Source organism: Durio zibethinus, chromosome 20 (genome assembly GCF_047325235.1).
Source record: "Durio zibethinus cultivar Kanyao isolate XHJ-2024 chromosome 20, ASM4732523v1, whole genome shotgun sequence".
Lineage (NCBI taxonomy): Eukaryota > Viridiplantae > Streptophyta > Magnoliopsida > Malvales > Malvaceae > Durio > Durio zibethinus.
The window spans coordinates 3,579,764-3,861,943 of record NC_143181.1 but is presented as its reverse complement, the minus strand read 5'-3'; the positions used below and the strand labels follow the sequence as shown (position 1 = coordinate 3,861,943).

Below are 282,180 nucleotides of genomic sequence, written 5' to 3'. Positions count from 1 at the left end.
TTTTGTTGAGTTGTGATATGTCAATTTTTTTTTTTATCATTAAACTTTTTTATATCATAAATGAAGCATCTTCTTAGCAGTAACACGTAGGTGAAGTTGTGAATTCATGTAATATTCTACATCAAGAGAATCAAACCGAAATACAAAAAAGTGTAGGAAATATTGAAGTGAAAAATGATTGTTACCAAAAGGAACATAATAGAAAATTGAGTACCTTCAAACACATTTTCTCTCACAAAGTTCCTTCCTTTTCCTCAAAATATCGAATCGATAAGTCTTACAAGTGTTATCTCTTGATTGATTAGTTTTAACTTCCAACACCAGTCAAATCTTGTAATGAACTTGCCAACTGTCAAACCCAAATCCCTGCAATAATGGTGGGTTTGGGTGTGTGTTAGATGGGTCCCACAGTTTCCCATTACATTTCCAAAGTCATACATTTCCTTTTTTTAATTGTTTTCATAATAAAAAATTGCATTTATATAACCAACTAATAATCAATCATTATATTATATTCAAATTATAATTATTTAATAAATTTTAATATAATTAAATAATTAAATTCATACATAATAAAATTTAATTTTAAATCTTTAAAATTAAAAAATCTCTTTTATATTGCTAAATCAAACCTCACGGGCCCAAAATCATACATTTCTCAATTTTATTACCTAATGCCAACATTTATTTGCACTGCAAATATACCAAAGTTGCATGGTTTTTGTCCTGTAAGAGATCTTCCATGTGCAACATTGGTTGGTTGATGTGGGATATGTCGTCGTCACTGTCATAAATAATGAAACAATAAAGCTAATAGAAAACATATTTGATGGTTTTTTTTTTTTTGAAAAAAAAAAAACTTTTGTGGACCAATTCCTGTATTGGTGGAAGAATGAAAGCCCACAAAACATGTTTTATGAAATTGTCCTTTATCTTGGGGTTTATGTGGGCGCAGTGAAAAGGACATTAGGATCATCAGCCGCAAACTTAAAAAAAAAAAAAAAAAGGCTGGTTAATTTGTCACTAACTGTATGCTTGTTTCTTGAAGTGTGAGTTTGATCAAATGATATTGCATGGAAAGTGGGACCCTTTTTTAGAAATAAATGAAAGAATCTAAGACTCAATTTGGTTTTTTATCCTATTCTTTTTTTTTTTTAATTGTTTGTGGAAGAGAATTATACAACAAAATTAAATAATTTTTTTATTGGCTAATCATTGTGTTCAAATAATTATATTATCTCAATTTATTTATTTATTTTTTATAAAGAGGATAACTATGACAATGTCCAATGACTCCCTTTTTTAGCTAGGAAACTGATTAATACCAAATGCATAGTAAAATAATACATTCCTTGTTTGTCAAAAGAAATTGGTAATCCTAAAATAATTATGGAAGCATCCATTAAATAGATGAAAATATAAAGAAAAATATTTTTTTCATTACATTATTGGTTTTTAATATATTTTGCAGTATAAAAAATTAAAATTTATGGTTAATATTTGTTTAAATTATTTTTAATTTTCAATTAATTTTTATTTTATTTTTATATTCAATTTAAAATCATTAAATTTTACTTATGAATTTAGATGAAAGTGCATTATTGATCATTAAATAAATTAGTGAAAATTTTTATTACTTTTTAAGTAGTGAAAATGATTTTTTTCAATAAAAAATATAGAAAATATACTCTTTACTACTTAAAAATTAGTAAGAATTTTCATTATTTTATCTAAAAGTGATAAATACACTTTCAATTAAATTAATGGTTAAATTCTAATAATTTTAAATTAAATATAAAAATAAATAAAAATGATTTGAACTAATATTCACCATAAATTTATTTTAAAAGTATATTTATAACCCTTAAATAAAATAATAAAAATTTATATTAATTTTTGAGTTGTCGGGAGAATTCTCTTCCTAAAAATATATAGATTTATTTAAATAAAATGATAAAATTCAGGATTTTTTTTTTATTTTAACCGAAATAAAATGCTACCTTAGTTAGAAAAGAAAATATCATAGCCGCCTAGAGGAACAATTAACCACGTGTCAAAAATAAAGATCAAGGGAAGATGCATGCATGTCTTGTTTAGCCTGCCAAAAACTTACTGTAATGGATGATTTACCAATTTAATTTGGCGATAAATTAGTTAATGTATTTAAAATTTAAAAAACGTGGTAGGAAAAAAAATAAATAGTAGACTTTGTTTAACAATTCAAGTTTATTCTGTTAATACTTGTTAAGATTATATTTATAGAAAATTTCTGTAATTAATCAAAATAAGGTATTAAAAGAAAAATATTTTAATTAATCTTAACAAATATACCTTAATCAACCCTTTATGAATAAAATTTTGCTAATAAGTGATCTTAATAAAAAAAATATTTACTTTAATTCAAACTTTAATTAAATTAATTTAATTATTTTTAAAAAATATATCTATTAAATTTAAATTCTAATCTTAATCAATGTGGATTAATTTTTTTTAGAATTTAGATCATTAAGACTTCCTTTCTTTTATTTTTGTATGGTAATTTTAAAAAAATTACTTAATGGGACAATTTAGCAATTAAAAACTATATATCTTTTAATTAATAAGTGGTTAATTTATTTGATTAAAATTCGTATTTTTTTATGAAAAAATTTTAAGTTTTATCAAAATTATTTTGATGTATAATTTATAATACGAGACATCTTACTTTAATTTTTTTTATTAAAAAATATATATATTTAAAAAAAAGGAAAATTGGAGCCGAAAGAGAAGAAAATAGCCCATGGAATCATGGATCAAGCTGGTTAGAATTTACCAGGAAGTGGGCGTGGGTTACTTGAACCACCCTCACACGTTTTATATTTAGTCAAATCCACCGCCACGCCATGTCGCCATCCTTTCCATTCTCATATCTGACCAGGGATTCAAATTCCGCCACAAATATCGTTAATCAGCTACACCCAATCTCACATCAAACAACCAATCCCACCTCTCCTATTCGTCCATAACCATACATCTAGCGTACATTACTAACCTCTCAAAAACTTCCGCTCTGCCGACTGCAAAGAATAAAACTCCCTACCAAATAATTGTAATTATTTTATTATTATTTTGATCCGCTGTAAAAAAATTATTGGCTGAATCCAACATAAACCAAAAAGCGAGCTCTTTTTCTGTGTGGGGGATCTCTTTCTTTTAAACCACAAATGATTCTTGGAAGTGAAGGGAGAGCCAAAAACAAAAAGAAAAAAATTGTGAGGAGTTTGATTACATGGTCCTTTTTTTTCTGATTCGTTTGCTGACTATCTGAAAATCTGGGTGGTTTTTCTTTTTCCTTGGGGGTTTTTTAAGGTACTTTGTTTGTTGATTTTTGTTCTTTTAAGTTTCCATTGAATCATCTTCTTTATATTCGAATGTTGAAACACAAGGAACGACGTTTGGGTTTTTTCTCTACTTTGTTTTGCATCCATCAAAAGGGAAGCTTTAACTTCAAAGTCTTCTTTTTTTTTTTTTTTTGGTGTTTTAAATGGCTTAGTTTGAGATTCCTTTGAATTCAGTTTGTAATTGATTGAGAAAATGTAAAAGAAATTTGAAAAAAAAAAGGAAAATAGTTTTCAGTTTTATGGTTTTTTTTAATATCAAATTTGATAAATCTATTTTTAGTTGTAAAGGTCTGTCCTTTACTCCTTTCCCCTTTTTCTCTATTTTTGGTTATTTTGTTTGATTAGATGGGACCAGTTTATCACTTAGGATCTTTTTGTTCTTCTGGTTTATGTCTAAATTCATTTATTTTCAGTAAATATTGTCAAAGACTGTATTCTTTGTTGCCCCCAAGAAAAGATAAAAGAAACTTTTATATATTTTTAGCACAAAAATTGATATTGTGAGATGAAGACAAGGAAAATATAAGGTTCAAAAAGTTTAATTCAGTGGGTTGCTTTTGCTTCGTCTGATTGCTTGTGTGAATTCTGTGTTGAATGCAGTTTGTTAAGCATGTGATATGTTTTAAATGCAGAAAGTGCTGATCAAATTGCCTATCAGCTGATTTGGATTTTTCTGGGGGCTGGATATTAGCTATATTTGTGTTTCATATTAGAAATTTTTTTGGAGCCAAACGATTGGAACAGCAGCTTCCTTTGGTTGATTATATATATGGCTGTGGCATTTACTCAACTTTCATGGTGGTTATGGAGTGGGAAACATCAAGATCCTAGAATTGCTAATGGATCTTCTTTAAATTCTTTGCCAGATTCCAGTTTATGGGAATCGGATAATCTGAATTTTCCACTGGTTAAGACGGCTAATATGGCTTCTTCCTCCAGAAGAGTTAAGAGGAAATGGCATAGCCGGGAAGAAAGAAAGATTGATAGGGAATATGATGTAGTTCTTGTGTCATCTGATGGAGGGTGTGTTTCAGGGTCTGAGTCCGATGGTTCTGATTACTCTATTGGATGGTTGGAGCCTCATGGACCTGGATTCCAGAGTGAGGATGATTCAGACAACAGTTTTGCCGTGCTGGTTCCATGTTATGGGCACAGTCAGGATAATATGATGGAGGATTCAAAGAACAACATTCTTGCTGCTATTGTGAACATATCGGACAATTTTTCTGCTGGTAAGAACAATTTCTTACCCATATTCAATATCAAGAATATTTTTAACTTCCAATTTTTGTATTATTTGCTTAGCAAGTCAATGATATTTTTAATCTGAGGTTTAGATTTCAAGTCTTCGATACCATATTCAGAGGAAACAACCTGGAGATGAATTATGGAAATTCTATTTCTCATTCCCGAGCCTTTGACTTGTTGTTTAAGTATATTATTTATGAAACGGTAGTGGCTAAGACGCAGCAGGGCACTTGGCAGGTCATTGACCTGTTAGTAACTATTTATAGCTCCTGGATTTGTGAATTCAAAGCATATGCATCACTATAAACCCAGATGAAACTTCTTTAGGTTTTTGAACTTGTCCACTGATACTGTTGAATTGCTTGAATTGTTCAAGGGGTTTACAAATGTTCTGTTCAAGATTGCTTTTAGGTTTTGGACATTGAACTTCTCATATAGCGTTTTTTGATGACTTTAATGGTGTAATGACGGTTTGAAAACAAGGAGTTAAGTGATTTTGTGTAGTTGTGAGATCAATACTGCAATGAACTTTGAAAAGTTTCATTCAAAGTCTTGTGTGAGGTTGACCTCTTTCCTCTGTATAAACTTTTACGAAAAATGTAAATTTAAAATTTAAAGTAACCCTTAATTTGTTACTTTTACTGACTACTGCTATTTGTTCAACCCATTTAAACTGAATCTCAGATTGGTTGCATCACTTTTGTAAATTTAGGTTATATGTAGGTCACATTGAAGTCTATTGAATTTGTATCAAGGCATGCATTTTTATCATTACTTGTTTTCTGTAAGGCAATCATTGGGAAGCAATGTGCTTTCTTGTAGGTTTCCAATCATTCTCATTTATGCCTTGCTACCAAACCACAATCATGCAGTTCCAACCATTCTCCATTTTAATACTTGAAAGTTTTTTTTGTCTGCTTTGTGTTTAATGGTTGTCTTGTGGTGGTATCTGAACCGCTGCTTACCTTAGATTAAATGCCAGAAAATAAAGCTAGGCTCTCTTTATTTTTGAATGCATTCTTTTAAAGCTTTCTGGAATTTGCTGAAGTATATGCATAATGCTAAATCTGTCTTTGTTTCTGTGTTTAACTTTATCAATGTGCAGAAAGCAAAAAATATGTGGAACAGTGGCTCTCGTCTCTGCAGACAAGCTGATATCCTGGACCATTGAAGATTGCATATGAATCCATATTCTGTTGCTCCATCTGCTGGAAGAACATGGTCTGGGCTTTTAACACTGATATAAATATTGTATAAAGAGATTGTAGATAGTGTAAAATTTTAAAAAGATGAGCAAATGGTGGCGGATGGCCTGCTTTATTGAATCATTGTTGCTGATAGAAGAGAATCTGAGCTACTATCACCTGATGAGCAGCAGCAATAGCAGTTAAAAGGACGAAAATTGTGTGAATATTGGATTAGACCTGTCCTTTTCTGCTGTTTCCTTTGAGACCTGAAGAGGAAGCAGATTAATGTTCATGTGTGTGTGTGAGATTTCTTGGGAGATTTGGCTAATAAGATAAAATGAAGAAAGTTATATGCGTGTGGGTGTGTTCAATTCATTCGTGTAAATGTTGATGTACATACTAAAAACTGAAGCAGATTTATGCTTTTGTCTTATTACTGTAAATAATATGTGAATAATTGCAAGTGTTGTGTAAATGACACAAGTCTTACTTTCTCCCAACATATGGCTGTCAATACATAACTCTTTGGCGTATAGAAACACAGTACAACGACTTGTCATTGTACTTGTTGTCGTAGTTTCTCCTTGTCGATAGGATGACCAAGTGATTTTGTTACCGGTCCATGTTTATGATTAAGACATTATATTGGCTTGCGCTTTGATTAAGACAATACGAGCTGTGAGTGCCAATATCAAAATGGTGAACAATGGCAGTCATATATCAAGGATCTTTAATCTTCGATAGTTAATCAATCATGTCAATTATGGAGATACAAATTAATACAAAAATATAAATAAAAGTAATAAAATTTAAAATTTTTAAAAAATTTTATATGAATTTGATAAAAATAAAAAAAATATTTCGTGTTTAACGTGTAAATATGAATTATAATATGATAATTTTTATATTTTACATGTATTTGACATGAAATAAATATATATTTGGTACACAAATACTCTTTTTGTTTGCCAGGCAGCAAATGACTTCAGAACATGTACTGATAAGGTATGAAAGGAGCATGTATTAGAAGAAGACCTCGCACTCTCATTAATCTTTTTGACAGAAAAGATCAAAACAGCTGTATGATTCTGGTAAGAAGAAAAACCAAGAATCATAAATTACAACCTTAACCGAATCTGTTTGTCATATCAAACAATTTGGAAGGGCTAAAAACCGATTTTTATCCATTAAATATTCATCTAATTTTCTTGTTTGGGAAAAGGAAAAAAACACCAAGTATTAATCCATGAATATATGCTTAACAAGGAAAAAAGAAACAATGACAAGGATTAGCATTGTCTTTTAGACACGCTGTCTAAATGGTTGAGATCAGAATTAAATGGAAAACAAGATTTTGACAGAATTTTGAGCACTTATGTTTTTTGTTCAACTTCTCAAACATTTTTCTTCCCTTCATTTCTGTAACTAATCAAGTTAGTAACTTATCTTATTGTTTCTAAAAAAGTGAAAATATAAAAGGATTAGTTATTTTCATCCTTCATTGTAGGCTGAGATTTCTCATTGTTATTCCTTTTTATCCAAAAGCTCTAGGAAATTGGCATGTCTACAGACTAAAGTGACAATAATTTGTAATCTGTTCTTGTAGATGCCAATAATGAAAGAATAATTTGCAAATAAAATGAGAAAAAATTTTGTTTTTCTGGCATAAGAAATTATTATAAAAGCAAATTGTATGTGTTTTCAAACTTGAAAGAGGAACAGCATTACAAAAAAATGATAACTGAATGATGATTAGAGAAAATATGGTTTGCTTATTATAGGAAGCTGGGAAATCAAGGGCACTGGCATGGTGCCATTTGGACATCCTATTCCTATATTTGAGCCTGTCAAAGGATTCAACACATAACCCGGGCGAGCTATCCTCCCTTCCATCTCTAACCCATTTGGTGCGATTTTCACAAGCATTGATTCTTCATGATCATCACCTTTGTGGATGGAATCTCTTCTTCTTTTCCTTCCAGATAGACGGATTAACAGACAAATAAAGGATGTTGCGGAAAGCTGCAAGCAATGCATATTCATGGTGGTGGGCAAGCCACATCAGGACAAAGCAGTCGAAATGGCTGGAACAGAACCTTGAAGGTTAGCATTCTACCAATCTGGGCTTAATTTATGGGATTAACATAGAAATCTAGTTAGTTGAGTGTTCCGTAACTGGTTCATGATTTTCAATTCTTTGCCATTTGCACGGTTGCATGGTTTGCATGGATTCTCTTTATTTTGTTAGAATATGGCAATATCAAAACAAGCCTGACTCTTTTTTTGGGGTAAAAGTTGCTTCTAAAATATGTAATTCTAGGAAAGAGAAATGAATTATACGGTTAAAAGGGGAAAATGTGACGACATAGGACAACCAGAGGCCACTTCCTTTAAGTATTGGCAATAGAGAAAAATTGTACTGCTGAAAGCATACTTTGCTAAATTGCTACTATTTCAGCAAAGTAATGGTTAACATTGACAATTGAAAATCACAGATATGGAGGAGAAAGTCACAAGCATGCTGAATATCATTGATGATGATGGAGACTCCTTTGCACAGAGGGCAGAAATGTATTACAGGAAGAGACCAGAACTTGTAAGCATTGTGGAAGAATCTTATCGAGCATACCGAGCATTAGCTGAAAGATATGATCACTTATCAAAAGAGCTGCAAAGTGCCAATCGCACCATTGCCTGTGTCTTCCCTGAACAATTACCATTTTCCATGGATGAAGAAGATGAAGAAACTGCTAGCCTAACATCAACTTCTTCCCCTAGTCCTGACAAACCAGGTGTCCAAAAACCAAGCGTCCCAAAAGCTCCATTCCCAAAGAAAGATTTCAGAAGCCAGTCTATGTTGTTGTTGAGAAAGGGACAACTAAAGAAAGCTTATAGTTTATCTAAAGCTGCTAGATTTCCAATATCAGGGCTGAGCAAAAATGAGGCGCTAGAAGAAATAGATAAGCTTCAGAAGGAAATTTTAGCATTTCAAACTGAAAGGGAGTTTGTGAAGACCTCATATGAGCAGGGATATCAAAAATTCTGTGAAATAGAAGACCAGATAACAGAAAAGCAAAAGAGAGTAAGCAATTTACAGGAAGAGTTTGGCGTTTCCTCTTTTATTGATGATAATGAAGCTCGGACTCTGATGGCAACTAGAGCTCTAAAATCATGCCAAGAGTCCTTGGTTAAATTGAAAGAAAAACATGAACAGTCAACTGAAGAGGCAAGAGTGGAATCCAGAACGATTAAGCATGTAAATCAGAAGTTTGAAGCTCTCAGGAATAAATTTAATTCCCAACAAACAAATCAGCTAGAGAAGCATAAGTACGTGAGTCCAACTACGGAGGTTGATAACATGATCTACGAAATTGACAGTGTGGAAAAGGAGAGACAAGATTTGGAAGTGTTGCAGAAGGAGATCGAAGAACAGCTTGAAGTAAGCTCAAATGCCTCTCTTACAATGTCACAGCTTGTAGAGAAAATTGATGACCTTGTACAAAGAGTTGTTAATTTGGAAACTGCAGTCTTTTCTGAAAATTCTTTGGTAAAGAGATTAAAATCGGACACGGATGAGCTTCAGGAACACATTAAGAGCCTGGAAGAAGACAAGGAAGCTCTGATTGAAGGCTCAGACATCATGAACAAAAGGATGAATGAGTTGGAGGGGGAACTAAGTAGAGTTAAAGATCTTGTAAAAACCGTTGTAGACCAAAATAACAGCCTCAAAACTCATTTGACTGAAGCAAGCTGTAATTTTAATCATTTGTCTCTGAAGTTACAAGCTGTGAAGATGGATGAGGACGCTGAGAATACAGGACACTCCCAAGAAGTAAAAACTGTATTGGATGAGAAACCTGGCAAGGGAATGGAAGAACATGAAATTGAGTTGGCTCTTGATGATAGTTCAGTCTTAAAAGACACAGGAATTAAAATGGAAGGGAAGGAAAAAGATGTTTCAGCTGAAGGAGGAAACTATTTTGATCATGAATCAAGCTATAAGTTTGATGTTGATTCAGAAAAGAGTCTGGAACCGAGGGAAGAAGACAAAGCTGAGAAGAAATATTTGTCCGAGACAGCAAGCAGCATCCCTGATACTGAGATTGAGGAACTAGGGAGTGACGAAGGAGAAGAGCAACCAAACTGGAGGCAGCTATACTTGAATGGACTGGACGACAGAGAAAAGATTTTACTAGATGAGTACTCTTCTGTTCTTCGGAATTATAAGGAGGTAAGAAAGAAGCTTAATGACGTAGAGAAGAAAAACCGCGACGGTTTCTTTGAATTGGCGTTGCAGATAAGGGAACTGAAGAATGCTCTCGCCGCCAGAGATGGAGAGATTCAATCTTTACGTCAAAAAACGAGCTTTGCCGATGAAAATAAGGATGGGAGCTTTGTAGAACTTGAAGGACCACGTCTAAGCGCAAGCCAAGAATCTACCTTGACCTATTCTATTCAGACATCGCCACTATCTGTAGGACAGGGGAAAGCTGAATCCAATGAAAAAGTGGAGGAACCAACTGCACATGGAAGGTTCAAAGAATCTCCCAAGAAAATGGGAGAAAATGTTATGCAGGTAAAACCCGTAAATCAAACCCGTTCTGTTTTAACCATAGAAGACAAAATACGATCAGGTATTGATGACTTGCTGGAGGAAAATCTAGAGTTCTGGTTGAGGTTCAGCACATCTTTTCATCAGATACAAAAATATCAAACTTCAGTCCAGGACTTGAACGTAGAGTTATCAACACTGAGAGAAAAAAGGAATCAAGAAGGAAGTGGAAAGCGTCAACCTCTCAAATCAGAAGCACGCCCCATTTATTCACACTTCAGAGAAATAAGAACTGAATTAACATTATGGTTGGAAAACAATGCAGTGCTGAAAGACGAAGTGCAAGGTAGATATTCCTCATTGTGCAACATCCAAGAAGAGATAGCAAGAGCGACCAAAGCAAGTGGCCGTGCGGGAGAGACTGACCTCAGTGGATATCAGGCAGCAAAGTTTCAAGGTGAGGTTCTCAACATGAAACAGGAAAACAAAAAGGTTGCTCATGAATTGCAATTAGGCTTCAGTCGTGTGAGACAACTCAAGGATGAAGTTGAGAAAGTAATGGCTAATTTGGAAAAGGAACTTGGGACATCAGTATCAACAACTGAACAATCAGGGTCGAGAACAGGGCGGTCTAGAATTCCTCTGCGATCTTTCTTATTTGGAATCAGGTTAAAGAACAAGTGGCAGTCAAAGGGACCATCAATGTTTGCATGCGTGCATCCAACATTGCAGAAACAGCACAGTTACATAGAAGAACCTACTGAGCCCTCAGGATAGACTCCTGCCTCTTTCCTTCCCTTTTTTAACTTTCATAGACACCCTCATGGAAGATTTCTCCTTTCTTTTCTCACTTTAATTCTAATAGGTTCAATACTTTCTGCACATAGAATTTGATTATTAATTCTGGTTTGGATACCTGTACGTTATGTTATACTAGTACTAATGTAGAGGTAACAGATGTTTCTGTATATGATTTACCTCCTCTTCATCCACATTTCCTTGTCCTGATCTTGTCTGTTCATTCTTTCTTTCTCTATTCATGGATTCCGGTCTATGAAATTAAAATTTGGGCCGGAATAAGAATCAAATTCCTGTGGATTTGATTTTTTTTTTTTTTAATTTCTAAACTATCGTCAACTCCTAACTTATATTTACATGATCAAAAAAGATATCACATGCAAAAATTCTTTCAAATCCGTAATATCTAAGCACCAGTTTCAATATCATCCTAACTTATCCAAAGGTCAATTCAGCAGGACCTTTTATTTCTTGTTTGAAAGTAATCAGGCAAAAGATGGTTAAATCTTGAATCATTAATGCAGAAGTTGGCAAAGACTTTTAAATATATACGTATGCATATTTTCTTGCACGTACTATCCGTCCAGTAGATAATGATTGACGTTTCTACAGTGATGATAGTAAAATAAAAAGATTAGTATGTGACTCGAAAAAGGGTATATAAATTATAGAAAAGATTATATGAAATAATAATGTTACATTATATTTTTATTTAAATCATGATATGTAATTATATTATTAAAAAAATAATTATTTATTATATATTATATGTGATTATTAAATAATTAATATTTATTTTAATAAATTAATTATTATTTTATATTATAGGTGAAACTTTTACATTTTCTTAAAAAAAAGGTTTCGTCAAATAATAATGGTATATTATAGTATTTTATTTTTTAAGATGAAATGATAATAATTATACAATACTTTTACTTTAATAATAATATAATTTATCGTTAGATTATTAAATAATAATTAAAATATAACTCTAACCATCTTAAATATAAAATAAAAACTTTTCTTCTATTCCAAACGAAAGAATCTCAATTATAAAACTTACACAAAATAAATGTAATTTAATATTTTTCACTCAATTAATTCATACGTGATGTGATATATTGTTAGATTGATAAATAAAATTCGAATTCATTTTTTTTTAAATAAAAAAAATACACGAATTAAATAAAAGAAAAGGTTGCATGAATTGTACATCTTGAACGTTTGTATTACTCTTCAATCACTGTGAAATCTTAAAAAGAAGATCAAATTTCTTAAAAAGTTCTCTTAACTTTTTTTTTGGGTGATTGTTTTCACTTCCGATTTCAGAGGGTAGATCTCATAAAAAAAATAATAATAAAGCGATAATACAAAGTAACAAAGAACGATTAAGACAAAAATATGTATGGAGAGGAGTAATGTCCAAAAGAAAGGAATGTGGGAATCCAAGGAATGCCAAGCAACGACAACTACTTCTTCATCACTTCAAAATGGAAGTCATTTGATTTTCGGTAGGCCCTGAATCCGACAAGCCATCGCTGGCTGAACGTGATTAGGGCAGTTCTTGCAAAGATACCTATCTTTCCTCTTGGACAGCCCGCAGACAACTGCTGGTGTTTGGATTTCCCTTTAGACAAAAACATTTTGGGCAAAAAACATAGTTTGAAGGTGGACATCATGATCTGACACACTAGCTATTCAGAAGCTATGGAACATGACATTGTTTTTTTTCCATTTTATTTGCACTGCCAACCAAAGCCTCATTTTTCTAGTTTAAGGCACGTTTGGATGTACGGTTAAAAAGAAACGTATGTGTTGAAAACAATTGAATCTTCAGAGATTCATCAATAAAACGACATTTATGACGAGATAAAAATCCTTTTCAACGCACCTTCAAATGGGTATTAAGAGACGATAGAAGTAAACCACGAAGACAAGAGCAAAACATTCAACTTTATTTTATAAATTTACTTATCTTTTTTCTTTTTCACTACAGGTAACAACGAATATAAGAGCAAAACATTCAGCTTTATTTTATAAATTTACTTATCTTTTTCTTTTTCAATACAAGCACTTGAATTATATCATAAATTTGGCTATGTTTTGACATCCTTATAACTAGCTATCATACTGTTCCCTATTTGAATTTTGAATGAAGAAAAGGGGAGGTCTCAAAACAAATGATCCTTCTATTCAGAATATTATTTTGAGATTAGAAAAGAAAGAAAAAGGAAAAGAAAATAAAAAGGTGGATTAACATCTAGCAGATGGCTCTTATTACGAGCAAACCAGGTTACGTTCCCACTATCACTATGCAACCGGCTGCTTTTACTCCGGGAGGGCAGAGACGAACCAGTGAAAGAAGCTAGAGCTAGAAAATAAATCCACCACCACATTTGGCATGGATGTTTTAATGAACTGTTGAGAAACTGAAAATGACCACCATCACCGGACATCTCTAAGATATTGTCCTTCCATCTGGAGTTTCTTCACTATAGTCTCTGCCTTTGACGAATCCACACTTTCCTGAAATTTACAAGTTTTTAAATTGATGTTACTCTAAATCAATAAGTGCCAGGATGTGGTGATGGTGAAACAGTTATAAATTCACAATCATTCCTGAAAAACTTAAACAGAGGAGAAAATAAAAAAGACATAATCAATACCTGCTCCTGAACAATGCTGTGCAAAGTGCGATGAACATATCTTGCCATACCCTTGGCATCACCACAGACATAAAGATATCCTCCTTTAGAAATTAGGCTCCATACATATGCTGCCTGAATACCGAAAGCAACAGATACTATAGTGCAGCACTTTTATATCCTCAACTGTGATCTCTGTTGGTTTCTACTACTACTTACTTTATCGATCATCTTATGTTGAACATATTCCTTTTGTGGCCCCTCTCGTGAGAATGCAACGATGAGCTCAGACAGAGCACCATGTTCCACAAAGCTATTGAGCTCATCCTCATAAATAAAATCCTACTAAAGTGGCCAAAAAAGTAAATAAATAAAATCCTACAAAATGAATATCAACATCAGCAACCAATTACAAGACATGCTAATAATGTTGCTAAAAGATTATTAGTATCAAAATTGGATCCTAACCATTCGCCGATTCCTACATCCAAGAAAGAGTAGAGTCGGACAAAGCTGTGCACCATCTTCTTTAAGGACCGTTCTTTCCTACAAACAGTGATTAGTTAAGTTATTTTCTTCTTTTTAGCAAAATAAAAGAAACATGTAAAACAGAGACTAATAAACCTGCAGAAAACCTCTGAAAGGTGCCAATCCAGTCCCAGGTCCAACCATGATAACTGGAATTGAAGGATCAGCTGGTAGCTTAAAATTAGACTGCCTGATAAAAATAGGAGCCCAGCTACAACCATTGCTTTTCTCCAGCGGAACAGCATTCTGAATTTTTCCATACAGTTAGATGTCAGGTGTTACTAAAAGCCAAACTAATGTATACCAGTAGCAGATATCAGCAACCTTTGCAGAAAAACCAATAAGAAAATGAAACATAAAAAGGAAAGAGCAACAGAAGAGATTATGATCACTACCTTCATCCAGGTTGAACACCCCCCCCCCCCCCCCCCCCCGGGGTTGAATTCTTCCAGTTGGAGTTGGACCATAAACTAAAGCACAGGTTACATGAATTCTATGGGGTACAAATCTGCTAAAAGTAACCAACCTTCTTATAAATCTTAGGTATAAGATAATACTGCATATTATTAATATAGATAAGACAAATTCAATCACCTAGGGGATGATGAGATAGAATTATAATGAGGCTGTATACGAGGGGCTACTGCAGCAAAAAATACACCAAGGTTTTGCTGATGGGAACTCAGCCATAACCTCAAGAAGACTTCTCTGACTTCCAACAACCTGTGAGTACTCATCCTGGGAAAAAGGAAGACATATAGCACATAACAATAAGAAACAGGAATAAACAAACATGAACAGACAAAAGGGAGGAAAACAAAGGCAGTGCTAAATATCTTATCAACCTTCCATTGAGGTGAAGATAAAAATTTAAGTCTTTCTGCTTCACTGGGTTCAGTGGCAAGAGCAGCCAAGGCCATTAATGCTGACAACAAAAATAGTTTGGAAACAAACAAACCAGTTCTTTAAGCAACAAAAGAGACTAGAAGATAAGGCAGAAATGAGCTGGAAAATTTTCCTTCTTTTCAAGAAAAAGGTTTTTTTTTTTTTGGGGGGGGGGGTGAGTGGGGGTGGGGTGGGTGGATTGACCTTTCGCAGAGGGTTTAAGACATCTGCGTATCGTGCCAATGCTGAACGAAGTGTACAGGGACTAGGGAAAGAAGGTGGCAATGAGCTTCCAATGGATGTTCCATCGTCATTGTCAGTGTGTATAGAAAACAGAAAATCCAGAGGTTGACCCAATAATATTGCAGCTTCGCGGACAGTCTCAATGCAATTATCAGCATAAACACCAACATGATCTCCAGTTTCATATCTGGGACAGTTGAACTTATTAATTGCACTAAGTATAAGGTCATAAATCATAAGGCAATGTTATCTACTCTTGTAAAACCAAATCCATGGGAGTCAAAAGCACTTAAACACAGAAAAATGTAAATACTACTTGTACAGAGATTGATCCACAGAATCAATTTTTAATTTATAGTAACAAGCATTACAAAGCTGTTAACATACATGATACAAGTCCCTGATATGTCAAACTCCAGATGTATGCAAAGCGATCAGATTCAGGCTTGTGAAGCTCCCTCTGAAGGGCAACATTAACTCTGTGTGCAAATCATGCAACAGTAATATCAGAAAGGAAAAATAAAAGCAGCAGGGACGGGGGAGTGAGAAAACCAACACAAGGCGCATCTCTTATCACCTGCTTGGATGGTGGATGTCATGTGAAGCATTCCCATTTGCCCTATTTGAGTAATTATCCTCAGAGTTCATTGCAGCAGTATCATGAATCACTACTCTATATTCAGGAATTGCAGCTGTATAGGGAGTAGAGGCAGTATTTTCATCATCTTCATCCCTAAGCAGTTGATCTAACCCTGGCCATAGCAATTCTCTCCTAAGGGAGGAACCAAAAACGAAAAAAAAAAAAAAGGAATTACAGTAAAGCTAACAGGGCACAAGATTGAAGTCACTGTCCCAAGAAAAGCTCCATCTTCACCAATTTAAGATGATACTTCAGCTTCAATAAAAAAAATGCAACCAAATCACCAAGAGAGACAACAAGACAGCTACAGAGAACAACTGAAAGATGATTACATACCGAGCAGTAAAATCATCTTCAATACATTGATCATCATCACCAAGACCAACTTGGATAAGACGTTTAGCACGTGTTCACACAAGAAAAAACAATACAGTTAGTAATAAATGCATATCAATCATTCTATCCAATTTCTCAACAGTAAAGTTTAGGTGCAAAGAATCACATGGGCCACACCATAAGCTATTTTTTTCCTGTCAATGGAAGGATGATGGCCCAATGGTGAAATCTATTTTTCTGACTCTTATTTTTGAGGCAATTCCGGAAAGATGCTCAAGAGAATGCACATGGAATATGCTTATATGTATAGTACCCAAGAAACCTTGAGTAATAATTGTCATCTGAACTTCATAATTCCCACCCGACGTTGAAATTTTGTCTCTGCACTCAATAATAAGAAGAGTGCCATCAATTAAGTCAGAAGAGTAGAATCCTAGAATAAGTAAAATTGAAAAGTACCTTGTTCAGAAAGTTGCTCATCAAGCAACTTTGCTATCTATTTCAGGAAAAAAATCATAAAACTAGATTACACAATTGCAATGGAGAAAAACAAGCAAGCAATCAAAGTGTGCAATCTCAAGTGCCTCACTCAGTGGGAAGGTCTTGAGTCTCTGTGTCAATGTTACCTTATTAAAATGTTCATATTGACGGTTACCCAAGCCAAAAACACCATATGCAAGTTCTTGAAGCCAGGGCTCCCTTTCATTTCCCTAAAAGTTGAATAAAACAACGTAATAATGTGCATTAATTAACAAAAATAGTGAATGCTGGCATAAAACAAATTCTAAATTTGAATGTTCATTTGAGGTAGCCACCAACCTCCATAAAGCATTTGTAAAATCTAGCAGCATTACCAGTTGGCTCCCCATCTCCATAACTACAATGTCACACTCATCTATATTAAATGCCCCATAGTTTATGGAACACCAAAACAAATAAACAACCAAGAATAGTGCCAGTAGATGGGAGAATGAATCTTACGTGGCCACCATGAAAAAAGCCAAAGTCTCCTTTTTGAGCTTCTCTTCATATTGCTCATCATCCGCAGCATAATCATCCTAAAATAAAACATACACAATTTGATGAACATTACTGCAAATACTAAAACGAATTCTCAAGCAAGAAAAATAAAGTAACAGAATAGTTCCCTTTATATACCAGATCAACAACTTTAACAGCTGCTTTCTCATATCTTGCCTTGATCTCTTCAGCTAAAGTCTACAATAAGAAATTCTCGTATCAAAACATGAACATTTAAATAAAAACAGACATCTTTTCCAATCATGCAGCACCACATGCCAAGCACACAGTTACTCCCCATGTAGCTAAATTAGCCGCTATTGGTGACAAAACAATTAATAACAAAAATTTACTACCAAGAACTACTGACGCCACACCTCAATCTATAGTCATGTCCTGGTTTCTAAGAGTTCAGTGTGGCAAAAGCTGTGGACATCAAAACTTGGCAAAACGATAGTGCCACTAAATCGCCACTGAAAAAAAAAATTAAATAGAACTAAAGCTACAGCTAAATTCCCACAACCTTGGAGAGTGTATTAAAGGTACAGTAAACTTCAAATACTACCTTTAACCCTAAATTTCTTCATAAAATTAACTTTAAAAAAAAAATTCCCGTCATCTCTTTGCCACTTCTTAATCCTGATCTATATCATGTAATTAGTTATACCAGTAAACGAATTTTCCACAACAAATCAGTGATTAGAAGAATAAGCTTATTAGCAAATTGACATCAATTTTCGTCCTATTTTCCATCAGCAAAGACTTACATTTTCAACATAACATTCAAATCATCACACTCAAAAATCAAAATTAAAACTTTGCAGTTTCTTTTTTTTTTTTTTTAACTTAGCAAATCCCTCAGCCGATCCTGTCTGGGTGCCGTAAAAAATGGTAACTTTAGTATTACCTGAAGCGGTAACAGCGTCATCATCTTCATCACCCTTGAGAGAAATAGGCTTAGGTGTTACCAACGGCTTGACATTACGGCTCAGTTCAGAAGCCGATTTTTTCCAGAGAAAGACAAAGAGCTCCAGAATCACCGCCAACGACGTCTTTGCGATCACTGTCATAGAATCCGTTACCAAACCCCCAATGATACTCCCAATACTGATTCAACAACCTTCACCAAATCCAAGCTCGAACTCATCTTTAATCCCACAACAAAAAAAAAAACCAAATCCAAAAAATTAAAGTAACTAAAAATGAAAAATCTAGTGAAAAAAATATATAAAAAAAAAAGACCAGAAGAATTGGGGTGAGGGATTGATCAGAGCTGAAGAGGATGGAGTTGAAAGAGTGTTTTGGGAGAGGGACCCAAAGAGAGAAAGGCTTGAACAGAAAATTTAGGGGGGGCGACAAAATTGTGGGGCTCCGTACATTAATTTTTTGTTTATTTTTCGTACTTTTATAAATGCGCTTTTAATGGGAACAGCTTTCAGGTTTGTTTTCTGCTTTCCGTTTCTCGTGTTCGAATTCATTACAGCAATCGTTGACGAAGCCCCCAAAAAAAAAAATGTTTTTAATATATATATTTTTTATTAAATAATTTTTTTAATACTTTAATATATTCGTCTTTAAAGTGATTAATTTGCTTGCTTTTTCGAGGAGCGTTAACCAGTTATCAGGGTCAGGGAAAATGGAAAGAAAGTTTCATCATTGAATCATTTATCACTTTTCCTGGAAAAGTACTAATCTCACAACTGTGGTTACCGAAACACAATGGCGAGTAGTGACTGTTATTTTTTTTTTATCGTAATTTCTCGCCATGTTGACACCAATGGCACTATTTATTCAGTTACAAACATACAAGAAAATTCATATTTCTACCTGGCAAACCATGCATCTTCCAACACTTTCTTGGAACCAAATCTGAAATTTTAAGTTGCCTTAAGCAATATTCCAGTCATTTTCGAGTATATTCTTCAGCTTTTCAATTTGATATTCAGGCAGGGTCATGGTCACAATCTTCCCTTTGCCACCTTCTTTTTCTGGACCGGGAAGAATCAGAACAGTTCCCTCATCGCCAACTCCATTAATGGTATAATTTACAAACACTGGTTTCTTTCCCTTGAGTTTTAGTCCATAAAGATTTGCTTCTTCCAAGTCTACAAATGTCAAATTAGCACCATATACTATAAAATCTGATCCTTCCTCATTTCCTTGTAGCAATTCCTCAATCAGACCATTCTCGGGCATTCTTTTCTCAGCAATCAGCTTAGCAAGTTCGACTATTTCGCCCTTTGAGACAGAAAAATCTGCCTCGACTGTGCTCAATGTCATGCCATTAGTTGGCATTTCATTTTCTCTCATCTTCAGATAATCATTTGTACAAATTGTAACAATCCTTGGACCCGAATCCTCTCTGATTTTCGACAATGATTGCCATATTATGGCAGAAAGGATTTCGAAACAAGAGATATTATCGATTTGGCTTGGCTGATAAGTTGTTGATTCGATGTGGTGAAGTTGTTTTGCTGTGACATGGAAAGAGTGAGTTTCCATTTTGCGGTTATTGGCAGTTATCCAACAGTCACCAACAGGATCAACCTTTTTCAAGGAAAATGGTTTCCCGGGAATCGAAGGATTTGGGGATTCAGATTTCTTAGGATTGTGCACCTGGAAAGACTTTGATGGAATTTGCCCAGCCATGATCTGTCCCAACATATTGATGAAAGCTGAGGCTGAAAATGCATCTCCTAATATATGTGCCCAGCTGAGTCCTACTGACATGCCTCCACATTTGAACCAAGTGAGCTGATGGCAAATTAAAAGGAGGAAATCAGTTGATGTTCTCTTATATAAAGGAAACAGAAGTAAATCAACAAATTTCCTAAGGATAAAATTGTTAAAAGGAAAATTTTGAGGTTTTGGGTTTATAAATTTTATAAACCGTTCATACTTTTACCTATTTTTACCTCATTAAAAATTAAATTTAAAAATTTAACAGTCTTTAAAATAAAGATTCGATGTCAAAAAATATTAATTAAAAATAATTAAATTATTATTTAAAATTTTTTTTTGTAAACTTATAAATTTTTACTCTTAAAATTTTTAATTTATTTATATTAATTCATTAACGAGGTGAGACAAATAATTTGCAGACACTATGTATGTTAACATAGGAAATTTTTTAAGAAAACTTATCGTTTATGAAACATAGGAAAGGCAACAAATTCCAATGAAGGGTCAAAATTGGTGGATGAAGACTTATTTACCATCAGTCATGACTAAAACAGTAATGGTAGCATTTATTGTACGTATATCCCAAATACATTAACATCGAACCGCCTATCACATATTCCTCTAGCCTTTTTCTCCCTTCCATTATCATCGTCCTTAAATTATAATAAATATATATTATTATTTAAAATTAATCGTGATACTTTAATTTATAAATTTATAATTCAAATATTATATTAAAATTTTTTAAAAATTTAAATATTATATTAATTGTTTTATTATAATTTAAAAATCATTAATCACATTAACTTTATTATTAATTATGATATATATCTTGACTCCGGCTATAATGGACAAAATTACCGAATTTGGTGTTTAAAATCAGGCCAGGAAAATTTTGAAACTAGCTAGACTTACCCTGTATATATATGGCAGTGATTATAATAAAGAAAATTGTAAGAAATAATACCTGTACAAAAACCAAAGGGGAGAATCCCAAATCAGGACCAAGTACTTGGTTATATGCAAGTAAATGATCAGGACTTTGATGATTATCATTGGTTGCAAGCCATTCATCGATGGCCTTATCACAGTTAGCTTCAACAATTCGGACGCCACCATCGTTGCATTTAATAAACGGCCTGCCTGTTTCGGATCTCCGAATCCTCCCTGAGGTAGTGAAGGAGAATTCCAGCCATTGAAACATTGGTTCTTTCAAGTCACGGACGGACAGGTCCTGGACTGCTTCACTTTGGAAGAAATAAACACCCTTTATGTAATGGAGCTTCATTGCCAAGTCCATGTTAGTGAGCTCAAAGTCCTTGTTGTCGCCTGTTACTTTGGCTGGCACCACGGATGAAAGTTTTTGGCCCCAAACAGGGCTTTCCATGGCAGCTGCGACCATCGTAGGCATAAAGAAAAACTGTAACCCCGAAAAGAAAATTTGGGAAATAATAGGTTTACTCTTCCAAATAGAAACATATATTTATAATTATCCAAAACAGGATAGCAACAGCCGCTCAAGCCAGAAGCCAAAGGATTTGCTTTGAAGGAGCTCTGGATAGGTAGGCGGTAGTTAAAGAACTAATTAATGACAACATGTGATGTGTACACCAGGGCACTTCATATTTTTTTTAACCTCAATGTGCTTACAAGTTTTATAGTACTAAAGCTTCTTTTAATTACCTCGTGGATCAATCCTAAAACTTTTTTGTACAAGGCGAAGCCTGACATAAGATATAAACAAATTAAACAGTAAAATTAATGGAAATGAAAAGATTAAGATTAATATTAAATGACCGGAATTTTTGGGACCTTTTCATTTTGGATTCACTTCTACTTTTGTGTGATGCAATAAAAATCATATAGCACAATTATAATATGGTAAATAAAATTTAAAATGCTGGTAGCGTTGGATGTCATGTCTTGACATTTCCATTTTTATTAAATAAAAAAATCCACACAAAATCTTTTAAAATGACATTGAAATAAACGTTTCAATTTTGTATCTTGTCAGTATATATTTATCTAATATTCTAAGAAAATTATAATATAATTATATATATATCGGATAAATGCATTATTGTCAACAAAAATAAATATAATAATGAATGATCATGCAGGGTATATCAAATTTATATATTGAGAGAAACGAATTCTTCTTTCTGGCTCAAGTATAAGGTTGAGATTATGGCCACCTATGCTAATGCCCGTCAATGTTGCTCACAAAGCTTAAAGTCGCTGTCAGGGTGTAATTTTTTGCAGCTAGCGACACAGTAACATATGGGTTATGGCTGAGTATATCATTTATAATTTTTATAATATAATTAATAAATTATAATTTAAAATTATATAAAATTTGTCAAAATTTTATATAAAGTTTATGATAATTAGATAAGTATAATATTATAATAAAAAAATTTAAGTAAAATATTACCAAGCTATGAATGATTAAAGTGCCACGTTACTTTTCTAAACTATATCCAAAATTATTAATCTCTTGAAAACAAGGTGTTACGTAAATTCAAACTTTAAATTAGAATATATAAGATTTTATTACTGAATATTATTATAATTCATTAACACGATTAACAGGAAAACACATATATTCTTAAAATATATTAAAAAATAATTAAAAGATATAACATATGTTCAGTATTTTGCTATTGAAATTAAAAAACTTTATTGACAATTTATAAAAAATGAATGCCGATATATATAATTTTATTAACGATGCCTTATATTAAAATTAGTTAAAATAGTCCCTAAACTTTTAATTTAGTGGTCAAAAACGTTTAAAAAAATATTAAAAGCTTCGTTTAAAATCAGGCTTCCTTTCCCTCCTCTTACTTATACTAAAGTTTTGTCATCTTAATGTAATACAAAAAAAGTTAATTAAAATAGTATTTACAATAATATTATAATATATTATTATTAAATGTGGCGACTGATAAATAAAATGATTCAATGAATAAATTATTTAATATATAATATTTAATATAACATATATTGTTATTATTATTATTATTATTATTATTATTATTATTATTATAAATTAGATAAAAATGTAAAATCATATATCTAAATAACAATTTAATTAACTTTAACAAATACTTATACAAGTTTCTTTAATTATATCATATGTATATGTATATATATATATATATATATGTATGTATGTATGTGAATGTAAATATGTTTTGTCTTGTAGTATTTGCTTTTATTAAGATTGAACTAACAAAGGCACGTCCCTTTTGATTCAGCAACCATCAATGCTTGGCATGAATGAAGTGTAGGGCATAGATTAAAATAATAATTCAAGAGTATTAAATATGGTTGTTGAATGTTGAGAGTTATCAAGCGTGATTAATATTATTAAGATTGAAAATTCTATTTTTTTTTATTTTTTACATATTTTAGTTTATCTAATTAATTAAATATTTTTAAAATTTATTATAATGAAATTAAATGTAAAATAAAATATAAAATTTATTTAAAGTTTATTTAAATTTTATTTATTTATTATTCGTTTATTGTTTATTTATTGTTCGTTTATAATAATACTAATAAGATTATATTTTTATCATTTATTTTAATTTTATTTTAAGATTCGTTTATATTTATTTGGATTCATTTAGATTCGTTTAAGGTTTGTTTATTTATATTTATTTAGTTATAATTTATTTATTATTTATGAATATATTTATTTTTATATGATCATGAATATATTCATTTAATATTTATGAATGAATTCATTTAACTTAATTGAATCAATACTAATCAAATACAAATAATTTATTATTTAAACGAATAAACATAAATAAATATAATAATTTTTTTAATAAATATGAATCAAATATAATATTATTAAAAATAAATAAATAAACATATATATTTTATTCATTTATATTCAATTTATTTCCGATAGTAATATTTAATATGTGTGAGCCAATTTCACGTGCATCTTTTCCATTGGCTAGCCATAATCGACTCGACAACGAGGAAGAGAGACAGACCTTTCGGTCCGCAGGCCTGAGGCACCACTCTCTGTTGGAGCTAGGGGCCAAAATTTTTGCTGGATTTTGCTAATATTAACAAAATTTTCTAGCTCGTGGTTTTCATCCAATAATGGATTTTAATGCGATAACACCAACTGTGAAGGGAAGAGTTTGGTCTACCAAAGAAATCAATGACCACAAAAAACTTTTGGCTTTTCTTTCACGAAAAGGAATTCCCCAACTGTTCAAAAGGGTTGCATTTAATTTTCTAGCTTGTTACGTGATAACCACATAACCCCAAAATTCATAATTTTCTAACACATCATAAATAACTTTAATTTGATCATTTATTTATTCAAATCATGTTTGTTTTACATAATATATATATAAACTATAAAAATTATCGATTTACAGATTATATCAATATGCTTAATCAAATATATATTTTTTACTTTTTTATCTCATATATTATTTTATTAAAATTTTTAACCCCATCGTTTTTAATTTTTATGATTTTTTTATCATCATAAATTCATTTAATAATAATTATAGGAATAAATTATGTATGAAAAAAAAATTCACAAGTCAATTTTAAAAATTATTATTTATCAACCAAATATTAGCTTATATGACGCATGTAATAATCAAAATTTTGAAAGTTGTGGATTTAAAAGAATTCAAGCGCATAATATCTTCTTCAAATAAATTAAGTAGGGATTAAATCTATATTACAAATAAATATATGTTATTATGTATTTTTTATTATATACTTTTTAAATTTTTTAAATATACTTAAAAATTATATGCCAATTCTATAACACTGCAAATAAATAAATAAAATTTTAGTAAAGATGTATTAAATAATTTTTTTATTAATTTAGCAAGTCTATAGTTTTTTTTTTTAATTATATATATATATATGTTTCCTCTCAACTTATATAAGGTAAAAGAGCACATCGTTATAAATATTAAATTTAAAGCAAAAGGTAGTAATTAGATTAATTAAAAAAAAAAAAACCATGAAAGTTTGAATGTTGGACTCCAAATTATAGGAAACAAAATTATATATCAAATGCGCAGAAAAGAAAAAGGGATTTTTAACATACCTATCAGTTCAGAACGACGATTATGCGATCAAAAATTACATAATTTCGCTACATTTTTGGAGTTCAAATTTTCAGAATTTTCTCCTTTGTTTTCCACGTACAAAAATATATGGATCGGGTTTGCAGAGTGCCAACCCACTTTAGGTGGCCCAGACCATCTCTTTTGGTCCATGTGATATGGGAATTCTGGATGGGCTTCGACCCACGTCGACTGTCCAAAAGCTTGCCGCTAAAATATGATTGAATTCAATTTCAATTAGATTCGATAATGGTCATTATGTCGTTTAAAAATATTATATTCGTATTATATTTTATATAAAAATATATGATATAATTTGCATAGATATATAATATAAAATATTATTTTAAATAATATTATTTTTAATATAATTTTTATATCGTATTAAAATTATCGACTCTAAGCATTTTATATGATTTTCAATATTTGCAATATGTTTTCTATGCCGAGGTGCAAACTAGAAAAACTTGTCTCGACGCTTCTCCTCTACAACGAAGAAAAGCGCAGAAGCAACCCAAAAACAGAGGAAACAAAAGCAAAAAAAATGCACGGTCGGTCCTGGAAAGCAGCCAAACCAGAAGACGAAGCAGCTTCTGCTGCCAAAGCCCAGAAGCTACGCGCTCTTCAAACTCAATTCTTCTCATATGACCACAATAAAATGTACTTTTTTTGCTTTTTTAGTTTTTAATAATCTTTTTTTTTTTTTGCACTTTCTCTGGTCTAAATAGTATGATTTTTATTGTTTTTTTTTTTCAAATTTTGATAAAAAAATTGGTCAGTTACACTAAGGAGGCTGTTGAAGTCAGTGCCAAGCTTCTTGAGATCAATCCTGAATCCTACACCGCCTGGAACTATAGAAAACTCGCTGTTGAGTACTATCTGAGTCAACCCGACTCTAATCCTGACTCAGTCAAGTCCATTCTCGATGACGAGCTCAGAACGGTGCGCCACTTATTTACTGGAAATTTTTTATTTTTGCTGCACTATTTCAGTTTATTTAATATGATTTTTCCTTTTTTTTTTTTAAATTACGAGTTTTTGACTTTAGATTAGTGAGTATCCGAATGATACTTGAGTTTTATAAAAGCTATTTTGCTTTGTTTTTTTGTAATTCTGTTTCTTTCTTTATATGTAAGAATAGAAAGAGAGCTTTTTTCTTTGTTGGAATGTATTGGTTGAATGAATTTGTGTAGGTAGAGAGTGCATTGAGGCAAAATTTTAGGTCTTATGGAGCGTGGCATCATCGTAAATGGGTTTTAAGCAAGGGTCATTCATCGATTGATCACGAGCTGAGTTGTTGGACAAGTTCCGGAAGGCTGATTCTCGTAATTTTCAGGCATGGAATTAAATTACTTTGGCTTTTTGGTTGTTATTGTTGGTGTATAGAGGTGTGGATGATTCTTATTTTTGTTCCATTCATGTTTCTTGGTATTGTTTTCTTTTTTGTTTTTCTTCCCAGATTTGTTGCAGAGTTGATGAACAGACCAGAACAGGATGAATTGAAGTATACAGAGGATATGATTTATACGAATTTTAGCAACTACTCGGCATGGCATGATCGCAGGTAAAACTGTTTCTTTAACTATGAGGTCCAGGTTTTCTTTGGTGCTCTAATTATGTATATAGGAAATGAATACCAATTCTTTGTTCGATAAAATAAATTAATTATTTTGCTAGTTGATTGTCAATGTTTGCCATGGTGAAGTTGCTTTATATTGAGGTATAGTAGTAGTGACAAAGTCTATTAAGTTCTAGCAATTCTGTATAATTTCCTTTGTTGACATGGTATTTGTTGTCAGACTTAGGCTCTAATTGGTTTATCCTTTTTTTTTCTTGTATTTATGAATCTTCATTCAAAATAGCATGTTAATTATTGGTATATAATGTTTCTCCATGCTGAATATGTCTGCTGATTACATATACTGTATGAATAATTTTTGCAGTGTATTATTGTCCACTTTACTTGAGAAAAAGGCTAAAGGATTTCTCTCCAAAGAGAACGTCTTCCCAGAGGAGTATGAATTTATACACCAAGCTATATTTACAGAGCCCGATGATCAAAGTGGATGGTTTTATCATCTCTGGCTTCTAGAACAAACAGTTAAATCTGACTCTCCTCTCCTTATTTCTTCTTGGCCTGGTCATGGTTCTGATGTCCTGCTGGTAGATAGGTGCCATAATGTTTCTGCTCTTTCTGCATTCACAACTTTACAGTCTGATTCTGGGTCATTTCCAATTGTTCTTTATTTCAATCAATCTGTTGAGGGTGTAAGCTCATCTACAATTACTGTTGAATCTGGATTTTATAAAAGTGAAGATCTTGTTTGGAAACCACTTTCAGCAAGAAACTCACAAACTGCACAAGTTTGGGTTGCACATTTAAAATTTCCACCGTCAGAGCTTCATTTTTCAGTGGAAGTTAGTGTTGGACATTCTAAGGGAATCACTTCAACAAGAGGACTTCAATGTAGCTATCCTTCAATGTTTTCATTTAAAGTATATGTACAGCCTATCGAAAGAGATTCCTCTCGAGGTTCAGTTGCAGAAAGTATTTTATGGAGAGAAGAAAATTTTAAGCTCTAGGATGCACAATCTGAGGAATCAATTCCTATTGTCTCTTTTGATCAACAAATTATCAAGAATGATCCTGAACCAACTACATCTAACCGGCATGCGGAGGCTTTAGCTAAAGAGATTGAATGCTTCTGTGAATTGTTATCATTGATGGACTGGTATAACTGGCTAACTTAACCGGTACCTTATTAAACTTTTAGGAATCCACATCGTTAATATGACGCCTCTTCTTTTTCTTTTTCTTCCTTTTTTTGTAGTAAAATGGAAAGCTTACACTCGCAAGATTGTTGATGGCTTATGATGCAATGTCATTTTCATGTGCTAACAAACTGGTTCATTCAAAAGTTCTTGAACTGTATAGTGATTTGATGAAGTTGGATCTGTCACATAACCAGTACTACAAGGATGAACATAGCTTAGTCTTACTACAGCGGGTGAGTACATTCTTTTCTCGGTGTCACCAAAGGCATCACCATTTAAGCTTTAGTTTTGGATTGTTATTGTTTCTGAGGTTTTGTATAAGTAGCCAGATGCTTTATATAACTTTTATAGTATTTGTTTTACTTGTTAGGTTAATTTATCTAGGTGTTCTTGATGTTAGATTAGTCCAATGAACTGTCACTTGTCCATGAGGGGAAACAAGTGGAACAGAAAATAAGCCTGAGGAACTGTTCAATGTATGTTTGTTTGAATTAGTAGTTTCTGGAGAAAAAACTTTCCCTTGATAGCTGAAGTTAGGTATTAGAAAGTTTCTCTGCATGTTTAGTCCTCTAGTTGTTACAATTTTTTGACCCCCAGTAATGATTAGATGTAAGTTTTCACTCTTGTTCAAACTTTTGGTATAGATTGTTAGATTTACATGGAGGCTAACAGAAAACCTTTATTTATGTATTCTGTAGGTGACTTCTAGTAGGGAGTCTTTGCTGAAACACTGCTTTCAGAATACAGAATCAGTTTCATCGACTATTTGCAATCCTATCTACCGACTGAATAATTTATCGCTATCACGAATGGGAGCTTTTGAGAAATTACTATGGGTCCAAATATCAGATCTCAGCCACGATAAACTACAATCAATTGAAGGTATAGTATGCACACTATTGTTCGAAGTATGTCAAATTGGAGGCTGTTCAATAAGTTCCTTATACTTGAGCTGCCCTTAGTGTTTCTTATAAATTCTTTCACTTCGTACCATTTTATTCTTAAAATTACAAAAACCATGAATTCTTGTGAATGTAAACTATGCATGATGCTCCTTGTTTGGGCCTTTTTTTTCCCTTCATATTTGTAGTTTGCAATGTGACTAATTTTGACCTTACTAGAGTTGTATGTACTGATTTGGAGTAGAACTTTTCAATTTTGTTTACATATAATCCTTTTAACAATTTATACTTAACTGAATGTGTTATTTTCATTAATTTAACGGTAGGACTGGAAGCTATGCAGCTTCTCTCTTGCTTGAGTTTGAAAAACAATATACTGAGAAGTACTGCTCTGGATCCTTTGAGAAAGCTGAAGTCATTAAGAGTATTGGATATTTCATACAACCAGATTGGTGAACATTCTATTGACACAACAAGGTACTTGTGCTCTTCTCCTTTGTCTCATTTAGTTGGAAGCAAATGGAACAAGAATGAAACTGTGATCGGTGATGTTGCTCTTATTAACTATTGGGAGGCTTTTTTTATTTTTAAGAGTTGAACTTGAAGCAATTAGATATTGTGGGGAATGCAATTGCTGATGAAAAATTTAAGTCAATTCTGTTCAAGGTTATGCCTACACTCAAGCGACTGGATGGTGAATTATTGGGTTAATCTTCAATTTTTTTTTCTTGGTAACCACTCTACATCTGATATAAACTTTAGTCCCCATACATCCCATATTTTTGGAGTGATATGAGAATTTTTTTATAGTAACATGAGAATTTCTTGAAGAAGATGTTATAGTGTTAAAAGGTGTTGACCAATTGTACCTGTATATGGTTTAGGTTATTGGCTGTCTGGTGCAACCAAAAACAAAGAAAGAAAAATCCTTACTTTTTAGTTTTTACAGTTTTTAAGCTGTTGTTATGCTTAAATGGGTTTCTCACGTCTAAGCATTCCCCTCAATTCATCTTACCATTTTTGCAGCGTGCAAAGTTAATTTGTTACTTAATGCAGGATCCGGCTAGGCCTGAATCGGGGATGGTATTGCAGAGGGTTATCTGGCATGGATGAGATTGATCGAGTAAATGCTATCAAAAATGAAACAGACATGGTCGAAGGCGTAGGAAAACATTTCAAATACACTTTCAAAATGAAACATAGCTTAATGTGGGAAGGCAGCCCCATTGAAAACCTATATAAACACAGCAAGTCAGCTACCGCTGTGCTATAATTTATTTTTTTTGGCCTCGATTTTTAATGGGATTAACTGCCTTCCGAATTGGTCAGATAACATCTACAGCTGCCTAGAGCCATTTTCTGTTGGTGGAATAAGGTTACGCAGCCAAGCTGCTATAGTTAATTCAATCTTCAAAATCAGCTCAGGTTATTCAAACTATTTCACAATTACGAATGGCTTCAGCTGATGGACATCATTACTGCTTTCCCATCTGCATCAACTGCAATGGAGACTTGACCAAGTTCTTTAGCGCTTCTACTATGTTAGCAAAAGATGGCCGTTCAGCGGGATTGCTGAAAACAATAAAAAGCAACCATTATCAGGAAAAGAAAACATGCAACTAATGTAAAGGAAAAGAGTGCAATAAGCAATTGCTAGTATTCTCAGTACGACTTTAGCAATCCGAGAAATGCTTAGCACAGGCGTCAACAATGGCACTTCTAAGATACCATGAAAATAATTGTTTAGTGAAACTCAATCTTCATTTTCCAATTTTGTTTTATTTTATATCAACCTGCATCCAATTACAGTAACCTGTCCCTTTGTTTTGCCAGAACTACAGTAACCTGTTAAGGAAACATCTAAAGCAAGCTGGTTGCATGACCTACCCAAACCCGGCTGCGATATGCCCTCCATGGCAATCTTTTCTTTTCTAAGGCTAATGCATACACATAAGAGGTATATCGAAGGGCAGTGAATAAATGATAGGACTAAGCATACTCACTCAGCCCAACATGATTCCATAAGGGAAGCCAACTTTGGGGAGGTATTAGGAGGAATGGCGAGCCTTCTGTTCTGGTAAGCTACAGCACCAACCACCTAAAATGTTTATGCACCACCATTAGACACAAAGAAGAGGGGTTAAGGGGAAAAGTAAAAATAGACATGCAAAATTGGAAAATGTACTTGATGACCTTTAGCTGCAATTAACTCACAACAACAATAATATTGACATTTATGATTACACAGGTAAGAAGACATACAAGAAAAGAAGAACCAGAACCGAAAATCGGGGAAACTAAATATATCCACCTGGGCAGGACTGAGTCCACTCCAAGGTTGTTGCATGGTCACAAGCTCCCACAGGATTACTCCAAAACTGTAAACATCAGATTTCTCATTTGAAGGTTCTCCACGGAGGAATTCCGGAGCCATCCACTCAGGCTGAAAGTAAAAACAAGATATTTACTTGCTCATTGATGCAGTAGAAAGAAAATTTTCGACCCACAAGAGATTGACAGCAATATCTGACTTTACATGGAAACATAGGATCCAAGTCCGCAATCATGGTACCTATCCATCATTGGAAAGAACTGGACAGGGACAAGTTTTTATGATAATGAATATGATTGTTGTCTTTTAAAATAGAATATTAAGTCATGATTTGAAATCAACTCACAACTCATATAGCAAACCAACAACAGCTGCAGCACTGTATATTTGGTATTGCATTTGGCAACAATTGGTGACTGCTACTCATATTAAATAAAATATTTAAAGTTTTCGAAATAATTAAATTTAAAAGCGAGCTCAATGACCACCTATTGTGTGTGCACGTGTTTGTTTGTCTCTTTGCAAGAGAAGCTTATGCGGTACTTACTGTTCCCGCAACAGATTTTGATGATATAAAAGTGTCTGCTTTGAATCTGGACAATCCAAAATCACACACCTATGCACGACATTAGAAGATGAAGTCATTGATTTGAAATGAGCAATAGAGAATTTCTCAAAATGAAAAGCTTTTTTATTATACCTTAATTGTCCAATTCTTATCAACCAACAGATTGGGTGATTTAAGGTCCCAGTGAACTATGGAAGGATTAAGGCAATGAAGATAGTTGATCCCTTTGGCCTGCTTCCAATATAGAACATGAATTTTGTGCTAACAGCAAGAAACATTAATAGATAAAATGTGTGAGTAAACAATAGTACAAACCACATCCAATGCCATGCGTAATCGCCTCCTTTGATCAAGTGTTTCCTCAGCAGCTGGCCTATGGATGAGGCGGTATAAACTACCCCTATTTGACAAGAACCAGGTCTTAGCTATACAAATTGTTTGCACAAACAAACATCAGTTCATTATCATAGTATGAAATAAGCTTATTTACCTTGGTAGATACTCTGTCACAATTGACAGATTAGGTTGCTTTGTAACAGCACCCATGAAGAGGACCACGTTTGGATGTCGAACACGTTTCATTATAGCAACCTAAAAAATGCATAAGAACTTAAGCTATGGTTGTATCAAATGACTATAATCATCTCACTAAAGAACTTTTGCAAAAAATAGGAGTAATTAACATGAGAACTTGGCCATGTATAAGAATACACAACTTGCCACATGCTCCTTTAGAAATGTATCACAAGGAACGAGCTTTTCAAACACAAATATTTATAACTTGAGATGTAATTTTAACCATAAAGCTCCACATGCAGGGAAAAGAACCACCAAAATGAAAAATAAAATGCAAAAGGAATATTAAGATTTTTTTTTTTGGGGGGTGGGGGGGGTGGGGGAGGGAGAAGCGTGCATTAGAACACAGAAATGGAGGTCCCAGAAGAGGAAAAGGGATGGGTATATCAAACCAAATATAGAACGTGGATGCATTGAGAAAGTGGAACCTGCCAAAAATAAAAATGTAATGCTAACACAATCTGGATAATAACATTTTTTAGGTAATATCAAACACAAACCTCTCTTAAAAACTCCTTCAACTGATCATCATGAAAATCTTGAATAGTCAATACTTTGACTGCAACATCCTGCATTGGAACAGCAATTGTTGATTTGCTTAAGGCAACAAAACATTGCTAAAAAAAAAAGAAAGAAAAATACCCCCAAAATAAGCTGATAATGTAGCCAAACAAAGAAATAAACAAATGAAGACCAATTCCTCTCCATTCCTGAGACTGATGTCCATACCAATTATTTCAAGATAGTATGGTCTATTATGTAAAAAAAAAACTTCATGTACATCATTTACACGTCTGCAGCAGCACTAGTGTGTCATATATCAACTAGCTATTGGGTGCCTTAGGCACAATCTCCATAAGTTCATTTATCATTTTATTCCAGTATCAGTTGAAGACCTTTAGCCTCTTTTATTTAACAGAATTTAAGTTCATGAGGTTAACTGGATTCCTTCAGGCATGGTTCGAATCTGCAGTTATAGAAAATGATTGACGAAGTGTATTGGACCCTCGTCAATTAGGACAAATAAAAGACATCAAGATATTCACCAAGCTTAATTGGCAAGACGTAGCAAAAAATGCATAAGAGTACTGCATTCTACATCAGATTAGGACAACTAAAAGATATCAAGATATTCACCAAGCTTAGTTGGCAAACGATAGCAAAATATGCATAAGAGTACTGCATTCTACATCAGAATATTTAAGTAAGTGAAAAAATAGATATCAGAATCACTCACCATCCATGAAAAGGAACACCAATGATTTTCATTTGCAATAAAAAAATACTAACCGATCCATGCCACTCAGCACGATGAACTGTTCCAAATGAGCCTGGAAAATAAATTTGATACAAAAATGTTAGTACTCACTTCAAAAGTATCTACAGAATAGGCCCAACTTTTAAAATTCTCAAAAAGAAAGAGGGGGGGGGGGGGGGGGGGAGAGGAAGAATAAGTTATATCCAATTAAGAAGAATTAAGAGAAGTACCAGCACCAACGCGCTCCTTAACATGCAATTCATCCCATGAGATCTCAAGCCAATCCATTGCAAGAGAAGGTTCAAGATTTAGATATCTTGGGATGGTTATAGCAAAGAATCTGCTGTGAGTATCAAGTTCAGCCCCTATCTCCTCCAGATCTGACTGACTAGGCAAGTTAACTTTCAATTGCTTCACACTTTTTACCACTGAGCATCCAGATACAACAATCTCTTTTCTAAGAGTTTGCTCTATAGCGACTTTGTCTCCCCGGAGCCTGGAATTTTTATGCATTGTTTCTCCAGTTGCAGTTTCAAAAGGCATCAAAGATGATTCCTCTCCAAATGAATCTTGATTGATTGGTGCATAAGCTAATGTCTTTTGATTTTCAAGCAAGCCATTGTCCTTCATCTGTTGAGATTTCTCGGTGCCACCTGCAGGAGATTGATATACATTGTTTGATTTGGTTTTAAAAAGTTCGATCTATTTTGCAGAATTTGTGTCCAAAACATCACATACCAGAATGTAGAGAATTCTCAAAAAAAGAACATGAATTCTGTGAGTCTACAATCTGACAATATGATGCATTATCCATATAAGGTTGTTGAAATTCTTTTAGATGAGAAATTTGGAATGCTGAAGGCATTGAAGAAAGGAATCCTCCATTGATAGAGGAATCAGGACCATGGATATTTCCTGGCTCCCCGACTAGATCAACTACATATTCCCTGTTATAGAATGTAATTATCTGAGCAACAAAACATCAAAATAGAAAGAGAAAACTTTTAAGAAAGAACATTTGGAGAGTAAAGGAAACAATTCCTATCCAGGCATAAGAATATCATACAAGAGTATCAAGTCAAAAAGATTTAGACACTCAAACAATATAAAATGGACAAGTTTAAAGAAGAATTGATTTTCTCGATGCAAGTATTCTAAAATGATGACATAAATTGTTCCTATTTGTTAACTTCCAACCTTTTATTAGCAAAAAAGAAAAGCTAAAACTTAAGTACCTTACCTTGATGACTGCCGGTCATCTTCAATTTTGACGAGGCAAGAAGAACGATGATCTGCTGCACAATACTTGCATCCTCGAGCAATCCTACATGGCAAGCCTATATAGTCCGCCAATTTCTGCATATGTAAACAATAGACCATGTTAATGAAGGATCCCAAGACACATGTTCTGCAGTAAACAATGATGATCTCATGATTTATTACATTTGAAGGGTGAACGGGCCTACGTACACAAATACATTCACACATCAATAAATACACAGAAACCAATAAAGTCAAAACACTCATTCTTCATCCGATATCTTGGTCTAGCAGCATAAAGCCATAACGTTAAAAGGATCATGCAGTACATCACTAAATAAATAATAACCAATGTTTTGCAAGTAGATTATTCATAACATCTCCTTTAAATTGAGAAAAAAGGAAAAGATATAAAAATTTGAACAGTTAAGTTGACTAGATAACATCTGGTTTCAGAAAACAGAATTCGCTTTCAATCAAAAAAAAAAAAGTGAAAAAATGTGATTAAGATAAAAGAACTTGGCCTGATCCTCCCCTGAAGACCCATAAGAATCAAATATTTCACAAAAACATTGTCAATTCGCCATGGCAGGCTACAAATACCTCACGGACTGCTATAGTTCTCGAATAAAGAGTATTCATAATGGATGCGAAAGTTCTGGGTGTCACTGATGCTTTTAATTCGGTTGCATACCCATGCCCCCTGTTAAGACATTCATATATGCTTTTCAAAAATTATTGTACTTTAGGACATCACAATCCTTGTTATCAAAACTTATATATAACTAGAGGCATTTTCAATGCTATAATAACTTTTGAAACAATTATACTTCGGATCAAAATGGAAAAAAAAAAAATAAAACCAAGAATCCGCCAATTCAAATCTTCATGTACAAACAAAATATAAATATAAAGAAAAAGCTTTTAATTCCAGAGAGTAATTCTTGCCAAAGAAGAGTCGAAGTAAAAGAAACAAACATATCAAAAGAAAGAAAGGAAAAAAAAAATTAACTTCCTTTCTTAATGTGTTTGACCAAGAGTATACTTAACAAATAGGTACTAAATCATTCTTACGTGGAATGAATCGTTGTAACATTTAAGTAAGTTTCTATCTTGACACAGAATTGGGTTTGTTTCATGGGGTAATTGAGACCACAGATACACAACCCTTTATGATAACTAGGGTTTCTCAAAGAAAATGAATGCCAACCCTCTTCTCCAAACTTCACAAGATCAACCAAGTCACAGTTTGCCCTCCTGCTTTACATCCCAGCACAGATTTAATAGCAGTTTCTTATCTCCGGCTTCAGCTCAAACTACTAGCCTAATTAAACTTTTTTATGAATATTTTCAAACAATGGATCCACATTGAAGTCATTGCCACAACGCCACACCAAAACAATGAATATCTTTTCATCTAAAAAGAATAAAATACTAGAGGTTCTATCCAAGATTTAGACTTCCAACCACTTCCTAAAGGAAAATAACATCCAGTGGTTCACAACTATCTGTAAGGACCAGTAAGGGCTGGTCAAATCTAGACTTTAATTTTTCCCATCAAACTTTCTTCTTATAGTTTGTACCAATAAAAGATCAGATCGCTAAACAACCTCTTAACCTTTTTCATGCTTTTTTTGGGGTGTGTGTGTGGGTTGGTCATAGGTGTAGTGAGAATTTGTGCTGAGGAGATAAAGCACTAATAAAAAAAGCCATTCTTTTGGCACCTTAAACAGAATTGCACGATGCCTGCAAAGTCCCATGGTTAGACTGCCAATGGGAAGCACAATGCACTTCTGAAAATCCCTCAACCTCCTAACGACCAATTTCCAGCGTTTGTGAAGATCCCCTTGCTCCACTGGAAAAGTTCCCCTAAATATAAAAACAATTCAAACAAAGTGAAAACTAGACACAACCAGTGAAAAAGAAATGAATCATCAGGGAAAAAATAAATACAAACCTACCCCATGTAAATAGCAACAAGCTTTCCAAGCTTCTCGACCAAAACTAAGGTATTTTCTGAAGCACAATATAACTCCTGTGCTTTATCTTCAAGCTCTTTGAGGCGCATATCGCCGCGTCTATCAACAAGAACAACCTCCATAGATGTCTCGCTGGGTTCAATTTCTTTAAGAGACATCAAAGTTGGTAAGCGTCTTCCTTCTTCAAACTCATTACACATTACCCATAGATATGGATTCATCCCAAGAATATTATAGAAACCATCTGAGATCTTATCACTATATGATAAACACCCACTAACCTGCAAATTAAATATACAGTTATATACACCCATCAGACTAACATAAATATATTAAAAGAGTAAAAAAAACTTTTAAAGAAAATTGATTTTGTATTGCACATGAAGAGTTATTGTGTGTTATCGATTGCGCTTTTGGAGATAATCTTCTATAGTTTCGTAAACTTTGAATAAGAACACATATTTGCAAAAGAAGTGAAAATAATTTCACGAGAGAATTATGAGAAAATACCCATAGACGATAAGAAACAGTTTCTGCATCGGCGACATCTGGTCCACAATACGCTTGTAAAAGCAAGTGTTCACTGAGGAGACTTGCTTGAGAAGTAAGTCTTCTAGCCAGCATAACCTGTAAATTATAACTCTCCCTTGACTCGATGAACGAGAACCTATCTTTACTCTCTTCTGCCTTCAGTTCCTCGACTTCCCCTGTCCCCGGCACAGGCGTCGACGACGACTCCTTGTTCCATGTATCTTTAACATCACTCGACAAGTTGCCATCCAATGTCGTTCCGTGAAGCAAACTCACTGCATAAATATTACCACTTGAGAACCTCGGCAGTGACACGTCGAGCTCAAAGCTGCGGTCAACGATACGGTCATTAATGACGGTGGTGGTTTCCGGAGGAGGAAGGGGCGTCGGTGTCTGCGGCGGAGCAGGTTCCGGAGGTAATAACAACTCGCGATCTTCATCATGATCAGTACTGGAAGAAAGATGTCGAGAGGGCAGTTTCACGTGACTTGATCTGTTAGTAGTAGATTTTTTCTCGATAAACCAATCGCGGAAAGCGGCGAGCTGTTGCCTTTTGGTGTGAAGCTTTTCGTCAGTAAAAAGATTCGATAGGGGAGAGTTGTTGCTGTTGTTAGTCTTAGCAGCTGGGTTCGTAAAGTCTTTTGGAGCTGTCCTTGTTATTGACTTCCTGCGGTCATTTCCAGCAGTAACGTTGGAGGCGCTTGTTGTTGCTGTGGTTCCCTCCGCTGTTGCTGTAGCTGATATTTCCTTGGCGATTTTTTTCTCGTGATCCAATAGTTGCTTGGAAGATGCATCGAACCCACGATTGGGAAATTGCCTAGGGAAGAAGTAAGTTGTTCGGTGAGGCATTTTCACACGGGCCTCACGAGATCACTCTCTCTTTCACTCTTCTTCCCGTCCCGAACTTGTCAAGCTCTCTCCCCCAAAACTACTCGCTCATACCGTACAAGTACTCCTGCAAATCAAAGAAACCCCAAGAACCCAGAAGCAAGCTCTTAAAAAAACGAAGATATATTAGTGAATGAACGAAACAAAAACGCTAGATCGAAAAGCTCACGTGCGGTTGGTTTGGCTTTTAATATTGGTATAACCGAAGGAAAACTAAGGTTACGAATGGTTATGGAAGCGAACGAAGGAAGAGAGAAAGAGCAAAATGAGAGAAAGATTGAGACTAACGAGCGCGGGATGCGTGAATGCGTACCTTATGTAACGAAAGCAAGCACACGTAAAAATGAGAAGGAAAGCGGTAACGACACGTAGAGGAGAAGAGGAGCGGTGCGCATTGCGGTGTAGGATAGCGGAATGCTAGGGGAAAGCCCACTGGTTTTCGTGATTATAAAAGCTGGAGTTGTTTGGGGTAAGGGAGGGGCATCGGCGGATCATATCGTCTGCGGGAAAAAAAATCGAAACTAAATGACGAAAATATCCTTGATTTTGTTTCCAAATGACGAGATTGGACAGGTTTTCGGTAGCTTTGATCAACGGCATGTGACGGTTTTGTTTGATGAAGAAACTTTGGAACGTGTTGATATTTTAGACGGTTTCATTTGTTCTTGTCTTTGCTTTAAAATGCTGACGAACCCTTATTTTGTTTTTCTTTTTGTTATTTTGGGTAATTTTTTTTTATTTACTTGGAAAACTGTTGTTGACACTAATTTATGGTTTTGGTTTCCTAATTTATCTTTTTATATTAAAATAATTCAGGTTTAGGGCGCTGTTTAGATTTTAATCTGAATTTTGGTGTTTGACTATTGGAATACTTGAAGGGTTCATATAAACTAATACAAATTGTTTCACTTAAACAGGGAAAATAATTGTCGCATGCTTTGCGGCATTTCTTGGATAACGATTAGAAAATTGTTGAATTATGTTCACCTAACATCTATTTTGATGAATTTAGCATCCAATGTTGTCCTTTTTTAATATTTGAAGATAATACAGAAATAGCAACATTTTTTTTGCAATCTTTACGAGATTAGGCGTAAAATACATTTTAAAAGGTAATACTAAGAGTTTGTTTTTATAAGTGACAACGAAATATTTTAATTTTATAAGTTAAAAAATTATTTTTTTAATCTCAATTTTCTTTTATTAGTTAAAAAAAAAACAGTAGTTATGATCTCGTAACGTGATCCCTCTCCCTATACGGTCACAAAGGCATAACTCTTGTATATTTTCTATATTTGTTTAAAAGTAATTAACTCTTATCGGCCGGTTTTACTAAATCGATTCAATGTATCATTCCAAGTAAATTATGTGGTCCAGTTAGATTGTGGGGGTGCTTCAAGGGTTAGGTGGCTAACTGCTGTGAGTAAATCATATTAATTATTTAAGGGTTGTGTGAATAGGTAAGTTAACAGTACTTTTTGACGTTAATTATTTATAAATTTCGGTGTTAAGCTTCTTTTGATGACAAACTTTGATTGGATCAATTTGGGTTTTTCTCTCTTAATCTAATTATCATGAAGTAAAGTGACGTCCCAACTTTATCTATAATTTTGCGTGTTAATACTTTTTATTGGGGGATTCGAATTGATTTGATTTGATTTGATGTTTCCTAAATGAAAAGGGTGCTTCAAGTTGCACATGAAGGGAATGGCTTGTGGATACAACAGAAAGTGTGATGGAAAACATATAATAATTTTTTATTTAAAGCAAATGGATTAAAATAAGGGTGTTTTCCATTTATAAAAAGGATAGAATAGATCCAGCAACATTTTCCTTCTTAAAAAATAGAAAGCAAAAGCATAAGAATTTTTTTTTATTAAAATATAACTAACATTGAATTTCACCGATTCACTTCAAATGCAAGCTACTTAAAAAAAAAAAAAAATACTTTTCTCTTTCCGGAGTTTCTCTTGCATGTAAAACTCATGCTCAGATCATATATCCTTTCATAACTTGACAAATGGCATGTTTGCTGATGCAACATCGTTTCGAACGGAAAGCATATCCGGCCCTCAGTTGTATTTGCGCTGAAGGCAATCATGTATTTGATATTTGCCTTCTGCAATTTATGATCAATTTAAATTAAAGTGATATTTTTTATTTTAATTATTTTTATCTATATATAAAATTTATACGACTGTAAGTGGATTTTCATATATATATTTATTTTCTTTTAAAATTAAAGGAGTAAATCTGTCAATAGCACACTCAAAAAATAATAATAATAATTTGTCAATAACGTTTCGCTAATTAAAGTTGATAATTGGATCAATATTAATGGAATTGAAAAACAGTTGAGTCGTTATGTTTGGATAGTTTTGAATTTTAATTATTTTAAATTTAAATATTTCAAATTTGATAAATTAAATTATTAAATTTTAAAATTAATTTTGAATTAAAATTTTAAATTATACAAGTTCAATTAATATCAAAATCGAGTTCATTAGAGTTTGAGATTGTTTCAAGTTTGGATTGAAACAATTCACTTTGATAAAAATTATCAAATTAAATTGAATCAAATTCATAATTAAAAGAATATGATGTTAATTAATATATTATCAAATTTTAAAATATATATATATTTTTAAAGTATACCATAAAACATAAACACATATGCCTTTATAACTTAAATTAAGTATTAAAATGGCTATATTTATTCTTCTTTAGCGTGAGCGTTAAAATAGATCTATAATCTTCTAGGTGAGTGAATCTTACTATTTGAAACCTCAAAACTACAATAAGTAACTCCTTGTAAGTGAAAGTAAGAGGCTAAGAGCCAACTCCACTATTCTTTTTCCTTTTCTTTGAAATATCTTTTGTCAATTGTCATTGTCAATAACGTAATAGCACGAGAAAAATGAAAGCAATTGGGAAATGTTCAAGTTAGAGTTAATTAGTCCATTATTAAAATAAAATAAAATAATTATAGATTTATTTACATGCAATGAAACGTAAAAATATTTAAATATATTTTGTACTGTATTTCGATGGCATACTTCAGTATTAAGTTATAAATTAGTACAAAGTTTTGTTTTAATTGTTAACAAAGAATCGTGGCGGTGGGTCCAAATTTGATGATGAAAAATGGAACTTATGGATGCTTGTTAGGGATATATTACTATAAGAGCTTATTGTTCCCAAAGTGAGCCATATGTTCCATATATATATATTAATTGATGGTTGAGACCTGAATCATTTATTACATAAAATAAATTTCTTCACACTTCAATTCTAAGTATTATTTTCTTAAAAATAACCTGTGCATTTTGATTCGAATATCACTGACACAGTAATATTGTTTCTTTTTTCTTTTAAATAATTAAAATCATAATTGTTAATTTCGTTTCAATATGTTTCAATTATATAAAAATATAGTACACCTAGATATGATTTTTTATATCGAATTTGATACTAAATAATACCAATTATTTTTATTGGTTTCAATTGATTTTGGTGACTTTCGATAGATTGTCTTGTTTTGATCGGTACGTAAATGTAAAATATATTTTATATTTTTTAATTATTTTTTCTTGATTATTTTTAACTTAATAAAAATATAATTAATTGACAAAATAATTTTTAAAAATTGAGGTTATCAATTTTTTATTATAATTTACTTTTTTATTTTATATTTTCAAATCAAAATTTATAAGTATTTCATTTTCTTTCAATAAAGTAATTGTACTTTCTTTCTAAAGTTTAACAATCATAAAATCAAAATTAATTTTTTCATATCTTTATTTTTATCTTAATATTTGCATTAAAAATACTTATTTAAATAACATATGATCAAATTAAACGTTTAAAAATATCATAAAAAATGTATGATATTATTTCTTATATTTTTAAATTTATTTATTTAATTTTTGAAGATATTACATATTTATTTTATAAATTATTAATAGAATTATAATGTACAAATTCATGTAATCATGTATATTTATAAATATATTTATACTAAATCAAAAAATTCAAAATAATATACCAAAACAATTAGTACTTATATATACCACAATTTTAAAAAAAATCAAAATATTATTCGGCACGATATTAACAATCTTAATTAAAATACAATTATAATGTTTGAAAATGGGTTTTTTTTATCTAATTAATTATCTTTGCTCTTTGCAGTTAATTAAGTTAATTTTTTTAAGCTCTATTTGAGATTCCAATTGATAAGCTCCTAGAACAATAAATGATACGTTTTGTGACTGGACTCTTAAATGTAAGTCAAAAAATCTAATAATTATCACAAAACTTCAAAATTTTTATTCGCGGGGCGCATACATGCATGTTAGCATACGTGAATAAAACGATTCTACCAAAAAAAAAAGAACCAATATATAAAAGGAAAAAGATGGAAAACAAGTGGAAGTGAGGGTTGATAGAGAAATTTTCATTACCTTTGGGATCAAACTTCTTTTATAGAAATATTCCTTGCAAAGATCAAACTTGTATTGGATGTTCTGTGTCATCATTGGAAAATTCGAGTCTTAAAATTCAAGATAAGGCTTAAACTTTTTAACTGGGGCTATATGTAATATTGTCTAAGATATGAGGATTTAATTGATTTTTTGCAACTTTTTGGAGCTTAGAAGAAAAGGAAAGACAATAGGTTAACAAAAAATAAAAAGAAAAGAAATTGTAGCCTAATTTGTGATTAAAAAAAAAAAGCTTAAATCATAAGATGAAATATATTAAATTCTCAAATAGATAGCTCAATTGATTTATACTGATTGCAATCATTCTTAAAATGTAACATTTATTAGGTTTAAAATTTAAGATTTAATTCATGTTTTTGAAAGTAATTTTTGCATTTAAAAGCTATTTTAATTCAATTCCAACGTTAAATAAAAAAAAGATTTTTCAGTTTAAAATTTTAGTTTTATAATTTAAACTAAAAAGTTACTAAAAATCTTATTATTTATATATTTTTATTCTTAAATTACGATCTCATTTATATATATATATATAAAACGGTTCATGAAACCAAACTAAATCTATTTGATTTCCCTTTTTGGTTCCTATATTTAACCGAGAGAATGCTATTCCTCTTTCCTTTCTCTCCGTTTTAAATGCAAATCCCACCCAATTTTCTATATCAATCATTATAATATTCCTTTGTTATATCCTTTTTTAATCCTAATTTGGTAAGAAAAACTGAAATTAATGTTGACTTAATTAATCTAAAAAAAAGAAAAGCTCAGCCCATAAAGAATCAATGTTAGGCCTCCAACCGAGCAGGGTGAGTCGAAGAGAAACGAGGGCCATCGTGGCGTCGCTGAATTTGGTCTGACTTAGAAAAGAGTTAGCTGATCAATTAATGTGGGACTCCCCTAACCAAATTTGGTTTACGCACTCCCACACTACACGTGAATAAGACTGTCTCACTTGTGACAAAGCCTCTGCAAACTTCATTTCTATTTTTTATTTTTCTAAAACTTGTAATAGATTTTGTGTTCCAATATTTTAAACGACCCATAAATTAATAGTCACGTCAAGTTTTCGTCGCTAAATTATAAAAAAAAAAAGAGAAATTTATGAACGATATGAAAAGCTCACGTTGTTATCTGCATGTGTCTGTTTTGTTTCCCCTTTATGATCAAACATTAATTGAATATATAATATCAAATGTTCAAACAAAAATAAAACCACTAAAATTTTGAATTTATATATCAAGTCAGAAACACCTAAACAGAAAATAAGAATGTGAAAATTTCGAGTTAATCAAATAATGACGGATTCATGATTTTTTTTTTTGTATTCATTTATAATATATATAAAAATTTGCTAATAAATTTATTAATTTATTGACATAAGCACATGAAAAATTTTAGGGTGTTCAATGAATTTTTTTTAATTTTATAATTTGAAGGGTATCTTTATTTATTGTTTTGAAATCTATTTGTGAACACCTTAATTATAAGAGCACGTTTGGTTCAAAAGAATTTACAAATTTTTTTTCAAAATCTTATTAGTAGGTATTTGATTTCAACGTTTAATTTAGAATAGTTTGATTTTGAAAGAAAGTGATAGATTCCTAATATATTCAAAGTCCTGAAATTAAAAACTCGCAACTTTTTATGATATTTTAGGATTCGAGAAAAGTTATGTTATTTTTAAATTTAACTTTATTAAAAAATATATGAAATAGACATTATTAATTTGAAAAGTATGTTTGAAAATGACTGTAAGTTAGTGGTAAGTTTTTGTTACTTAAATTTTTGTTTATATTGCAATTAATGATATTTGACATGAAAATAATCTTAAATAAATATTATTCAAATAAATATTTGGTTAAAAGACTACCTTAAATGATGATAATTTAAGGTGTTTTTGGAAAATAAATGTCTTAAATTATCAATTAAGGTGTTTTTGTTGAATAAATACCTTAAATGATCATTTTTAAAAAATGAATAGTATTATTTAAGAAATTTTTGATTAAAAATACCTTAAATAATTGACTATGATTAAATAATTCATTTTGAAAAATATATAACATGATTATTTAAAAAAATTTTTAACTAAAAACACTTTAAATAATCATCTTAAAAAATACTCCCTTTCAAGTTCCAAATGAATAAAAAAATGGCTTTTTAAGACATTTTTATTGGAAAAAGTCTTGAAAAAGTTTGCTAACAAAAACCAAATGAATGAAAGGAAAAAAAATGTTTTTTTTTTTTTTTTTTTTTTTACATTCATTTGATTTTTGGTTGAAAAACTTTTTTGTGGTATTTTTATTAGAAAATGCTTTTAAAAAGTATTTCCATCTAAGTTCCAAATGTTTCAAAAAAAAAAATGGAAGAACGAGGGTGGCTATGATTGAGATAAAATCAGGTTTTTAAATTGATATATGCATAAAAGAGATTATGATAATTATTAAAAAATTAACATATATAAATTTTTTTCAATCAAACGAGTAACTTTAAATATGAGATACCATTAAAATAAAAAAATAAAAAAAATTACATTTTTTTAAAAATTATATTTTTCTCAAAATTTAAAATTTCGCAAACTAAATATACCTTAACGGGTATCCACCATTGTGGACAATGATCCCTTAATCAATAGAGTGGCCTAAATAAGATTGATAAATATAATATACTATCGTCCTCTCTTTTTTATTTATTTTCACATATAATAAAAAAAAGTTTTAATTATTATATAAATAATATTATAAATTTAATTTTCTATATAATATTGATGTAATGTATTTATTATTATTAAAAACTAAAAAAATTGAAAATAAATTTTAAATAGAAAAAGATAAGAATGTAAGATATTTAAATAAATTCATTTTAAGACATCCAAAAAAAATGAAGAAAAAATGGATGGAGTGAGTAATTAATTTCACCAATCAAAATCAGCTTTCTCATGGCTCTCCCTATCGATTTGGCCTTGCCATATTTTTATTTTTATTTTTTCCTTTTTGATAGACAGATTGCGGTATTCCAACCTGACAAGAATGACTGAGAGGCAAACAGCCTGCTTGTGATTACTCCAAAATGTAGGTGAGGCCCAATCATTCATTAGTAATTGAAATAATACGAGATTTGAATAGTGAAATAAGCGTGGCATAAATTGTAATTTGCACATATTGTATTTTCGAAGTCAAGTTGCATGATTTGAGAAAAGAATAATAGCAAGTTGCGGGTAAAAAAAGGAAAAGAAAAAATTGAGCAAACAAAGAAAAATACCCCAGCACCCAATTTGTCCGTAGTTAATACCGATCAATCTTGTACGAAATAATTAGGAATATAAATAATGCATTAATATTTATAAATTATTTTGATTTGATTTGAATAAAATTTAAATTTAAATTAATTATTATTAAATGATTTAAATTTAAATATTTTAATATTTTATTTGAATAATTCGTAAATTTAATTGAATTTTTATATTTTAATAAAAAAATTATTTTACTTTATATATATATATCAAATCGAGCTCAAATTTTAATATGAAATAATTAAAATTAAAGTTGATCATAAAAATTGAATTTATTTTTATTTTTTAGTAAAAAACATAGATAATGAAGTTCGAGTAATTTAATTTTTATTTTAAATTAAATTTAAATTTAAAAATTAAAATTTGATCAAGTTTAAGTTAAATTATAAATAATAAATTTCGAATCAAATTAAATTTCTCAATATATCAACTAATTTGATTCAATTATATCCCTACATCCAATCCAATATATCCCAAACAAAACTACAAGCGGAGACACTCACTATATATGTATACATATATATATTTTGATTTATAATGTATACATGCAGTATCCATTGTCACGTTCCCATGATATATAATATTAAAAGACAAATGCATGGGAAACTGGACCCCCCAAGTCCCAACCATTTTTTGGTTTTTTTAAAACACTAGGAAGGACGAAGAGAGAAAGGATTTTGTGAGTTGAAACTAAGATACAGTGCATTTGAGATTTAGGTCAACAAAACTTAAAACTATTTAATTAGTTAAAACGAACAGATTTATCAATTAAGCCAACCTCCCATAGTAAGAGGATCTCGAATTTAAGTCTTAACAAATAATTATTTAATTGAAAAATAACTTTAAATGTTTTGATCATTAGAGTCTTTATATAATTATTTGATTGATTTTTGCTGTTGAACTTATGTGAAAAAGCAAAAGGTTGGAACAATACCTTTTCCGTGGAGCAAATCTGTCCGAAATCTTAAGCTTTGTAAAAAGGTTTTCTTTGTTTAACAAGAAAAGCAAGAGATCTCCAAAAACTCACGTGACATAATTAAATGAATCTGAGGGATTGCTCCTACGGTCCCTAGTCATCCACGAAGCAAAAAAATTAGGTTGACCAAAAATCTAAACCTCGATCCGTGCCACTAATGGAGGAGTTTCAGTGGAAGAGTTTTATACGAAAAGTTGAAATTCTAAAAGGATATGACGATGTTAGTCCATTTAACAACAAGCCCTTGGGTCATTAAAGCAGCCCATTGTTCAACACAAGGTTCACCTGCGTGGTTTAAGATACAAGCGCTGTTCGTCTTCATAAAGCCCACGACAGTTGTGTTATTAATAGTTTTATTACAAGTAACTACACCCATTACCTGAATGAAAAAATAAAAAAGAAGTTATATTTGGGAAACAAATGAAACCTTAAAAAAGTTAATAATTTTTTAGTGATTATTTTTTAAATAAGAAAAACATATGCATCTTTGATTTTATATTTTTTATAATAAAATTTTTATTAAGTTAATATTATTTGTTTCATGACATTAAACTCGATAAAAAATTTTATAATTATATAGATATATATTATTATTCTATCAATGCAAAGTATATTAATTATACTTATAACTAAAAGTTTTCATTAGTTCTCATGATAATTTGCATTAATTACTATTATTAATAAATCTGTAAATAATTATATCTAATTTTATTAAGGGTTTTTTTTTTTAAGTTCCAATTCAAACAGCATATAAGATCTGATGCACCATTAAGAAAGTACATTTTAGATTATTGTTGAAAATGATAAGAAAATGTAGAAAGAGAAAGTAGGACATTTTTGATTTCGTCCCCCAAATCACAATCTGTAACGGATCTATCAGAAAGTAACGGCTCATTTTCTTTGGCCAATCAGGGCCAAGGAAAAATTACAAAAATATAAAACCCAAACTAATATACGATGTCGGATTGCTTAGATGCTTAAAACTTCAGCGTCATACGTCAGAGGGTCGGTTAAGTCTTTTACTTATTATATTGGTCAAACAAACTATTCGATATTATTCTACTTCCCTTCCTTTCACCTTCGTCTTTCTTTCTTTCTTTCTTTCTTCTCTCTCTTCTTTTATTCGCTCATTATTATTTTTCTATCCGTCTCTCCTCCCCACCCCCCCCCATTAATCACTAACTCCATCCAAACGAGCTCGAAAAAACCATCAGAACTCAGATCTTGCATCATAAACCCTAGAATTCAAGACACGACTCCAGCCGTTTGATCTGATCAGGTATCTTCATCTTGTGTAACTAACGATTGCTTTAGTTTATTTCTCTCGTCTTTAATATCATCTTGCTTCAATGATCTACAAATATCGATGAGATTTCTCTTCATTTTTTCTTTCAAGATTCTTAATCTTTAATTGCGTGTTCTTTAATGTTCGCAATGGATTCCATTTGATCATCTTTTGTAATTTAAACTAGGGTTGGTATTAGTTGATTAAAATGACATTAGCTGTTTTTTTTTTTTTTTGTCGGTGCACAATTTTTTCGGTAAAAGAAGAGGAATTTAGATTTAGAACTGAGGTGATAAAAAGTATTTAAAAATAGTAAATAAAAAACGAAATTTCTGGTGCGAATTATTTGATAAACTGAATTTATAACTGCCTAGTTTACTACATTGAATCTCTTGAGTGTGGTTTAATGAACAGCTGGGTTGAACTTGGCGACAAGTGATGGTCTGGAATGGCCATCTGTTTCTTGATTGTTAGATTATGAAGCTGTAGTTATTGCATAAATCTTGGCGGGAATTATGAATATTGTGAAAGGTGTTGCCGACCTTATTCGTCGGACATCTAGTGGCCAAACTGGAGATTCGCCAGGGGCACAAGGGGAGAGGTTGTCTCCTCCTACTCCAAGGATTCACTTCAGGTACTGATGATGCTTGATGATTGTTATTTATTTATTTATTTATTTTTTACAAATTTTCGGTTAATGTGGGCTCTATAATGGAGTTTTTGAGTGAGTAAAACTTGGAAATGCTTTGTCACTGTAGTTTAAACTTATTGTTGAACAAGTTGATTAGTTCCTTATTTGGTGATAGTCTAGCTGTACCTAATATGTGGTTTGGAGGTGTAGATTAATCTGTTGGGTGCTGTTGTAGGCACTTGATATACCTTAAGTTGTTGATCCTGAGCCTCCATTTTTTCAAACTGAACTAGTATTAGTTCATTTAGTTCTTAATTCTTTTTGGTATTTTCTTCCAGTGAAGTAGATGATGAGGCAGTTTTGAGTTCATTGTGGCAGAGATATGAGAACACTGTTGATAAGGTATGCCACCATACCTGAAAAGTTTTTGAACTTCTTTTTAATTTTTTTGAGTTTCAGGATACCATTAATAAAATTTTTTACCCATTCACATCAATCATGTATGTAATGTGTTCTTTGTCCTAGATTTGATCCAAGAAAAAGAATATAATGTTGACAACTTAAAAGGATGTGATTATTACATATAATCTAGACTGTAATTCTGCTACCTTTAAAGGAAGTGTGCTCATTCTACTAAAGAAGTTAAAAGGTTTAGAGAAGAAACTTGTCTTGATAATGACATATAATCTAGACTGTAATTTGACTACCTTTAAAGGAATTGTGGGTTATTCTGCTAAATAAGTTAAAAGGTTTAGAGAAGAAACTTGTCTTGAATCTTTGAGCATTGGAAGTTTGTTCACAATTGTGTAGTATTCTTGTAGTATGCTTAACTGTTCTCAAGGTATTCAATTCAAAATTTTAGAGGCTTTTGGATGTCACTGAACAATTAATTTCACTAGTTTTCTCACTTTAGCCAATCTTTTTAGTAGTTTTGGGCAATTGTTTTGTCAATTTATTCTTTTGCCCTCCTGAAGTTCAGGTCTTTCTGAGTAAACTTTTATTTATCAAATATTGTCTTATTATTGAAGTTTTCATGCCAAAAGATTAATGGATCCCCCCCCTCTTTGATTTGCTTGATTTTAGGTGGAAAAGAAAAGGTTGTTTCATGTTTTCCTCAAGCAGTTTTTGACAGTATTCAACAACTGGGAGCCTGTTAATGGTGGCCAGTTGCCAGAGGCTGCTTCAACAATTGTTCAAACTGCTGAGTATTCTACAGGTGTTAATGATATAGTTGTTGGCTGCTCTGCCGGGCATCCTGCTGAAATCATTTTGACTTTGACTGAAGAGATCGTGCAGTTAACCACTTTGGTCTCTGACTGTAAGTTGATTTATATCTTCTAAGGAAGTTGCTTTCATTTGTGCAGACTATTTTATTAACAGGAAGGACTTACTTTTGATTACATTTAGGAAAAAAAGAGAAAAATTGGAAAATAAAAAATAAAGGGAAAAATAAACTCCCATGATTCTAAAACATTTTGTGGAAAAACTAAGAAATAAAACTGTGTGAAAAATTAAGAGTAAAACTAAATGTATATTGAAAAACTGGTCATAAAGAATTATACAAGCACTTTAGGTTTATATGCGACTAACTAGTGGGTAAACTAGGAAACTAAATTTTCCTAAAACTGATCTTATAATTGAGGGATTGTCTATTCTAATTTTCTGTCCTTAATTCTAGGGATACAAATACTTAATTCTAGAGATATAAATATAAATATATAGATTATAAGATTACAACTATCTGTAAATAAGTGTTTTCCCACATATTTTTCCTTATGCAAAACGATAAAAATTTAATTAACTAATTACATTTAAAAAAATTAATATTTAATGTGCAACTTAACTTTGTTAAGAACTAGTTCAAGTTGAAGTCTTATATTTTTATGTGATAATTGATTACAATTTTTTTATCATTCTTGGTAATTTTAGGATATACCTTGTAATTGCTAAAATTCCTCTTTATGGTACTCCCATTATTGTCATTTTGTCCTTTATTTGGATTCTGGAAAGCATTTAATGAATTGTTTTCTGAAGTAAAATTAATCACGGGACATTATTTCTGGACTTTATTATTGGTAGATATGGTAATATGCTGTCACTTAATTCTTTCTATTTTTTATGAGTCTCTTTGTATATATAGATTGATTGAATATTTAATATAAATATTTCTAATATGTTGTTTTATGTCCTTTATTTCCTTTATTATGAATCCAGTAAATACTGGTGTGGGACGCACAGCAACAGACCTTCCAGCAGTTTCCATAAGCTTCACTTCTGAAGGATTACCTGTTTTGGATGCTTTAAAAATTATTACTCGTTCGTTGCATAATTGCAGAGTTTTTGGCTACTATGGTGGGATTCAGAAACTTACAGCATTAATGAAAGGTATGGTTAATATTATTGATTTTCTATATTGTTATTTGAGATGCTGGCAGTTTTTGTTTGTGGTCTACTGACACTGAAATTCACTGTTTTTTGTGATTGGAGGTGGGATGCTTTCCATAGTATCCAAATTTCTCCTGATGTAGCTATTTTATAAAACTTACTTATTCATCAGGTCTTGGATTGTTTTGAGGCTTAAATGCAATTAGTTAAGATTTCCTTTTCAATTAGGTATTATACTAATTGTGGATTCTTCAATTTGATTCTACTTGTATGTTGATTTTTCACCATTAATTCTGATATGAACTTGTTATTTTTGTTTGTAGTTCTGATTAGATTTTACATGGAAGTCTGAATTTTAATGCTGAATTCCAAGTTTATTTATTTTCTATTCCAGGGGTGGTTGTCCAACTCAAAACAATGGCTGGTGTACTTTCAGCTGATGAAAGTTTTTCTAATTTGATAGCAGAGAAAATGGGGTTCTTGCAGCGAGTACTTGTATATGTGGTGTCAATCATATGTAGCTTTATTGATTTAAATTCAAATGTATATGAGAAAGCTCAGATGTACAGTAGTACCAAAGATTTTTCTGTAATTGGTGCTTCATCTTCAATTGACTTCTCTAATAGTTTTAAAGGTTCTCTTTCTGAAGCAAGGCTACATTGGCATCAGAAGGCAGTTGTCTCAGTAATGGAAGCTGGTGGCCTTAATTGGTTAGTAGGTAAGGTAGGCACTTGTGTTTATCATAGTACATAACTTGGCAATATGTGAACCATTTGCTATGGCTGCAATATACTTTTTTTTTTTTGTTTCTTTGATAAGTGAAGAGCAACTGAAAAGCGAAGATACCAAGAGGCTGCAATATGGTTATTCATGGTTATGCTGAAAAGTGAAAAATTATATCCTTATGAATGGTTTCTGAATTAGTACACTTCTTTATCATGTCTCATTATTCATTGGATGGTGCCTGCTTAATGCTTATATCTTCTAGATTGGTTTCTTTTGGGTGCCTTTTGATATCATTGATCTTCTCTCTCTCTCTCTCTCATTAGCTGTTATCTTGCTAGCATTGATTATTTCTGTTTGGTTTTAATCATTTTGTGTGCCTGTAGTAACTTGCTTATGATTAATTAGACACTCATTATTTTGATTTATTTGGTTGTATTCTTAATGTTTTAGTTAATCACTGGACCATCCCAAATTACCTTTTACAACATTTGGGGAGTATAAGACTAAATTTGGTTGGCATGTTTGATTATATTGTTGTCATCTCTCATTTTCTTTTCATTTTTTTTTTTTTTTTCGTGAATGAACATTTTCTGAGGGATATTGACTTGTGTACTTATATTTTACTGCTTCCTGACACCCACTCCATCCCTAAACATCAAGGAGTCCTCTAGTGTCTTAAAAGGATGTCGGCATACATCTAAGATTTGGTTACCACCCTACATCATGAATGTAAACTTAAGGCTGTTTTCAGTTGCAATGTTTCTTAAATTGAACCTAACACTATATTTGTGAATATTTTTTTGTTTGCATTTGATTTTGTTCACTGAAGCTGCTTGTTTTTCAGAGTTGTTGCGTGTCATCAGAAGGTTGAGTATGAAAGAACAGTGGACGGATATGTCACTTCAGTGCTTGACTTTGAGAACTCTTTGTTTTGCATTATGTGATAATCCACGTGGTCAAAATCATTTCAGAAGCATTGGGGGGCTTGAAGTTCTATTGGATGGGCTTGCACTTCCATCAATTAGTATGCTACTCTTAAAGAGTGCCTCACATGTTGATGGGCAAAGGTACTTTTTCTAACTTGTTTTGTAAATTCTCGTGTCTTGATACTATTTTGAGCATGCTAGTCGAAAAACATTAGATACCATTTAGTTTGGTTGTCGTAGAGAAAGAACTAGAACATTCTTTGATATACATTTGGTCACCTCTTTTAAGTTTCCGTTTGCTTCATTCTACCTCACTTTGTTTTTCGGGACTTGACTGCATAACTAAGTTAAGCATATCATGTGATAATTTTTCCTGTTCAATTTCCTTTCTTTCCTTCCCTCTCCCCTCCAATGTTTAAAATTTGAACCTTTTAGTTAAATTATATGGATACATGCCATGTGAAGTTGTGTTCATATTTTATGGTTAGGTTACTTTCCAAAAGATTTTTATTGTCTGTTTAAGTATCCAGAAAATGAATCTTTATACTTGCTAAATCCTTTAGATGGAGCCAAAGTATTGGCTAAGATATCCCTTCCATAGGCAGTTTTCCTTGAGTATTTGTTTTGAGTATATGATGGCTTTTTCTTCAAGTTGTTCAAGAACTTCTGTTAAGAGCAAGTAATAACTGGGATTAGCTTAGTTGGCTTGTTTAGTTAGTTCGTTCCTTTGAGCAGCTTTCTCTGTCTAATATCTGATCTCATATTATCTAAATGGGTTTAGGGTTGCTAAACATGACTTTGTATCTGGTTCTAGTTGGGTAGGCTATCTGAATTTTCTGCTAGTCTTATCTTGGAATCTAATGGCTTCTATGGGAAGCCAATGCACATACTCTTACAACTTTTCTGATTGGTTCTTTCCCGTTCTGAATCCTTAAAGTTCAATGTTTTTTGTTGCCTTGAATGTATGAATAAAATTAATTGTCTATGAATATGTAGAGGAACTTTTATTCCTTTCTTATTCTACTCTTTCTTGATCTTGTAATCTGGTGGTTAACTTTTATGCAGAGAGCAAAATACTTTGCTGAAAATTTTTGAGCTCCATGTTCTTTCTTTGGAAGTTCTTAGGGAGGCTATGTATCCTATATATCACTTCTCTTGTATTCAGAATCTTGCATGTAGTTTCATTTTTTGCAATTTAATGCTTTAATTGTTTCTTTGTGAAAATGAAATTTGTGAACCATGTATGCTAATTGGAATTATATCAATCTCCTGTTGATATTATTGTATCTGACATAAGTGCAATTCTGCTAGATGCTGTACCTGTTAATATTAGAGCTTAAATTACCAATTCACATCATCTGCTTTTAACTGAGGACACTTTTAGCTTGAAAATATTGTCTTAAATTTCAAGCTGGTTTTTAGTACAGCAATATAGAATGCACCATTTTTCTCTTTACTGTTCCTCCAATGTTCAATAAAGTGGATTTTTTTATCAAATGAAATCAGTGACAACAAGGGTTCCTGTTCTAAATTCATTGCCCCGAATTTAACAATTTATGTTATCAGTTATGCGTGACCACATATTAGCGACCTTAACAAGTAATCAGCTTTGGGAATGTGAATAACCTACAGTTTCTATGTGAGAATGGTAGAGTTCATAAATTTGCAAATAGCTTTTGTTCACCTGCTTTCATGCTTCAAGAGTTCAAGCAGCAGATGAAGGATTCAGTTCTGCAGGATGGCAGTCAAACATCCATTTTTGACTTAAAAAATGATAATAGTACTGAAAGCTATTTGGCAGAGCCTTCTGCTCCTTTACTTGAGAACATTTCTTATCATCAACTTTGGAATGATTGTGTTGTAAAGTTGAGCAGAGTACTTTGTTCATTCCTTCTGGCTCCAGAAGATGTTAAATTTCGTTATGGCCAAGCAACCTCTGGTCGGATTCCCACATCAATTTCTTCAGTTTATGCTGAACTTTCAATTAAATGGGTCATGCGGGTTCTTCTTACAGTTTTCCCTTGCATTAAGGCTTGTTCCAATCAAAATGAATTTCCAAACCATTTATGGTAAGGTTACTCTATGCCTCTCGGTTTCAATTGAAGTTGTGGTGCCTTTAAACGGGCTGCAGACTCCTGCAAGCTATGATTCTGTTTCCCTTTAGCACTTTGTTGTCTTCTCCTTGTTTATAACCTCTTTCTCCCCTTTTCCTGTTATTTCGTTTCCTGTAGGTTCTTCATCAGTACCTTGCAGCATTATGTTCTTAATGCTTTCAGGAAGGTTCTCATTTCATCACCTGCATTGCTTGAAGTGTTTCGCAGAGAGGGAGTATGGGACCTTATCTTCTCTGAGAACTTTTTCTATTTTGGATCAGCTTCAGAGGAATTTTCTGAAGAGTTTACTCCATTCCATGAGGGCACTCCAGAAAATCTTGAAAAATATTCTGCTTCTGGGAGCGATGCTGATAAACTAAATTTTGGTGGGATTGAAATTATTCAGATAGAGGCGATTTCATTTGTGGAGCTAGCTGCAACTTCTAATGGGAGTGTCCATAACTTGGTATTTCTTTCTCACATCTGAGATGTTCTTCGTGAAACAGTTTATCTTCGTTGTGCTCGATGCATGAATAAATAATTTCTTAGCTAGTTAGTCCTTGTTATAGTAAATTGCTGTCAATGTGGCGATTATCTAGATTTAAGGTTGACATTGACATAGGTGACTATCAAGGGTGAGAAAGGGCAAATCAGAGGTGTTATGGGCTTTATCAAAAGTCTGGCACTGTTTTGAAAATATCTTTCTCTGAAAAATTTCCAGTACTACCCTTGAACTATTCATCCATTGGTTGTGTAATCTTATTTCTTGTGGAATTCACGTGGGTCCAATGTGGATACAAAAATGCTGAAATCACAGTTGTGGACATAGCCAGTACAGTACAATGATAGTGCTGGCAATTTGCCTTAATGCTCTCTGTTGAATTAAGAATTTTCTATATCTGATGTTATTCTTTAATTCAGTGTCTTTAGCCTTTTGGCATGTCTATGCTGTTAATTTCTTTTACCTCTAATTCAAAGCACCATGCTGATGGAAAATTATGGGTTTCTTGTATGTCACATATTGCTAATTGCTTATTATAGAAACAAATTCTGCATGGTTTGGTGATATGGAAAACAGAATACTTAAGTTGCTGGAGAATGTATAGTATAGGCATTTAACATTCTTAAATTAGAGGTATTGACAAATTTATAAATATTTAAGTTGATACCTTTCATATGGTTTTGTATTTTAGTGGAAGCATGTGATAGTTTGTGATGTGTTTGTCTGGGTGCATGTTTAATATTTTTGATATATGTGCTTGTATGTGTTATTCCCATGAATGTTCTAGTTTGTTTGATGATTCTAGCAGTGATCTAACTGGATTTATTCTAGATTTGTTTTTAAAGGCTTGTATTTTTTATGCTTTGGACTTTTCTTACTTTTTACTTTCTCTCCATGTTGTCACAGCCTGAATTGTCTGCTTTATTAGAGGCCCTTGAACAATCTGCTTGTAATCCCGAGGTTGCTAGTGTTCTTGCAAAAAGCCTGCTTCGAATATTGCAGCTTTCATCCGAGAAAACCGTTGCTTCCTTTAAGACACTCAATGCAGCTTCCAGGGTTCTTAAAGTTGCTTGCATTCTAGCCCAAGAATCTAAACGGTCGGGAAATATGAGCCCTGTGATTGAGAATAATCATTTAAAAGGGGTTACACCTCATGGTCACCAGAGACTTGATTCAACTGAGACAGTTCATAGTTGGACTAAATGCATGGAAACATGCATGGAACTCTTTATGGAATTTTTCTCAGTAGCAGATGATGCTAGAAATTTGGTTTTGCGTGATTCTACCTGCATTGATTGTTTGTTTGAATTGTTTTGGGAAGAAGGCTTGAGAGATCATGTTCTTAGATACATTCTTGACCTCATGAAGGTATTTTTTTTGTTACTGGTATAAAGCTTTTTCTGGTCTTCTTTTATTATTAACTTGTTAAGAAGTAGACCTGTTCTTTTTTTCCTCTCATTTTAGATTACATCACTATACGAAGAAGATCGAAAAGCGATGTTGTACATATGTTCAAAATATTTAGAGACCTTCACTATTGTAAAGGAGCGTGAAAAAAGCTTTACCGAACTGTCTATTAATCTATTGGTTGGAATGATGGATATACTCCAGACTGATCCAGTGGTATGTTCCCTGCACTTCTCACTTTGACATGCCCTTCTCTAAAGCTGTGTCTTTTGCAACTTGGCTATTAAGTTTTATGTGAGTGTCTTAGATATTTCATGTTTCATCAGCATTACCAGGCTTTATTTCGAGATGGAGAATGCTTTTTGCATGTTGTCTCTTTACTAAATGGCAATCTTGATGAGGCAAATGGAGAGAGGTTGGTTTTAGTTGTTTTACAAACCCTTACCTGTCTGCTTGCAAGGAATGATGCCTCAAAGGTACTTTTCATTCTTTTTTTTTTCTTTGTTTTCATGCTCATTAGTTATTCTGGAATACTTGAATGCTTTATCTATGTTTATCCTCAAGAGTGGAAACAAGTGGCCTTTCTTAGTGAAGGATTTTGCTCCAGTACTACTTTGTCTTTGTTGCAGTTTTTAGTGTGGTTGCCATTATTTATTTATGCCCTTATACACCAGAACACTGAAACACTTTGTAGCTGGTATGACTTTGCTTAAAATGTAGTTAAATGTTTAACAAAAACATGCATGTTTATGAAAGGAATGCAAAGTCCAATTTGCTTTGGTGGGATCTTCTTTTCTTGTGTAATATTTGAGCTCTACTCTATGCGAAAGGCTGCTGCACTTATTGTGGAAAGTAATATGGATTGATGCATTTGGACTTCAGGAGCTTTAGTAGTCTGTGTAGCAAGGAATTGGTTATTTGTACTTGAGATGATAAATGGCTGGACAGTAAGTTCTAGAACTAGAACTAATTTTTGTAAGATGTCAAAAAGAGAACTGTTGAGAAATCTTGAGCTGGTGGTAGATTGAGTTTAATTCTGTATGTTTAAGCATTTAGGTATTTAGATCTTTTAAGTCACAATTTGTTATTCAGGCTCATTTTAGCAAAATGGTTGCTTCTGTCAAGCTTTTAAAACACACCGATCTAAAATTAGGTTGACATTTTCCTTTAGCATTGCAATATTAATAATTTTAATGGGTCTTGGAAATTATTCTTTTATTGTTCTCATTTTCATGTGCTTTTTTTTACGTTCAACAATTAATTTTGCAGGCAGCATTTAGAGCTCTTGTTGGCAAGGGCTATCAGACATTGCAAAGTTTGCTGTTGGATTTCTGTCAATGGCGTCCAAGTGAAGCTCTTTTAAATGCACTTCTTGGTATGCTTGTTGATGGAAAGTTTGAAATAGAAGGGAGCGCTCGTATAAAGGTGATTTAATCTCCTGAAAAGTCTCTTTGACCCACTGTCGCGTCCTTGCTGTCTGGTCATGTGAACTGATTCTATGATCTTTTGTCATTTTCCTCATTGTGCTCAGTTTGTAAAATTGTTGTCCTTGAATTAGTTTTTTTCTTGTTCTATTTTGGTTCAGAATGAAGATGTAATTATACTGTTTTTGAGCGTTCTACAGAAGGTTAGTAATTCATTTTCTTGGTTGGTTCTACACTATTTGATAGTAATAAATTTCCTCAGAATCTGTTATCACTGATTCTTACTTGGTAGCTGTTTGAATTTTGATATCATTTTTTGCTATTTTGTGATTGGCCAGAGCAGTGAGTCCTTGCGGCATTATGGTCTCAGTGTGTTTCAGCAGCTGCTTAAGGATTCCCTTTCCAATCGAGCTTCATGTGTTGCGGCAGGAATGCTTAATTTTCTTCTTGATTGGTTTGTACAAGAAGGTGATGACAGTGTCATTTTGAAAATTGCACAACTGATTCAGGTTATTGGTGGCCATAGCATATCTGGGAAGGATATTCGTAAGATCTTTGCTCTCCTCCGAAGTGAGAAAGTGGGGACTCAACAGCCATACTGCTCATTATTATTGACCACTGTTTTATCAATGCTAAATGAGAAGGGACCAACTGCCTTCTTTGATCTCAATGGGAATGATTCTGTAAGTCCTTCTGGCGTCCTTGGGACAATTTCAGAAAACAATTTCTTCTGATTTTCATATTCCTATTAGTCCTTTTGGATCCTGTTGCATTCAATTATTGTGTCAAATGACTACAATTAGAACCTGGTATTCATATTCCTCTGTAATTGTTTTGCAGGGAATCATAATTAAGACACCTGTGCAATGGCCTCTCAACAAGGGTTTTTCTTTTTCGTGTTGGCTCAGGGTGGAGAATTTCCCCAGAAGTGGAACAATGGGCCTTTTCAAATTTCTGACAGAAAATGGAAGAGGGTGCTTCGCAGCTGTAGCAAAAGATAAGCTTATTTATGAGGTAAAAGATATCTAATATGTTTGTCTCTCGGAAGTTTCTTCCAAAGCTTAACTCTTATTCCAACCGAAAATGCATTGCATGTATAGTTCCTAGCAAATAGAAATCAAGTGCCCCCTTCCCCCTTCTCCAGACACTCAGACGCATAAACACAAAAAAAATGGCTTGTTTTTGTTTTACTTTCTTTGGCATTATTGCCCATTGATTTATTTCTCATGTCCGTCACAGTCTATCAATCTAAAACAACAGTGTCTTCAGATGCATGTTAATCTAGTCAGGAAGAAATGGCACTTTCTTTGTATTACTCATACAATTGGAAGAGCATTTTCTGGGGGTAGCCTATTGAGATGTTATCTTGATGGTGATCTTGTATCCTCTGAAAGATGCAGGTAACTTCCCACCTTTAATCGTTCTCAGTTTGCATTTTACTTTTGATCATTAAAACTTTTCAAGAGATGTATTTCCTCAACACAGATAAGTTCCCTCCTGACACTCTTTATTTCATGTCTCAGATATGCAAAAGTCAATGATTTATTGACTAGCTGCTCCTTTGGTACAAAAATTATCTTGCCTCAAAATGAAGAAGATGATCCTCGAGAGGCCATCCATGTTTCATTTCCTTTTCTTGGTCAGATTGGTCCACTTTATTTGTTTGGTGATGCTATTTCTTCTGAGCAAGTCAAGGCTGTACATTCCCTTGGACCAAGCTATATGTATTCCTTCCTTGATAATGAAGCTATTGCATGTGGTGATAACCCAATGCCTAGTGGAATTTTTGATGCAAAAGATGGTCTTGCATCCAAAATTATATTTGGACTCAACGCACAGGTTCTTTTCCCTCCCTTTCTGGGACACATGCACACACGCACTAAAATTCATGTCTGAAATTCTGCTTTTGTGTCTAGCTGAACTCTAGATGTTGGTTCCTCTTTTCAGGCAAGTGATAGCAAGACATTGTTTAATGTCTCACCTGTATTGGATCATGCATTGGATAAGAATTTATTTGAAGCAACTATAATGGTTGGTACACAGTTATGTTCTAGACGTATGCTCCAAGAGATAATTTACTGTGTTGGAGGCATATCTGTGTTTTTCCCTCTTATCACTCAGTCTGATAGATATGAAAATGCTGAAAGTGGAGTTTTGGAAAGTACACTGCTCCTTCCAGTCGCAAAAGAGCGTCTGACCGCTGAAGTTATTGAACTTATTGCTTCTGTGTTAGATGAGAATTTAGCAAATCAGCAACAAATGCATCATCTTTCGGGATTTTCAGTACTGGGATTTTTATTGCAATCAGTTCCACCTCAGCAACTCAATATGGAAACACTCTCTGCATTGAAGAATTTGTTTAATGTTGTATCATCCTGTGGTATGTATGATGAACCATATTGAGTTTTATCCCTGTAGCAGTTATTCATATTCATATGCTCACCTAAATTTTATTTTTAATTTTTGTACCCATTTAAGAATATATCTCATATCTTTTTATATTTTGTGTTTCCTCTTTAGGATTGGCAGAGCTGCTCATGAAAGAAGCCATATCTGCCATTTTTCTTAATCCCCTTATCTGGCTGTACACAGTTTACAAGGTGCAGCGTGAGCTGTACATGTTTCTCATTGAACAATTTGATAATGATCCGAGGCTGCTTAAAAGTTTGTGCCGGCTCCCACGTGTTATTGACATAATACGGCAGTGTTACTGGGATAATGTGAAATCTCGGTTTGCCATTGGAGTCCAACCACTTTTACATCCTATTACTAAACAAGTTATTGGAGAAAGACCTGGTAGAGAAGAAATACATAAAATTCGTCTTCTTTTATTAAGTCTTGGTGAAATGAGCCTCAGGTATGTATTCTAAACTGACTAAGGGCATCTGATGTTGCCAAATGTACAGTGTTGGATCAACTATTTCATTTTTAATGGACATATATAGCACGTTATCATTTTTTTTAGTTTTCTTAACAAAACTGTTACATGTTGTATGCAGGCAAAACATTGCACCAGTAGATATAAAAGCCCTTATAGCTTTTTTTGAAACAAGCAACGATATGACATGCATTGAGGATGTTTTACATATGGTTATACGTGCTGTTTCTCAAAAACCATTGCTTGTATCCTTCCTTGAACAAGTAAATCTACTGGGTGGCTGTCACATTTTTGTCAATCTCCTACAGAGGTATGCCATCTGCATTAAGAATTAAATGTTCAAACTTCTGGCATGAGAGACAACAATGACCTCTGTTTCATTGAAGGATGTCCAGCATTTTTCTTTCAATGGTTTCTTTTGTTGTATATTTCTTTAACTTACATTAATCTTCATTTAATGTATTATTTTTACCATTATACTACTCTACCAAGGGTGAGTGTCAAGATTTAAATTCTGTTATGGAGATTTTTTTTTTCAGGGGGAGGCATTGAGGGGGTGTGAGTGGAGCTGTGGCCTATCCTGGCTCTGTGTTTCACTATTACTGTTTATAAGAATTTTTTAGAGAGACAAATACTGCTGTTGAATCCTTGGAAGTAATCTTTTGGTCAAAGACCAAATATTTCTCAAGCACCTTTGGATTTTGTTCCTCATAGTTTCAATTTTAAAACAGCACGTTCTTCTGTTTAATTTATGTTTCTATTTTTCCACTATGGTCTAACACAATGCTGTGTACAGGAATTTTGTTAGAAAAATTTTTTATTCATTTTTTATTGTTCCAAGTGCTGATTTAGAAGAGTATGCAGTTTCAGAAAAATGTTCATGTTTCTGAACCAAGTGCATGCTTAAGTATTTTTTTCTCCAGTAATTAGATTATAGTTTCTAGAAATTAATGCATTTTCCTTCCTCTGAATAACTTTAATTGCTTTGACTGTAGTTGGTAAAAGTGATGTGTTTTAAATCAATGGTTGAGAGTGAATGTCCTTGTAGTAACCTTTCAATTTGTTTTGCATAGGGAATATGAACCTATCAGGTTGCTTAGCTTGCAGTTTCTAGGAAGACTTTTGGTTGGTTTGCCATCAGAGAAAAAGCCAAGATTTTTCAATCTTGCTGTTGGAAGATCAAAATCTCTTCCAGAAAACAGCAAGAAAATCAGCTCAAGGATGCAACCACTCTTCTCAGCTATATCTGACAGGTTGTTTAAATTTCCACAGACAGATAATTTGCGTGCCACCTTGTTTGATGTTCTTCTAGGCGGTGCTAGCCCCAGACAGGTGATCAACCAATCATGGATTTTCCCTTATTTTTCTGTTAGTTTAGTATGTTTTAGATGTTCTTTCTGTTATTCTCTTGATTGTCTGTGATTGTGGTAATTCTCTGATAATTTTCCTCTTAACCTGTCTCTTGAAAATGTTTGTTTACAGGTGTTACAGAAAAACAGCCTGGTTGACAAGCAGAGGAGCAGAGGAAATAATTCTCACTTTTTCCTTCCTCAGATCTTACTTCTGATTTTCAGATTCCTATCCGGCTGTGGAGATGCATCTGCAAGAATGAAAATAATTAGTGATTTACTTGACCTTCTTGATTCAAATCCTCTGAACATAGAAGCGTTAATGGTACTGCATACAATTAACTATTGACATAATATATATGTTGTGTATTCTTTTAAAAGAGCTATCTAATTATTCAAAATTTGCAACTAGGAATATGGTTGGAATGCCTGGTTAACAGCTTCTTTGGAACTTGATGTGGTAAAAGACTATAGACCTGATTCAAGATATCAAGGTGACTATGAGACAAATGAGAAAAATCTTGTGATGAGGGTTTTTTCTGTTGTTCTTTGTCACTATATACATTTTATAAAAGGTGGCTGGCAACAATTAGAGGAGACACTGAATTTTCTACTTCTACACTGTGAGCAAGTATGTGAAATTCCATACTTTAATTTCTTAAATATATTTACTTTAATCTATTCTCTTTTTGTGATGGTTTTTAGCCCATTGATGGATAATTTACTTAAATTTCTTTTCCTTGGTAGGGTCGCATATCATGCCGAAACTTGCTTTGTGACATATATGACAACTTGATTCAAAGGCTGGTAGATTTATCTGCCGAGGAAAATATTTTTAGTTCACAGCCTTGCCGGGACAATACATTATATTTTCTACGACTGGTTGATGAGATGCTTATCTCTGAAGTTGGCAATAAACTTCCGGTAACAACTTACTTGAGAATATGACTGGATTATGTTTATTCTTGGTTTTCCTGCCTGTCATGGGGAATGTTTTCTCCCTCAAAGTACCTAACATGCCCACCTTGAATACATGCATTTAAATATAAGAGGAGGAAGAAGATTTAGGCGATGGGGAAGTGAAGGCAAATGTGGTCCTAGAGCTTTCTCATTAGATTTTCCCTATACATGTTTTGAAAGAACAAAGTGAGATTCAATTGATTATTGTGCATTTGACTGAACTTGTAGTTTTTTACCTTATTTGAAATAGGGACATTCAAACATTTAAAAATTTGGGAATAGTTATCCTTCCATGAAAAACTAATCAAGATTTGTTATTGTGCCTCCTCACTCTAGTATACAAACATCTTACAACATTCAAGTATTTACTATGACTTAGCTTGTTGATTGCTACTTATGTAGTTTGTTATTCCAAACTTAAGAGTGATATTAATTTGTTATCTCTTTTCTTACAGTTTCCAGCTAATAGTGCTGAATCTTATCTGGATTCTTTAGAGTTAGAAAGCCAGAAAGATTATACCACTGTGTTGCATGAGGTTTTGCAAGGAGAATTTGATGACAAAGTATCTGGGTACTGCCTGCTTGCTTGACTTTCACTCATTATGTCCGAAACTGATATGTTCTTTATTATCTGCTTAGCCTTAATTGAGATAAAATCTATGTGGATCATTGAGATTCAATGAGTTTTTCCATCTATTGTCAGATACTAATCTGTTTGTGCAGTCACTGCATTGTGGTTTGCTTTTATTTTGTATGACATTGGCTAGTTTTTTTATCTGACTTTTTTAAGCAGCTAAATCACTTGAAAAGTTAAGAGATAATTGGCTGTTCTACCCTTTTTCCCCCTTTCTCTTCTTTTTATAAATCCTCTTCGACATGATTTTTTTTTTTTTTAATTTTCTTTCTCCTGCCAAAAGCAAATGAAGCTAGATAACAATATGGATCTTGCCTAGCTTTTTTAGTTCAGGATAATGAACTATTTTATTATTAATAAGGCATAAGTACCAATTTTCAGGTGAAAAAGGTTTGCCCCTTGTTTTCTGCACAATTTATATGAGATTCTGCACACTTATCCTAGTCCTAAAATCTACTCTTCACTATAGAATTTTCAATCTATAAGAATATCAATTGATATGTGTGGAAACTGAATGTAATATTGAAAAATTGCTTATCTACAATTACACAAGAATCTTAGGTTTATATACAACTAACTAGGGGTTAAACTAGGAAACTAAATCTTCCTTAATTCTAGGGATACAAATACTTAATTCTAGAGATACAAATATAAATATACAGATTACAAGATTACAACCAGCTGTAAATAAGTGTTTTCCCACACTCCCCCTCAAGCTGGTGAATAGGTGTTTTCCATTCCCAGCTTGGAAATAATTTCTTGAAATGTTGCACTGCTAAGACCTTTAGTCAACACATCTGCAAGTTGACCCTTGGTTGATACATAAGGTGTACAAATCAACCCACTGTCTAGTTTCTCCTTTATGAAATGCCGGTCTACTTCAATGTGTTTTGTTCTGTCATGTTGCACAGGATTGTGTGCAATGCTTATTGCAGACTTGTTATCACAGTAGAGTCTCATTGGTCCATCCCACTTGATCTTCAAGTCTTCTAGGATAATCTTTAACCATAGTAGTTCACAAATTCCTTGAGCCATTGCTCTGAACTCTGCTTCAGCACTTGATCTTGCCACCACATTCTGTTTTTTACTCCTCCAAGTCACAAGATTACCACCTAAGAAAGTGCAGTAGCCTGAGGTAGATCTTCTATCAGTTACTGAACCTGCATAATCAGCATCTGTATATGCTTCTCGAACTAACCCCGAATCTCTTTTGAATAAAATACCTCTCCCAGGATTGGCCTTCAAATAGTGCAATATACGGTAGACAGCCTGTAGGTGCACTTCTTTAGGACTATGCATAAATTGACTTACCACACTCACAGCATATGCTATATCAGGTCTAGTATGTGAGAGATAAATGACTCTTCCAACTAATCTCTGGTACATCTCTCTATTTACAGCAGCATCTTCATTAGCTTCTCCAATTTTATGATTAGGATCTATAGGGGTATTTGCAGGTTTACATGCAAGCTTCCCAGTTTCCTTCAGAAGATCCATCACATATTTCTGTTGTGAGATAAAAATACCATGCCGTGAGTGAGCTACTTCAATTCCTAGAAAGTACTTCAATCTCCCAAGCTCTTTATCTCAAATTCTCTAGCCAAACACTGTTTTAGAGATTCTCTCTCTTTTTCATCATCTCCAGTTACAATTATATCATCAACATACACTAATAGAACTGTTACTCTCCCTGAATCAGAGTGCTTGATAAACAATGTGTGATCTCCTTGACTCTGTTTATATCCCATTGCTAGCATCACTTTGGCAAATCTCCCGAACCAAGCTCTAGGAGACTGTTTAAGGCCATATAAAGCCTTTTTTAACTTGCATACTTTGTTTGCTTCTAGATGACCTCCAAATCCCGGTGGAACCTTCATATATATTTCTTCTTCCAAATCACCATGTAAAAAAGCATTCTTTACATCAAATTGTTGAAGCTGCCAATTGTAATTTGCAGCCAATGATAACAAAATCCTAACTGTATTCATCTTGGCAACTGGAGCAAAGGTTTCCTGGTAATATACTCCATAGGTCTGAGTGTAGCCTTTAGCTACTAACCTGGCTTTATACTTTTCAACAGTACCATCTGCCTTGTATTTTACAGTGAAAACCCATTTACACCCCACTGAATTTTTTCCTTTAGGCAACTTTACCAGTTTCCATGTCTGATTTTTCTCTAAGGCCTCCATTTCTATTTTCATGGCTTGCCTCCATTTCTCACTGGATAATGCCTCGGATAATGTAGTTGGAACAGAAATAGTGTTTAGGCTCACAAGAAAATTTTTGTGGAATGGTGAGAATTTTTCAAATGACACAAAATTAGATATTGGGTATAATGGATGCTTGGTACATTCTCTGGTTCCTTTCCTAATGGCAATAGGCAAATCATAATCACTAGTTATAGTTTTAGGAGATTCATGCTCATTTTGAGAAACAGAGTCAAAAACTATAGTTACCTCATTTCCAGAGTTAGACTCAGGTTTTTGGACTGGCACTGGTTCAGGATCTGGAACTTTCCTTCTTGAGTACACTTGTAATTCCTTCATAGAATCAAGAACAATATTATCCTTTGTCACATCTTCCGTATTTGGAATGGGTTCAGACTCAAATTCAATGTTTGACTCGGACTCAACAAAAACAGGTTTCGACTCAGAAGAATTAATGGGTGTAAATGTTGAAGAAGGGGGCAAATCAAGTAAAAAGAAGTCTTTATCCTTATCTTCCATGAATGAAGTCTTCCCCTGAAGATAAGGTTGAGTAAAAAATGGTTTATTTTCTTCAAAAGTGACCTCTGCAGACACATAAAATTTTTTGGTAGGAGGATGATAGCACTTATATCCTTTTTGAGTTGAAGAATACCCCACAAAAATACACTTAATCGCTCTTGGATCCAACTTTCTCCTGTTATGACTATGAACATGAACAAATGATGTACAACCAAATATCTTAGGTGTGAGATTGTTTGTGGTATTGAGGTTGGGATAAAATTGTGAGAGTAGTTCCATAGGAGTTTTAAATCCCAAAACTCTTGAAGGTAACCTATTTATAATGTGTGTGGCAGTGAGAACAGCTTCCCCCCAATAAGATTTAGGTACATTTGCTTGAAAAAGAAAGGCTCGGGTTGTGGCTAATAAATGGCTGTTTTTTCTCTCTGCCACTCCATTTTGCTGTGGAGTATTAACACAAGATGACTCATGGATAATCCCCTCTTTTTGGAAATAGGTGGGTAGACTCTGGTTGAAGTAGTCTCTTGCATTATCAGACCTAAATCTCTTGATTCTTACTCCAAATTGATTTTGGATCATGTTTTGGAAGCTTAAAAACACACTATTCACATCTGATTTGGATTTAAGTAAAAAAACCCAAGAGACCCTAGTACAATCATCTATGAATGAAACAAACCATCTCGCACCAAAAATATTAGGAATTGTAGAGGGACCCCAAATGTCACTATGAATCAAGTAAAGGGAGTAGAACTTCTTTTGTTACTGATTGGAAAAGACACACGTCTATGTTTTGCAAATTCGCAAATATCACAATGAAAATCTTCAACATTTAATTCTTTGAACAAAGAAGGAAACATGTTTCTCAAGGTTCCAAAAGAAGGATGTCCAAGACGAAAATGATAAAGTCAAATTTTGTCTTTATTGAAAGATTTTTCAGAAAAAAAATGACAAAGGTAAACTATTTTTGATACTGCTTGTGTTATTTGATGTCTCAAGATAGTATAGTCCATCCTTCTCCTTAGCAAGTCCAATCATCTTCCCCGAACTCTGGTCCTGAAATTCACAATAAGAGGGATAAAAAGTTACTTTGCAATTCATATCTTTGGTAAGTTTTTGTATAGATATCAGATTAGTAGACAATCCAGGAACATGAAGAACATTTTTGAGAACAAACGAGGGATTAACTTGAACATCTCCTAATCTTGCCACTGTGGTAAGTGAACCATCAGCAACAACAATTTTCTTATTACTAGGACACAGGTTATATGTACTAAACTTTTGTGGGGAATGTGTCATGTGGTCTGTAGCTCCTGAGTCAATGACCCAAGAACTCGTGATAGGCTTAGCCGAGACATTTAATCCATGAGAGCCGGAAGCTTTACCTAAACTAGAAACTTTACCTGAACTAGAAACTTTACCCAAAGAACATACCATAGTAGGCTTTTCAAAGATTTTCAATAAGTTTCTCAGCTTTTCAATCTTTTCCCTGTTGAACTCTCCTTGTTTCTGAGACATCTGTAGTATTTCAGTGATTTTCCCAGTTAACATTCCTCAAATTGGGTGATAGTGATATCTTTCTTTGAAAGGGTTCGGCAATGAAGGCCTAAACAGGATTCGGCAATGAAGGCCTAAAAAAGTCAGCAATGAAGGCTGAAAATTTTTCTTTCCAAGAAGAGTCTAAAGCTCTGATACCATGTGGAAACTGAATGTAATATTGAAAAATTGCTTATCTACAATTACACAAGAATCTTAGGTTTATATACAACTAACTAGGGGTTAAACTAGGAAACTAAATCTTCCTTAATTCTAGGGATACAAATACTTAATTCTAGAGATACAAATATAAATATACAGATTACAAGATTACAAGATTACAACCAGCTGTAAATAAGTGTTTTCCCACAATATGATTAGGAGAATTAGAAGCAAGTGTTGACTTTTTACAATTCTAAAAAGGTTTATTTAAGCATAGATTTTCTTGTGATGATTTAGGGTGCCTGTATTTGGCATTCTGTTCTTTTATTCAAATGGTATCTATTATATCTCAAACATAATAAGGAATATCAAGTTGGCCCGACTTTCCTAAAATTTGGACATTTGTATTAAAGTACAAAGTTCATGACTTCATGTGTACAGTGTACTCATTATTTGAAAAGTACTTCCTGGTTATCATCTATTTACACCATCCAAAATGGTGTTTGAATTATTGCACCGTTATTTTTACCGTGAGCCTTATAATTGAATACAACATCATGCTATCTGCTACCATAAGATGTCCAATAGAAAGTAACTTGATCTTTCTATGTGAATCTTTTCATTCTCAGAAATCCACGGGCTTCCAGGCAGTCAATGACAAGTGAAGATGACATAACTGGTGATAAGTGGTGGAACTTATTGGACAATTTATGGATTGTTATTAGTGAGATGAACGGAAAGGGTCCGAGCAAGATTGGGCCCAGAATTTCAGCATCAGTTGGTCCCTCTTTTGGCCAAAGAGCACGTGGCTTGGTAGAATCTCTTAATATTCCTGCTGCAGAAATGGCTGCCGTTGTTGTATCTGGGGGCATTGGCAATGCATTGAGTGGAAAACCAAATAAAAATGTTGATAAAGCCATGGCTTTAAGGGGGGAAAGGTGTCCAAGAATTGTATTTCGACTTTTAATCCTATACCTCTGCATATCTTCCCTAGAAAGAGCATCACGTTGTGTCCAACAGTTCATCTCACTTTTGCCTACCTTTTTGGCCAGTGATGATGAGCAAAGCAAGAGTCGACTGCAGCTCTTCATCTGGTATTATTGTTTATCCTATGCATAAGTTTTCAGATTTTGTGTGACATGCAACTAGTTATCTTGAGTTTAAGGATGGATTGGTGCTTTTCATTGCCTTCTGCTAGTTCTATGAAGCTTGACAATAAAATAACATGGTGCTCAGGTCTTTGCTTATTGTACGATCCCAGTATGGAATGTTAGATGATGGTGCTCGTTTTCATGTAATAGCACACGTGATTCGAGAAACTGTAAACTCTGGAAAGTCAATGCTTGCTACTAGCATGGTTGGTAGGGATGACTCATTTGATTCGAGCAGCTACTCAAAAGAAATGGGCTCCATTCACAATCTAATTCAGAAGGATCGAGTGCTTTCTGCGGTTTGTTCTGAACTTCAAATTTATAATCTTTTGTCTTCATTAAATTTTGTTGTTTTGCTGTTTTAGTCAGATGGAACTTTCATCTTATATTTATTTTCTCCACTTATGTTTCGAATGGTGTGCAATCTCCTGGAATGAGGAAGTTCCATGAATGTTTTGCTATATTCCAAGAGTGAGACCTATTATTCTTGTTTTCCAAATTTTGTATTGTTTATTTAGACTCTGCATGGCAACTACTAAGGAGAATCATGGTTCCAAGTGATTTTTGATTTTTAAACCCATATGATAGTCTAATATGTCTCACGTTGATTGAAGAAAGAAAATTGGATTTGAGATGATGTGTTGTTCTGTTTTGATGTTTTCTCTTATGAGCTTTTTTGGTTTTCCTAATTGAGAAAACTTTTTCGAGATATCTCCAAGGGTCAATGCAAATAAACCACATGAAGATATCAAATCTGTGTTGCATGCTTTATTGATGCCGTCATTGCCTAAAGGCAGGCAATATTAATCCTAACACTGTGAATCTTTTGGCATGTTTCATAATATATTGTCAATTGGCTTGCCATACTCTTTTTGTGCTCCTTTTCTCCATGTTATCCACCATTCAGTTCTCTAGTCTCTACATTCAGGTTTCTGATGAGTCAAAGTATGTAAAGATGTTGGAATCCGACCGTAGCAGACAGTTGCAGGAGCTTCTTACTAGGATGGATGAAAATTCCTCTTTAGAAATTAATAACCAGAAGGCATTTGAAGATGAGATACAAAGTAGCTTACACGCTATTCTTGCTTCAGATGAGAGCAGAAGGGCTGCATTCCTGCTTGCCCATGAGGAGGAGCAGCAAAATGTTGCTGTATGTTGAAATTTTTTCCATTGTGAAATATGCTCTTTGTTTTGGTCCTTAGCTTCTTTAGCTTCTTTTAGCTACTTTAATAGGCTCATTGTTATTTTTTTTCGCTATTCTTCCATTAATTAATTATACTGAATCTTCATCTCATATATGTGAAGTAATAAATTTTACTCTGACAGGAAAAATGGATGCACATGTTTCGCACCTTAATCGATGAAAGGGGTCCATGGTCTGCTAATCCCTTTCCGAATGGTTCTGTGATACATTGGAAACTTGACAAGACAGAAGATGCATGGCGGCGTAGACCAAAGTTAAGACAGAATTATCATTTTGATGAAAAGCTGTGTCATGGTCCTTCCACTTCCCCTAGTAATGAGGCTACTTTTCCCAATAGTGAGAGCAAATCTAGCTTTGTGGGGCACATTCCTGAGCAAATGAAGCAGTTTCTGCTCAAAGGTGTACACAGGATAACTGATGAGGGGAGCTCAGAACCTGGTGAGAGTGATGCTGAACCAAGCGGGCAGTTGGTTATTCCTGAGGATCCTTCAGATGGTCACAGCGTGGAAGTAGTTAAAAGCAGCAGTGATCAGATGGATATTATACAAGACAAAAAAGAGTTTTCTTCACCTTCTCTAGAAACAGAAACTAGTGAGGTACATCTTATCGGGGGGATAAGAACAGTCAAACTGTTTTTTTTCTCATTAAAACATCTGGAGTTACTTCATTGTTAATTTGTGATTTGATGTTGCAGGTTGTTATGTCAATTCCTTGTGTGCTTGTGACACCAAAAAGAAAATTGGCAGGTCAGTTGGCAGTCATGAAAGATGTCTTGCATTTCTTTGGTGAATTTTTGGTTGAAGGCACTGTAGGATCTTCAGTTTTCAAGAACTTAAATGCATCACGCCATTCTGAGTCAGCAAGGGCTGATCACAAGCCAAAGTCTTTTAAGTGGTCCATTCATCTTGATATACATTCTGGGAAGGGGACTTCTGACAACATTGAGGCAGAAAACTTGCATAAAAAACCATTGAAAAATGTAAAGCGTCATCGGAGATGGAGTATTGGCAAGGTAGGGAACCATTAGTTGTTTTATTTGTGTTGCATTGCTTGTATCTCTCAACTCTAATTTGATTTCTTCTTGTTTGCATTGCTGGTCATAGATAAAAGCTGTCCATTGGACTCGGTATTTGCTTAGATACACTGCAGTCGAGATTTTCTTCAGTGATTCGGTTTCTCCCATATTTATAAATTTTGCATCACAGAAGGATGCGAAAGAGATTGGAACCCTTGTAGTCTCTACCAGAAATGAGCTGTTGTTTCCAAGAGGAAGTAGTAGGGACAAGAGTGGCACTATTTCATTTGTTGATAGACGTGTGGCACTGGAAATGGCGGAAACTGCTAGAGAGAGCTGGAGGAGAAGGGATATAACAAACTTTGAGTATCTGATGATTCTCAATACACTTGCAGGAAGATCTTATAATGATTTGACTCAGTATCCTGTCTTTCCTTGGATTTTGGCTGATTACTCATCTGAGGTTCTTGATTTTAACAAGTCATCAACTTTTCGGGATCTCTCCAAGCCTGTTGGAGCATTGGACTCAAAACGGTTTGAGGTCAGTTTATTTGGCTTTGTTTAATGAACGACATACTTAATACTGATTCCTCTACATCACCTTTTTCTTTTCTTTCCAAATATCTCAATATTATGCTTCATGATTCAGGTGTTTGAAGACAGGTATCGTAACTTCTGTGATCCTGATATACCCAGGTAATCTTCAATCCTAGTTTCAGGAAATTAAGTGGTTCTTTCCTATAGAGTTTGCTTTAGTCAATTTGTCTAATGTGCCGCTGTGTTTCTACTTCCTAGTGCAGTTTCTATTATGGTTCTCATTACTCAAGCATGGGGATTGTGCTTTATTACCTCCTCCGATTAGAACCTTTCACATCTCTTCACCGTAATTTACAGGTATCTTTAGGTATCATATGATGCTTGGTATTTAAATGCAATATAAGGAGGAAAAAAGAAGAGGGAATATGTGGTGATCTGACTGCTTCTTTGGTAATGATGTTCAGCTGATAAACTTTGGTAACACAGTTTTGAAAGCACTTGTTTTGGTGTGATCTTTGCAAAATGCTTTTTTGGACTGGTAGGAAGTAGCAAATATATTCTTTTATTTACTCTTCCTTATGGAGGAAAGTTGAGTACACTGAAATTTTCCTTGCTTTAGAAGTTCCATCGTAGGTGGAAACTTCATAATTGTAGGTTTTGCATAAAAAATTTATATAGCAATCGTTTTTATGAATAAATGTTATGAGATGGGTATTAGCATTTAGTTTTTCAAGGGCATGATTAATGCTAGAGTTATGTGTGAACTTTAGCTATTAATTTTGCACATGATTCTACCAACAAAAGACAAAGGTTGTAAAAGTCATTGCAGTAGTCATACAAAGTCTGATAATTGTATACCGGTCATAGGTATGAATGCATTAAATATGGTTAAAATCCTGTCTTATGAATAATATTACCAACAAAAGACAAAGGTTGTAAAAGTCATTGCAGTAGTCATACAAAGTCTGATAATTGTATACTGGTCATAGGTATGAATGCATTAAATATGGTTAAAATCCTGTCTTATGAATAATATTCCTTTCTCATTCAATACTTCCCATATGTAATTTGGTTTTCTATCCTTGTTTATCACTTAATTGGTCGTCAGTTCACAGTCTAAAAACTCCACTAATTCATCATTTTTCATCAGGGAGGTAAATTTGACCATGCAGATCGTCTTTTTCAAAGCATTGAAGGCACATATAGGAATTGCCTTGCTAATACAAGTGATGTGAAGGAGTTGATTCCTGAGTTCTATTACATGCCTGAGTTTCTTATTAATTCGAACTCTTATCATCTTGGGGTGAAACAAGATGGTGAACCAATAAGTGATGTTTCTCTCCCTCCCTGGGCTAAGGTATGTGAATTCCCTCAAGGATGTGATGTTTCAGAAATTATCTAGGGACAATTTGGTTTCTCAATAGGTGTTTCTGCTTCAAGAATGTTTTGGAGTTTATGGTTGTCCTCATATTGTGTATCTGATGATGTGACCCTCCTTAAGAAACTGCGTGGTTAACCTGAGAATCATCTGTTAGTTAGAAAGATTATTTGATTTGTTTAAGAGGAATAATTATGATGGTTGTGCTGCAAGGGAGAATGTCTCTAAATTCTGTCAAAGTGATAGAGACTTCTATGCCTAATCCCTAGCAGTTTCGGTTTAATAATATGTTTCACTTGCTTGTTTGCATAATGGTTCTTATTTTATCAGATTTGTTAACACCCTCCATTAGGAATCTGATTCTAACTGTGTAGATACATAATTATATTGTTCATACAGTGCCTGCTGTGAGATATGTTAGAAATGTAACAATTATTTAGACTAATGCAATTCTAGATTCAGTAATGAAATATGTTTCTATTGTTTGAATTTTTAATAAAGGTACAGATGAAATGTTATATTTGGAAAATAAAATTGGTGAACCCGTCCTTCCAAAAAAAAAAAAAAAAAGATGTATGAGATTATATATTAGCTGTATGTGGTGCTTATACTTTTGCAAGAGTGAAAAGCTACATGTTAGTGGATAAACAGAACAATCATCTCTTTTTCCCTATTTAATACAAACAATTTATTTTATAATTTTTCTAGATACAAAGATGGAGATGTGTAGCACTATAGCCTAACAATGACTATATTAAGAAGGGATAATGGTGAAATCTTACAATGAGAGGTGTTTTACAATGTAAGACTTAAAAAGATGTGGCTCATTTACCAACAAGACAGATGAAGACAACTGGAAATTGAAGAGATAAAAAAACTTGCTATTGTCTTATACAGAATAATACAGAAGCAAATGAATGAAAATTCTTGGGGAAGATAGAATTAACTCTTTTGGACTGCAACATGAATTAATCTTAACCCACAAAGTAGGATGTCTATCCCAACAGGGTGTGGAAAAAAAAAGGATACTGGTGAGAAAACTACATGCCTTATGTTTTTCATAGTCCTATGAGATGAGGGGTGAGCTTTCTAGGAGTTAAGCTCCTTAATTTGGATGAGGCTCTGTGAACTAGACTCGCATTACACTTTTAAGACCTCTTTAGTAACTTTGGCTACAATATATATATATATATATATATATATCCTTGTATACATTTTTAAGACTAGCTAGTTGCTTCTCTAGGAGTTAAGCTCCCATTGAGTCCTTGATTTGCTGAGCTAAAGAATTCCTGTTAATTTGAGTTGAAATTGTATCTTACTGAACATTTATTTTAAACCCTAAATATCCTGCTAAAAAACTTATTTTCGCTTGTCTTTTTATAGGGTTCACCTGAGTTGTTCGTAAGTAAAAATAGAGAGGCCCTTGAAAGTGAGTATGTTAGCTCAAATCTCCACCATTGGATTGATTTGGTATTTGGTTACAAGCAGCGTGGAAAGCCAGCAGTGGAGGTATTCTGTGGAAAGAATGTTTTTCAACAACCAAACATTTTCTTTTTTTTTTTTTTTGCTCCAAGCTGATCTCAGTTAAAATAAAACTGGGTTGCAGGCTGCAAATATCTTCTATTATTTAACTTATGAAGGTGCTGTTGATCTGGATGCAATGGATGATGAGCTGCAGAGATCAGCGATTGAAGATCAAATTGCAAATTTTGGTCAGACACCAATCCAGATTTTTAGAAAAAAACACCCAAGAAGAGGGCCTCCAATTCCAATTGCTCATCCTTTGTATTTTGCACCCGCTTCTATTAATTTGACATCTGTTCTTTCTTGTATGAGTTATCCACCATCAGCTGTTTTGTATGTCGGGTTACTGGACTCGAACATTATCATTGTGAACCAGGGGCTTACTTTATCTGTTAAGATGTGGTTGACAACCCAACTTCAATCCGGTGGAAATTTCACCTTCTCAGGTTCTCAGGTTAGTTCTTAGCTATAATTTTTTATTAAAGTAAATCAAGTGAATGTCGTTCAAATTACCTTAGATGTATTTTTGTTTCCTTCACAGGATCCTTTCTTTGGAGTTGGTTCTGATATTCTTTCCCCTCGTAAAATTGGGAGTCCTCTGGCAGAAAATGTTGAACTTGGAGCACAATGCTTTGCAACAATGCAAACACCGACTGAGAACTTTTTAATCTCATGTGGCAATTGGGAAAACAGCTTCCAACTCGTATCTTTGAGTGATGGAAGAATGGTTCAGAGCATTCGACAGCACAAAGATGTTGTCAGCTGTGTTGCAGGTATTTTTCTTTTAAAGGAATGCCCAAAATCTGCTGGCAAAAGTAATTTAAAGCTGGATTTTATTTTGTACAAAGCTCAGCTGGTATTCTTCGTCATTTGAAACCTTTTTGAAAATTTCCTAGTGAAGTCTTCCAAGTTTAGCATATTGTTTTTGTGGAATTATCTGTTGTGTGAATAATTTATGTAAAATTCTTTGAAATTATGACGTCCAGTTCCTAATGGTACTTGGAATCTGCTCAAAGTTAACATTTCTTCTTTTGCTGTCAATGTTTCTTCTTAAAAAGTGGGTCACGTTAGCAATAGTGAGAAATGAAGAAATTCAAGTAGTGATGCTAAGATGGTGTAGTTCAAAGTTTCAGATCTTATTGATACATAGAAGGAAAGAAAGAGAAACATACGTGCACATAAGATGTGAATTGTATCATCTTATGAGTCTAGATGAGGATGATATGTATCTGCTAAATGTTTTTCTTCTTATGAATTGTTAGTTTGTGTTATAAGTGCTTCTTGGAGCCTTTGTTGTCTCATTTAAGATTGATAACCTACTGCAGTTACAGCTGATGGAAGCATTCTTGCTACTGGAAGTTACGACACTACAGTCATGATGTGGGAAGTTCTTCGTGTCAGAGTCCCAGAAAAGAGAGTTCGAAATATGCAGACAGAAGTTCCCCGTAAAGACTGTATCATTGCTGAAACTCCCTTCCATATTCTGTGTGGTCATGATGATATAATTACATGCCTTTATGTCAGTGTGGAGCTTGACATAGTTATTAGTGGGTCAAAAGACGGAACTTGTGTTTTCCATACCTTGAGAGATGGACGATATGTAAGATCTTTACTACACCCATCTGGTAGTGCATTGTCAAAACTTGTAGCTTCTCGGCATGGACGGATTGTACTTTATGCTGATGGGGATCTCAGTTTACACCTCTATTCTATTAATGGAAAACATCTTGCTTCTTCAGAATCCATTGGGCGCCTTAACTGTGTTGAACTCAGTGGATGTGGTGAGTTTTTGGTTTGTGCTGGTGACCAAGGACAGATTGTTGTTCGCTCTATGAACACACTTGAGGTTGTGAAAAGATACAATGGGGTAGGGAAGATAATAACATCCCTAACTGTGACTCCAGAAGAATGCTTCTTGGCCGGGACAAAAGATGGAAGTCTTCTCGTGTATTCTATAGAAAATCCCCAGCTACGCAAAGATAGCCTTCCTCGGAATCCAAAATCCAAAGCTTATATAACAGGCTAAAGCTATGATTCAGGATGGGAATGATTGTTTTGACAAGTAGGGTCTGATTGGTGACACTGATCTCAGGTATTCTACTCGCAAATGGTTATTTTTAGCCATTTCATTCATTTTAACATAATTAAGTTAATTCAGTGCATAAACTTCATTTTTGTGGAAAAACTAAGAAATAAAACTGTGCGAAAAACTAAGAGTAAAACTGAATGTATATTGAAAAACTATTTATAAAGAATTATACAAGAACCTTAGGTTTATATATAACTAACTAGGGGTTAAATTAGGAAACTAAATCTTCCTAAAAACTGATCTTATAATTGAGGGATTGTCTATCCTAATTTTTTGTCTTTAATTCTAGGGATACAAATACTTAATTCTAGAGATACAAATATAAATATACAGATTACAATATTACAATCAGTTGTAAATAAGTGTTTTTCCACAAATTTTTAAACTACTAATCTACCAGATGCATGTAGTGATGGCCATTTCTAACATGTAAGATCAAGGCTGCTTAATGGTTCACAAGGCCTATTTTCATCAAGTAATGATGCCTCAGCATTGCATGGATGTTTGAAAGTTGTCTGTCAGTGGTTTTTTTTTTTTTTTTTGGCCTATAAAATTGCATATATATATATATATATATATATATATATTGCCAGAGAGAGAACATGCTCTTGTTAAAACCATAGTAATTTTGACAAATTTGGAATCCTAGATAACTAATGCTCAGTCTAACTCTCTCATGTTGAAGAGCCTGCCTAATGGTATAAGATGAGCCTTATGCCCTGGCCCATGGTCATAGAGCGGGTCCTACACACATACCTACAGGCATGTTGGTTTAAATCCTCAAATGTTTTACACAATAAAAATGTATATATTTTTGAAAAATACAGAATAAATAATTTAAATATGCATATACCACCATGTTTTTGGAAAGTGTGCCTAATGGTAATCTAAATGCTCATGTTAATACTATATCATCGTATGCATTCAAGAAATGGCATAACAAATTCAAGTGATTATTTTTCTTGAAAATATTTCGAGGAATTTTTAGAACATGTTGGAGTGTGTCAAAGAGTTCACTACTCATCAGTGTTAATAGACATTGGCAATGGTGGTTAGGAGAGAAGGTGGGCGACTTACATGCTAACTTAGTCTTTGCGTAGCAAAAGTTTAAAAATCAAAAAAGGATTAAAGGAGTCCCCTTGCAATCAAATTAGTTCATGTGAAACTGGGCCAGCTTGGCTATATCTGTGAGTTGCAAAGATGATCGGCTGGATTTGCTTCATTCCTGCATAAAAGTTTAGTGGCATCCTTACAGTGCTAAATCTTAGCCTGAACAAATAAATTAAAAGCATTTAATTTCAGAATTTGATGTCAATATTCTGCTCTGACCTTTTGATTTTTATTTTAAGGTATAATTAACTGATAAACAGGAAACAATCATTTTGCTTGACTCTATTTCAACAAATATCTGGCATTTTGTATTCCATTTTCATCATTTTCGTTTGTTTCCCTTTTTTTGACAGGAATGCCTGTGAAAATTGTATTCATTCTTCCATTTCCGTGCAAAGCAATATTGGGGCCATGTTTGGCCATGTTTCATCTATATATTCAGCACATAATGAAGAATGCTGATTAATCTTTCAGCATCGTCCGAGCATTACATATCCAGCATACAGGTTCTTGCCCGCCCATTTGTAACAGTAAGAGATAGGGAGGTAAGAGATGCAAACTTTTAGAAATTCAATTTTCTTTCAGTTCATAACAAGGAGCTGAGACAGAAATCTGGATATTAACACATACACAGATGTACAATATTTTCAGACTAGGTTAGGTTTCAAGTCATTTGTATTGCCAATAGCACATCTCTCAGCTCATCGTTTTGTTTTTCAAAATAGCAAAATGTCAAAAGTCTCAACCCAAACTTTGTACAGATGGGCTACCATGCCTGATTCTAAAGTGAGTTAAAATTATTCTTTCCAAGCATACTCAGTAAAGATTAATAACTTCCCTCACCACCTTTGGATATTAACGGTCGGTTCTAGATCAGCTTGGCAACATATTCAGGTGCTTATTATGCTGTGATTTTGACATTAGCTTTATATGTTTGCATGATATCCTTGGGCATCTGATCTTCACTGAGTGTTGGTGGAACATTCCATTTGCCCACAAGTTGGATTGTTTGAATCTAAATCTAATTTAGCCACTTATTCGTATCACATAACGTCACGTTCGTGCCCTTATCACCAAAATAACTCCTCATTGTTTTTGCTGTATGTCTCATCAACTAGCCTGACGACTCCACCACTGCCGACCTCACCGGTTCGGCCACTGCACTTGTAAACGATCCATCTGATTCATTACTAGGCATCTCTAACCAACTTTTCCCTGGTGCAATTGTCTGGTATTCTAGCCCTTGGTCATTCAACATCGGAAACACTATCAAAATCAGGCCCAAGCCGAGTGCCGTAGCCGAGATCTGGCCGTTGGCTTAAAAATCCCCCAATGGACTCGAGACTCAAATCCATCCGGCCCAAACCAAATTTGAACATGGGAATTAGTAAGAGCAAAGGCCATTAAAATTCTATAAAAAAATTAAAGTATGCTTTCTATATTTTTTTATTATTTTTAAATGAAATTATTTAATTATTTTTTATTTCAGTTTTGAAAATATTGGGATATACATATTCAATAAATTTTATAACTTATTACAGATAATTTATCAGATTTTTATATTCAATAAATTTAAAAAATTTTATGTTTAAGGTTTTCGACAAATTTCATCTAATTAATATCATCTTTATCTAACGAAGAAATATTTATTTAATTTTTTGAGATTCCAACAAAATGAAAAATTTTAATTGAGGAAAAAAATTTACATATCTTAAAAGAATTTCTTAATATTATAGAGAAATTTCACAATTTATTTAAAATAATTATAAGTTTATTTACAAATTTATAAACAAAAATTATAACTTTAATAAAAAATTGTCCAATTACAGTGTATGGGTTTAATTTTTTTATTTTTTTATTTTAATGATATGATACGAAACTTTTATACAAACTCAAAAACTTTTAAAAGCTTATATAAAATTTTAAATTTAAAATATTAAAAATAAAAAGGATTTTAAGAAAGAATAATTCAATAATTTCACTTAAAATTAATTATAAAAAAGATGTGAAAAAAAAAAGGTGCAAATAGCTATTTCCCTCATACAAAAAGAAAAAAAAAAAAAAACCACACCTCGGTTCTCTCTAACACACTTTTCTCTTTTTCTCAGGCATATAATCCCTTACTCTTCAAACTCTCCCCAAAACCTAGAAAACAAGAACTTTCTTCTACTACTATTTTACTTCTCATTTTTAATTAATTAGGGTTTTTCCTTTCCCTTTCTTTCTTTTTTCCCCTTTATTTTACTGTAATGCTTCAACATCCCCAATTTTCTCCATGTACGGACAGTCCCAGCCCATGAACATCCCCGCCCATATCGCCAGCTCCGTCGATAACGATGTTTCAGCCTCCGGATCCGCCGATAACCTCCACAGCGTTAGTTACGATGCTCATACCCTTGACGACGGCGTCGGAGTAGAGGACGTTGTCACCGATCCCATCTACGTCACTGCCGCCCCTGCTTCCGCCTCTGACTTGGCCATCGTTCAACGTGCCGACGGCGCCAGCCAACTCACTCTCTCGTTTCGTGGCCAGGTCTATGTATTCGATGCTATTACTCCTGATAAGGTATCATCTTTTCTTTTCCTTAAAACCTTTTTCTTTTCGATTAGGCCAATTCTGCTGAAATGTTTGATTTTTGAAGAACCAAAAATCGCTGTCTTAAATTGAGAGAGATATGACTTCATTTCCACTTATTTTAAGTTATCAAAGCAAAATGCAACTTCAAAATCATACTTTTAACCTTTCGCGTTTCTATATTTTACCCAATGAAATGCACATTTTAAAGATTTTCATTTTGATCGAATTTTTGCAGTTTCATGCGGTGTTATTACTGTTGGGTGGATGTGAACTGACTTCAGGTCCCCATGGTATTGAAATGTCATCTCAGAACCGAAGGGTAATTCTCTTAAATTTGTTGAAATTAGATATCATTTAGTTTTTTTTTTTTAATTTTTAATATATCTGTTATTTTTTTTTCTGTTTAGGGTGTTGTGGACTTTCCGAGAGGATCTAATCAACCAAATAGGGCAGCCTCGTTAGATAGGTTTCGTCAGAAGAGAAAAGAGCGATGCTTTGATAAGAAAGTCAAATATAGTGTTCGCCAAGAAGTTGCTCTTAGGTGTGCATTTTCCTTCCCTCAAATGCAGTTATTTTAGATGGCTGTGCTTGTAAAATTTTTTTCATCAAATTTTGAACTAGGAAAGTCAATTTCATCAAATACTCATATTGTCCAGTTAAGATTTTACTCAAACTGTCTTCACGGTATAGGAATGTTGTTAATGTGATATTGCAAAGTCCTCTAGTATTTATGAGCCTAATCTACCATAAATTTTTAGCAAAACTCTAAGGATCTAGGGAGTAAAAATAGTGCTGAGAGATTAACAAATCAGGTGTTACAAAGAAATATTTCTTAGAAAACCAGACACCGTAAGGATGATTTTTTCCACCTGTTTATAATTACTAAGTTTAATAATTAATTCATGGATGGTCTCTTTGCTTGTGGCTAACCTCAGCATTCTTCATTTTGCTACAAAATAATCAACCTCAATCAACAAAATTTGATAGAGCATAATATCTAGAGAGAGTAAGAAGTGATCTGGCATGTCTATTCTTGTCACTATGTCTTTAAAACCGATTATAAGTTCATGCAGTTCTTATTTAATCAGAGGAAGCCGTTACGTTGTAAAGAACTAGTTTGGAATACAATTTTCCATTGGGAATCTATAAAAACTCATATTTGTAATTTCATGATCTATAGTAAGGATGCTGTATAATTTCAATCAACCAGTAGTTTATCTTATCCAAAAATATTGTTGATTTAGGAATTTATATTCTAAATTGGAAACAAAAAGTTTAAACTGTTACACAGTCAGGCAAGTTAACTGATTCTGTCTCTTTAAACTGTTTTTCAGTTAGACATGATTCTTAAGTACAAGAAATGGATGAAGTCCAATAAGGGTCTCACAAAAGGGAAAAAATATAAAAGAATTCAAACAATGGCAAAGAATACTATTTTCCTTCAAAGTTTAATTGGCTGGTCTTGGTGCAATGGGAGAACCACAAGGGCAAATAGGAGGGAATATCTTTTGTATTTTTTTAGGGAAGTTTACATCTCTAGCAATTATTAAGTAACAGCATAATTTAGAAAAAGAACATAAATATAATTGAGTTCATGGAAATTGAATTCTTAATATCTTATCTTAGGGTGTTTTATTTAACTGAAAAGAAGTCTAGAAAACTCATTGGGGACAGTCCTTATTGACAATTTTTTATTTGTTCCATATTTGGTAAGCTCATGTTTCTGATTTCTATGAGTGCATCAGGATGCAGCGTAATAAGGGTCAATTTACATCTTCCAAGAAGTCCAATGAAGATTTCAGTTGGGGTACTTCTCAGGATGATAATAACCTACTGGATACTTTGTGAGTTTTATACCATCTTCCATAGTATTATTCTTTCCATTTTCTTTCTATGAAGATCTGGTAAATGTGTTTTCATTTTTACCTTCACACTTACTACACAATATTTCGCATTTCTCTCTCTTATTAGGTATTCTATTGACTAACGTCTTTTTTAAAATTTCCTGGTAAAATCTCAATATAAATTATAATAATTGGAGTTATGATATAATGTCATTTTCTCACTTGTCCAGATGTAGGCACTGTGGCACTAGCTCAAAGTCCACCCCAATGATGCGACGTGGTCCATCTGGTCCAAGGTCACTATGCAATGCTTGTGGACTTTTTTGGGCAAACAAGGTTGGTGTCTCTGCTGTGATTGATAGTTCACATTTCTTCACTTTGTCCATGTTTCTCATTTACAATTGAGAAAATTTACTCCCTCTTGGTTCTATTGCTACATTTTCCATCATAGTTCTCTTCACACATTTGGTAGTTTTAGATGCACAAGTAGCTTTTAACTGCTCCTTGCATATTTTCTCAATTGGGATTGATTGCAATTAATATTTCAATTAAAAAGTTTAAGTAGCATCTTTATAAAGCTATTGTCAAGGAATATAGGTTTAGTTTGGTTACTTATTTGCTCTCAATTAATTTTGACTGAGGAATATATCCCAAATACTAAGCCCTATTCACCCTGCTTTCTGCCTAGATATAGTGTTTCACTTAAGATCCTCTCTCAAGTCAGTTTTGTGCAATCTACCTTGATTGGCATTCTCTTTAAGATACCTTTTGCATCTAAGATGTGGTCTCTAATTTTCTCATTTAGTTCATTTACTTCGGCTATGTTTCCTATTGGCATCTAGCTTTTGATAGGAATTAATTACCCCTCCTCTCTTTCTCTCTCCCCTCTGTTTCTGTTCTACATGCAAAAACACATATGTACAGAATGAGGGGGATGGGGAATGCGGTTCAATCCTTGACTTTGTTGCTCATGATGGGGATGGGGAATGTGATTCTTGTCCTAGCCCTGCCCGTTTAACCTTATGCAATTACACACTAGTATGTAATATTTATCTCTTTTGTGTACATAGAAGATTGTGATTTAGTTATATCATAAGTCTCTGGGATTTTTCTTCCATACTTCGCTGCCTTCTCCTTTTTCCTAACACCTTTCCCCCTTTTTTCTCCTCTGCACAAACACACACAAAATTCTCCATCAAGAAAAGTATTTCGCTCTTATCAATTTTAGGGGATGGGACAGGGATAACAACTCTTTCACTGTCTAGGGTGGGGTAAATAGTATCACTGATTCACGGATGGGGTTTGGGAAGGTCTGTTAATGTGGTGGGAACAGAGAGTGAATTCCCTCCCACTAAACCTGCCACATTGTTTACCTCTCCAGTATTTGATTCTTGCCTTTAAGTTTTATCCACTGTCTCTATTTTGGCATTTATTTTTAAATTTGCTTTTAGTTTTGCATGTGTATCAATGCTTTCCCCTCTGCTGAACATTCAGCATGCTATATCTTTTTGAGTTTTTAACAATTGAACTTCATGCAGGGTACTTTGAGGGATATTCCCAAGAAAACTCAGGATCATTCCCTAACTCCAGTTGAACAGGTGTGTTTCTTAACATGTAAACTTGTTATTAGGCTTCTTGATTCGCCGTTCTAATTTGCTGTTCTAATTTACCCCATTGTATTTTGGTAGCATAAATGTGGCTTTGCATTTTTTCTGATATAGGGAGAAAGTGAAGCAAATGACTCGGATTCTGGAACTGCTATCCCTACACAAAGCAATGTAGTTTCTTTCTCGAATGGTGATGGCTCGGCTATAATAACCGAGCACTAATCAGTGTGTGCCAATATGGCCATTGTATCAGCTAGGTCTTCATTAGCAATTTCTTTCAAACTTATCCTACATGTACAGATATCATAGTTGCCTTCATCAGTATACGAGGTTTTCTCCTCCTATTCCTTGAGTTAGTACTTTTGCCTGAGATTACCTCTTTCTTAAGAGAAACCTACTCCAACCTCCGGATGTATCACCTTAAGCTTCAACAATCTACCTATAGTAATTTTACAGGCCATATGCTCCAATATCTTGTCCCATCCCAAGAAATGCTGCGGATGGACTATCTGAGGCTCTTTTATATTTCAATCAAATGCGTATTATTAGCTAATGTAAATGATGGATGATCATTTTTATAAGAGTAGTTTGAGTCAAAACCTTGTTTTGTTCTATCATTTTCATAATGGTGAACCTGGTAAGTAGTACCCCACATTACTAGAAGAATGTAGATGCTGGTGCTTTTCTTTTTTGTCCACTTGAAGGCCGACCAGTTGCCATCCAACTGACAATCAACAATGGAATGTCTTGATGATGTAGTAGCAGTAGTAGTTCTGTTATTTTATTCTTTTCCTTTGATTTGATTATTCATTGAGCCGACCTTGTCTTGACCTTCTTGCATGTGCTGCTTCCAAGTCTTTCCCTGGCTTGTCTGTTGAAGTTGGGAATTCCTGTCTGTCTGTCTGTCTGTCAATTTAGCTACGCCAGATTTCCTAATCTACAAATTCTTCTTTGTCCATATGCTGCTGTATTGGGTTTGATAGGAAAGGATGTCGAGACATTTTTTTTTTATTTAAACCAAACAAAAAAAAAATATTAACCTTATCATAACGATTCTACTTATGTGTAATAATGAGCCATCTTTATTCAAACAGTAAACAAAATTTATTTGATACACGGTTCAACGAATTTTTTAAATTTATAAGTGAAATTAAAAAAAATTGTGCATATACTGATAGTTTTTTAATAATAAAAAAGATTGCTAGTGTAAATATTATCCTTCAAAAACTTTTAAGCAAGCATTCAACTTATTTCATAAAGACTGTTAAAATCTAAGAACAATATTTATTACTAACATTTCATTTTTTTTTAATTATCATACAATTATAGTTTAGCCATTGAATTTTTTAATTAATTTCTCAAATATTTTTTATTGAAAATAATTTAAGAATATAAAAAGTTATCCCACCACCAACTAAGTCATCAATCTATACAAAATTTTATAATTCTTTTTATGAAAATTTTTTAATTTATAAATCATTTATCAATAAAAAAATTATAAAACTTCAAACCTAAATACTTGATATCTAAATCTAAATTTTAATGGCATATTAATTTCTTAAAAGGTATCCCATCATTCATCACCTACAAAACAAAACCCCATGGAGTGATGAGGTAAAAAAAATAAAAAAATAAAAAAATCGATTTAAAATTATAATATTTAGTTTGGATTAAATCAATTTTTTTAATGGATTCGAATTAATTTCAAATATTAAATGTATATTTTAAGTTTATATCAAATTTTAAATCAAGAAATGAAAAATAAAAAAAATTAAACTGAATTGAATTATATATATTTTTAATTTTTATAATATAAAAATAATAATTTTATAGTAAAATTTATTTAAATATATTAAAATAATATATAAAATTTAATAAATTAAATCAAATCAATTAAATTGGAATAGAATTGAAACGAATAAAAATTTAAATTTAAATTAAATTTTAAAATTTTATAATATTATATAATATTTTAAAAAATCAAATCAAATGGAAATGAAATTATTATCTCCCCTACCCATAACATCCTTGGACCCCACTTTATCCACCACATATCCTAACACCCGTACCCACAATGCCCTTTCTCTTTTCTTATTTTTCAGTTATTTTTTTCTTATTATATATATTGAAATAGTAATTCCCCACGTTCTCTTTCCATCAAAAATAAAATTAAAATAAAAATGAGAAAGAAAGAATTTCCCATTTGAGTCTCTCTAAGGGAACACGAGTTCACGCCCTTTCTCTTTTCTTATTTTTCAGTTATTTTTTTCTTATTATATATATTGAAATAGTAATTCCCCACGTTCTCTTTCCATCAAAAATAAAATTAAAATAAAAATGAGAAAGAAAGAATTTCCCATTTGAGTCTCTCTAAGGGAACACGAGTTCACGCCCTTTCTCTTTTCTTATTTTTCAGTTATTTTTTTCTTATTATATATATTGAAATAGTAATTCCCCACGTTCTCTTTCCATCAAAAATAAAATTAAAATAAAAATGAGAAAGAAAGAATTTCCCATTTGAGTCTCTCTAAGGGAACACGAGTTCACGCCCCTGCAAATCTTAGCTATATTTAGGGTAGTTTTCAACCTTTCTTTATTTTTCATCTTTTTTACTTCCATTTTCGATGCTTCTTTTTTGTTCAAGCTGAGAAAAGCTCTGTCTAGGGTTAGGGTTTATAAAATTAAAAGATTGATGAAAAATAGTAAAAAAAACCAATTCGTGTAACCGAAGCCATGGCTCTTCAATGAAACAGGTGATAATCGCAACCTCAGGGCTTTGATTTTCGGTACAGTTGGAACGGTTCGGCCTTTGGTTGTTCCTTTTGTTGTTTATATATGGCGACTGCGAATCCACAGCCACGTCCGTTTGAGGAGCACGAGCGAGGGACGATACAGATCGAGGACGACGATGGAGACTATGAAGATGACGCCATGGATGACGAGGAAGACGCTAATGTCAACTCCGTGAATGTGGTGGAGCATGGAATAGGAGTAGTAGGTGGCGGTGGTGGAGCCGGTGAAGGCGTTGTTATGGCGTCGAGAACTAGCGAGCTTAGTCTCTCTTTTGAAGGAGAAGTTTTCGTGTTCCCTGCTATTACACCTGAAAAGGTTTTTAATCCTCTTTCAAACAAAAAAGTCTATCTTTATTCAGTTATCTTTTTGTTTAATTTTGGTAATAAAATAATTTTTTCCCTGCTATTCTATTTGCTTTTGCAAAGTAAAGTACTGTTAGTTTTTTATTTCCATTTTGTTTTCTTATTTTAAATATGCAGAGGCCGAATTCATTTCTTAGTATATGTTTGACGGATTTAATTAATGGTTCTTTCCTCGGTTAAAGTAATTTTATTGAACAGTTATAGACTGAATTATGGAAGCAAAGCAACTGTATCTTTGCTGATCATCACTTCTGATAGCTTTTGATATGCAATTTGATTTCATGCTTTGCTGTTATGTTTTGATAATTGGTAGGAAAGTTGGACTCGAGTTAAAGTCTCCTGATTGGCTAAAAATGTTTTTTCTTGTTCAATTTATTGTATCCTTCATTAGTGAAGTTGCTGCCCATCTGCTGTTTTTACATATTGTCTTTAATGTGTATTTTGTACATTAAAGTTTTAACTGCCTTTCTTTCTTTTCGAGAAAGTGCTTTTTTTTTTTTTTTTTTGTTGATACGTGCTTCTTCTTCATCAGTCAAGTAATAAGTAATTTATTTTGCTATTCTATTCTTTAAATTAACTTACTGGTTTAGAGCTTCTTCCTACTGTATCTAAAGAAGCACACATGTTTATTGGATTTGTACGCAATAGGTGCAAGCTGTGCTGTTACTTCTAGGGGGTCGTGATATCCCCACTGGTGTTCCAACAATTGAAGTACCTTTTGATCAAAATAACAGGGTATTGTTGATATTAAAGTAATTGTGAGTAATTGTATTCCATTATTTGTATTTTGTGCTTTGGTTTCATATACCATATTGGGCAGGATATAGGTAATATTCCAAATCGCTCAAATCTTTCAAGACGAATAGCATCCTTGGTTAGGTTCCGTGAGAAAAGGAAAGAGAGATGTTTTGACAAGAAAATTAGGTATACCATACGGAGAGAGGTTGCACAGAGGTATGATATTTTTGTACTTATTTTGTTTAGATCTACAATTAACAATTAGAACTTATGAAATGGGAGGGATTGAAGTTGTCCTTTGATTTAGAAGTTAAAAGTGGAAATGAGAGAAGATCTATCAATTATCCAAAAATTTTGCTAGCAGTGTAAGGGCTACAGGCTCTTATTATAAGGTGCTATTGTGGGAAGTGTGTTTAATACAGGGAGCGGTTGCTCTTGTTTAAGTTTGAATTTAAGAAACTTCCATGTGTTCATGGTTCTTTCTCGTGAAAGAGGCATAAAGTAGGTTAGGACTTTGATTGTGTTCTGTTTATATTGGCTATTTCAATTTTACATTTTTATGTACTGATTATTTTCTTATGAGACTAATAGAACAATGAATTGAGATGAGTTGGTGAGAGGAGCCATATACATTAGTATCAAATGTATTATTGTTTCTTTTTTATACACAAGTGGTAGTGGTGCAGCTGATAACCTGCTGTAATCTTCTCCTTTTTTCCTTGTAGGATGCATCGTAAAAATGGGCAGTTTGCATCATTAAAGGAAAGTACCTCAAGCTGGGATTCTTCACAAGCTGGCCTTCAAGATGGTACTCCTCGTCCAGAAACTGTGTGAGTTCCAAGCTTGCATGTTACTAGGTTATTTGGAAATATTTATCTTGATAAACCTTTTGCATAATTTTGTCTTCAATGTCTTTTAGTTTCTGGAGATGTCAACATTGTGGTGTTAGTGAAAATAATACTCCAGCAATGCGTCGTGGTCCAGCTGGTCCAAGGACTTTATGTAATGCTTGTGGGCTTATGTGGGCAAACAAGGTTTGTTTAATTTAGTTATGAATGATGCTTTCCTTAGGGATGCTTGATTCGGTAGTTTTATGGCCTATTATTTCTCTTTAACAGTTGATCCTGCATGCTTTCCCCATAATATTCTTGATTAAGCATCATCTTGTGTAGTTATGTGTTGGACTAGTCCTTGGAATGTTGCTAATTTTGGTGATAATTTTCAACTATTCTTTTCTTTTTGTTGTGTTTATCACTTTCTGTAACTGTTATGTTGAATGTACAGGGAACACTAAGAGATCTTAGTAAAGGAGGAAGGAATATTTCCATTGACCAAACTGAGCCTGTAAGTTTCATGGGAATATTTTCAACTTTACAAATATTTTATTTTACTGCTTGCTCCTTTGGTCAAGAGTGGTTGGATGAATTATAATGGTATATAGGAAACACCTGTTGATGTCAAGCCTTCAATTATGGAAGGGGACTTCTCTGGTAACCAGGATGAACATGTACATATATACTCTTTTCTTGTATTATGATCAAGGTTTTTCAGGTGGTCACATGTTTCTTCCTTCTAACATGATATGAAGTTTATGCAGGGAAATCCTTCAAAGGAAGTCACAGATGGATCCAATAATGCTTCTGTCAACCCAGATGACAAAGTATGTTTTCAGATCCTAACTTGAATTTACATGTTTTATTTTGAAATGAAAATTTACACCAGTTAAAAAAAAATCATGTCATGTACTGCATGTATTTCTTTTATGTGGACTTAGAAGGGAATTATTTGAACAATATACATTTTAGGAGAAAAGACTCCTGATTTTTCCTAATGAATCTCTAATTGAGTCTCTGAAAATCATTCTTAATAAAATGTAAATGTGATTTTTTAACTATTGATGTCTGTCGTACTTCACTTATTTATCAAGTCATGGTGGATATTTTACCATAATTATTGACTTGAAGGCCAAATTCTTGTCCACCACCTCTTTTATATCTATTGGATTCTTGTCTTTGATTATGCCTCCCTTGCTGGGTAGGATTTTTATGGGCATAGGTTCTGAGTAGAGACAATTTCTTAAATTTTATATTTTGTGTTTTAGGTGGATATTTATTTACATATTGAGGCAACTGACCAAGATTCAGCAGAACAATCCTCAGAATTGAAATAGATTATTGATCCAGTCTAATAGGTAATATATTCTCTTTCTTGGTAACTTGCAGTTCCACATGCTGCAGGATTTGCATGAAAGTGCAGAAGATCTTACAAACTCTTTGCCTATGGGGATTGTCCATCCCTTTACAGATGATGATGAACAGGTATAACATTACATTTATTTAGGGAGGTCTATAATAATAGTGTTCACTGCCCAATATCTTGTTTCTGTTCGAAGAAATAGATTCTTGTGAGATTTAAAAAGCTTTGTTTCCTCATAATATAATTCCCACAGCACAATATATTTGTTTAGACAGGGTTCTGCCTTGTTATAGGTGTAATCAGAAATGAAACATTTTGTTTTCTGGTTCACCTTCAAATAAAAGTTCCTATTAAATGGGAACACTTATGATCATATTCAATTCTTCTCGAATAACTTGTAAAAGGGGATTATACTAATTCGTTTCAACTGATACATAATATCACATGCTATAGTTTTGTGATCTGCAGGAACCTCTGGTTGAGCCTGCTAATCCTTCAGATACAGAAACCGACTTTCCTTAGTTTTGATTAGAAGGTTACAATTGGCTTTGCTCCAATAATTTAAAGATATGTGAGTATTAGAAACACTTAATCCAGCTAGTTCCTCTCACGTCTTCGTGCTTCGTACAGGTCAAAGTTTATGATGTTTATATGAAGGCAAACATAGCAGATTGTGAGTTGCCATAGTTAGGAAATCAGTTTGACATTGAATCTTAAGTATAGTAATCAGATATCGACTGGGAAAGACATGCCACTGCTTTCAGGCTGACATTAGAAACTCTGAAAGGTTCTCCTTGGTGATACAAGTGCTGCAATCTGTGTACAATTTGTTAGGAAAACTGCCTGAATTCTTTTACCCGTTTATAATTTGTGATTTGTTTTTTAGGATGATTAGTTTTGCTTGGCTGAGATTTTGTACTTGGCGATATCGTGACCTTAATAGGGGATCAAATTCAAAAAAGAAGGCAGTTCACAATGCTGTTACAAACGTTGTTTCAATGGCGACTTTGGTCAAAGCCCAAGGGATTGAAGATTTTTGTTAAATTACAAAGCAGTTTCTTGCTTGCTAGGAAAACATGTTATTAGGGGAAAGTAGTACGCGGGTGGAAGAGGCGATTGTATTATTTTTTTTTATATTCCCACTAAAACCGAGTATAACGATTTCTGACAAAAAAAAAAAAAAGGGAAGTCCTGACCGTAAGAATCCTGTAGATATCATGAAATATAGAAACTCCAATGGGTTGAAATAGCGGGGAGAGTTTTTTCTTCACCATTTTATTTTTTAAATAATTTTAATTATTTTTATATTTAATTTAAAGTGTATTAATCATTTTTAGATAAAGTTTCAGCTAAGCAATGGAAATGATTTTTTCTCGAAATTACATACCAAGGTGTTGAGATCTTTTGGAATTTGTTTATAATGAAATACCATCCGGTTCTTAGTTTACCCACGGACTATGTAGGAAACTGGAGTTACCACGTTAGTATTGACTGATGTTTTTAAGAGCCAAAAAAGTAGCGGTAGACCGGCGATTCGGGACATTAAATAATCTAAAACTCAAGCCAACGAAAAATCTGGGCAATGCTTTTGATTAATCCCGTGGTTAATGACGAGATAAACGCATGTTTGAGATTAAGAAATATACAAGTGGGATTTAAGGCGATCAGTTGGGAAGAAAAAGGTGATTCAAATAGCAACCTTCCACCACCAAAAAGCAACGGCCAGACTTTGACCAAAGAGAGCCAAAAAAGAGGCAATGGCAAGACCAATTTTAATCAAACAGAAGATTAGATCCAATAATGCCTAGGACTATTTAATGTTCAAATGGGATCACACACAGAGAGAGAGAGAGAGAGAGAGAGAGAGAGAGAGAGAGAGGAACTTTCACATTTATATCTATTCCAAAATATATTATTTAAATGTATGTACAAAATTATAGTGCTTGGTAGCTCGTATAGTGTATAATTTTTTACCCAATCTACAAAATTTACTAATTTGAACTGCTTGAAGCACTTCTCTTTATCAGGCCAAATAAGCAAAGGTCGCAGAGCAAACATGATCTAACCAGGCGTTCAAAGATCAATCAACATAGGTATCCTCGACCAGTACACCCATAGTCGATAACCAAGCAGGCGCTTCATATTTTTCATGGCTGGTGTCCAGCAATCAGCTTTTGTTTGAAGATCAGCAACATCTCGAGTCTTCCTTATGCAGGGTTGCAGTTACGGTCATCCCTGTTCTTCAGCACAATTAGGTATATTTGCAGATTGCATATTGTTTGCTCCATTCAAGGCCTTCAAGCAATCCCCTTGTGTTTGATGAGAGATGGATTGTCTATTCGTGAAAATCCTCGTAGGGTGAGGATCCACCGGAAGAGTCTGTTTCAAATGGAGTGGTCTCCATTGGATCCATTGGAGATGATGGAAGTGATTCTCTCTGCTGAGAAGATGAACCTGAACCAGAACAAAATCAGTCTACACTTAATCCCTCAATGCCTTCCAGGGAAAACCTCTTAAAATACAACATTGTTTGAAAAAAACTAAAATGAGGAAAACATTTTCTCTTTCATTTTCCATAAAATATATATATATATATATATATTTATAAAGATGAGAATACATTAAAAGGAAGGAAACCCAAACGTACCTTTCTGTCCTCTTGAACGGAACTTCTTTGTGTGCCTCCTAATAAGTCTCTTAGCTTTGGTTATGGTCAGCTGCCTAGCGAAAGGAGAGAATTCTACATCACTTTCACTCCACTCTCCATGGAAATCATTCTCTGCTTCACCTCTCATAGTTCGTAGCACAAATTGTTTGGCTTTGCGGCGTTGAGTGTTGAAGAGGCCCCTAATGGAAGTAACAAATCCATCACCAGCTCCGTCACTTGGACGCTTAGGGAAGGTTATTGGATTCGGATCAGGTAACCCAACCTGATCATTGTCACTGAGATAGAGGTCACTATCAGGAACACCAGTTCCACTTGGCTGTTGACTATGTGCCTTGTCTTTAAATTTCTTACCCTACCAAATACCAAATAATTAAAAGAACAGTCAGCAGATCTGCTTTACAACCTTTATGGTTTAACAATTAAATTAAACTTCTCTATAGCTTCTCTATACTTTGCAAATACACTTAAAGAACTACAAATTCTAATTACTAGCATTCATTGCCATTCTGTGTTATTGCAATTATTATCATAGTTCATTGTGAGATGAAGCATTACAAATCTCCAAGTCATAATCCATCCAATGGGAGGGAACATGGAGATCAGTAACCTTAAGTAAGAGAAGATTCAGATTAAGAGGATTTTCAAGTAGTTTCACCAGAGTATCATCAAGATTCCTTACCTGCATTCCAGTTACAGACTTTAGGACTCCCCATATAATATGCTTCTTCACTCGAGAGAACAGTCTCCTCCAAGTCCCAGTGAACTCGACACGGTGAAATGTATCCATCAGCAACTTGAGATCATTTACAACAAATCTGGACCCTTCGTATGTAACTAGTAGTTCAACCTAATGCAGAACAACAGAAATATATGACAATAAGTACCAAACAATGGCAATCAAAAACAAGAGATAACCAATTAAATTTATTGAACCAACCTGACTTATCTTGATATTGTGAAATTCCATCATTTTCCGAGGCCTAGATTTTTTCTCTTCATTGGATTTTCCAACCTTCTTCTCTTCCTGAGATGCTCGACCATACTTAACAGATTTTGTGTCTTTCATTTTATTTTTGGAGGATTCATCTTGCTGCTCAATGGAAACAAATGGCCCACTTTTCGTGGAAGATATGCTGGAGTGAACTTGTTGAACAAGTTCATTAGCCACAGATTCTGCAACAGTTTCTTCCCATGTTCTGTCAAAGGAAGATGTTCTCCTTAACTCAGGGCCAGAACCAGAAACAACATTTGATTTTAGGTCTTGTAACTTTGATGCCTGTATGTGGATTCCAAGAAGAGTTAATGAAAATTACAGCACAGAAGTATAAAGATCCAGTGACTTAAAAAAAATCAATAAGTTGCCATGATACTACAAGGTAGTGAGGGAAACATAAGGATGCTCACTTGGGCAGAATCAGCAGGAACAGGCTGACTGGTAACGGATGTAGAAGACACACTTGGTTTGGATGATACCTCGGACTCCTTTGTTGAGTGGCTGCCTGATGCAGAAGCATCATGGTTTGACAAGCTCTTCTTTGCACGTCTTGCACCAGCTGTGGCAGATAACCAAAATTCCTGCATCTCCAAAGTTCCAAGCATAAGGACACTCACCAATAGCACTAAAAATTTGCTTACAGATTCAAAGATCTGAAGCCCAAACTGACCTGTCGTCTTTGTGAATCTTGTTCTTCTTCTGGGAAGAAATACTCCCACATCATTCTGTACATCGTCTCTGTCAAATGAATCTTAAGGGGGTATATCTCTACCTACAGCATAAAGAAAAAGCTTGTCTCAACTTCTATTAATAGTAGTTCATCAAAGCTACAAATGCTTCAAAGATCGAACATGAAATAGGACAAAGTACTATCTTAACTGTATGCTAAACACTGAGGGAAAAGCTCCCCCACAATCCACTGCTAAATCCATGATGCCATTATGCTCTTGCATTCACTGCAATAGACAACTATGTACAAGACCCTAGCAGCTCAATCGTTAAACACTCTCTCAAACTCGGTTCACATACATGCTTGAGGAATCAAGGGCCAAAGGATGATCACCAAGATCCTCTCTTCTTTGTCTACCTCATATCTTGTTTGCTCTTCTCAATCTTATGTCTCCATGATTGCTGACAGTTTTTTATGTTTAAATATGTATGCTTATGTTGATACATCAATCCAGATGTCATCTTATATCCTGCATGCACTTATTTTGATCATATTCACAGCACCAATCTAGTTATGATCGCTCATGCAGCTATAACAACCTTTTCACTTACCTTTTAGTTCCATTATTCCTCATCTAGCCTGTAAGACAAACTCTTAGGAGTACAGAGGGAAGACTAACAAAATATGAGATTTTGAAATACCTCTGTCTAAAAGCATAATAGTTACCATATCTTCTACACAGAGATCCCATGCGTATCTATAGTATATAGACATTGGGATGCACATAAAAAATGTAATCAAAGTTCAAATGAGGACGTGGACCCAACTAGAACAAACTTATGAACAATGTCATTGGTTAAATCAATTTACAATCAGTTAACTCACATGCAGGACTGAGAGCTATATCAAGGCTAACAATGGTTTCATATGTTGTGTATTAAAGTCATTCTACATTCTAAAAATACACACACATAAACAATGAATTCGAAAAGAAAACAAGAAAACTGAATTTTACCTGAAAAAGCTCCAGAGGAGAGTTTCCATCCCTCGGAGCTCCCTGCTTTGCATCCACACGAAGCATGACTTTTCTGCAACAAGGAAAGTTGATATCATGATTTTCTAAAGAATTTTTTCAACATTTGCTGAGGTATCTAATCCAAACTCTTCCCACAGATATTTCGAAATGAAAATATATCAGAGACAGAGAGAACAATCCCTGCTACCCCACACAACCACATGAATGACCACAAGTATTGGCATAACTTCAGTAAGCCAGTTTTTTTCTTAAAAAAATTGATAACATTCGCAAAAAGATAAAGCAAGTTTCTAATTGCAGAAAGGTATCATAAACATTGAGGCAAAACCAGTGGACCATTAGATAAAAGTAAAATATAGGAGTAGGTTCTTATTTAAGCATGGGAATTGAGGGCGTTGAGATGAGGCAAGCTGTCAATATAACTATAAAACCTAAAAAAAGGGGAAAGAAATTAAGTATTCATAAAGTAGTCTCAACTAATTACAAATAGAAAAACACCTAAAGGCATGAGAAAGAAACAGAGTCAAGGAAAAGTACGTACTTTCCCCATTCTGGAGGAGGATTCCACGGTGATAAAAGCATATCAGACTGGGCATTACGCAAGCAGTCTTTCACAACAAAATACTTAGTAGTAAACTGAGCAACACCAACATCTTTGTAATCGCGGTCAAAATCATAAATCTATATGAACAGGAGAGTTTAAACTGTAAGATACATCCTCAAAAGAAAACACTGTTTAAGCGCAATTCCTTATGGAAATTAAACCTCAATTAAACCATAATTCAATAAAGAAATAACAAAGAAGCCAAAATTTCAAATTAAAACAAAGCAATGGAAAGAAAAAACCAATATCGATCCCAATGTAGTAAAAGGTGCAAGGTGCAGAAATAGCACATGCAAATGAGAAGCAAGGCACTAATTTCTAAAATGCGTAATCAAATCAAAACCAAAAATTTATATTTATTATTTTGAATAAACTTCAAATATATAACTTTGTTAATACAAGTTAAAAAAGTTGATTCCAATCATTTTCTAATGTATATCAAACCTAACTAAAAGTTCTCATCAAACTCAAGCTCTAAGTTTCCTTCACATCCATCTTCAACAAGATATAAATGGACATTTTCATCCTTTTCTTGTTCCTGTAAGGATATGTATTACCTCAGTGGTCTAATAAAATTTCAGCTTACAAAAAATTTCAAAAAGAGGGTGATTTTCTAAGTAGTGCCCTTTGCCTTTTAAGATCACCTAGGCACAAAAAAGAAACTACCATTCTTCATAGAAAATAAATTGTATTTTTGTTTGTTTTATCAATTCTTTCTTGATTTGCTTCCTTATTATAAATGAATTTCTTAATAAATTTTTTTGTTGATTCAAGAAACAAGCTGTATATTGGTTCTTGGAATATTGATGATATATAGAAAAAATATCTATATATAGCTTTTCAATTTTATAACAAAAGATAATTTAAGGATTAATCAAATATTTTTCCTTTCCAATATTTTCCATAATCTTTTTGACGATTCCGGTATTTTATCCTGATAAATTATTTTGTTAGAGCTGATAAAGGCACCTCACATGGAAGGGTGTGAGGAGCTGTTTTTTTAATTCTTAATTGCTACATTTGGAAGGGAGGTGGATTGCTCTGTGACTTTTGCGCCAAAGCACATGGTTTGACTACACTGATTGACCCTAATCGCTGTTACTTCAGGACAACAAATGTATTAGGAAATACAACCTCCATCAAAAGATAAAGAAAGATGAAATGAGATGATACTTCACTAACAAAAGCATAAAGCAAACTAAATTCTCATCATCTTCAGGAACTCACCATATCATTTATCTGTGCCTCAGCAAATGATTTACCATCCAAAAGCATTTTCCATACAACTTCGTTAATTTGCAAAGAAATTCGCATGGCATAGGATGGACTTTTGTTCTTTTCTTTATCCATTAGCCGTAGCTGAGCTGCTTTCTGCAAAGCAACCCGTAAGGATACAGATGCTGCCTTCCTAGATTTTTTTGCATTAATAAGTTCTCGCTTCAGTCCTTGCACCTACACATATCAAGTTAATGTTTCTTAAAATATATTGTATAGTAAAGAATAACAACCAATCTAAATGGTATCTTTGAAGACCCATAGAAAAATAGGTATATGGAATCATAGAAGACAATACACAAACACAAAATCCATGCACAGCCCAGACTGTAATGAACCCATTAATAACAGATGAATATAAAGTGCAGATAACAGGAGATACAGTCAAAAAACAAAACAGAGAGCCTGTAGAATTTACAGCAACTTCAAAACGCCTTATCAAGGTTCACTCTTATCCCAATAATCAGCACTGTAACTCAACATACATCCTTCTAAGGTCCAAAGTGCATTTTTGAAAGAAATGCCAGATCCGCAGAATTATGTAAATCAACACCTTTTCTAGATTGGATGATTCTGTATATGTAGGTGGAGTATCTTCATACAGTCACGAAGTTATACTAACAAAATAATAGACCAATGAAGGTTAATGGATTGACCCACATAGAATTTCAAGGAAATTATACATACATACCATTATTGATACCCCATATGGGTATAACCAGCTACAAAAACACTTTAGAAATTGGTTCCCATATGGGTATAACCAGCTGAGAAAAAACTTCAGAAATTGGTTCTGGTAGAAAAGGTATGCCAAGAAGGAACTGGAAATTCAGTCCTCACCAGTAAGTTGGTGAGCATCTTAGTTAAACTGCATATTACTAATAATTACCTCTAAAAATCAATGCATTCACTGCAAAAAGAAATTAATGGTATCCACAGGAAATATAATCAAGGAACAACGACCATGAGAGATTTCCCAGAATCAAGCACACATACTAAATCATTTGACCTATCAATCTTTCAAATCCAGTTCTTTTACATCATATTTTAAAATGGAGTTGATAAAGTGAAACACAGGAAACTTCAGCTCTCCACTTTTCTTATATGAGTTGGCTTATAATATAGGCCCCCCAACAAGATTAACCTTTTAAATTCAAAAAGAACATTCAAAGAAAGCATAACTCGGCAAACATGAAACTTGATATTTTACAGATTGTTAAAAAAATTCACTTTCTTACCAATATAGATCTCCCACCATTTACCATCCACCAATCACCTTCCTTTTCCAGGTGGTCTCCTGAAGCATCACAATAAAGAGACAACTTCTTAATGTCATTGAGTAGCAATTTCTGCTCCCGTTCTTTCTGTTCAAGGGTGATTTTGGCAAGTTCTACCTCTTCAACACCATCAGGAACCACTTCATCTGCCTCCTCCCCTACATCTTCATCATCTTCTCCAGGACAAGAGAGACTACTTTTTCGAGGCCTGAATTAAACATGGTACTTGCATTAAATTTGGAAGAATATAACAGTATTAAATACCAAAAGAAATTTTGATGCAGAGATTATGCAACTACTTTTGAGTAATTAACAAACATATGATATGATTGCATCCAAATGACAGATATGATGAATTTTGAAAAATAGGTCACATTTCAAAAAGATCAATATTAAGACCATTCGCCAATGAGTGTAAGGCAACTTTAAGTGATATATTAATTGCAATATCAAACAAAATAAGATGTTTATTGTCTTTAAGATAGTATGAAAAAGAGGCCTGGTAAGGTATTATACTGTCTAACATAGCTGGTCTATACTAGGTCAAACTAACCAGAAAAAAAAGATTTAATTTATCATTTAAACATGGAAAAATAAACACAAGAAGGAAAGGAAGTAGAGTAGTGGTTCAACCAGCCTAATACTAGGCAAACAAATACTTTATGAATACTTTTTGAAGAATGACAACAACCCATGGCCAAATTGATCTTTTCATGCCAAATCTAACATTTGGATTTGGATCCATCAAGGATGTTCCGAATATACCAAATCCATGGGTAGGCCCCACTTTTACGGGTGGAAAAAATGATCTTGTCTACTTAGAAGCACTATTATAATGATATCCATTGGCAGAAACCTCTTGTTTCAAAAGAAAAAATTGAGAAACAAAGATTTTTTTTTTTTTTAAGTCCAACATTTGCCAACAGACAGATCCAACCAGACAAAAGTACATGAATGTAAAAGAGACATTATTCTGAAGAATAAAAAAAAAAGAAAAAAGTTCAAAGAAACAAAAGGAAAACAAATGGGGCATGTACTCACTTGGGAGGCCGAGCAAAGAGAAGATTGGTTAATACATCCAGCATAACCTGAAACTGACGAGATGTCATAGTAGCTGTTATGTTGCGAGAGTTAAAGGTGAGATCCTTTAACGGCTTCACCTGCAACAGAGTGAAAAATAAACATGCAAATTTAATATAAGAGAAGTCTAGTGCTCGATAAAAATGCCCGGCATTGAGGTGATTTGCGATGAAAGATAGAAACTTCAGACTATAGGTTGGTCTCTCAACAACCTAGACTCTCTTTAAAAATTTCAACAAGATGGACTTTGCCCTGCAGAGGATGTTCCAGAATTATTTATTCTACACTGTGCATTAAACAAATATCACTCTCCTATTACTTCTCATCATCTTCGATTTTGTTTTTAAAAAAATCACCAATGTTCTTTCTTCATGAAAGATTTAGTTTTAATATTTGTTACTTTTAAAATAAACTCTTTTTTACTTATAATCAATGTGCCACAATACTTAGACATAGACATCTTTGCAGAAAAAAATACCTTGAAAATGTCACATTACCTTCAAGTCCGGGGTTCCACCTTTATGCCTTGTGTATCTAAAGTACATATCACAAGGCATAAACACTCTTTCAAGTAGAGCACCAGTACGCTTGACCTCTGGAGAACTTCTACGAATTTTTGGAAGCCACTGTAGTCCAGCCCCAGGATCCACATCAGTTGGTGCAACATGAACTTGCACATGCTCCAGCATCACAGAAAACTCCATGCGTTTCAATGTCATGTCATGCCCACCTTCAGGAATATGAACATTTCCGGTACCAAGTGCTTGCTCAATCATCTCATAGCCAACATGAAGAACTGAATGAGATGATCGGGCTAAAACGCGACCACTAACAGCAGCGAGAAGAAATCTCCCCTGATAGGCATGAAAGAAGTAATTTTACTAAAAACATGACTAACATAAGATGACGACTATCAATGAATCATTAAGAAGAGCAACACAAAAAAGTATCATACAGATGGGAATGTATTGTCAGACCTCCCTAACGTATAGCTAGTGAACTAAGGCAATGATTTCATTAGTATAAGAAATGCTCTGAATATTTGAAATGACAAATTATTCTTTAAGATATGAATTACGAAGAACAAGCAAGCTTATAAGATGAAAAAATGTCACAACTCACGTTGGCTTCTTCAGAGTGAAGATTGAATTGAGGCTCAATGACATTCACCATAAAATGACGAGTCCCTTCTTCTTCAAAATCATTGACCTTTTCATATTTTGCTAGTGCTACAGTAATACATACAAGTCTCAGATGTAACCTTTGGAAGTAAAAGAATCATGTTTATCTAATTTAGCAATATGATGATAATTATGTAAGCTTGAGACATACCAACTGCAGCAGTAGATAAGTTTTCCATCCCAACTGCATGTGATGAATGTGATCCTGACGTCTCTACACGTTGAGAAGGCAAATGCACACCATGGTTTGTAGAAAGGGACTTAGAAGTATCCTCTTGAGGCATTTCGAGTTCACCATGATTCTGGTTCTCCTCAAGTAACTTCCTTAGCGCATACTGCCGAGAAGGAGAAGGCTTTTGAGGTTCAAATGCTTTGGATATTCCACCAACAAACGACCACACAGCATCTCGATTCTCCATGGTCCACAACAGTTTAAGGCCGTAAACAAAAATACGCCGACAATTGTCAGCTATAACTACATTGTATCCATCGTCATCACTAGGATCTGACCGTGCATGCTCATCACTCTCACTCCCATTCTCAAATTCAGATCTAACGTATGTCATTTCAAGATTTTTTCTCCCAGCCTCTTGCCATGCCAATAACCTTGCAGGATCAGCCTTTGGGGCCTGCCTCCTGATCGTAAAATAATCAGATGACAACAAAAATCCTTCATCATGATGCTTCTCTGTGCAACCACTCATATAATTACTCTTTTTGCTAGGAACTCGCTCCATGGACACAGACTGAGAAGTTTTCCTCGTCATTTGAACTGCTTTTGTGACACTAGTGCAATCTTTTTTGTTTAAAACAGCCTTAGGCATATGAAGGTCAAGCCCCTGGTACACAAGATCAAGAGGACCTCGCATGCATTCAAAAGTATATTTTTGCTTGCCCCTACTGTAACAGATTTCATATTTAAGCTTTGTCATATTAAATGTCAGTCCTTTTGCTGGATCATCATCATCTAATGTTATATGCTTAATGGAAGTTGGTGTAGCATCTAAACGGAGCATAAATTCTGTCATCACCCTATCTAGTGACAAGTTTCCTGATCTAGTAACTCTTGGAATTCCAAAACGAGGCCACCGAGAGAACGAACGCAATTTGTGAGGAGGAATATAGTTCATATTCCAGAACTTAATTATCCAAGCTAGATCATGTGCACCAACATTCATTGTTGGTGAAGCAATTGAAACATTCTCAGCCTTACAATGTGCCCCATTTAGAGTTCCATCCAGTACAGTGCAATCTGACACTGAAGCAGACGGAGATTGTCTGTCCAACAGGGGATGCAAGGGTTTAAGAGAAAAGTTCCATCGAAGGGAAAGAGAAGTAGATCTGAAAGGATCAAATATTTTCTCCCTAGGCTTCCCTTCCTTAGGAAGTGCAAACAAATAATGATTCATGGGATTACCAGAGTCGCATTGCCAATCCATTGTAACCTCAAGGCTAAAGACTGGAGCTTCAATGAAAGCGCCAGATACACTGGTAGGGAGTTTTAAGCTGTGACTATTTACCAAACTCTCCAAGCTGCTCAAGAAAATTTTAAAATCCTTTGCAGAAACATGAACACAACCATCTGATTGCTGGATCTCCATAGAACCAGAAACAATTTGAAGTTTGTCAAGCTTTTCATACGGGTCAGTAGTTGCAAGAATGTTCCATTTAGTTTCAGAAAAGAATAAGGTGATATTTCCATGTATGTAATTTCTCATATCATCCCACCAGGGTAAGCTTCGCTCCTTTTTTGGTGGCTGTGGAAGACCAGGACTCCTATTACTTAAATTAGCCCTACGAAGCGCCATAGTGAAAGCATAGCTTATGTCAGCAAAAACCGGTTCAAATCCCACCCCAAAGGACACTTCTGCCTTTTTAAAATGTATAGGCAAATCTGAGTATGTTTTCATTGGTGGAGTTGTACCACTGGCTGAACGAAGCATGCGAACCTTTCTCCATCTTCCAATGAAGACATCATGGGAAATTTGGGGTTGAAAACATGTTGCCTAATTTTCACAGAAAATAATTTCAATAAATATCAGATCAGCAACCTTACACCCTCCCTTTTCTTCCCAAAAAAGGTAGATACATAAAGAAAGATTTTTAAATATAATTATCTTTTCATTTAGAATGGGACAAGAAAAAAAAGGATTTTGGATTTACCTGTTGTGCTAGCACAACACGGCCTTCACATCTACCAGAAATTGCAGAAAAAAGAGGAAATGTGTAATTTCTCAACTGAACAGCTAGACTGCCAGTTTTTAAGAGAATATTACTCCCATATAGACGGGAAAATGGTATATTATTTTCACGACATACTGGATCAAGCTGCTTTAGAACCTCTATCATCCCGTCATCTCCACCATCAATCCTTGTCAAGGTCACATCTAAGTCTGTAGCTGAAATGGAAAGAAGAGAAGTTCTTGAGGTGCTTGGCTTAAAACCAGCCTGAAAACCTTTCCTGCAGGCACCTGAGCCTTCTGATGGTTTTAGCTTCTGACATGCCAAGTAATAGGATCGAAAAGACTGTCTATATATCTCTTCTTGCATTTTTGAGATTGCTGAAGGATCTTGCATATCAATCTCAGCTCCATTATAGCGAATCCTTCTTTCACAAGCAGAATCATTAGTTTCAGCAGTTTTTGGACACTGATTGGCCAAAACATAATCATCAAGAAATTTCAACCTAACAGCTAACTCAAAGGCCTCATTCTTCATTAGATGATAGTGCTCATCAAGCCAACCCTGGATTGGTTCTTCCTCAATATCAGCAGTCAGTTTGCGTATGCAGAATTTCACACATCCAAATTTCGTTGAACTAGACTTTTTAGGTTTTGAGCTTTCTTTCTTCTTAGGAAAAATTAGCTGAGTTTTAGCAGAAGATATAAGCTTCAAAGCTCGTAACATCTCCTCAACAGCATCATCAATGGCACGCAACTCCAGCCTGAAAGGCATGCAAATATAAGCATCAAGTGCTTGAACCACCCAATCCCACACAGTGCCCACCACTACTTTTGCATCAGATGAGCTGGAAGCATTAGGAATACGAGAAATTTGCATTCGGCTGCTTTTGAATATTCGGGCTCCATTGAGACTAAGCATCAGTCCTTCAAGAAGTACTCCTATACAGGCATTCTCGGAGAAAATTGACTGAACCTGCACAAATGCATCAACTCCATCTCCAACTTCAGCAGATATACTCAGCATCTCCACATCAACAGCAAATATAGATTCTTTTTTCCTTTTTTTATCAAGATGACCCGATCCCACCACAGTGACTTCTTTCCTCTGCTCAATACCTCTTACACCTGAGACATTATCCATGTGTTCATCACCAAGTCCCTTAACCTTCTGATTGCGAACAAGTGCTTTCAGTTGCAAAACAAGTTCAAACAAAGACAGATGCACATCAGGCTCCCATCTGATGGAGATGTCAGTAGCACTGAACAAAGAGCAAACAGCTATCTCCTTAAGGCCACCAGAGCGTCGTACAAATTTTGCATTCTGCATATCAAATAACGTAATTTTTGTGTCTGGTTTATCTTCTGCAAGATGTTCCTGATAGATAGATCTGGCTCTTTCAAGTTCCACCTGTGTGGATTGTTTTTCCTTGTTCACACACAAACTAAAGTGAAAGATGTCAAGCAAAAGAGAGTATTTCAAGTTCTTGCACCGATCAGAAACCGTGGACATTATATTTGCATTACGTGGTGTACCATCAGCTGAAACACTAATAACAACTTGACCACCCTGAGACCCATAATTCACACGCTTGGGATCTGCCACAGCTGTGTTTTCCAAGCAAGTGTTGCCACAAAAACTAACCGAACAACGTTCAAGATTAAATTTTAAAAGTCGAGTGCCCTTCCCTGATGGTTTTGATGAATGCCCTGCCTGGATCTGTGTTGCTTTCTTACCAGCAGATAGATTTTTGAAGAGTGCTTGAAAGGACATAGCTGCTACTATAAGTGATTCAACACGCTTAAATGTTAAATAAATGCCCATTCCAGTCACATCAGCAGAAAGAACCAATTTACATCTTGGGCCATCATCTTCAGATGATTCCATGTCCTTTTTACCCCAATCTAGACTAACCTTTGCTATATGCAGTAAGGAACCTGAATTTGATTCCATGCTGAAAAGGCTTTCTTTCAAGCATTCTTGATATTCATCTGCCATATGCAAATTCAGCTCACCAAGTTCCATGTGTACTGTGGTTCCTGTACTTGAAATGTTGTTAGCAAATACATGTGATGACTGTGAGCAGCCCTGCATTTGAAATCAAAGTCAAAATTGATGTCTTAGCCATTGCCTTATTCCAAAAGGCAAACGAAATCCAATTAAGGCATACAAAGTGAATAACAACAAAAAACAGAACAAACATAAATCCAAATATAATATCATGTTACTTAGAAAAGCAAAAAAATGTGGTTAGATATGGAATTAAGATATCCTACACCCACATGTATAAATAAAAAATAAATAATAAATAAAAAAAGAAACTTCTTAGGTCAGTAAAACCATCACAAGTATACAAGCATTTTGGATAAACTCTTTAATTTTCCTTTGGGGTAGCCCAATGAGCAACCTATTCATATTCAGAGTTTGTTAAAGTATTTAAGTAGGATTCTTCTTTTAGCAATATGCTGATTTTAGTTAGCACTAATTTTAAGTGAACAAAACATATTTTCATTCTACAGACTGCCACCATGGTTCCCACGACCAGATAGCAAAAATATTGGCTTCACAACAATACAACCTAACAAGAAAGCACTTGACTAATGCATCAGAAGTAAGAATAAGTCAAATACTTGGCATGATCATCAGGAACAAAAATTAGTTGGTGAAGTTCAACTGAAACTAAACCATGACTAGGAACGATAGAACTCTACTCTGCATATTAATCCTACAATCCCAATGATGTTCTAGCAGAAAAAGATTACTAGACGATTATGCTACATAGCACAGCATGAGCTGCAATATAAAGGCTCAGCCTTTTCCAGATACCCAATATATATATAAAAATAAAAAAAAGACAAAGCATGTTGCTTACATGATACAGCGGCACACCACTGAAACCACAAAGCACAATTGTCATCTCAGGGGCTGAGACAGTACATGTCCACATGAAGGCTTTGGATTCAGTTGATTGTGACTTCACAATAGTTGAAGTTTCCCCTTGAAGAACCATTCTCTTCTTTTTGGAGGATTGCAACCTCAACCACGGCTTTAATCTACTCATTATAATGTTGCACTGAGTCCCTCCCAGCTTAACATCAACTTCAGCTCTAACAGGTGAGATTGGCTGAAAAGCAAAAGCATTAAAAAGGAATAAGCCACTGAACCAACCCAATAAATTATAAATGTGGCATCCACACTGTGTTTAACAAGTCCATCTGACTCTAAAAATATACAGCTACCAGACAAAAGGGAAATAAACTGGTAGTAGTAGAAACTAAATAGAAATGAGAGGGATTATTAAAAAACTTCTCTTTTTCCCAAACAACAAGGGGGTGGTGGCAAGAGTCAGTCTTTGGACCAGGCAAGTAATATGATAATATATATAAACTAAAGACAGAGAAAAGGCTAAGTAAAAATAAACATTAAAGAGTAAAGTGACTTCCTTCTCAATCAAATAGAAAGCTCTTATCTCCATCATTCAACTGGGATCAAAATGAAAGCAATCAACCCTATTTTAGTCACCCAAGTTGACAACGGGAATGAATAGAACAAGGAAACTAGAGAAGTTGGAATCAGTTAAGGTAACTCTACTACATAGTTTGCTTTTCCGATTGCCAAGATGATCTTCAAGAACCACAAACTAGCTAGCTCAACCAGTTGAATTGGGGAATGATTCACCTATCTCGGAAATCTGATTCCTAGGACCTGTATTGGGTCTAAAATGCTCAAAACCAATCCCTATCTGGGAAACTAGTAAGGTTTTTTATTTTATAAAATCATTTACATTTGAAGGTAGGTCGCGTTGGGCATATTCAGGTTTATCTTTTCCCAGTGGATATAAGCCAGATGCTAGAAATTTTAAAGACCACAGTCAGGTTGAATTGGGTCAGGTTTAGGTTAAGATTATGGATTTTCTATTTTGGTTTCAGGTTAATACACTAACTTTGGAACATACACCAAATCACCAACACAAGGCCCAGACAAGGAAATAGAAATGATTCAACTCATCCAAATTAAATCCCCAAAGAGCATAGTAGGATATCAACTATTATTCATTTTCTATCAAGCTACAATGCTGAACATACAACCTACATAAAATGCTAATGCCAGGTCAGATCTGAGAATTTCTGATTTGACAATTAAAAATGATAGTTTCTGAATTCATACACCTTTGAGATCACTTGGTAAAAGACAGGAAGCAAAGTAACCAAAGAATAAGCGGAAACTTGATGACAGCATTTTGCTGTCAAAACATATTTTTACCTGCTGTACAACACAAACAAAGTAAAAGGCAGCAACTTGACAAAGACACCAACCTGTCATTATTTGCACAGGACTCACCTGTATTGGAATGTAGACAAAAGAGACAACATCAACTTTCATTATCTCCAAAACAGAAGAGCCAGCTACTCTTAGAAGCTGAAATAGAAAGGAAAAAACAAAGTCAATGATAGACCAAGATGCAAGATTATAATTAAAATTGAAACACAGAGAGCTGCAACATCAATAGTAATGGCCATACATGTATCTCACTGAAATCCAACTGAACATCAAGGCGTGTACTGTCCCCCACATCTTCAGTTGATCTTGATTTGATGCTTTTCAATTGAATGCCCATGATGTTATTTTCAACAACAATATCATGTTCCCGATGCACAAACTTGACATCTAGTTTTGGTAAGTTGAAGCAAATCTGTCTCAGAAAACAAATGAATGAATGAATGAATAAAAAAAAACTTCCCACCAGTGCATTTAACTAACTTGAGCATCGTCTATCTTCTTCACTTTTAGTAAGATATTATCATGTATTCAAATAACTTGACCATTGTCTTTGAGCTACACATTTTTAATTCTCAATTCTCATTATTCAACACAAGACAATATGGCGTCATCAAACAAACATTCATGATTCACCCTCTTCTTTAGGGTGTAGAATCTCAAAAATGCCCCTCTTTATTGGAATTCTTTACTTATTTAGTTTATTCCACTCTTAGCTTCCTTGTTACCTCAGCGAGCTAGCAGTCAGTTTTTAATCTCACCAACACAAAACTGAAACAGTTATTTCAAGCGGGTTGGAGGTACATCTTTAATTGCTCAACCTAGTAGAACATTAAAATAACAATTTTCATGTTAGCTAAGGAGGAACAACAATCATGACCAAGCCCCAATAACAGTGTTTTGCACTCTAATAATGAAGTATTGCATGCAGATGCTTCTAATCTTTGTATTCAATAGTAACTTAATTACAAAAAGGTGGCCAACCTTAGAAGACAAGAAAACGTATAGCAAGCTTATCTTTATTGATGAATAAAAGCACAAACCTTTTCTGGAAACATAGAACTATACTTTGTCAATGCTAAAATTGCAGCTTGTTTTTTCAGAGGCTGTTTAGTGGTTACAGAATCAGCAATTGATCCTTTAACTTTATCAGTTTGAGAAAATACATCTGGCGGTTTTTTATTCTTTGAGAGCAGTTCCTCATTGAGGTTCACAACAATCTCTCCACAGTTAACATCCACATTTCGAACAACTACACCAGCTTCCCTGCAAGCAAATTAAACAATAGAGAATATTTTAGCACATAAAGCAAAAGCCAAAACAAGATATACATGCATAATTGGAGATTATTTGTATGAAACAGAAATGATGCCCAAGGAAGCGTTATGCAACAATTAAAAATTTACTATCATTAACCAATCAACAAAGATAATGGGCTGGAATGGTTTGGCGACTATAAAGAAAAATTCAAAAAGAAAAGAAATACCTATCATGGCCAAATTCACAAGAGAGAGAAAACTCTTCACAGCTAAAAGGAGTAGAAGGCTTTTCCATAACGCCAGAGAGCATCTGAATAGCATGGATAGAAATGGGTAATATGTGTAACTTAACAAACAGATTGGGTTTGGGGCCACCATCTTTAGATATATCTACTTTGAGCTCCTTAACTTCAATAGTTGCTTGAGGTGGCTGCATAGTTTCAAGATACAATTAACTTGAGGAGTATATAAACTTCAAAAATAAAAGGACAACCAAAAAAAAGATAATTAATAAAAGTATACATTGGTATGGGATCTATGTGAAACTAGGGCATTCCAAGATTGTTGAACCTAAACTATTGATAAAGTATACATGACATTTGGCGTCTGAAAAAGATCAGAATCTAACAGTTCTTTTCTATCAAATGAGCTAACAAATATGTCTATCAGGATGTTACTCCTTGACATTCCAAACCGAGAAGACATCTGATATTATGCAGCCTCAGTGCAGAAACCAACAAAAACTTATTACTGAATTTCTTCATCGATAACTTATAATCAGAACAAAAATATCAATCGAAAACCAATTTGCTGAACCTATAACATTACGCATTATCCCCCCATCACTCTCCCCATTTAGAATTTATTCTAGAACAGACACAGACACAGAAACATCACCAAAGCATTAAAAAAGGGTTAATGTCATGAATGGCACCTAAATTATAGTGAAATATTCAATTTGGTGCCTAAACTTTAAAATTTTCTAATGTGATACCTGAACTATTAATCTGTTATAACTAATGTGGTACTCACCCCTAACGTGGCTAGTTTCAAATGAAAACACATGGTGAATAAACAACCCTCCAAGCAGTACATTAGTTAACAAATTCATGGTTCAAGTACTGCATTTGAAATTTTTAAAGCTAAATAAAACATTGAACATTTCCCTATAGTTTAGGGGCAATTCATGACATTAATCCCATTAAAAAATTATGTGCTGAAAATGAATTACACAAAAATGGATCATTACTTAAACGGAAGAAAAAAAAAAAGGTCAAAGACAGTTACCTTCAAAACCAAATCTGTAATAGAAATTGACAAAAATCTTGCAATGTTAGCTACAACCATCCACTTTCCCCTGCCTGAAGTGCGAGGTTTACGGGATTTAGATTTCTGTGAACTTTTACTTGAAGGCCTCAATACAATTTCTAAGTCACATATTAACACCTGCAGCTTTGGATCCTTAGAAATAATGCCAGCCCCAAGTTTAACCAAGGACTGACGTAAACTGAGCTTAATTTCACCCACTACTATGGACTCAACAGCACCCTGAAAATATTAAGCAATAAAAATATGATGAATACCATGAAGAGGCACAAAAGTTATGTACTACCTGGAACAAATAGCAGGAAACGATAATAAATTAATATGTACTGAAACAAATTCAGATCATTTAAAACAGAGAGCCTTCATGCTTTTCAAAGGGGATTTTTAACTTTTTTTAGCAGGAAATAATAATAAAATATTACGTACTGAAACAAATTCGGATCATTTAAACCAGATAGACTTCATTCTTTTCAAAGGGAATTTTTAACTTTGTTTAAAAGAGGTTTGGCTTCAAAAACAGCCACCTAATCCATATAAATAGAAAGGTCAGGAATGAGACTAAAGCTACACATCAAACCACAACTATACCATCCCACTCATCATTTAACTCAATATATAAATAAACAAATATATATTCCAGCCAAAAAATTCAACTTAAAGACATACTAGCTCTTGCCTGTGCCTCGTGAACATCCATTAAGATTTATTTCCAATGCAAACCACTCCCCATGCCAAATTAAAAAATAATAATAAGATTCTGGATGACCAGGTTCTCCACATGCTAATGCAATAAGATTTTACAGAGGTAAAAGGTGCACCTCACAAAGCTAAATGCAGGACAAAGTAATGCATATAAGTTGACAGCAAACAGAGCAGCACGTCATTGCAATAATATGCCAAGTGGTATGCCCCCATCATATAAGAGACAAATACCAAGAACTCCACCCGAAAGACACAACATGAAAGGAAACTTCAACTTACAAAGATCCATGCTACTCCTTATCTGAAATTACTCCATATTATCCAGTCAAGCAAAATCTAGTCTCAGACCTACTTCGTGCTTCGTAGGAAAAAGAAGTGACATGATAGAAAAGGGCAAAAGGAAACTGGAAAGAAAAGAAAAATATACTTTTCTGAAATAGGAGAGGTAATTTTATTGGGAAGAATATGCGAGACACCAGTGTTTTCTATCCAAGTCAGAATTATCCATCTTTCCAATTTTAACTGAATTGCCGGACTAAAAACTAAGATTAGGATTCTATCTATTTAACCTCCCTTTCCCATCTGAGATTGAAAAGAAATTGGTAAAACATCAAATTATGAATAACTAAAACCCAGATGTAAGTGCAATAACTATTCACTTTTTCCCCTCTATTCTTCCATCCTACTTGTTCATTCTCCCACTATTCCATTGCTCTAACTTTCAATCTTTTCACTTTTCATCCTTTCTGACAAGATACCTTAATAAGTAAATTGAATAATCCCGGAAGGTAAGTAAAATTGTTCAACAAGTTAAGGACTCTCTTATTAGTGACTAACAGAGGCTTTAATAAGTAACTTACTTTTATAAGCCCTAATTTAACAGAACATTGAAAATCTGAACTACCGATAGAAGTACAAGAAAAACCTTATTGAACTTCACGACAACATCCCTCAAGCATTTCCATCCACCAACTCGAAATCCAACAGATGCTCCAATAATCCGGCTTATAATCCACGCCACCAACCTCGAAGCAAATCTGAAAAGGGAAAAAATTATAACAGAAATTTTGGCAATCACTCATGGATCATAACTTCAAAGTTCTCAGTGCCAATTACAAATTTGTAAGTAACTAAATTAACCATATTTGAAACCGTTTTATCTCCGAAATTATAAACAACGCCAAGAAGCACTAAAGAACGGTTAAAGGATTCCAATTTAAAATAAAATTCAAATACAGAATAATAAATCGAAATACACAAGCGAAAAACTTATCGAAACAACATTACAGATAATAAACTAAATAAAAATAAGCAAGTCGATACTTACATAAATCAATTTAACCGCAAAAAGCGAAAATTGGAGGGACTTACATGAAAAACATCCACAATGTGATGGAAACCATCAAGAATCCGAAGAGAAACTTGACAGGAGAAGCCGCCATTTTTTTTTTCAAGTGGCAAAACTGTAATTCTACGGAAACGTAGAATATCCGATTAAATTATCCAATTCGAAAAAGAAGGCGAAGACAAAGCAGCTACAACAGTAACAGACTCTGAACATAGTAACATTATGTGGAAGTAGAAGAAAATGAGCAAAGGAGGAGATGAAACCCTAAAGAAATTGAGTGTACAAAAAAAGGTAAGCGATCGGAGAGTTTAATTGAAGCAATGAGACCGAATCTTCGAGGAGCATCAATCGGAGGTGAGAGTGTTTACATAAGAAGATCCGATCTGAGACTTTGAGGTGCCCGGTGATCAAATGGATTGACTGTTCCTGTTTTCTTGTATCCGTTTCTGATTTTATTTGGCGAGCAGCGAGGGGTGGATCGGGTGGTTTGATGGTGCAGGGGGCGATGGGTGTTGGTCTGGGGGTTTTCATCAGAGACGTGAATGAGATTGGATGACCATTTTAAATGGCGAACGTGTCCTCAAGAGACGACTGGGAGGAGTCAACGCCTCACTGTGCCTTTTTTTTTTTTTTGGTGGCCTTCTATTTTTTATTATGACTTCTGAGGAAGGACTGCGTTACCTATAAGCGACGTGGATGTGGTTCGCGGCTGAATCTGATTTGTCCAACGAGGTTTTTAACATTTCGATTATTTTATAAATTTTAACTAGAATTTGAACCTCATTACTTGTTGGGTCACTATTTCCATTATTATTATTATTATTATTATTTGTTATTTTATTTAAAAATAATAAAAAATAATTTAAATTCACAAGTAAATTTTTATGAAATATCAAGATTCAAAAAATAAAGAAAAATTTATAGATTAATATTTAATATATTACAATTATATTTTCATTTAAATATTTAGATTATTTATTGTTATATTTTTAAATTCTTATTTTTTACTTTTTTTTAGTTATTATTTAATAATAAATTGAAAACTTTACAAATATAATTGCTCAACATTACTAATGTAAGTATTATTAGATTATATTCGTTATGAAATGTTATCTTAAACTTAGATGTATTTCCTTACAATTTTTTTTTTGAAAAAAAAAAAATGTTCTTGATAAAGGAATGTGATTTTTTAAAAGGCTAGTGTTGAGAAGATACGATTTTACATAGACAAAATTTTGAACTGTGATTTAATAATAAAAATATCATCTTTCCGATATTATGTCACATTTTAAATGACAAGAAAACAAGCCTATGGGCCAATAGAACGGGCAATATTTCACAGTGATATTTCATGGTAGATATGCAGAAAATATTTCATAATGGATGCAATTTTTACGATCATTGCATTAATAGTGTTGATTCATTTCATCAACAATAATATAATATACGGAAATTTATACTACCCTGTATGAATACATGATTTACACCTTTTACTATAGGGTAATTTTGAAAAAAAAAATCATCTTATATATATTAAAGATTAAACTTTGATTTTATAAGTAAAAATCGTATTTTCTCTGTCAATCAAAAAATTTTCAAAAAATAAAATCGAAAGAGCATACTTTTAAATTCTCAAAACCAAACAATACTTAATAGCGAGCACTTTCAATTGTTTTTACATACAAAATTTATTAAGATATATTGATTAATATATTTTATATCTGTTCCATTAATAAAGACATATTTGTTGATTTATAATTAAGTGAGCACTTAACAACCAAAATTTGTAAATAATCCAACTAATGAAGAACAAGCAATCAATAGAATTAATAAAATGTTTTTCCAAGTATGCATAAAATTCAAATGATTTTTATTAATTAAAACTCTTCCAATCAACATTATATATATTATATATACTTCACGCCTTTATGCAAATATTGCTTATTTAAGTAATTTAACCACAATTATGAATAGTAGTGTTAATTAAGGTAATTTAATTAATTTGCAAATTGGCAAAATAATTTTAAAGTCTCTCTTACAAAAAATTTTTTTTTTTTTTACAAAATAAAGCCTTTAGGCCCAAATCAGGGTTTAAAGCAAGTAAAACCAAACGATATTAATGGGCTAATAAGATTAAAGCATAGATTCAGCTGAAGTAATTTTTTTAGCGACCCCATTCTGGTGCCCTCCTTGTCCTTGAAGGCCCACCCTCAACCGACTTACCTTTTAGCGCTTGGATCCAGCATTGCTTTTGGAAGCCCTCCTGGCCTCCGCCCTTTTTCATTTCCCACAACCTCTTTGTTTTATTAAAAAAACCCAACATACTTACCGTTTCTCTTTCATATTCTCGGCCCTTGGTAGCGTCGTGGTGTGTTCGTTCTTTGTAAATTACCGGTGAATATTAATCGATAAACCACAGAAGAGATTAACAAGGCAACCGACAATGAGAGATTAAAAAAGTAAGTAACGTGTTATCAATTTTCTCGTTTATCTTTGTCATCCGAATATTTCCAATATAAGTTTTTTGTTATTATTATTATTATTTGGGTTTCAGAGAAGCTAATCAGTTAGTTGCACGGTTGAAAGAAGCGAAAGCGGGCTTTAGATGCAGTGACTACCAAAGTACAAGCTTGAACTGCTAAGGTAAGAAGCGTCAGCAACTCGCCAATTCGCCAGTCACATTTTTTTTTCCTTTTTTTGTTTTATTTTGTTTAAATCAATATTTTCTATCGATTTTGGCGATAGGTGAAAGCAAATAACTTGCCAACTGCAAATGTGATAAGTTATCTGGAGGCTAAACATTTGTCGCTTCTAAGCTATTGTCAATCACTTGTCTATTATTTACTTCTCAAAGACAAAAGGGTATTCAATTGAGGGACATCTCGATGTTAGGCGTCTTGCTGAGATTAGATTGTTTATTGAAAAGGTTTGGAGGATTTTTTTTCTATTTAGTATTTGTTTGATTTTTAGGTTGTGGGGTGGATAATTGTTTTTTTATTATTATTATTAACAGATTAGGCCAATTGACAAAAAATTTGAGTACAAAAAGCCTCCAAGGGTTAGTGGGAGTGCTACACAGCAAGTAGGTTCAAATGAAACATCAAATGGACCTCAGAAGACAGAGGATCCATTGAATTATCGCCCAAACCTGGATATGCTTATTAGCAAAGTAGATAGGATGTCAGGCGCTAGTATTGTTAAAAATATCATGAACTATTTTAGCTAAAATCTCGATGTTGTCTTGTTTATTGAGTCTGTGTCTGTGTATTGTAGGATGGTGCTGGTGTTTATAGACCGCCCAAATTTGCCCCTGCAGTTTGGAAGAGGATCATAAGATGTCAAGAGAGGAGAGGAATACTTTAAGAAGGGAAAAGGAAGCTTTGCAGAAAGCTTAATGAAGTGCTTATATTAGGGAAATGATGGACGATTTAGAAGGAAACCTGTAGAGGTTTGTTGGTAGACTCTTTTTGTATCTTTACTTGCATTCACTTATGAATTCAGCTAACATTTTTGTTTGCTAATTATTGCAGGTTAGAGAAATTATCGGAACCCAAAGTAGAGAACTCACTAGATGTATAGAAAAGATGGAAAGGCGTGCACAGCAAGAGGAAGAACTTTTCACTCATGCTTCTGTTACAAAGATGGACAAAAGATAGAGAAACACTTGAAGAAGTCAAGAAATGGGTATGCATGTTTACTCTCAGTGTATATCATTCAGCAAAATTTGGTGAATTATCTTTCATGCTAAGTTTTTGGTTGTTTATATAATTCATTTGATTTGACTGTTTATCCCATGTTTGTATCAGGTTGCTTGGTCTGACTGACCGTTTCTATGATGAAATTAAAACTTCACCATTGGGGATGATGCTGGTGAGCAACCGACAAGGTTCCGTAATGGTAACAGTGGAATGGGGAAGCTCAAAAAGTGCAAGGTATGTCGTTTGAACATTTGTGTTATCATCTCATCATTTACCCTATATTTTAGTAGCCATTATTGTCTAAATTGTATTCAACCTAATAGCACCAAATAATAGCTTTTTCTGCAGTTAGTTATTCAGTCTTATGTTGGGATTGAAGTTATTCACGTAATTCATAATTCTAGTCCCAATGATATAGGGATCTGGCTTGTTGCCTATGAAACTTCTTATTATAGCCCAACGGCTGCTTTATTGTGGGTAGACATGAAACACCTCATATATTGAAAGAAGGAAGATAGTGAATCATCATTGATCTCATTTGTAGACATGACATCTCAACCCTTATTAGAAACATATTTAGTTTACCTATCAAATTGCATCCCTATCATTTTTTATCTCTCATGCTTATACAGTATTTGCACAGTATTTTCTTTGTAAAACTTTTAGTTGGCGTTTATTTACTATTTATAAATCAAATATTGTCCATATATATAACATAGAGGCTGACATCTTTGTCTGTTTGCAGAGGAAACATTAAATGGCAACAAACTGGATGTACATGGCAATTTTGCTTTATAGTTTTCTGTTTAGAATATAGGGAGAGTCGAGGATTTGAAGCTGTAGTCTGTAAAAGAGAGAATGATTGGAATAGTTAATAGAAAGAGGGTACCGGTTTCAGGTAAAAAGATTTAGTTTAATTTTAATTGAACTGAAGGCAGCATCTCAAGGAGAAAATAATCATTATTGTATACTAGTAATTTTGTGTGAAAAGATTAAGGCCTCAAGGCCATGGGATTCTACCGTGTATGAGCAAGATTATTCTTTACAATGTCTTGGCACTTTCACTTTCTGAAGACTGTCCTTTGAGTGGGAAAAAAAAGAGCTAGGGTAGCATTTTAGCACAATGAATCGTAGTATTTACAATTGAATCGGTTTTCTATGGAAATATCTGATGTCCATCAATCTCTTTTTGAGCCTTCAATCACAGCTTGCCCAATGTTATACAGAACCAGACCCAACATGAGAATAAAGCTACCAAACAGGAAAAAGGGGCTTAAGCTTGCACCGTCAGGGAGATACGGCAATGGAAGGGAGAGAATGTAAATCGAAATAGGCACTGCAAAGTGAACCGAAGAGGATAAAGAAAATCCATTAGCAAAATACTAAAATGCACTTAACCGAGGCAAAAAATAGATTTTTTGTACCATATTTTTGCCCACGGTACACGGCATACATACAGCCATGCACATGTTATGGTTCATGCATGCAAACATTTAATCATGTCCATGCATATCGTATGAGAGAGAGAGAGAGAGTTGACCTGACAATGTTATAGCGAGAGATGCAACAACGGCAGAGGATACTTTCAATAGATTGAGCACTGATATGTTGAAAAGCATATTGGTAGCTATGTAAAGTAGTGGAAGTAATGGAGCCCCCTCACAACCTGGAGTGACAAAAATGCAACTTTAGATAACCAAATTTTATGGTGAATCTAATTTACCAAAAGGAAATGGACTGACTAATGAGAATGCCCAAAAACTTAAGCAGGGATATTAATCATTTTCAAAATGTTCACATGATCTGTATTTACAGAACAGAGCCAACGGCAAAAGCTTTTCTCCCCTATTTTAATGAGCATAGTTAAGGGAAACCTAGAGTAAGAAGAAAACATATTATCGAAGTCCTGAAATTTTATGGACAAAAGTGACGTTTATATCACTTTAACTAAATCGAGTTGCCTTAACTATTGTCAAGTCCAACAACCTGGAGAAATTATAGTAGACAGATGAGATGGTAATTGGTAAAGTAGAGAGTTTTGATTCAATAACTAAGCCTGAAATATCTAAAAGTAAAAGGTAAACCTAGAGTCTAGACAGTAAATTTGTGATGCAAGGGGCGAATTACTACTCAAATTTAGAGTTTACATGCTGATCAAATTGCTTATTGACCATCCAAATTCCATAGTGCTAAGTTTAGGAGTTTTATATCTTACCAAAAAAAAAATCTACAGGACTAAGGTTTAAGGGGAAAAAAAAAAAAAGAGAAAAGTAATATATCCATAATTCTAGACTAAGGTTTGACGTACAGGACTAAGGTTTAATGTAAGAACTTGCCTGATGTATCAGCTCCAATTTTTAGAAAGCATGCCGCACCACATTTTAGATATGAAGGAAGCTCTGAAAATGGTATGCCTTTCAAATTTGACAGAACGGGCAGCAAAAGAAGCACGAAGAGAGCCTACAAGTCCAAGGAAATACCAAAATTCAACAATGAAACATCTGTTAAAACTGAGTATCAAGGTCCAATGGGCAACAAGCATAACTTGAACATACAAAATACTAAAGATGCTTGATGAAGAATTCAGCAGCTTAAAATGTAAGAAATTTTTTAGATTTAAATGAAGCTCTGCCATTTATTAGTAATGAACATCTATTATTGCTAAACTTGATGCACAAAGCAGTTGAATCCACTTCAGAATTGCTCACAATTTTATAACTGTCTAAGATCTATATTAAATGACCATTTTTTAGTTTGATCCAATTTCCTTTCTTTAATTTAAAGAAGGGAGGCGCATGGACACGGGATGGCTACCTTTCACCGAAAGTTACTGCAAACATGGAAAATTTTATAGAAACATTAAAATCACCCAAACATACTAAGATGAGTCGGAAAACAAATCCATTGTTATACCATCAGAGTGAGCTCCATCAAAAAGATTAAAAAACAGTATTTTGAGCAAGATTCGTACAATTATTTGTATAATTGAAAGACCACACGAGCATGCATCAATAGGAATATAGAATACAAATGCAAGCTTTTATAGCACTACATCAAACATACCTGAAATCCAGATCCAAAAGAATTGACAACAAATATATCAAGTGACTTCCCCTGCACATGAATTGGTTGAAAGTTTGAGCATCAATGAGAGAATAAACAAGAGAAGCTAATATGTAAAGCTAGTAAGAGAAAAGGCATACCTTGAGTCTCTTTGCAGCATCAATAAAAATGAATTCCTGTTTGAAGACAGATAAAAATGTTGTTAATATTTTGCTTATACGATTCCATTAGAACTTATGACAGATGAGAATTGCTTTAACCTTAATAATAGATGCTCCAGCTTGAAAAGCTGCAGATGCTATCATCACTCCTGGCCACATAAGCTCAATTTCAGATAGCATCTGGCCAGTATCAGAACCACTTCAATTACAAAAAGAGCAAACTATCATCAGATCTGACCCTAATGCAAGTAGCAAACAAGAAATATCTGTACAAGGATACTCAAGTGCAGAATATGACAAGAATAATATTGACTTTAGTTAGATTTCTGAATGATAGTCCTGCCAAAACAGTAGCCTAACAGAATTGGGGTACTTTCTAACCTTCAGCATTTTCACATAAAGTGGTCCCTTTTAAGAAGTGATCCTGTTCTTACCCAAAAAGAACGGAAGTGAATCTGTTGTTGGACAAAAAAAAAATGGTAGCGAACCTGTTTGCTAGTGCATGGTGGCCCAGGACATCATTGCAGATTATGGCCCTAAGAGTAAGAAAGATTTATTCTTTTCCAAAATCAAGATTTCAAAGACCAACTCAACTAGTTTGAGCTATAATGCTAAAGCGCAACAAATTAATACTGCTGATTGGAATATTTCTACAATCATTTCCTTTTTAGTAGCTTTATAAGGAAAATTTTATTTTCCAAGAACATATAAAGTGTCCAGTAGTAGGTAAATTTCAGCTGAATAAAGAAGGGAAACTATCAAATACACTGACAATGGAGTTTTTTAACTCCACAAGCGGTGTTAAGATACTAACACATTTCCCTTAGTGTATATTTAAAAAAAAAAGAAAAAACTAATTTAAAAAAGAAGTGAGATATGTGTCACCACCATAATTCCGCTTGTGGAGTTAAAAAACTCCACTGTCAGTGTATCAAATAATTTCTGATAAAGAAATATGCACACTATATCCAAAACAAGGAAAAAGAAAGAATAGAAAAAAAAAAAGAAATAGATACTATGTTTTAATCTTAAGCTCGTAATGGCCATATAACATCTTCAACTGCCTCTTATAAGATTTAGAGCAGAAGCCTTTCTGTTTGGTTCACATTTTCACAACCTATACTACACGAGATTGAAATGTAGGCACGCCTAAAGCTAGGATTATTTGCAACAAAGTAGGACAGATAGCATACCTTGCAACAGCCACCACTACTCCTACTGCTACAAGCAAGCAGCCGGCAAGTTGGTTAACTGAGTACCTCCTCCCTAATAGAACAGTTGAAAACGCGAGCTGCCATACTAAAAAGGTCTGCAAAACAATAAAACTGAAATTTCAATTCCTAGATTTATACACTATCAAACATCATATAAATTGACTACGAACATTTAATCTAAAATTCAATAAAGGAAATTCTTTTGCATCTTCGTTTACATTTCCAAACAAGTATATATATCAACAACATATTCTATCGCTGGAAAAAGGAATGGGAAAAGAAACCTGATTCAATATCGGAATGGCCGGCCCTGGAAGCATCGCTGTAAAAAATGACCAAATAAACAAATAGCAAATGAATACACAAGTCAGAAGTAAAACTTATCAAAACAAATAATAAATTGCATTTACTTTGCATTCAAAATTTAGAAATTTGAACCCTCGAACAGCTCTGTTGTAATTCAACATTTGAAATTTACAGATCAAGAATTCTAATCGACAGTTCAAAAAATTTGCACCTGCGGAGGCCATTCCACTGGCGACCCCAAGCGCTTCTAGAATACCAATGGCAGCGAATCGCGATTTAGGCAACCCTAACATTTCATTAGTCACAATACCCGCTCGGTATCGTATAAACAGAATCGAAAAATAAATCACCACGTACCTACATTTCTCAAATACCATTGATTTATTATTTTTTCCCCAAAAAAATAGAAATTAAATTGATGTAGATAATAAGAGGGGGAAAGTTTACCCGAAAGTGGTAAATTGAGCTAAAAAGAAAGGATATTTTTTCATGGGAACGAGTGCGAGCTTGTAGAGAACGCGATTAGCAACGGCCAATGTAATAGTCACAGCGGAGATAATCGTGATTAGCTTAGCATCCGATCCGGGGCTCGGCGTTTCGCTTGAGGCGCGAACTGTGAGATTAGGGCGGGTGACGGAGGCGTAGTTGCGTGGAGCTTTGGTGATACTACGGGTGAGATTGAGATTGCGGAAGAATGAAGAGCGCTTTTCTGGGAGTGACATTAAGATGAGAGAGTTAAGCTTTGATGAATTGGAGTTGAGAAGGGGGGAGGTTCGGAAATGGGAGGGAACGGAACGCAACGCCGACGTAGCCGGTAACGACATTGGAAGGAAGGTTGACTGCAGAAGAGATTTAGAAGCCAGTAAAAGATTTTGAAACAAATGGCTTGTTTCGCTACGGGCGCAAACGATGGTCCGTTTATTGTTTATCAGGATAGTTTTTTGGTACGGAAAATTTTGTCAAACCAAACACCAAAGTTTATGTGAATTTTGTGTTTTAGTATAAAGTTACTTTTGAAATCTTTGACCAGAGTAAGTCTTTAAGATATTGCATTATAAATGCGATGGGATGAGGGCAGAGGGCCATGAAAAACGCAACTTGTTGACCAATCAACAAGAGCCCTATACCCCTATATATAGCCCTCTATTCTGTTTCGCTACGGTATTCGCCGCGTGGAATTCTACGCCTGCAAAACTAATTTTCTTTTAGATAGTTCACGCTTTTCTGATTCAAATTTCTCTACCAACCACTCTTCGAACAATGGCTGGCGGAAGCTCCGGAGGTCAGTGATCGACCCAAATATAACTCAAATCTTTGCAATGGTTGTTTGCTAGCCATTTATTTTCTCTTAGCGGCTGTTGTTTGCAGTAATCCATTAGTTTTTCGTTTTAGAAACAAGTTGGATGTTTATACATTGTGTTACAAGTTGAATTAAAGAAGGTTATGTTAGTCATTTAGTAAATTGAATAAGGTTATGTTAGTCATTTAGTAATCATTTATATATATATATATATTTTACCGTTAATATCTATGAGTCAGCATGTTAATTATTTTGTGAAAAATTGATAGTTGGTGTAACAATGATTATAGAATTATTACAAAAGAAGGTGGTTACAAGAGGAAATACAATTTTACATCCATTTTCTATATTCTAGAATTTCTTCTTATCTCTCTTCTTCCTTCTCTCCTTACCTTTATTTCTGAAATTTTAGCTATTAAAAATTTGAGTTTTCACAGAAGAGCTTGAGCTGACAGTGGTTTGATTGAGTAGCATCATTCTTGGTATCAAAGCATCGATTCTTGGCAATGATAGAAGGTACGACAACTAAGTTGCGGAGAGACATGAGCCAAATGCAAAAGGAGCTAGAGAAGGTGGAGACCAAATTTTACACCTCTATTAAGCAATTTAATGATAAGATTGATTCTTTTGCAAAAGAAAAGCATGGCATATTTGAAAAGATCATGAACAGTAGGCAAAGCTCACTTTAAGAAGTTGAGTGGGAGATTCAACAGCACCATCGGCTAGGAAATAGAAATCTATCGTAAGTGATGTAGAAAGTAGCAGGGTCATTATTCATAAACCCATTTTCGCTAAAACAGAGGAAGTTGTAAGGGTACCAACCAAGTACTCTAAGTTGGAATGCCCAAAATTTGCTGGAGACGATTTCAGGGGATGGTTATTGAAGATCGAACAAATTTTTAAAGCTGATCGAACAAATTTTTAAAGCTGATCGAACTCAAGAAAATGAGAAAGTGATGACTGTGATGATGCATTTGGAGGGACAAGCTTTACAGTGGCATCAGAGGCTCATGAAGAATCAAGGAAGTCTTCAAGAGGTAAGCTGGTTCACTTATGTTACTAAGATGAAGACTAAATTTGTAGACATTGAGTTCTTTGATCCTATGTTAGAAATAGTAGTGTTGAAGCAACACAATACTGTTGATAAATTTTATGAGGAGTTTGAGAGTTTATTAAATTTACTCTCAATTTTTGATGATAATGCTCTCAGTATATTTTTGAAAAATTTGAAGCTTGAGATTTCTAATACTGTTAGAATGTTTTATCCTAAATCTTTAAGCCATGCTTACCAGTTGGCCAAACAGATGGAGTCCCTAATATACAATGTATCCAAAAAACCTTATATACCTTATAATAATCTTATAACACATAATAATCCTTGTACTTTTAAAATTACATTACCCTCACTGTTACCAACCCCAAAAAACATTTTCTTAAATTACAACTAGCCTACTAAATCAACTAACCCCATAACTACAAAACCACAACCAATAAACCTGAGTCAACTCTACTAAAATCCAATGTTATCAAAATACTAACCCGAGAGGAAACAAATGACAAGAGGAAGAAAGGACTTTGTATGTGGTGTTGGATTAAGTTTACACCAGGTCATAGGTGTGTCAAGGCTCAATTGTACCAGATGTTTACTGAGGAAAGGGAAGACAATAATAATGATATTGAAGAGTTCTGTGATTGTGTAAACAATTTGAAGAAGATTAGAGAGGAAGACCATGAATTACAGAACAGGCATGTTATCTCCTTACATGCTTTAATTGGAGTTGAAAGTCATATGACCATGAGATTATATGGTTGAATCAAGAACCAATCAGTATGACAAGAGGAAGAAAGGACTTTGTATGTGGTGTTGGATTAAGTTTACACCAGATCATAGGTGTGTCAAGGCTCAATTGTACCAGATGTTTACTGAGGAAAGGGAAGACAATAATAATGATATTGAAGAGTTTCGTGATTGTGTAAACAATTTAGAGAAGATTAAAGAGGAAGACCATGAATTACAGAACATGCATGTCATCTCCTTACATGCTTTAATTGGAGTTGAAAGTCATATGACCATGAGATTATATGGTCGAATCAAGAACCAATCAGTAATATTCTTGGTTGACTCTAGAAGTACCCATAATTTTATTAATCAATTATTGATTAAAAAACTAGGATGTAACACTCAGAAGATTGTTGAAATCAGTGTCACTATAGCTAATGGTAACAAATTATTAACTCAGGATGTATGTAAAGCATTAACTTAGGAGGTTCAAGGCCTAGTCTAGCATACTGATTTCTTTATGTTGTCTTTAATGGGATGTGAAGCAGTACTTGAGGTGCAATGGCTCCAAACACTAAGACCTATTCTATGGGACTTTTCTTTGTTGACCATGCAATTTGCTATAGCAAACAACTGGTATAAACTATAAAAAAGAAAAGCTACTTAGGTACATATGGCTACAAGTGAGTAGTTAGCTAAGTTAAAGGTGGTTAGTAAGACAAGTGGACTAATGATGATATCTGGTATTGGAGTTTCTCAATCTTAAGATAAGTAACACCAGTTTAGTCAACAAACTGAATTACCACATGATTTGCAAAAATTGTTACTCTGATACTTTCTAGTTTTTGAGACACCTATAAATTTACCTCCATTAAGGCCTCAACATCATAAAATACCTTTGATAAATGAATCTTAACCTGTAAAGATTAAACCTTATAGGTACCTAATTGTATAAAAAAATAAGATTGAAAATATAGTAGTAGAAATGAAAGAGGCTGAATTATAAGAGATAGCAACAGTTTATTTGCATCTTTAGTGGTTCTAGTGAAAAAGAAAGATGGCTCATGAGGTTTTGTGTGGACTATAGTTAGTTGAACAAGATCACACTTAAAGATAAGTTTCTCATTCTTTTAATAAAAAGTTGTTAGATGAATTATCTGTTGCTTACTAGTTCTCTAAGCTGGATCTCAGATTTGAATGGATCCTGCAGATGTTCATAAAATAGCTTTCAAGACTCACCAAGGGCATTATGGGTTTCTGGTCATGCCCTTTAGATTGACTAATGCACCTTCTACATTTCAAAGTTTAGTAAATAGTGTATTTCAATCTTTCCTTAAAAAATTTGTATTGGTGTTCTTTGATGATATCATGGTTTACTCATCAAACTGGAATTTCAGCACATTTGTAGCAGGTGTTTGATGTCTTAATCAGCAGCCATTTATTTGTTAAGCTTTCAAAGTGTGACTTTGATGCTACTCAAATCAAGTATTTAGGGCATGTGATCAGCAAGGGAATAGTTGTTATGGACAGTACTAAGGTTGAAAGTGTTAAAGAGTGGCCAATTCTTGAGTTTGTTAAAGAATTAAGAGGATTTTTAGGCCTCATTTGGTATTATTGCAAGTTCATTAAGGGATATGAAACTATTGCAAAACCATTAATTGATTTATTGAAGAAAAATGCCTTTAATTGGCAAGAAATAGCAACAATAGCTTTTGAGAAGCTCGAACAAGCTGTAATATCAGCTGTTGTTCTAACACTACCAGATTTTAACTGAACTTTTGTAGTTGAGTGAGATGCTTCAAGTTATGGAATTGGTGCTGTGTTAAGTCAAAATGGTAGGCCAATTGCTTATTTTAGCAAAGCTTTATCTCCTAAACATCAAGTACTGTCTATCTATGAAAATGAGATGTTGGACATATTAGCTGCAGTGAAGAGATTGAGTGCTTATTAAACTGAAAGGCATTTTCAGATAAAAATAGACCATCAAAGTCTCAAATTTTTGTTGGACCAAAAAATAAACACGCCTGCTCAACAACTTTGGTTTGTCAAGATGATGGGATTTTATTATGAGCTTGTCTACAAAAAAGCTCTACCAACATGGCAACCGATGTTTTTTCTCAAAATCTTATAACATTGTTATATGCTTTATCTTTTGTAACTAATAATCTAATGGCTAGGATTAAACAATCTTGGTTAAAAGGTCCAATGTTGATACATTTGTTACATAAGCTCAAGAACAACCTAAGACAGTCTTCTAAGTACACTTGGCAAGTAGGCCAGTTGAAAAAGAAGGAAAAACTTATGGTGGGAGCTAATTCTGAGTTAAGGAAGGATTTATTGACATTTTTTCATGATTTAATGGATAGAGGCATTTTGGAGTAGAGGCAAATATGAAGAGAATAGCTAATGTGGTATATTGGAGAAGAATGAAAAAAACAGTTTGGCAACATGTCAAAAAATGCACAATTTGTTAGAAATGCAAATATAAAATTGTCTCTCCAGGTTTGTTACAACCTTTACCAATTCCTAATAAGATATGGGTTAATGTGTTTATGGATTTTATAGAAGGTTTGCCTAAGTCATTTAGGAAAGATGTTATAATGGCGGTAGTGGATAGGTTAAGTAAATATGTCCATTTTATCACTTAGGCTCATTATTTCATTACCATTACAGTTGCTCAAGCCTATCTAGATAATGTGTACAAGTTGCATGGAATACCTAATACCATTGTTTCTAATAGAAATAGGATAAAATATGCCCATTTTATCACTTAGGCTCATTCTTTCACTGCCATTACAATTACTCAAGCATATCTAGATAATGTGTACAAGTTGCATGGAATACCTAATACCATTGTTTCTTACAGAGATAAGATTTTCACTAGTTCATTTTGGAAAGAATTGTTCAAATTATTGGGAACCAAGCTAAAAATGTCTACTACTTATGACCCTCAAACAAATGGATAGTTTGAAGTGCTCAACAGATGTTTGGAGACATATCTAAGGTGCATGACAGGAGAACAACCTAAGCACTGGTCCAAATGGATCTCTTTAGCAGAATGATAGTATAACACTAGTTTTTACACTTCCATTTAGACTACACCATATGAGGCACTCTATGGTCAATCTGTTCCCATTCATTGACCATATCTACCTGGAGATTCTAAAGTGGATGAAGTATATGGAAGTTTGCAAGCAAGAGAGGCCACAATCAAAATTTTAAAATTTCATTTGGATAGGACTCGAAATAGAATGAAGCAGTAAGCTGACAGACACAGGGTTGATAGGCAATTTGAGATTGTTGATTTAGTTTATGTTAAGCTCCAACCATACAAACAACAATCTGTCATCAATAGGTCTTGTTTTAAGCTAGCTATTAGGTACTTTGGCCCTTATAAAGTGTTAAAGAAGATAGGGCCTATCGCTTACAAACTAGAATTGCCTGCTGAAGCCAAAATTCATTTTGTCTTCCATGTTTCACAATTGAAGAAGCACATTGGGAAGGTTCCAACATAATCTACTTTCTTTATGATTGATGCAGATGGAATGGTGGCCAAAGAACCAATAGCAATTCTAGATAGAAGACTAAGTAAGAAAAGAGGTAGAGCAATCATAGAGGTTCTAGTACAATAGAGTAATAGTTATCCAAAAGATGCAACCTGGGAAGGATTGAGCTACAAAAAAAGTTTCCTTGCTTCAATCCTTGAGGACAAAGATTATTTTGAAGGGAAGGTAGTTGTTACAAGTTGAATTGAAAAAGAAGGCTATGTTAATAATTTAGTAGTCATTTATATATATATATATATATTTTATAGTCAATATATATGAATCAGCATGTTAGTTATTTTATTGAAAAATTGACGGCTGGTATAACAATGATTAGAGAACTATTACAAAAAGATGTGGTTACAGGAGAAAATACAATTTTACACCTATTTCCTATATTTTAGAATTTTTTCTTATCTCTCTTCTTCCTTCTCTCCTTACATTTATTTCTAAAATTTTCGTTACTAGAAATTTGAGTTTTCACAAAGAAGCTTGAGCTGACAGTGGTTCGATTGAACAGTATCACATTGTATTATGATTTAGGCTATGATTCCGACTTCGATGCATGTACATTTAAGAGTTTATATTTTTGTTGAATCATCGCTGCTTATTTTTCTAGATCTTCGTTTCAGATTTTTCCTTGACGAAATTTTGAATTTTATTTGAATATATAAATATTGTAGATATTAATATTTTATTCGGTAGCGATTGTAAAATTTTGGTAATATTCTTTTAGAGATTTGATGTTTGCGGATATTGGACGCACATTTTTTTTTTTGGGATTTTTACTCATTGTTTGCATCATTTCCCTTTTATCCCAGAAGTTTTAGCTCTATAATTGACAGTGATGTTAAACTGAAATGTTGATTTTGTAAGAAGGTTTGCCCCTCGCCCTGCTGCTCGTGCGCCAAAGGCTCCATTGAAACCTGGTTTTTTTTTTTTTATTGATTGCATGAATAGTCATACTAATAGTTACGTTTTAATCTTTTGACCTCAAAGGAATCAACTTTTATGTTATGGAATCCAATAGCTTACCATCATATAGGGACTTGAAGTCAATTTCATCCGTAATACTTGTATTTTCACACAAAATTAAGGGAATTCAGTAAGAAATGAGTTAAAATTTGGCAGATTATTGAGCATTTTATGTTCCATTTGGATTTTCTTCGGATTTGGTATTTGAGTGAAATTTTGTTTGAAATATTGTTTCTGAAATGTTTTTTTTACCAAGTGATGTTTATTAACTTCATTTGTTATTGTTTATTGTAGTTGCTTCTGCACCTCCATCCATCACCTGTGCAAAGTGGTAATGGAGTTGGCGCTGCTGTTGCTGATGGTTAGTCAAAACCTATTTGCTCTTAAAATTAGTAATTGCTTATAGGCTATTAGTACTATAAGCTATTAGTATTAACATTGAACGAATTATATTCAGTTTTATTCGTTGTCTATGTGTAGGTTTGGCAGGAGTACTGGAAGTACTATGGCTCACTGGGCTACTGATGCCATTTTTGGCCCTCGTGTCGTCAAACGTGAGACTGTCGCATCATCAGAATGAGCTGCTGCTGCTCTTTCACCAAAAATGAACTCTGTTGCGAACTCTGATGCTTGTGGTAGTCAATCCAAAGCTCTAAGAGACGTATGAATCTTTCTTCCCTTGTATTCTTCATTTATTAGTCCTTGGTTTTGAGTGATGCTTCCTGAATTCTGAGTGTGCAAAATGTTGTTATGCATTTTATTGCTACTTTTCGAGACTAACGCTTCTTGGTCTTGGTTTGCTTACAGTGTCTGAGCAACTACGGAAGTGATATCAGCAAATGCAAATTCTGCATGAATATGCTGCAGGAATGTAGCAAGACAAGGGCTCTGATGCTGCTTCAAGTGCTTTACGTTGAATATCGCCTCCAAGGCACTTTGTAATTTCAGTAGGGTGCAACTTGGCACCTTTAGTAGTAAAGATGTTTCGGATTAAAGACTTCCTATTTAAACTTTAAATAGCATTGAGGGCCTGACTTTGTTGGATCTGTTATAATAATTTTTAATATTTTATTGAATTTATATTTGTTTGAATGTGATATATACAGTTAATAAAAAGCAATAATATAAGAAAAAGAAAAAGTTAAGATTATTAATTGGTCAAGAGTTGGATGGATAGTAAAGAGAAAGTTTTTTTCGTACACAAAAAAAAAAAAAAAAAAAAACTCATTGAATACAAATACCTCATGTTAAAAGAACAGAAATGACTTTACATGTATGAATGTCGTGACAAATTATAAATGTTAAAGAGATAGATTCATCCGCATGATATATACATTCAGATATATGAAAGTGGGCAACCAACAATGTCAGGATGCAACAAAGCTTAGAAGCTAAGACAGATTTAAACCAAACCTTCCTGTTGTGTCAATTGCAATGCGGTAGCAATCAACTGTGTGAGCTAAAAAGGTGTCAATAGCTCTAAGTAACGGATATGTAAGTACTTCAATAGTATCAGAGAAGAGCATTCAACAAATAGATCATAAACATCTTATAAGTAACCATAATGATTTTTGAATAAAAGAAAAAACTGTAATGACCAAATCAAAAATTGTTCTAACCATTCGCAGTAATAAAAAAAAAAAGCATATCTCTTATCATGTTTTAAACAATTTCATTTACTTAAAAAAAAAAAAAAAACCGTATGACTCAACCAATTTGCATATAACAAATTTATTCATCTATTTACTTTTAAATCTTAGGTACCAATTTCTAACTTATACATTTCATCTATTTGGGTGCAAGGCCTGGGTTTGCTGGTGAAACTTGGCACCTTTAGTAGTAAAGATGCTTCGGATTATGTATACTTTCCATCCAAATATTATCGACATCATTGTTTATCTTATGGTGCACTTTTCCTTTATTTTGCTTTATACCTTCCTTTTTCTTTTGGGCTTAGCATTTTTGCATATTTTATTTTTACCAAACTTGATTTTAATCATTCATAACCAAAAAAAAAAAAAAAGAAAAAGGTCAGACTTTAATCACGTTGCGGTAACCAAATATCCAGCTTTTTATTAAAAAAAAAAAGTACTGATTTTTCGTCCCTAACTCTTTTTACGTTTTTAATCTATTTTTTAAATCCTCTCTATCCTACTATATGCCAATTCCAACGAGTATTTCTTCCTACGAACGTAACATGTGTTTTTGGTGCATTCGCTTCGGTCCCCTAAGCAGTGACTACAAAAATTACAACGGTTTTCGAACAGACGCGCTCCAATTGATGCTTCGCTTCTCAAATGAGAACGCCGGAATGGTGTTTTTGGTGGATTCGCTTCCTTTCCTTAAGGAGCAAGTATAAACATTACCACGATTTTCGAGCAGACGCGCTTTAATTAATGCTTTGCGTCTCAAGTGCCTGAATTCAACATCACAGCAGCTTCTTCGAGTGACGATTGGTCTTCATATATTTTTTTCCCATTTCAACCCATCTTTTTCTCTAGTTTGATAATTTGATTTGACTGTAATCGACTCTCAGCTTTCCCGAACTCTATTCCCCGTAAATCGAAAAAACCCACTTAAAAAATGTCGGTAAAAGGAAATTTCCAAGACTAAGAGAACATCAGAAGGAGAAGCTGAAGAGATGGGTAATTGGGAAGTTTTTCTCGAGCTCTTAGCAAATGTCTTCACTGTTCTCTGTTGGTATGCAATTATGTTTCTCTCTTTTTTTTTTTTAATTTCTTTGTCAATTTTCTTTAAACCTTCTGCAATGAGATAAGATGTTAAATCTTTATGCTTGTTTGAGTCAAGCTTTCTTCAAAGCTTATCAAGTGTTTGCCTCAAAGTCGCTAACGTTTACTATTTTTTTTTTTTTAAATTTTCGTTGATCTGCAGGCCTTCGTTCACTTTAATTTATCCCGTGTACGTAGTTTTCATCTTAACTTTCTCATTACATTTTGATGTACGGAATTTGGTTTGAATTCTATATGATTGCAAACTTGGCATCTGTCCAGATGGTTTTATTTTTTTCCCCTATTTAAATTGCAGGTATGTTTCAATTCGGATATTAGAGACTAATTCTTGCTTCAGAAATCAGCAATGTCTGACATACTGGGTTCTGTTTGCTTTGATTGCAATGGTGGAGCTGACGCTTGGGAAGGTTTTGAAGTGGTAAATTCTGGGCTTTTAGAGTTGTAATTGATAGTTTAAATTGTTTAATCGCGTTTTCGCTTGTTTTTGTAGTTCAGCTTGGAAATTTTATGAGCTTATTATATAATTTGATGGAACAAGTAAGAGTTGAGACTTGCCACTAGTGTGCATGTTTGTATATGCCAATCTCAGTGTTTACTAGGATTTTCTCAGTGAATTTTGTGCTTGTTTTTTCTTTTTCTTTTTTTATCATGGTAGGTTTCCTTTCTGGCCTTATGCAAAGGGTGTTGTTACCATACTGCTGGTCACACCCTACTTTGGCGGTGCTTCGTATGTCTTCAAGCATTTAATCAGGCCTTATTATATAGAGAAATTATGGAATTTCCTGCTCTTGCCAAAGACGAAGGGCGTTGTATCGGAAGCACAGAATGGCATCGTTTATAATGCTGATACAAACAGACTCAAGAATGGGCCAAAATTGGAGAAAGTTACCACTGGCCAGGTAGGTTTATGCATTGATAATTTAGAATAATATAATTAGTGAAGGAAGATCATCTATGGATGAAAAACACAATAATACACAACATTGGGGCATCCGCAAAGGGAAGGTATATATGTAAAAACAAAAAGGGAAAATTACTGAATTCGGAAAAGGATGAAAATATTTCTTTTCCTTCTCCATAACAACTTCTTTAATTCATAGGAATTTCATAGTTTGTTTGTAAGTGAAGTTATGCTTGATTTGATTAAATCAGGTTATCATGAGTTTTTATGTGAGTCCTTTTCCTTTTCACATTTCTCTGTGCCAGGGAAATTTTGATCTCAGTTCTGACAGTACAGAGGTGAATCTTACTTGGTCAACCCATCCAAAGAGAGTTCAAAGGGAATGGAGCTGTGTACTTTGTCTGATAAATACTTCAAGTGAAAAATGTTTAAAGAAACACCTTCGAGGGAAGAAACACAAGACCAAGGAGGATGAACTCAGATTAGATGACCTGCCATTCAGGGACACTTGTAAGTTATCTTCAGTGCCAAAGAAAGCTGAGAGGGTTGTTTTTCTCAGAAACCTGAACATTGAGGGATGGAGTGACCTTTTAAATCCTGTCACCAGGTCAATTAGATGGTGTAAATGGCAGAAGCCAGAGATAGGATGCATAAAATTAAATACAGATGGATCTGTAGATCCTGAAAATTCGGGTTTTGGTGGTTTGTTTCGTGATTACAAGGGTGACCCTTTATGTGCTTTTGTCTCTAAAGCTCCTCAAGATGATATATTCTTGGTTGAACTATGGGCTATATGGAGGGGTCTTGTTCTTGCTTTAGGTTTAGGTATTAAAGTAATATGGGTTGAATCTGATTCAATGAGTGTTGTGAAAACCATTAATCGAGAGCAGCAGTATGGTGCAAAGAGTAGTCGCTGTTTGAAGCAAATCTGGAAACTTCTAACCAAGTTTGAGAATCATCGGGTTACTCACTCATGGCGTGAGAGTAATAAAGCAGCTGATCATCTTTCAAAGATGGTTCTTAGGGAAAGTGATGTAGTCTTGTGGCCTGTTGACTTTCCTGATAGCCTTAACAACATTATCAAGGATGATGCGCTAGGGAAGATTTACTTTAGACGTTAAATTGTGACTCTGACTTTATAACCAAAAGAAGTGGAAAAGATGATTGAGGCTGTTCAGCTGTGCTGTGGGGATAGAAATTATGTAACACATGGTGTTGCAAATGATCTCTCAATTGGGTTTCGGTATGCATTTGGATTAAAGGGTTTAAACCCTGTCGAGTTTCTAAACTTCAGGACCTTTACCATGTGAGATGACTGCCTTCTTCCAGGTTGCCTGTGGCAAGTTGTGATCAAGAACCAAGAAATCTTGAACATTTCAATCATAGACGGTACGGTTCCTATCTGAATTATTATCACGTAAATAACAGTTGGACCTAAGTTTTTTGGATTCGACTATTTTCTTTTTTTTTTTTTTTTCATGTAATAAGACAGATTCAAGTACTTCAAAACTTCATTCCACTATTCTCTGGCTTGAGCTTGAATTCTACTGACTTGGGTTGGGTCAATTTGGAGCAAGAGCGTTGCCAAAAAAATTTGGACCAAGAGTTAAAAACATGGAGCAAACAACAAAAGAAAAGGAAAAATCATTTTGAACTACCCTTGGATCGGACGTGAACTCCTAAAGACCACAACTCAAAGAGTAATGGTCAAAACTCTAATGTCCATGCATAACAGTTTATATTTGATATATGCAAGAGTTTGTATTTGATTTTATTCTAATATCTATGCATAAAAGTTTTTAGTTCACATTTGATTCGCTGTTATACACAGTATAAAAATGTTATATATTATCAGTGGATTAGCATATAATGATCAAACAATTTAAGAAACAAAATGACCAAATTTCATGCAGGATTCCTGGAAAGAGGGTCTCAAATCAACGTGTGGTGATTCATTAGTGAGCCTCTCCTTTTTTTCCTTTTTAACTATGGCAATATTAGAAAGAAAAAGTAGAAGAAATGGGGTAAATGAACGAAAATAATGGCAAATTTAAAACTGCCAGAGGCATTGCAATAGCCAAAATGTGACTGTACAGTGTATGAACATTTACCAATTCAACGTCAGCCCATAACAATATCCCGATCCCAGTGCCTATATATCTTATCTACATGATGACTCTGATTACCACTTCAAATCTTAACCGAACCCAAAACCTTCATTGGCTTCGTGAATTGCAAGCAGCAATCTCTCTTCTAGATGTTCTTTAGAAGGATACTCGGGTAAATCCAATTGATTGAAACTGCATTAATCACAAAAAAGTGCTTCTTAGTAACAAAGAAAGGTAGGCAACTTGCAAGTAAAGGACAGAAAACTCATAAAAGGAAAATCATTAAGTAGCGCAATTAACCAAATATATTGTTTCGGACAAATATTGTAGAGATGACCGACAGATTACCAGGTATGAGCAGAAGGCAAGTGATCAGGGCTGCCATATGCTTTGTGTATCTGAAACTTCTGTGAACCTGAAATTCCTTGAAGTGCACTAAAACCTTCTAAAGGAACCTGTGAAATGAGATTTGAGATCGGTTATTAAGCTTAAGTTATTTTATACACCAATATAGAGCTATAGCTAAGTGATTGGGACAGGTAATGAATCAAAAGTTTTCTGCTATATCTCTACATACTAAAACCTCATTTATGCTACCTGAATCTTAGTTCAAGCATTCAATAATTAACCTTTATATAGAGCTCGGCTATATCTCTACATACTAAAACCTCATTTATGCTACCTGAATCTTAGTTCAAACATTCAATAATTAACCTTTAGGGTGAGCTTCAGTAACAACTTTAAGTGTAAAATTATAAGTAAGATTATCTACAATTTTAGGTGTTGAATTACCTTTGAAGTGCCTGTCACAAACTGTAGAAGCCGAGCTTTATCCTCCTTGCTGAACCCTTGAACAACCTCCCAAAACCACTGTATAACAGGTGATGCTGCACTATACCCAGAATACTCGGTATTCACCCTCATGTCATCCACTAGGAGACAGTTATCACAGATCAGGTCATATTTAGATGATGGTGGCATGATAAAGCATTCTATCATGTAATTAACATTATATAAATTGGTTTACAACACTTACGATCAATATCTGGAAGACCACTTATCAGTAACTCCAACTCCTTGTCATTAAAAATAGATATTAATTCCCTAGGAATTAATTCATTGAATCCTTCCAAAAATGCATTTATTTGAGGACGAATAGCAGTTGTCAAACGATGCTCAGCTACTAAATCAACATATTGGTGTTTATTCTCGTCAGTAACTTTAATGTTCCGACCACCAGGAATCAGCTCATAGTCAGTCACCTGCATCATATTTTGTAGAACATAATTATAACATAAGTGTCACCAAAAAGGGCTTCATGAAAGGATCAATTACAATCTGTACCTGTGCCCTTTCATACAATATCAGCTTCTCCTCATCAGCATCAATGCTGAAAGTAAGGTCTAGGACATCACTAATATCATTCTGAAAAAACAAACAAGAAGTAAGGAAAAAAAAAGGTACGCAAAACTAAAATCTCTCTAGTAAACCATGAGAGATAATTGCCAGCAAACTAACAAACTCTATTGCGCCCTCTACTCCTTGAGAAAAAGAGGAAAAGATAAAGAAAATTGATATATGACAGACCTCAAGCATCCACTTTAAGTTTTTGAAGTAATGAGGATCAATTGCTTCAATGTCAAGGTAAGTAACTTTGACCCCTAAGATATGCTTGTAGAAAGATCGAGTAAAGTGGACATCCAAGAGTTGCCCATCGTAAAGTGCTTTGCCAACCTGGAAATTTTTAATCAGGAACCGAACAAAAAGTTAGAGAAAAGAAGCGTCAATCCAATAGCAGCAACTAGAGAAGGTACTTACAACTCGCCCAGCAAATTTGAAGTATGAAAGATGTTCTGTTTGATAGCCTGAGTTGGGGTTAGGTTGGAATGTTGACTCATTGCCCACTGTAGTGAAAAGCAATGCTCCTTTGTCAAATATAACCCTGGACAACAGCTGATACCATTCCCTTGTAAGCCCACCAGCATCAATACCTTCCTCTCCTTGGAAGTGAACAGTTAACCTCCCCTTCAAATCTTGGGTCGACCGCATCCGTAGTTGGTTATAAGAATCCTCAAGTATGTAAGCTCTTCTAACCGATATTCTTAGAGGACTGTGATGATGATCATGTTGATGCTTTATTTTGGACTTGAAGTGAGCACGTTTATTATCAAAATCAACAAAGCGGGGAACTTTCAGCATAAGAGAAAATGACTTCTCAAGCAGCCCAGGATTTTGGCGAATGAAAGCATTTAACAGCTTCCTATGCTTCTCTGAAAACTTCACAAAGGCAACATGTTTTTCATCAAATTTTGAGACAGGACCAGCAGTTTTCTGCTGGCCAGCAGATGTGCTGGCATCTTCGATGTCAGAAAGTGCAGCCATGCCAAAATCATGACCAGAACCTGGTTGTCCAGAATGTAACTTCTCACACATCACAAAGAAAGATTCTATATATGGTAAGATGTTTTGAGTTCCTGCAAGAAGGGGTGGTGTTAAACCAGATTGTCTCGAAGTGGAAGTCCTGGATGGAGCTAATAAATCGGGTGCAGATTCTGAATAGCTCTCTATTTTGCTTATGCAAGTGCTTAACTCTATCCATAAAGGTTCTAAGGCTGCATTGATATCCCACACCAGAGAAAGAGTAGAAGAACGCTCTGTTTCAGGAAGCAGCTGAAGATCATTTCCTTTCTCAGTTATTGAAGTAACAAGAGAACTTAGTGCCTGTAAGACCCTTAAAATTGCAGCTCCATCAGAAGATGTTGTGCTGAGTATGGCTTTCACTGCTTCACCAAACATTCGTAACTCGTCCATGGCAGATATAATCAAATTTTGTACAGCATCTGCTAGCTCAGAAATAAACAGATAAGAATGGCTTGGAGCAATAGCCACCAGCTTTTTCATTACCTCTGCCACCAGACCATATGCATTATCTGACAAACTGGGTGGGAAACAGAACATCAGACCGAGCAAATGGAAAGAAGGCACTAAATCGTATTCAAAATTTGACAATGAAAAGAAAATAATTATTTGATAGGAAAATTCAGTCAATTCCTTCTTTTTTTTTGCGGGGGTGGGGGGTGGGGGAAGGGGATTGGTTCATGGTTGCAAAGCATGAGTTACAGAAAATCAAAACGTGGGACCTTTTTTCAATTAAAACATTGAGATAAATGGTGAAAACATAGACTTTTGATGGAATAGACAACAAAAAAGAACACATAGTATAGACATCACTTACCCCTCCCGTGCAAGCAATGAGCATAAAAGTCGGAGCTCTGCTCGTGGGAGATCAGTCAGCACAATCTGTGCATCACATTCACTACTTGCACCAGATGTTGAGGGCGTGGATAAATCAGCAATCTTTAAAGGTGATTCAGAAACTTCAGAAGGAGCATCATGATTCTCAGCACTAACATCAGCATCAGACATTACAATTTGTGAAGCAGGTATTTGGTCAGTAGAAACTGCCCTAGATTTCTCAGATGAAGGGGGCTTCCTTTCCGCATGATCAATGATGACATCTAACAGGTTCAGCAGCTGAAGTAAAAATTGTAAATGAGCAAATAATAAACACAAAGATATAAAATTTTTTAACACATTTCAAATAGGGTAATCAGTTATCACCTGCTCAAGATGTGCTATACTTCTCAAGTAAAGGGGTTGATTGAGAAGGCTCAAAAGCAATGCAATCGAAATGTATCCTTCCTCGTGCTCCTCAGTCATCAAAGCTTTTCCACGTGACTGATCAATATTCCTCAGCTCTTTTAGGGTGGGAAGAGGCAATTTAAACTGAAGTAAGATCTTGGCAACATATGGATGACTTCGGGCCAAGTAAGTGAGAGTTTCAAGAACTCGCCTAGACACCAAAGGAGGAACTCCTACAGAAAAAGGATAAGATAAAAGAAATAACTTAGAACCCAAACAATGCAAGTCAAATTCTGAACAAACCATAAAACTCCTCCAGATATTAAACTTGTGAAGAATAAACAGAAAGTAAAAGAACCACCTACAAAAAGAGAATTTTTTCCTCAAAAAGATAAAGGGGAAAGAAAAACTAAAGTGTTCTTATGACAAGCCAACTTGAATCACTAGATGCTATGAACTTGCGTGCATCATATCTTACCATCAAAATTCTGAGGACGAGAATACATCACATTATTCTGGCAACCATAAAGCCTGTATGGTGATTCAATTGTATTTGAACAACTGACTGGCTTTCTTGTATCAAGCATCAGCATTTCAATCAAGATTTTAACTAGCACTGTTCTGGTTTCAATATGAGCACATAAATTCAAGAGAAGCTTCTGTAATGAACCTTTATACAATGGCTGCAGTATTAAAAATGTCAATGCCTAGATCAAAATCAAGGATGAAGATCAAAAGGAAAAAGTAACCTACTAAGAGAGCACCTGAACTACGCGAAGTAACCGAACCATTGCTTGAAGAGCTTCCATGCCAACTAAAGGGGCTCCTTCAGCTTCAATTAGCTTAGTTGAAACAGATCTGCGTGACACAATACTTCCCCCCATCCTGTCCAGACTGGATCCAATGCCTTCACCTCTCCTAGAAGATTCACCTCTGCGATTCCTAGGGTACATTCCTAGAAGATTATGATATCGATGTGCAAATCTCTCGCGCAACATGTTTGCCTCCGCAACAAGGGCAGGCGTGAGATTAGCAAGAATAGCATCAGATGACGTCAAGAGAACCTGAGAATAAAATTAACAAAAGGAAAAATGTTTAGACATGTTCAACTTGCAACTTAAAATTTAACCACACTACTAAAAAAATCATGCCTCTTCTCGTAAATCTGAAGGAAATGTTGCAATTATTGAGACTGTGTCCATCTCAACTGGTTGACCTTCAAGTTCCTGAGATTGATGAAGCCTTTGTGCTTGCTGTTGTGCAAGGACTTCAGCTCGGATGTCTGGAGGAAGGGCTGCAAGAAATTCTGGATCAATATCTCCAGAATTCTGTTGTTCAGCATTTGAAGGCTGTGGCACTTGACCTTGCTGAGCTGAAAGAACTTCAGCACGCAACTCCTCAGGGAGAGCATCCAAAAATGCAGGATCAATTGATCCAGAACCAGCATCACCATTTAACTGCTGCTCTGCAACTGGACCATCTTGATCTGTTTCTCGACTAGAATTCTCTGAAACCTCAGTAACACTATGAAGAGGTGCATCTCTCCCAGCAGCAGCTGTAGAATTCCCAAAAGCCACATTTGTTCTTCTTGAACGAGCAGCCTGAGGATCAGGAGTTCTGTCTGAAGGACCTTGCCTTTCTCCGCCATCATCATGGCCATCCGCACTTCCAATCTCAACATCAAGGCTCCGAAGGCTTTCCCCTAAAGTAGCCCCACTACCACTACTTTCTTGGCTCACTGCTTCAACATCTCGAACAGCTGCATCATTCTGCTCAAATTGCATTTCAACAGATTGTAAATGTATACTTGATGCAGCTGTTCCTTGCAAAGAATCACATACTGCAGGTCTCCCACCAGCATCCAAAGAGCTATCATTTGCTGCAGAAGATGGAGGTGTATTGGCATTTTCATTATTTACATTGTTTTCTACGTGAATCTCAGGCGTTGCAGCAGCCCCTGATTCCTGTAACTGTCTAGCTCCACTGTGGGTCTGAGGTTCCACCATTGATAAGTTGTGTTCGGAAGATTTCTCAGGGACTGGTCGTCTCAGCTGGGAAACAAGCAACTCTTCAAGGCCTTGTGGTACGGTAGCTGCAATTGACCCACTGCTTTGCTGGTTCTCATCAACCCACAAGTTCAAATGATGGCTGTGACGTCCATTCCTCAAAGACCGGAAAATACTATCCAACCGTGATGAGTTGCTGTCTGAGTTTCTGTCTGAAAGAACCATATCAAGGGCATTTTCTGGAGGACAGAAAAATAATGAGAAAGGTAGAGGGTCGTTAAAAGCAGAGATGCACATAGAACTAAAAAATTAATAAGCATTAAGTTGTAAATTACAACAAAATCCAAAAAATTATATATATGTATCATTAGAATATAGAATACATTAAAAAAATAAAAAAATAAAAAACACCTGACTGCCTTGGAGAGGCTGAGTGTAGTGATGAAGGTCCCAATAAAAGAGGATGCCTTGAGGGGGTCGAATTCTCACCACTGCGCCCCAAAAGACTGTAAATGGATGTAGTACGTCGTTGACGTCTAGAACCAAAAACTTCAACTGGCATTACATGAAGAGTTTCATTGGCAAAGCTGTGGTCTCTACCAAAAACCTCAATATGGTCAAACATACCCATTCCATTGATACCATCCTCCAACCTTAGAATAACTCCAGCTTCATCATCACCATCATCCTCATCGTCTTCCTCCAATACTTCATCATCAAACTCATCATCATCAATTTCGTGATCATCTTGATCTGTGTCAGGATGAGTCAGGTGATGTACATCATCTTCCTCCAAATCATTATGGTCCTCATCATCATCATCATCATCATCTTCATCCCCATCATCTCCAGACATCTCCTCATCCTCATCATCATCAAGGTTTTCTTGCTCATGGGGCTGGATTTCAAAATGAATCCCCACATTGTCAACACCATTTTCAAGACCCCTTGCATCCTCAGAGGTTTCTTGCATATAATCATCCTCAGTAGCAGGAGCAAAACCACCATCAAGATCCTGGTCATGTTCCATATCATCTGTAACAGCTTCAGACCCACCATAGTTTTGTACGGTATTGAAAGACTCAACATGGTCAGCTGCAACTGCATCATGATTGGACTGAGATGCCATTTCCATGGACTGTGATGCATCAACAATATTATCTGTTCTTCCAGACTGATTAAGATCAGCTGGTTGGACTGAATTCTCACCTTTGATAGCAGAAGAATCAGCAGAATGAACATGCTCCTTGGTTACAAGTTCCAAAGTTTTGATAAGCCCAATGACAACTTTAGGTGATTCAGCATGATCCAAATCCAACACTTCAAGGGTGCGTGTTAATGATGCAACCAAACCAATGTCTATAAAAGTGGCAGAAGCTTCTGCTGAGATGCATGAACCAGAAGGCATGCGAGCAACCAGTATATCATTTAGAAGATCGACAAAAGTCTGCATGTCGCTGCTTGGTGCTTTGAAACCATCACAGGAATCAACAAAGTCATTAAAAATATAATTAATCTCTGTAAAGACTCTCTTCCTGGCCTCTGTTGAACGCACACAAGATGCAACCAGAAATTGACTAGCCCTAGTTGCTAGTTTATGCCTCCAGTCACCATCAATTTTCCTTTCCTTCTTTGAATTGCGGGAATATGGAATAAACTTGTGAAGAACATGGTAAAATATTCCACTAGTGGATAAACCAGTTGAGCCCCTTTGATGAGGAACCCTCCAGCTACTAATTTCACCATCTCTCCGGAGCAGCACATGAGAGGATGGAGCGTACATTAGCAGAATCTCTGTCAAAAGTTTCAAGATGAATACTATCTTAGCAAGCGATGCAGAAGCATCTTGGACAGAAACTGCATTCTCCTCAAACACAGTTGCAATGGCTTTTCCTTTACTCTTGATGGCAGCAACATCAATTTCCATATCAGTTGATGTTGGTGCATCAACAGGCACCTCTGTTCTAACATCATCTGTCAAGGGAGGTATAAAAGAACTAATTGAATCCAAAAGATGCTCAATCACATTTACAAAGCTTTGAGGAGATTTTCTATGCATTTTAACCGACTTAGAATTTGAATCATTAAATTTTCCATGCCCATTGCCAGGACCTGCCAAGTTCATATTGCACAAATTACCCTTTCCATCATTTTGTTGTGTTTTATCTTTGTCTGATGTTTTCTCCATCTCTTTTTCCTTCTCCTTGCATTTATCTTTGTCACGGTCTTTAATCAAAACAATGTACGGTCTGTCACCAACCATTTCAACTTGGCAGACAGACTTAACAGCCTGCATAAATATTACTGGATCACGAGAAATGACAGAACTTAGGTTGACAAGGAAATTACGTGGACTGACCCTTCCATTGGAATGCCTGTTAGCCATAGCAGCAAGACTGTGCTTTATCTCAGCTTCCATTGCCTGTTGCAAGGTTTGAGGATCTTCAAGGACATGACGGATAATGGTAGCAGCAACATTGTCAAACCCAGGAAAGAGACTTCTTGTTGGCAGAGAAAGAAGAGAACTTACACCCCCACCATCAAGAAAACAAATAGCAAAAGAATGGGTTCTAGTCAGAGTAGAACATAGCTGCAGGACAGCATGCATTGTTTCAGATGGAAACTGGTTCTTTATACAGCTACAAGCAATCTCAATCAGTCTCTTCTGCTCATGAATATCTATATGTCTTGGAGATCCAAATGAAAAATGCAACTTACTTTTCTTATCCTCATCAATACTGACAGATGTCTGCTGACTACTAACATTGTCCCCTTTCAACTGCTCAACAATTTCAGAATTCAATTTTTGATCCACCTGAAGTAGCCTATCAAGAGCAAGGAAAGCAGTTGTTACCCACTTTGGAGCTTGAGGTTTCTCCTTCTCCACTGAACCAGAGTCCCACTCTGAAAGTAAATCAGTTGCAAGTTTTACCAGCCCACTCTTTGAAGCAATTTCCCGTGCCTCCACATCCTCATGAAGAATTAAAGCAAGAACATGGAAAAGGGCAGAGAGCAGAGAATTGTTTCTGCTATCAGAAGCAGAACTAGAATCTCTCAATTGGTCAAGAATAAAGGAAATGACATTGGACCTATATTGACCATCATTTTGTGAGCATATCAATACAAGAAGGTCTCTAACTGGGAATGCACAAGGTTCCTTTATCTGAAGCAGCTTTGTACATGTTGACAACAACTCTCCAACAGGAGGAAGTTGGACCATCTCTACTTCAAGTTGCTGGCTACTGTCATTTGTAACATCTACATTTGTGTCGGTTTCAGAGTTCCCAAGAGACATGGCAAGTGCACGAGCAAGTTCATCATCCTCCTGGATTTCCTCTGGATGGGAGAATAACCACTCCATTGCCAACTCCACACTATTAGATCCAACTTGCCTCAGTGCTTCTTCTGCCCTAGACCTGGAAAATCCCATCTCTACAATTGTTGCTATAGCTGTTTCATTTGGAGGAGGTCCAGTAATACGAGCACTATTGCTGCTGGTAACATTTTTCACTTCAACACCAGAGTAGATGTGCCGAATGATAGATATAATTGTAGTGATGAAATCATAACTGCAATCAGTAAACTGTGGGTGTGTCCAAACTGGAAGCACAGCCTTAAGCACCATGGATTGAAGCACCTTCACAAAAGATTCAGCTTCCCTTGGGAAAGGAACAACCACACTCACAAGTGGTTGCACAAGCAGGTGTTTGGTGAATGGAGACAAGACAAAAGAGGATGTCACCAGGTGATCCATAAGTTTACCATAGCTAGCTAATGGACCATAAATCCATGCATGATCGCAATCTTCATTTTCATCCTGCTTTACATCACCATCATCTGTATCCATTGGAGATGCTGGAGCCCTATTAACCGCAAATAGTAATTGACTGGTAGCTTCAAAAGTTGTCAAAACTAACTGAACAACTCCACGTCCATATAAGCAATTCAGCATAATAGCATTGCAGGAATCGGACCTGTCCAGAAGAACACTATCAATGAAATCAATAACCTTACCATAGTAGCGACACTTTGTCGATATGGATGCTTCTGAGCCTGAAGAATCTGAGTGACCTCCAAAGTTCATATGATCTGACGCAATTGAGGCAAAACTAGAAGCAACAGATTTTGACGCAGGGGATGCATTAACTGTATCGTCCCGACGACGAGAAGGAAGTAACATCACTTTTCCCAACTCTTGAAACAAATGGGTAATTTGGAAGGAAAGTGACCTCACCATGTCACTGCAAGAGGTGTGATATGACCTCTGCTTGTCATGTTCCTTTTTATTGGCAGATCCAGAAGCATCTGATGGAGCAGAATGATTGGCTCCAAACCGCATGTTCAAACCATCAATACCCAATCTCTGTTGAAAGCCAGTAGCACGGCCAAGGTCACGGTAAAGGTTTATGAAGTCAAAGAACTGGGATTCAATACTCAATCCTGTTGTCCTTCTCCTTAATAATGGATCAAGGAACTGCCTAAAGGAGTTCAACCTTTGCTCTTCAGTATCATTTGCAGTAGATTCCCGTTGCTGTGACTCAGGCTCAGCATACGTAGCACTAGTGCCATCATCCTCCATTTCAAGCTTGGCATCTTCAAGGAGAGCAGTCTGCCATAAAATTTCACGATGGACACAGCCCATGTCTTCCAGAACATCTTTGCTTATGTTTCCAAATTCTGCAAGCAAAGCACTAATCGAACGATTATCTTTGGAAGCAGCTAGAGATAAAATGAAATCGATAAGGAAAAGTGGAGAAAAGACTCGATCATCAGGCACCATTTTGGGATCCAGTAAAAAGGACCCTGAAGCTGCACCAAACCCTGTCAAAGCTTTCTTCAAATGTTCCCTAAGAGAACAACAGAAAGCACGTGCAAGAGGAGCAGAGTGATGATGAGTAAACCCTTTAAAAACCATTGCGCTATGTAAAGAAATAGACATCCCCTCAGATGACTGTACAATACTGGGCCTTAAAAGAAGTTTCAGTAAAGCCTCAATTCCTGATTTCTCCACAAACAGGCGGCATGTTTCAGAATTCTCTGTTGTTCTATGAAGCAAAACCATGAGATGCAAAATGCACAACTGGAGAAACTGCTCATCACCTATTCCTTCAGTTACTGAATCCACTTCACCAACCAGACAACAATGATCTTCATTTCCTTTGTCTTCAGAATCAGTTTCCATAGCAGTGCTCCCATTAACTTTTTCTACAGATGATGATCCAGAAAAGCTAATACCGTCCCCGAAGGAAGCAATTTTATTCACAATTTCAATGATTATATCAACGCCAATGCTTCTCAATGAAGACACATGGCGTAAAAGTTCTTCAACTGCATTAGCCAAAGGAATAATTGCATCATTCATCGCCAGCACATACTTCTTGCAGGTAAAGATGTCGACAAGGAATCGCAATGCCGAAGTTTCTTTCACCTCCTCCAAACCTTTGGCATTAAGACAAATGGCACCAAGACCATTAGGAACACATGATATAGCCTTTGAAGATGGAAGTACTCCAGATAACACTGAAGATAAAAAGGCATCTGGAAGACCCAGTTCAAGAAGTGCAGGAAGACAAGCTGGGTCTTTGTGGATAATTTCACTCATAACAGTCACAGCTGAGTGGTAAATATCACCTCCAAACTTATCTGAATTTCCAAATATGAGTGACAACATAACAGGCAGAGAATTGTCATGAGGGTTCTGCAATCTAGTGGGGTTTGCAGGGGCAAACGTAGCAGAACCAAGAGCCTTCAAAAGGACCCTAATAAACCTCTTTTGTGAATATAACTGGTCATCATTGTATCTCGCGAAATCACCAATGACCATTGAATTATCATTTCTGCCAGACATACCAATAACTCTATGCACTTCTATCTGTAGCCTCTGAGCCAAAAGCTCCACTCCACCCAGTTCTCTAAGCAATGACACAGCTGAACTACTGTAATCCATGAGCTTTTGTAGAGCTTTTACAGCCAAATAGACAAGATGCATATGATTTGGGTCAGAATCCTCCAAAAGAGGTAAAAAGGTCGGAACCATTCCTGACCCTCTAATATTATTCCCTGATGCAGAAGGTGACACAATATGAAGCAGATAGAACTGAAGAAGAGCCTCAATAAAAACAAGAGATGATGGATCACTAGAACCTTTCAGTGACAATACTGCCTTCTGAAGCACATTCAGCAGAATCATTCGATTTCCTACAGTAAAACTAATATTTGATCCACTTAAAATTCGTGCCCGGTCATGAGATGCTGAATATGCAGCTAACTGAGCTCTCAAGGCAAGCATCGCGAGAGTTCTAATAGTTCCAGGAATAGTTTCTTCTGACTGCACAATCCTGACTAATTCATTTGTATACTCAGGTTCATTCGCAAAAAATGATGTCATCTCATCATTAGCATCATTAGACTGAACAAGCACAATAAATGCAAGAAGGGAAATCCTGCTGTACAGCCTGCAGATCCTGGGTGAACAAAAGGCATGTGCATATCTAATTCTTGTTAGCAATGAAAACCGGAGCTCGGTAGGTACATTGTACTGCTCAATACATTGCTTCATTATTAACAGATCATCCTCCTTTTGCATATGTAGATCTGGCATGTGTATGACTTGCGAAGTAGAACTTGCATTGCCACTGCTTTCTTCAGTACCTTGAGTATTGAGCCCATGCAATTCAAAATAGAGGCTAGAACCAATCCCGTGTTGAGACTTGTCACGATCATTTTCTACATCGGATGGAAACAAACTAAGCCCTTCCTCTTGTGTTCTCTCATTTGCCAAAACACATGAATACAGACCCAACCCTTCCTCCTTGCTCCCCCACCCCTGTGAAAAAGACAGCAGATAGCTGTTAACAGAGCCGCATCCAATCAACTTACCACTCCCATGAACCTTAGATGGGTTTATTTTAACAAGTGCAGAAAGAGTCTCCAGTGTAGCTATAAGAATTTCAGGATCAGTGGATGACAGTAGGAGCTTGAAATGCTGAAAGGAGAATCACTGAGTTGTATTAGATAAAACAATATTGGAGAAGCACATAGATAGAGCATCCCATAAATTAACAAGTTAGTAGGACCTCAAAAAGTTTGCAAATCACTGTAGTTTAAAAAACAATTTGAAGCCATCTCAACATACCTCCAAGCCATCAAATGAACTCTTGTTGTGGCAATTCTCCAAGATTGTTTGCATTACTCGTAGTATTTGAAGAACTGCATGCTTTGGAAATGGACTATCATCTTCTAGAATGTTATCTGATAGGAGAAGATCATTCCTACAAGACACGTATGTCTTGAAATATGTATCAAACTGAAGAAACAGTGGCCTCCAATGATGAAAATTCCCCTGAATAAAAGGCAAAAAGTGATTGAGTGAAAGAACCAAAAAGGGGGTAAACAAGAGGAATAAGTAGTACAAAATCACCTTACTGTACTCCCATTGAAAGCCTGAAAGAGGTATTGCTATATCCTGTAATGGACTCTGGATCACTTTATCAATAAATGCTTTAATTTGAGAAGGCTGCAAGTGACAGTACAACGTTGGATTTATTTGCCAAAAAAAATATAAAAGCAAGAAAAGAACAGATGCTTCCATTCAAGCAAGTTCACGACAACCAGTATATTAATCAACTTATTGGGTCTTTATTTCTTAAAGGACAACAGTAGTCAAACCAAATATGAGTAATAGGAAAATAAAAAATTGTATTGAAAGATAATCTAAAAACACCTAATCTTAAAGCATAAAACTAAAGAATATTTTGAAGCTCAATAATGTGAAGGTCAAAACAATGGGAATATGTAATGCCATGGGAACTAAAAACATCACTTCTTATTCATTGCATAAAAGGCTTTTCAAGTCTTGGCTAATTGGTGGATCATAATTATTCATATCACTATGTTAACAATGAAAATTTGTGTTGCCTTCTTGGGAAGTGCACAACGATGTGACTGCTTCTGTAATAATAATTAAGATGGAATCCAAAAATTTCACACGTAAAATGATAAAAAAAATATATAAATCTTCTAATTTTTTCACAATGTAGCAAGAGAAAATAGATTCTCAAGAAGATACGAAGCACTTTATCAAAGGACTAAAAGTCATACCAAGCACACACCTACTTGAAAACAGATAGTGCCATCTTATAATAGCTATTAGTATCTCTGAATTGAGAAATATATAAATATATACATAAATCTATATTGACAGCATATATATAAATAAATTATATAATGATACTTCATTACAAAAACAACAAAAGATATCCAATTACAATCACCAGCAATAAACCGCACAACCATAACATATTCTAAAAGTAAAAGGTTGCAAAAGACCTACCATAGATCAAATTAAACTTTCTAACAACTCTAGATTTAAATGGGTTTGAAAGCATTGAATGGAAACTGTCCTCTCTTACCTAAAACAAATAATTTCATCCATCTATTGACAAAAGGAATTCTAAGAAAGAAAGCTTTCTGCATGTAAGCCTAGAACCATGGAGAAAATTCATACCTAGCTCAAAATAACACGGAATCACAATTTACAACATAACCTTTTTTTCTAAGAATAAAAAGACAGTGTGATAACATCCTAAGAAGGTTGTCAATGACAAACTACACGCTTCAATTTTCTAGGCCGGCATTAAATTGAAAGAAAAAAAGCTCATAAGTTATCTTTAAAAACTCCTTCATTCTTAATACAAATGATCTCCATGAGTAAATGTGCAATATCCAGTCAGCCCAACATTTTGAAAGATTACAACTGACATCAAACTGTTTACCCTGATTGTTAGAGAAAACATTTGCAAATACAGAATGCTTATTTCGATTTAGGGTCTTAAGCGGAAAGAATGTGACACATGTCATAAAAAATATAAGGATGTCAGTTTAAGACATCGTTATACTTCTTTAAGAAAATGCACATAACATAACAAATTTGTGACCACAACTAATACCACAAGATAAGAATCAATTCGCTCCTAAAGCATTATTCTGTCTCAATTAACCACATTCCGAGAAGCAATCTATAGTATCAGCCAAACAGTCCATTATATCAACAACGAAAAAATAACAGAGAAAACATAATGAAACAAAAAAAAAATTAAAATACTAATTATTACGACGAAGGAGGAAATAGAAACCCTAATCGGTTCACCAAATAATACAAGATTATGATAAACCCTAATCAGATAGCATTTCATCCGGAAAATTAAACAAATAAAAATAAATAAATAAATATTAAAAACTTACGGGTTCAGAGTCGAGTTTGGTAGAAGGACCGATGGCGGTTTCACCAGATAAAAGCTGGCGAAGCCTCGAAGGCAAAATCGATCTTATATTCGCCATCTCACCTCTACTTCTCTGCTTCCAACTACTACAAAGACACACCAAAAAAAAAATTTTTATATCATAAAATAAAGCGCAAAATAATACTCTAAAAAACGGAAATCAGAGATTTTAAAAATCGAAAAAAATTCCAAACAGATCAGATATTAGATTATACAGAAAGTCTAAAAGCGAGAGAGACGAGACCTGAGAAAGGAGAGATAGAGAACAGCGATTGATGCTTACACATCCACAGTATGGAGCATGATATTAAAGAAAAGAGATTCGAGAGAGATTTTTTAAGAAAAGGAAAAGAGAGAGAGGAAACCCCTAAAGCAATTACAGAGGAGAAAGAAAGAAGAGGGGGCGCGTTGGGCGGCTCGGCTTAAGTGTTTGTTTGGTTTTGGTTTTTATATAAATTCGAGCTTTGAAATGGATTTCATATGGTGTTTAAGATGAAATCCAGAGGATCAATCAACAAAGGAGAAACTTTTAGGGTCTCTTAGAAAGAGGTGAAATAAAAGGCAAGAAACAGTTAAAAAAGGAACGGGCATATTAGCGAGAGTTTGAGAGAGAAGTGCAGCTGACGGACGCAGCGCGTTGACTCTGCAAGTCTACAACCTACGGTGGTCATTTTGGAATGTAATAATACCTATTTGGCCCTGAACTATTACATTTTTAATGAAAAATTAAAAAACTTTTCTAATTAATTATCTAAATTTCAATTTCGTACCCTAACCTCTTAACCGTTACAATAATGTTAAAATGAAACTTAAATTTTGGTATAAATGAATCTTATTATTATGTGATTTAATATATAATTATCACGTAACATTTAAAAAATAAAATAATTTTTTTATTTTTTTTAAATAACATATGATATTTACATTATTATCACATATCAATCACATATTATTTATATCAATATTTAAATATTAATATTATTCTAACGATATTAAAAATTAAAATAATTTAATATATAAAAATAAAATTTAAATACTTAATTAAAAAAATTTTAGGTTAGATACTTATTAAAAATATTACAATAATTCGAAGGTTCTTTTCATTTTAACAAATATAAAAGTCATTGTTAAGTCCCAAACGAAACTCATGGCTCAAAATTAAAGAGATACAAGGCCAAAGTCCAAGCAAATTGACCCACAATCTCAGTAACTATTTCCAAAGCCAACAAATCAAAATAAATAAATAAAATTTTGTATAATTTTAAACATATTTCTTCCATCTCGTTTTCTTTGTTTATATTTATTTTTATGGATATGTTAAAATTATGTTCTTTTTATTTTTCAAACACATAATTCTTTTAGTTTTTATATATTTCAAAATTAATTTTTTAATTTAAAAATAAGAATCATAGTGCATCACTTAAAAATAAAATAATTTTTTATAAAATACATTAAAATAAAAAAAAAACTTCATAAAATTAAATAAAACAAAACAAAATAAACCAGACAAAAATTATTTTTATTTCTATAACACATTAAAAAATATATTCTTGGAGTTCCAAATTTTTATTGACTTAATTTAATAATAAATTATAGTTATTGAAATTTGAAAATATTATATTTTTAAAATAATTATATAAATCAATTAAATTCAATTATAAATTCACTTTACCGATAACTTTAATGAAAATTTTTTGGTTGTATTTCGGTTACTTTAAAATGGGTTCATGGTACTTCTAATTTTGAATTAGTCAATCCTGGAAAATAGCAAAACGGAGAGCAATTCATCCTAAAATTGGAACGAAATTTCCCAAACTTTTCCAGTGCCACTATTGAATTTACGTTAGATTTTGATTGTTTTGTATTCATTCCTCTAAAAATAAATAAAAACAAATGAAAATTTGTCATCAACAAATTTCTTTTGTGAAAAGACTTCCTGGTTAATTTAATTAAAGATTAAGTAATTTGTAATTCTTTTGCCGATTGAAACTCGGCAAACAAGGTCAACTCATGTTACTTGATAATTTGTGGCGAAATAAAACCAATCAATATGGTTTTAATTTTTATTTTTACTCAAATTCCCCAAGCTCAACTTTCAGAAAAACAAAAAAAGGGGCAAAATCTATCAAGAAAGGTAAAAAAAAAAAAAAAAAGGTCATCATTAAATTGGCTTATGTGTTGAAACACAAACCTCCAAAATTGACAAAAGCTTAATTTAAACAAAAGTATTATTTAGAGAGACGGTAAAACTAATTATGATAAAATTAAAAATAATAATAATTATTATTATAATTATGATAAAAAAATTTATTATAATTGTAATTAAAATAAATTTTGATAAAAAATTTATATTAAATAAATTTATTTAAATTGATATAAAAATTTAATTAATAATATAATAAATTCAATTATATCACATTAAAAATGCGATGAATCCAAGAAGTCCGATCTCGTAAAGTTGCCAACGTAACTTAAACATGGAAAGTGCCATAGGATGAGGATGCTTAACCTTTAGTTACTGCATGCGCCACAGATGCCGTCGAGGCCAGCCATGGAAGTGTGCAAAAATAATTCTATGCTTTTTTATTACGAATTTTTTTATCAATTTAGTGGATTTAAGATGTAATTTCAAAATGTTTCTTATAAAAATTAAATCTGATTTATATATAAAAAAAAACTCATTTTCTTATCATCTACGGATTAACTTGTGCTGATAATCTTACGCATTTCATTTTGTTCTTGAGATCTAAAAAACAAATTGGAGAAACTAAAAATCTCTCTATGCCTCGTTTGGTACTAAGCCATGTCCCAAGCTACAAAGAATGTGCTTTGTTTATACGTTGCCAAACATGGACTTTGACGAGACTTGAGAAATGACCAAGAAGGGCGCCTAAAACAGCCGAATATTCTTTTTGATAAAGAGCTTTCTGACATCTGTATCCCTTTTTTGGTTGCACTGTTTGATTCTTTTGGGTCCCACCAGCTGAAATTGATTACAAAGGTCCCATCTATGCAGAAAAAAGGTTGTGAAGATTCAATCAAAAGTGACCTAATATAAATGCACAACTTTTTTATTTTTGACATGTTTGTGGAAAGTTTCCTTCACATGCATTAACTGAAGAAGAAAGAAAACTCCCAAGACTTGATCATAAGATGTAATTATAAGAAAGATTTAGATGAAGGTTTTTTTAATTAAAAATTAAAATCGAAAACCAAATTAACGACATATGCACCCTCCAATGTCTCTCACAAGCCTACTTTACAGTCTGTTTTTAACCCAAGAAGATATATGAAAACTGCTCATGGGATCACTAAGTTCATAGAGAGCCAAAAAGGGAGGCTTACCACTGCATATATTTCTGAAGTGTCCCCTGATAATGGGGTTTTTGTGTGAATAACAAAAGCATGATCACCCCAAATGACTTCTTGAACCAATACAGCCATGGGAAGGTATTTGTGATTAAATTCAGCTTTCCTGCAACTAAGATATGCTCTTTCATTATACTTTGAAGACCGTAAAAAAGCGACTCTCCAAAAGGGGCACAAGGATATGAATCTCAAAAGATTGTTTGATTTGATGTGCCAATAATCCTTATAAAAATGCTAATAGAGGTTGACATAAGTGGTTAAAATTTAGGATCTAAATGTAAAATACTCAAGTTTGAATCCCCACAATTTTTTGTTGGTATAATTCTCGTAAATCTCTTTGTAGGTCGATGATTTGTTTTGATCTTAAAAATGAAATAACCTTCAAAGTTTTTAAATTTTTGTGAAAAAAAAAAAAAAAAAAAAACCCATCTATAAATTTTACAAAATGGTTTTCAGTGCTGGCTTTACGAATTCCCATGGTAAACAAAACCCCAGTAAAGAATCCAAGTTCTTGTACTGTTTTTAAGCTGAAGTTCAACTCTTGCATTGCGCCCACTTGAACATCCAGAGACATTAACCTACAGAAAAAAAGGCAAAGTATCAAAAGAATAATTATTTTAAGAGAACAACCAATAATGGTAATCAAATCCGTAAAAAATGGAAATTCAAAACCTGAAGTTGCATTCCATCAACGAGATGAAAATGAAGAACTCGAGAACTGGAGGTCGCCATAACAATTAGTAGCAAACACAGTGAAACCAAATGGGTTTGAAATACCATGTGTGATGGCAAACACCCTATTTATAAGCATTAAACTCTCCTTTGTCAAATCATAGTTGCATTAAAACAGTAATATCTTTAAAAGTGAAAATCTGATGATTGAGATTCTTGAAGGAAACATTGAATTACCATTGCTAACAAATCTTCAATCATGACTCCATGGTCCATAGTTGATGACATGTGAGCTGAAGTCTAGGTTAAAGTAATTCAATTCATCTGACAACTGCCATATTGATGACATGTGAGCTGAAGTCTAGGTTAAAGTAGTTCAATTCATCTGACAACTGCCATTCAGCATAGTATCCACCACAACGTATGATATTTATGATACTTCTAAAAGGAATCTTTTATTAAGAGAATGGCGACCCTGCAAAACTATAGTCCTTTACCTTTCCTGTTCTACATGTTTCTTAACAGAAAGGGTATAGCTTTCAAAGTTCAATTTTTCTGATGATTGGAATCCATTGCTTTACTACTAACTCACAAAAAAAAAAAGGCCCCAATGTACTGGAATTCCTTGAAGAACAGGAAACTTGGGGAAAAGATGGAAGAGAATCGGATGTTTGGATCCCGGGTTAGAGTCACGCTTGGGAATTCTGAAAGCCAAAGTTCTGCACTTTTGGCGAGTGATGCTCATGCTAATATAGATTCCCCCCGCGGATTCTGAAATCACCGTTGCCAATGTTGACGGATTCTTAAAGAGGTGGTGGGAGAACGGAATTACAATGGGATTTCATAAAAAGTAAGAGATAATATTGGCTAGCTTTTTTTTTGCACTTTTGTTCATTTCAGCACCTTGTTTCTTGTCTGCAGGATCAAAAGCATCCTCTAAATAGAACATTTCAATTCAAAATTGCGTTTCACCAGTTCTCGATAGATATCAAAATGGTTTCATGATGCGATGGTAAAGTCATTCCAAGCTGAACTTGCCAATAAATGTACAGAATGACTGAAAGAGAAAAAAAAAAATCAATTCAATCAAGAATGGAAGATCAAACAGGCAACTCATTACATGGATACTTCGAAGTTCAAACATCGCCATATCCTATTCAAGCTGGTGCAAGATTGAAATAGGTTGACAGGGGAATAGAAACAAATTCATGTCATAAATACAGAGGTTCCATCTTTCTGTCCTAAAATTTTCACCGTTGTCCACTCTGTTATCTGAATGAAAAGTAAAATGAAGTACAAAAGAAAAATTCCTCCAATAAAGGATGATGGCTTTACAATATATGTCCAATCTCAGTCAACCATCCCCTCCACCATTATCAAACACAACACTGATTGACATTTCATTGTGAGAGCAGCTTTGAGTCACATGCTACTATTTTCACACGATCAACATTCTGTACAAAATCCTCGCTCTTAAACGATGCACCCTGTAAGATGAAGGTCCACACATTGTCGCAGAATCTATAGGTGTGCAGATGTCCCTGTAGCATACAAGATGGGATCAGCGTTCAAATAGAAATAACAATTCAGATTATGCATTGCAATGGCAGAGGATATGTTGATTTGAACATTTTTTTAATAAGAAAATAGAAGCCCTCATAACAAATTTATAAATGACAAATGGCCAAAATAGGCAGCAGCAGTAGGCAGATAAAAATTCCACTGTAGACAGAAGTACCACATATTAGAAAACATACTAATGCGCAACCAAAGGAGGCATTACCAACCACCAACTTTGAGTATTATTGAAAATCAAAGAAATAATACATAATAATTACGTATGATAAAAAAAAGAACTTAGCCAAGAAGCAAGCTTTTTGCTAATCTATATTTTCAGGTCACTGAAATGTTTCTCCAGCAATTATACCAAAAATCAATATAACCCAAAATTTTTGCAAAAGAAGTGAGGCTTTGAAAAAGGAACTGAGATTTGTTTACCCTGCACTCTTACCATCAACACTGGTCCTAGAGAACATTTTGAAAACAAGAGGTAGCTATGGTTTAACAATAAGAAACATTTTATAAAAGTTGACAAGAAGTTGAACACCGTTCTCCATTCAAAATTCTTCATTAATCCATAAGGGGTCAAAAACATAATCTAGGCATCACTTACCAAAAAAGATTCATGTGTTATTCGTACTATCTCTCCCTTCTTATAAGTGCAACACAAACAAATTGCAACAAAACAATAACCCAGCACCACAATCAGGTACCATATATGAAACTCTTGTACCATTAAAGTAGCAAAATCAACACATAGCTAGATTTTGATCCCTGCCCAAGTAATTAAATACATGGGGGTCTTTTACCATTCATGAATGGTCATAATTTAGCTTTCTTCAAGGATGGGAATATCAAGCGACCATATCAAACTAATATCAGCTTCGCTTATAAAACCGCACTTATTAATAGATAAAACAAAATATCTCACCATAGTTATTCACAGAAACAGGTAAACAGCAGATCACGGCCATAAACCACCGTCAATTTACACAATCAATGAACACATTACAACCCACAGGTCACAAGAGACAAAAAAACAAGAGCAACACATTAGAACCTTAAACCACACAAAGAAAAACAAAAAGCTTCTTTTTTCCTTTAAAAAAGAATATACCGCAATGGTAACCTTGCTCTTCACTTGACTTTCCAGGGCTTCAGTCATAGACTAACAAAAACATAAACGAAATTAATGAATTAACAAAAAAACAAGAAAAAAAAGAGAAATTGCAGAACAAGATGTTAACAGTACCTTATCGAACTGGACGAGAACCTCAATAGCGAGCTCGGGGCTGAGAGTACCGTTTGAAACCATCTCGTCCAAAGTCTCCGTCAAGCACATCCCGATCGTTGACCTCCGGTAAAGCTCAAACGTCGCCATTATTCACCCAATCTACCAAAAAAAAAAAGAAAAAAATTGTAAATCTTGAATCTCGATGTTGAGAAATTAAAAAAAAAAAAAAAAGAAAACGGGAAATAGCTAATTTAAGAGTTGAATTTGAAGGAAGAAATTACGAAATTTGGAGGCGACGATTATGGATGTTTGGAAATGTTGGAGCTTTGAAGATGCGAGGAGATTACCGTTCGGTTTTCCGAAGGGGGAATTTTTTTTGGGCGGAGAAGATTTGGGGCTTTTTATACCCTAGATTATGTAGATGAGGGTATATATAGGAGCGACGTTTTGGGTTGATGGAATGACTTTTTTGCCCCTACTTCTTGCCCTATAGGAAAGAGTCGGTTAAAATTGGTTTGGGCTGGACATCATGCTTTGACGGATCTGACCCAAATTACGGCCCATATGTGATCCATATTGGGAATTTCCATTTTTTAAAACGAATAAATATTGGAAATTTTCAAATATAAGTTAGTTGTATTGGATTTAATTCATTTTTAGTTTGGTAAAATAATTTTTTTATTATTTTATTATTAAAAATTAAGTTATTTAAATGGCGCGACGACTCTTTTAAACTTGCCAAGTAATGTCTAGCAAAAAAAGCCAAATAACGAGTATAATTCCAATTTTTTTGTTATGTAATTAGAAAATTAAAACTCAAATGAAGACGAAATTATTTTATTTCATGGACAAAAGAATATGTATTTTCTTCCATTTAGTAGTACAAAAGACTAATTGAAATAAAGATTGAGCATAAAAAATAGTGAAAATTTTTTTAGAAAACTTATTGAGTGAAATTATAATTTTTTTCCTAATTTTAGTTTTCACATAAAATAAACAGAATAATTTTTTTATAGTATTTTTTTATCAGTAAGTTTGTTTTCCATCCATAAAAATTTATTTTCCATGAAAGGAATGGGCCGTTTTATTATATGGAACTAGGATTGGTTGAAATTTGTCTTCAAGATTAGTGGGCTTCAGCCACTGTCATCAGGCTATGAGCCCATCTTGTTGGACTGCCAGAAGACAACTAACAGTGGCGTGTTTGGAAGCTGCCACGTATAGACTCAGTCGTGTTAAACTTACTTGTGTATCTGCCTTTTCCTTTCAGTCTTCGCATGCCGTTCTCAAAGAGAGTTTGGTTGGGAAATTGCCACGGAAGAGATAAAGTACTCGCCACCGCTAAACACTTCGATGACCATCGCCACCGCCACCCTTAGAAAGCAAGAAACGTCTGCGTTTTCTCGAACAAAGAAAGATTGCTTTGCTTTTGGAGTTTCCTTGCAAGAGGGATTTCGATATGTCAAAAGCCACCTTAGTTGGTCAGGTATATATAAATTAAAAGCCATATTGAACCACCCTTTCTTGCGACCTTGGTGAAATTAACCCATTCGAATTAACTTGTTTTTGGAGGCAGGCAAAAAAGCTGAAATCAAGACATGAGAAGGAAGCGACAGCAGCTGAACTACAAGCTCAGAAAATGCAGGTTGAAGCATCTGAACTACAAGCTCAGAATACCAAAGAAACAATCTACAAATCCAAGTAATCAAAGTACACTACCATACATTAATGTAACATGTTGCATTATTTTCATACAACTCCAGTTTTTTGCTTTTGTTTATTTCAACCAGGTAGCTGGAAATGTAAATATGGAAGACCTCTTCAGTTATTTAAATATACAGCTTGATAGACAGATTTATCAGGCATTTTATTTTGATTTGGGAAAAAGGGTCAATGTTTCTTGGTGGAATTGTTAGAAGGCGGGGCTTCTAAACGAATGTAATCATACATAAGCCCCTGTAATGCGCTGCTACACATTGGTTGTGTCAAGAAAATGGTATTTTCTCCTTCCATAAGCAGAGCACCCTTCGCATCTATGCTATAAAGCCGGTATAGTCCATGAATTCCATGCCTTGTAATGGTGTTGTCATGCCCGATTACTCCAGTTGTAAACAGAGGAGGATTTGCCTTCGGATTATTGATCCTGACCTGTAATTCTGCGACATATGCGGTTGCTAGAGCCACTCGAAGTTTATAGGTTCCAGTTTGATTTACATTTTCGAGGTTGAACTTGATTTGCCATGTAGTTCCTTCATACTTATCCTCATCCTTCTTCCTGAAATGACAAAATTGCATCTTCTTTAACATCAATTAATGACGATTCGATGTTTTTGAAGATATGGAAAAAAAAAAAAAGAAGAGAAGAAAACCTGGTGACTTGAGCAAAGAACCAATCAGTTCTGTAGTCACTAACAGCAACGGTGTAAACTAAATCTCCATTAGGATATAAATCTGAGTATTTTTCCCACAATCCGTATTGCCTAAACCTGATAAAAGAAAATGATCAAGATTTTACATTAGTCCTCTACCCCTTAATGTTGAAGTTATACAATATTTGTTTTCTCGATTAAAGTTGCAACACAGAACTAACCGGTCAGGGTGGTTCACATATAGTTTGTTGATATACATTGGATCAGGATCTGGAACATAGAATTCTGCAGCAGTTCTGTCAGGGATGCCAATTTCCCACAGTGTAGGCCCATCTCTTGGAGGTTCATAGACGAGGTTACCCATGTCAATATCACAACCTGCATTACATAGTTCATGATGGGATGAGATTTGTTTTATTGTATCAGGGAATGTTACTATCAGAAGTTTAAAGAAGAGAGAAAAGAATTTGATACCTGGAGTTATAGTAACTATTGCATTATTTTTGTAATCCCCTATGAAACCTGGAACCCAAGCATAAAGATTATAGTCACCGTTCCTTACATCACTGATCAAGAAATAGCCATCTGCATCTGTTCTGGTCCAGAATTGGTAACCCTGATATTCCAAGTTTGAGGTTTTAAGTACAATAGTACATCCATAATTGGCTTTTCCATTTTCTTGCTTCAGATTTATAAAATAATGCTGAGGAGAACAAGCAAATAAAAGGAAAAATAGTTAAATTTGTTCACCTTGCTTTCTGTTTGCCACGAGCCAACATCCCCTGGTGGTGCCAATCCAACATAAGCACCGTTTGTTGATATATTGTCATCGCTGACATGCCTAAACAGGTTCAACCAAGCAACTTAATCAAAATCTAAACTGAATGACTGAAGAATCGATAAAGAAAAGAAGCCATTGCCAAGCAGGTAAAGAGGCCAAAAAAAACAGAGATTACCTGTCACTGACTTGTAATCTACCACTAACACAACCTCGCTGCTCTGACTTTGGAAAATCCTCTGAAGCTGGGAAGTTGTACGGCCAAGACTGGACTTCAGTCAACATCTGAAACCCAATTTGTTTTATTTTAGTTGTTGTTCCGTTTATTATGCAGTAAAGAAAGTGCGGCTTGTGGTGTTTCTCTAACCTGTTCTTTAGCATCTTCCCATAGCCAAAGTGGATCATCATTATCAATCAAAGTATTGAGATAAATGAAAACAGGGCCAAAGACTTTCTTCCATGGCTCTCCACGTTTAAACTTCAGCACCATATCCTCTCCCACGTAGTGAGCGCTAAGAAACATCTAAATGAAGCATTTTGGTTGAAGGTCGAACAAAATTAGTGTTGGGAAAAACAACACCCACACGTAGCAATCACACACAAAATAGCAAGCTCAAATCAAGAATAAGAACACACAAATATATTTGGTTTGACCCAACTCAAAATAACCTACTCCAAACACAATTCACTAACAAATAAATCTTTACAACTGTGAGAATTTTAGAATGAAAAAAGTCTCCTAAAACTCCTTACTCAAAACTTAACCAAAAATTCAATTACACCATTTAATAGCCTACTCACTTAGCTATTCTCTTAGTGTCTAACTCTATGAGATTACCAAACTAAAAACAAAATACCTTATTTATAAGGGTGAAACCCCTTATACTTTTACTAAACTCCCGATATGGGATACAAGACAAACTCAAACTCACTTAACTTTCGATGTGAGATTCTAAGATTCAAGGCAAATCCCAATAAATCCTCCCTTGACTTGAATCTTCAAATACTTCAACAGTATCTGCAAAGCTAACACGCTTACCTTTCTTATTTTCTTTCATCACAAGCATCTCAGCAACTGAGCCTCCATAAAACATGTACAAATGATTATTGACCCTATTCCCTTGTAGAATCACGTACACTTTTAACCAATCATTACTATCATAATATGTGTACCCCTGAGAAGCTAACTCACTCAAAGCAATCAAATTGTAGTGACAACTTGGTACATACCTTACATGACGAAGCATCCTAGCAACATCATTGTGAGATCTAAGGCGAACACTTCCAATGCCTTGAATCTGCATCTTTTCTTTGTTAGCAATCACAATATCCTCATACTTTTCATTCTCATTCAACTCCACAAAGCAACTCCTATCATTGCAAACATGAACTGTAGCAGCTGAATCTAATACCCAACCTTTATCACTTTTCAAAGTCTAAGTCTCATCAACACAAGTTATCAAAACAACATCATCATCATCAGACACGACAACAGTAGTATCACTATTTTCTTTATCTTATTTCTTCTCATCATTCGCCTTTTTAAAAGTAATCATATTCCTTCTCAGCTTCCTACAGCACACTTGAATATATCCTTTATCACCACAATAATAACATTCTACATCACTGTAATCTCTGTCTCTTGACTTGAATCTCTATCTTGATCCATCAATCCTCTTTTGAGTCCTTCCTTGATCAAAACCCGCTATAGCTAGTGTACTCTCCCTAGGTGATGAGCTCTGAGCTCCTATAAACTTTTCATTCTCACGCAACAAGGCAGTCACATCATCCAACTTCAAAGTAGACCTGCCTACCAACACAGTCTAAACTAAAGGCTTATAAGATTTAGGCAAAGATGACAGTAAAATTAAAGCCTTCTCTTCATCTTTTAATTCATCAACAGAAATCGCTAGCAATTGAGAAATCAATCTATTAAACTCATTTAGGTGATTATGAGGACTCATACATTCTTCCATCTTCAGAGAATACAGATCCATCTTCAAACATAATCTATTAGTCAACGATAATTTGTTTTTTCCTGAATACTCGGGTTCAAATACCCATGGATTCACTGTTTGCTTACCGGCTTCATATATAATTCGAAAAACACTAGTTTTCTCGAAACCTCTTGTTCATATCTCTCATCAAACGGTGCTATTCGATAATGTCTATCTAGTAGACTCCCTGTTAACCTAAGCGAGCATTCAAATATCTGTCCCACATTCATTCGTGAAGGGACTCCTAATGGGTTGGATTTGTGATTCATTCGACCTCTCATTTCTTGCTTTCAAACCCGGTCATTCATGTCATGGGGAAGTCATGGAGGAAATGGAGATTTAAAAAAAAAAAAAAGTAGGGCGAAAAGACTTGGAGGAGGGTTTAGGCTCTCATTTTTTATGAGAGTACTTTATATTCCTTACTTTAGGGAATTCACAAAAATCGTAAAACAAAAGTAACTGCTTCTTAAGTAGTTGAAATGAGGAAAATGGTTGTAGCTCGCCAGTAACCCTAGCTTAAAAGAAGGAGTTTCAATGCTCAAGCTCGAAGCATAAATACCTTCAAGCTTATCCCGTAAACTTTTCGGAGTACTCTCAGTCAACACACTATACTTTACTTTTGGAGCCAACGTCAATCTAATAGTACTAACAACTTTCTTCTGAATCCTATTCCAATTAACATCAGACATTCTCTCTAGCTTACTACTCTCTAATGCGTGAATCGTACTAACAGATCTTGAATCGTACTTTACCATAACATAAAATTATTCTTTTCATCAAATAATGGAATCTCAAACTTAGGCATAGGCATACCTGATATACCTTTTTCAGACATCTTGAAACACTGCTTCATGATCTTTTGGGCTCATGAATTTTAAACCTCGAACCTCGCTTTAATACCACTTGTTGGAAAAAAATAACACCCACACGTAGCAACCACACACAAAATAGCAAGCTCAAATCAAGAATAGGAACACACAAATTAATTGGTTCAGCCCAACTCAAAATGCCTTACTCCAAACACAATCCACTAACAAATAAATCTTTATAACTGTGAGACTTTTAGAATGAGAAAAACCTCATAAAACTCCTTACTCAAAATTTAACCCAAAACCTAATTATACCCTTTAATAGCCTACTCACTTAATTATTCTCTTGATGTCTAACTCTCTAGGATTATCAAATTAAAAACAAAATACCTTATTTATAAGTATGAAACCTCTTATACTTTTACTAAACTCCCGATGTGGGATACAAAATAAACTCAAACTCACTTAACTTTCGATGTGAAATTCTGAGATTCAAGGCAAATCTCAACAATTAAAACAATGATCACATACTTGTAATTGATGGGATAATCCGAAATTGACCGGTGAATATCTATGTTTACGTGTTTCATTTTTTATCTGGAGTTACTTACAGCTAGATTTGTAGGACCAACATGAGAAGTAAGGTTTTGTTTCATTGGTCCGCCAGATCGGAACTCATTGCTTGGTGTGATTTGCCACCACCCCACTGGTGGATCGGAGCATATCCATCCATGGACATAAAGATCTTTGTTATCACACGAGTATTGATATTTGTCATCCACCTGCACATCAGATAACTTCAAAGGTCTTGGTAGTTTATACAAAAGGAACAACACCATAAAATTTCAAACAGAACCTAAGTTTAGTAAACATTAAACAACTAAAGAAGTATACCTCTCCTTTGAACTCCGGCTCCACTGGATGAACAAGTAGGACAGCTTCGGGGTAAGCGAGGGGTCTACTTCTTCTTGGCAACCGGTCCTCTGGTAGGGGCATGCGCCTTTGCCTATTATCTGCCACTGCCATGTAGCGAAACCTGTAAAGTGACACTCCAATATCTATCAAAATTCAAGCCCGTCAAACAGAATTATAGAACTTGTACTTGTACTTGTACCTGTACCCCTAACCAACACTAACTTTTAAACGATTTCTTCAGGAAAATAAAATTTTCACCAGCCAGGTTATGTCTCAAGAGCACACGAACAAGGAAAATTCAATCTTATCATTTAAACTAGAGGAAACTTTGCATACTTGTCTTTTCTAAGCTTGAAAACGATCCTGGTTTGTGGCAGGTTGAAACCAGGCCACTCTTTCAAGTGCTCATAGATGGCGTAGGAGTAAAACCCCGAGGATCCTCGAAGCATTACGAACCTGGTCAAAAATTGTTGTCGGCAGTAAAATTTATGTTTTCAATTTTTCATAATGAGCTAAAAATGTGCTAAAGGAAGATGTGAGTCGCTGCATCTGCACACCTTTTGTCTATACTTAGAGGAACGTGCTTGCCCTCTAAAGAAGAACTCCATGCTCTTGTGAATGAGATTTCCACTTGTTCCTCATTTTCTACAATCACTCTGAATTTTGCTCCTTTTATTCTGCATATTAATTGGTCTTTCATAAATTAATACTAGTATAAAACTTTGATTCAAGTAGATATTATATGAAGAAAGCAAAAGGCAGGCATTTTTTTTTTCAATACACATAAGAGGTCCCTGTTGTTCCTGCTGTCCCTTCCTCACTCCAAACAAGGTCCCAGTACCTGCAGGGAAGAAAAAATGAGAAAAGAAAATAGAAGCAATTTCTTTTGACCCAAGAAAGCTTATTGTCCATAAAAGGATTATCGTTATAGTATATATAAAATGGATAAATCAAGAATGGCAGTTGCAGTGAGATTCACCCTCTATCAGATTCTTCATTACGAACTTCAAGCAAATTCTCGATCCCTTGATAGCTTACTCCAGTGACAATTCCCTCTGGTTTTGATATTGTGACTCGGAGTATGCCATTCTCCATCATCACCTGTGCATGGCATGAATTTATACTAATACATCAACATCAATCTTTTTATCATTTCACGTCAACAGAAAGACATGATCCTGCATAAGATTAGACCAAATGCAGCCAAGTCTGAATTATAGCTACACTTTTCCTCCAAAAAGAAAGTTGGAAATCTAAACCACCTTTCACCAAACGATCAAAATATGGACCAGACGCCAAATTTTTCTATAAAACATATAAAATCATTGAGAAATATTGGATGAAAAGTGTAGGCAGGGAAGAAATTTCAGTTACATGATCATCCTGAATATACAACTGCACTCCTTGAATAGACATTGTACGATATCCTCCAGTTTTCCTGGAACCTATTTAATGCAAAACTAGTCGTCTGAATTCGGGCAAATATATAATGGAGATCTTCTTGTTGCCTCCGCAATCAGAAGGTATAAACAATTTTACAGTACTTCATGGCTTGTAAGAATTGATTTCATGTCTGCTTTACTTGGATTTGACTGCAAGCATTTATTTTTTTACTTTCTTGTTTGAGAATTCTTTACTCAGTCGCTAACCGTCTTTGATTTGCAAGATAAAGCCGTGCAAGCGCCGCTACGTGCAGTCAACTGAAACATCATGGTTCTACATCCAGGCATAGATTGCAATGTCGACATGAAAAACATTTGTTCCTTAAAAAAATAAAAAAAATTCAATAAAAGCTGTAAGAGAGAGATCGTGTTGAATTAAAGTAGAAAAAGCACAGGGCCTGATGTCAAATCACATTTGTTGGAAGGTAAGAAAATCATCTCTCTGATTACAAAGCTGAGTAAAAAATGGCCATTTCTTTTTCGAGCTTCAAAAACAAGCTGGAAAAAGGGTTCACCGCTTAATGCAATCATCAATCAGCCTCAGTTAATGATAATGATTCTTTGGTTCATAAATATGTACAAGAAATCAAACCTAAGACATGTCCACAAAACAGTTATGCAAATATTCTTGTGTAAGGAATTTATATGAAATTTTTAAAGTGAAACTTGTGAAGTGTTTTGTTAAAAATAATTTAATAAAATTTTTAATAAAAATTTCAAATCTATAAATTAATAAAATTCAATGAGAAGATCAATAATATGTAAAAAAATGTATTGAAAATGACATTATAATTAATTTATATAAGTACTTATATAACAATAAAAATTATATCAAAATTTATTAAATTTTTTTTAAATTTTACGTAATTAAAACTGTCAATCTATTATTTTTATTTTCAATTTTAATTTTTATTTAATCAATTTTAATAAAAAAATTTACCTAACAAACATTATGTAAATATTTCCCATATATTTGTATATGTTTTTTTTTATGCATATAGCATTGTCCGTACAAGGTTGAGGAAAAGACCCAAAAATTTTATCTAATAACTCTCAGAAGCAAACCAAAATATATCGTGTTAGAGTAGCGATCTCAAACCCCCTGGACAATCTATTAACCCAACGAGAAAAAATCTTAAGCAAGGCTATTCAGCCGATAAATTTATTATGAAGGTAAATTTGAAGCAATTCAGGGTATCTGTAGCTGAATTTTCCTAGTATATATATAATTAATAAGCCAAGAAACAAGATTGCACAGGACTCTGTATTATAACAATCTGAATTCAGTTTGATACAGCAACAATAGTATATGCCCTAGAATAATTTAAGATACAGAAATGGAATAAGTAGCTCTCAAGCTGATTTACATAAGCCCAGTGTGTGTATCCTCTACTATGCTAATGCACCCGACTGGTCTGTCTTCTTTTGGAAAAAAAGTGATCCTAACAGAACAGCAATGCCGGTTATTGCAATGGTGACTAGCACTCGTCTCCGTGAATATTCAGGTGGTCGCCTTCTCTGAGCATCTTGCTCCCTTTCAGTTGCCCTCACATCCCTAACCATAGGTCTCAAATCCATTAATTTAACGCACGATAATTGATGTAACATAATTCTCATAAGACAAGGCAGGAAACAAAGAGCCAAGTCTGACATAGTTCTCAGAAAACAGTGATACATTCAAACATTGTCAAACAACATAACTTCTCAGGCTTTATTCAATGGTCTTTTTGCCAAAATGGAGGTTAGTTCCATCCAGGTGACAGAACACAACTTAAATTACGCACTATTTCCTGGCTTACAAGGGCATGCACAACATAACCTCTCAGGCTTTCTTCAATGGTCTTTGCCAAAATGGAGGTTAGTTCCACCCAGGTGACAGAACACAACTTAAATTATGGACTATTTCCTGGTTTACAAGGGCTTGTGCTTCTTGTGATTGATCGGTGGGAGGGAAATGGACAATAAACACATAGCTTGTGCAACCATTGATTACATAAAACTGTCTACATGAATATAAAATCACAAGCTAGGTAAATAATTCTCACTCACTACGTCAGAATAAAGCATTAAACCCAATCACCCAACGAACTGACTCTTGGTATGACAATACTTAAACAGAAAGCAATGAATACTTTTAATTAAATCCTCTCCAGTAACTAGAAGTTCTCAATTTCCAGATCGAAATTTACAATGAGTACAAAATGCTAACCTAAACCATGCAAGATACCAAACCTGCTAGATACTATGAAGCCAAAATTATAACTTCACAATGTAGGGCATCAATAACAAGCTTAAAAATAGAAAAATAATTTGTGGAAATGAAATAATTGATTAAATATCTACCCCGACACTTCGTAAATTATAGCATAAATACCTGGAAGATCCCACATTGTTTTCTGCAATACCAGTACACCTACTTTCATGGTTATATCTTTCTCTCAATCTAATGTATCTGTTACACAGATGACACAGCTCTGTCCGATTCCCACATACTTCCTAAAATCACAAAGCAACAGCAATATTGTAACAATTTCACCTAGCATATACCATTGGAATCAAAACTGATTCAGAATTGGTACCTGATGCTCAGCCAGATCAATAGCAGGCAACGGAAACTCGCAAAACTCACAAGTTACAATCCTCTGGGGGCAATTTTCACCTTTATGGATAGCTAGAATGTCGCGTTCCATTGTCTCACTGCATAGTGAACAGGGCACCTGCTTGCACACATATGAGGTCAATAGCTTCACAAATGTTATCACATGCATTATGTTAGATTTTACAGTAGATACGCACTTGCACATTACATACAGACAAAGCATGATTGAACCAACCCAACAACAACCTTGGCTAAACAAAATCGTGGTGGACAACACCTACCCATTATTATCAATCATTAAAGGACTAATTGGAGTCCTTTTATTCTCTTTTATTTCACTTTTAATATGTTTCAAACCTTCAATTAACAATAAAGGTTTACTCTTAACTAACTCTATGAGGAGGTTGATAGACTGGTTCTACCTTATAGTTAAATTTTTAGAAAATAGTCTTCCCTTGTTGACAAATTCAGGCATCCAAACCGAGATAAGAAAACCTGAATTCACAATGGTCAGGAGGGGGGGGGGGGGGGGATATCAACTCAAATATTCATCAATCTAAACAGGCTTAATCAATTAGCTTTGGCAGATAAACCACAAGTCCAAGGCCAATAATATGCCTGATCAACATCTTAGTTATTCCTCCCTACCCCTCCTTCCAAATATTTTAGTTTAAAAGGAAAAACCAACCTAAGCAAAATCCCAACATGCAGATAAATTTCCATGCTACAACCTATTGCTGTTTATTAAGCTATATCCACAGATCACACAATCTCACAGCTCTAGCTCAAGTAGCATCCAGAAAGCCATCATAATGATGGGAATAGAAGAGAAACAAAAACAAGCAAGATAAAAGAATTGATCCATTTGAAAGGAATCAGAAATGACCTACCGGAGCATGGGTGTTTAAGAAATGTTCCTCAGCATGCCTTTTTGGAACCATATCACCACAAACTTTACATTTTTCTAGATTACGGGAGCAATGAGCATAATGCAAATCAATATTTGAAGAAGGTATGGCCCTGTCACTGAACCATTAAAAAGGTAAAGTTCCTGTTAAAATTTCTTCTGCAAGGTATTTTCCAAAATCGTTAAATTTTTTAGTGAAAGGACCTCCAACCTCATAAAATTGGATTAGAAAAAGATAGAGTTGCAGCATTAAAAATTAATTAAGAACCACTTCAAAACTAAGGCATGCATCAAAACAAGATTCAGAAAATAATAGTGAACTTCTGTCTTGCAAAAAAACAAGGCAATAGATGAACCATGATAATCTTTGATCCACAACTCATATTCACCTTCCTAACTATGTAAGGAAAACATAAAAGCACACTTCAACGTACCTTCGAATAAAAAGCATTCATGAGAAATAGTAAAAAGTGGAAACCCCAAGCTTTGTTCAAAGTATGCGAATGCCAAGCACACTTCCCAGTATCAAGTGGATTGCAAAGTTACTGTTAATGGAAAACTAGCACGACCAAGAAAGAACCTCCAAAAAAACTACCAACAATTATCTAGAAACGTTCAAAATACCCAATAATAAAAGCTAAAATTTCATAATTCAATGGATTTTCTGCTATGAACAAAGACAGAGGCCATGATCACATCAACTCAATGCAACCATAAACGTATCAAACAATCATAATTTTAGGTCCTAACCGACATCAAAGCAGGTAATTCAACTATAATCACTCCCTTTCCAGCTTAATTTGACCAACTTAAATTACTAATCATTTATTGATGAAGAAATCAATCTCCTATTACACACAAACTCTAGACAAATCAAGCAACAAGAGTTACTCCCCAACCCCAATTTTAAAATTTAGAAAAAAAAAACGAATTTTCAAGCTCAAAGAAACAAAAGGACTGGGATCAGGAAGACAAGAAACAGATTGCGTCGAAAATTGAACGAACTAAAATTAAGTAGAGAAAATGATCGTAAAATTATATACTAATAAATACCAGTGACTGCATATGCGAGTGATTTCGTCCGGAGCAATTGCCATAGCGATCCGTTCAAAATCCTAGGTCGACAACATGAAAATCATAAATAAATAAAAAATAATTAATTGAGAACGAAAATCGGATAAAGGGAAATTAAACTTAGTGATCAAGATTAGTAATTAAACCTGAAAAAAGCCCTGGATTTTCGTTGGAAACTCTCTCTTTCCTTTTTTTTTTTTTTTTAATTTTCAAGAATTATGGAGATGAGAAAATAGAATGAAAGGAAATTAGAGCGAAGACTGAGTTATTTTGATTACTACTTTGGTTGTTTTAGATGACTTGACTTTGGGAACTCCCCTAGAGTCCACCATTCGGCTTTTTCCTCCACGCGCCCTCCAATGGCGGTGAGTGACACGTCCATATGCAATTTGGGCCCTTGGCATTTTTATCGGCTTCAATTTCATGATTGCTCCTTCAGCAAGAAAGCCCTTCAAAAATAATTGTATGATGATCGCATGATTTTCATTTTCACAAATATACAAAAATTATCAACTCATTTTTTTTCTTTTTTCTTTTTTAAACAAATCAAAAAATTCTTAGGGTACAAGAAAAATTATCATATATAAATCGACAATGGTACTGGAAAAAATTATACCTTGAAGCAACATTTTTCTATTTTATCTATATTATTTTTTCTAATAATTCAACATATTCTTTTTACATAAAATATCACAGTTTAAGGAAATAATTCCACATAATTTAACCATATTATATATATATATATTATTATAGACATTTCACGATGAAATTTTTCATTCAAATCTTGATATATAGATCATTAGTTAGTTTTTTTCGTTAATTAATAAGTATTAACTTTGTTTGGAAGTCCACCAAAAGGAATCTTTAGCTATTGCCTAATTGATCAATTAGGTCACCTTCTATTTTTACCTAACAAATTAACAATCCTAAGCTTTTTCTTAAGTAGTGAGCTTGGTTCAACATTGTTATTGTTAGGTTTCCTTTTGAGTAATGCATTATCTAATAATAATGATAACATGGAAATCCCATAAAGTTGGTAAATGGAGTGCTTTTAGATTTATTTACCCATTATGACAAGGTTTTCAATAGGCCAAGCTTGCACGATTAGAATTTACTTAAACACACGTAGAAAAAGCTTTAAAAAAAACATATCATTTATAATTATTGTACTAAGAATTTAATTAAACTTATAAAACAAAGATATCGCCTATAATTATTGCATTACATATAATTAATTAATCACAATTCACCTATACTCATTAACTGATAAATAACAGATGCTTACATAATTTTTTAGTATGATTAGATAATTATAATTAAAATTGTATATGAAATATTCTAGCTTATAAAAAAAACCTTGAAATTAAATAAAAGTTAATTAAAGAAATAACAATTAGGACTAGTTTGATAAATATTTTTACTTTTTGCTATTTATTGTTTAGTTTTTTTTTTTTATTTTTTGTAAATAGATAATAAAAAACTTTATCAAATATGAAGGCTAAGAAATTAATGGAGATGTCAATCTTACTTAAACTCAATAGGAACTTAATTTTTATCTTAATAAGGATGGAGAAGAGTATTAAATTTTAAGAATAGAGATAAAAATGGATATAATTTTAAGGATGTTAATTTTACTCAAATTTAATGAAAAACTCGATTTTTTACCTAAATGAGAATGAGTTTATGTATGAAATTTGGGGATAGGGATATGAATAAGTTTGATTTTGAAATACATGTTTGGTATAAGGATCGGAATGGATAATATAGTACTCGTTTTGTATTTGTATCTGTACATGATATATATTTAATATTATAAAATTTTATTTTACATTAATTAGGTTTATGTTAAAAATTTTAAAACATTTTTTAAACATTTTTAGGCTTTAATCGCAACAACTAAAGCCTTCTTTCCTTTTTTAAGAATTCCCCGTCTTTATTCTTCATCGCTCGCCCATTATTTTTGCCTTTCTCCTCTCTCTGTCTCTTCACCACTATTCTTTTCTCAAGTTTATATTGCAGTTGATTGTCACTTTCGTTGTGTCGCTCTTGCCTTTCCTTACTTTTGTTTTGTCGCGCCTCTTTCCTTTTATCACGCCATTCATTTCGTCGGAGTCAAAGGTAACTTCCCTCCATCACCTTACCTCATCGTTACCTTCCACCTAGTTTTTCTTGGCTACTATATTCTTGCACCAGCCATAATATTTCTTTATTCTCTTTTTTATTCATTTTTAGATGTGTCGATTCTAATCACTTACATGTGTTATCCTTTTTGGTTTAATTTTGATTTGGATTTTGTTTACCCTGGTTCGATTTCTGTTTGGTTTGATTTTGTTTAATCTGGTTTAATTATAAAACCTGAGGAAGTGAATCCATTCTAATTAATAATTATAGTATTAAAAATTAATTAATATAATGTTTGATTTATTTTAAAGTTTGACCATTTGGATACTATTGTTGAACAAAGAATTAAAAAGATTAAGATATCAATTATATTGGTTAAATTTTTACTTATTTTAAAAAATTACAATGTGTACTTTTAATTTTTTTAAAGAATCATAGGTACAAGAATTATCTATATTTATTAGTCTCTGTGTGGACGGGGATAAGTTACAAAATCAAGAATGGAGATAGGGATTGGAACAATTTTAAAATTTGAGGATAAGAAATGCTCTACTTGTCCCAAACCTGCTTGTTGACATCCTTAATACGGTTTTAAATTTTTTATCAGGTACATGGTGATTAAAATAACATTTGTCTCATAACCTATATATATATATATATTTATATATATATAATAAATTAATATAAATTAATTTCGAATTTAGTAAATATTATGTCATAAAAATAATAAATGCATTTAACGTATCTCTTAAGTTTTATTTGATGCGAGAGTGGAAAAATTAAAAATAAAAAATAAAAAATTATTAATCCAATAATTTAATATATAATATGAAGTGAAGACAAGAAAAATGGAATCAATGCTTTTCCATACAAATTGCCAGCAGTAGTCTTTGCCCTTTATTATTAATTAAAGCATGTTTACTCGAACTAGCTTATATGCTTGAAACGTGCAAAGTATTGGTATAGTTAGGGGTGGCAAAGGTATAGATGAGATTGAATTTGGTTTAATTTTTTGTATGATATATAAAATTATAAATTTTTAAAATTTAAATCAAATTTTCATATAATTTGATTTGGATCAAATTTTATTGGTTTGGTTCATTAATTTTTTAATTTTAATTCTTTTTACATTTTTTAATATGATTTTTAATATATTTAAATAGATTTAGATATAAAATAATTTTGTATTTCATAAAAACTTAAAATATTCATAAGCCAATAAAAATATATAATCCAATTCAAATTTTTTTATTTTTCATTTATTGATTTGAAATCTAATCCAAAACCTAAAATATATATATTTAATATCAAAACTTAATTTAAACCGAATAAAAAAAAATTGATCTGAATTAAATCAAACACTAAAGTTTTGAATCAATTTTTTATTTTCTCAATTTTTTTCATATGGATAATTACGGGGGTGAGGATAAGTTACAAAATCGAGGATGGAGATAGGGACAATTTTAAATTTTGAGGATAAAGAATACTTTACTTGTCCAATATTTGCCTGTTGATGTTTTTATATGATTTTAAAATTTTTATTTGGTATAGAGTGAATGATATAGTATCACGGGTTGAGACTTAAGCTTCGAAATCGTACGGTTCTGGGACCCGAGCATTCACCCTTCCGATGTCTCAAATCAGTCTACCTGTCACGGTTCACACTCTTATGAGGTATTATCCGCTCTGGTCCCCCCTGGCCTCACGGTTTTATCCTACAAAAGACGTCTCACAAGGCGGAGGTGGTGTGAACCCTTATATACCTCAGTGACCCTCTTATTTTGTTCGATGTGGGATTCAGGACTCTTCCTTAGGTCCGTGACATTCTCTCGCACCCAACATCGTGACGTCCTCGTCACAGAAGTTGATCACCCTGCCTGCCTCCCTTGAGGTGCTTGGCGTGGATCGAACGGTTTAGGGCAGATTTTGATACCACTTGTCATGGGTCGAGACTCAAGCTCTGAACCCGCGCGGCTCTGGAACCCGGGCATTCACCCTTTCGACGTCTCGGATCAGCTTGACGGCCATGGTTCACACCCTTGTGAGGTATTGTCCGCTCTAGCTCCCCCTGGCCTCACGGTTTTGTCCTACAAAAAGCGTTTCACAAGGGAGAGGTGGTATGAACCCTTTTTATACCCCAGGAACCTCCTATTATGTTCAATGTGGGATTCAAGACTCTTCCTTAGGTCCGTGATATTCTTCCGCACCCAACCTCGTGACGTCCTCGTCACGGAGGCTGACCACCCTACTTACCTCCCTCGAGGTGCTTGGCGTGGATCGAACGGTTTAGGGTTGGTTCTGATACCACTTGTCACGGGTCGAGACTTAAGCTCTGAACCCGCACGGTTCCGGGACCCGGGCATTCACCCTTCCGATGTCCTAGATCAGCCTACCTACCACGGTTCACACCCTTGTGAGGTATTGTTCGCTCTGACCTCTCATGACCTCACGATTTTGTCCTACAAAAGATGTCTCATAAGGCGGAGGTGGTGTGAACCCTTATATACCCCAATGATCCTCTTATTATGTTCGATGTGGGATTCATGACTCTTCCTTAGGTCCGTGACAATAGCACCTACCTCATATCCTATATGTATTTATATATTTAATAATATAATTTTATTTTAGATTAATTATAATTAATATATTTATATTTAAAAAAATATATTTCTAAAAAATTACATGAATGTACAAAATAAAATAAAAAAACTAAAAAATATTTTTTTATTTTTTATTTTTTTAACTAAAAGTATGGAATTACACTCATCCATTAAATTCTCGTGAGAATGGTGATGGATAAGAATTTGAAATATTCGTTAAATATGAATATGAAGATAGATATAATATAAAAATAAAAAACGAAGATAGATAATATTTTACTTGCCTTATAACCTATTTATTGACATTCTAAAAATGAACCTAAAATCTCCTATATTGTCACCAACTTTTGTGTATGAAAAGATCATAGAATTATTAATCTATAGAGAAAAGAAAATCCACATTCTCCAACTTCATATATAGCAACTTGATTTTTAATTATTTGCTTTAATAATTTAGAATTTATAGATAACATGATAACTAATTCTTTCACCATGTTGTAGGTTTAATAATAATCACTTCAAAGGAAAAGATTAATAGTAATAATAATGTGTTATAAATAGTGCTAATTATATACTAATTAATATGATTGTAGACTTGATTATTTCCAATTGTTTAGTATTATATTGTAGACATATATGGAATGTTAAACCTCTTTCTTTTTCTCCCATACAATGAATTTTTAGCTCTTATTGGTACTTTAAGAACCGGAAAGAAGAAATTATATTATACTTCATTAAAAAATTTAAGTTGTTTAGATAATGTTTGATGTATGAGATGATAAAGAGAATATGATGATGATTATTTTATATTATGTTTATTTGTATCTAAAAATAGGGATAAAATTGTAAAGAGGATTAGTCATCTTTTTGATATAAGATAATTTAATTCTCCCAAAATAGAAATGATTATTTTTAATCCCTAGAATTAAATTTAAATATCCTATTATACCCTTAAAAATTATATTAATAATTTAAATTGTATAAATTTTAAAAAAAGATAATTTTGACTAATAAATAAATTATCATATTATAATCATTGTACACATCAAATATAAGATAGTACAACATTATTTAATATAATTTTATTTTATAATATTATTTTATCTTATTCTATTATAATTTTGTATACCAAACGTATCCTGAAGGCATTTTTTTTTTTGCTATTCTTTGGATTAATCAATTAAACAAAATTATATATATTTTGGTACAAAAAATCATAATTGAGATAAAAAAAATGTTGAGGTTTATGTTTCAAACTTACTAAATACATGTTATAAAAATGATTATATAAATCAATTAAATTAAATGCATTTAACATATCTCTTAAGTTTTATTTGATGCGAGAGTGAAAAAATAAAAAAATTATTAATCCAATAATTTAATACATAATATGAAGTGAAGACAAGAAAATGGAATCAATTCCATACAAATTGCCAGCAGTAGTCTTTGCCCTTTATTATTAATTAATACATGTTTACTCGAACTAGCTTATATGCTTGAAACGTGCAAAGTATGTGTATAGTTAAGGGTGGCAAAGGTAAGGATGAGATTGAATTTAGTTTAATTTTTTGTATAATATATAAAATTATAAATTTTTAAAATTTAGTTAGAATTCAAATTAAATTTTTATACAATCTAATCTTAATTAAGTTCTATCAGTTTAGTTGGTTAATTTTTTAATTTTAATTTTAATTTTTTATATATTATTTTAATATAATTTTTAATATATTTAAATAGATATAGGTATAAAATAATTTTTTATTTCATAAACATTTAAAATATTCATAAGCTAATAAAACTATATAATTCGATTCAATTTTTTTTTTTCAGTTTTTCATTTATCGATCTGAAATTTGATCCAAAACTTAAAAAATATATATTTAATATTTAAATTTAATTCAAATTAAATAATAAAAAAATTAATCTGAATTAAATTAATTTCGAATCAATTTTTAATTTTTTCGATTTTTTTCATATGTATATTCATGTGATTATTTTTAGTTATAATAAAACAAAAATATGTAGTAAAATATATTATCCAGCATATTTAAAAAATAAATAGAGTAAAAAAGTTGAAATGTTGATACTAAATTTTCTAGTCAATTGTGGCATGCGATACCATTATGCTGCAATTATACTTTCAACTTGCATTTAAGTAATTGATCAAAATCAACATTTAGCACCAAGTTATATGGTTTTGCTCAACGACTGATTAATTAATTAATAAAATTAAATAAACAAAATTATGATGCACGGTAATTATATATATATATATATATATAGAAAATGTCCTTTAATTTTATGGATATTAATTATAAATTATTCAATAGTTTTAATTTTATAAAATTATTTTGATTTTAACAAGTAGTGTGTTCTGTTTTTTTTAAACAATTAATATAATAAAATATTAGAAAATATATACATGAATTAATTATTTAATCTAAAATAAATAATAAATTTTTGTTAAAACACATGACTTAACTATACATACATTATTATGAGATTCAAGAGGCTTCACAATTAAAAGTTAAACTTTGCTTCCTTGTTGTTAAGTAAAAAAATGACATAATTATAATAAAAGTCACAATTTTAAAATTAAATAATCATTAAAATTTTTATTATTTTATCATAATTAATTAAAATTTTAAATATTTATTTTCACTAATTTAATCTTTATTAGATAAAAATTTATTAATCACCAACAACCATTTTCATCCAATCAATGATTTAATTGGATAAAAACAAAATTTTAACGGTTTAATTGAATAAAAATAAGAATCTCAGTTGATTTGAATAAAACGATAGAATATAGATAATTATTTAATTTTTATTTAAATAATTTTTTTATATTTGAGCAAAAAAAAATTCCTTGCACGTTAGTCCTTGGGCCGTTTGATTTTCTAATAATGTAAAGTTACAAGTTTGTTTTGCAATGTTCAAATGGTTTGGCATATCCACCGGGAAAAGAGCTTTTCTTCTTTTCCAAGTGGAGCCATAGCCATTTCCAAAAGAAACATCATGTTTTCTCCTCCTTCCTAAAAAAGGCCAAATCTTAAAAGATAAAGCTTGCTTGCTCTCTTACCCACAATCATCGAACACAACCAAAACAAGTAGTATAATTTTCAACGAAAAAATGAGGATTTGCATATATATTCAAAAAGCAACTCTTCCCACTTTATATTTTTTATTAAAGTAATGCAAATCGTAATGGGAAATCGCCTTTTACTTGATCCAGGTACTAATATCATTTGGCTGATGATTGACACTTGTCCTTGCTTTTTGGTTGGAAGCATGGGAAAATTATATTTTTCTAATCTATTCCCTTTATTTTCTATCTCCTTTTCATTTCCGAATCAAAATTTTATTGGACTTGCCCTCAAGGCTTCACGTGGGTTCGACCAATCGGGCTCTGTGCTTGGGAGCAGTCTCCAAAACCTAGACAATGAGTTTTTTATATTAACATCGGTCCAGCTAACGAGTATTTATAAATATTATTGTATAAATCTGATAATTTTAAAAATAGTAAATGATATGATGTAAAAATGTACGAATAAAAAATATAAAAATAATATGATTTAAAATTTTAATAAAAATTATAAATAAATTCAATAAAATTAATAAAATATATTTCATATTTTTATATTGATATAAATTATGATACGTAATTTTTATATAAAATAAAATATAAATATAAATTTTTTTAATATTTTATATAATATAAATACATGAATATTGTACACATAAAAACACCATTTATTCGTAAAATAAGTGAATTAATTAATTTGCCCTTCAAACTCTTTCTAAATGGCAACTTTCATATATATATATATATTTATTTATTTATATATATGCTTTTTGGCTCTGATTCAAAGAGGTTTAATTTTAGTTCTGCCTTTGGACTGAGACTCCATAAAGAGCATGGGAAGAAGAACATCCGTCGACAGGCCACTGGTGATGTTGGTGTCGTCTTCACGTGTATTTGGCAAAGATTTTTGTTCCTGGAATGGAACATCAACCTCGAGCAACGACGGCTATCTGATCAGAGATATTTGGACTTATCCAATTTGAGAAGAATCCTCGAATTGTGTTTTCTGCACGTATTACAGCATCTCATGCTTTTACAAACTTAGTGGAATATATTATCATATAATATGGGTTCAAGGCTGGATCCATGGGTAAATTATAAGCAAAACCTCAAAAATTTTTTTTACTTCAACTTTTGGGTAGAATATAATCAATTCATGTATATAAAAAAAGAGGGATTAATTTATACCAATATAATTTTTTTATTATATTTTTTTAATTATTGATTTTAATATTTTCAAAGGATGAGAGTGACAAGTAAAAAAAATTGGTTTAATTTTGTCTTTGAATATATTGAAATCAATAATTAAAAAAATATAAAACCAAAAAATTTTATATTAATGTAAGTTGTTCTTTTCTCATATAAAAAAAAATGCAATATATGTTGAATGTGAATGAAATTCCCTTCATCAAATCTGCTTTGGAAATTCAATCAAAACTCATGTGAAGTACTATGAAATTTTTAAATGGGTATTAAAAATGTTTTTATAATTTACTAAGATTAGGTTTTTTCCTAACTTATGGATTAGAACTTGAATTTATTAAAATGGAGTGACATGTATGACAACTATATAAGGAAAAAAAGGTGAATGTGATTGCTAAAAATTTAGGCTTGCTATAAGACATTGGTTGCAACGTTATCAACACACATATGACTTACATGTGACCTTACATATAACAGTCATATGCACATCACAACCTAAAAAAGTATAAAAGGAAGTCGTAAGAATCAGACTAGGGATGCAACAACACCTAAACTTTAGTGCTTTACCCTCCTATCTTTTTAATTACTTTGTTTCATTTCATTTCTTTAAAGACTTATTGATTTGAGCGTCAGAGTGTATCTCTAACATATCCTAATCTTTTTTTCTTTGACGAGTCTGATTAATTTATCGACTCAATCTCTAACTAGCGTTACTCTTATCGGTCTTGAAAGTGCATCAATATGTTTCATTTCTTTCTTTCTTTGTTTTTTTTTCTCCCCTTGCCTTTCCCATCTCCTTCATGAGGCAATTTTTTTATTACTTATATAAGTTAGTTTAAGAGGAGTTAATATATAAAGTAAATTCATTCTTAACACAACTTGAACATAATTAATTATATTAAATACAAAGCATCATAATATATTACTAGTTATTATATAGTGTGCAATTAACATGTTCCAAAAGTGGATACAGATCACTAATTCTTTTAATTAGTCATTGTGCTGCATGATAGACGAACCTGGATTTATCATTATTTTATTGATTTTAAAATTGTAAATTTGCGATCCAACGCAACTTGCATTACCTTTCCCAGCATAGGACACTGGATTATTGACTAATTGCCGCAAGTGATGGATCTCCCATAGACATTGACTTCATCATCATCCAAAAATGGCAACCTAAATTTTATGATGCAGTTTTATTTAGCAAGTTGAACAAAAAAAAAAAAAAAGACTTGAATTTGATTATGTTAACTAAACCATATATTTGAAGACAATTTTTTTTCTTATTGTAAGTGGTCTAGTTACAATAATAACATCTTAATCTAAACATATTAGTCGGATAGAATTAAATTTAGTTAATTTTTCAAAAGGTCTGTCCAAGATTTTCCACAATTCCTCAAGTTTAGAGGCTTGATTTTTTTATAATTAAGAATCTTCTCAATAAACCAGTTTCACTCTCACACTTATTATTGTTTAGTATTGCGTTTGGATTGAAAGTAGCTGTTAAACATAAAAATTATTTTCAACAACAATATTAAACGAGACCTAAATTGTTTTTGAAGCACTTGAAGAAATGGGATTTCAAGAGTATGATTATATCAAAAGTTTTTATCCATTCATGTAATAAATAAGAAGGATGGAATGCATTATATCTGCTCTTTATGATTAATGTTTTTAACTAAGTTCATAAAAGTTAATAGGACTAATTAAACTTTAGACCTCTATTTAGTAAGATAGTTTACAAACCTTTTGATTTACATCTGTACATATATATATATATATATATATATGCTTACAAAAGAAAGCACCAATTATATGTCCCATTCAACAATATAATTATATTTTTTTGTACATTTTATAAATTATCTATGAATATAAGGATTATAACAAATAAGCAATGTCCACATTGATGGCAAAAACAAGTTTACACTAATGTGTAATTTATTAGCTCCAAACATATATGGTAACATCTTACCTCTTAAAAGAAAAAAACCTAAGACATTTCGAGTTCAAATCCTTCCTCCAACATTAATTACAATGAAAATTAAATAACTAATATACATTTTATTAAGGAATTAACATGCACAAAATAAAGTTATATGTATAGTTATGTACCAAAAAAAAAGGTTATATGTGTAGCTAGTTATGTTTATAAGGACCTAATTTAATATTTCTTTTCATACAAAAATTTGAATAGTGGAATGGGCCATTTGAACTTGAAATATTTTTTTCATAGGTAAGTTATGATTACCAAGAAGCATATATCCTTATTAATCATGATTCAATTTTTGTGAAGAGCACTTTGAAAGTGAAATCTTGAATATACTAAATTGATGTGAGAAAATACACCTTAAAATCATCAAAAAGGGGATTAAGTCCAAATAAAACTTGATGAAACTCTTGATCTTATTACCAATATATATATATATGAATTTCTAATGAGTTGGTAGTTGATTATGACAAATGGCCAATAATTTTATCTGAATATATGATTTTCATTATTGTTTTATCTAAACAGCTGGATTCTTAATAATATAAGAATCACCCAACAGCAATTTGCATTAATTAGTCGTTGGACTTAACTCTAAACTAAACATAAAAGAAAGAGCATTCATATGATGGCAATGCATCTCATCATTTCAACGATTAACTCCAAACTTCACCCTCTTCCCTTCTTTTATTTTTAATAAAGAACACATTTCCCTTTTAACTTTTTTTTTTTTTTCACAATATTGATTAATATCTCTAAGTAGAAGCAAGAACTTACCTATTGGCACCAACGGGAACATGTGATTTACTTAAAAAAGTATAAGAAATACGATTTATAGATATTATTGCAAAGTAATATAATTTTTTAATGCATAAAAAATTAATTTTATTTTTTAATATGAGTATGTAATGTTTTATTGTTAAATTTAATGCTTTAATTTAATACTGATGATGATCACGGGTTTCAGATGAGCTGATGGGTTGACAGTGATACAACTTAGAAACTTGCATTGTCAGAAAACATAGGAAAAAACACAGACGATCAGGTGCTTGCCTAGGCTCATACTTCTTCTTAACATTGAAAAAACAAAAGAAAATAAAGGGAAGAAGAAAATTATTTGATATTTCAGGATTCATCGGCAGCATCAAAAGTTTTTGGATATTTTCGCCTGGCCCTGGAACTGGGAGTTTTTTTTGAGTGCTGATGCACGGTCTCCAACATCCCAGTTAGGAAACCTTAAAAACTAAAAAGGGCAATCCATTTCCCATTCCCCACATCTTTTTCTGACACGTGGTGGCGCATTCAGTTCAGTCAATTTAATGACCCAAATCGCCTTCAATGCCAGATATGTCCCTCTGCTCTACCTGAAATGACGAATATGTCCTTTAAAAATAATGAAGAATGGTTTTCCCACATCGAACAAAAGAGTTTCAAAATCATGGTAGGAAACGACGTCCATAATCATCGCAGATTCTATGCCTTTTTTTATTGTCTATTTCATATCTTTTCAAGTGAAATTTCATAGTCTCACCTACTTTTTCCATGACCATGATCTTGGTTTGACTTAAACTAAATTGGAACAGTGCCAAATGCCACTATGTTCAGTTTTTTCTTTCCTACATTTTTTTTACTCATTTATTTTTTTCTAAGGTAGTGGGCTAGATATCAAAGAATTTTGCTTTAATTGGATAAATTTAATGCTTAATAAAATAATTAAGAAGAATGGACTGTGGCTTGACAACTTGCCAAACAAATCCAAACTTTTACCCATTTTGAGAAAGTTTTTTTTTTATTATTTATTTTTGGGTTTTTTTAGCCTTTTTTTTGTGGAGAATATGAGGCTTTGGCTGGAGCAAACTGTTGAGAATTTTGTTTGATGTCACCCTATGAACTGAACAGATTCCATCTTTCTTTTAGGAGATCATAGATTGCCCTAAGTTTGGCCAACAATAATTGTAATTTGTCCATAAATTCAAGCCACTTTCATTAAAAAAAAAAATGAAAAACACCAGCCCAAAATAAGTTCTCTTATAGATTTGATCAATTAGTATTTTTATTTCAAAATTAATCGTTTTTTATGGTCATTTTTTAGTAGGTTTTCTATGGTTATTTCATTAGCCTTAATTAAAATGGCGTTCTTAAGATATATATATATGTTTGGTTAATTTTTTTAATAATCAACAATGAGAACTTTTGATTTAAAAATAACATTCGAATTCTCTTGGCATTCTTTAATTTAAATCAATTGTATAAAAATTATAACAATTGAATTTCACTTTCACCAACAAATTGGAGATTAAATGACTATTTTGTTATTAATCATGTCCTATAACATTTGTACCAACAACAAGTAGATTGAATTTTAATTAAACAATTAAAATAAATCTAATTGGCTTTTTTTTAATAAAAATAAAAAGAGTTGCAGGTATTAAAATTTAAAATTCAAATTTATTAAATTTCAACTCTTAAAAATAATTGTAAATCAATTGAATTAAACTTGACTTATTTACTTTTTAGGCTTATAAAAATATGACTATTTCCACTTTGAATCACAAAAAAGTTTACTAAAGTTACCAAATTTGAAATTAAAAGTTTAATTTAGTTTATTTATGTAATTATTCTTTAAAAAATCCAGTATATTTAATATTCAAATCATAATATTTATAATTTTTTTATTATTTTTATATTACGATTTTTTTTTGTAAAAAAAAATAACAAATTTGAATTGAACTTTGCTAAATTATTGATCTTTGAAGAATTGTTGTACCCAATACAGGGGAATAAAAGAATTAAAGAAATTCGAGCCAATTGACTTCTTTAAGTCTTATAAGATCAATTAATAAATATATATTTGTTGCATTTCCACGCTATGTTTATTATTGGTAAAAAAAAAAAAAAAAAAGATAGTGAGGTGGTTGTCCTTCTGTAAAAAGACAGCTTCTACCCCCCGGCTGTCAGATTAGCCCACTCCCAAAGCCGCATCGGGGGACACAACGGCCATTCTAATTTTTTAATTCTTGAAGGACAACAAATTTGAAATTTTGTTTAAGAAAGAAACTTTCCCCGAATAGAAAATACGATGTACGAATTCGAAGCCCACGCGTCGGTCATCTAAACGAGGGAAGGCTCTTTCCCCAAATCAAAGCGATTAAACAAATTCTTTGGAATCCTGATTGGTCCACGTGCCCCTAATCCTGTCCAAAACAGCTAGCGGTTTCTACACCAAACCGCCGGTTCTCCTTCCTCAAAAACTTTCCTTATATAGATGGTTTTTTCTGCTGATGATAGTCAAGACCAAAACGGTGTCTCTAATCTCTAAAACCTTGGTTTGTCTCCTTTCTCTCCGTTTCTCACTTCCTCTCTAAGTTTTTCCCCTTTTCTTTTCAAAAATAAAAAGCAAAAAAAAAAAAAAAAAAACTAAAACGCCGATTCTTTTTGTTTTTTTCTTTTTTTTGGTAAGCTTTATATTATCCCTCTCTCCCTTTTTATCGAACATCGGGAGTTAAATCTTTCTTTTTCATTTTTTTGTTTGGATAATTAGAAAAGAGTAATCGTCTGAGTTCTGCGCCGAGCTAAAGCTATGGGGAGAGGGAAAATAGTGATAAGGAGGATCGATAACTCGACGAGCAGACAAGTGACTTTTTCGAAGCGAAGGAAAGGATTGCTGAAGAAAGCTAAGGAGCTCTCGATCCTGTGCGATGCAGAAGTTGGAGTAATTATTTTCTCCAGCACTGGAAAGCTCTACGATTTTGCTAGCACCAGGTCCTTTTAAGATCTCTTATCATCATGATTTTTTTTATCACGTTTAATTATTCTTTTAATTATCATAATTTTTTATACTCGCTAGCTATTATTTTCATAGATAATATTTGTATGTTTCTTCATAGAAATTTGTTACATATAATATTTGGTTAAATGTGACTATAAAAGGTGAGCTTAATGTTGGAAAAAAGGTAGGGAAATTTAAATGCAAGAATTATTAGTTTTGATTTTATGATTCGAAAAAATGTATCAAATTTACTGTGAATTTGGTTAGAGTACTTGCCTTTAATTGTTCATCTTCGATTCGTTCGAAAGGATATAGCTAGTTTCATAACTTGGAGTAGGATTGCCAGTTAGAGAGATAGTAATTTGAATTTACTACTAGACTTGATGTTTCTGCAAAGACTTGCCATGGATTATGGAAGGGTCCGTACAAGTCGAGTATAATGAATTAAATTTATAAATTTCAAGAGAAAATTTCAACGTTAAATCGTAACTTTTCCGGTATAGTTAAAATTAGAAGGGTTCAAAATTTGAACTGTGAGTGAATACAATCTCTGTAGCTAATAATTATAATAAGCTGTTGGAAAACTAAAGAATATAAGGGTTGAATAGTGTCATCACTATTACTCATTGAATTCCTATTAACTGAAATGACTTTTTTTTGTACAACATAGAGGCAATTCCAATCAGTTGAAAAGACCTTAAATATTACTCTCCTTTTTGTTTTTTAATCTTCCACAAAGACACCAGATATAACTGATCGAGAAAACACCTAAATTTGTAGGAAAAGTGAGAGAAAAAGATGGATTTGTATTGCAAAACTTGAAAGCCCAATTATCAGTAAAGATTCCAATTAATACAAGGGTTCCAACCTTGCTGTTTTATAATTAGATGATATTTAGAATGATATGTAGCACAAGAATTGATATGGGGAAGCCTCAAAATCTTTGTTGAAAAAGGTCAGTTTAGGAAATCTCAACCCCATCTAGGTCATCACTAATTGTCATGAAAGGAAAATTAGAAGAAAGAAGCTGAAGAAAAATGAGGAAAAGAAAAAGAATAGATAATGGTGTCAACAGTTCTAGTATAGTAGCGACTAGTATATGAAAGTTATTATAAAATAACTTGAACTTGGCTACTTACAAGATACTTATCTGATCCAAAATATAAGCTGTCAAAATTTTTGTCTGTACAATGAATATACACTTAATCCTGAATCTGAAGTAAACTTGTCCATGAGTCTGAACTTGTGTTTTGGAGTCATGATTCAATTCATAATTTTATTTTATTAATAAAATTTATTTTTAATTTTAAAATATACTTAAAAATATTAAAATATTAAACTTTTAATATATTTTTTTTAAAAAATTCGAGCCTTTAGGCTCAACAAATCGAATGTTAGGAAAATCTTTTGAAAGAACAATTAAGCATGGACCGATCTAACTCTTAAATAGATAGGTTAAACATGAAAGGGATAAATGAACCAGACTAATTAAACTATATTGATATATTGGGAAAACAAGCTAGGTATTTAAAATATTTTATCTAACTTTTTCTATCATAAAATTTATGGAATGATGACACTTCATTATTGTTTGAAAGTTTTTAAACATTGATTGAGCACAACTTAGAGTAATTTTTAAATGTCAACAAAGTTTTACTAAGTTTTGTTGTGTTAATTTCTCCTTGGAATAGGATTGAATTTAAAGTTTCAATATTAATTGTAAAGAGGCTGGATATGATAGTAAAGTGGTTAAAATGTTTTTGCAAGCAGTTGGGGAAATGGAGGTGGCAGGTTGAGTAATTATGGAGGATGGCAGAAATGAGCACAGTTAGATAAGTGATAAGTATATATTCTTACTCAAGTGTCATAGAGGGATGTAATTATTGGGGATGATTGATAATGGCACACTGAGTGAGGCTGTTGCATTAGTTGGATCGGTGCAGAAATGGCAAATTAAAGGGAGGATTAATTGTGGTATTACTATATATTAAGAGCTAATCAAAAGCTAATTGGTGGATATATATAGTAGTAACAAATGGCATGTTTATGCTTGGAGTGAAGATAGAAAAAAAATCATTTCTTGTTGGTATTTTTCAAATGCTAAAAAAAAGAATAGGAGGAAAAAGTGATTTAAATCATTACAAGTGAAATGATTCAAATTATAATGCTTACTAAATTTCTATCCTTAATTAATTATAATGCTTTATTTTTCAATTAAGCATCATTTTTTATTGCGTAGCCATTAATGAAGTATTTTAAACTTGAAATATATCCTTTTTAGGAACCATTAGGCTATTTCAACTTAGCTACAATATTTATTCATTGAAAATATGAAAAAAGAGAAAATACTATATATACCTAAATCAACATCAATAATTGATAATTAAAAATGTTTTTTTTATAGGAGGGGTAGTACAAGATAGTTGTAGGCAAAGTCGATACGAAAATAATTAGTGATGAAATTAGGATAAAATTTAAGGTAAATTTCCTTCGAACCCTATGAAATTAGAATTGAAATTACAAAACAAAAAATAAAATAAACATTTAGAGCCCTGTGAAATAGTAAATCCCGTTTTGTAGATCAACTATATATATAAAAAACAATTAATAATGACATTAAAACATAAAATAATTTTTTTTTATAGAAATATGACTTTAGCATAAAGATATAAAAAATATAACTGGTGCTAAAATTTGAATTTTAGACTTATTAAATATCACTTTTTAAAAGTAGTTAATTAAATTTTGGATTCAAATAAAATATTTTAATTAATAAACAATGAAAATTTATTAAAAAACCTATTTAAATAAAGTATTTAAAACTTAATTAATTACTTGGATTTTGGTAAACATAGGCAACACATATAAAGATGGAGGCTAAGAAGAGAATTCAAAACAGAATTCTATATTATGGAAAAGTCAGGCTTCCACTTTATTTTCATTGTCATAGGCAACATAATGGAAGCCTAAGAAGAGATAAGAACTAATCATCATCATTATAAAAGTTAAAACCAAAAATGTTCCTATAAAAAAGAAGGAATTTAAAACAATTGGAAGGGCATCCCTCTTATAATCATATAAAATGTGAAATAATTCTTAACTTGCATTATTTCTTTAAACATAATATCATGCCCAAAGAAATTTTTGCTGACATTATTGATGGTTTTAATTTCCAAAAACACATTCACCACCTGCTCTTGTTTATTAGATTTTATCAAACTCAATAGCCATTTTTTATTCATTCTTTTGAAAACTGTTAGGAAAAATATAATGCTTTCCTTATAATTTTCTTAGTCTATATAAGAAATGAGAAATTATCAAATACATTGATAATCGAATTTTTAAATTTCACAAGTGGAATTAATAGAATGGCACATATTGTTTAGGATATATTTAAAAAATTAAAAATAAAACCAGATGTGCATTAATTTTTTAATATCGCTTGTAGAATTAAAAATTTACATTAATTTTGAAAATTCAGTAAAATTCTTTTTCGATAATTGGTTTTATAATCTATTAAAATCCCTATCCCGTTCATGAATTTCTTTGTAGGTACAAAAAGAAAAATCGAATGAGACCAACTATACCCTTTTGGTATTTTAAAATTAATTGTTTTTATTAATGGAAGTTACATGTATAGAAAAAATAATAATAATTAACCAACTTTTAACATACATTTGATAGAAGAAATCCAAAATAAATCAAAACGAACAAATTAAAATTAAATTAAATTAAATTTACATAAAGTGGGACTTATATATAGCATCTAGAAGTGTGAACAATATAATTATTCATCAAAAATTTTCATTAATAATCCGTCAATACCATTAATATTAATCATGTTAATTCTTTTTTTGTTTTGTCGATAATCTGTACATAATCTATTGATTCAAAAGGCTTTATTGCCTTTTAAAATAATTGTGTTTATCTTGCCACAAACTTTACTATGCAATTAGAGCCAAATTCAATCTTTTGATTCAATATTTTCTTCCCAACTTTCTCATAAGAACATAAACCTCAATTATACTTCAAGATAACTATCAAGATTCAAGAATAACTTTTGAGGATGCATGAAATTACACTATTCCCTACAATTTTGCCCGTTTGGCAATGGAACATCGAATAGAAATAAATTATGAGAATATATCACCTACAATAATTATAATTCAAAATTATGTGAGATCCATCAAAATTTTATATGACACCCATATTCATAAGTAGTGAATTCTTACATAAATCTTTATTTTGATTAAACAATTGTAGCATTATAATAAAAAAATTATAGATAATATGTTTTTATAAATTATCTAGCGCAATGAGAGGGATTCCCCACAATAGTGTCTGGTCTAACTATTATTTACAATGAGAAAAGGAGAAAGAGAAAGATAAGGAAAAGGAGAAAAAAAAAAAAAGTCAAGGGAAATTGGAGGGTGAGGAAAGAAAGCCTAAGGTCTAGTTTAATATTATTGTTGAAAATAGTTTTTGCGTTTGCTTTTAATCCAATCTCAATGTTAAATGATAAAAAAAAAAAAAAAAAACTTTTTTTAGTTTAAAAAGCCTTATTTTATAAGCCAAACTAAAAATCTACCAAGAAGGTGCTTTTATGAGATAAAAATTACTATATTATTTTATATTTTTAATATTTTAATATTTTATATCTTTTAAAAATTTCAATTACTCACAATACTTTTTTTATAATAATACTAAACACTTAAAATTTTTAACTACTTGTTTTTATCACATCTTTCAAGTGTATTTTTTTTCAACTTAAACTTTTTCCAATCACAATAACAATACTAAATTAACCCTAACACACAAATTCTCTCTCATCTTATTAATTGTCCCTTTTCGTTTTCAATATATTAGGAAAAGGCTTCCATAGAGATTTTAAGATCAAAGCTTCTTTCAATCAAATTCATTCCCAAAAATTGTTGAACTTCATTTATGTTTTCATCGTCTTTAATATGAAATACATATATATATATATATATATATATATGTAAAAAAGTTTATTGATTTCACGTGGAAGTGGAAGTTGGAACAGCCCAAAAATTTAACTAAGAAAGCAAAATTAAAAAGAAAATTACTTTGTACACATACATTACCTATAAGTAAAGTTAAAAAATTACCACATATTTTGTTAAAATATATTTAAAATAATTAATAAACTAAATATGATAAACAAAAAACATGAAAATACTTTAAAATAATTAATAAACTAATATGATAAACAAAAAACATGAAAATATTCTTAACTTTGCTTGTGGAATTGTACTAAAAATTATATTGTAATCTCTCAAATCTACATATAGTTACAAATAGAGATTACAATAAATACATTAATAGAGTATAAAATAATAGTCAATCAAAGCCAAATACAAGATCATATATAAGGATTAAGATCAAATTGTATGTCAAATTTAAATATCCCAAAGCATTGGATATATCCGAAATCTCCACAAAGACCTTTTTTTTTTAAACTTACGTAAATAAATTTTCTGTTCAAAATCTCTGTTTGGCCAAACTTTTGCTTAATAGGGTAACAAGTTGCTTTAAGAGTCAAGTGGACGTTCACATAATTAAATGCTGAAGATAAATGGCTATTATCAAATGATTCCAATAATTATTTAGTTCTTTTCTGGATGGAAATAAGAGGACTTCGTTTATAACAAATTACGATAATTTCATCTAAGCTAATTGAAAATGATGATAACCAACAATTTAAAGTGTATGATGAGCCAATTTAGGCCAATAAAGTTTAATCATTAGACAAGTCACATTACCCAGAATGTGAGATTTTAAATAAACTAAAATTATTTGTAATAATGATAAAAAAAAAATATTTTCAATTGCGCAATTGATTCATATAAATTCAAATTTCTAATTTGCTATCCTATTAAAAAAATAAATTCTTTTGACTAAGACAATAGTCAATAGTTATCTATTCGTAAAAATGAATATAGACTCAGTTAACATTAAATAATTTATGAATAATTTAAGGTTCATTTGAAAAAAAATATTGTACGTGATAGTTAACTATGCATCTTTAATACTTGTTCAATACAACAATTTAGATAAAATAAGCTACTAGCAAAGATGAAATAAGCTACTAACAAGTGTTAAGTCTCTCGTTTTTTCAGAATATCAATGGGATAGATATAAGATGAATAAAATATTTTCTTATCCATCTTTGATTTTTTATATTATTTTTATTTCTATATCCATACTTATCAAATATTTCAAATTTCTCCTTGTTCCTATCCTCATAAGTATTTAACAAGTAAGATAATCTCTACCATAAATTTTTAAAAAATAAAAATTATTTTTTAATTTTAATTTTTATCTTATACATTTATATAATTTTCTAAATAAAAATATATTAATTCTAATTCATCTAAAATAAAAAATTTTATTAATAAATAAAAATTAGTTTATTAATACTCAATTAAAAATTTAAAACCATACTCTCATCTCCAAACCTTAAATTTAATATTTATCCCTATCTTCATTCCCTCATAATTTGATAAGATTGATGTTCCTACTTATTTTCACTTTGGTAGTTTTTAAGTTGTTCAAATAATAAATTAAGTCAAATTTGAGTTAGCACAATTAACTCAAGAGCCAAACTAAATAGATTACTTCTAGCTTCCCATTATACTAATTATACATATATATATATATGTATGTGTGTGTGCGTGTGTGTATATATATGTATATCTATCGATCTATCTATCTATCTATCTATCAATCAAAGAAGAGTCAATAAAGTATAAACTTTAACATCCAATTACCCTTTTAAGTCAAAATTCACATAAAAATTGTTAGTACTCAGTCTAAAGTCATGTTGGGTTCATGTAATTCAACTTATCAAGTTTTTATCATACCTTTAGTTTTTTTAATAGGTCAAAATTTCTCTCATTCTTTTTTAACGATAACTCCATAAAACCTCTCTCAACCTTGAAAATTATTCTCTAAACCCATCCCATCAAGACAAATAAAACAAGTTCTTTATAGAATTTAGATAAGATTGACCTTTTTACTCCCATCTCATAAATCTCACCCTTTACCTTTAAAATCAATTTAAAAAGGTTTAAAATATTTAATTTAAAATTTAATTCGATTGATTCAAATTTTAAAAAGATAACATTTATTGATTTTGAAATTCATTAACACCTATATTTTTTTATCCCTAAATAGTAACTTCCTAAAATTCTCTTTTAAAGACTTGAAATTAAGTTTTATTATCAAGGTGATTTTTGTAATAATATATGCTAACAAACAACCTAAAAGCACTTTTGAAGCACAAAGACAATGTATAATATCTTATAAAAGATCAACATGATAATGTGACCACTGAAAGAATCTTATTGTCAAAATGATATTATAAGTCATGATTTAAAATCACTTTTCTTTTATCAATCATTAATTCCTAATAATTAAAGATAATTGTATTTGATTATACTAAAAATCATATATCATTTTACTTAAAAAAACAAAATAACCATATAATAGTTATACAAATGAATAATTTTAATATTAATTAAAGATATTAATTTGTAAAATATTAGTCGTTTTTTATTTATTTTATAATAAAATTATTAAATTAATAAATATACTTATGGATAATAAATTATGTGAAAAATAAAATTAATCTATTAAATTCCTACAAAAAAAAAGATTGTAATATATATATATATATATAATATTAAACATCACAAATTATTTTGAATTTATTACAATGATTATTAAGTTTAAAAAAATTATAATTTAAAATAATTAAAATTTTAAAAGATAGCAAGTTTATAATTCATTTTTTAAATGAGCAAATAGTTAATTTTACATAACTTCCTTTTAAGTGATAAAAATTTCACTTTTTTAAATGGGTAATAAATCAACCTTAAAATAATAATTTTGATCACTTTCATCAAGTTAAAACCAACACCACCACTACGTAAAATCACAAAACGCGTATCAAACATAATGATTTAATCATCATGTGCAAATCACCATAATTTTTTGATGATCCCCTTATTCTAAATACTAATTGAAGGTATTTTCACATTTAAGTTATTTATCACAAAATAGATTACTTTCACTATATTAAATAAAAATATTTTTTTGAATGATAATTTTAACTTGTGCTTTAAAAACACTTATTAGTTAAACTTTTTATTTAATTAACCTTTTTGCTAACAATGTATGTGTAATGCACCGAAAAAAAAAAAGGAAAAAAAAGTGAATTAAAGGTATTAAAGGTATTTTCACAAAAAAAAAGAGAGAAAAATAAGTTAAATTTCATTTAATTGGTAATTTTATTATAGAAAACTATTATTTTGCAATGGGAAAGAAAGAGATAAGAGGAAAAAAGTCTAATAATTAAAACATATAAAATATGTTACTTTGTAACTCATCTAAACCTTCTATAGGTCGAGCTAAATCAATTTGGCTCGACTCTTAATGCAACATTAATATATTAATAGACTTTAAACTTGTCTAAATCCAACCTGACCTAATAATTCAAATCTAAGCCCAAATTATCTTAAATAAAAAATTGCAATCTATGTGTGTCCAAACCTAACTAAAATTTAATTTATTTTAAATAAAAAATAAAAAAAATCCCTATTGAATAATAAATATGACAAAATAAATAACCACAAATAAAACTTTGTTAATTATTTAATGTTTGAATGAGGTATAATACATGTACACATAAGATATTAATATGCATACACACAACATCGAATTAAATTTTATATCCATAATTTTAGGATTGATTACCAAATAAAAATCATTTTTCATCTTAGTTTTGAAAATTTTTACTCTGTCTTATCTATCAAAAATAATCTTTTCATCTATTTCTTTCACTATTATATCATTTTCTATTATTTGCATCCATGTAATTCGTGACTTTTATAAGTTTTGTTCTCTCTTAAATCCATAAACTTATTTCTCCTAATTGGAGCACAAATAACCTATGTGTCACATGTTTAAACCCTTTCAAATAACCATTTTATTTATTTTTTCTTAATTTGATCCCTAATTATCTCTGAATCTTTTTATTTTTTTATTTTATCTCTTTTAATCTTACCATCCATATAAACATCCTTATTTAAGTTATACTCGTTTTCTTTTTACCTTGTTTCAATGCTTACACACTTACTTCCATATAAAGATGCAACTTTTATAAATATTTTATACAAATTTTCCTTTTACTTAAATGGCAAGTTGCTATCATACAATACACCTAAAGCATTTTACCACCTTATTCATCTATTTTCACTCTCATGATTTACCCTTCACATTATTTTAAATAATTAATTTTAAATATAAAAATTGACTATTCTGTAGTACTAACTTCCTATCCAATTTAATAACTAGCACTCATTTTCTTATAGCTACTAAACTTACATTTCATATAATAAATTATAGATTTACTTATTTAAAATATCGAGACTCATGTATTTTTTCATAATTTTAATTTTGTATTAAAATCATCACTAATTTTAGTAACTAAAACTATCACATCGATAACTAACATAAATTGTGACCCCGTATCTTGAATATATCCAATTTGTTCATAACTAATGCAAAAAATAAAAAATAAAAAATAATAATTTAATGTTAAGCCTTGAGGCATCCCGAGATAATAAGAAAGCTATCAACCAAGAACTTAAACATCACCATATTTATTACAACTTAATACGTGTAACTATAATAATGCACTTAAAAAAAACTAATTTCTTAATTAAAATCCATGAAAACACCTCTAAAAGATTTTTATTTATACTTTCTCCAAATTGATAAATTCTATACATAAATCTTTCTATCTCTTCTGAAAATCCTTCAACGAGTGTGAATAAGTGATATGCCCTTGTTATATAGTATTTTGACATAACCCAAATTAATTTTTGAAAATAGTAACTTCATATCACAATTGCATTCAATTACTTTTTCTCAAAGTTTTTTTAATGACTCAAAACTTTATTCATATATAGTTAAATATGTATATCTTTTTGTATAAAAGCACTAAAATACCCTTATTCTATTCTAATATTTGAGTGTGCCAAAATTTATTAAAAAATCCTCAATCATCCTATATCTATTTTACCTAAGTATTTTCAAACTCAATCAAGATTCCATATGATCCTATCATTTTCTTTGCTTTTATCATTCTCAAAACCTTTTTAACATCGTATTTTTTTATATTATGTTTAAACAATTAATTTTTATCTTTAAACATTTATATTTTACTTAAAATTACCATTAAAATATTATAATCTCTCCATCATTGCTTGCTTTCATCTTTTACTAAAAATTTTTCATCACCATCTTTGATGCACAATAAGCAATTAAGATTTTTATTCTTTTTATCCCTCGTCTTAACAATTTTAAACTTTTTTTCTCCCTTTCATCTTTAATTTTTTATATAATTCCTATAGATTCTAATTTTTAAATCTCAAATAATTTTTTGACTTACTTTTTTAATAATCTTATACTTTAGATAATGCACTTCACCTTTATTACTCTTTAAATTCCTATATTGATCTTACTTAGCTTTAATTATTATTTTCACATCTTCATTCTGCCAAGATTCCTTTTCTAATGAATTATAACCCTTAGATTTGCCAAATGTTTCTTTAACAACCTTTTCAATTCTGATAGAAGCCTCTTCATATTAATCAACCTATTTTACCAATCTATCATTAAAAACTAACATTTTGTCTCCCTTTTAATTTCCCCACTTAATATTTGATTCATGACTCTGCCATATTCTCCTTTACCCCTAAAAGTGAAAGATATCTAAAATTAATACTCTATGAAGTCACACTCTCTATATAACCATACAATCTTTATAGCTACTTGTATCCTCTTTCCTTGACAAAATAAAAATAAAAATAAATAAGTATATCAACTTGACTAGCATTTAACACTCCTAAAAAATATCCTAACACATGTTTAATATAATTGGATCAAATATAGTTGCAAACTTTGGCATATTAACCCTAGTCTCGTTTTTTAGTGTAAAATCATATCCTTCACTAAAAATCAAAACTTGTTTATTTAAAACATATGAATTTTAAATACGCTGACAAAAGAAATTTTGAATGCATAACAAGTATGAAGTTTTGTTTCAAACGTTAAATTGACTCTTGGATAAGAAAAATGCCCAAAAAATTAAAAGCTGAATTTGGGTGACAATGGAGTCAACTCTATATGGGTTCGATGTATTTACATCCTCTATCATCGTGAGTAACCATTTTTGGACTAAAATTTTTAACCCCAATGACGCAAGTATTTAAAAAAGGGTAAATGGCTTACCCCTCTGATGATAATTTACTTGTACTGAAGCACATCTATTGGGCAGGTTTTGGAAAGAAATATTACATGAAAAGTGATTCTAACATAAATTACCGTGCAAATAACTTGCACAAAAAAAGAGGAAGAATATGAGTTTAGAATCATAAAACAAACGTGATAGTGAAAAATATTGACTATCGTAAAGTTATAAATGAAATAACATGTGTGAACAGCAGTTTAAGACAACCATGAGTTTGGAATCATGAAACAAAAGTGATGGGGAAAAATATTGACCATCTTAAAGTTACAAATGAAATAACATATGTTAACAGCAGTAAGACAAAATCAATCAATTAGATAGCAAAGAAACATGCATATACCTTGAGGACATGAAGTCAAACAAGCTCCATCTTTTACAATTAGTCATGGCAAAGAATCATATGGACAGTTAGCATATAACAACAGAATCAAGGATCCTTTTTCAAAATGACTGATAATTTCAGCCAGACAGATGACCTCTGCTTTACTAATCAGATTCACAAACAAAGTGGGGAGGGAAGGGCATGATGGCAAAGTACAGATAGAATGCAATCTGTGTAGTTCAGATAAGTACAAAGATTAAATAAAGCAAGCATGAAGAGGAAACGAAATCCAGACTAGTCAAAACTTCAACTTTCCTATTTGACCAAAAAGCAAACTTACCTTTTAGAATTGTAACTTAAGTTGTTTCTGTTCGCTGTTGAGTTTTCTTTTTGGAAGGAAGATGTCGTTGACTAGTATAATCACAACTTTGTCAGATACAACAATTTTAGATACAACAGGAAAGGAGATGATTCTAGTGAGAGAAAAAGAAAAAGAAGGAAAACAAGAAAAGCAGTAAAATTGACAGAGATTCTAGAGCCCATGTGTGGTGATTTTGAATGTTATGTGAACTTCATTTCTCTCCTGTAAGCATTTAGAGTACAGAAAGTCTGATGCTATTCAAATCTTCTGTTGCCAGCACGAGAACAGTAATTGACCGATACAACAAAACAAAGGAGGAACATCAACAGCTGAGGAACCCAACCTCTGAAATCAAGGTATTATTTGGTACTTAATCCCAAAAATTCCCTCATTTTCCCTTCAGAGCATTTAGATTCTACCAGAAAAGAAAGAGGTAATATTGGAAGGCTAAGTAAATTTCCACTTGATAGACAAAACTTGTACAAACCTGAAAATGTAATGTGTGAAATTCAGCATTCACAAATTTGCATATACTGTTTTTGCTGGACCAAAAAGAGGACCAATAGAGCAAGAAACCATTTTTTTTTTTCAGGTTGGCAGTGGGTATAAGGTACTGACACGACAAAATGCTTGCAAAATTTTATAGCTAGACATTGGTTTCAGGTCTAGACTTTATGTAACCATTGACCAAAACTACACCAGAACCTGCAAGATAATAATTTGAATGCATTCCATTAACTCCTCTTCTGAGTGCTGGAATAGGAATGACTAATTGCATGCATAGGTTAAATTGCCATGCTAGGACTGTGTCGTACTCATAGCTACAGGACGATGAAACGGTACCAATAAGATATATATTGGATGACAACAAGGAAAACAAAATGGGGTCCAGGGTGAGCATCAGCAAGATGAAAATGCTAGGAAGCAAATTATTAGCTTCAGGTGAGACCATGGACATTAAATAAGAATCAGTTTGAATAAACCCAACATTCCACTTTATCCTAAGAAAGGCTAGGCAACATCTAAATTAACGCTCATGCATCTCCAGAAATTATACCATAACCTTCAGAAAAACTAAGCCATGTTCCTGCTCAAGTTTGTGATTAAGATGTAAATAAAAACCTTTATTAGTCATATCCCACAACAATCCTTTTTCTGAGCTTGAGACCATGTAATTTGTAAAAGACAGGCTGTATCACCATAAACCTTGGGAAAACAATTGCCAAAAAGATATATACTATATAGGAATGATGGTACAGGCACAACCAGCAAAATAGTTTTCGCAACTAATAAATCAGAAAAACCACAATGAGATGATGTATGAGTCTAGGATATATTAGAAATATAAAAAAAAAATGAAAGGGAGGGAAGCTGCCATAAAGCTCAGACCACACATATAGAATTGATCAGTTTGAGCAGGTCTTAGATCTGACCGGTAAGATACCTTCCAATGACAAGAACTATGGTCAGATCATGCACTATTACTTATGTGGTATTTAGTACTTAGCAACATGCATAAATTGCACGTTTTATTTTATTTTTATGTACCAAAACATCTAGAAGCAACGTTTCCAATTATAAGTTACTGTGTGAAGCCATCATGAAAAGATTTATTTGAGTTTTGGTCGGTAGAAGATCAGTATACTGTAAACAAATAATGATGCAACAAAACAACACCAAAGATAAATGCACAGTGATAGAAGGTTAAAAAGAAGTTACTGGTTCTGTGACACTCAACCTGAAAAGGATAAGCAGAGAGAAACTACCACTTCTCTCAGCCTGCCGTCGAGATAAAAATCATTTTGTTAGTAACAATGTGCTTTGTATTTGTGGGTTGAGGGCAACTATAGCATAACCATGACTAGGATATAACAAATTAATAGAGCAAATTTCCAATGTCAACCATTATCTTAATGAAGCAAGGAAAGAAAGATTTTCTGAAGCTAGAAATACGACATAACATAGCAGTAGCTATCAAAGTTTCCTATGGCTAGGAAAGATATTTCCTTAATTTAGAGTCACTGCAAAATTTCGTCTGCAACTGTCTTCCTCTTCAAAGAAAAATTCGACCCAAATGTGTGAAGGGATGAAGCTTTGGGCTTGGCTCAAAGCCTACCCCTGAAAAATTATTGAAGTTAAATTCATCATTGCAAAATCTCCACTACAAGGGTTGAAAATAGTAAAACCTATTTTATCTTTCCCTCATGTTTAAATCACTACACTATATTAATGTTCCATCGAGCAATTAGCTTAAAAATAGGAAAATAATTTCAATTACCCTTTCCATAAAGAATTCATCAAATTTCTTGAGAAATCATCTCTTCATCTCTTTTATGCCTCAGAATAGGAAAAAGCTTCCTCCAACAAATCACATGGACAACTCCAAAATCAACAACATATTCCAAGGGATAAACAAACCTTCTTATTCTTTGCTTCTAGATCAAATCCAGAGACTCATTATGATCATCTACTTTGAAATCCATTCCTCCACCTCTTTCATGTTTAAACTTTTTACTGGTGACATACATAGAAGCTAGAAGCATTCTCGACCATATTAGTCCTGGAAGAAAGTTTATACTTTGCAATTGTGTATAAATTTAACAAAGAATTTGGAGAAATTGTAGCTTTAACAGCCTACTTGCTAAGTTGCTTGATCAGGCAATCTAACAAACAAGGGGCATTTTCATCTCTTTGCCTAGTAACTTTTCAACAAGCAGTTACCTTAAAAAATAGGAAAATCCTTACAACTGTCCCTTTCCCTAAGGTCATGTTTGGTACATAAAATTATGATAAGATAGGATAAGATAATATTACAAATAAGATTAGATTAAATAATGTCATCTTATTTTGCATTTGATGTATCCAACGATTAGGATAGGATAATTTATTTATATGTCAAAATTATCCTTTCTCAAAGTTTATACAATTAAATTATTAATGTAAGTTTTATGGGTATAACTGGACATGTAAGTTTAATTCCATGGATTAAAAATAATCCTCTCCACTTAAGGAGGATTGAATAATCCTATGCTAAAAGGATATTAATCCTCCTTGCAATCCTTATCCCTCTCTTTAGATACAAATCAAATATGATATAGGATGATTATTATCCTATCCTATCAATAATCCTATGCATCAGACATAACCTAAAGACTTCATCAATTTTCTGATAAGCCATCTCTTCATCTCTTTTATGCCTCAAAATAGGTAAAAGCTTCCTCCAATAAGTCCTATACATGGACAAGCTCCAAAGTCAACAATATATTCCAAGGGAAACAACATATGCCAAATCCAGAAACTCATCATTGATCATCTACTTTTATATTCATATCTCCACCTCTTTCATGCTTTTAAACTTTTTACCAGTGACATAGAAGCTAGAAGCATTCTCCAATCTCCAAATAGGAAACATATCACTCTAAGAAGAAAAGGCATCAATGGGTGCATAAAATTACAAATGGGATTTTGAGAAGTTATTAGCTCTAACAGCCTAGTTGCTAATTTGTTTGATCAGGCAATCAAAAAGTCAATGTGTTTTCATCTCTTTGCCTAATAACGTTTCAACAAGCAGTTACCTTAAAAAAAAGGAAAATCCTTACAGTTACGCCTTTCCTAAAGACTTCACCATTTTCTTGAGAAGCCATCTCTTCATCTCTTTTATGTCGCAAAACAGGCAAAAGCTGCTCCAATAAATCATATTCATGGACAACTCCAAAGTCAACAACATATTTCGAGGGCAAAATCTGTCATTCCTTGCTTCCAGATCAAATCCAAAGACTCATCTATGATCTATCTATTTTCAAATTCATATCTCCACCTCTTTCATGCCTTTAAACTTTTTACTGGTGATATACATAGAAGCTAGAAGCATTCTCCAATCTTCAAATAGAAATTATATTACTCCAAGAGGATAGTTTGTACTTTGCAATATCCAGAAGAAAATGCATCTAGCAGTGCATAAAAATTTCACATTGGATTTTGAGTAGTTAGCTCTAACAGCCTACTTTCTATATTGCTAGATCAGGCAATCTAAAAAATCAGGGGCATTTCCATCTTTACCAATTAACATTTCAACAAGCAGCTACCTTAAAAAATAGGAAAATCCTTAATTACCCCTTCCCTAAAGATGTCATCAATTTTCTTCAGAAGCCATCTCTTCATCTCTTTTACATCTCAAAATAGGCAAAAGCTGCCTCCAACAAATAATATTTATGGACAGCTCCAAAGTCAACAACATATTCCAAAGGCAAACTAGACCTTGCTGTTCCTTGCTTGTAGACCAAATTCAGAGACTCATTTATGGTCTATCTACTTTAGAATTCATATCTCTGCTCTCCTGCCTTTTTATGTTCTTAACTTTTTACTGGTGACACATAAAAGTTAGAAGCCTTCTCCAATCACCAAACCGAAATCATACTACTCCAAGAAGACAGTTTGTACATCACAATATACAGAAGAAAAAGTATCTATTGGTATATATAAATTTCACATGGGATTTTGAAAAGTTCTTGGCTCAAACAGCATAATTTTACTAGCTAAGTAGCATGATCAAGCAATGCAAATGAGGGGCGTTTTCATATCTTTGCCTATTAACGGTTCTACAAGCAGAGACCTTAAAAAATAGGAAAATCCTTACAATTACGCCTTTCCCAAAGACCTCATCAATTTCCTTGAGAAGCAATCTCGTCATCTCTTTTATGGCTCAAAATAGGCAAAAGCTGCCTCCAGCAAATTATATTCATGGACAGCTGCAAAATCAACAACATATTCCAAGGGCAAAATAGACCTTGCCATTCTCTGCTTCTAGACCAAATCACGAGGCTCATCTATGATCATCTATGATCCATCTACTTTGGAATTCATATCTTCACCTTTCATATGCTTTAAACTTTTTGCTGGTGATATACATAGAAGCTAGAAGCCTTTTCCAATATCCAAATAGAAATCATATTACTCCAAGAAGAAAGTTTATACATTGCAATATCCAGAAGAAAAAAGCATCTATTGGTGCATAATAATTTCATATGCGATCTTGAAAATTTTTAGCTCTAACAGACTACTTTTACTTGCTAAGTTGCCTGACCAGGCAATCCAAAAAAAAAAAAAGAACCAAGCATATGGAGCAAGAGCCAAGAATGTGCAAACTTTGACAAGCACACTAAGAACTCGAAAAGTGACTTATCGTCCAAATAATTAAACTATCAAATTCCTGCTTTCACTAACACGTTAATCAACTTTCTCTACATGATCAAAAAACTTTCTAGCAAGAGCCTTGGACCGAAATATGTTTGATTCTGTTGTGAATTGCCTAGATTTTAGTGGTCATTCAGAGCATTGTCAAGTCTATATATATGCATGGTTTTGTGATGTTTCAGTATCAAAGTTAGTTATGTGCATATTCATACTTTGAGCAGTAAAAGCTGTGCACTGCAAATCTTACCATACCATGAATCTTATTTTTCAGTTCTGGCAAAGGGAGGCAGCAATTCTGAGCCAGCAACTGCAAAACTTGCAAGAAAATCACAGGTATGTTGATTTTTTGACAATAAAATTCATCATATCAAACATCAATGGAAATTTTGCAGAATCAAGATACCATATTAACATTAGGCATTCTTTATAATACAACTTGTGCCCATATGTCTGAATTCAACACAGACAACCTCATGCTTTTCAACCAATAACATGAATTACTGAAATAAAAACTTCTTTTTATTATGCAATCATCCTTAGGATGTCTATTTTTAATATTATGGTTCATATACTTGAAGATCAGATTGAATGAATCATCCATTCTTCAATTAAGATGAACACACAGAGATTAATGGTTCAAGACATTAATTTAAGTTCTGTAAAAGGTAAATTTCATATCTAACCTCAAAAGCATAAAATGCATCAACGCTAGAAATGCCTCAAAGAATAGAAAGTGAATGAAAAGTCCACTGCATCTCATGTATATGCTTAAGAAAAGCTTTAATAATGTCTATGATACAAATTTCATAGACCAAAACTATGTTTTCACACACCAAAACAGGCAAATGATGGGTGAAGAACTTTCTGGATTGGGTGTAAAAGATTTACAGAATTTGGAGAGCCAATTGGAAATGAGTCTTCGTGGTGTCCGTATGAAGAAGGTTTGAAATTCTTATTTCAATGTCATGCTCAGCTTTTAAAGTTCAAAAACAGCATGCAAAAATAAAGCAACTCCATGTTAGTAACGTTTTCTCCACTGATGTAGGACCAAATTTTGATGGATGAAATTCAAGAACTGAACAGAAAGGTAAACCCTGAAACAATAGATTCAGCTCCTTACTATCCTACCGTCTCAGCTCAAGTGGCTAGTTTGCATTGGCTCATTGCAGGGGAACCAAATTCATCAAGCAAATGTGGAACTCTATAAGAAGGTAAATCTAATTCATCAAGAAAACTTGGAATTATAAAAGATGGTATAAATTTGAATTGCTCAAAAAATCTGAATTATCCTAGAAATAGTAAAAAGATTCAACCATTAAACTTTTGTCAGTTATGAGATGTTGTAAAAACCAACCTCAACAGAAAAGTTCCGCATCCCAGGTTTATGGAAAAAGGAATATGAATGATGCAAACAAAGACTCACTTCTCACAAATGGTCTGAGCTTTGGGGAGGACTCAAATGTTCCTGTTCATCTCCAGCTAAGCCAGCCACAACAACAAAACTACGAGACACCATCAAGAGCTACAAAATTGGGGTATATTTTCCTCCATATAGTAAATGATTTTGATTAAAATACAGATTACATTGCCACAATTTGATCTCCATTTTTTTTCAATGTAACTGCAGCAGACTGCAATTGCATTAGCAAAGCAGATGCATCAAAGTGGGATTGGATGTCACTCAACTTCTACCAACAAATAGCTCATGGTTCCAAAAGTTATGCTTCTCATAGTAAGATGTGGTATGTTAAAACCACCAATCATTCAGCAAAACAAAATTGGTTTGAAATGATTAAACAAATAGACTCTAGCATGTGTGCGATGATTAAGAAAAGCAGCTAGTTATGTAAAGAAAAATTAAGTGCAATAAATAAAGGAGAAAATGGACATTGTAAAATTAAGGGTAATAAATAAAGGAGAAAACAGACATTGTATTCCGTGTGCAGTTTACTTTTTTGCATGTTTTAAGATAACTGGCAATGAGGTCACAATCACACTTATTTCAGTTTATTTTAATATGAAAAAGCTTAATGCAGTTCTCATCTCGTGGAACATATATGACAGGAACAGGGTGCATCAGAAAGATATTAATATTTAGATAGGTGAACCTACAAACAAAATGATGAACTATAGAAGCATCACCAGCAAGATACTTAAAAGACAATTCAATGTAGCTTTACTGCAACTCAAATTTTAATGATAAAAATCAAGATGGAGCACCTGTATGTGCCTTCTTTTTCTGCTTCAATACATAGCATACAGAAAACTGATACCATGGTCTGCAATATGAAAAGAATGGTTCATATAACAATCTGAGAACACTAGTTCAGGGTAAACATACAAAATAGCATTATTATGTTACCAAAACTATTAGAAGAGAAGGCAGAAAAAAAAAGTTTCTTCACTAATCAATACAAAACATGATTAGTTAATACATACCGATATTAAGAAACATAAACATATTATATAAATAGGATGGTAGTGCAATTTTAAAATGTGAAAACCATAAGATCATGTGAAGCTGCATAAGTATCTTCAAAATGTGAAGAGGCATAAGTATATTCCAAATCCCTTAAAACCTAGGACCATTTATTTCCTGAGAATAGTTTGCATTGACATAAGCAGCATACACAGTTACCCACTGCAATTTTGGGCCTTAAAAGTAACATCAGGCTGCATCTAATTCCATCAAGTGCCAGGGTAAAGTATAGAAGCAGCGGACAGCATACAAGCATCCCAAGGAAGGTTCACAACCCAATACTTGAAATGTCACAAAAATAGAGTTTCCAGAATAAGGAATTATAACCATATGATGCAAAAACTCTGCCTGTGGCCACAACACATGCCTATATCTGAGACCACAGCCGGTCCCATGCCCAGAGAAAGGAGGAAGGTTGCCACATGTGAAAAGAAGCATTAAAAGCAATTATGGACTATCAAAATAACATAAGTTTGGAATTGTAAAATAAATGCAATTATAACAAGAGTAATAGAACATGCATGTGTCATGCCCTGGGCGGGCGCACCAAGAGCACAGGCCCCAACACCAGAGGTTAAGGCTCGACCACCAGGGACATTGGCCGGGGTTTGTGCACTAGGCCTTGAAGAGGAGTCCAGACCACCCACATAGCATACAAGCCTGCCTACACAGCCAGAGCCAAGCCAGCAAGATGCCCGCACCACACCTAGGAGGGCCCAAGGGAGTAAGTGAGCTCCAAGATCTTCCAGAAGCAGCTAGGATCGACAGGAGCCTTCAGCAAGATTTGGTTGACCCTAAAAATCAAGAAGAGCCTTATGTATTAATGTGTAATCTATGTAATCCCTGATTTTTAAGAGATATTGTAATCCCATGATTTTAGGGACTAGCCATAGGTAGAGCTGGGGGCCTCAACTATAAATAAAGGTTCGCCCCACCCTACATTGTACATCATCAGACACTTTGCTTCAATAATATATAGTGCATATTCCAACAATTCTCTTGTTCTCTCAAACTTGCACATTCTGTCATTCCAGTTGTTCTAGTGCCCGCACACTTGAGTTTTAGGATGACTTAGGCTAAAAGGAAGTGATTCCAAGCCTAAGGCCGCACGGATTCTGAGTCTTAGGTCAGAGCCTGTGACAGTTGGTATCAGGCAGGTTCGGTTCAGGTTCTGCTTGTGTTTGTGTGCAGGTTAGATCGCAGTTGAGGAGATGGCATCCCAGAGCGATGTTGCTAGCCAACAACCAAAGGCCCAAGAGCAAGGCCACGGAAGGGGCAAGAAAGCCAATTTGAGAGACATATGCTTTACCATGAATGAGAGGCTGTCCAAGATGGAGGTGACCATGGGCGATGCGAAGGAAAAGCTTGACAATGTGGAGACTCATGTTGAAGCCCTAGACTCCATAAAGGAGGAGCTTAAGGGTGAGTTGCAAGCTGCTCTTAATGAAGGCCTCGACATGATCACCCAGAGGAACAAAGTCTTGGAAGCCCAGGTGGAGACCATGCGCAATGGGATGGTGGCCATGCGCAAAAAAGTGAAGGAGCTCAGGGGGGAGCTCGTTGCTTGCAAGACTGCCATTGGGAATGGCATGTTTGCTGGAGTGTCTAAGACCTATGTGGAGATTCCCAAGCCCAAAGAGTTCAAGGGGACAAGGGTGGCCAAAGAAGTAGACAACTACCTACGGGGGATGGAGCATTACTTCCGGGCCAGGGGCATGCAAGATGATGCTACCAAGATAAGCACCGCTTCAATGTATCTTACTGATGTTGCCTTATTGTGGTGGAGGCGTAGGTATGATAATGTTCGGTGCGGAGGCGCCATGATTGGAACCTGAGAGGAGTTCCAAAAAGAATTCAGGAAGCAATTTTACCCAGAATACGCCAATGATGAAGGGCTGGCAAAGTTGCGCAAGCTTAGCCAGGAGGAGGACGTAAGGGAGTATGTCCAAAACTTCTCTAAACTGATGCTTTAAATCTCGAATCTGAGTGAGACAGAAGGTCTATTTGCTTTCATGGATGGGCTGACCCCGTGGGTGAAGCACGAGCTACAACGGAGGGGAGGTCGTGACTTGGCTAAAGCCATGACTATTGCTGAGTCCTTGGTGGAGTTCAAACCACAGAACAAGTTCGAGTCTTCCAAGCCCAAGGGAAAGGGCAAGGACAAAAGGGACAGAGAGTGATCATCCAAGGGAAAAGACCGTTACCGACAATCCAAGGATGGGGACCGAGACCGTTCAGACAAAGAGGGTGAAAGGAAACCACCAGCAGGGAAGTGGAAGGCAAAGGGGAACCGGGAACCAATCTCATGCTACCTATGTGGAGAGGGACACATAGCGCGCAATTGCTCAAAGAGGGGCAAGCTGGCTGCTGTAGACAAGGAGTCGGATGAGGAGCCAAAGGCAAGGGCAGCAAAGCTTGGATTGTTGGTGCTCAATGTTGTTCAGAGTAAAGGGAGTCGTAAGCCAAAAGGCTTGATGTTTGCGGATCTGATGGTTGCGGGCAGGAAAGTGAGCGCACTAGTGGACACAGGTGCCTCACATTTGTTTATTTCAGGTGATGGAGCCCAAAAACTCAAACTGAAGGTGCAAAAAAGGACTGGTACCATCAAGATGGTGAACTCCAAGGAGGTTCCAGCCATTGGAGTAGCGCAGGGAGTGGAGTTACAGCTTTGAGACTGGAAGGGCAAGGAAACCATTAGGTAATACCCTTGGATGACTATGAGTTTGTGATTGGGTTAGATTTCCTTGTTTAGATTAATGCCCTCCTTGTGCCTTTTGCCAACTGTATTTGCATTCTAGATACACGGTGCCAATGCCTTGTACTATTGAGGTGCAGGTCCAGGATTGGGTCTAAGGTGCTGTTGGCCATTCAATTTGCCAAGGCGGTGAACGAGGATGAAGACACTTTCTTAGGAGCCCTGAAGTATGAGGAACCAGGGGAGAAGGAAACCGACACCCCCTTGGAGGTGCTAAGGGTGCTAGAGGCTTTTAGCGATGTGATGCCTGCCAAGCTGCCAGGCAAGTTGCCACCTAAGAGAGAGGTGGACCACATGATTGAGCTAGTGTCCAAGGCCAAGCCACCAGCCAGGGCCCTTTACCGAATGTCTCCCCCAAAATTGGAGGAATTGAAGAAGTAGCTCGGGGAGCTGATTGATGCGGGGTACATCATGCCATCCAAGGCCCCGTATGGTGCATCAATGTTGTTCCAATGCAAGCATGATGGGTCGTTGCAGTTGTGTATAGACTACTGGGCATTGAACAAACTAACCGTGAAGAACAAATATCCTATCCACTCATTGCGAACTTGTTCAATCAACTTGGAAGCGCAAGATGGTTTTCCACGCTGGATTTGAGGTCAGGTTACTACCAGGTCAGGATTGCAGAAGGAAATGAACCCAAGAGCTATGGTTCATACGAGTTCTTGCTCATGCCATTCAGACTCACCAATGCTCCAGCCACGTTTTGCACCCTAATGAACAAGGTACTTCAATCGTTCCTTAATCGTTTAGTTGTGGTTTATAGTTGTGGTTTATCTTGATGATATTGTGGTGTATAGCCAAACATTGGAGGACCATGTAGATCACTTGAGATAGGTGTTTAAGGTGTTACGGGCGAACGAACTGTATGTCAAAAGGGAGAAATGCTCATTTGCCCAACAGGAGATCCTGTTCTTAGGCCACATAGTGGGAGGTGGCAAAATACGCATGGATGAAGGCAAGGTGTGCACCATCTTGGAGTGGGAACCGCCGGCCAAGGTCACTAAGTTGAGGTCATTCCTTAGGCTAATCAACTACTACAGGCGCTTCATCAAAAGCCACTCAACCATGGCCATGCCATTGACTTGCTTAAAAAGGGGAGAGCATGGGAGTGGAGCGCAGGGTGCCAGAAAGCCTTTGATTGGTTGAAACAAGCTGTGATCGAGGAGCCAGTCTTGGCCTTGCCTGACCATGCCAAGCCGTATGAGGTGCATACGGACGGATCAGACTACGCAATAGGGGGTGTGTTGATGCAGGAGGGTGGTCCGATTGCATTTAAGAGTCGAAAGCTCAATGAGACCGAGCTTAGGTACACGGTCCAAGAGAAAGAGATGATAGCAATGGTGCACTACTTGCGCACTTGGCACCATTACCTTTTGGGGTCGAGGTTTGTGGTTAGGACGGACAATGTAGCGACCAGCTACTTCCAAAGGTATGAGAAGCTATCCCCCACGCAGGTGAGATGGCAAGATTTTCTTGCGAAATTTGACTATAGGTTGGAGTACAAGCCTGGGCGGGCAAACCTAGTGGCTAACATGTTGAGCAGGAAGGCGAGCCTAGCTGCCATTAGCCAACCAGAGGGTTCCTTGGTGCCGTGCATCAAGGAGGGGCTCGTGCATGATCCTACAGCCATAGCTCTCATTGAGCATACCAAGCAAGGTAAGACTAGACAGTTTTGGGTGCAAGATGATTTGTTGCTTACCAAGGGTAGTAGGTTGTTTGTGCTGCAGCATGGGAAACTCCACAAAGATATCATGCACGAGTGCCATGATTCGAGGTGGGCTGGACACCAAGGGTGAGCCGCACCTTGGGTTTGCTAGAGGACCAATACTACTGGCCGCACACGAGGGAAGATGTGGAGGCCTATGTGAAGAATTGTCGTGTGCCAACAAGACAAGGTGGAGCTCAAGCCACTAGGCGGTCTCTTGGAGCCATTGCCAGTGCCAGAGCGACCATGGGAGAGTGTCACTCTGGACTTCATAATCAATCTTCCCAAGTCAAAGGGGTTTGGAAGCATCATGGTAGTGGTGGACAAGTTTTCCAAGTATGGGATTTTCTTTCCAGCAACAAAGGAGGGCCCAGCCGAGGAGGCAGCCCAGTTATTCCTGAAGAACATGGTGAAGTACTGGGGAGTGTCGGGGACCATTGTTATTGATCGGGACGGGCATTTTACAGGTAAGTTCTGAACCAAGTTGTTCAAGCTGTTGGGGTCAAACTTGAACTTTTCCACCAACATGCATCCGTAGACCGACGGGCAAACTGAGCATGTGAATGGACTGTTGGAGGTTTACCTCAGGTACAATGTGGGTGTCATGCAAAGGGACTGGCCAAAGTTGTTAGATGTCACCCGATTTTCCTACAACTTGCAAAGGAGTGAAGCACCGAACCAAAGTCTATTTGAGATTATGACAGGCAACAACCGCTAACACCCAGTTCGATTGCCACAGGTTATACAAGGCCGAATCCAACAGCATACAAGTTTGCCAAGGCTTAACAGGAGCAAGCTGACTTGGCCAGATTCTGTCTCCACAAAGCTGCGAAGAGGTCGAAGAAGTGGGCAGACCAAAAGAGGCAGGACGTGCAATTCCAAGTAAGAGACTTGGTGTTGGTGAAGCTGCATCCCATTGTGCGCCATAGGGGATTGCACAAAGGCCTAGTCCGGAGGTATGAAGGACCTTTCGGAGTAGTAAGAAAGGTTGCCTACAAGCTAGATATGCTACCAAGCCGAGGGTACACCCGATGTTCCATGTTAGCATGCTCAAGCCGTTCCATGAAGATGAGAGAGATCCAGGATGGGCAAAGTCGAAGCATGCACCTTTAGGAGCTAGGGCCTCATATGAGAGGGAGGTAAACAGCATCATTGCTGACTAAAAAGTGAGGCAGAAGAACTATCAACCAAGATAGGAGTACTTGGTGCACTAGAAGGGTTTTCCAGACAATGAAGCAAGCCAGGAGCCAACGAAAGACTTATGGCAATTTCAAGACCAGATCAGGCAGTTCCATGCAGAGCACACGACGAGGGCGTTGCACAATCAGGTGGGGGAAAATGTCATGCCCTAGGTGGGCGCACCAGACACAGGCCTGAGCACCAGAGGTTAAGGCTCGAGCACCAGGGACATTGGCGGGGGTTTGCACACTAGGCCTTGGTTAAGAGTCCAAATCGCCCACACAGCATGCATGCTAGAGACAAGCCTACTTGCACAACCAAAGCCATGCCCGCAAGACGCCTGCCCCACACCTAAGAAGGCCCAAGAGAGTAAGTGCGCTCCAAGATCTTCCAAAAGCAGCCAAGATCGACAAGAGCCTTTAGCAGAATCTGGTTGACTTTGAAAATAAGAGCCTTCTGTATTAATGTGTAATCTGTGTAACATGTGTAACCTGATTTTTAGGTGATATTGTAATACCATAATTTTATGGACTTGCCATAGGTTGAGTTGAGGGCCTCAACTATAAATAAAAGGTTGCCTCACCCTTCTTTGTACATCATCAGACATGTTGCTTCAATAATATACAGTGCATATTCCAGCAATTCTCTCAAACTTGTGCATTCTGTCCTTACAGTTGTTCTAGTGCCTACACACTTGTGTTTTAGGTTGACTTAGGCTAAAAGGAAGCGATTACAAGCCTAAGGCCACATGGATTCTGAGTCTTAGGTTGGAGCCCGTCACACATGTGCCTTGCAATTAAGCTTAGTTATATTTTAATGTCGATCCAACTCTTTGTTTTTCTTTTAGTACCTATGATGTAAAAGTTTCTAACATATACCTTAGAGTTCCATTTGGAACATTAAAACTCGATGCAAATGAAGCCAAGTTATTCATCAAGGGACATAATCAAGCATAGTAAAAAGAAAAAAAAAAGAAAAAGAAGATAAGCAAACAAGAAATAAAAAGGAAGAGAAAAGCAAAGAAATAAGCTCATCCCTTACATCAATGTATGAGAGAAAGAAAAGGAAACATTAATAACTTGCTCATCATCCGTTCACTAAGGCTTGATGTAACAACGCACACTCCTACAGGTTATGTAGAATATTGCAAATTTCACTTAAATTCAAATGAAAAAATGTCTTCATGTATCATAATGCACAACTCCAAGCTAAATAACAATATCATTTTAAAATTATATAGTTATAAATATGTATCATTAACATTTAATATTACCCCAAATCTTCACTTTACCAAATCATAACCATAAATACATACCACAGAGCTCAAACTGAAAATGAATATCTCAACTTGTTCCTCCTATTACATCTAGAAGCAACAAAAAGGGAAACAAACAAGTATCCAACAATGGCCTATCTCCAATACTAATACCAAAGAATGAGTAATTAAACTAACATTGATAAGAATAGTAAGATATGAGGGGCACCCTCCAGCTCTATATTCCAAAACTATTCCCATCTTTTACATATTCTCAAGAGCTCTCATCCAACAACAATATGTCCCTATCCTTATGTTAGACAGAAAGTTTAATGTTCTTGGTGAAACTAAAATTTTACAAAAGTCATGTTCCAAATTGAGGTTTTGAGTTATGTAATATACTACTTTGATATGAATAATGGGAAAAAAAATAATAAAAACTACTAGAAGGCAAGGGCAACAAATCCATCAATAGTTCCAATGAAACGAAAACATCATCCCCCATATAGCAGCAATTAAAACAGAAAAGCAACACTAGGAAACTCAATAACTTGCTCCAATACAAAGCATGTCATTCGGCACCCAACCCACCTTCCTCCTCCTATGTCAACAAAACTTTAATGAAAAGCAAGAACAGTTTGTTTACAATTAGGCTTTAGTAAAAAGGAACAACACAAGACAAATATAGCCATACAGCTAATCTACACATAAAAGTCATGCAGTCAGAGAATTGCTACACAGAACATATTTATGAACCCTCTCTAAATGTTCAAGTTTTTGGAAAGCAATTAATGGCCAGTAATAGTATATACTGAAAAATCTAGCGTGACCATAAAAACAGCCATTACTGCAATATTTTAAGTGTTTTTCTATGATTGTTTTATTGAAAGAACCATGTACTAACATTATGCACTTTCTAATCCCTAATAATGATGATTCTCCAGCAGTGAAAGCATCAAATATAGTACGATTACAGAATTAAACGGAATGTTAATTTGTAAAAAGATAAGAACTGTTTGAAAACATGTATACTATGATATCGTTCGCATCTCAGTGTAAAAAGGGGCTCAAGCTCAAACAACTGTATATATGTCAAAGAAAATTAATTCCGAAAATAAACTGCTAATGGGCTCCTTAATTCGAGAAAAAACTAGATCGGTTTCGTGCAAGGATACAAAGAAAATTATACATGTCCAAACCGGATTATTACACAAGTTTTCAACAAAAAGAACGATTCCCTGCTGGCTTTCTTTTTCAATCACTTTCACAGTAACCAAAAGGATTTTAAACAAAAGTAACTGTGAAACAAAGTTTTAAACCTCCCATCACTAACAAATTCCGAATCACAACAAATTAACAGCTCGTAAAATTTTCAAAAAACAAATCGCTTCGCGGTAAACGAATCGGCATTCATGCGCTGAGAATGCAAACTTGAAAAAATAACAAAAAAATTTACGATCTGATCACGAGTTTTTTAGATGAACCGAGAAAAAAAAAAACAAAGAGAAACGAGAAATTTCGAGAAAAAATGAGATCTGGAAAGAAAACTATATACGTCAAAAACGGATTATGATACAAAAGTTTTCAAAAAAAAAAAAAGAACAATTCTCTGATGGTTTGCGTTTTCAATCACTTTCTCAGTAACCAAAAGGATTTTACACAAAAGTAACTGCGAAATAAAGTTTTAAACCGCCATCAGTAACAAATTCCGAATCAAAACAAATTAACAGCTCGTAAATATCTAAAACAACAAATAGCTTCAAGGAAAACGAATCAGCATTCACGTTTAAAGATGAGAATGCAGACTCAAAACAAAAACAAAAATGAAATTCACGATCCGATTACGAATTTTGAGGTGAATCAAGAAATGAACCAAACAAAGTTTTAAACCGCCATCAGTAACAAATTCCGAATCAAAACAAATTAAAAGATCATAAAAATCTCAAACAACAAACCGCTTCAAGGAAAACGAATCAGCATTCACGTTTAAAGCTGAGAATGCAAACTAAAAACAAAAACGAAAGTAAAAACAAATTTACTATCGGATTACGATTTTTTGAGATGAACCAAGAAAAGAACCAAAGAAAAACGAGAAAAAAGGATATCAGTTGCGTTTAAGGAGACAAAGAAAATCATACCTGAAGAAGCTAGAGATCCTGAAGAAGAGTAATAGAAGGAAAAAAAAAAGAGGCGAGAAAGAGAGAAAATATCTGAGCAGGAGCGACAGACAAGTGATGGGGGATTTAAATAAGTTACTGTGGGGGAGAGTAAACGGAAGATGCCCCCACTCAATCCGGTTCTTACCTACTTAATCAAATACAAAAAATTATTCAATAATCAGATATTTGTTAAAGCTTAAGCTTGGCTTTTGAAAAAATAAGATATTTGTGAAATAAGAATTATATTATTTTAAAAGTTGACTTGGTTCTCTCTTCCGCGTCTAAAGCCGTTGTTTCGTAAAACCGGCTAAGCCGCCGCTGTTGTACATAGTTTTCACGCCGTTAAAAAAAAAATTGGCTGACTTGGTTAGGCAAGCAAACTGCAACCCGACTCACCAAGGGAGTCGCAAAAAAAATAAAAAACAAGGGAAAGTACTGAAACGTGTCGATAAAGGACATTGGCCACGATGAATTACCTACAGCCACAAGAGTTTTTGGGCAATATAACGTCTCGAACTGAAGGAACAGAAACCGGACACGTCGCCTACTGGAGTTCTTTAAAATCTCATAGGCTCTTTTTCTAATTGTCTTTTTGTGGTTTGGAGGCATCAGGAAAAGAAACCCCCATAATAATAACATAATGGGCAAAAGTGGCCATCCGCCCTGTTATGGACACGTGTCAATTTTTCAAATGTTCGAGAATTAATTTATTGAAAAAGGACCAAGATATTTTGAAGGGAGGGTTGAGTGTGAAAAGTGAGAGTGCTTAAGATTCATTCAATTTTGTGGACATACTGTTCAAAGTTTGTAACACGTGAAAAATTTTAATCTTAATTTGGATTGTACAGAGATAACTGTGCAATTCTCGGCGGAGTTGGTAAGGCAGTCGACTTATAAAGTGAAATCCTTGATTGGAGAGAGCATCCAAGATTTTATCTTCATAAATTAATCTTTGCGCAAATTCCTTTCTATTAGTATACTCCAATACTCTATTCATCCACTACCAACTCATCACATTAAATATTGCAATGCTATAAGAATATTTAGAGATTGAACTGTTAAGTATGCCAAACTTATCAAAAAAAAAAAAACTAGTGCATGCCAGAATTAAAATTTAAAGTGTATGTCGTGTTGAAATTAATCAAATATTTTATGAAAAAAATGAAAGAAATAAAAAAAAAACGAAAAAGGGATCAAAAGATAATTAAGAATAAAAAGGATGTTGAGAATATTTGTATATTTGATTTATTCATTTTTTTTCATATTTCATAAATGATGAAAGGATTAATTGATCAAATGATTGACGATTTTAACATTACGTATTTATATGTAGATATTGATGAGCTAATATTCAAAGATACATTAATTGAAGTATTATCTTTGGTGAATAATCTTATCCTATATAACTTGAAAGGTTTGCTTTTTGTATTTCTAAGGATTCAACAAAATTCAATACCAATAAAAAAATAATTCTGTTATATCAATACTTTTTTATTTAAATTATGTTATATAATTATATCATTGACAAAGCTAATTGTTTATTATGTATTATATGTAATAATTAAATAGTGAATATTAATTTTAATATATTAATTATTAATTATTTAATAGTAAATAATTAATTTGTTAATAATATAATTATATGACATAATTTAAATAAAAGAGATATATGTTGAGATAATTGTTTCATATAATATTTTCTCTAAAATATTTTATACATTTAAAGTCACTTATAAAAAGATTTTAATGAAAATCAAATTACATTTCTAATCAGGCATTTATAAAAAAGGTTTATATTTTATTATTATTTGTGTATAAATTTTATAAATTTATAGTAAATTTAATGATATCATCTTATTCATAAAATGAATTGAATGATAATATTTTATTAATAAATAAAATTTTATATATTTATTTTAAATAATACTAATTTTTTGTTAATAAAATATTATTATTTAATTCATTAATAATATATAAAATTTTATATTATAATAGTACATTAAATATTAAAATATCCAATAACGATCCATTTTAGTTGGTCAAAGTAAGGACGCAAAACTTTCTACTTTCTATGAATTTTTTATCAACATAAGCCTTTTTACAATGGGAGATTAAGATAAACATAAAATCCAATTAGACAAATACTATTTTTACATTTGTAGTTTTTATAACTCAAAATCCCTGTTGGCAATCTCGTTACAAGATCCCCACGTCAACATCTTCCAATCCAACCTAAAAGAACAAAAAAAAAAAAAAAACTTCTATGTCTCAATCATTAATCTCCCATCCAAGGCAGGGTTCAGTGAACACCTAACAAATTGGTTTTCCAAGGTCCAAAGACTCTAATTCGAAGGGAAATTAAGCAAAAGCGTCAGCAAAGTGGAAATAGAAAAGTTCCGTGCCAAGCTAAAAAACCTGTAATTTATTTAGAACAAGGTTTGGTGTGTCGACACGCTAGATTGGTTTAAGTTGCTGATATTTTACGTTCTTTTCGAAGCTCTTCACGTCGGCAAGAGGGGAAGTAGTAGCATCGCTGTCCATTGTTTTGATTCTTTGAATTTTGATCTCTGTCCTCAATGCGGTGGCAGTCATCATGTTAACCCGACAGATTGGTAGGTAATTTGAACAGCGATTGACAGCTGGCTCCCGGCTTTTCTTTTATTTTTTCACTAATTTTTTTTATTTTCTTTTGAACGCCCTTCTTTTAAGTAGTCAAAAGTAGGCCACCAAGAAACAACCATGCGTCCAATGGTGTAAAGTCTCTGGAACAAGTAGATGAAAGATCAAAAGGTCCATAACATATCAGTGGGCTTTTCTCAACATAAGAATTGGAGCCCACTCTCCTTGACTCTAGTCCAATTAGCCCCACTCAACATTGGCAGCGGCCTTTCCTATGCCTTCCAGTCGGACCAGTACAGATATTTCTTCAGAGGAACCATAGCAAGAAGAAAACAGAACTGGATAAAGTTACAGCGCCGGCACCCTGTCCACCTCTCAAGTCATCACTTAACAAAACCTATCTCAAGGTAAGATCACTCGCTATACTCTCTAGAAAGAACCCCATTTGAATGAGTATTACTATGATTTCTTTGAAATATTGTATTATTTTTTAAGGGATGGTTTTTGAGTATTAATATTTTGGTTATTTACAAACTCGTAGGCGAAGTATGGATATGATAGTGCATACAAGTCATGCCCATGAAGGGTTTTGTACGTTTCAGCATTTTCACTGGGAGGATTTAAGACATACTAAATTTTTAGAAGCTAGTGTTAAAGATAAAGCTGTTGCAAATTTTAGTTCTGGGAAACCATATATGGGCTGCAAACCTGTGGGATTTTGCAAGCGAAGGCGATATAGGGTACTTGCTGTTTCAAAGGTTGATAATACTGGTGTTAATGGTGGGTTGCAAAATTTTGAGAGTTCTCCGCAAGGGTATTTTGGAAATGTTCTTGTTTCAGCAAGTCCGTCTAGCTCCTTTCACAATTTCGAGGAATCTGATAGCAATAATCAACTTCGTAAATTTGTTAGAAATGGTGAATTGGGAGAAGGGTTTAAGCTTCTTGAGGGCATGGTTTATCATGGCGAGATTCTTGATATTATAGCTTGTACAAATTTAATTCGTGGATTTTGTAAGAAAGGCAAGACTAGGAAGGCTGCACGGGTTATGGAGATTATAGAAGATTCAGGGGCAGTTCCTGATGTTATAACTTATAATGTATTGATTAGTGGGTATTGCAAGGCAGGGGACATTGATACTGCTTTACAAGTTTTGGATCGAATGAGAGTCGCTCCAGATGTTATTACATATAATACAATTTTGCGTAGCTTGTGTGACGTTGGGAAGTTGAAGCAAGCGATGGAAGTTTTGGATCAACAATTGCAGAGAGAATGTCATCCAGATGTGATTACATATACGATTTTAATTGAAGCAACTTGCAAGGAAAGTGGTGTTGGACAGGCTATGAAGCTCTTGGATGAAATGAGGAGTGGAGGATGTAAACCGGATGTGGTTACTTATAATGTTCTTATCAATGGGATTTGTAAGGAAGGGAGATTGGATGAAGCAATCAAGTTCATGAATAACATGCCATCATTTGGATGCCAACCCGATGTTATTACTCATAATATTATTTTGCGTAGCATGTGTAGCGCTGGCAGGTGGATGGATGCAGAGAGATTTTTAGCTGATTTGCTATGCAAAGGCTGTTCTCCTGATGTTGTTACTTTCAATATCCTAATTAATTCCTTATGCCAAAAAGGTTTACTTGGTCGAGCAATTGATGTACTGGAGAAGATGCCCAAACATGGGTGTACCCCTAATTCGTTAAGTTATAATCCACTGCTTCATGGGTTCTGCAATGAAAAGAAGATGGAGAGAGCGATTGAGTATTTGGAGATAATGGTGTCTAGAGGTTGCTACCCTGACATTGTGACCTATAACACTTTGCTCACAGCATTATGCAAAGATGGGAAGGTTGATGTGGCAGTTGAGGTACTCAATCAGCTTAGTACCAAGGTTTGCTCGCCTGTTTTAATCACTTATAATACTGTGATTGATGGGCTATCGAAGGTAGGGAAAACAGATCGAGCTATAAAACTTTTGGATGAGATGCGTGCCAAGGATCTAAAGCCTGATATAATTACCTACTCTTCACTTGTTGGAGGACTTAGTAGGGAAGGAAAGGTTGATGATGCAATAAAGTTTTTTCATGACTTTGAGAGAATGGGTGTTAGACCAAATGCCATAACCTATAACTTCATCATGTTGGGCCTTTGTAAGGCCCGGCAGACTGATCGTGCAATTGACTTTTTGGCTTATATGGTGATGAGGGGATGTAAACCTACTGAATCTACATACACCATTCTCATTGAAGGCATAGCATACGAAGGCTTAGCTAATGAGGCTTTGGAGTTACTAAATGAGTTGTGCACTAGAGGATTTGTGAAGAAAAGTTCAGCCGAACAGGTAGCTGTCAAGATGTAGGCTGTGTTGCATACCGAATTTAGTTCCTCCTTGGCTGGCGACTGGAACTCTTGCCCCTTTATACTGCTTGCCTCATATCTGCAAGCTAGGAGACTACAGTTTGCCCATTTTTCTCCTCGATCTTGAATGATATCCAAGTTCAATTTTTGGTAAATAGTCATGTAGCCTCACCCTTTTGCCTGTTGGAGTTCTACTTTTGTATTACCCTTTTTGGTCTTGAATTATACTTTCTACCTGTCGTGAACATTTGTTTACATGCTTCTTTAAGCTTATAAATGCTTTCCAGTTTTCAAGATTGCCTTGTTCTCTTAGCTTGCAGCTGATGTGATAGTTTTGTCTTTTGCTTAATATACTGTCAATTAGCTCCTTCTTAGAAGGTTCTTTGTGGATTATTTCATTGTTCCTTATGGCATTACATCACTATTAGTAAAAGAAATCGTCCAGATGCTTTCCTTTCCCTTTACTCATTATGGGGCATTTAATCTGCATGTGTCAAAATACTCTGCCGAAATGATTGGAATTGTGAATTTGTGATGTTAAGATACCTGATAAATTTAGGGACATTTTTGCACTATGCTATATCTAAGTACCGGAAAAATATTGTTAGCGTACCATATAAATTGTGCTCAACCTGGCACTTAAGGAGAAGAAATGATTTTCCCTCCTTCCTCTTCTATTTTATTCCCCTACGACTTTGTGATTGATGTGGGAAAATGTTCAATTGTTAAGCTTAAATCTGCACACCATGTTGTTCATCATGATCATGTTTATTTCATCTGCTACGAGTATCATGATAATTCTAAGAAACCTCCTGCTGTTATTTCTGATGATCATGATCGTATTTATTTCTGATGGTTAAAATTCTGTCTTTAGGTTCAGACTTCAGTCATGAGCTGTTATTAGTTTTTTAAGTCATCCATCTTTTGGAAAGCTTTAGTACAAAGTGACAGGTATTCCCAAGGAAAGGATTTACCAGATGAGGAAGGCAGCTGTGTGTGTCCCTAAATCACATGGTTTGAGGACCATAGCTTAAAGCAAGTGATTTATCCTCCCAAGTTTCGTTTTTTCTTGTTTTTTTTTAATGGTATCAACCTTTTATTAAGGATATTCTCACCATAAAAGCTTCCAAATTTTTATGTGCACAATCAAACGAGAACGTCTCTTTCATGGGAAAGAGTGGTTTTCTTCTATCATCATTAGAGAAAAATAAACCCAACAAAGATCACTGTGAGTCTCATAACCGTGGGAATTTCAACGATGGTCTTGTTTTTATTGATAAATTTAACATTTATGGTTCTAAACCCGAAGTTTTTATGAAGTTTCCAATGTTAGAAGAAGCTACAATTTCTTAGCGTATCCAATGGTGCAAATTTATTACACCGTCATTATACACACGATTTTGCAGCGAAAACTTACATAAAATTTTGTATTCAAAATAATTTAATAAAAATTTTAATAAAAAATTTTAATTGATAAATTGATAGAATTTAATATAAAAATTAATAATATATAAAAAAATTATTAAAAAAATTATTTATAATTTAAATTTAATCTATATTTATTTAATAATAAAAAATTTATTAATATTTTTAATTAAAATATTTATCTAAATAAATATATCAAAATTTATTAAAATTCTGACAAATTTTACATATTTAAACTATGTAACCGGATCTTTTAATTTATTAATTAAAAATTGTATGAACTTTACCTTAAAAACTTTATTAAGTCTTCCCTCGATTTTGCTCGGCGAAATGAATAACGACAAATAATTCTTTAACTCCCTTGTCTCTCACCTTATATTCCTTGTCTGCAGTACTTCTGAGTCTGATTTTTATTTTTCCATTCATAAAACTCCGAATGAACAGCCTGTTTCCCATACTGATCCTTTGGAACGATGCCCTTCATCTCTACCACACACTCAAAATCCAAGATAAAAGAAGCGAGAGAAAATGTAGAGACCCCACAAATCTTTTCATAAATAACACATTTCTTCATCGTTTAGAAGCTAGAAAGTTTCTCATGAAAAGGCTCAAAAACCATGGAGAGAAGTTCACCTTCATGGAACACAAATGAAGAAGGGTTGCTTTCCTGCTGGGGTCGTCTCAAGCTGAAGCTTCCATGGACGAAAAGAAAAATAAGAAGTTTGGGCAATAGCATAACGGCAGCTTTCATGGCAAAACAACCAAGACCAGTTTGTGGCTTTAGGTACGACCCATTGAGCTATGCTCAGAACTTTGATGACGGCTGTGGGGATGATGATACTGAGGGCGCTCTGTATCGTGGGTTCTCCTCCAGATATGCTGCTCCTTTATCAAGATCAGTTGCAGACAAGTAAAATGACTTCCAGCTGGTTCGAGTCGTTGAAATGTAGAGATATATCATATATTCTCTCGTATTTCTGTTCTGTCTTTTCCTTTTTTTTTTTCCTTTTGTTTTAATTTTGTTCTATGGAGGAGAGCCAAGATTGTTCATGTTTTACAGTTCCGGTACAGTGCTGAAGGAAGTGCTTAGTTTGATGATTTGTAAGCTCTTCTATATACAGAGAAGAAAATCAATATAGAAACCTAATATATTTAAAAAAGAAAAAGAAAGAGTTGCAGGATTTACAAATGCTCTTTTATTTTTCTTCCTTCTTGAGAATCTGCTAATTATGAAAAGGTAGAGCCTGGAAGCCTAAAGTATTTGATGTTTAAGTTCAAATGAATCTAATACAGTGGACAGCCATCTACAACTACGCCCTTGGCAGTTGGACAGGAAGCGAGATCGCAGTGCTCGCCTTCACCTCCCCACCAGGATATGCTAATTTCTTGCATGGTCAATGTGAAATATAAGAGCACTCCCATGAAAGCCAATCCAGCATCCAAGGCTGCGGAGAGAACATAGTTGTACCTCTGCCACCAACCTTTTCGGTATTTAAAAACATAGTAATTGAAGATGACTCCAATAATAAGCCAACAATTGAAGTTCAATGATGTTGCTGGTGGCATCGCAGCTGTTGCTCCCAAGAGCACCGGAAGATTGATCAGTGGGATCCATTTCTGGTTAGGGAAAGCTTTGTGGAATAGCCATACCACGACAGGTCCCAAGGCACCACCAAGGAAGAACCAGTTAAGAGCAGAGTAGTTTCCAAGAGGACCGAAGATCCTTTTGGGTCCAACCAGGCCCCAGATAACAGATGCATCAAAGAAGACTCGGTCACCAGGACATGTCCATGGACTGTTGGGAGGAAGTAGGTGATCCTGGCATATGTTCTCAACGCTAGTCAGCAGCCACCACGCTACTGCAAGGTTGACTGTTCCGGCTATTACAGTCCCTATGCCCTTTTAATAGAACGCAAATAGGAGGAAGGCATTAGTAAATAAAGTAACCTTATAATAAGGATAATGTTCTGTTCTTAAATATATTTATCTCAGGATGCACAAATAAGGGGTTTATACTTGATATATATGCTATAGACACTTGGACACTAGGTGCTGAGTCATGTACGGCAAGAAATAATTTAAAGGGCCCTTCTTTTAGCTTGTCCAACTTAAGTCTATCTATATTTATCACCTGCTACACTCAATTATTTCTCGGTTTTGATACATTGTAAATGTTTTGTTGTCTGGTTTGTCTTTGTAAATGTCTGAATTTCCCCTTAATATGAGATGCTTTTTTCAGGAAATATACCTGGACTACAAACATCGATCTAGGTGGAATCTTCATGTAATGCCCCAGCTTGAAATCATTAAGAAAGGAAACTGCCTGTGTCATGCTTATATATCCGTAAGTTTTGAAGCAGACATTGGCAATTGGTTTTCCTGGTAATATGTAACCCATGATGTACTCTGTGATGATATTAAGTCCTGGTGACTGGCAACAGAAAGGGTGAAAATCAACACGAAGAACAGCTGGATACAAAAAGTATTCAGATATCGAAATTCAAAAGCAAATGATCCGATAACTCAGAACTATATAATTTTGTATTTCTTTAATGTAACATACTAACATTTATTAGCTGCTCTTTTTTGCTAACTTTTAGTAATTATCTTTAGATTCCTTCATGATTACCCTGCAGAACATAATACATATAAAAATGCGAGTTTGTTACCTGATTCGTAGTGGCAGTTATGATGCTGACAGGAAGAGTGAAAACTAAAGCAATGCCTGCTGCAAAAATGAGTCCCCACCAAGGCATTTGGATTTCATGTTTCAGAAAAATACACAGAGCAAGAGAGAGTAGCAATGTCAACACAAGCAACAGGTAAAACCACCAGTTAGGTATGTTCTCGTACTTCTTCATTAACTTTGTATGGATATCTTCCTTTCCCTCGAAAGAAGCTTGCAGTTGTGTACATATCTCCCTGTTCATGCATTCAACGAAATTTTTATGTCAAAGATAAAATAATTAAGACCAAAACACAGCTAAGTTAAAGGCTTTTGGTTACTCACTTTCCATTGAAAACAGCCACATGTGAAAGAGTAGATACAATGGCAGCAAAACCAATACCATAGGTGAGAGAAAAGAACACGCTCAGGTTTACACGTCCCTGCTGCTCGTATGCTGGCATTTCTATTTCAAACTTGTCATTTACAATTCCTGATACGTTGTATAGTTCTCCTTTGTAATTATACAAATGTGAGGAGAAAATTGGGAAGTTGTGGGCGTTGTAAAGGTTTACTCCCCAGTAGGCAATTGGAAGTATGATATACATGAATAACGCAAAGCCTACGAAGATATTAACAAGTGCGAAGAGAGGGGTGACCAGAGGGCTGCCAAGGAAGGAGGCAATGACTGACCAGTCAAGGGCAAAGGATCCAATGCCAATCCCTCGCATTCCTGATCCGATCTGCTGGGCTGTTACTGACTTAGGAAATGCCCAGCAGACCAAAGAAATGGCTGACAATGTGGGGAAGAGGTAACCTGGAAACACATACCAGGAGAAGCTGCAAACAAGTGCAATCAAGAAGAATTTTCCTCTTGACATGCGACTTCCGTCTTTCTCATGCATTGCCCTTTAGAAATATTATGTATGAAAATAATTGTCAGATTGTGAGGTTTGCATATCCTTCCAGCATTAACAACAAACATATACAATTGCAAAACTATGTTATTTTGTACTATCAAAATTGAAAAAAAAAATACAAATTATAACTTTGATTTCGAATTTTTAATAAAATAAAATTTGCTATTTATGGAAGAAAGATTTGAGGAAAGTAGTGGCACTCTATGACAAACTGGAAAAAGGAAAAACAGTCTAATCATAAGCTGACAAAACCTGAATACCAAAAACAGCTAGGTGGCCAGAAATTTTAAGGCCTGGATGAACATTAGAAGTTTAGACCAATATTTGGAGTAAAAAATCTGCTCATTAATTCTTTTTTGGTTGAAAACGAGTAAAAATCTGCTTATTTGGTCTCAGTGTTAACTTTCCTAATTCAGTGTTAACTTTCCTAATTCCTACTAAGTTTAATTTATCTTGGATTCCAATTTTCCAAATACATTTATACCTCTATTCTGGCATCAAGCAACATATGGACCTTAAATAAGTACCCTAAACCCCCTCAAGCTCATATAAGCTTAGACCTGGATTCATCTACTTAATTCGGATTAGTGATCCTAAACACAGCTATAGTTTAAATGTTGTACTAATCCTGAGAATGAAATAATGAACCATAAATTGAATTCTCATTTACAGGAATTGCCACAAAAAATGAATTCATTAGGTTAATAGGATCAAGAGGCATACGCCACTGCATAAAACGACAGTGTTCTTTTTACCTGAAAAGAGAAACCTGAACCAGGCTACTTGGCCACCACATCTGCGCAGGTTCCACCACGAACTTCCTGATAACCCCCGCCCATCCATACCCCAAAACCTGTTTCACATTAAAATTTAAACAAACTAAAAATGGAAAAAGAAACTCCAAGGATGATGTGGTATTGAAAGAGTGGAAATTTCCACCTGCGTGGTGATGACTAGAATCCAACTAGCCAAAAAACTGATCTTTCTATGATAAAATGCCCGAACTATATTCACGATACTAATAGCATAAGCCGTGCCGCCTCCGAATGCTGCCCCAGCATTTGCAAAAATAGAGATCAACACATGTTCTTTAACGTTAAACGGACCGGGGTTAAGCGTGAACTCCCGGTTTCCGAACCCGGGGATCTTAAACTTGGTGGTTGGTAGCACTCTCGCCAGGAACTTTCCCACAGGGAGTGACGCCACCTGAATGGAGATCATGGTAACCTGGAGTGGCTCGGAACGGTAACTGAAAAAAGTGTTGAGGAAGGAAAGAAGACAACATGAGAAGAGTCCCATAAGCCACATTCGAAATGTCCAAACCGGGAGTGTCGTGTCGTCGTCGTTGGAAACGGTGAGACGAACTTCTTCTATGGGGGAGATGTCATCTTCGTCTACCGCCGAAATGGTGTCGACGCTGTACTCTATTTCAAGGGACGACGTCATTGAGAGTGTTCTGGTTCGGAAAACACTGGTGGTTACTTTGTTCTTTGGGGGGGTTTGTTGGCGGAGGAGAAGGCGGGGGGATTGGGAGGGGGGATCCTGAAGGTGATTTCACGTGTCAAATTTGTTCACAGATTCTATGGGATTCTTTTACTCGAATGGCATCCCTTGATTATGATGCATAACGATTGACAGACGGGCTTTAAAACAGCTTTGAAAATCAGTAAGAATTGCATGCGGACTGTTTCTTGATTGTTGGATACGTGCAAGTATAAACTATTAACAAATTTGTGTTAGCAAATATTATTTTCATTCAAATTTTAATTAATTAATGGAATCATATCATTTACTCCTTCCATTTTCAGTTAATATTCTAAAATTATGTCTCTATTTTAACATCTAAAATTTTTATTTTTTCATATTTAAAATTATTTTTATATTAAAAATTATAAAACTTCAATTAAAAAAAATTAAATTTTAATATTAAATACACTAGAACCAAAAATATTCTTAAAAACTTTATGAAAATAAAAAAACACCCAAATAATTTAAGATATAGAAAATACATAAAATTTTTAAATTAAGGTGAGTTTAACATTTGAATTAAGTTTCATTTGAATAATTGATAATTTTCATAATATCACCTTGTAATTTTGAAACCGATTTTTTTTTCTATCGGTCATCCAAGTGAACCATTAATTTAGGTCATTAATTAAAAGCTACTAATTAGGATTGGCAATATAATGCTAGCTGGATTTACTATAAATGTTAAAGTTCAAGTTTGTAAAGTGGTACCAAACTTTTTTCAAATTACTTTAAACCACAAATTATTTTCAATCCAATTATATCTTAGAAGGTAATCTCATCATTGGTTTGACAACTCTAATTGCCAATGACATCGAAGAAAAGCTACCATCCGTAGGGACGACATCGGGTCGGGTTTGGGGCGGGTTTTGCTCGCCTCGAACCCGACTCGATTTTTATGCTTTACTAAATCAAAAATCGATCCGATCCGAATTTTTTAATATTCGAACTCGAATCAACCCGATAATATGTAAATCGTACCCGACTCGATTCGACCTGAAATTAATAAAAATATTATTTTTTAAATATAAAATATTATTTTTTAAATATAAATATTTAAAAATATCATTATATAAATATATATAATTAATTAATTAATTAAAAAATAATTTTTTAATAATGTCGGGTCGAGTTTTAGGCATAGCCGAACTCGACTCGACTCCGAATGTTTGTTCTATTTATCTGACCCGATCCGATCCAAAACTCGAAATTAAAAAAAAATTCAATCCTATAAGATCGGATCAGGCTGAAACCCGTCGGGACGGACTTGATTGCCGTCCCTAACCATATGACATATTATTATTTTTGTCTTTAGAGTTTATTTCGTTTGTCACTAAAAACATAAAAATCAAAGAACAACACATTTGCAATAGATCAATATCAACTGGTGACCTTTCTTTTTTTTTTTTACAAAACTAAAAGATCTCTTCAGTTCATTGATCTAATATGTTTACTCTTTTATCAATTTCACTAGAAAATCAAGCCGTTGGTGGCTCATTGTTGTCCATACTATTTTTTTTTTTTTTTAAAATTCATTATTTCAAAATCTATTTTCTGTTACAAAATATCCATATCATAATTGTTGAATTAGATTAAAAATTTCTGTTGTAATGATATTTTTTGCTTCCAGAGTTTCGATCTCGTAAAGAAAATCGCATACGTAAATGTAAAATAATGTACAATTATTATTATTTTATTAACAAAATTTTCAGAAATTTTCTGTTGTGGTGATCATTCTTTACTTTCAGAGTTTTGTTCTCGCAAAGAAAATTTTATTCTGTTATCCCTCCAGTTTTTATTGAAAAATTGTAATGAAATTATTTTATCAGTCCAATTAAGAATTGTTCTTGAATTTATTCTAATGGGTAATATCAATCTAAACGCAATAACGCGCGGGAACTATGTATTATTTTTTGGCGCTACCCGTGATCGCTTCAAGTGGTCCAAGCAAACAGGGTAAGGATTAGGACTAGTGCAGATGGATCGATCAAACACAGAAAAAAATATGTTTTCTTTCCATTTTTTCCTGCATTCTTACCAAACAAAAGTGCAAGAAATTATGGACTATCGACTTGAATCAGCCAGTTTAATCTGCGTGGTTGCCAGCATATGTGTGTTACCAGAGCCAAATCAACATTTTTCATCCAAATTCGGTTTTATTGAAACAAAACAATAGTACAAGGGTTTAATTGCCTCAAATATAAAGCTAGGAGCTTAAGTGAATCATTTTTATATTGTTTGAGGGCTCATTTTGTATCATTTTGCCTAAAATGTTGGGCACCCATCGACTGATATACCCTTTGCAGTGGGGCAACCTGCTAGATCACAGTGCTCTGGCATATAGTCAGGACTGGCACCCCACCAGTTCAAACCCTTAGTCTCAATGCCCAGCGCTAAGTAAAGTAAGACTGTCATGAATGCTACTCCTGCATCCAATGCTGCTGATAGAATGTAGTTGTACCTCTGCCACCACTGCTTTCGATACCTGAAGATAAAGAAGTTGAAGATAGTTCCAACCAAAATCCAGGAAGTATAGTTCAATGGTGATGCTGGTGGCATGCTACCAGTCGCTCCTAAAAGTACTGGCAGATTGATAAGGGGGATCCAAGTTTTGCTAGGAAATGCCTTGTGCAAGAGCCATACGATAACTGGTCCCAAGAGTCCTCCCAGGAAGAACCAGTTGAGCGTTGAGTACTGTCCAAGAGAGCCAAAAATTCGCTTAGGTCCAACCAAACCCCAGATAACAGATGCATCAAAGAAGACTCTATCACCGGGGCATGTCCAAGGACTGTTGGCTGGGAGACGATCTGGGTGACATATGTTAGGGACAGAAGTCAGAAGCCACCAGGCCACACCAAGATTGACTGTTCCAGCTAAAACGGTGCCAATGAACTGATATGCAAATGCAATAGTGGAACAGTGTAAGAGAATTATGCAAGTTAGATGCAGAAAAATAAAGATAAGTTAGTAATAAAAAAGGATAATGTCATGAATAACGGGTGATTTATATTGAAATATTTAATATGATTTTTAAATCTGTTAATTAATATGATAATTATATGATTGTTTGCTTGTCACTTTTATCGCTAATCACATTAAGAGTAAATATCATATTATTTATTAGATTTATAGTTTAAATATCACGTTACATCCTTAGTTACTCAACACATGTATTCTTTACGTGTTTATGCATTTATACCACATTGAACAGCCACTATGATTCAAAGATCATTTGTAACATTAACTCTACTAAAAATTAAATATAGAGAGAATAAATTATAATACCTGAACCAGGAACATTGATCTTGGAGGGATTTTCATGTAATGACCGAGCTTGAAATCACCTAGAAACGCAACTGCCTGAGCCATGCTTATGTACCCATAGGTCTTAAAACAGACATTGGTTATTGGTTCTCCAGGCAATATTGCTCCCATTATATACTCTGTAATGATATTTAACCCTGGTGTCTACAGGGAGAGAACATAAACATTCGTCAATTAGGATCTTATAATAAATATAACAAACCAATAAGTGGAAATTAAAAAGAACTTATCCCTTTTGATAAGCAAAATTTCCATCTGAAATTACTTGATTTGTCGTGGCTGTTATAATGCTGATAGGCAGGGTGAAAAAGAAGGCAATTGCAGCAGCAAATATCAGTCCCCACCAAGGCATCTGGACATCCTTTTTAAGGAAGATACAGAGTGCAAGACCAACAATAATTGAGCAGGCAAGAAGCAAATAAAACCACAATGAAGGTATGTCCTTGTAATTTCTCATCAACCTTGTGTGTACATCACCCTTTTCCCTCGAAGAAGCTCGGTATCTACTATAAATTTCCCTGTAATTAACATGATCGCCTTGACTTAAGATGCTGCTATAGTAGATATTAAATGATCAATTGGAAGTCTTGGAAACTGCAAATGGAGCAATCAATTTTCCTTCTGAAATACTACTAATTGAGAATTACCTTCCATAAAATAAGGCCACATGTGTTACTGTGGATGCAATAGTGGCGAACCCAAATCCATAGGTGAGAGCAAAGAAAGTGCTCAAATGGACCCTCCCTATTTTCTCATATTGTGGTAAATCTAGCTCAAACTTGTCATTAACAATTGCGGTAATGTTGTACGACTGACCTTGTGATGTGAACAAGTCCGACGAAAATATGGGAAAAGTTTTAGCATTGTACAGGTTTATCCCCCAGTAAGATACTGGTATCACTAGATAAATTATCAAGACATATCCTATGAAGACGTTTACGATGGCAAAGAAGGGAGAAACAAGTGGGCTAAACAAGAAGGAGGCAACTGTTGTCCAGTCAAGTGTAAAGGCTCCTAAGCCAAGACCACTCATGCCTGAGCCGATTTGGTGGGCAGTTACCGAATGGGGGAAGGCCAAGCACACCAACGAGATGCTCTGCAAGGTTTGGAAGAGGTACCCTGGGAATACATACCAGCAGAAGCTACAAATTAATGCAATCGCAAAGAATTTCACTCGTGATATGCGGCGCTTGCCATCATTTTCTTCTTTTTCATGCAGAGTCCTGGTGTAACAGCAATAAAATTTTTCAGGATGGCCAACCTATAGCACTACTTTATATGGAAATTTCACTATTGGTGAATGTTTCACTGAATAATGGAAGTATATAATATAGTAAATGTTATCAAATTGTTTGTAACATGTCTTTTATTATTTAATTCTAAAATAGTGAATTACCTGAAGAGAGAAATTTGAACAAGGGTAGAGGGCCACCACATATGCGCCGGCTCGACCACATACTTCCTCAGGAGTCCCGCCCAACCATAACCCATCACCTGCACAAAAACTCATTCCATAGTCTCAGCCCCTTCTTTTAAATCTGTTATCATATTCATACCTCGTTAACATATGTATATCATGTCTTTTGAGGGTCTTACTCTTGAACTTTGAAGGCTAAAAGTAATTTAACCAACCTGTGTAGTAATGATAAGAAGCCAACTAGCCAAGAAAGGGATACTCCTCTCATAAAATGCCTTGATAATGGTAACAATACCAACAGCATAGGCAGTACCGCTTCCAAAAGCACTTCCAGCATTAGCAAATATTGTAATCAAAACATGCTCCTTCATGTTAAAAGGTCCCGGGTTGAGCGAGAATTCCCTTGAACCAAACCCAGGTATACGAAACTTAGTCGTAGGAAGAACAGAAGCCATGAACCTTCCGATGGGGAGAGTTGCAACCTGGACTGTAATCTGGGTGACGACCAGTGGCTCCGTTCGGTAGCCGAAGAACTGGTTCAGGAATGAAAGAAGAGCACAAGAGAAAAGACCCAAGAGCCACATACGGAAAGTCCATACTGGGAGCGAAGGGTCATCGGTGTTTGGCACTGTTAGACGAACTTGTTCTATCGGAGAGAGCTCGCTTTCGTCGATTACAGGCTCCTCTGTGAGTACTTTCTCGTCTAGTACATTCGGTGTTGCTACTGTTTCCACACTTCCCATAGAGAAAAGAATAATCAAACCAATAGGAACAAATGAATGAATCTTAGCTGAAATGTCACTTTTTTATTCAGGGAGAGAATGTTTTGCTGCAATTTTCCCATAAATAGTATATTTTGTCTGTACATACAGCATACCTTTTGTTGTCATGATCATGCTGGTTGAAAAGAAAAAGAAATAGAAAAATCATTCCTAAAAAATTTATGTACTAGTTGTTCAGCATTAATATTTGGATCGATTTCTTCAAGATCAGCCAAACGAGGCCTTAGTCTTACTTTGTTTGGACGGCAATGTCTATATGATGAAGCAAAGAGTAGTTAAAGTTGTTCGCTTCAATAAGAATTTCTGCAAAAATACAAATTAATTCGTTAATTTAAAGGTTTAATATCAGTTCGGGAATAATTTAGAGAATTAACAAAAGAAAGGTCATCCCAAAAGTGTCTGCTTGTTACTAGTTGAGGAAGATAATCACATAACTCTTCATGAACGTAGCTTTCGATGTAGGACAACGTGCATAAAACTATGCATTGATGGCAAAAATGGCTGAAGATTCTAAAATTTCGTAGTTTCTAAAAACTTAAGGAAAAGGTTAAATACTCAAATACAAACTAAGTCCTCTCAGCCAGCATTTGTCTCAAGGAAAGTTAAAATATGGGCATTTTACATTGTTTTTCTCAATAAATGAGATCATTTTGATTAATTATTCGAGACTTCTCTAATTTCTGGTATATAATTTTTAGTATAAATTTGCCTTACAACGTATGTACATTCTAAGTCATAAAAATAATTTTAATTTTTTATTAATTTTATATATAAACATTTTTTCACTAATTATTTTTTATCATGGTATCAAATAATAAATAATTTTGACGTACACAGACTTTTAATAAATATAATAAATAGCAGTTATTTATTAATAAAAATGTTTATATTTATATGAAAACAATAAAAGGAAATTAAAATCACTTTTGTAATTTTCACATGAATATAGACATTTCCTGTTATATTAATTTTACAGATAGTCATTTACCTTTTCATTAATTATATTTGGTCATAGTACCAAATAATTAATATTTTTTATTAATTTTCATATATAAATACTGATATTTATTTTATTAATTTTAATTTTTACATATGGACATTTTCTTTTTATTAATAAATAATACTTTTACATATAGACATTTCATTTTTACTAATTATCTTTTGTCATGATATCAAATTATTAATTTTTATTAATATTTTTTATTAATTTTATATATTGTTATTTCTTTTCTAATAATTATATATAATTCGATTTTTAAATATTTCATTCTTTTTATTTTTTTTTAGACCATGCCGAATCCAGTTAAGATTGGGCTAAGCCTGGTAAATTTAAGCTTCTATCCAACCTAATGCCACCTAGAGGGCTAGGAGTGGTTGGTCCCTCTTGACATAATATTGGGCTAGCCCTATTAGTTTGGGCTCCTCTCAAAACTAATTTCCTTCCCTTAATGGGACTAAGCATGGGCCTGGGCTGATCTAGTTTCACCTTTACATTTTTGTAATTCCAAACGACGTCGTTGAGATCGAGTCACCTACCGCGGCCATCTTGAAATGATTGTGTGGCAGTTTCAGCGAGTGACGTTACACCGCAACACCAAACTAACCCCGAGCAAACTTCAATCTGCAGTGGCAGCCTGCACTTCTATAATGCCATATTCATAAGCAACAGTCTTTGTCCTCCACCAACCCCCTCGCAGCCTCAGAGACTTTCCGTTTTTCTTTTTAACAGTCGAAACGCCTCGGAATTTCGAAACGGGAGTAATGGCGGTGGCAATGAGCCTTCGTAGATTCTCTTCTTCCATAAAATCTCCAATCAGACCTCTCTTCAATGGCAGCTCCCTCTATTATATGGTCCAAAATCTAAACATTTTGTTTGTTTCATTGCTTCTTTAGTTAAACTTCGTCTTTTTTTTATAATATTTTCATTTTATTTTCATTTGCAGTCAACAGCTGCAGCAGAGAAAGAGAAAGATCGTGCTAAAGTAAGCCTTGTTATTATTATTATTTTCAATGAAGGTTTAGATCTTTGATCTTGAATTTTGATTTATTTTAATAGCCAAAAAAATGTTTTTGGTTTTGTAGTGGATACATCAGTTGAACGCTCCGCTCGAGGAAATCGATCCTGAAATTGCTGACATTATCGAACTCGAGAAAGCCAGGCAATGGAAGGTATTTAATCAATTCAAATGACAATCCTTTTTCGCATTTCTGATTTTAATTTTATAATCTATTGGGATTTGACCCATTGGAAAAGAATAAAATAGTTTTCCTTTTCTGTAACTTTAGTTAGGTGTTGCCTGATTGAGAGATCATTTTTTTTTTTTTTTTGTGATAGGGACTTGAACTTATACCATCCGAGAATTTTACGTCCTTATCAGTGATGCAAGCAGTAGGCTCCGTCATGACCAATAAGTACAGTGAAGGATATCCTGGTGCTAGATACTATGGAGGAAATGAGTAAGACAATGTACTTTGCTTTCGTATATTGCCCATTTTGTTTCACTGCTAATATCAATTAGAAAATGGATATGAGGTCATTTAAAATTGATTTCAGACTGATTGTAATTTTTCGGGAATCAAATTGGAAAATAAGATGCATTGCTATATATGGTTTATGTGGTTTTACTTTTTAGTACAAATTCTTAGTAGGGTGAGGTGAATGTCTGATTTTGTTAATTCTTATTTGATCAGGTATATCGACATGGCTGAGTCCTTGTGTCAAAAGCGTGCACTAGAGGCTTTTGGGTTGGATCCTGCAAAGTGGGGAGGTGAATGAATCATGCATACCTTTTTTTTTTCTTCATTATGAGCTAAGGTTGATTTTTAAGGACCTGCATGTTGAAATGTTATCAAAATGTCAACATACCTTTCATATTTAGTTGTATATCTGTTTTTACTCTTTATTTTGAGCATGTTAAGGATTTTGGATATGGAATATTTACTTTTTAGACAGCATATAGCCTATCCTCTATCTGTTTCATTATTGCAGTCAATGTGCAATCACTTTCTGGATCTCCTGCTAACTTTCAAGTTTATACTGCATTGTTGAAACCTCATGAAAGAATTATGGCACTAGATCTACCCCATGGTGGACATCTTTCACATGGTTATCAGGTGCTTTGAACTTCCATTAATAATGAGCTGTTCTGCTGAACTTGGTTACATTATGTCTGCTCTTGGTAAACTCTAGTTGTATTTTTTGACCTGCCTTTATTGTGTAAGAAATAGCATATCAAGTAATATTAATCTAAGGCCATTAAACTGCTGCTTATAGTGTTTGAAACTCAAGTTTTCAATTTTTCTTTGCATCACGCAGACTGACACTAAGAAGATATCTGCTGTGTCCATATTCTTTGAGACAATGCCATACAGATTGAATGAGAGTACAGGTTATATCGACTATGATCAGGTAGCTCTTCTATTCTATTCCATATTGGTAGAGATGTCCACTTTTCCTATTTTAAAGTTGTGGATCTTCAAAAACAGAATGCATGCATTTCTGATAATCTACACGAGTAACTGACTCAGTAACTGTATTTTTTAGGATAAGCTAAATTTTTTGTTTATCTAAACATAGCAGAATTCTGCTACAGTACAATCACTATCCCAATATATTCAATAACCTTTGCAATTATTTTCTACAATTTGGCTATCCAAAGATAGGTCAGTAACTGTGTATTGTAAAAAACCAGGGATGCACATTTTGATGTCCGTTTCTTTTACTTTTGACAACCCTTTCAAGATTCATGTCTGGAACATTGTTTGAATATTTGCTACATGCTGTATCTTTTATGCATAATTTAACTTGTAAAGAGATAATTATTTCTTTATAGTTAAATTTTTTTTTCAATTGAATGGTTTTGAAGTTTTCAAGTTATATCAGATTTTCATGTCAGATGTATGGAACTTGCATTGATATCTTAAATCAAATTCTGCAGTGGTGTGGAAGCTAAAGATCTTTTCAGTGTCGAAAGCTTTTTGCATATTTTTTCTTTCATATAAGTTTTTTCTTGGAAATTTTAGTTGAAAGTTGATGGTCTCTTTAAAAGAGTTGATTTAGATGAATAAAAATGTTTTCAGTTGGAGAAAAGTGCTGTGCTTTTCAGACCAAAACTTATAGTTGCTGGTGCCAGTGCTTATGCTCGGCTTTATGACTATGCACGTATCCGCAAGGTAAACACCTTTTTGCTTGAATTGCTGTTAGAAGATTTTGTCGTATATCATTGAAATTTTTTCCTCAACATTGAGAAACTAAGAGACTCTAATTTATTTATGGACAGGTCAGTGACAAGCAGAAAGCAATTCTGTTAGCTGACATGGCACATATTAGTGGGTTGGTTGCTGCAGGTGTTATTCCATCTCCTTTTGAATATGCAGATGTTGTGACAACCACAACACACAAATCACTTCGTGGTCCACGTGGTGCTATGATCTTCTTCAGGAAGGGAGTCAAAGAGATTAACAAACAAGGGAAAGAGGTGAGTGCAAAACATGATCTTAGTCAGTTTTGTTGTGTTTCTCTCTCTCTCTCTCTCTCTCTCTCTCTCTCTCTCTCTCTCTCTCTCTCTCTTTTTTATGAGTGGGATGAATGGAAAATGATGTAAAGAGTGACTTATGCAATTTCCTGAGTTCCATCCTACAGGTTATGTATGATTTGGAAGACAAAATTAATCAAGCTGTCTTTCCTGGACTTCAAGGTGGTCCACATAATCACACCATATCTGGTTTAGCAGTTGCATTGAAGCAGGTATTCTTTAATAAAAAATTTGTGCTTATGCAGTGAAATACATGTGCAAGGCTCATGTCATACAATTTTCTGATATAAGTTAGCCAAGAGTATTTAGGTTTCTTGAGTTTGATATTTGTGATTATAGGTCAGAACACCTGAGTACAAGGCTTATCAAGAGCAAGTTCTCAGTAATTGCTCACAATTTGCTCAGGTATACCGAATTATCCAACTCCTATTGATGCAAGTTCACTACTTGGCTTATGTGAATTCATTTCTTTTACCATTATGAACAACATTATCTTATCCACTCTGGGTGTTTTAATTGTGGTGGTTGCAATTTTATATTTTCTGTTTTATAGAGGTTGCTAGAGAAGGGCTATGAGCTAGTATCTGGTGGAACAGAAAACCATTTAGTCTTGGTCAATTTGAGAAACAAGGTATGAGGTTCTTGGTCCTTTCAAACTGTTTTACATAAAATTCTTTCACCTTTTATATGATAAGGAGAATTCCTACGGAGTAATTGGGCGGTAACTAATTTAATAGGTTAGAAACTTTTCAACCCTTTAACTGTAAATAGATTGTAATGAATTTTTACAATCTAAATTAAACTCTATAGAATCATAAAAGATTAAGTTCCTTGTTTCTGGAATGCTGTTCAACAGGGTATCGATGGTTCAAGAGTTGAGAAGGTATTGGAATCAGTTCATATTGCGGCCAATAAAAACACTGTTCCAGGGGATGTGTCTGCTATGGTTCCTGGTGGCATCAGAATGGGTATGGACCTTCACATCTTTGATCATGAAGCATTTGTTTCTTAAGGTGGCGTTAGGTCCCTCAGATTTTAAATTCTGTGGTTTCTTGTGATTCAGGAACCCCAGCTCTCACATCTAGGGGCTTTGTCGAGGAAGATTTTGAGAAGGTAGCTGACTTCTTTGATGCAGCTGTCAAATTGGCCTTGAAAATCAAGGCTGAGACAGAAGGTATTTTCCTCTGCTTAGTCAGTCACCTATACAGCAATACTTTTATATGTTGTAAAAAGGTGAGAGTGGATTTAGTCACCTAAAATATATGCTCACATATTTCCCTTGAGTTACGATTAATCTAGGAACAAAGTTGAAGGATTTTGTAGCAACCTTGCAGTCAGATGTGAGCACTCAATCTGAAATTGCAAAGCTCCGGCAAGAAGTTGAGGAGTATGCCAAACAATTTCCAACTATTGGTTTTGAGAAAGAAACGATGAAATACAAGGACTGAAGAGGATATCTTTAGATGCAAGGTTTGTCAGCTCTATAGAACTGCCTAAACCAGATGCTGTTCCTATTTATGGCATGTAATCTTTTTAGCCGAAAACTATCTTATTTTATGGCTCTGAGAATTTATTGAAATGCCAAAATATGCTGTTCCGATTGATTTCTGTCGAAATGTCGAGAAATCTGATGTCTACTTCTGTGTTAAAATTCAAAATATGTTTATGCCATTAATCGGATATTGTCGAACACCTGAGTAAGCATGCTGCTATAATTGTGGACACTCCATAAAAGTTAAAGCTTCTGTTTGCTTTTCTTCAGTACTTTTATCGACCCTTACCGGTATTGCAGATGCATTTGTTCAAAACCCCCTGAAGCCCGCCTTAAATTCTTGTTGTCAACTGAAGAGGATGAATTAGAAATAAAGGGATTGGCTTCGTACCGACAATTGAAGGAGCATATTGTTGTTTCATATATGAGATTGAGATGAAATTCATTTTGAAATTGTAAATGTATACTCGGTTTTAAGTGCTTCGTCCTCGTATTAGCATCAAAATCGCTTGACATTGTCCTGTTGGTAACATCCAATAAAATTTTAAATGATCTGCGAAATTCAACAGAGTAAAATATTAAGTAATTTGAGATTATAAACATTGTCATGTGTTGAATTTTTATGTCAACCATAGGCAATTTAGTAATCCCATCATTATTATAAATAAAAAGCTACAAGGGCCAGGGTTACGTAGAAACAAAATTGCACTTAGTTTTTAGAAGAATATATAGCCTTTTTTTTTTTCTTAATTGGGCAAAAAACCAAAGAAAGAAGGAAAGATAGGTTGAAGATTCGATGCTAGGAAATGCGGTTTTTTTGCAGAAATATAAAATAAATTTTGAATTAAAATTAAATTATTAATTAAAAACTTGAATTATTATTTAATTTTATTTCGGGAGTTTATTATATTTAAGCCCTTTATTTTCCTTTTAATCTTGGGGTTGACCAAATTGACACGCGTTATTTTTTATTTTATTGTATGGAAAAAGACTATTTAAGTCCACAGTTCACCACGCCACTATTTGTCTATCATTACTCTTTTCTCAGACAACATGTAGGCAGTAATTAGGAAAACATAACAGTTGATGTACCATAATTTTACAACAAAAATGCTTCAATCGAAACACATCTATTATCCTTCCACCTTTCTCCAATGGCTTCTTTGCCTTCATTTGCTGGCACTGGCACTCTCAAAAACTCGAATCATACTCCAGAAAGCACTCCACCACTTCTCTTTCTACATGTAATATATTCTTCAATATCTTTCCTTAACTCTTCTTTTGCTCTATGCGGTAAAAATCAACTGAATTAACCTATTCCGTGTCTTTCTTAGCTACTGATAGTGGAATATTACTGATTTTGTACATGGGATTTCTTTTTTACTTGCAACTAATTCAATTTTTGCATTGAGGAAAACAACTCAAGTTCTTTGGCAATGAAGAATTGTTGGCTTTTTATTTGAATTTTTTTTTTCATTTTCAGCATAATTTAACAAGAATTGCGTTGTGTTCTTTTCTATTTATTGATGCCAAGCTGGACATACTGATTCTCAGAGTCCAAGCATATCTGATCCAAGAACTCATTCATACATTCTCCCAATCAGATGGAAAGTCAGAACCAGTCAGGTCTCTGGACTTGCAAGAAGCACTGTCAATGATAAAAGATGGTTCAAGGATTGAAACATCTTGCTATGTCCCCCTCTTGCAAGAATGCATTGCCAGGAATTCGTTTTCAGGAGCTCAAAATTTTCATTCTCGTATCATAAAGACAGGAACTCATCAAGATTTATTTGTCATGACATAGCTTGTCAATGTATTTGCCAAATGTGGAGCCATGGAAAATGATACAAAAGAATTTATCAGTTTAATTATGTAGAAAAAATGCTGTTGCCTCCTGGACCACCTTGATGAGAGGCAGGCGTATGGGGCTGAGATGTATGAATTGTTAGATGAATCACTTAAAAAGTTTTTTGCTTGATGAAGATGATGAGGAAAAAACATTTTCTTCCACTGTTCAACATAGCGAAAATTAAGTTGGCTGCTGCATTTGGCCTATTGAACATACCAGATGCTGCACCAATACGAATTCTCAAGAACATTAGCATGTGCAGGGGTTGCCATAATTTTATGAAGGCCATCTCTTCACTGAATGCAAGGGAAATCAATGGGCAGTGTTCATGTGGGAATTATGTTGGTTTACATTGATGAGTAGGGCAGGCTCCCAAGTTCCCATCATTCTTTTTTTCCCACTTTCTATGCTTGAAGTATAAATACATTTCATGTAAATTCTTTTATATGTGATATTCATGAATAATCCAAGTTCTGATAAGTGGTTACTCCACAAGGGCAATGGCTTTGCAAACATCCAAGGCTTTATGCAAGAATTATTAAATCCAAGGTAAGCATGCATCGATAAGTTTCTTCATCTTCAAAAGCCCAAATTTTATCTATAAATTCTGGTTTTTCCATTTTACATTTGTATTCAAAATAAACTTCTGCGCTGTTTTTCAGCTCATTTCCTTGAAATAAATGCAACTCAGTCGTTTCTGCTGAGTTACATCAACTACCAACTAGAACTTAAATGCTCATATGGACCCCTGTCATCATTTCATTCTAGAAGGGGAAAAAGTGTGAAAATTGCAAGAATAGCTGTAAGATATTATAGTGAAGAAAAAGCAAAAAACAGTTTGGATAATCCTGGAAACTTGACTAGAACGTTCAAAGCAATGGACTAGAGTTACAAATATGTGGCACTCAAATACACCAAATCCAGGTCTATAACCATAGAAGCCAGGTCCAAAATATGCATTTTCAGAAATTTCTGAAGATCTCAGAGTAACATGGAAAAAAGTTAAATAAAAATTTTTAAGTTTGTAAAATTTAATTCTAAAAATAATTAAATTAAAAATTGTAAAATTGTAAAATTGTAAAATTGTAAAATTTTGTTACATTGATTATGTAAAATTTTAAAATATATATATTTTTTTAAAATAAATATTTTTAATAAAATTTTTTTACGAAATTTTTACTACTAAATATATACTAATCAAACTTAAATTATAAATATTATTTTTATAATTTTTTTTATATATTATTAGTCTTTACAATAAATGCTATTAATATATTAATGTGAAATTTTTATCATTTTTTTTTTAAATTCATAAATTTCAACTAAAAAACTTCGTTAAGTAATACCAATGGACAACGGTAACCCCAAGATCAGACAATACCCAGCATAAGCAGCAAGCAATTCTCCCCAAAAGACAACATTGGACAAATAAATTTCTAAGAAACAGTAAAATATATTCATTTTACTACTTTCAGCAGGATTTAAGGATCCTGTAAACCGAGAAAAGCTTTGCCCAGTTGCAATAAATTAATCGGCAAATCAACTACTGACAGCCATTGCCAAAATCCACATCATATTCACATTAAACATGTCAAAGGTAACAGCACTATCTAAAATAAATAAAGAAATGAATTTAAAAAGGTTCGATAAGACTTCAAAAATTTCACCAAAACCTATGAAAAACCTTCGTTCTTATTCAAAGTACTATATATTATAATTATAACTTAATAAACAAAACAATAGTATCAAATTGTTAAGGAGCCTTAGCATTCACGGTAGCGTTACCTTCCTGATTTAACGCCGCAACACCACCCGCAGCTGCCGCCATTGGTGCCATCGCCTGATATGGCGCCGCCGTGTAATACACCTGCCTTCCTGCCGCATCATAAGCCACCTGTACATACCCTGGCTCAGGAACTCCACCCTTTGGTTGCATAACTGAGATTCCCTCAGGGTATGCCCCAACTTTTGTGGTGGGCACCGGATTGTAAACCGGCTGCACCCCGTAGTAAGGTTGAGAAGCTGGTCCAGTCAGCTGTTGCAATGTAGGAGGCTGTTGATAAACTCCAGCTACGGGAGCTGGAATCAGGTAAACGGGTTGGTTAGTTCCCGGGGCTGCTGCTGTGGCTGTGGGTACTGGATAAGCAGCGGTAGTTAAATGCCGATCCGGGAAATATGCTGTTGGGATCGGCATTTGCAACGGAACTGATACTGGAGCTGGTGACGTGGACGTTTTATAATAATCTTGAGTGTTGTAAGCTCTAGGATTGCATTCATCAATTTTTCTTTGTAAAATGCCTTGTTCTTGAGTTGTGGCAATATGCATCCTCTGTAATTCCTGGATTTGCCTATGGATCTCAGCCGGAGACACCATCGGATCTGCATTTACGTGCCGGTCCTCCGATCCGCTGTCCGATCCCGCCGTCACATCCTTGGCAACCACCTCATGAACAACCGCCGCCACCGGGGCAGGGACCGAATCCTGCAACTTCACCTTATCTAAACCCAATAGGAGATCGGGATTTGACGCTGGCACCGCCGCAGCTGGAGGCGAAGAACCATTCAGATTTTGAATCTGCTTCGAATTCAACGCGTCAACGAACCATTGCCGGTCCGACTTAGGTTCACTCTCTCCAAATCCCAAAGCCATCAACGGTGGATTCAACGGGAACAAAAATAGCCTCAACCTGGCAGGTTTCGCGGAGGTTCGATGCAACCTATCGTATTCTAACATCATGTGCTCGAGATCTTCATCATTCGTAACTGAAATCAAAGCGTCGAGATCTTCACCGGGGAGTTGGTACTTGACACAAACCTCAGAATCTCCACCGTACAGCGAAGATAACTTAGCCATTATAGCAGAGAACTTGATGTTACGATCAACGGCCAGGATCTTCGTATCTCCACCGACATAAGCGAGCTGGTTATCGTGCGAACGCGGCTGGATTTTGCCCCCATAACTGCACATAAATTTAACCTTATAATTAGCATTTTTATTAGTATTAGTAATATTAGTTGATGGCGGCTCGTCCCATGACTGGTTTTCGCAGTCAATTTCTCGAGAACGAGGCGAAGAATCGCCAGAATCCGGATAAGAAGAGTGGGAGAAGTTTTCCATCAGAGGATTTTGGGGCTTTTTTTTTTTTTCTTCTTCGAGGGGTTAGCCTTTAGGGTTCCATTGGAAAAATAAAAAACGGCGGAGAATTGAGGTTTGGTTATGACTTAAAGAGCGACGTGGGCGCTAGCCGAGGGAGGTGGCGGATTGATTGAGACGGGTGTCATTGGTAACTTAGCGAAAAAAGTTAATGCACAAAGCACAATGTTTTGTTTCTTTCTTTTTAAGCTTACCTTGGATTATTATTATTTTTATCGAAGGACTGACCTTGGAATATTAAATTTGGTAAAGTTAATTGTGTAACTGTTTACAGTGTGATTTATGTTTGGAAAGTAGAGACAGAACCAAATACGTGGGGGGATGAAATCAACTGTGGAAACAGTGCAAAATGCAAAGCTTTTTTTTTTTTTTTTTTGATGATGAACATAATTTATATCTTTTTGGATTATAGAAACTAAAATACTAGGAATATCCTCTGACCTCTATGCAAACCAAAAAAATCATTTGGAGTATTTTGGTACCTGTTGTTACTTCATTTGTTATATGAAGAAAGCAAAACATTTCAAATCAAGAAGTAATCACTTGAAAATTTTGATTTCCTTTTTATTTTAGACTCAATTTTAAAATTAATTTCAAAATCCACCCATTAGAAAAAAAAAATTAAGATAAGAAAGCCACATATTATAAATAGTGGTGATGAAATTTTAATTTTAATCCAACTAATCAATTAAACTAGTTTAATTTGATTAATTAATTAATTTTTGAATTAATTTTAATTAATTATTAAAAATAATTTCATAAGAGTTTTAAGTTTTAATTAATTCGATTCAAAAATTAAATTAATTAAAAGTTTAATAAAAATATAATAAAACTTAAATATAAAACTAAATATACATAAAATAAATTATTTTATTCAAAAAATTATTAGAGTCTTTAAATTAATTCATTGGCAATTGAATATTTTGTTAGATAATTTTATTTAATTTATTTTAAATATAAAAAATTTAAATTTTAAAAATATTTATTATTTAATTAATAAAAAATTAATCAAATTAATTGAATTTAATTTGATTGATTAATTTTTAAAATTATTAAATTATATCCGGTTAACAAAAAATACATAATTTAAAAAAAAAAAAAAAAAACCCGAAACCAATTCTTCGACGGACCCATACTGAAGAGGCTCCTTTGGCGTTTATCAAATTGAAATTTGGCTTTTTTAGAGGAAAACAATATCTTTGATTAGATGATAAATCTGATTTAATTTAATCTCCTTTTGAGAATTCCTTCTATCGAAGAGGTGGAGACTCTCTTGTAGAATGTAAAGAAAGAGAGTCAAACAGTTGATTTCTGTAGTCTTTGTTTTGTGTTTTAGTAACTTGGTAACTTGGTTGATTTGGTTCCTTTTACGTAATGCCGAAAACAAAACACAAAAAAAATAAACAAATACGAAAATTATAATTTTATAATGGAGAAGTCATGTTTGCCTTAGGCGGGTTGCCGTTGTTATTAAAATAATTAAAATTACATCATATCATCGTCATCATCGTATTAATGGCGAGTCCAACTAAGGACAGTTGGGCCTTTACCATATTCGCGGCGGTAATGGCTCCACCAAATATACCTTTATTAAATGTGGGATCATCTCTCTTCTAAACTATTCAAAAGAGAGACTGAACACAAACTAGTTGAAGAAGTCAACAGTTTTGCCTTGATTTAACTTATCAGGAGACATTGGCATGGCAGCCCGAACCGATATCTAATTTTCAAAAATAAAATTAAAATAAAATTTAAATAATTTAGTAAATTGATTTATGTAATTATTTATTTAATTTAATAATTTTAAATATTAATGTTTATAATTTTTTATTTTTTAAATTGTAATATTTTTAATAAAAAAATAAAATCTACTTTAATAAAGTATAATGTTAAGAATCTTTGAATTATCAAATATTTTATATATATATATATATGAATTACTCTTTTTTATTTTTTTAAAAGTAGATAAATTGTTTAATCTTTTAAATCAAAATAAAAAATATTATATCTGATAAATTAATATATATGATTACAAATTGTATATTCGAATTGATTCAAATAAATTACCATCGATAAAATTTAAATTCAAAATTTTTTTATAAAAAAAAAAATTTTAACCAATTGAATTAATCATTTGTTGGTAAACTACTCCTCTTTCATCTCTTAATGTTTGTCCTCCACAATATTTATTCAAATTTAAAAAATTTATACATTATTGTTTTTTTCATTTAAAATTTAAAATGTTAAATTCATTTTTAACCGTTTCATTTGTTTTCAACACTATAAACCATTTGGCATTTGATGCCAATTGCTTATGGACACAAATTTCGCTTTCTTTCAAATTTTCAGATGCCATGTCCCTCCAAATGTTTGTTTTTGTTTCATTTTCTAAAACTTAGTTACTGTTTTACTTATTTTATGATTTTTATTATTGTTTAGTTTGATTTTGTGTAATGATGTTAATCCAGGATAAATTAAAAAAAAAAGATAAATTTAAAATTTGATGTATATTTAATGTTTTAGAGTGACAAATAAAGAATGGCTTCTGAAAAATGAAAAACAAAAAACGAAAAGAATATCCGTATTTATTTTGAGAAGGTTTTACAGCGATAGTGTTAGACATCCAGATCCAAAGCCCAAAGGAGAGAACCATCCCCAATTCCACAAACCAAGAGAGAGGCAGACCCCAATCTGCAACTGCATAAAGAGCGCGAAGGCCCATGTCCTCCATCCCACCGTTCCCGATTGTCTGTTAAAGTTGGCACGGCGCCGTTTTTCTCATGATTTCTTCGTCTTGTAAGTCTCCCTGGAGCAGCACTGAAATCCGAACTATCCGACGTGGTTCGATCTGTTGTTGTTTGTGACGTCAAAATCACGGTGAAAGCTGTGGTCGGAGAAGAAACCCAGCTCCATCTAGCCGAGGATCGTCTCTCTCAATCTTCAGTTCCCGCCCAGGTCCAATCCATTTTGAAACTTTCTGTTCGTATGAAAAATTGAAATAAAATTACAGAGTTATGTTCATACAATAATTCTGAATTCAATAGTTATTTCTTTTTCTGGGTATAAGCGTAGGTAGGTATGGTGATAGGGAAGCTCAGTTCCACTATGGACCGAGCCTTCGTGTTCGATTTAGTACCTACTCCTCAATACGATGCCGGACAACCAGCTTGTTCGATTTTGGAGCCAGCTGAAGACGACAAGAAAAAGGAATCGAAACCCAAGTCGCAGACATCTGATTCTTCCTCTTCTTTGGTCATTGACAGGGATTGGATCGCTGAACATGCTCGCCAGGTACTTTCTTTTAATACTTTGAATTATTGAATTTGAATGTAATTCTTTTTTCTCACTTAAATTATGTAAAAGTTGTCGAATCAAGGTGCCAAGAATGATGGTTGGTGGAATGAAAGTAGTGGGTATATACGTGTGGGCTAGTGAGGCCGTATTCAAGAAATTTACCGTTTTGCTTTGCCAGGTATTTTATTTTATCTTTGCTTCATTTTCGTTAAAAGTTTCGCTTGTTTTCGTTTTTGAAAATTTTATTAAAGTTTTTTTTTACCAATTAATGATCTTAAACAAATGGAATGGGTTTTTGCAGACTGTGAAAAGGAGGTGCTGGAGCAGCATCCTTTTTGGAGGATGCTCTGGATGAAAGATTGCTTATTCACATATGTTATAGTCCAAGGAGGTATTTTGTAAGTTTTTAGATCCATAATAAGTTTTAGTTATAGATGTTATGTCTTCCTCAGTTTTAAGTTCATTCATATTTTGACCCGAAATTTACACTTTTTTTGGATGGACATGTCGAAATTTTAAGCTGTCTTCAAATATCACATCAAGCAGCTTGCGGCCTTGTGACTTCAAAATGGGAAGGGTCTTAGCTTCTCTTTAAACTTTTAAGTGCTTGTACAACTTCAATCTCGGGTAACTTGTATTGTCTATTCCACTCCTTTATCTTAATCAAGGTTCTTTACCATGGCAAAGCTCTACTATATGGCTTGAGAAGGTGCTCTGGCCTTTTCAAATTTGAACTTGATTATGTTTTCACCATTGTTTAATTAGTATTTCTAACATTTAGTAATTTGTTTATATTCTGTGAAGCATGCAGCCAGAAAGATGTTATAGGTGTTGTCAGTTTTACCAGCTCTGTTTGTTCCCTTTCATTCTTGAATTCTTAGGAACCAATTTCACAGGCTGTTGCTGATATAAAGGTACCTTATTTACTTCTAATTTAGACTTTATTTCTTGATTTAGATGATAACATGGTCTTGTTTTGATATTTCAACTTTTAAGTGTTCGAAATGCCCCTTGTGAGAAATAAATGGGATTAGATGTTGCATCTCTACGTGATATCATCAGAAGTTTGCAAAGCAGGCTGGATATCATTTGTGATAAAGAAGATGAAGATCTAGGGCCAACTGATGAGGGAATTAAGAAGCAAGCAATGACTGATTATCTGAAAAGCCAGTTTCCCAACTTGTTTTGTGATCCTTGAGGTGCATTAGCTGTGTTGTAATAAGTCTTTATTTTATTAAAATGGACCTAACTGTGATTAGAATGCTTATTTGCTGTCTCAGTCAATCAATTGCTAATTTTCTCTTTTCTCTATCAATCCATTTGAGGAGTGATGCTTCTGTTGTTCAGATCCCTGCTATAGGCTTTCTTCAACTGAAATACTGTTCATTGTTAGTTATCATGGCTTCATGCTATTAAATTTGAGATTTTCGACTATGTTGTGGCTGCATTATTGATTACATAAGCAGAAATGTAAGGTCTTTACCACATTGAACAGAAGCACCTTCCCAAAATAGCATATGCTTTTATGTATTCAAGCTTGTATGCTCTCTATACTAAAGATACATGTTTCTTCCTCCATTTCAAGCTTGCACCTCATATATGACCTTTTAATTCAGTCTTTGTTTAATGATTAACAAGTTGAAGGAATGAAAGTTGATATATTCCCCTTATTTTTTGCAATATTGATGATATCTGCTGCATGGTAAACAATTCGAAACAGGAAAATTTGCAATCTTTCATTACCTCGAAGGGTCTTTGTTCCTTGGTTGCCGGGTATATTTATCTATGACTAGCTACACTCATCCAAGACACTTGAGGTTTGTATTATTATTATTATTTCTTCAGAATTTATTTTTGTAATAATAACTCGAGACAGTAGATGGGCAAAAGACTTGATTTTCCATTCTCTCCCTATAAAATCGTAAGAGCTGAGTTCTTGACCCCCTATTCACTCACCTATTTTTTGCCCCAAGTACTCTTTCTCTCTCTCTCCATGCTCTGGGAGATTGAGTTGAATTATGGTTATAACATATTTCTGTGTATGATCTTTGAGAAATGAAGTATCCACCCTGTCTTTTTGTCCAATAAGCAAAATTGTTATTTCTTTAGAGATCCTTCTGATTTAGTGCTTTCATGCTCTGATAGGTTCTAAAAGATCATTGTGTTGAGTGATGTCCATGGAAGCTTCGGAAACTGAAGAAAAAGCCCTTGGAGTTATCGCTAGGTCTTTTTGGGATGTAGTCCTCCCCTACTCTTCAGCACCTAGCTCTTCCCAAGAAAAGAGTAGAGAAATTACTAGCACAGAAAATAGCCAGAAAACTATCAAGTCACCCACTATCAACTTCATAGGTGCTGTTTTTTTGCTCCTCCTCTCTGTTGTTGTTGGTTACTTACACTGAATAAACATTCAGTACTTAAATGGAGTATTCTGAGAAATCAATCACATTTCAAGTAGCTTTTTTTTATCAAGTTTGATTGCTTCGAATTATAAAAAATAAAAAAGAAAGAAGGAAAAATTTGTTCTCACAACTCATTTCTGTGCCTGTGAACTTGTTTGAAAAAATGGCAGTAGTTTGGGGATGAGAAGATGTCCATTGATTTTTCCTTCTTTGTCCTAATAAAAAATGGTGTTACTCTGAAGTTGACTGATACCTGTTAAAGCCATTTACATTAAGTTCAAAGTGGTTGGTTTTAAGGATTTGATACATGTTGAAAAAAAAATTGAAAAAGAAATGTTGATTGTCAATGAAATTATTCCAATCCAATTACAAAGTTGTCAACGAAATTATTCCAAAATTATTCCAATCCAATTACAAATTTTGCCCAAACAGGACATAAGTGTACATTAAATTTGACAAGTACATAGTTATTTGTATAAAGAATAAAGAAAACATGTTATCAGTCAATTATTTTACTATAGAAACCAGACTTCTATGGGTCATATTACCTATGAAATGAAAAAAGAAAATAACACAAATTTGATTAAAGAATCCTCGAAAGTTGAACAGTGAGTCCATTTATTGTTTGAGGGGTCACTGAGTCCAACTAGTTGGAAACTTCCTTTCTCAGCACATTCTCTTTTGCAACGGCATCCCTTGGTGATCAAAGTGTTGAATCTGCTCCCATCAGGCTGCAATTTGTGCAAAACAGTAAGTGAGCATTTGAAGTTATGGGTACAAGGTTGTCTGAACTCTCTAAATTTGGAAACAAACGTGCTTACCTTTTATCCACAATGACTACCGAACGAAGCTCACAGTTGTCAAAGCTGAAAACACAGATCAGACAATCACTCATTCGCCAGAGTTCAGAAAACTCGGAAAAGTTGAAAGTTAAGAATCAATAGTTTTGTCTAAAAGGAGAGGAAGAAAATGGAGAATTAAGGCTCACCGTTTGCATAAAGCTGATCTAACTGCTGGATGACAGTCATTTCCAAGTACATTCAGAATATGTTGCAGGATTATGCCATGGCTAACAATAACAATCTCCTGCTCTGGCCTTGTCCACAGCCTGGAATAATATGGGATAAATTGAAGCAAAGTTGAATTAGAGTTATTGAATCAAGCTTTTGTTTCTGATTGTTCTCAAGAAAATTGTGAGTTAATTACCATTTCATAAACAGGACCATCCGTGCAGCAACTTCCTCTTCGGGCTCTCGAACGTCCGGATTCCACAAACTGTCATCTTCACCATCCATCTGAACAAAGATCAAAACAGAAAAAAAAAAAAAGGTAAATAAAATTCTATCCTGATTTATATGAAACCATGGCAAAACTAATTAAAAATCTTGCAACCATAATACTTAGATCCTGTTTAGAGATAGAATGGGGCTAAAGAAACTTGCCATTGAAAAATCAATTGAAGGGAAAAGAGCCTGACACTCGCTGACCCTTCTCCTCATATCACAAGGACGAACCCCCTGCACTCAAGCGAATGCATTTTCAATATGAAAGTCCAAACTTGGTTTGCAGGGTTCAGGTAATCAAATGTGTAAGAAAGTCAAACATGATAGGTTGTTTAAGCCATACCAGGCGGTCTCGACAAAGCTCAACTGCCATAATTTGGGGGTAATTGGTAGCTGATATTGCAGAAAAATCTTCATTCCCTCCATCTGCGTGGCTTTCACTACCAAAAACTCCAATAGCTGTTTGCATGGTCCTGCAGTGATCATTACACCATCAACAATCGTTAAACAGACGTTAAAATATATTTGAAACAGCTCTCACAAAATAATCCCATCAGAAGGAATCTGAAAATTGAAATTCAGGTAAAATTTTAGTTTTCTACCTGTACAAAGGGGACGTGACGACTAACTCAATCTTATCAAGTAACCCACTAGCATGAACATCCTTGCGCAGTTTACCAACCTGTAAAAGGCCGACGGATTAGACATGATTAATTTAATTATATCAAATATTTGCGGACCTGAATTCATTCAGGTTTAACGATACAAACCATTGATTATAAGATTATTACCTGCTGCAAGCCCAGTGGGGAGAGTTCTGCATCAAATAGGTGAGGAGACAACAGTGCTTCACGATTCTTATCTCCTTCTACGTTATGCATAGCTTGTCCATGCCTCACCTGAAAATAGTAAAGTCTATGGCTCAATAAAGGCCTTTTAATTCATATATTTGAATTTAATATTACTAAAAGAAATGGTATTGGTATTTATATGAATACCAAGTGAATAATTTTGCAACGCTGCCATGGATATGGAAATTGAGCTGCTGTGGTATTCATTTTCTGCAAATGGAAATTAAATTTAAGTAATAGAAATGAGAATGGGTGACAGAAATGGCTTGCTAGAAATGAGAAAATGTAATGGAATTGAATTGAATGTAAAACGCTGCAGACTACATACTTATTTATAGATCAAAGAAACAAGCAGACTTTCTGATCAGTATTTTCTAGGTTGGTTCACATCTCAACGTACGTGACTCCTATCGTATAATTTATAATCATGACAGAATACTGAGAGCATATTCGGTTAGTAAAGAAGAAGGAAAAAGTATGGAATTTAAGAAGGAAATCGCGAGAAACGCGATTGGAGTCTTTGCATTAATCCTTCTTTAGTCATTAAAGAAGTAAGAACTTATGGAAGGGACTACGAAAAATAGGATTTGACTTCCAATATTTCCAAACAACTTTCAAAATCCAATCTTATATAATTTTCTTTGATGCAATGGGTCAAAAAATACATATATTGAAACAAATTATATATAATAAACACCATTACCATGCAAATGCATGCACATTTCATAGAAAACCCACAAAGAATAATAGATAAACTACAAGGCTTAGCCTAGCTTATTACCAGAAAACTGAGGAAAAAGAAACCAAAGAAAAGAGTTATTGGGACCTATGAAAATGGAAGGCTTAAAAAATATGGGACGACGCGTTAGCTGAATATGAAAAATGGTTCGAAACTTGAAAGACAAGTAATACCGTAGGGGTTTACTTTGATTCTTAGTAAAATTCAATAATCAATCCCTATCCATGCAAACGTCAATAGGGGATTCTTTGGTTTCCTTTTTCAAAGACTTTAGAGGTTAGACTGTGTGTTTGTGATTGTGTGACTAACTGTGCTTCACGCGGGACTCAAAGTCTTGATCACGGTCCTCCGTTTATATGCAGCTATGGTTTTCCTTCTTTTTTCTTCCTAGCTTTTTCTTCTGAAGTTGCAATTTACACGGCGAAACCAAAACCCCGTTCGGTTTGCCCTGTTACAACTTGGGAAGAAGTCAAACACTCTCATTAATTATTAAAAGCAATTGATAATTAATCGTATAATTTAAAATTATATTCATAACATGTAATTTTAAAAATTAATTTTCATTCACAAATTCATAATATTTTTAAACGTGACACTTTTTAATGATTTTGTAACTATAAATTTATACATAAAATAAAAATTTAAAAGATTTGAATATTAACTTTATAAAATTTATAACGATTTACAAATTATATATATCTCAAAAATTAATCATTTAATATAATTAACGTATCAAATCACATGCAACATGACAAAATCTAATTACATATATATGTGAGTTATCGATAAAATATTAAACTCTTAATTTAAATATTTAATATTTAATCATTTTAAAAATAAAAAAATCTTAAAATGAGTAAATATTTAATATGAGATAAGAGTTGTTGGGATTATTATTTATAGCAAATTCCTATATTTAATGTGCTAATTAACTTATACTATTGAATTTGAATAACTAACTAGTAAATTAAATAAAATAATATTTTATTAAATTAATCACTTGACAGTTGGCACCAATTTTATATGTGTAAGTAGTTGTCCATCATGGTTTTTAAGCCTTTGGCTTAGTAGTTGAATGCGTTTAGAAGGATATCAAATGTTTGGTTTCGAGTCAGATCTTTTTCTTTTCTTTTACTTATATTAGAGCTTCGTTTTCTTCATGTAATAAAAAAAAATAATTGTTCATTAAGACCCAATTTTATTTCAGCATAGATTGCTAGCCTTTAATTTAACATAAAATCAAGAGACAATGGCTCAAGACTCACAGAAGTAAACCTGTTTTGCTTTCATTGAACAGATATCAGATAGAAATAACCTAACAAAATCAAAGAAAAAATGATTATTTAAAAAAAAAAAAAAACTGAAAATATAAAAGAAAGACTGAGTTAAAAAGTATAGTTTTTTTTTTTTTTTTTTTTTCTATATATATGGGAGGCAGTCTTGAAAAATGTTCAATTCTTAATTAAGGGAATGAATAAACAATAATGCATCAATAATGACGCCACAAGACCTTGTTCAAAGCAGTTAACTGGGTGTTCAAACTTCAAACCCTTATAATTACTGGCTTTTTTAGCTTATGTAAAGCATAAATACACTTATAACAGTAAATATGACTAAGTCGGTCCAAATCAATGCATTTAATTGTTGTTTATTTAAAATGGAGAAAAAAAAACCATGTCTCCTGCAGTCGGGCAACAATGACCCAGTCAAGTTTTCTAAACGGCTTCAGGAATTAGTAGCAAGTTTTTCCATGTCAACCAAAAGAAAAGAAAAAAATACTTAAAAAAAATTAGACATGTCAATTCGTATATTTATATCATATAAAATACTTATAATTTATGTATTCGTATTGAATATTATAAAAAAAATTATGTATCATAATTTATGTCGACACAAAATATATATTTTTTATGCTATTAAATCTATTTATGATTTTTTAAAATTTTAAATCGTATTATTTTCATATTTGTTTATTCATATCATTTTTGTATTGTATTATCGTATCGTTTTGAGATTACTAAATTAAAAAAAAAACCCATATAATTAAATATTATTAAGCATATATAATTCAACATAATGCATAAAAGAAAAAAATAAAATATTTGTTTTAAAATGTATAAAATAAAATGAGATTAGTTTCACAATTCACATGAAAAAAGTGAAAGGAAAGAAAATTATTTGAAAATATTTACTTAAAAACATATAATCTATTGATAGAGAGTTAATTTTTAATTTTAATGATTAAGACTCAAATTCCTGATAATTTCAAATAAAAAAATTTTTTCTTTACTAATAAAGAAATAAATTATTTTGATACAATGAATTTGTAAAAATGTAAGTAATGTGCTTGATTCTTCGGTTTTGACTGATCCAAGATATGATTGAGCTGGCCTAAAATGATTGGGCTAAAAATGAGTTCACTTGCATGTGTTGAAGTGCAATAAGTAAGTTTAATTCCTGACCCACTAATCCATTGGGCCAATATAAGCCAATCTTTTCATGAGTTTTATGTGAACAATTTATCTAAACTAGCACATATCACATATGTGAATATGTATTTTTAAATGTGCATTATTAATATAATTTTAAATTATAATTATAAATAAATAAGTAAGTGCTTAATTAATAAATGATGTATTAATTGATTTTTATATTTTTAATATTATAAAAGTTCAATTAGAGTAGATAGAATTGAAAAATCTCATATTAAAAGAAATTTTAATTATAAAATCAAAATTTTTATGAAAATAAATTAAGATATGAAAAATATTATAAATAATCTATAATATATATCGGTACAAAGACATTTTGTTAATTGAAGGATATATAGAATTACAAACTAATTAGAGAGATTAATTTAGCTAAATCAAATTAGGCTTTTAATTTCGAAACCAATAAATCATTACTATAAAAAATAAAGATAAAAATATGCATATGTAATATTCATTGAAATAAATGAAAAATAAAACATTTTTGAAAATTTTATCACCTTGTATTATATAAATTACTTGAATAAATTACTAGAAAAACTTTTATTTGTCATATACAAAATATGAATATATATAAATATATATTCTAAATCACGAGACTTAATTACGCATGAATTATAATTAATTTTATCCTTATTTGATAAATTAATCAATTATTAATTATTAAATTTAATAATTCATGTGTTCATATTGTGTAATATTTAAATTTATTTATTAGTATAATATTTTATATGATAATTACATGTCATAATTTATATCGATATAAAAATATAAAATATATTTTTTAAATTTTATAAAATTTATATATAATAATTATTAAAATTTTAAATTATATCATTTTTATATTTTTTATATTGTACTTATATCATATAATTTTATCGTATTTTAAATTATCAATATAATAATTATTAAAGAATCATTATTCAAAAAAATAATTTTATATATATATATATATATATATCTCTCATTATAAATTAGGGGCTTTACTTTTGAATGAAATCCAAACTGTTTTGAGCCCGACACGTCCATTGGATAAGATTTGGCCAACAGTTGGATTACATGCCGACATAGAGCTAAGTCAAGACGTGGGTCAACTTCGAATTTTTTTTTATTCTAAATCCAACTAAACTACAAGAGAAATTGCATCCAACTGTGTTAGTCTTGGTCTTCTTCCACTGTCTGCCACAACCTCATTAACAATGCAAGAGGAAAGATTGTTTGTTTTTAATATCTCATTTCAGCTGACCAAGTTTCCATGGTCATCATTTTGCCAAAATGACTTAATGACTAATAAAGTCTTTCTTTCAATATTGGCCAAATTGATAGCATTAGTCTTATATGCACCATGAAAATTATTCTTGGCGCACCTGCTTTCGTGATACACGTAATCAAATTCCACCTTAATTAGTAAGTGGAATCTTAAATTTTTTTAAGATTGTAATTCACACGTAATGAATTACACATCATATAAAAACGTCACAATTTATGTTGATTTGTAAGATATTATTAACTTCGAATTGTTATAGAGCACAATTTTATTTTATATAAACAACTCAAATTATATTAATGGATATTTTGGAAAAAAAAAATCCTTGAATCGGTTTCTAATTGAAATTTATATTGAGTTTAATAACTTACAGTATTCAACTTGCTTCAATTACTCTATATCAATGAGTTCAACATGAAGAAAAATGAAGTAAGAAGTAAACGATATCTTATAAAACTATAATAAAACTAATCGATTATGATGGATTAGAAATAGAACAAAGTAGACCATTGCAACTAAAAACAACGAGTGCCTAGTGGAAGACAAACGTTAATGATTGGCCTTTCCTTGAGTCCAAAACTCAATGGTCAAATATATTAAATTACTATAATAAAAAGCCAACATTTGGCCGATGGGCATGGGAAAACAAAAGCGATTGGCGAACGGCAATTTGTCGGCTATAATTAAATGATAAAAACGACGAAAAATTATACCGACGACTGGCCGTCCCAATATAAAGTAATAAGCCAACCCGGCGCGATTAGCTATGTTAGTTTGCACGTAGGTTTCGGCCATCTTTCGTTAATTTTGCGTCGAATATTTTTCAATACAACTTTAATTATTATTTATTAATATGATTTTATAATTTATGAGTGATTCTTAACTCTTATGTGTATATAAATAATAATGATAAATATATTAAAACTAATAGAGAGAGCCAAGTCATGCGGCAGCAGCTATCTTAATTCTCTTAATTTTTTTTCTTAATTACAATTTTAGTATTTGATATTTAAGAAAATATAAAAATCGGTATTTAAAAAAAAAAAATGTATAATTTATATTTTAAACTTTTAAATTATATATCATATTAATTAAAAATTTAATCGCATTAATCATATCAACTTATATAAACAACGTTTGACAAATATTATCAAATTATTTATTTATCAAATATATTATCAACATCTTCTTTCAATATAAATTAAAAAAATTTATACTTTTTTATTTGAACAGTAAAAATTATTTAATATCGATTAATATTTTTTATGACATCCATAAGAAAGTTTTGGTAAAATATTTTACATTTTTATTTAACAAATAATATGAATATAATAAAATTATACTAGTTAGTTATTATATAAATGAGTTAAATTAATAATATTAAAATTAAAATGATACATTATTTAAAATTTTAAAATTTATTTATTTATACAATTTTTTTAAGTACAAACACCAAAAGTTTAATGAACACTTTTGGAAGTTATGAGATTAAAGAAAGCGAAAGGTTTAAAAAAGTCAACAGAGTATATGCATATTCCTGGGAAAGCAGTATGATCTAACGGTCAGTGTTCAATCTTGAAAGTGGAAATCATGCACCCAAAAGACAAAGGAAGTTTACATTATTAGTTGGTCACTTCCAGTTCCTCCACTGAAACATTGTCCTTGCCAGAATCGCTTTGGCGTTGAAGTCCATAAGAGATTCTAATTCTTCCACAATGGTTATTCGGCAAGGAATCTGATCCCAATCCGCTACGAAATTGAAATTAAAAAAATAATAATAAAGGAAATGAAAATTTAGAATAAGCATAAAAGCCAACTTTTATTTGTTTACCACTACTTTACATTATTATAATCAATTAAGTGATTAATGTTATATAAAATCTCATAAAATTATATTATATGTCATAAATATTTAATTATTATCATATAAATAAAAAAATTAAAAAAATAAAAATAAAATCTGATTTTTAAAAAAATAACAGTGCTCATCCTTGTGGATAGAGATCTATTAGGCTCAATCAAGCCAAGTCAGCGTCAATTTGTCAAGTTTGAGGCAGATTAACCCCGATCTGGCCCTAGATCGGTTGACGGCTCCGCCCTTATCTTTTTCATTTCCTTCCCCTAGCCTTTTTTTCTCTTTCTTCTTCCTTTTTTCCTTTCTCTCTCCTCGATTCTTTTCCTTTCACTTTTTTTTTCTTTTTTTTTTTTAATTTTGAATTTAAAAATATCTTTTAAAATTTTGATGTTTTTTAAATATTGATGAAAAAAATAAATATTTATGCTACATATCATGATTTTATTGTATATTAATGTTATATAAATAATTTGACTAATGATATTAATATAAAGTATTAAAATGCTTGATAAAATACAAATTTAAGTATTAAAATAAAAATTTTATATTTTTAAGTATCAAATTAATAGAAAATAAAAAATAAAGAGTATAAAGATATTTTTTATATTTAATTTTTTTATATAATGTCAATAAAACTTTTTGATTAATCACGAATGTGATTAAGAGAGGACACATGTATAGGTGCTCACCTTTCATAAAAAAGGATCAACGAACGTATTTCACAATTCTTAAAGCTGCAAAAAAAAAAAAAAAAAAAAAGCCTTTTTATTAGTCATTATTAAAAATAAAACATTGAAAGCGACTCAACGGTAGAACCCACCCCATATCAATACAAAGTTAAATTTTCCAAATCCATAAAACTAATTTAAACTTATAAAATTAAGTCACATGATTTTCATTTAGATATGTCAAAGACAACAATCGAGATACCAGAATTAAGTATGAACCTTATCATCTAATCCTATATTTGTATTTTACCTAGAGGCAATGTTAAGGCTTGTCCTATTATTTTGTTAATAATAAGACAACTTACCTAACATGTATAGAAAATAATATTAATAAAGGTATAGGTAGATGATAGTAAGAGGATTAAGGTGTAGTGAGGCAGCAGTAAGTTAACCACTCAACAAAAATTAGAGAAAAAAAAAATAATACTCACCGGCTGCATGGATCATAATCCCTTAAGGGGTAACACTTGTTATTTTTAATAAGTTCCATCATTGCCTGCTGCAAAAACACACCATGGCTCACCACTGCTATGTCGTTTTCTTTCCGTTCCCACAACCTAGAAGATAACTAAGCAATGATTAGGCAATGATTCAATGTTAAAAAAAAAACCAGCATTTGACTCAAAGTGTAGGATTCGATTTTTTTTAATTAATAAATAAATAAATAAAATTAGAACTCACCATTTGATAAACTTCATTCCCCTTGCTATGACTGCTTCACGGCTTTCTGTTTCATCTGCTTTCCACAAAATGTCGTCTTCATTTTCGATCTGAAAATTAGTGTAGTGTCAAATGTTAATGTAAAACTATTTTAATCTTTAAGACCAAGTGAAATGCAACAATGACGAGTTGAAAGTACTACTTGCCAATGAAAAATCAACCGCAGGGAATCGGGACCGGTACTGGCTGATGGTTCTTCTCTTGTCACATTCATAGTTTTCCTACATTTAATTGAACAATATAGGTGGGAACAAGGAAAAAAAAAGAGAGAGGGAGAAAACAGAGGAAAATGGTAAAAGAAAACTAGAGTTTTTTTTTTTTTTTTTGGTCTCTTTGCTTTGTTTGGTTGGGAGGGAAATGAGAATTAAAAAATTTTATTCAATTTAAATTAATTTTTTTATTTATAATTTTCCTCTATTTTTTATTCATCGTAACAACCTTCCTTTCTACCAAATCAAATCAAGTAATCAACACATACACCATGTGAAGAGAAGACAACGTGGTCCAAACTTGCTTGATTAACGGATGGATGCAAGGGTTATTTTATAGGGAATGCCAAAAGAAAATCAGTGAAATAACAACCCCCGATTAGAATTATGTCTATCATCTTTCAATAACGAAGCACAGTTGTTAAAATGTTGTGTACGTCTTGGGAAACAGGCATGTGAGGTGAGGTGTCAGAAACGTACCATTCGTTCACGGCAAAGTTCATGCGCTATAATTGGTAGGCGATTGAAAGGAGATGTTTCGTCGCTTTTTTCATTTGCATCCTCAAATGAAGTAACATCTAATCGATCTGGTTGGTCTTCACCAAGAAAGATTCCAACCGCTGTTTGCATTGTCCTACAATTCAACCATTAAAAACCAAGAAGCTATGTAGAAATTTGGCAAATATAACTTCAATGTACTAAAATAAGGGCAAAGTTTGTTGGATACTTTGACTTTAAGTTCCTTAAAATCAACTCTTGAAGCATGGGTTCAAATTCTTTAATTTTCATTGTGAAATGATAGAAGAAAAGGGTGTTCTACTAGAGCAAATGAAGTTCATTGAATAGACGAGAAAGCTTAGTTACAAAAGCATCCAACAGAGCCATAGAAGAGAAACTGATATGTGACGAAGTCAGGATGATTAGTTGAGAAGGATGTTAAGCCTCTAAGGCAATAAGAGGAAGGACTTAACTTGAATAAAAGATTACAAAAAATTAAATATTTATTAAATATAAGATAATTTTATTTTAATAGATCCCATCAAATACAAGTAGAGATGAAAAAATTTTTATCATATGATAAATTTGAAAAAGATAATAAAAGAAAATCTCTGATTTTATGTTAAATATTTAATTTAAAATTAATTAAAAATAAATAAAAAAATTCATCTTAAAATTAAATATTTATTAGATGTGATCGGATAGCACCATTTTAACAAAGGATACTTAATGATGTATTTGATTATAGACATATCTGAGAGAGGACAGACTGAAATATGAGAAAACATGGTACCTTGACATTGGGGAAGTGATGACTACCTCAATCCTCTCAAGCAATCCACTTGCACAAACATCTTTCCGCTGATCACGAACCTGTTCAATGAAATATATCATCAATTAATTCTAAAACAATCCAAAGATATGTAATGACAGAACTGCTGTATTTGATGTCTTCCTAATTACAACATTCTACTCAAGGCGATGCAGAAGATTAATTTGAAAGAGTGGCGAAAATTTATCAATTGTAATTGCAAGCTGTCTATATATCACCTGCTGCCAGCCCAGAGAGGAGAGTTCAGCATCAAAAAATTCGAATGATGTTAGCGGATCACGACTCTTCTCTGATTCCAAATTGTGAACTCCTTGGGCATGCCTCACCTGAATGTTCATATACATATTTCATCAAACTGCTTCAAATAACATCACCAACTTGGTAGATAATCATTGTTCATACCATCAAGTTTAGAGCTGCTAGCTTGTCTAAAACTTCACATAGTTTGGCTTCTCATCATTCTTTTAAGTTTGTAGGGGGGAAAAATATAGAAAAGAAATAAAAAGGGAACTGGAACAAACCAGATGAAGAAATTTATGACGGCGGAACTGGTACAGAGATGGAGCTGCTGCAATTGTATCCATTTCTGCAAATGTGAAAAAGAGAGGAAGATCAAAAAAAGCGGACGAGGCAGAAGAACCATAAATGGAATGTACAGTAAATTCAACTACCAATGAAATTTGAGACAATTCCTAAGCTACTAAACTAGGCTTTTTGAAACCTATTCAAATGCTTGAACTGGAAATTTGTCCATCCAACTAATGTCCCATAGTAATTCTCCTCATAGCTGTGAAAGGTTGAACACTATATATGAATATATTTCAGTGCGTCAGAATTGACCCATGGACGAGAACCATGACAAATATGATCCTTTTATTGAAAACATACTGATGAGGGACATTTCCCTGTAAATGCATACAGAGACAGCAAAACAAAATTAAACAAGCAACTATAGCTTTTTGATTTTTCTGACCATGGAAGTTGTAAATCATCAAAACAGACGTTGACAAAGGGCAGGCAAGTTCCACATGGACCTTATACGATTTGATCTATAATAGTAATATAATTCAAAGAAGAGAAATCAGAAACAAAAGCAATAGATGACAATAAGCATGCGGATGTTTACCGGAGCAATAAGGGGGAGGAAAAGAATTTAAACAGAAACTTTGAGGGAAGGAAACTTCATAAATTTTCAACAATTTAAACGCATTATTGTCGGGTGAAATGGTCAGATAAAACTGGTCAACTAATCAATCCGGTGGGAGTCGGCTGTCGGTACCCAATTTCTTTTTGAAGTTTTATCGGGACGATTATCTAGAAGAAATTATTTCATCCACTGACAAATTTTTATAGGTCAATCTCTTAATCTTACTTATATAATTAAAATTTACATTGATTGTGTACCAAATATTATCTCATTTTCAACAAAGCAATACAAATTTCTTCTATACGATGATTTTCATCCATTGAAATAAACAAGTTTTCCTTTTTGATTGGCTTCCAAGTCAGCCTCCTGTAATTCCATATCTGTATCTTATTATAAAAAGTAGGCCTAAATTGGTATTGTAGCTAATTTTCAGTTTGATGTCTCAATTGAGGGCCATGTAGCTTTCAATTATATTGGATTCAATCGACAAATGGCCGATTTTTTAGTTTTCAATCATCAATAATTCGTAATCTTTTTTAATTTTATAATAATAATTTTATTTTTATTGATAATTTTTTTATATATTACAATTCGGTATTTTTAATAATAAATTTTTTAATATATTTTAATATATTTGTTTATCATTGATTGTTATACGTCAGTTAGGCTTGGTTTTTATGTGTAATTTTTATATTCTTTTCTAGTAAATGGGGTACGGTTGGTATTAAATTTTTTTGTTTCTTATGATAGAATTTGATTTTTTTTTTGTTGGAATTTTCATATTTGGTATTTTTCTTCAAGTTTGATAATAATTGTTGAATTAAAAAATTTATTTTATTAGAAGATTTTTTGGGTCTTTGTTATAGATATGTTGAGTCTTGATCTTTATATGTGTAATTTTTATATTGATTTTATGATAAATTATGTTGGATGGATGTTAAAATTTATATTTGTTTTAAAATTTTAAAATTTAGTATTATTTTACGAATTTAATAATAATTATTACATTTAAAAAATTTATTGTATTGATAAAAAAATTATAATTTTTTTTTGTAAGAAAATATTTGAAAGTAAATAGATTGTTCAGTTTTTCAAGTTATGATAAAATGTGTCATACCTGAAAGAAAATTGTAAATCGTACATTCGAGATGATCTCAATAAATGACCACCTATAAAACTCGAATCCAATACTTTTTTATCGAAAAAAACGAACCTAATCAATTGAATCAAGCACTTATTAATAAAATTATAAAATTAAAACTTTAAATTAATAACATAAATTGATGTATGAACTTTTTTAATTTTAAATGTCCAATCAAAAGAAAAATATTACAATGATGATTAAATGATAGATAAAATTAAATGAAATGATGTCATTATGACTTATGAGTTATAATGTATAATAATTTTTATTTTTATATTTTATTATTTTTTATAACTCTCAATATCAATGATGGATAAAAATAATATAAATAAATTAAGTTTGGTATTCTATTATTATTTTTTTATTATACAAACTTACAAATATTATTTTACCTACTAAAACATAAAACGCATTAAAATCCTAAATATCAATTCATTCATGGTAACTGTATTATAATATTTAATTCTATATTTTTATAATTTATTGATATGAAAAATTAACCCATGTGAAATGGGCTTTGAACACTGGTGGTACTAATAGTAGTACTGGTACTTGCCTGCTTGGCATTTATTTCTACTGCTGTGGCATCAGCCTCTCGTTGCGTGACGCTACCATGATTCTGTTCCTCCTTTCCTTTGATAAAGGCAAACGCAGCAGCTCAAGTGGTTGGACGGACGAGAAATTGGATAAAAATGTTATCTTGAAGTCTTATCACTCATTTCTTGTGTGGTTTTTTTTTAATAAGTTCCGGTCTTCCAGAAGGTATTAAGGTTTCGTTTATTTCATAAAAAATATTTTTGAAGAATAATTTTTATATTTTTAAATAATCATTTGATGAAAAATTAATTGATAAAAAATAATTTATTGATTAATAAAAAATAATTTTTTTAGAAATTATTTTATAAATTTGAAAAAAATATTTTTCGTAAAAAATTATTTATGAATAGAAGTAGTTATCAATATTTTTTAGTATAATTTTATTTATAAATAATATTATATAAATAAATAATATACTATTAATATAATATATTCATAAATATTATTATAATATATTAATAAATAATATAAAGAATAATAAATAATTTTGTTTTAAGTATGTTTATATTAACCATAATATTTTAATATTAAAATTATTATTAAAATATAATTATTTTTTAATAGTAATACTTTTAATAATAAATAATTTCAATATATTTTAATAATAAATTATTTTTAATATTTTAATAGTTATATTAATATTATTTGAAAAAAATAAATTTTCTAAAAACCAACCAAAAAATTAAAAATATTTGTCAATAATTCATCTAAATAATAAAAATCTTTTTCAATTTAAAAAATATAAATCTTTTTCAAAAATTATTTTTTAAAACTTATTTTTTACGAAACAATTGGAACTTTAGTGTGATAAGTTCCAGTTTGATCTCATTTTTTTAATTACTTCTACAACGGGAGGCATGAAAAACAGGAGCATCAGAAATTGATGCACATTGCCCTTAATAGAACAGATATGTTACATGATAGCCTGGAAGCAATTTTGAATCAGGCTATGCACGAGAAAGTGTTTTCATACCAAGCATATCCCTCTATAGACACGTGCATTAAGATGCTAATTTCTTCAGCTTGTATCAACTTTAGACTCGTCTACTTTTTGAATTGAAGTTTGTAGCATGTGAAAATTCACATGACCGTTTGATTAATAGAATGGATGGTTTTGAAGAATTTTAAAAGTTCGTGAATCTAAAATTTAAATTTGAAATATGACGGAAGAAAATAAAATATTGTACAAAGATCACGAATAATTGATGCATTTTATTCTGAAAAATCGAAATCAATGTCAAGAATTTAAAAACCCCCCGTTGGGGCTGGGAGCCACTACATCAAACCCAGACAGCTCAGAAGAAAATTAGCGATACTGACAAACACATACTACATACATACCTGTAGAACGGTGCAAAATGCATCCATCTGTTTTATTTGCTGTCATACAATGAGCGGAAGAAACAAATTTTCAAAGACAATCCTAGGATGTAAGACTTCATGTGTTCCAGGCACAAAGAAGTGACAACTATAACTGTTTAAAGCATTTTGACCTGTATTTGAATGATTTGATGATTGCCCAACATAGGTTGAGAGCATACAAAATTTTCAAATACATAATGTCTTTGGAACGTAACAATTATCTCAGTAAATTTGTAAAGAATCATGGTATCAATATCAGACTTAGATCCTTGCTTGGTTGTCTTTCCAGACCAATAACTACTTGGCTACTGCTTTGAATGCTTCTCATCGGCAACGTCACTTGGAAGATCAAGCCCACTTGGGATTCTTCCAGGATAGTTGGTTGTTGCGGGATCAGATCCTATCATACTGCAATGAGAAAAAGGAAAAGCTTTCAAAAACTGCTGCGGCAGAGCAAGAAAATTAGTACTATTTCATGTTTTTAAATGTCATGATTAGTGCTTACCTTCTATCAACAATAACTACGGAGCGGAGTTCACAATTGGCAAAGCTGCAAAAGATATTGCACTCCATTACGTAGAGGACAAGTAGACAGAGCAAAAGAAGAGAAAATACATGGACCTCAAATACAATGTTACATGTTATCAGTAATTTCAACTTTCAAAGATAAATAGATCTATCAAGAAACAGTTTTCTTTGTTCTTGCTATGAAAAAGTAAGCAGAATGTTAAAAAAAAAAAGAATAATTGAAATTTTACAGAACTCACTGTTTGCATATTTCAGTCTTCACAGATGGATGACAATCACTCCCAAAAGCACTTAAGGTATGGTACAAGAATCCACTGTGGGTGACAATTGCAATTTCCCTCTCTTTTCGTGTCCACAACCTGCAGCAAATGATAAATGGATAAAGGGAAAAGAATGGTTAGGAGTATATGATCTACAGTCATGGGACAGTGCAATTTCAGTTCAATGTATAATCTAGCCATTTGCAGGCTTGAACACTTTCATTTCTTTGTAATGTTGATCAAGGAAAGGGAAATTTTTGTAAAGCAGAAACCAGTGGGCTACTCACCAGTTCAAAAATTTCATTCCTCTGACTGCAACTTCTTCATTCTTTTCTCTAGTATTAGCTTCCCACAAAACATCCTCATCACTTTCTATCTAAAGGAAAAAATAAAACAAGAATTCTTCAAATCAACCAATGTTGGATTTGAAATTATAAGAATTTCTGATATCAGCAAAATGAACAAGAAAAAACAATTAAGGCAAACTACTTGCCAGAGAAAAATCAATTGCAGGAAAGAGAGGCTGATACTTGCTGATGCTTTTTCTTCTATCACATGGATGGAGTCCCTGCGGTTCAATGGTTAGAGGAGGAAAGAGTGAAAATGCAAGGAGAATGGCATAATATCAAAAGTTCAACAAAAATGAAAGAGCAAAATCTAGGCAATCGATATTAGCTGCAAATTCTACCTCATGAACTAACTCTTAACTAAACGAACATTTACCACTTATGGTTGTTTCTTCCATTAACTGCACTAGGATCTGCAATATCCATTTTTCTTTAAATTCAGAATTTCTCAAGTTGGTGGAAAGTGTAGAAATCCAATTTTCCTTCATTGGTGCAATTGTTTCTAATTCTTCTAATTTAGTTAACTATTCTAATTATCAAGTTTTTAAAGATTTGTTTCTATTTTAAAATAGAATAATACTCTTTCCTTTTATTATTTTTATTTCCTGTTTCATGTAGGTTGTTTCCTAATAAGGAATGTACTCCTTCATTCTAGAATAATAAGAGAAAAAAGACAGCTATTCTCTAAGTTTTCTACATGGTATCAGCGAAAGTCAGCCTGAATCATTAGATTGTAGCCACACAAGTTTCTGTCATGGCTAGTAGGAGTGAGAACTCTTCCTCAGAGGTCATGTAGACAACTGGAGGAACAACTTCTGCTGCTGTTCCCAGCGTTCCTGAAGGACCAATTCTTCAGATCACTGGACACACTAAAGACACTTGTTGGAGGAAAGAGTGAAAATGAAAGGAGATTGGCATAATATCAAAAGTTCAACAAAAATGAAAGAGAAAATCTAGGCAATCGATACTAGCTGCAAATTCTACCACATGAACTAACTCTTAAGTACACCAATATTTACCAACTTATGGTTGTATCTTACATTAACTGCACTAGGATCTGCAATATCCATTCTTCTTTAAATTCAGAATTTCTCAAGTTAAAGTGGAAAGTGCAATGGAAGCAATTAAACTGTTGACCTACATTTACCAGCAAACTGATAAAAGTTGAGGTTATGTTAGAAGTCTCCAACAAATATGAGGATTGGATTTATTTATTCCTGAAAACTTGCATTTAGAAAACAATCAACACAACGTTACTTAGCCTTTTTTTCCTTTTCATGATAGATTAGCTAAACTAGAAAAAAAGCAAATAGCATTGAAACATATTTTTATTGACCAATCAGAACTGTCTCCCAGGATCTATAATTGTCTCAAAAAGTCCAATTTATAGACATTATTGGACCTTTTGAATAACAGTCAAGAAGACCTTATGAAAATCGAACACTTTCGCATCAAAGATGTAAAATAAATATCTTGAAGAGAATTAGAAATGAAACAAGAATTTATTCCAATCTTGGCATCTATGTTGAATATGTGACTAGTACTAAGCACCTTCAAATGCATATCAGTGTCCATGCATATATCACTGATATCTACCATGGTACATGGATATTTTGCAACCATTGTACAATTTGGCAGCTGTTTAACTAGGAACTTGACAAAGAGTGGAAGTAAAATTATTCCATCTTTTTAATCTCAGTGGAGAAAACACAGTTCATTAACATGCAATGCATGCATGAAATTGGCTACATATATTCATCGCAAACCAGAAAAGCAATCGATGGAACAGAATACAGAAATATAATCAGAGATTTAGTTAGTTTTGTTTTAGAAGGTCAAGGACATACCAAATGTTCTCGACAAAGTTCAACTGCTACAAATGGCGGGCAATTCAGGCTTGAAATTGCAGGGCGGTGACTTTCCCCTGCATTTTCCACCATTAGTTGAGGTACGTGTATCCCATCCTTACACCCTTCACCACCAAAGACTCCCACTGCAGTTTGCATGGTCCTACAATGCCACAATTTCTAAATCCATTATTTACAGCTAGAGCATGAGAACTCTCAGTAAAAACTAAAATGTAAAAACCAGGTATTCATTATAAAAGTAGCATTTCCAGGCAATGCACATTTAGCACTAAACAATAACTATGATTATTAAATACATTTAATTAGTTGTTTTCAATTTTTCCCTGGATAAGTTCCTTTTCTTTTCCTTTTCTTTTTCTAATCTTCAAAGTTACAAAATAAGATTGTTGATTTTGCACTGAACTTGTTCTGTGAAGCATAACTTTGTTCGTATGATATAGACTATAAATGTATGCACGTAAGCGTTGGTAATTCAAGCATAAACTTTAAATTCTATTTGCTATCCTAAAATGTTATTGTATCAGACTTGGCAAATGGAAAGCAAAAGGAAATAGATCGAACATAATTTGACAAAGGAAACACCAAAACAAGGAAGTAATGTGTTTCACTAATTAAAATAAGGATAAAAACGACAAAGCCAGGTCAAAATACCATTATTTATATATATATATATATATATATATATATTTATAAAAGGGAAGAGGTTGCAAAAATTTTGAAAGAGAAACAAGCTAATTGAAAAGTTATATACCTTAGCAAAGGGGAAACAATGACCAAATCTATTTTCTTGGAAAGCCCCGTTTCTTGAACATGCTTGCGCAGATTATCAACCTGTTATGATAATATTGGTACAAATATGATTATGCTAAAGCATTATTCTTCCCACTAGTGCCTAAAAAAGCCCATTTAAAGAGTAAAACCAAAACATTCTTTAAAACTCGAAAAAAAAACCCAAGTTTAGATTTTTTTTTGTTTATTAAGAAACTCCTAATGAACCCAATTGCTGGATTTTCACACCTTTTTAAAAAACGAATAATTTATTTTAACCAATGATTTCCCATGACTGTACCTGCTGCCAGCCAAGAGGCGTGAGATGGGCATCGAAAAGGTCTTCAGATAAATAAGCGTCATGATCTTTTTCCCCTGCTACATTATGAATTCCCTGAGCATGCCTCACCTACATTCCATAACTCCAATATTAAAACCAGATCGGCCTTCATTTTTAATTCCAAACCAGTCAAACAAAATCGATTTTAGAGCAAGATCACAAACCAGATGCAGAGTTTTACAACGGTGCAAAGGGTATAATCCTGGACTGCTTGTTGCATCCATATCTGCAATCAACCAAAAAAACACAAAAACAACTTTTATAAGTCTCATCAAATGCAACAAGATCTCAATTTTTTTCATCCCAGAAAACAGAGAAGGAGGAGGAACAGAAAAACAGGGGTACCCGATAGAGAAGCAGAGGTACAGTTGAGAGGAAGTTGTATTGGTTTTGGCTTTGAAAATGGGGTGGGGGCTATGAAGCAGGAGTGGGAATAATAAGAAGATAACGATAATTTAATGTTAATAATGGAGGTGGTCATGTTAAATAGTGCAAGTTCCGATTTGGTTGCTGCGTCTCTCAGGCACGCACGCATCCACGCTTTTGCTTGATTAGTTCCCCTGGAAAACCAACTTTAATTGAAACCAAAAAGACTGCAAAAAGATCGTGGATTTGGTCCAATGATTTTCACCCACTTGGCATTTTCTCCTTTGCTTTGCGTCATCAACTTTTGCTTCTTGTTTATTTATTTCTTTAATGTTTTCACTTTCAAGCGTAATTCGTTGCAGATTTTGTACTTGGTGTAAGGTTTTGACTTCTGATTACCTTTTCTGGGATTTGGTCTCCTATTCTCTAACGTTTTCATTTTTTTTTCTAAAAAAATACTATACTATATATTTTTTCCTGAATTAGTGAAATAAAATAAATTATAGTTATACTCTAATGATTTCGTTTTTTTTCTTTTGAAGAATATTTGATAAATTATAGTTATTGGGTAGCCAGAACTTGTGGCTTGTGGTGGTGGTGGTGGTTTGGGCCCCGCCTGACAAATTTGGCTAAACTGGGCAAGAACGTGGAAATCGCCGCCATTTGGTTCAACTTTGACCTATCTTGGTCAAAATAAAACTAAATACTACTATCAATTTTTTAAAATTAAATTATTATTTCATTATCATATAAATAACGTTATTTTTAACTAGATATAATTTTTTAAATTATTGATATGAAAAAATGGAAATTAGGGTTTTTTCTTTTTAAATTCTTCATACAAACAAAATTGGATGAGTTTAAAGGTTCAATTTTTTTGAAAAATATTTTAAAAATAAAGTTTCATTATATTACTAAAAATATTACCTAAAAAACTATAATAACTTTTCCGTCCCATCTTTTTCATGTTTTCACACTACTCGTGAAATTTAAATGTTTGTAGGGAAAAAAAATGCTAAGCAAACACTAGGGATAACATATCTTTGACTTGGTCTCTCTTATATATTAGCAATTTGACTAAAACTTAATTACTAATTGATATTTAAATTTTAAGAAGATATATAAATTAATATTTAAAAAAATAAAATGTATAATTCATGCATTAAAATTTTAAATAATATATCATTTTAATCTAAATTTTAATATTATTAATTTAACTAGTTTATATATATATATATAACTAGTATAATTTTATTATATGTATGTTATTTGTTGAATAAAAATGTTAAATATTTTATAAAAATTTTTCATTCGAATGTCTTATGAAAAAAATAATTGATCGATTCTAAACATTTTTTATGATTCAAGTAAATTAAAAAATATTTTTTTAATTTATATTAGTAAAAAATATTAATAGTATATATGTTGAACACATAATTTAATAATATTTATATATAAGTTGATATATTTAACAAAATTAAATTTTGGGTTAATATGACACATAATTTAAAAGTTAATTGTATAGATTATATATTTTATTTTTTAAATATTAATTTATACATGTTTCCAAATTTTAAATAAAATATATATTTATCTATTCCGCTAACCACAATCTTAAAAAAATTCCTTTATCAAATGTACATGCACCACTCTCTTTTATTTCTAACCACCAAATTTTGCATATGCTTTGGAAATTTCCAGTTGTGTACAATGTTTTTATGTCCGCCGCGTTAAATATTTATAACGTTTGATTCCCCACATGCTTCTCGTTGGATTGAAGATACCGGTGACCTTACTTGATTAAATTGTCAAGTTGTTAAAGTAGGGATCTATAGTAAAAGAGGAGACTTTATTATAATTTTGGTATATAATTTAATTATTATTTTTTTATAAAAATATCAAAATCTGAAAATAAAAAAAAAGGGTTATAGGTATTGTAATCTGAATTTAAATTTATTGATATTATTTTTAAAAAATAATTGTATAAATTAATTTAGTTAAATCCCAACTATGATATATAATTTAATTATTAAATGTGATTAAATGAAATAAAATAATACTTTCAAGAATAAGGTAAAAAAAAAACTCAGTTTAATTTTGTTTATTAGTTAAGCTCTGAGAATGACCCGAAAAAAGCTTTGAGATAAAACTGATAATTTGTGTATTTATGTAATATAAAATATTAAAATTTATATATTTATATTATATTTTATATAAAAAATGCGTATTATAATGTGTGTTAATATAAAAATATGAAATATTTTTTTTTAGTTTTGTTAAATTCATATATAATTATTACTAAAATTTTAATTCAAATTTTTATTTATTTTCATAATTTTTATTTATATTATATTTATATTATATCATCATATTATATTTTGTATTATATTTTAAATTATTAAGTTTATTTTTTGACAACGGGAGGACATTACAAATTGATTGTGGGCTACTGGGCTAATAGCAAATTGAATTATAAGGGAAAGACGGGCTGAAAAATTGGTTTAACCGAAATCCAAGAAAGAGAATGGGCCTAGCTGAACTGGGCTGGGATTCTTTCAAAGGCTGCACATAAATCATCGTACTCTTAATTCTTAACCCAAGTTGCTCAATGGACATTTCTTTTATTGGCCTATTAAAATTATTCGCATCAATTCTCAAGTCTTAAAACTTTAACCATCGCTCAGGCACACTATTGAAGATTACAATGGGAAACTTGCTTTCTAGCTGCGGCTGCTGCTGCTAGAAAGCACATGACTTGAATTTTGTATATAATTTTAGGAAAACATGAAAAGCTTTACAGAAGGGAGAAAAACATGAATTGGGGTTTATACATGTACAATTATAGACGTATTAATAATTACACATTGAATTTTGAACGCAAACAATCTAAGACTTGCACAATATTCACGAACGGGAAAATGATTTCTTATCCTTACAAAGGAAAAAAAATTAAAAAAATAACCAAATTAATTAATCTTTGAACTTTTAATTTTAATAATCAAGATTTCGATTCTCGATCATCTCAAATAATTACTATCAGCTCCACAGCCACCCTTATATGTTAATATATTATTGTCCTTGATTGCGAAATTAAATCTCTCCGTAGTCAGCAAAGTTGTTTGTCAAGCAGAGAATTTCATAGACATCAGACAGCTAAAAGCATATCTTGAACTCAAGATTAGATAGAAATGGAAGTTGAACACGCCATGACTAATATTAGCTTCAAAGTTTCAAATATAAAGTTAAAAGCGCAGCGACCAGTCATTCAGTCAACAGAATGAACAAGTGGGATTATAATATTAATTCTTATTTCTCTTTGTTTTACAATCTTAGCAAAGGGTTCTTAATCGACATAAAATCATGACTGATTTTCTAGCTATTTTTTTTTTTCGAAAGGACCCCTACCTAATTTGACTGGTGTTAAGCAGTATCAACACTAAATTCATCAAAGGAAAAAAAAAATTAGTGTAGGAGAATGGATCACTGGAAAAACTTAAATGCCCCTATGTTCTCAAATTAACTTTCTAATAAGATATAATTAAGGTTCTTTTATTAAAATAATGAAAGAAATTTTCATCATGTCGTGTTATCATTTTATGATTGAATTTTTAAAAATTTAATCATAAAATGCAATTGTTGCATGGTGAGAATTCCTCTCACCATGCTACCAAAAAGTACCAAATAGTCTATTAATCAATTTGTAGGTGCAATCTTTTAGACTTGAAGCTAATTTTGTTCAATAAAATTGATAAACACGACGAATTACTATATCACGATTTTCATGTACGAAACATCAAATTTATGCTAAAAAATATATAATTAAAGAGGAATTCATAATAAATTTTCTCTCAAAAAGTAAATGTCTTTAATTAATCTAATCAAGGTACAAAGTGTGTACATTTGTAACATCCTCAATCTTTGAACAGACAACGTGTTAGATTTCATTGTAGTGCGACTACTAAACATGGAACCAATTAATTTTATTTAAATGTTCATGGACTTCCTTAAGAAAAACTATGCTTATATATTACTCCAATTGAATAAATTACCATCTTATAAATTATTTTATAGCTGGTCGTTGAATCCCTAAGCGGTCCACATTCTTTGGTCTTTCTATACATAAATTATAATCAATATATGAAAAGAGATTATTACTAAGATTACAACTAATTTCTAAATAAAAAAAAAGTGTATAATTTTGGCATTATTCGCTGTAGGAAAGATTTAAAAGAGTTCTATGTTGGTCGAGAAGCAGCATATGATATCATAATGCAAAGACATTCCCAAGATTCACCATTTTTTTTCATAAAAAATATATATTTAGGTATAAAGCTGTACTTAGATATATAATATTCCTAATTAATGCTATACACATGAAAAAAATTAATTAATTATGGACCCACTAGACAAAATTGTGTTTATAAAGACTTAAAAAAGATTTTATGATTTATGGTCAATATTGCTTAATAGAAAGATCTCTTAACTAATCTATTTTTATAACCCTTGATTAATTTTGTTGTTTTTGGCTTCATAATCGTATTCCTCAAGCTAATTAAAGCAGTCAAATAATTATTATTTTCTTTTGAAAAAAAAAGAAAATACTAATAATTAATGGAAATAAACAAAATAATTAAGATAGATATATAATAGTTAATGCAATTCTTTTTTTCTTTTTTTAATTTTTCATCGTATCATAGATGATAATGTGACATCAAAAATAATACTTAATCCCTTTTTTTAAAAGTAAAATTATTATTTGGTCCTTCTTTCATGACTTTGCCTCTATGTCCCATCATCGAATAGAGATTAATGATTGAGAGACAAAAATAAAATTTATACAAAATTAATGATTAACTTGTTAAATTTTATAATTTGGTGACCAAAATAAAAAGTCATTCAAAATTAAGTGATCATTCGTGAATTTTTAACTATATATAACAATTATCTCAATTCTCATTAGAAGAAAAAGATTTCATCCTCTTATAGTCATTCAACGTCAAGTACATAGAAGAAATTGATCATATTTCGCTAAAGTTTAGACAAATTCAGCATTAATTGATTTATCCCCGACAAGGTGATAGATAGGAAGAAATGTTTTTTTGACTTATAATGCAAAGAGTAATGGATTGATCGACTATTGCTAGGAAAGAAAAAAACTATTTTACATGTAACTTTTTCTTTCTTCAAATTTTTCATCAATATTATATAACTCAAAAGTCTAAGTCGATGAAAAAGATTTACATGAAGTTTTATAAATGAAATTTGTGAAATTTTTTAATAAAAATAAATAAATTAAAAATTTTTTGCGTAAAATTTGAAATTTTTTTAATAAATTCTGAAATATTTATTAAATAAACATTTTTAGTAAAAATATTGATAAAATTTTTATTATTAAATAACTCTCAATCAAATTTGAATTATAAGTAATATTTAATTTTTTTTTTTATAAATTGATGATTTTTACATTGAACTCTATCAATTTATATGTTTGAATTCTTTATTAAAATTTTTATTTACTTATTTCTAATAAAAAAATTTTACTTATAAAATTTCATATAAGTTTTAAACTTAAATCGATAGCTCTACATTCGAATAAGCACCCGGCACGTACAATACGCTGAGGGGTACGGACCGAACCTCTCATTTTTGGTCGATAGTCACATGTTAGCTCCAGAGAGGAGCGGTAGACAAAGAGAGATGATAACCATTGCTAGACTTTGGCCAACAAATGAAAGGTTAGAATGAAAGGTTAGCTAGAGGTTGATTAGTTTGTGCTAAAATTTCAACATTTCCTTTCATTAATTGCAATAATTAATCTTTTGCCTCATTGATGTTTCGTTTGAAATAAAAATGTAAATTTAATTTGTATCGGTCAATAAATTTGACTTGTTATCATATTGGTTAATTTCTTTCGTTAGAAAGAAGTAAATACCTTTCACTCATAGATTAAGCACATGTTAAGCTCATAAATTTGACTTTTTATCACTAATTATTCTCTCGATGAATTAATCCTACACATTTTTTAATTTACTCAGCTTTTTTGCAACCTTTATTTTTAACATCAATTCAATTGATTCATATAATCATCATTAAAAAATCACATCTTATAAATTTAATATTCAAATTTCAGTATCTGCAATCGATTCTCTTATTTTTAAAGTACAATCTCTTTTATAAAAGAATTAACAAATACTTCATTTTGTTCTATTTTCTTTATCCATTTTTTTAGGATGTTCCAAAATTATGTTATTTTTCTTTTTTTGAACATTTAAAATTCTTACCTTTTATATTTTAAAATTATTTTTTATTTTCTTTAATTTTTTTACATTAAAAATCACGAAACTTTAATTTTATAAAAAAAAAAAATTTTAATATTAAATACATTAAAATAAAAAAAAATTTAAATTCCATGAAAGTTAATACATTCTAAACATTTTGGGACTATGGAGTAATAAATTAATACTATTAAAATTTATATTTAATGCAGTATTCGTGCATGAAGCTATATAATATTAGTTTACAATCAATGATATAATAATTTATGATGCACTTATAATATATAATATTTATATATTGATAATATATCAAATATAAACTAAAATTATAATTTGAAGAAAATATTTTGTTTTATAAAATTTTTTTTCTCCAACTTTGTATGGCAGAGGAGAGTTGGATCTCAACACGTCTTTTGGTAATTAAGTGTGGTTGTGATTTGTGGGGTTGGCCTCATTTTCTTGCGTTAGAAATGACTCCGTGAAGCAATCAATCTTCCTTCCTTTTTAGTGTCCTAATGATGTTTTTCCCCTTTTTCCTCAAAATTGTACAATCCCGATTTTAGAAATAAATATAAGCAAAAGAAAAAAGGGTTAAAATTAAAAATATATATTACAAAAAAAGCAAAAACCTGAAAATGAAAGCTTTATCTCTTTCTAATTTTACATGCAATCCAAACTGAGTCCCATACGTTTATGCGTACAAAAACGAAGATCCAACTCTGTTTTTTCAATGATCAAAAGCCTGTATTTGGCACTGTTTAGCATTTCTTTGGATCCCTCACCATTGAATCCACTAGCAAACAAAGCAGTAGCTGACAAATTTAATCAGACAGAGATGAAGAAAAAAAAAAAAAGGTGGTTTCGTTGAGCTCCAAACAAAACCCTAAATGAGATAATATTGTGGGCTGTCAAGCTGTATTAGTAATATTCAGAAAGAGCAGGAAAAACTGCTATATTGATGTTGAGAAAACCGCCTAGTGTCGGGGTGATCGGGAGAAACTGCCCCTGGTTTTCTCATTTTCCACCATTTTCCTCTCACTTTCTTTCTGCCCTATTGTGGCTCTCGTGGATGCATCTGTCACTGTCAATTATAAATAAATAATATATAATGGTTTTTCGTCCCTCCTAGTATTGGTTTCCAATTTATCTCTTGTTTATTATGTTAATTATACTGATATTAGTTGTTCTTTGGTTATTGGAATAAGATATGCAACTAAAATTATTAATGACACTAATTAAGATGATACATAACAATTAAGGATGTCGAAAAATCGAAAAAATTGATATATACTACGAGTAACTACTTGACATGATAAAGAGTATCAAAGTAAGAAAAAAATTACTACATATGATTAATAATATTCCATGCTTTTACATTTAGGCTTATAATATATTTGTTGTAATATATCGATATTATTGATTTTTAATCTTGATTTTATCTACATTGAGTTATATATAAAATACGTGTCAAGAATTATTAATAACAATAATTGAAGTAATGCATGATAAAACATTCAGTATGATGATATGCTCGTAAAATATTACAAAAGATCAATTGTGTTTCACATTTTTACAAATGGATGCATAATAATACATTCAAGTATAATGACATTATTTAATTTTTAATTTTAAGATATAATTTATGCTAAGTTGTTCGTAAGGTATGCATCAATAATTATTAATAAAATTGATTAATATAATATATGATAACACATTCAACATGGTAACTTGCTTGTAGAGTTTAAAAGCTAATATATATTATACGTATTCTTCTAATCTTTCTCCCGTCAAACAAATCCAATTTAAGTATATATTGGTTCAAATCTATCTTAACAAAAGTAAATTTAATATTGATGCCAAAAAAAAAGAAAAAAAAAAGCCTTTTCTCTACTTCATGCTTATTTTCTTTAGAATCATATTACAATAATTTCAATTGTTAAAACAATATATATAAGCATCAAAGAAAGGCTATTAAAAAGAGAGAGAGAAAGGATAGGGGAATATGGACTAATAGGATGTGTAGACACCCATTTATTTTTAATCAAGTTTTTTCGGTGAATTGCAGATAAGTTAATAAAAAGTTAAAAAAAAAATAAAAGTAGAGTTCTAGTCTTAGTAAAACTCTAGGATTAAGAGTTTAAATTTTTGAAACTGGGATAAAAAAGATTTTTTTTTTTAAATAGGGATAAACGGATTAGAGGATAAGGAGATTTTGATTTTAAAACCCTCGTTCAATCTTGTGCCCAGCCCTATATAAACCCTTTTGGTGATCACAAAGTGGATAGAGAGAAGATGAGCGATTTTAAAAAAAAATTTCAAAAAAGATTATAGCTTTCTGAAGGAGTTTCTGGGGATTTATCATTTTGATTAGGAGATTAGATTTTTTAGGGTTTTTTTTTGCATTTTTTAGAAATTTTTTGAAAATTTTAAAATTCGGTGAACTTTTTGATGAAAATTCAAGTTTTTCGATGATATTCCTACTAAAATCCCAGTTTTCGATAATAAAACCCAAAAGTCGACAAGAATCTCACTGGCATTCTTCGCATCTAGAAAGTGACGCAAAGAAAATGAAAGAGAAGAGAGATAAAGAGGAAAGAACATTTGAAGACAAAAGAAATCTTTGTCTTTTATACCACACGAAAATGACGTTTTTTGGTTAAAAATGAAACAGGGTCTGCGTGTTTGCTTCGGTCCAACCCGACCTGTGCCACTGATCCAGAAGCTCGACCTTGTCTTTTGAGCCTTCAAGCCAAGTCGCACATCAAGCCGTTTCAGTCACGTTTGTCTCTAGAGCTACATTCCATTCGAGTCCAACCGAGCCACTCCAAGGTTTTTTATCCTATTTATCTATTTGTTTATTTATTTATTGATTAAATTGATATCTTTTATTTATTTAATTAAACATTCTTTAGATTTTCAATGATTTTCTTAAAATAAAAATTAAAAAAATACTTTATGAAAAAGTTAAAAGTATCAATTTTTTTTTTAAGATTGAATTTTTTTTTAAAAAAATACTTTAAGAAAAAATTAAAAGTATCAATTTTTCTTGAAGATCAAATTTCAAAAAATATACCTTAAGGAAAAGTTGAAAGTATTAATTTTTCTTGAAAATAAAAAATTTAAAAAATACTTTAAGAAAAAGTTGAAAGTATCAATCTTCCTTGAAAGTAATATTTTAGAGAAAATATTTTAAGAAAATATTGAAAGTATCAATTTTTCTTAAAAATAAAATTTCATAAAAATATTTAAGGAAAAGTTAAAAGTATCAATTTCTCCTAAAAATGAAATTTCAAAACATGATTTAAGAAAAAATTAAAAGTATCAATTTTTCTTGAAAATAAATTTTCAAAAAATGTTTGAAGGAAAAGTTAAAAGTATCAATTTTTTTTTAAGATAAAATTTCAAAAAAATGCTTTAAGAAAAAGTTAAAAGTATCAATTTTCCTTCAAAGTAATATTTCAAAAGAAACATTTTAAGGAAAAGTTGAAAGTATCAATTTTTCTTGAAAATAAAATTTCAAAAAAATATATTTTAAGGAAAAATTGAACGTATCAATTTTCCTTAAGTAAAATTTTCAAAAAATATTTTTTATGAGAAGTTAGAGTATCAATTTTTCTTGAAAATAAAATTTTTTTTTTAAAAAAAAGCTTTAAGGAAAGGTTGAAAGTATTAATTTTTCTTGAATAAAGGTGTGGATTTTAAAAAAAAAAAGATAAAACAAGAAAAAAAATCTTCGAAAAAAGTTAAAGTATCATTATTTTTTCTTTTTTGAAATTTTTTAATGTTAAATAATCTAACGACGAAGCCTTTGCAAGAAAAATAATAGCTTTCTTATATACTCTTAAGGTAAAGAAATTTTTTTAATTTTTTGTCAAAAGTATTGGGGTCAATTAAGAATATTTTTTAATAATTAATTACTTAGTAAGATTCTTAAGACTTAATGGATAACAAAAAATCAAGCTTGTACCATTTTTTATGAGCATTATGGAGGTGCTATAATTTTTTTCACATATAATCGTACTCTCGGACCTAGTTTTGATTCTGTAGAAATTGAATTTACCTTTTAAAGAGTATCTGAGTCAAACTTAGGATTTCTTTTTAAAAATGTAAAAATTTAGTTAAGTAACCAATTATACCTAAATAAAAAAGATTGATGGCGACTCTCTAAGTCAATGTCAATGATAGGCCCCCAGATCTATACATTATGACAGTTTGATGACTTCACTGAGGACAAATCGAGAGTCAAGTTAGCAAATAAATTTATGTTATCCAAAAGCTTAACAAAATCGAATTTTTTGTAAAGATTTTTTATTCATTCATTCTATTTATTTTGCTTACTATATCATTCATATGCATATGCATAACATGAGTTCTATACCTGAGCTTCATCCTTCTAGGAGGGAGTAAAATACCTACGCTTTTGTGAGATTTTAATACCTTCACAGAGACTAACGAAATACTCCTACTTATATTGAACATTTTCTGCTTGTAACCTATAATGAGTGATGATTAAGGTGTCTTACTAATCTATGATGGATAATGATGTAAGGAGTAATTTGAGAACCTTTAGATTTTTAACCTTTAAACCACATATAATGAATCTTAAAAATGCCTAACCTATAGATAGAGTCATATCTCTATGATGGATAATGATGTAAGGAGTAATTTGGGAACTTTTAGAATTTTAACCTTTAAACCACATACAATGAACCTTAGAAATGCCTAACCTATAGATAGAGCCATATCTTGCACTTTAAAATTGACCAAAAGCTTAGAATTCATTCTTTTATTGTGTATGATGTTTTAATTTATTTATTTATATATATTTTTTGATCCATTATACTAATAATCTCTCTTATTCATTTTTTTATGATTCATACTCATATTATTAAGTTGCATAAAGAATATTTGCATAAAAAGATAATATTCAATAAAGAGTATTTTTATGGATTCCACAAAATGACTGGTCTGCTCTACATCTGTATTAGCTCATTACAAGTCACCAAATGAGGTAAAGGTTCAGTTTAAAAAAATCTAACAAAAAGATAGAGATGTCTACCAGTCGGCCATGTTTTTACCTTGTCTCAAGAAACATCTATCATTCTCAAATAAAATAATCTAAAGGATTTGATTGATATATGAAAAAAGATAAGTCCATCAAGACGAAAGGATTTTTGTCAGAAACATAGACATATAGCACACCTTTATGGGTTAATGTCGAGAATCAACTAATTAAAGCTGTGGTACAATTTTGAGATCTTTCATACAAGTGTTTCATCTTCAATGAAATTGATATGACACCAACTATTGAAGAATATTTAACTTTGTTGGGTCTGCATCTCAAGGCTCCTAACAAGATATATGTCAAAAAACATAAATCAAGATTCTATAAGAATCTGGCCCATTTTTTGGGCATAAACAAAGAGATTGTGGATTCTCATATAAAGAAAAAACAAGAGTGAGTTTGTTTCTCTTGAAAGGTTTTTCATGATATTCTAGTACAACTTACCAATGAAGAGCAGGGGTTAGATGTGTTTGCCTTAGTCATATACGAAATGGTAATTTTTTTTAAAGGTTTTGGGTTATATTGAGATATCAGTGGTTGACTTCTTCAAAAATATGATAAATGGCTACAACCCTTCAATGATAATACTGACAGAAACTATTAGATCATTGAGTTATTATCGTTAGAACGGAAGATGTTTCATAGGTTGTATATCGCTATTGTATCTATGAATGAAAAGTCACTTCAAGTGTAAGAAAAATGCATTCTCAAAGCTTTACTTCCGTAATCAAGTTCCAATTAAAAAATTCTGTGAAAGCAAGTGACCAAAACTAAAGTTTAAAAGAGAGTGGGTAGCTTTCTTACAAAAGTTGATGAACACTAAGGTGAGATGGTCGGTCTCATAGATGAATAAAAAATCCATGCATTATTAGTGTGAAAACAAGATCGTGATTCCACTTTTAAGTTTATGGGATCAACAAGTTATGCACCACTTCTAGTGAGAAGATAGTTTAGGGTAGAACAGTTCATTCTCATGACACAAAAACTTCGTCAGTCAGATTTTTCTTACAGTGAGCCAAAAATATTTCAAAAGATGAATGATGTGATTAAAGCGTGAAAAAAATCCTCACAGAATGAGCCTTAAACCTTTTACTGATAAAGTCACTCATGAGTACTTGGTCTGAATAGCAAGATGAGGAAAAAAAGTCGTATTCACTCCTAAAGACTTTCAACAACCAACAAAAGAAAAGCTTAAAAAGATACTATCATAATTAAAGCTTATGAAAAAAAAGTTTGAAACTGAAAAAGAGAAGCTAAAGTAAGATATCCAAAAGCTTCAAGAGTAGAAAGATCAATAGAAAGATAAAGCTAAAAAATAGTAAGTCAAAGTTTACAAAATTGCTAGAGAACATGATACAGCTATAAAAAATTTAGCATAGCTACACCAAAAATTATGTGTGAAGGTAAAAGCCAAGTAGATAACAATTGCTGAACTGACTAATGAGAATAAACGCTTGAAGCAAGAATATACTAAATTAGAGGAAAAAAAATTGAGGTGCAAACAAAAAATAATATGCTAAACAGTTACATAACCATATTGAGACAAAGATTAAATGAACAAGAAGACTATATTATTGTATAAAGCATACAAAATTATCATACCAAATATGGTATGGCAAAACAGAAAACTTAGGGAAACAGAGGTATATTGAGCACTTAACAACCTAAATTTGCAAAGGGGTATGTAAGGCAAGAGAAACGGTTGAAAAAACAGAAGCACTGAAGCAGGTGGTGGCCTCAATAGGGAAACATAGATAGTGTTTGCTGAACTTTATTGAGAAAGCGAGAGATCAGTATGAGTAGATTAAGCGATTTTACGATTATAATTCTAGGATGATAAATTTTATATAAACAAAGTTCTTAGAATAAATAAAATCTTTTGGTTGAACATTGTTTTAAGGTAAATTTTTTTTTTACAAGCATGCATTCTTAGTCATTGCATTTAACAAAATAATCATCATAGGTTTTTATAAGATAGTCATATAAACTTGCTAATTCTGAGATATGATATTAAATATTCAAAGATAGCTCGACCATCAATAAACTCAAGCTAACCTGTAAATCACCCATATAATACTCGATCGCGAACAAGACAAATGGAACAAGAACAAAGTACTCGTATGGACAAGATCAAGAAAGCTCAAGAAAAAATAAAAAGAGAGTTGACAAAGATGATGAAAATGTTAAAAAAATTAGATAAGGGTAAGACAGTAATGAGACCCCCAATCTGAGTGAAAGACAAGATATTATGGATCTTTTATACCCTTATAGGTTTAGTCCAAACCAAGGTCAATCTTTTCAGAAGATATAAGCCCTACCCATGCCATTTTCTAAGGCATATGCTTACACATATTTTGAAGTGCCATATCATAGTTACACTAACGCCACCTTTGGGGTAAAGATAGTAGACCCAATTGAAATATCCGATTTTGATGACTTTAAAGAGAATGAGATGTTGAAAGCAAAAACCTCTAAGGTAATAAAAGAGTTAAGCTCCCAGCAAAAAATGAACATTTTAGAGGAAAGAGTTTGGGCCATTAAAGGTATGGAGTATTTCGGCTCTATGGATGTAGCCCAACTATATTTAGTCCCTGACGTGATTATTCCACCAAAGTTTAAAGTCCCTGAATTTAAAAAATACTATAGGACTAAGTGCTCGATAACCCACATTACCATATATTATCGTAAAATGACTACTTATGCTCATGATAAAAAATTATTGATGCATGTATTTAAAGATAGCCTGATAGGCTTCGTGACTAGATAGTATGTGTAGTTAGACTAAGTCCTCATCCGTTTATGAAATGGTTTACCAAAAGCATTTGTAACCTAATATAAACACATAATAGACTTGGCGCCAGACTGTCTCTCCTTACAAAGTATGAAAAAAAAGCTACAAAAAGTTTCAAGCAATATGCCCAAAGATTGAGGGATGTTGGTTATCAAGTTAAACCACCTTTCACCTTTTTACAAAGAAAGAAGTAATAGTGCTTTTTGTCAATTCTCTTAAGCCTCCTTATTATGAAAGATTAATAGAAAATTCTATGAAAAACTTTATCGACATGGTTATATCAGGTGAGATAATTGAAAATACCATTAAGAAAAGCAAGTTATATAGAGGAAAGATAACTAGTGTAAAAAAGGTGCCCTACCTAAGAAGAAAGAAGAAAAAGCTCATGTTGTGAGTTATAAGGGCCAACAGTTCAAAGGTTATGTTCTTTTTTATAACTAACCCATGTATCTAGCCCAAGTAGTCGCTACCCACTGCTCATATCAACTATCATACCAGCAGGTTTACCAATCCACATTTCAACCACAACCATCCGCTCACATATACAACTCATCTACTATACCCTAGGCAAGATTTGCCCTTAAATCAAATACCCAGCCAAATAATTCAAGAGCACCACAAAATAATTAGGAAAAAGTCACATTTAACTTGATCCCCATGCCTTATATAGACTTACTCCCACAGTTCAATGAGAAAATTTTAGTAGCTCGTATTCATGTAGATCTCATGAAATCACTTTTCTCTAAATGGTATAACCCAAATGCTCGTTGTGATTATCACTACGTGGTTATAGGCCATTCTACTAAGAACTACATCTCTTTGAAACATAAAATACAAAACTTGATAAAAAAAAAGGTCTAATAAGCTTTGAAGAAAAATGGCACTTAATGTAAATGATAATCATTTGCCAACCTATACTAGAGCAATAATTAATGTCATACATAAAGATAAAGCCAATTAAATCAAAAGAAAAATGGATAAGATCAAGACCCATTTAGCCAAGGTGTTTAATTCCTTATTCGAGGTAAATATGTTGTATCTAATAGATCCACGTTCTTACCATGAAAAGCATAACCTAACTCAAATGTGTAAATATCATAAAGGAGCCATGAGGTATTCAATCGAAGACTATGATCAATTTTGTCAAGTATTATAGCAGTTGATAGACTTATTCCAAGTTGAGCTATACGAGGACAAAGATAGCTCAATGAATGCAAAAATATCTACCATCGAACAGGTTCCAAGGCTTGCCCCAAAACTAATAACAACATATTATAGGAAGTCAAAGCTAGTGGAGAATCAACCCACATCTAAATCAGTTATAACCTTCAAAATCCTTAGTTTTTTCCCATACCAGAGTAATAAAGCAATCCCTTAAAAATACAA

The 282,180-nt window shown here is 33.1% G+C and overlaps 26 protein-coding genes, 1 long non-coding RNA gene and 5 pseudogenes across 82 annotated transcripts; 15 read left to right on the top strand and 17 right to left on the bottom strand.

Annotated features, from left to right (window-relative positions):
• The first annotated feature begins 2,958 nt into the window (after positions 1-2,958).
• Positions 2,959-6,290, top strand: LOC111315530 (uncharacterized). The gene is made up of 3 exons (XM_022917344.2): positions 2,959-3,348; positions 4,013-4,612; positions 5,734-6,290. Exons 2-3 carry the CDS (start codon positions 4,150-4,152, stop codon positions 5,781-5,783), a joined length of 513 nt encoding a protein of 170 aa, XP_022773079.1. The 5' UTR covers positions 2,959-3,348; positions 4,013-4,149; the 3' UTR covers positions 5,784-6,290.
• Positions 6,291-7,449: 1,159 nt separating this feature from the next.
• LOC111315112 (protein NETWORKED 2A-like) lies at positions 7,450-11,248 on the top strand. Its single transcript, XM_022916713.2, has 2 exons — positions 7,450-7,918; positions 8,311-11,248. Exons 1-2 carry the CDS (start codon positions 7,825-7,827, stop codon positions 11,142-11,144), a joined length of 2,928 nt encoding a protein of 975 aa, XP_022772448.2. The 5' UTR covers positions 7,450-7,824; the 3' UTR covers positions 11,145-11,248.
• A 2,362-nt stretch (positions 11,249-13,610) lies between these two features.
• LOC149513059 (NADPH--cytochrome P450 reductase-like) lies at positions 13,611-15,258 on the bottom strand. Its single transcript, XM_089749317.1, has 8 exons — positions 15,118-15,258; positions 15,000-15,076; positions 14,825-14,894; positions 14,435-14,584; positions 14,279-14,356; positions 14,030-14,152; positions 13,832-13,945; positions 13,611-13,691 (listed from the first exon to the last, which is right to left on the bottom strand). Exons 1-8 carry the CDS (start codon positions 15,256-15,258, stop codon positions 13,611-13,613), a joined length of 834 nt encoding a protein of 277 aa, XP_089605443.1.
• LOC111315529 (NADPH--cytochrome P450 reductase-like) lies at positions 14,434-18,842 on the bottom strand (annotated as a pseudogene). The gene is made up of 14 exons (XR_016330673.1): positions 18,370-18,842; positions 17,601-17,660; positions 17,424-17,500; positions 17,262-17,337; positions 17,069-17,152; positions 16,756-16,823; positions 16,443-16,491; positions 16,044-16,238; positions 15,854-15,945; positions 15,428-15,653; positions 15,184-15,263; positions 14,933-15,076; positions 14,734-14,846; positions 14,434-14,584 (listed from the first exon to the last, which is right to left on the bottom strand). The product of XR_016330673.1 is annotated as an NADPH--cytochrome P450 reductase-like (transcript).
• A 257-nt stretch (positions 18,843-19,099) lies between these two features.
• On the bottom strand, positions 19,100-21,654 carry LOC111315528 (protein ECERIFERUM 2). Its single transcript, XM_022917343.2, has 2 exons — positions 21,112-21,654; positions 19,100-20,216 (listed from the first exon to the last, which is right to left on the bottom strand). The coding sequence occupies exons 1-2, from the start codon at positions 21,553-21,555 to the stop codon at positions 19,350-19,352; spliced, it is 1,311 nt and encodes a 436-aa protein (XP_022773078.2). The 5' UTR covers positions 21,556-21,654; the 3' UTR covers positions 19,100-19,349.
• A 3,905-nt stretch (positions 21,655-25,559) lies between these two features.
• LOC111315527 (geranylgeranyl transferase type-2 subunit alpha 1-like) lies at positions 25,560-29,778 on the top strand (annotated as a pseudogene). Its single transcript, XR_016330672.1, has 8 exons — positions 25,560-25,924; positions 26,044-26,206; positions 26,458-26,611; positions 26,718-26,828; positions 27,208-27,996; positions 28,096-28,272; positions 28,738-28,921; positions 29,268-29,778. The product of XR_016330672.1 is annotated as a geranylgeranyl transferase type-2 subunit alpha 1-like (transcript).
• A 326-nt stretch (positions 29,779-30,104) lies between these two features.
• Positions 30,105-38,799, bottom strand: LOC111315525 (serine/threonine-protein kinase CTR1-like). Of its 5 annotated transcripts, XR_016330671.1 has the most exons (17): positions 38,647-38,799; positions 37,425-38,400; positions 36,897-37,195; positions 36,660-36,804; positions 34,916-35,031; positions 34,414-34,622; positions 33,906-34,328; positions 33,708-33,748; positions 32,918-32,986; positions 32,332-32,432; positions 32,157-32,241; positions 31,974-32,072; positions 31,821-31,889; positions 31,478-31,533; positions 31,253-31,384; positions 30,945-31,039; positions 30,105-30,513 (listed from the first exon to the last, which is right to left on the bottom strand). XR_016330671.1 is itself a non-coding variant. In XM_022917338.2 (16 exons), exons 2-16 carry the CDS (start codon positions 38,292-38,294, stop codon positions 30,417-30,419), a joined length of 2,850 nt encoding a protein of 949 aa, XP_022773073.2. In that variant the 5' UTR covers positions 38,295-38,400; positions 38,503-38,799; the 3' UTR covers positions 30,105-30,416. The 5 variants fall into 5 exon arrangements, 3 of the variants coding, with proteins under 3 accessions (XP_022773073.2, XP_022773074.2, XP_022773072.2); XR_016330670.1 differs by having other exon boundaries at positions 37,425-38,799; XM_022917338.2 differs by lacking the exon at positions 31,478-31,533 and having other exon boundaries at positions 38,503-38,799.
• A 9,354-nt stretch (positions 38,800-48,153) lies between these two features.
• On the top strand, positions 48,154-79,539 carry LOC111315522 (BEACH domain-containing protein B-like). Of its 9 annotated transcripts, none has more exons than XM_089749284.1 (41): positions 48,154-48,376; positions 48,797-49,016; positions 49,352-49,415; positions 50,097-50,331; positions 51,228-51,398; positions 51,793-52,116; positions 52,969-53,191; positions 54,116-54,184; positions 54,658-55,119; positions 55,282-55,609; positions 56,552-57,013; positions 57,110-57,268; positions 57,379-57,528; positions 58,322-58,477; positions 58,638-58,679; positions 58,815-59,159; positions 59,317-59,490; positions 59,716-59,876; positions 60,000-60,315; positions 60,424-60,856; positions 60,997-61,333; positions 61,476-61,664; positions 62,428-62,686; positions 62,837-63,028; positions 63,116-63,334; positions 63,451-63,627; positions 64,119-64,234; positions 69,348-69,812; positions 69,955-70,168; positions 70,798-71,019; positions 71,196-71,669; positions 71,768-72,085; positions 72,177-72,629; positions 72,738-72,784; positions 72,889-72,982; positions 73,776-73,982; positions 75,387-75,512; positions 75,610-75,981; positions 76,069-76,300; positions 76,859-77,619; positions 79,080-79,539. In XM_089749284.1, exons 2-40 carry the CDS (start codon positions 48,898-48,900, stop codon positions 77,551-77,553), a joined length of 9,801 nt encoding a protein of 3,266 aa, XP_089605410.1. In that variant the 5' UTR covers positions 48,154-48,376; positions 48,797-48,897; the 3' UTR covers positions 77,554-77,619; positions 79,080-79,539. The 9 variants fall into 9 exon arrangements, with proteins under 9 accessions (XP_089605410.1, XP_022773060.2, XP_022773059.2 ...); XM_022917325.2 differs by having other exon boundaries at positions 76,853-77,619; XM_022917324.2 differs by having other exon boundaries at positions 58,611-58,679.
• Positions 79,540-80,795: 1,256 nt separating this feature from the next.
• LOC111315521 (GATA transcription factor 25-like) lies at positions 80,796-85,354 on the top strand. Of its 2 annotated transcripts, none has more exons than XM_022917321.2 (7): positions 80,796-81,292; positions 81,540-81,623; positions 81,712-81,845; positions 83,050-83,148; positions 83,379-83,484; positions 84,687-84,746; positions 84,870-85,354. In XM_022917321.2, the coding sequence occupies exons 1-7, from the start codon at positions 81,002-81,004 to the stop codon at positions 84,975-84,977; spliced, it is 882 nt and encodes a 293-aa protein (XP_022773056.2). In that variant the 5' UTR covers positions 80,796-81,001; the 3' UTR covers positions 84,978-85,354. The 2 variants fall into 2 exon arrangements, with proteins under 2 accessions (XP_022773056.2, XP_022773057.2); XM_022917322.2 differs by having other exon boundaries at positions 80,801-81,292; positions 84,837-84,971.
• Positions 85,355-87,115: 1,761 nt separating this feature from the next.
• Positions 87,116-91,882, top strand: LOC111315519 (GATA transcription factor 19-like). Of its 19 annotated transcripts, none has more exons than XM_022917297.2 (11): positions 87,116-87,863; positions 88,559-88,645; positions 88,731-88,864; positions 89,374-89,478; positions 89,568-89,682; positions 89,933-89,992; positions 90,090-90,155; positions 90,237-90,308; positions 90,871-90,966; positions 91,298-91,379; positions 91,475-91,882. In XM_022917297.2, the coding sequence occupies exons 1-10, from the start codon at positions 87,591-87,593 to the stop codon at positions 91,364-91,366; spliced, it is 1,077 nt and encodes a 358-aa protein (XP_022773032.1). In that variant the 5' UTR covers positions 87,116-87,590; the 3' UTR covers positions 91,367-91,379; positions 91,475-91,882. The 19 variants fall into 19 exon arrangements, with proteins under 19 accessions (XP_022773032.1, XP_022773033.1, XP_089605406.1 ...); XM_022917298.2 differs by having other exon boundaries at positions 87,117-87,330; positions 87,509-87,863; positions 91,298-91,882; XM_089749280.1 differs by having other exon boundaries at positions 87,117-87,863; positions 90,246-90,308.
• An 836-nt stretch (positions 91,883-92,718) lies between these two features.
• SAB (HYPERSENSITIVE TO PI STARVATION 4) lies at positions 92,719-113,150 on the bottom strand. 6 transcript variants are annotated; one of them, XM_022917294.2, is made up of 23 exons: positions 112,747-113,150; positions 112,301-112,412; positions 110,635-110,895; positions 109,575-109,777; positions 109,132-109,354; positions 108,333-108,503; positions 108,152-108,229; positions 106,683-106,934; positions 103,793-105,898; positions 101,781-103,635; positions 101,571-101,677; positions 100,946-101,302; positions 100,410-100,528; positions 99,330-99,576; positions 98,044-98,268; positions 96,754-96,893; positions 96,192-96,264; positions 95,177-95,278; positions 94,917-95,087; positions 94,450-94,788; positions 94,192-94,359; positions 93,492-93,864; positions 92,719-93,298 (listed from the first exon to the last, which is right to left on the bottom strand). In XM_022917294.2, exons 1-23 carry the CDS (start codon positions 112,815-112,817, stop codon positions 93,180-93,182), a joined length of 7,872 nt encoding a protein of 2,623 aa, XP_022773029.2. In that variant the 5' UTR covers positions 112,818-113,150; the 3' UTR covers positions 92,719-93,179. The 6 variants fall into 6 exon arrangements, 5 of the variants coding, with proteins under 5 accessions (XP_022773029.2, XP_022773030.2, XP_089605402.1 ...); XM_022917295.2 differs by lacking the exon at positions 108,333-108,503; XM_089749276.1 differs by lacking the exons at positions 109,575-109,777; positions 110,635-110,895; positions 112,301-112,412.
• Positions 113,151-114,102: 952 nt separating this feature from the next.
• On the top strand, positions 114,103-117,490 carry LOC111315111 (uncharacterized; annotated as a pseudogene).
• On the bottom strand, positions 117,364-122,256 carry CLT2 (CRT (chloroquine-resistance transporter)-like transporter 2). Its single transcript, XM_022917293.2, has 10 exons — positions 121,613-122,256; positions 121,377-121,522; positions 121,144-121,181; positions 120,839-120,954; positions 119,745-119,844; positions 119,625-119,660; positions 119,485-119,535; positions 118,758-118,881; positions 117,962-118,087; positions 117,364-117,757 (listed from the first exon to the last, which is right to left on the bottom strand). The coding sequence occupies exons 1-10, from the start codon at positions 121,987-121,989 to the stop codon at positions 117,600-117,602; spliced, it is 1,272 nt and encodes a 423-aa protein (XP_022773028.2). The 5' UTR covers positions 121,990-122,256; the 3' UTR covers positions 117,364-117,599.
• Positions 122,257-123,421: 1,165 nt separating this feature from the next.
• Positions 123,422-126,196, top strand: LOC149513058 (uncharacterized). Its single transcript, XM_089749316.1, has 8 exons — positions 123,422-123,790; positions 124,063-124,211; positions 124,285-124,685; positions 124,794-124,881; positions 125,282-125,331; positions 125,456-125,562; positions 125,657-125,853; positions 126,049-126,196. The coding sequence occupies exons 1-8, from the start codon at positions 123,422-123,424 to the stop codon at positions 126,194-126,196; spliced, it is 1,509 nt and encodes a 502-aa protein (XP_089605442.1).
• A 1,594-nt stretch (positions 126,197-127,790) lies between these two features.
• Positions 127,791-130,437, top strand: LOC149513057 (uncharacterized; annotated as a pseudogene). The gene is made up of 8 exons (XR_016330694.1): positions 127,791-127,862; positions 127,972-127,976; positions 128,667-128,719; positions 128,790-128,857; positions 128,922-128,973; positions 129,060-129,130; positions 129,246-129,426; positions 129,573-130,437. The product of XR_016330694.1 is annotated as an uncharacterized LOC149513057 (transcript).
• Positions 130,438-130,871: 434 nt separating this feature from the next.
• LOC111315515 (uncharacterized) lies at positions 130,872-134,223 on the top strand. Of its 3 annotated transcripts, XR_016330668.1 has the most exons (6): positions 130,964-131,465; positions 131,658-131,684; positions 131,811-131,933; positions 132,171-132,414; positions 132,722-133,805; positions 133,909-134,223. XR_016330668.1 is itself a non-coding variant. In XM_022917290.2 (5 exons), exons 1-5 carry the CDS (start codon positions 131,407-131,409, stop codon positions 133,535-133,537), a joined length of 1,269 nt encoding a protein of 422 aa, XP_022773025.2. In that variant the 5' UTR covers positions 130,872-131,406; the 3' UTR covers positions 133,538-134,223. The 3 variants fall into 3 exon arrangements, 2 of the variants coding, with proteins under 2 accessions (XP_022773025.2, XP_022773026.2); XM_022917290.2 differs by having other exon boundaries at positions 130,872-131,465; positions 132,722-134,223; XM_022917291.2 differs by lacking the exon at positions 131,658-131,684 and having other exon boundaries at positions 130,963-131,465; positions 132,722-134,223.
• Positions 134,224-134,445: 222 nt separating this feature from the next.
• On the bottom strand, positions 134,446-150,117 carry LOC111315514 (E3 ubiquitin-protein ligase UPL1-like). Of its 2 annotated transcripts, none has more exons than XM_022917287.2 (17): positions 149,698-150,117; positions 149,416-149,539; positions 147,593-147,688; positions 147,308-147,514; positions 140,584-147,157; positions 139,318-140,411; positions 138,931-139,230; positions 138,645-138,849; positions 138,146-138,399; positions 137,760-138,058; positions 136,343-137,462; positions 136,112-136,258; positions 135,869-135,949; positions 135,561-135,786; positions 135,317-135,456; positions 134,873-134,979; positions 134,446-134,716 (listed from the first exon to the last, which is right to left on the bottom strand). In XM_022917287.2, the coding sequence occupies exons 2-17, from the start codon at positions 149,509-149,511 to the stop codon at positions 134,614-134,616; spliced, it is 11,049 nt and encodes a 3,682-aa protein (XP_022773022.2). In that variant the 5' UTR covers positions 149,512-149,539; positions 149,698-150,117; the 3' UTR covers positions 134,446-134,613. The 2 variants fall into 2 exon arrangements, with proteins under 2 accessions (XP_022773022.2, XP_022773023.2); XM_022917288.2 differs by having other exon boundaries at positions 149,416-149,536.
• Positions 150,118-154,587: 4,470 nt separating this feature from the next.
• Positions 154,588-156,714, bottom strand: LOC111315513 (transcription initiation factor IIA subunit 2-like). Of its 3 annotated transcripts, none has more exons than XM_022917284.2 (4): positions 156,570-156,714; positions 156,307-156,447; positions 156,172-156,222; positions 154,588-155,035 (listed from the first exon to the last, which is right to left on the bottom strand). In XM_022917284.2, the coding sequence occupies exons 2-4, from the start codon at positions 156,433-156,435 to the stop codon at positions 154,895-154,897; spliced, it is 321 nt and encodes a 106-aa protein (XP_022773019.1). In that variant the 5' UTR covers positions 156,436-156,447; positions 156,570-156,714; the 3' UTR covers positions 154,588-154,894. The 3 variants fall into 3 exon arrangements, with proteins under 3 accessions (XP_022773019.1, XP_022773020.1, XP_022773021.1); XM_022917285.2 differs by having other exon boundaries at positions 156,636-156,691; XM_022917286.2 differs by lacking the exon at positions 156,172-156,222.
• Positions 156,715-157,527: 813 nt separating this feature from the next.
• LOC111315512 (uncharacterized) lies at positions 157,528-158,166 on the top strand (the record flags this gene model as incomplete). The annotated part of the gene is made up of 2 exons (XM_089749315.1): positions 157,528-157,769; positions 157,861-158,166. Coding segments are annotated over 2 exons (375 nt in total), but the record flags the coding sequence as incomplete, so codon positions are not given.
• Positions 158,167-158,174: 8 nt separating this feature from the next.
• On the bottom strand, positions 158,175-165,136 carry LOC111315510 (uncharacterized). Of its 2 annotated transcripts, XM_022917283.2 has the most exons (14): positions 164,531-165,106; positions 164,136-164,257; positions 163,938-163,997; positions 163,714-163,833; positions 163,493-163,612; positions 163,136-163,277; positions 162,853-163,023; positions 159,803-159,958; positions 159,614-159,720; positions 159,408-159,498; positions 159,132-159,273; positions 158,879-159,035; positions 158,658-158,774; positions 158,175-158,563 (listed from the first exon to the last, which is right to left on the bottom strand). In XM_022917283.2, the coding sequence occupies exons 1-14, from the start codon at positions 164,570-164,572 to the stop codon at positions 158,179-158,181; spliced, it is 1,932 nt and encodes a 643-aa protein (XP_022773018.2). In that variant the 5' UTR covers positions 164,573-165,106; the 3' UTR covers positions 158,175-158,178. The 2 variants fall into 2 exon arrangements, with proteins under 2 accessions (XP_022773018.2, XP_022773017.2); XM_022917282.2 differs by having other exon boundaries at positions 158,879-159,273; positions 164,531-165,136.
• A 695-nt stretch (positions 165,137-165,831) lies between these two features.
• LOC111315509 (uncharacterized) lies at positions 165,832-169,469 on the bottom strand. 4 transcript variants are annotated; one of them, XM_089749274.1, is made up of 7 exons: positions 169,325-169,435; positions 169,158-169,219; positions 168,539-168,619; positions 168,088-168,223; positions 167,178-167,315; positions 166,973-167,094; positions 165,832-166,153 (listed from the first exon to the last, which is right to left on the bottom strand). In XM_089749274.1, exons 3-7 carry the CDS (start codon positions 168,553-168,555, stop codon positions 165,991-165,993), a joined length of 576 nt encoding a protein of 191 aa, XP_089605400.1. In that variant the 5' UTR covers positions 168,556-168,619; positions 169,158-169,219; positions 169,325-169,435; the 3' UTR covers positions 165,832-165,990. The 4 variants fall into 4 exon arrangements, with proteins under 4 accessions (XP_089605400.1, XP_022773015.1, XP_089605401.1 ...); XM_022917280.2 differs by lacking the exon at positions 168,539-168,619 and having other exon boundaries at positions 169,325-169,469; XM_089749275.1 differs by lacking the exons at positions 168,088-168,223; positions 168,539-168,619 and having other exon boundaries at positions 169,325-169,469.
• Positions 169,470-192,087: 22,618 nt separating this feature from the next.
• On the bottom strand, positions 192,088-213,054 carry LOC149513056 (uncharacterized). Of its 2 annotated transcripts, none has more exons than XR_016330666.1 (2): positions 212,678-213,054; positions 192,088-204,436 (listed from the first exon to the last, which is right to left on the bottom strand). It is a non-coding gene; the product is annotated as an uncharacterized LOC149513056 (long non-coding RNA). The 2 variants fall into 2 exon arrangements; XR_016330667.1 differs by having other exon boundaries at positions 192,088-203,442.
• Positions 196,188-202,925, top strand: LOC111315508 (MADS-box transcription factor 27-like). Of its 2 annotated transcripts, none has more exons than XM_089749273.1 (7): positions 196,188-196,326; positions 201,435-201,496; positions 202,005-202,104; positions 202,209-202,250; positions 202,333-202,374; positions 202,544-202,698; positions 202,794-202,925. In XM_089749273.1, the coding sequence occupies exons 1-7, from the start codon at positions 196,222-196,224 to the stop codon at positions 202,807-202,809; spliced, it is 522 nt and encodes a 173-aa protein (XP_089605399.1). In that variant the 5' UTR covers positions 196,188-196,221; the 3' UTR covers positions 202,810-202,925. The 2 variants fall into 2 exon arrangements, with proteins under 2 accessions (XP_089605399.1, XP_022773014.2); XM_022917279.2 differs by having other exon boundaries at positions 202,791-202,921.
• Positions 213,055-215,411: 2,357 nt separating the features above from the next.
• On the top strand, positions 215,412-217,976 carry LOC111315507 (uncharacterized). The gene is made up of 2 exons (XM_089749606.1): positions 215,412-215,724; positions 215,859-217,976. The coding sequence occupies exons 1-2, from the start codon at positions 215,474-215,476 to the stop codon at positions 217,681-217,683; spliced, it is 2,076 nt and encodes a 691-aa protein (XP_089605732.1). The 5' UTR covers positions 215,412-215,473; the 3' UTR covers positions 217,684-217,976.
• Positions 217,977-220,203: 2,227 nt separating this feature from the next.
• On the bottom strand, positions 220,204-224,311 carry LOC111314920 (oligopeptide transporter 2-like). Its single transcript, XM_022916538.2, has 6 exons — positions 223,632-224,311; positions 223,448-223,545; positions 222,118-222,681; positions 221,777-222,029; positions 221,356-221,538; positions 220,204-221,006 (listed from the first exon to the last, which is right to left on the bottom strand). Exons 1-6 carry the CDS (start codon positions 224,136-224,138, stop codon positions 220,392-220,394), a joined length of 2,220 nt encoding a protein of 739 aa, XP_022772273.2. The 5' UTR covers positions 224,139-224,311; the 3' UTR covers positions 220,204-220,391.
• Positions 224,312-226,317: 2,006 nt separating this feature from the next.
• On the bottom strand, positions 226,318-229,729 carry LOC111314919 (oligopeptide transporter 4-like). Its single transcript, XM_022916536.2, has 6 exons — positions 229,176-229,729; positions 228,940-229,037; positions 228,191-228,766; positions 227,809-228,061; positions 227,505-227,687; positions 226,318-227,111 (listed from the first exon to the last, which is right to left on the bottom strand). The coding sequence occupies exons 1-6, from the start codon at positions 229,701-229,703 to the stop codon at positions 226,485-226,487; spliced, it is 2,265 nt and encodes a 754-aa protein (XP_022772271.2). The 5' UTR covers positions 229,704-229,729; the 3' UTR covers positions 226,318-226,484.
• Positions 229,730-231,261: 1,532 nt separating this feature from the next.
• On the top strand, positions 231,262-236,330 carry LOC111314917 (serine hydroxymethyltransferase, mitochondrial). The gene is made up of 16 exons (XM_022916534.2): positions 231,262-231,593; positions 231,686-231,724; positions 231,825-231,911; positions 232,078-232,199; positions 232,434-232,510; positions 232,732-232,856; positions 233,059-233,151; positions 233,823-233,915; positions 234,023-234,220; positions 234,385-234,489; positions 234,617-234,682; positions 234,831-234,908; positions 235,134-235,245; positions 235,341-235,451; positions 235,577-235,747; positions 236,070-236,330. The coding sequence occupies exons 1-15, from the start codon at positions 231,504-231,506 to the stop codon at positions 235,723-235,725; spliced, it is 1,545 nt and encodes a 514-aa protein (XP_022772269.2). The 5' UTR covers positions 231,262-231,503; the 3' UTR covers positions 235,726-235,747; positions 236,070-236,330.
• A 2,781-nt stretch (positions 236,331-239,111) lies between these two features.
• On the bottom strand, positions 239,112-240,945 carry LOC111314916 (uncharacterized). The gene has a single exon (XM_022916532.2). It carries the CDS (start codon positions 240,734-240,736, stop codon positions 239,372-239,374), a length of 1,365 nt encoding a protein of 454 aa, XP_022772267.2. The 5' UTR covers positions 240,737-240,945; the 3' UTR covers positions 239,112-239,371.
• A 2,623-nt stretch (positions 240,946-243,568) lies between these two features.
• LOC111315506 (uncharacterized) lies at positions 243,569-246,535 on the top strand (annotated as a pseudogene). Its single transcript, XR_016330693.1, has 9 exons — positions 243,569-243,727; positions 243,845-244,063; positions 244,149-244,244; positions 244,368-244,410; positions 244,735-244,775; positions 244,948-244,980; positions 245,091-245,265; positions 245,787-245,883; positions 246,212-246,535. The product of XR_016330693.1 is annotated as an uncharacterized LOC111315506 (transcript).
• A 413-nt stretch (positions 246,536-246,948) lies between these two features.
• LOC111315505 (phosphoglycerate mutase-like protein 1) lies at positions 246,949-249,315 on the bottom strand. The gene is made up of 10 exons (XM_089749405.1): positions 248,928-249,315; positions 248,747-248,809; positions 248,540-248,647; positions 248,351-248,430; positions 248,092-248,221; positions 247,908-247,982; positions 247,672-247,760; positions 247,454-247,573; positions 247,287-247,331; positions 246,949-247,196 (listed from the first exon to the last, which is right to left on the bottom strand). Exons 2-10 carry the CDS (start codon positions 248,804-248,806, stop codon positions 247,169-247,171), a joined length of 735 nt encoding a protein of 244 aa, XP_089605531.1. The 5' UTR covers positions 248,807-248,809; positions 248,928-249,315; the 3' UTR covers positions 246,949-247,168.
• Positions 249,316-254,493: 5,178 nt separating this feature from the next.
• On the bottom strand, positions 254,494-259,229 carry LOC111315503 (phosphoglycerate mutase-like protein 1). Of its 5 annotated transcripts, none has more exons than XM_089749269.1 (10): positions 259,063-259,229; positions 258,458-258,522; positions 258,155-258,262; positions 257,898-257,977; positions 257,087-257,240; positions 256,544-256,618; positions 256,359-256,447; positions 256,109-256,234; positions 255,639-255,683; positions 254,494-254,843 (listed from the first exon to the last, which is right to left on the bottom strand). In XM_089749269.1, exons 2-10 carry the CDS (start codon positions 258,518-258,520, stop codon positions 254,717-254,719), a joined length of 867 nt encoding a protein of 288 aa, XP_089605395.1. In that variant the 5' UTR covers positions 258,521-258,522; positions 259,063-259,229; the 3' UTR covers positions 254,494-254,716. The 5 variants fall into 5 exon arrangements, with proteins under 5 accessions (XP_089605395.1, XP_089605396.1, XP_089605392.1 ...); XM_089749270.1 differs by lacking the exon at positions 259,063-259,229 and adding an exon at positions 258,910-258,980 and having other exon boundaries at positions 254,494-254,829; XM_089749266.1 differs by lacking the exon at positions 259,063-259,229 and adding an exon at positions 258,608-258,875.
• Positions 259,230-262,005: 2,776 nt separating this feature from the next.
• LOC111315502 (phosphoglycerate mutase-like protein 1) lies at positions 262,006-266,951 on the bottom strand. The gene is made up of 10 exons (XM_089749272.1): positions 266,643-266,951; positions 266,462-266,523; positions 266,259-266,366; positions 265,941-266,020; positions 265,169-265,331; positions 263,468-263,542; positions 263,262-263,350; positions 262,954-263,073; positions 262,692-262,736; positions 262,006-262,594 (listed from the first exon to the last, which is right to left on the bottom strand). The coding sequence occupies exons 1-10, from the start codon at positions 266,830-266,832 to the stop codon at positions 262,492-262,494; spliced, it is 1,035 nt and encodes a 344-aa protein (XP_089605398.1). The 5' UTR covers positions 266,833-266,951; the 3' UTR covers positions 262,006-262,491.
• Between the last annotated feature and the right edge of the window lie 15,229 nt (positions 266,952-282,180).

Coding starts and splice junctions, on each gene's coding strand:
- LOC111315530 (XM_022917344.2), top strand. CDS start 4,150: ATGGCTGTGGCATTTACTCAACTTTCATGGTGGTTATGGAGTGGGAAA. Junction 4,613..5,733: donor ATCGGACAATTTTTCTGCTG/GTAAGAACAATT, acceptor ATCAATGTGCAG/AAAGCAAAAAATATGTGGAA.
- LOC111315112 (XM_022916713.2), top strand. CDS start 7,825: ATGTTGCGGAAAGCTGCAAGCAATGCATATTCATGGTGGTGGGCAAGC. Junction 7,919..8,310: donor GCTGGAACAGAACCTTGAAG/GTTAGCATTCTA, acceptor TGAAAATCACAG/ATATGGAGGAGAAAGTCACA.
- LOC149513059 (XM_089749317.1), bottom strand. CDS start 15,258: ATGGCCTTGGCTGCTCTTGCCACTGAACCCAGTGAAGCAGAAAGACTT. Junction 14,585..14,824: donor TTGTACCCCATAGAATTCAT/GTAACCTGTGCT, acceptor GGAAAAATTCAG/AATGCTGTTCCGCTGGAGAA. Junction 13,692..13,831: donor ACAGCATTGTTCAGGAGCAG/GTATTGATTATG, acceptor TGTAAATTTCAG/GAAAGTGTGGATTCGTCAAA.
- LOC111315528 (XM_022917343.2), bottom strand. CDS start 21,555: ATGCCTACGATGGTCGCAGCTGCCATGGAAAGCCCTGTTTGGGGCCAA. Junction 20,217..21,111: donor CCCCTTTGGTTTTTGTACAG/GTATTATTTCTT, acceptor ATTTGCCATCAG/CTCACTTGGTTCAAATGTGG.
- LOC111315525 (XM_022917337.2), bottom strand. CDS start 38,294: ATGCCTCACCGAACAACTTACTTCTTCCCTAGGCAATTTCCCAATCGT. Junction 34,329..34,413: donor TGAGAATTCTCTACATTCTG/GTATGTGATGTT, acceptor AATCTCCTGCAG/GTGGCACCGAGAAATCTCAA. Junction 31,040..31,252: donor GTGGACTCAGTCCTGCCCAG/GTGGATATATTT, acceptor TAAACATTTTAG/GTGGTTGGTGCTGTAGCTTA.
- LOC111315522 (XM_022917323.2), top strand. CDS start 48,898: ATGAATATTGTGAAAGGTGTTGCCGACCTTATTCGTCGGACATCTAGT. Junction 51,399..51,792: donor ACTTACAGCATTAATGAAAG/GTATGGTTAATA, acceptor TTTCTATTCCAG/GGGTGGTTGTCCAACTCAAA. Junction 55,610..56,551: donor ATGGGAGTGTCCATAACTTG/GTATTTCTTTCT, acceptor ATGTTGTCACAG/CCTGAATTGTCTGCTTTATT.
- LOC111315521 (XM_022917321.2), top strand. CDS start 81,002: ATGTACGGACAGTCCCAGCCCATGAACATCCCCGCCCATATCGCCAGC. Junction 81,293..81,539: donor ATGCTATTACTCCTGATAAG/GTATCATCTTTT, acceptor GAATTTTTGCAG/TTTCATGCGGTGTTATTACT. Junction 83,485..84,686: donor GACTTTTTTGGGCAAACAAG/GTTGGTGTCTCT, acceptor AACTTCATGCAG/GGTACTTTGAGGGATATTCC.
- LOC111315519 (XM_022917297.2), top strand. CDS start 87,591: ATGGCGACTGCGAATCCACAGCCACGTCCGTTTGAGGAGCACGAGCGA. Junction 88,865..89,373: donor CGGAGAGAGGTTGCACAGAG/GTATGATATTTT, acceptor TTTTCCTTGTAG/GATGCATCGTAAAAATGGGC. Junction 89,993..90,089: donor CCATTGACCAAACTGAGCCT/GTAAGTTTCATG, acceptor AATGGTATATAG/GAAACACCTGTTGATGTCAA.
- SAB (XM_022917294.2), bottom strand. CDS start 112,817: ATGGCGGCTTCTCCTGTCAAGTTTCTCTTCGGATTCTTGATGGTTTCC. Junction 109,355..109,574: donor TGTGAATTTGGCCATGATAG/GTATTTCTTTTC, acceptor ATTTGCTTGCAG/GGAAGCTGGTGTAGTTGTTC. Junction 100,529..100,945: donor GTGGAACCCCGGACTTGAAG/GTAATGTGACAT, acceptor ACTCTGTTGCAG/GTGAAGCCGTTAAAGGATCT.
- CLT2 (XM_022917293.2), bottom strand. CDS start 121,989: ATGTCGTTACCGGCTACGTCGGCGTTGCGTTCCGTTCCCTCCCATTTC. Junction 121,523..121,612: donor GCTCAATTTACCACTTTCGG/GTAAACTTTCCC, acceptor TGAGAAATGTAG/GTACGTGGTGATTTATTTTT. Junction 120,955..121,143: donor CCATTCCGATATTGAATCAG/GTTTCTTTTCCC, acceptor ATTGTTTTGCAG/ACCTTTTTAGTATGGCAGCT.
- LOC149513058 (XM_089749316.1), top strand. CDS start 123,422: ATGACTGTGATGATGCATTTGGAGGGACAAGCTTTACAGTGGCATCAG. Junction 124,212..124,284: donor GACCATGAATTACAGAACAG/GCATGTTATCTC, acceptor GGTTGAATCAAG/AACCAATCAGTATGACAAGA. Junction 124,686..124,793: donor CAGTGTCACTATAGCTAATG/GTAACAAATTAT, acceptor GATGTGAAGCAG/TACTTGAGGTGCAATGGCTC.
- LOC111315515 (XM_022917290.2), top strand. CDS start 131,407: ATGGGTAATTGGGAAGTTTTTCTCGAGCTCTTAGCAAATGTCTTCACT. Junction 131,466..131,657: donor GTCTTCACTGTTCTCTGTTG/GTATGCAATTAT, acceptor GTTGATCTGCAG/GCCTTCGTTCACTTTAATTT. Junction 131,934..132,170: donor CTTGGGAAGGTTTTGAAGTG/GTAAATTCTGGG, acceptor TTATCATGGTAG/GTTTCCTTTCTGGCCTTATG.
- LOC111315514 (XM_022917287.2), bottom strand. CDS start 149,511: ATGGCGAATATAAGATCGATTTTGCCTTCGAGGCTTCGCCAGCTTTTA. Junction 147,158..147,307: donor GTTCATTTGATGGCTTGGAG/GTATGTTGAGAT, acceptor TTCTCCTTTCAG/CATTTCAAGCTCCTACTGTC. Junction 135,787..135,868: donor TATTGTATGAAAGGGCACAG/GTACAGATTGTA, acceptor AATATGATGCAG/GTGACTGACTATGAGCTGAT.
- LOC111315513 (XM_022917284.2), bottom strand. CDS start 156,435: ATGGCGACGTTTGAGCTTTACCGGAGGTCAACGATCGGGATGTGCTTG. Junction 156,223..156,306: donor TTCTCGTCCAGTTCGATAAG/GTACTGTTAACA, acceptor TGTTTTTGTTAG/TCTATGACTGAAGCCCTGGA. Junction 155,036..156,171: donor AGAGCAAGGTTACCATTGCG/GTATATTCTTTT, acceptor TGTATGCTACAG/GGACATCTGCACACCTATAG.
- LOC111315510 (XM_022917282.2), bottom strand. CDS start 164,572: ATGTCTATTCAAGGAGTGCAGTTGTATATTCAGGATGATCAT. Junction 163,024..163,135: donor AGCCGGAGTTCAAAGGAGAG/GTATACTTCTTT, acceptor TCTGATGTGCAG/GTGGATGACAAATATCAATA. Junction 158,775..158,878: donor TATGTGAACCACCCTGACCG/GTTAGTTCTGTG, acceptor TTCTTTTATCAG/GTTTAGGCAATACGGATTGT.
- LOC111315509 (XM_022917280.2), bottom strand. CDS start 169,201: ATGGCAATTGCTCCGGACGAAATCACTCGCATATGCAGTCACTG. Junction 168,224..169,157: donor ACTCGCATATGCAGTCACTG/GTATTTATTAGT, acceptor TTAATGGTTCAG/TGACAGGGCCATACCTTCTT. Junction 167,095..167,177: donor TTGATCTGGCTGAGCATCAG/GTACCAATTCTG, acceptor TTGTGATTTTAG/GAAGTATGTGGGAATCGGAC.
- LOC111315508 (XM_022917279.2), top strand. CDS start 196,222: ATGCTATTCAAATCTTCTGTTGCCAGCACGAGAACAGTAATTGACCGA. Junction 202,251..202,332: donor TTCAAGAACTGAACAGAAAG/GTAAACCCTGAA, acceptor GGCTCATTGCAG/GGGAACCAAATTCATCAAGC. Junction 202,375..202,543: donor ATGTGGAACTCTATAAGAAG/GTAAATCTAATT, acceptor TCCGCATCCCAG/GTTTATGGAAAAAGGAATAT.
- LOC111315507 (XM_089749606.1), top strand. CDS start 215,474: ATGAAAGATCAAAAGGTCCATAACATATCAGTGGGCTTTTCTCAACAT. Junction 215,725..215,858: donor TTAACAAAACCTATCTCAAG/GTAAGATCACTC, acceptor ACAAACTCGTAG/GCGAAGTATGGATATGATAG.
- LOC111314920 (XM_022916538.2), bottom strand. CDS start 224,138: ATGACGTCGTCCCTTGAAATAGAGTACAGCGTCGACACCATTTCGGCG. Junction 222,682..223,447: donor GTTCAGGTTTCTCTTTTCAG/GTAAAAAGAACA, acceptor ATATTTCTAAAG/GGCAATGCATGAGAAAGACG. Junction 221,007..221,355: donor GATCGATGTTTGTAGTCCAG/GTATATTTCCTG, acceptor TTCTATTAAAAG/GGCATAGGGACTGTAATAGC.
- LOC111314919 (XM_022916536.2), bottom strand. CDS start 229,703: ATGGGAAGTGTGGAAACAGTAGCAACACCGAATGTACTAGACGAGAAA. Junction 228,062..228,190: donor GTGGCCTTATTTTATGGAAG/GTAATTCTCAAT, acceptor TGTTAATTACAG/GGAAATTTATAGTAGATACC. Junction 227,688..227,808: donor TAACAGCCACGACAAATCAA/GTAATTTCAGAT, acceptor CTCTCCCTGTAG/ACACCAGGGTTAAATATCAT.
- LOC111314917 (XM_022916534.2), top strand. CDS start 231,504: ATGGCGGTGGCAATGAGCCTTCGTAGATTCTCTTCTTCCATAAAATCT. Junction 233,152..233,822: donor GTTATATCGACTATGATCAG/GTAGCTCTTCTA, acceptor AAATGTTTTCAG/TTGGAGAAAAGTGCTGTGCT. Junction 234,221..234,384: donor TTAACAAACAAGGGAAAGAG/GTGAGTGCAAAA, acceptor TCCATCCTACAG/GTTATGTATGATTTGGAAGA.
- LOC111314916 (XM_022916532.2), bottom strand. CDS start 240,736: ATGGAAAACTTCTCCCACTCTTCTTATCCGGATTCTGGCGATTCTTCG.
- LOC111315505 (XM_089749405.1), bottom strand. CDS start 248,806: ATGAATACCACAGCAGCTCAATTTCCATATCCATGGCAGCGTTGCAAA. Junction 247,983..248,091: donor AGCTTTGTCGAGACCGCCTG/GTATGGCTTAAA, acceptor GCTTGAGTGCAG/GGGGTTCGTCCTTGTGATAT. Junction 247,761..247,907: donor CTTCAATTGATTTTTCAATG/GCAAGTTTCTTT, acceptor ATCTTTGTTCAG/ATGGATGGTGAAGATGACAG.
- LOC111315503 (XM_089749269.1), bottom strand. CDS start 258,520: ATGGATACAATTGCAGCAGCTCCATCTCTGTACCAGTTCCGCCGTCAT. Junction 257,241..257,897: donor ATCACTTCCCCAATGTCAAG/GTACCATGTTTT, acceptor GTTGAATTGTAG/GACAATGCAAACAGCGGTTG. Junction 256,448..256,543: donor CTGCGGTTGATTTTTCATTG/GCAAGTAGTACT, acceptor ACTAATTTTCAG/ATCGAAAATGAAGACGACAT.
- LOC111315502 (XM_089749272.1), bottom strand. CDS start 266,832: ATGCGTGCGTGCCTGAGAGACGCAGCAACCAAATCGGAACTTGCACTA. Junction 266,524..266,642: donor TACCTCTGCTTCTCTATCGG/GTACCCCTGTTT, acceptor GGTTGATTGCAG/ATATGGATGCAACAAGCAGT. Junction 263,543..265,168: donor AACTTTGTCGAGAACATTTG/GTATGTCCTTGA, acceptor ATTGAACCGCAG/GGACTCCATCCATGTGATAG.